Source organism: Festucalex cinctus, chromosome 7 (assembly GCF_051991245.1).
Source record: "Festucalex cinctus isolate MCC-2025b chromosome 7, RoL_Fcin_1.0, whole genome shotgun sequence".
NCBI lineage: Eukaryota > Metazoa > Chordata > Actinopteri > Syngnathiformes > Syngnathidae > Festucalex > Festucalex cinctus.
The window spans coordinates 1-288,358 of NC_135417.1; the positions used below are offsets into that span (position 1 = coordinate 1).

The 288,358-nt window shown below is 39.0% G+C and overlaps 10 protein-coding genes, 1 long non-coding RNA gene and 8 other non-coding genes across 40 annotated transcripts in view; 7 read left to right on the forward strand and 12 right to left on the reverse strand.

The window, feature by feature from the left end:
• The first annotated feature begins 32 nt into the window (after positions 1-32).
• On the forward strand, positions 33-12,808 carry LOC144022249 (uncharacterized). 9 transcript variants are annotated; one of them, XM_077526917.1, is made up of 17 exons: positions 33-180; positions 2,032-2,161; positions 3,541-3,697; positions 3,942-4,134; positions 4,225-4,275; positions 4,495-4,545; positions 4,814-4,864; positions 5,086-5,136; positions 5,354-5,404; positions 5,673-5,723; positions 5,935-5,985; positions 6,271-6,321; positions 7,793-7,849; positions 8,375-8,431; positions 8,657-10,670; positions 10,816-10,959; positions 12,409-12,808. In XM_077526917.1, the coding sequence occupies exons 2-17, from the start codon at positions 2,032-2,034 to the stop codon at positions 12,651-12,653; spliced, it is 3,405 nt and encodes a 1,134-aa protein (XP_077383043.1). In that variant the 5' UTR covers positions 33-180; the 3' UTR covers positions 12,654-12,808. The 9 variants fall into 9 exon arrangements, with proteins under 9 accessions (XP_077383043.1, XP_077383041.1, XP_077383036.1 ...); XM_077526915.1 differs by having other exon boundaries at positions 34-180; positions 2,028-2,161; XM_077526910.1 differs by lacking the exon at positions 33-180 and having other exon boundaries at positions 194-2,161.
• A 620-nt stretch (positions 12,809-13,428) lies between these two features.
• On the forward strand, positions 13,429-106,713 carry LOC144022325 (protein PTHB1-like). The gene is made up of 15 exons (XM_077527034.1): positions 13,429-13,463; positions 15,098-15,279; positions 15,619-15,695; positions 16,861-16,914; positions 16,982-17,084; positions 23,296-23,400; positions 25,679-25,693; positions 28,388-28,528; positions 28,786-28,881; positions 29,724-29,896; positions 30,080-30,232; positions 54,008-54,190; positions 58,323-58,572; positions 67,988-68,092; positions 105,556-106,713. The coding sequence occupies exons 1-15, from the start codon at positions 13,429-13,431 to the stop codon at positions 105,840-105,842; spliced, it is 1,959 nt and encodes a 652-aa protein (XP_077383160.1). The 3' UTR covers positions 105,843-106,713.
• On the reverse strand, positions 37,677-40,346 carry LOC144022327 (uncharacterized). Its single transcript, XM_077527036.1, has 3 exons — positions 39,777-40,346; positions 39,584-39,706; positions 37,677-39,504 (listed from the first exon to the last, which is right to left on the reverse strand). Exons 1-3 carry the CDS (start codon positions 40,215-40,217, stop codon positions 37,990-37,992), a joined length of 2,079 nt encoding a protein of 692 aa, XP_077383162.1. The 5' UTR covers positions 40,218-40,346; the 3' UTR covers positions 37,677-37,989.
• Positions 89,366-89,438, reverse strand: trnak-cuu (transfer RNA lysine (anticodon CUU)). Its single transcript has one exon. It is a non-coding gene; the product is annotated as a tRNA-Lys (tRNA).
• On the reverse strand, positions 89,976-90,048 carry trnak-cuu (transfer RNA lysine (anticodon CUU)). The gene has a single exon. It is a non-coding gene; the product is annotated as a tRNA-Lys (tRNA).
• Positions 90,494-90,566, reverse strand: trnak-cuu (transfer RNA lysine (anticodon CUU)). The gene has a single exon. It is a non-coding gene; the product is annotated as a tRNA-Lys (tRNA).
• Positions 96,269-96,341, reverse strand: trnak-cuu (transfer RNA lysine (anticodon CUU)). The gene has a single exon. It is a non-coding gene; the product is annotated as a tRNA-Lys (tRNA).
• Positions 96,797-96,869, forward strand: trnak-cuu (transfer RNA lysine (anticodon CUU)). Its single transcript has one exon. It is a non-coding gene; the product is annotated as a tRNA-Lys (tRNA).
• On the forward strand, positions 97,853-97,925 carry trnak-cuu (transfer RNA lysine (anticodon CUU)). The gene has a single exon. It is a non-coding gene; the product is annotated as a tRNA-Lys (tRNA).
• trnak-cuu (transfer RNA lysine (anticodon CUU)) lies at positions 99,603-99,675 on the reverse strand. Its single transcript has one exon. It is a non-coding gene; the product is annotated as a tRNA-Lys (tRNA).
• Positions 103,482-103,554, reverse strand: trnak-cuu (transfer RNA lysine (anticodon CUU)). Its single transcript has one exon. It is a non-coding gene; the product is annotated as a tRNA-Lys (tRNA).
• Positions 106,714-110,881: 4,168 nt separating the features above from the next.
• bmper (BMP binding endothelial regulator) lies at positions 110,882-136,401 on the forward strand. Of its 7 annotated transcripts, XM_077527343.1 has the most exons (16): positions 110,882-111,327; positions 116,891-116,976; positions 126,354-126,453; positions 128,997-129,079; positions 129,186-129,276; positions 129,355-129,437; positions 129,535-129,634; positions 129,708-129,817; positions 130,039-130,173; positions 130,752-130,856; positions 131,498-131,543; positions 131,632-131,789; positions 132,164-132,365; positions 133,495-133,843; positions 133,965-134,095; positions 135,382-136,401. In XM_077527343.1, exons 1-16 carry the CDS (start codon positions 111,219-111,221, stop codon positions 135,561-135,563), a joined length of 2,070 nt encoding a protein of 689 aa, XP_077383469.1. In that variant the 5' UTR covers positions 110,882-111,218; the 3' UTR covers positions 135,564-136,401. The 7 variants fall into 7 exon arrangements, with proteins under 7 accessions (XP_077383469.1, XP_077383471.1, XP_077383475.1 ...); XM_077527345.1 differs by lacking the exons at positions 110,882-111,327; positions 116,891-116,976 and having other exon boundaries at positions 125,169-126,453; positions 129,190-129,276; XM_077527349.1 differs by lacking the exons at positions 110,882-111,327; positions 116,891-116,976; positions 126,354-126,453 and adding an exon at positions 127,166-127,234.
• On the reverse strand, positions 123,874-125,147 carry LOC144022494 (uncharacterized). Its single transcript, XR_013284341.1, has 3 exons — positions 124,884-125,147; positions 124,254-124,481; positions 123,874-123,994 (listed from the first exon to the last, which is right to left on the reverse strand). It is a non-coding gene; the product is annotated as an uncharacterized LOC144022494 (long non-coding RNA).
• A 456-nt stretch (positions 136,402-136,857) lies between the features above and the next one.
• Positions 136,858-145,198, forward strand: mettl6 (methyltransferase 6, methylcytidine). 2 transcript variants are annotated; one of them, XM_077526635.1, is made up of 6 exons: positions 136,858-137,090; positions 142,426-142,744; positions 142,974-143,108; positions 143,313-143,483; positions 143,712-143,853; positions 144,763-145,198. In XM_077526635.1, exons 2-6 carry the CDS (start codon positions 142,463-142,465, stop codon positions 144,897-144,899), a joined length of 867 nt encoding a protein of 288 aa, XP_077382761.1. In that variant the 5' UTR covers positions 136,858-137,090; positions 142,426-142,462; the 3' UTR covers positions 144,900-145,198. The 2 variants fall into 2 exon arrangements, with proteins under 2 accessions (XP_077382761.1, XP_077382760.1); XM_077526634.1 differs by lacking the exon at positions 136,858-137,090 and having other exon boundaries at positions 142,077-142,744.
• On the reverse strand, positions 138,329-142,217 carry eaf1 (ELL associated factor 1). Of its 2 annotated transcripts, none has more exons than XM_077526636.1 (7): positions 142,099-142,217; positions 141,191-141,304; positions 140,750-140,844; positions 140,535-140,671; positions 140,188-140,360; positions 138,906-139,157; positions 138,329-138,758 (listed from the first exon to the last, which is right to left on the reverse strand). In XM_077526636.1, exons 2-7 carry the CDS (start codon positions 141,291-141,293, stop codon positions 138,709-138,711), a joined length of 810 nt encoding a protein of 269 aa, XP_077382762.1. In that variant the 5' UTR covers positions 141,294-141,304; positions 142,099-142,217; the 3' UTR covers positions 138,329-138,708. The 2 variants fall into 2 exon arrangements, with proteins under 2 accessions (XP_077382762.1, XP_077382763.1); XM_077526637.1 differs by lacking the exon at positions 142,099-142,217 and adding an exon at positions 141,882-141,900.
• Positions 145,199-148,353: 3,155 nt separating the features above from the next.
• sh3bp5b (SH3-domain binding protein 5b (BTK-associated)) lies at positions 148,354-159,002 on the forward strand. The gene is made up of 9 exons (XM_077526633.1): positions 148,354-148,690; positions 150,029-150,091; positions 151,345-151,473; positions 155,340-155,504; positions 155,580-155,710; positions 155,810-155,852; positions 155,940-156,165; positions 157,396-157,740; positions 158,579-159,002. The coding sequence occupies exons 1-9, from the start codon at positions 148,625-148,627 to the stop codon at positions 158,797-158,799; spliced, it is 1,389 nt and encodes a 462-aa protein (XP_077382759.1). The 5' UTR covers positions 148,354-148,624; the 3' UTR covers positions 158,800-159,002.
• Positions 159,003-171,348: 12,346 nt separating this feature from the next.
• capn7 (calpain 7) lies at positions 171,349-187,108 on the reverse strand. Of its 3 annotated transcripts, XM_077527566.1 has the most exons (21): positions 186,660-187,103; positions 186,448-186,556; positions 185,577-185,743; positions 185,446-185,513; positions 185,104-185,328; positions 183,435-183,521; positions 183,218-183,344; positions 183,054-183,139; positions 181,399-181,492; positions 181,179-181,325; positions 180,989-181,095; positions 180,804-180,924; positions 180,591-180,735; positions 179,640-179,739; positions 179,397-179,532; positions 179,239-179,314; positions 177,617-177,762; positions 176,736-176,798; positions 176,532-176,662; positions 173,468-173,560; positions 171,349-172,431 (listed from the first exon to the last, which is right to left on the reverse strand). In XM_077527566.1, exons 1-21 carry the CDS (start codon positions 186,759-186,761, stop codon positions 172,287-172,289), a joined length of 2,475 nt encoding a protein of 824 aa, XP_077383692.1. In that variant the 5' UTR covers positions 186,762-187,103; the 3' UTR covers positions 171,349-172,286. The 3 variants fall into 3 exon arrangements, 1 of the variants encoding a protein (XP_077383692.1); XR_013284379.1 differs by lacking the exons at positions 171,349-172,431; positions 173,468-173,560 and adding an exon at positions 176,996-177,111 and having other exon boundaries at positions 176,581-176,662; positions 186,660-187,108; XR_013284378.1 differs by lacking the exons at positions 171,349-172,431; positions 173,468-173,560; positions 176,532-176,662 and adding an exon at positions 176,991-177,111 and having other exon boundaries at positions 176,736-176,797; positions 186,660-187,108.
• A 4,185-nt stretch (positions 187,109-191,293) lies between these two features.
• Positions 191,294-202,772, reverse strand: nes (nestin). The gene is made up of 4 exons (XM_077528132.1): positions 201,928-202,772; positions 200,762-200,886; positions 198,609-198,685; positions 191,294-197,981 (listed from the first exon to the last, which is right to left on the reverse strand). The coding sequence occupies exons 1-4, from the start codon at positions 202,702-202,704 to the stop codon at positions 192,571-192,573; spliced, it is 6,390 nt and encodes a 2,129-aa protein (XP_077384258.1). The 5' UTR covers positions 202,705-202,772; the 3' UTR covers positions 191,294-192,570.
• Positions 202,773-204,730: 1,958 nt separating this feature from the next.
• The window catches only part of mef2d (myocyte enhancer factor 2d), an 85,136-nt gene continuing 1,508 nt past the window's right edge, over positions 204,731-288,358 (reverse strand). The window contains exons 2-12 of one of the 4 annotated variants that reach the window (XM_077526418.1): positions 247,902-248,182; positions 239,324-239,527; positions 228,057-228,194; positions 223,385-223,622; positions 221,579-221,635; positions 218,213-218,397; positions 217,734-217,763; positions 215,613-215,730; positions 213,290-213,449; positions 211,993-212,061; positions 204,731-209,985 (exon numbers count right to left, since the gene is read on the reverse strand). In XM_077526418.1, coding sequence (XP_077382544.1) covers positions 209,544-209,985; positions 211,993-212,061; positions 213,290-213,449; positions 215,613-215,730; positions 217,734-217,763; positions 218,213-218,397; positions 221,579-221,635; positions 223,385-223,622; positions 228,057-228,194; positions 239,324-239,527; positions 247,902-247,955 — 1,695 coding nt within the window. In that variant the 5' untranslated portion in view covers positions 247,956-248,182 and the 3' untranslated portion in view covers positions 204,731-209,543. The remainder of the gene's footprint in view (positions 209,986-211,992; positions 212,062-213,289; positions 213,450-215,612; positions 215,731-217,733; positions 217,764-218,212; positions 218,398-221,578; positions 221,636-223,384; positions 223,623-228,056; positions 228,195-239,323; positions 239,528-247,901; positions 248,183-288,358) is intronic. The other 3 variants (XM_077526419.1, XM_077526420.1, XM_077526421.1) reach the window with 3 other exon arrangements.

The following is a 288,358-nucleotide window of genomic DNA, read 5'->3' on the forward strand; positions in this document are numbered from 1 at the left end:
CCTTTAAAGATAAAATCAAAATACCTTTTATTCATTTATTATATTAACTGTTGCGCATATTGTGCATGTCAGGTGACAAAAAAGTGTGACCCGCCCCATTTTGTCGACGTCATTTCCTGTGTAGTCGCGGGAAAGCTGGACTTCGCGTTAGTCTTGGAGTTGGCGCCGTTCTGTTCGAAGGTAGGCTACTAAACTGTCTTAAGTATTTTAAAACGATCGCTTTTTGAGCAGCATTTTCCATATACTGACTGATATGCCTGTAAATTCGAGGGCGCTAGATATTTTTCAGTAACCTAAGACATTGCACGTTGTTTGTTGGCATACTGCTGACTGGAGCTTGCAGCCTTGACCTCGCTAAGTTAGAGGAAATTTCAAACTCATTAGGCTTGCGCTAACAAGCCTTGTCCTAAAATGCAGCGGAATCTCCAGTTACGAAAAATTCCCCCCCAAACAAACTACCCCCCACCCACCCACCCCGCTTTTTTTTTCTTTAATTAGCTTTTTTAATTCCAAACAAATTTTTGGTCGAAAATATGACTCTAGTGACGCATATATTTTGTTATGCAAACCGTCTCAGCATTGCTGATGTAGTTTGCGAACAGGTGAACGACAGTAGGCTTCTGCGTGTAGCCTCTTTTTCTCGTTCACTCACTCGCTACTGGCCAGTGGCCAAGGAGGGGGGGAGGGGAAGTTTCTCTCTTCTCGTTCATTCCGTACTGGCCAGCACTTTTTTTTTTTTTTTTAATTACGAACAAATTTTTGGTCGAAGATATGCCTCTAGTGACGCATATATTTTGTTATGCAAACCGTCTCAGCATTACTGATGTCGTTTGCGAACAGGTGAACGACAGTAGGCTTCTGCGTGTAGCCTCTTTTTCTCGTTCACTCACTCGCTACTGGCCAGTGGCCAAGGAGGGGGAGGGGAAGTTTCTCTCTTCTCGTTCATTCCGTACTGGCCAGCACTTTTTTTTTTTTTTTTTTTTAAATTAAGTTTTTAAATTACGAACAAATTTTTGGTCAAAAATATGCCTCTAGTAACGCATATATTTTGTTATGCGAACCGTCTCAGCATTACTGATGTCGTTTGCGAACAGGTGGACAGTAGGCTTCTGCCTGTAGCCTCTTTCTCGTTCACTCACTCGCTACTGGCCAGTGGCCAAGGAGGGGGGGAGGGGAAGTTTCTCTCTTCTCGTTCATTCCGTACTGGCCAGGTTGGCGGTGGGGAAGTTACCTCAAACTGGCCTCATGCCCTAATTAGTCGAAGCTCCAGTTCCAGCTTGCTCTTTACCATGCACGCTCGTAATTGGTCAATTGTAGGGGGCGGGAGGACACCTCACGTGGGGGTGCAATTTATATGCAGGGAAGCGCAAGAGAGAAAGGAGTGAACACGAAGTCAAGTCAAGTCAAGCTGATGACACGTTGTTTTACAAAATGAGCGACAGAAAAAGACGCACATATGGACACATTTTGACTTCGTGGATAATACCAGGGCAGAGTGTAGAAGTCTTTAACCCCAGAAAGACAGAACAGTAGATGAACTGGGTAAAATAATGGCTGACATCGTTAATGCTCATTGTGGCTTAATTACCTCTTCTCCTTTTGTATTGTGCCAAAAAGGTGCATACGCACAGTGGTCTCTCTCACTGGAGCGGTCGGCTAGATTTCTGATGAATGTCACGTGGCAAAAACGTTTGGCTGTATGTATGATACACATATAGTATTTACTGTATTGGTGTGTCTCTTAAATTGGATTTGGGGGGGCCCGAATGACACACAAATCTCTGTCTACTCCCTGTGGTTAAGTTTCATCCATTTTACTTCTTGGACTAACTGCCATTCACCTAGAAGATGACATTAATTGGTAAATGTGTTCATAATGGGAAACAAATGTGTAGCTGCAGTCTCTAAAGCATGAGGTGTGGAACTATGAGTGTGTAATTTTGGATATGTTTATGTAGACTTTTTAAGATAATGTTCAGAGTGAGTTACATAATCCGCCTTGATAACCAAAACCCTCTTTGCCATAGAAAGATGGCAAACAATGGAAGAACAGTGCAAAGGCGGAGGAATCGGGTCACTCCACAAAAAGATGCTGAGCAGCATGTACTATTGGAAAAGGATAAGATGGGACTTAGAGAGTCCTTCATTAACCCATTCAAAGGTGAGTATACATTTTTCAAGACATTAATTTGATCTTTGTTTATGTGCATGATATGAATGGCTCTCATAGCTGCAATTAACCAACTGCAAATTAAGACATGTTTTCCACATACATGCATCTGTAGTAGGCTGCTACAGATTCATTTTGGTGGCCACTAATAGATTTTAGATCAAAATGTGACTTGTGTGTACATTTTGTTTTGCTGTGTGGAGATTTTGCCACTTTGCTCCTTGTGTGTGTGCTGATTAATACCACCGCTTTTCTTTATGATGATGCAAATACAGCACATCAAATGAAGTATCAAAAGTAGCATTGATCTTTGAGTCGATCTTGTTATCAGAGGCAACACTAATTCAGTACTTGTGTATTTTGTTTGGAAACACCATTTGATATGGGGAAAAATTCACATTACGATATCAATTGCAGCCCTATGCTAATGGTATACAGTGTTCCCTCACTTGTTACGGGTGTGGTGAATTTCCTCGAGGTCGTAGTGGTTAAATAAAGTGACACGTATGAAAAACTTTGACCTGTTATAAAAATAGCTCGACACTGACTTGCTAAGAATTAAAAAGTAAAATGTTAACTTTTTTTTTTTAAACCTGTCATGACACGTTTCTTAATTTACCAAATATTATATATTTTGATTAAAAGTGTCATAGATTGTGTTAAATACAAGAAAGCGCTGTCTATATTTACTCATACAAAAAAGGACAAATAGCAGCATAAATAATTTTATGGGGTACTCACCATTGAAATTGGTGGTAAAAATCTGCGATAGAGTGAATCAACAATAAGTGAACTGCGAAGTAGGGATGGACCACTGTATATCACAATATAAAATAGGGTTAAAATATATATTAAATTAGTATTTTCTGAATAGATTATTTTAGTCTTTAGCGCTAACCCATGTTAACAACTGAGTCAGAAGCTAAAGGGCAAATATCAACTAAAATACTTAATACGATTCACACCTTCCTTTCATGGCAGCATTTAAAAAGCATGTTTCTGGTATCGTGATAGTCATGTACAGTTTCACAGTATTGGTGCCAGTCTGCATAGTTTTGGTTCAATTTCAAAATATTTACAGCCAAAAAAAAAATCTAAAGTCACAGTTTTGTCATCAGTTTGTCTCCATCTTTAATAAACATGTCAGGAATGATGGTACAAGCTGCAAAATCTAATCAAAGTTCAATGTATATAATCTTAATTATCTTCATTATTTGTCTATACTTTTAAAGAATTCAAATTGTTAACTAATGATGGTTTTAAAAAGCGCATTTGCTTGTTGGTGCAAAATGCTGTATGTTCTGATTAGTCGACTAATTACGACTACTGTTGATTAGATTATTTTTATTTTTTTCTCGCCTCTCCTCAAGGTCGAGGTGTGGTTGCTACACAGACTTTTACCAAAGAAGAATTTGTGCTGGAGTACCGTGGAAAGCTTTGTGAACAAGGTCTTGAGCAAAATTTGGAGCGTAATGAACAAGAAGCAGTCTTCCTATTTTATTTCAACTGGAGAGGTAAAGGTTGGTGGTAAGTATTTCTCTATCTGAACTTGAGTTGAGTTGTTTGGAATGTTTATGGACAAAAAAAACAAACACAGATGTGTAGTCAACATTCGCTATGAATGAGTACTACGTAATGCATAGATCAGGCATGATCTATGCCTTTGCTCAGCCGTTAGATAAAACTTCAAACTCTAGACTTCCCTTTTCCATTTGAATCATATCTATACTGGGCAGGCAGCTTCCACTCTTATTTCCCTCCCCCCCTCCAGTCTTGATGCATCAGATGAAGACCAGTCATTGGGAAGGCTCGTAAATGACAACCACATAAAGCCAAACTGCAAGATGAAGGTTATTGAAGTTGGTGGTTTGCCACATCTTTGCCTTTTTGCAATCCGAGACATCGCTCCAGGTGAAGAATTGTCGTATAACTACGGAAATTCAGACTGGCCTTGGCGCAAAAAGGTATTGGGTCATTTATGTCATCTTGTAACTTATTCATGTTATGTTTGTGCTATCATGTTTTCCATATATTGTCTTTTCCTCTTTGAGCAGACACCATCACTTGAGGCCGCTGAAGACACGAATGCAAGCAAAAGACCTAAGGTGAAATACAGGTTCTACTACACTGCTTCTATCATTTAATATAGGGGAAATTGTGTGTGTTTTTACGAAACCCCAACTCAAAAGTAGTTGGGGCATTGTAAACAAGTACAATAGGATTTACAAATCTTTTTTGACCTAGATATGTACTGGTATCTTATTGTGCCATGTTATGATTGCTCTATCATGGTTTCCATATATTGTCTTTTCCTCTTTGAGCAGACACCATCACTTGAGGCCGCTGAAGACACGAGTGCTAGCAAAAGACCTAAGGTAAAATACAGGTTCTACTACACACTGCTTCTATCATTTAATATAGGCAAAATTGTGTGTGTTTTTACGAAATTCCAACTCAAAAGTAGTTGGTGCATTGTAAACAAATACAATATGATTTGCAAATCTTTTTGCGACCTGTAACTGTCCCCGATTAGGTGATAATTTGTCTGTCTTCTTTTGAATAGACCCAAAAGTATGTATCTTATTGTGCTGTGTTATGATTGCTCTCACGTTTTCCATGTATTTTCTTTTCGTCATTGAGCAGACACCATCACTTGAGGCCGCTGCACACACGAGTTCAAGCAAAAGACCTAAGGTAAAATACAGGTTCTACTTGACACAGCTTCTATCATTTAATATAGGGAAAATTGTGTGTTTTGACGAAACTCCAACTCAAAAGTAGTTGGGGCATTGTGAACAAATACAATAGGATTTACAAATCTTTTTCGCCCTATATATATGTACCGGTATCTTATTGTGCCATGTTATGGTTGCTCTATCATGTTTTCCATATATTCTCTTTTCCTGTTTGAACAGACACCATCACTTGAGGCCGCTGAAGACACGAGTGCGAACAAAAGACCTAAGGTAAAATACAGGTTCTACTACACACTGCTTCTATCATTTAATATAGGCGAAATTGTGTGTGTTTTTACGAAACCCCAACTCAAAAGTAATTGGGGCATTGTAAACAAATACAATATGGTTTGCAAATCGTTTTCGACCTATATATATGTATCTTATTGTGCCATGTTATAATTGCTCTATCACGTTTTCCATATATTCTTTTTTCCTCTTTGAGCAGACACCATCACTTGAGGCCGCTGAAGACATGAGTGCGAGCAAAAGACCTAAGGTAAAATACAGGTTCTACTACACACTGCTTCTATCATTTAATATAGGCAAAATTGTGTGTGTTTTTACGAAATTCCAACTCAAAAGTAGTTGGTGCATTGTAAACAAATACAATATGATTTGCAAATCTTTTTGCGACCTGTAACTGTCCCCGATTAGGTGATAATTTGTCTGTCTTCTTTTGAATAGACCCAAAAGTATGTATCTTATTGTGCTGTGTTATGATTGCTCTCACGTTTTCCATGTATTTTCTTTTCGTCATTGAGCAGACACCATCACTTGAGGCCGCTGCACACACGAGTTCAAGCAAAAGACCTAAGGTAAAATACAGGTTCTACTTGACACAGCTTCTATCATTTAATATAGGGGAAATTGTGTGTTTTTACAAAACCCCGACTCAAAAGTAGTTGGGGCATTGTAAACAAATACAACAGGATTTGCAAATATTTTTCGACCTATATATCTCTCTAATTGTGCTATGTTATGATTGCTCTCACGTTCTCCATATACTTTCTTTTCGTCTTTGAGCAGACACCATCACTTGAGGCCGCTGAAGACACGAGTGCTAGCAAAAGACCTAAGGTAAAATACAGGTTCTACTACACACTGCTTCTATCATTTAATATAGGGGGAATTGTTTGTTTTTACGAAACCACAGCTCAAATGTAGTTGGAGCATTGTATTAACGTATAAACAAATACAATGACTTGCAAAACGTTTTCGACCTATATTCACACAACTGTCCCAGATTAGGTCATGAAAATTTCTCTCGTTATGAATAGACCCAAAAGCAGCCTAAGTATCGTATTGTGCCATGTTAGGGTTGCTCCGTCATGTTTTCCATATTGTCTATTCTTGTTTGAGCAGACACCATCTCTTGAAGTTGCTGAAGACATGAGTGCTGGCGACAGATGTCAGGTAAGATCCAGTTTCTAAAACTGCTGTTTCATGTATTGTTTTCGGCTAAACTGATTTTTCGTGTTGTAGTTAGGGCTGAACGAGTGTGGAAAATGATCTAATTGCATTTCACCCCCCCAAAAATAATGGATATACAGTGTTCCCCAACTTTTTGCAGGTGATACATTCCATGCCATGAGTAGCAAGTGTGTTCCTCAGTTTGTTTAAAATGGCCCCAAAATTATGGATGGGCGTAGCTATCACAATGACAATCCCCATTTAGGTTTGGGTGTTAATTGTGTGTGCTTGTGTGTTTTGAATGACCCCAAAAGTATGGATCACCATAGCTACTGTAGTGATAACTGTCCCCAATTTGACTTGGGTATCAAGTGTATGTGCTAGTGTGTTTTGAATGACCCCAAAAGTATGGATAGATATAGCTATTACAGTGACTGTCCCCAGTTAGGTTTGGGTGTTAAGTGTGTGTGCTAGTGTATTTTGAATGACCCCAAAAGTATGGATCGCTATAGCTACAATAGTGATGCCTGTCCCCAATTTGACTTGGGTATCAAGTGTGTGTGCTAGTGTCTTTTGAATGACCCCAAAAGTATGGATCGCTAAAGCTACAATAGTGATGCCTGTCCCCAATTTGACTTGGGTATCAAGTGTATGTGCTAGTGTGTTTTGAATGACCCCAAAAGTATGGATAGATATAGCTATTACAGTGACTGTCCCCAGTTAGGTTTGGGTGTTAAGTGTGTGTGCTAGTGTATTTTGAATGACCCCAAAAGTATGGATCGCTATAGCTACAATAGTGATGCCTGTCCCCAATTTGACTTGGGTATCAAGTGTGTGTGCTAGTGTCTTTTGAATGACCCCAAAAGTATGGATCGCTAAAGCTACAATAGTGATGCCTGTCCCCAATTTGACTTGGGTATCAAGTGTGTGTGCTAGTGTCTTTTGAATGACCCCAAAAGTATGGATCGCTATAGCTACAAGAGTTAGGACTGTCCCCAATCTGACTTGTGTATCAAGTGTGTGTGCATATATGTAAAATGACCCCAAAAGTATGTCTAGACCGGGGGTGTCACAATGACTGTCCCCAATTAGGCTTTGGTGTCAAGTGTGTATCTGTGTCTTTAATGACCCGAAAAGTATGAAAAGCCACACCTATCGTAATTGCTGTCCCCCAGTATGATTTGAGTATCAAGCGTGTCTTTGTTTTAAATGACTTAAAAAGTATGGGTAGCCATAGCTGCAGTATTGTTTTCAGTTGGACTTGGACATGAAGTGTTTGAATGACCCCAAAAGTATGGATTGTCCACGTTCAACTTTGACCAGTTAGCTTGACGCTAAAAAATGTCCCAAAATGCAACAAACGCAGTCACCTGAAGCCGTAAAATATAAGCATATAAAATTATCTAAAAATATCATTGTGTAATGTTGTTTTCTCTATCATGTTTTTTATTCCTATACGTTTGATCTTTGTCAGCAGACACCACCTCTCGAGGTGGGAGATGACAGGATGGATGCTGGCGACAGGCCTCAGGTAAGATCCAGTTTCTCCCACACCGTTGTACCATGCACTGATTAGGGCTGAATGGTTAATTGAATTTGATAAAACATGTTGTATTTTTAAATTAATTGTAAAGACACAGATTTGACAGGTCATTATTGTATTGAAAAGTGGTGGGGTGGAGGAGCCCAAAAAATTCCTTTAGTGAATTAGGTTATGGCATATTGTGCGTGTCTCTCTGTTTTGATTGGCCCTAAAATTATCGGTCCACATGGCTATCGTAATAACGTTCCTTGTGTGGTGTGATTTGAACAAACAAATAGTATGGTTTGGTATGTTTGTAGTAATGCCTGGACCAATTAGGTCAGGGCAAATTGGCTGTTTTGAATGACCCCAAAATTATGGATAGACAATGTTAAGTTGAAATGTCCTGCCATAGATGCAGTCACCTGAACACCTATAAAATTAAGTGTGAAATTATTTTTAGCATTTTTTTTTCTTTTTTTTTTTTTTTTTTTTTTTTTTTCTTGTAATCATTTTTTGTATTTGTCATTTCAGCAGACACCATTATGTGAAGTCACAGATGATATCCTAAATGTTGCCAATAGTCCTCAGGTAAGGTTAATAAATACAAGTTATCACTGTTAGATTTTCATGCGTGAAAAAATAGGATAAAATTTATATTAATCTGTAATGACATGAGTAGTTTGGCCTTTATATATGTCCTTATGTGAATGTCTTATTTTTTCACATTCTACAGACAAAAAAAAAGATGTGATTTACAAAGAAACGTTTTTCCTCAATACATTATGGTAACTGTACACTTTTTCTTTTCTTCAGTCTTCCACATGTTTGGACGAATCACCGGAGATCTCTGATGATACAGACTATGATGATAAAGATTATATTCCAGAAACAGAAAAACAAAATATGTTCGACTCTGACGATAGCATAGACTTGTGTCCACTGGAGAAAACATCATCTTCATCTGTCTTCCCATCTTTGGCTAATTCAGCTATTGATGCTCAAACCTCTGAGAAGACAAAGACAAACACTTCAAGGAAGAGGAGCCTACTTAAGGTCTCTGGGACAAGAAACCAAAGTCCTCTGAAAAAAAGCAGAGTCCAGTGTATTTCAGAATCTATCAAAGTGTCTCCACCCTCAAACTCTAAAATTAAGAGAGTATATGATAAACGGAACTACTGTCTGTATTGTCTAACGCCCTCATCAAAAATTGCAAGACATCTAGAAGCTAAGCATGCAGATAAAGAAGAGGTTGCGAAAGCATTCATGCATCCAAAGAATTCACAGGCAAGACGAGATGAGTTGAATATTTTACGACGCCGTGGAAATTATGCTCACAATTCTCTTATTGTGAGGAGTGGAGAAGGAGATCTGCAGGCCTGCTATAGACCTCGGGAAAGAAAACAAGGTTCCGATTTTATCCATTGTTTTCATTGCCAAGGGCTCTATGCCAAGAAAACAATCTGGAAGCACATTAAAATCTGTCCTGCCAAGAAAAAATCTGAGAAGGAATTAGGTGTTTCTAAAAAGCGAGTTCAATCAAGATGTGCATTAAAAACTGCAGTAGCATGTGAAATTAGTGACGGATTAAAAACTGTACTTTCCTGCATGATCTACGATGAGGTGACTCGTGTGATCTATGACGACGACCTACTCTTAAAGTTTGGACAGCATCTCTTTGATCTAAATGGATCAAGAAAGAACCGACATGACTACATAAGGCAAAGACTTAGAGAACTTGGTAGACTGCTGACAGAGGCCCGGAAGAATTCATCTATTCGCAAGGCAGTGGAGCTCATCTATCCTGCAAACTTTAATCGTGTGATAACTGCAGTGAAGGTATTGGCTGGGCACAACTCGGAAAACAACACATACAAAAAACCCTCCTTAGCCTTAAAAATTGGTCACAGTCTGGGTGTACTTAGTGAGCTGATTGAAAGTGATAGTTTGTCTTCAGTTGACAGAGATGAGTGCTTGTTGGAATATGCTAGAGAATTTAAGACAATCAAAAATTTCAGATGGAAGGCATTGATTAGCAGAGGTGCGACGACGACAATGACAGAGGCAAAGTGGAATGCACCACAGATTTTACCTTTCACTGAAGATGTCAAACTTTTGGACGAACATGTGGAAAAGAGTAGAGAAGTTGCAGAAAGAATGCTTAAACTCTGTCCTTCTGCGAGTAATTATGCAGCACTGGCGAAAGTGACACTGGCTCAGGTGATAATTTTCAACAGAAGAAGAGAAGGAGAGGTGTCAAGAATGGAACTGTCTACTTTCGTAGAAAGGAAAGAGCTGGAACATAACGAGGACATGGCAGCCTGTCTCACCCCTCTGGAGAACAAGATGTGCGAGTTTTTCACTAGATTAGAAATCAGGGGGAAACGAGGAAGAGGTGTCCCTGTGCTCCTAAAACCATCAATGGTCTCAGCCATGGAGCTCCTAGCTCAAACCCGTGAGATGTGTGGAGTCTTAAAAGAAAATGTATTCATGTTTGGAAGACCGGAAGCCATGACTGCTTACAGAGGGGGAGAGTGCATCCAAAAGCTTGCAAAGGAGAGTGGTGCTAAAAATCCAGAGGCCTTAACATCAACAAGGCTCAGGAAGCACATAGCTACAATGTCACAGGTTCTTAATCTTCAAGAAAATGAAGCAGACCAACTTGCGGACTTTCTGGGACATGACATTCGTGTGCACAGGCAGTATTATCGACTACCACAAGGAACACTACAGCTTGCCAAAATGAGCAAAATGTTGTTAGCTGTGGAGCAAGGAACCCTCTCCCAGTATAAAGGTCAAACCCTTGATGACGTTCAGATTGACCCGCAAGGTATGGATGTGTGTTTATTGGTACAACATATTGTGAATGCTGCCAAGTCAAGATTGTCTTTCTGCTAAATTAGCTTGTTCTCTCACACGTTAACAGAACACTTCTTTGAAAGCTACAATCTTCAATGTTTTTGCTCTATTTTCAGAAAAAGTTGACTCTACACAAGACCCAGAGGAATCAAGCGATGAGGAAAGTGATCTCACAGTCCCAGAAGCTACAGGGGAAGCAGATGTTGAGGAAGAGGCTGCAACATCCCTTCCATCTTCTTCCAAGACCACTCTCATTGAAGGTACAAACAAAAATTAGATAGAGAAACTGTTTTTCACTGGCCTATACTACGTAATTGATTTTGGTTTTCACTGGCCTATACTACGTAATTGATTCTCCTAGGTAAGGTTCTGTAAAATAAGTATGGGTGTTCATTTGGAAGGTTATGAAAATAATGGATAGACTGCAGTAACCATGGTTTAATTTAGTTGACTCTCCTGTTATTTACAGAAACAAGGAACAAAGCAAAAATGCAGTTAAGCTCAACACCAGGGTTTTTCCTGGCTCAAATTGAAACAGAGGTGGCATCCCACTGTCTATGATGGGTGACTACTGATATCGGGTATCGGTGCCAATACCAGTCTTATTTTAAGGTGTCAGTACTCACGGCGGTGACCGATACATTTAAATGCCACCCTCCTGCAGCCGTTTTACGAAACGGGACAAGAAATTATATGAACACAAAATTGCCATTAACTTCATGCAATTTTAAGGAAAAATAATATATTGGGATATAGATGTCTTTCTTTAAAATAATCTGTCATTTATGGGTGGGGAATTTTATTGACTAGTGGTATCGATATTTGATATCATTATCAGTTGGAGAAAAAAAATTGTATCGAACATCCCTAATACTGACCGTGCACCATTACGTGTATGTATTCTGTAAATTCAAGAGACTCTTTCATTTTTTTTTTTTTTTTTTTTTTTTTTTTTTTTTTTTTTTTTTAAACAAGGAACATATAATAGGTCCGTGTTGCAATAATAAGAATAATAGTTCAAATAAGAATGGCAGTGGTTACAATTTTGTTGTTTTTGTTTTTTAATGGGACACATCCATTAGCGAGGTGCTTGGCCATATTGAAGTTGTCCTCGCCTCGAGCCACAGTAACTTAAAAAAAGCCTTACAGGTTTGCTGTGACTGTTGGCCATGTAGGCAAAAAACTCCATGTAACACTTGGCACGTCACGGAGTGCTTGCAGCAATATTCCTGCCTTCACGCACTAAAGAGGTGTGCCACTTACTGATGTCTACAATGTAGACTACATATATTTTAGATACCGGTGCTATTTAAAAAAAAAAAAAAAAAAAGTGATACCGAGCAGTTTTTGACACTGAAACAATGAGGTACGGTACTAATACTGGTATCCTGTGCAACACTAGGCCACCGGTGGCTGCATTTCTTAACAATGGCGAGTAAGCCTATTTTTGCATTTTATTCAAATGAAAACCCGTGGAGAAGGGAGATTACATCTTTGCATTCTTTGAGTGAACACTCATCGCTCTATAGACCAGGCTAAAATTTTAAAGGTATATTTAATTTTTAAGCTTTGGTCCTATGAAGACAAGGAACAGTATTACTTTACCAATGTCGTACTTGCATTCAACATTGGAACTAAAAGAGCAGAGGTCATGTTTTGACTTTTTTAATTTGGACTGAAATTTTTTGACAGCGTTTGTCTTTTAACAGATATGGGAGTTTCCCAGATGACAGGAGGCATCACCAAACGTAAGTGGACCGATGCTGAAATATATGCTGTCGAAAAGCACATGATGCACTTCATCCATAAATGCCAGGTACCACAAAAGTTGGACTGCCTTCGCTGTATTAATTCTGAACCACATGCCCTAAAAAATCGCACTTGGACTGGTGTCAAAAACTTTGTCAGAAACCGCATTACGACCTTAAAGAGAAGGGCTTCTGCCAAATGCTAAGTCTCTTGGTTCGTTATTTTAAGAAATCCTCCTATAAGTGATGCACTCTCCTCACTTGTTCGGATAGTATTGGTACACCAATGTTATATTTTGCTTGTTATATTGTTATATTGTTATGTTGTTGTATATATTGTTAAATATAAACTGACACCAAATTCTAATTTGTTGGGTTTTTTTTCCTCCTTCTTTAACAGTGCATCCCTCCAACACTGGTTCGATGTCTTTGTTGTATGTGTTGAATATACTGTTATTTCACTAAATGCATTTTCAAATAACTGTACATTAAAAATGTTATTCATGATAGGCAAAGTATTAAATCTGACTAAAAATAGCAATATTAGCAAAGTATCACTTTAAAAACAACATACAGCAGAAACAATCACAACAGACCATTTCTGTCAAGAAATTGGGTCACAATTCTGGAAGCATAGAAACATACTGATTGTCTTTATTATGGAAATGTTTTTTGTTTTTGCAGGTATTTGGTGTTGATTTTTAAGGTGCCATCAGAGGAAATTGCCACACCCTCATTTAAAACATGAAATGATTATACATGTAATGATCATTTCTTGTCAGTCTGAGGTGATTTTGGTTTCATTCAGAGGTGAACTCCTTCATATACTGTATTCAACAGTGTTGAGATTGATTCTCACTGCTGGATGCTTAAATATGTATGATGTACATAGTATTTTTACCTTTGTCCCCAAAGGAAGGTAAGGTCCTCAAAGGTGACTTGAATTAGTTTGTGTATTCGTGTATTGCTGAGGTCCCCAAAATGGACATTAAAATTCCCCTGTCCCCAATCTCAAGGTAAAAATTCAGGTCTGTGAAATCTTGATGGAAGCTCAATTCCCAGGTGATTTTTACATTCTGTGATTTTTTTGTGTTGTATTACACCAACTTGCATCTTTCTAAGACATTCAGAAAGTGGTGTCCTCAAAGGTAGGGTATCAGAATGGTGTCCCCGAAATGGACTTAAGCGAGTATAGGTGTGCATGCGTGTGTGTTAAGGCCCCGTTGGCCTGGAAGCACGACACATCTGCAACCAGTTAACACGCACTCACTCACGCTGTTAAAACACATTATTGCATCACTCAGCATTTCCTGCTTCTCCCTTTTCCCATTTTTGTTCTGTCAGGAAATCTTTACGTATATTTGATGTATTTGCCCATAAAAAAATGAGGAAGTGGGACACACAGAAATAGAAGAATTTAGAATAATAGAATTGTGGAAAATAATGCATCAAATGAGTTATTATTTTACATAAATTCAAGAAAGATGACTATTAGGCTGTTTGACATTTACTGCATAAACTGGGAAATGCTTTCCGGTGAATTACTGCACACACAGTTAGATGCATGAGCATGTTTCTGAGAACTGCTTCACATCTGTGTTGCATAGAGCACTTGTTGAATGCTATTCCAGCACCGGACCTACATGCATATATCTAACTGTAAATTATGGCATTAAAATGACTGAAATACTACTTAAGAATATTTGTGAGAATGCTTCACATCTGTGTTGCATGTAGTCTCTTTCTTGTCTCTTGGTCCTGCACATCATGCTACACACATGTAAATTACTTAGTTTCAACTCATTTTGGCTTCACCCTTTATTAGGGCTGTCCAATTAATCAAAATTCAATTGCAATTTCAATTATTACACTCCACAATTACAATATCAGCATATTTGTAAACAACAACAACAACAAAAGATTATTAATACAAATTTTTAAGTTGTTTAAATTTATACATTTGCACCCTTTTTCAATTTTAAAATAACTAAATTAATAAATTTTGTTTCATCCAAAAGGAACTTGCGTAATTATAGTGTTTCAAATTTGTTTTATTTGTCTTAATATTTTATTTATTTATGTATTTATTTATTTATCTATTTATTTATTTATGTATGTATGTATTTATTTATTTATTTATTTATGTATTTATTTTACGTTTAAACATATTTTCTGGTTTTGTACCAAAAAATTGTCCTACTGCAAAGTGCACAAGTTGCACTCCAACTTTAAAATTGTCCCTAGGTGTGCTTGTCAGTGTGGATAGTTGTTTGTCTCTGTGCGCCCTGCGATTGGTTGGCAACCAGTCCAGGGTGTACCCCGCCTACTGCCCAAAAACAGCTGAGATAGGCTCCAGCACCCCCCGCAACCTTTGTGAGGAATAAGCGGTTAAGAAGATGGATGGATGGATGGATGGATGGATAAATTCTGCTTGGTCCAAAAGGAACTTACATAATTATGGTGTTTCTATTTTTTTTAATGGGTCACGATATTTTTAAATGCTTAAACAATTTCTTGTTTTGTACCAAAAAATAAACAATGGTTTGAATAATCGGGATTTCAATTATTGCCAAAATAATCATGATTATTATTTTTTCTATAATCGACAAGCCCAACCCTTTATGTTTTGTGCAATTTATTGTGGTGTCAGGGATCTGAAGGGCGCCGTGGTGAGCCTGAGCTGGGACGGCCACCTGCTGTGCTCGTACATGGGCACCGACCCGTCCTTCTACTCCACGCCCAAAGTTGATGCCCGCGAGGTGGACTATGAGCAGGCTGAGGCCGAGATGAAGAGGCTGCAGAAGTTCATCAGAGAAGCCAGCAGGACTCAGGGTACGAGGGATGATGCCGGATTTTTTAATATACAAGTTAAACTGTTCTCAGTTTTCTGAATTTTATCAAAATATCATAAGGATCAAGACTTCCATCTGTATTATAGACAGTGTTCCCCGCTTTATCACAGTGGTTACATTCCAGACCTACCTGTAGTAGGTGAAAATCAGCGCTCTCGAGAGACCATAAAATATATATACACAAAAATACAAATAATAATAATAATAAAAAAGTAAATAATAGACTAGTTTTACCCCTCCTACAAGCGTTTAAGCTGTACCTTATGAAATGTCCAATGGAGTGATTTAGCATAAATATGACAAAAAAATTGTGTTTCAGACATTCTGCCTAAAGGTGAAAGGGAGAAGGACTTGACGGTAACAGCATGTGTGTCTCCTGACATGGATGACCCGTCGGTATGTGCACGCGCATGCAGTACACATGTGCTTTGTGTCTTGTGACTTGCTAGCAGGGATGTAATGATAACGGCAATATCGTGATATCGCAATATTAAAACTGCCACAATATATCATCGGCGTCATGTCACGATATTAAAAGCAGCACATCTTTTCAAAAGGTCAGGTTGATTTTCATGTGTGCAGTTCTAGAACCCTGTGGTGGCTGGTTTTGTAGTGCAGTTTAATTTTCATAAGGCATGTTTTGGCCCTTCTATGTTTAAAATCCGTGCTATTGGTCCGATGAAGGGGAACGTAATATGCTTGTGAACCGAGTCTATATGTGGAGGAACTCAATATATGTGTGCATTAGCAATAACCTTGCTCTCACAAGATGAATTCTCGCTGTATTTGTGAGTTCACAAACTCTGGAGAACACATCTTGTACCGCTCCTGTTGATTTGACTGACCAATCACTTTGCGACATTGTGTTTGGGGGCAACTGTGACGAAACTAGGAATCCAGCGCCGACGCCGGAGCTAACAAACAAACCCAACATGGACAAATGGACGCTGCAATTAATTCTGTTTTCGCAGAATTACTCACCGTTTCCTTGTTGAATGTTGAACAGTGAGAGGCGCTTCGTGCATTTCTAGCTGGTAAGATGTTCGTGCTTTTCCCCCTTTCGACAAGAACGAAGACGAAATTTTCACCCGTGGCCGTGATTGGTTAAAACAAACGCGTACAATGCCGCATCGTCCCATAAGCTTGAATTATTGTACAGAATGTCCCGAACAAATAACCATGGAAAGGTACGAGATGGATATTGCGGAGAACTCCCTTGAGTGAAGCGCAATATCAATCTGGCTATTGCCAGATTACATTAACAAGGAAGTGCCTCAATATTAAGTCTTATTAGAGATTGTAGGTTGTTTGTATGCATTCCTGAAATGTAAAAAAAACCCACAATTTTTTTTTTTTTTACAATATTGTGACCTTTTTTGTATCACCAACCTCCCCACAATATCGTCATAATTATCGTACCGTGACCTTCATATCTTATTGTGATGTTTGGATATCGTTACATCCCTGCTTGCTAGCATACTTTGTTTTCCCCCAAAAAATGACAGATGTACTCACTTTGATGAAATACTGATATCCTCATTTGTTTTGTCTCGTTGCACAGCAAGCTCTGATCCAAGACATGGACGGCTTCCCTGTCCCTTCAGTGACCGTGAAGGTGAGTTCAGAAGCGCATTTGAGGACGTTTTATCGTATTTCTACATCCTCCTCCTAAATGTGTGCAGGTGACAGTGAAGGCCAGCAGCCCGTTGGCCTCGTCCAAGCTGACCGCTGTTGTTCAGCCTCCGCTTGCAGTCACCCAGGACCAGTTTGTCCTGGAACCTTTAGGTCAGTCATGTGTATGTGTTTGCACGGACAACATGTTGGACAACTTGTCTTCTGGCTGCGTCTGATCTGTAGCAATTGTGACGAATTGTCTGCAGATTGTTCTTATCCTTTGGGTGCACAAACTTGTACTCTTGTGTATGCGTATATGTGAAAATACTCGTGTTTCGCTTTGGACAATAGAGGGTTGGAAAAAAAAGGGGATTGACCTCAAGCAGCTGCAATAATGGGAACGATTTCAACGTTTTCAAAAAGCACAGACTAGATATCGAGATGAAAAGATTCATCCCGAGAGGGAGATTAAATTGTCACAGCAGCAATATTTAAACAACCAATGTGGGAGTCAAGACTCAAACTCAAAAACATATGAAACTGTAATTTGGCTCCCACAACCCACGAAGAAAAAACAAACGCAGACCAGCATTGAGGAAGAATTTGAAGAAATACAAATCTAAACTGAGCAAGAAAAATCACACACGCTTTCCACAAATTTCCAAATGGGATCATTCAAAAGTCTTAAATTGATCAGAATTGTCCTTTAAAATGATACAGGATCTTCAAATTTGCCGTTCACGGGTTTTAAAAAAAATGCTTCATACACTATTTGTAATTACTCTGTATTCACTATAAAATGTGGTGGAAGTGAAGTCAAAATTTTCTTTCCACTAATATATCCTATGTTCCCCCACTCGTAGAAACATGATATTCTGAATTGTATTCAGCTTGGGGAATAAGAATAGGGGAAGTCAACCTTAAACATTTCTTGAAAATAATATGTTATATTTGACCTCACTAGTCTAAAAATGACATTCTGATTAATATCACATTTGTGGAATGAGTTATGCAGCAAAATACATCCTTTTTTTTTCTTTTTTTTTTAAATCAATACTGCATCAGAAGGCCACTTGCTGTCGACTGAAGATGACATCACAGTTGCTCAGGTCTGAGACAAGAACCAATCACAGTTCAGCCTCAGAAAACAGGTGAGCTGTGATTGGTCATTGCCAACTGAGCAACTGTGATGTCATCTTCAGTCGACAGCAAGTGGCAAAATGGCCGACCCCTGAGATGGATAAAAATGGCCAGATTTTGCTGCTTAACTCATATTCCACTAACGCAATATTAATCTGAATACCATATCCATACTGCATAGAACATATTATTGTCCAGATTTTTATTTTTATTTTTTGGCTTGACTTCCCTTTTAGTAGACTAATCCATCCGTTTTCTGTCATTTAAGGAGGATGATATTTTATGCAGCACTCCCCACCTGCTGTCCACTGAAATTAACGCCTAAGTGCCCACAGGCTGGCCTCATAAGTCGAGTCACTTATATCTCAAGGTCCCACTATATTTCATACAAACATTTTCTTACAATATTATAATGGATGATTGAGTCCATATCAACCAATTAGGTCTTTTAAAAATCTCAAATTTGACCTTCTGAAACCTGTGAAATGCCTCTTCCCAATTTCCGTTCATTTTGACTTCCTCTCAGCACAGCTGCTCTTTTGTAACCATTCCTTTCTTCGATCTATCCATTATCACTATCCGTCGTAACTTCATACATGGAGCAGATGTTCATTTTTGGAGTAAAAATGTCCATTTATGTCATGCGCACGTTGTCTGCAGGCGTCATCCGTCAAGAGTGCGGCAGCATCATGCGCTCTTTATGCATCTTTTTTTGTGAGTTTGTTTATCATTTCAAGATGTGTGCACTGCACTTTCATTCTGAACTGTCAGTCATTGATGGACGACGTGTCCATGCAGCAACGTGAGTGAGCTGGACGCCATGCGCAGCTGTGCACTCTGCATTGTGCGCCGGCCCTTAAATAGAGTCACTTTCTCCCATATGTTTTCATTGGGCCTTTATAATATGTATTTGATATGCTTGAGACTCGTCTTACATTTTTTGTAATAATAGTAGGCTCACTACACAATAAATTTCATAGAATAAATTTTACTCTAAAGACTACATTTGGTCCCACTCTAAAAAGAGTAGTTTTACACTTGGAAGAGAGTAAAAAAACTAAAACAAACAAACAAAAACACTCAAGGTTCTGTAATTGTTTCTCAACAGTTGAGATTTTTATTTTTCTTTCTTCCGAGTATAACGTTTACTCTGTCTTAGACTGAGACTGAATATCTTTTTCAGAGTAAAATTTACTCTACAGAATTTACTGTGTAGTAGTAAGACAATTCAGCACACGAGAAGAACAACTAGGACACGCTAGAATTTATTTTTATTTTTATTTATTTATTTATTTATTTTTTACCACCGCAAGTGCAGTGCTAGTGCAGTGGTGCCTGGTTTGATTCGTTCTGTGATGCCAGTTGTAACTCAAAACAATTGTTATCTCAAATAGCCTTTCCCAACTGAAATGAATGGCAATGTCATCAATCCGTTCGAGTCTTCCCCAAAAGAACGAAATTCATTCTAATGTGCATTTTAATGAACAAATACTACTCTTAAATATTGTTCTATATAAAAAAAATAAATACATAAAAAATATACAGTAATGCCCTGCGACCCTTGTGAGGAGCAAGCGGTTAAGAAAATGGATGATGTGGACACACTTGGCATGCCGTGGATAGACTTGGCATGACATGGACAGACGTAGCAAAATGTGGACAGACTTGGCAGGACGTGGGCAGACTTGGCAGGACGTGGACAGACTTGGTAGGGCAGACTTGGCAGGACGTGGACAGACTTGGCAGGACGACTTGGCAGGATGTGGACAGACGTGGACAGACTTGGCAGAGCGTGGACAAACTTGGCACGACGTAGACAGACAGGCTAGACGTGGAGAACTTGATTTGACGTGGAGAACTTGATTAGACGTGGAGAAACTTGACTAGACATAAACACTACCAACACAGCACAGCACACCTCAACAGGACAAGACAAGACAATGCTACCACAACGCGTGATCAAACACTACTGATTAAATACAACACTAACAAGACACACCTGAGAAACACAGCAGATAGAGGGCACTAATTAGCAACACATGATGGGAAGGGAAGACACACGCAGGTGGACAAGGTTAACAATAACGAGACACGCGGAGAACTCAGGACAAAACACTACAAACACCTAAAACCAAACAAAACCTAACCACATGGAAACAGAACATGACAGAAGGAATTAAACAGTTCTTACCACATGTTGTGCTTCAGATTTATAGAAAGACATTTGAGCATTTTTGATATCCCATACCATGTAGTGACTGACACCCTCCAATAGTGTTGGTGTCTTGTGTTGTACTTCTGGTTCTGGTTGTACAGCTTGAACTATAAAGCTATTTTCTGCTGGAACCAATTTTTGTGACAAGACAAACGAAAGCACTAAAACATTCACAGCTGCGGAGCTTTGATGTGATTGTAACTCAAGTCGCTACTTTAGATTTTGTTGGCCTTTGGCGGCTACCAGCTAATTAGCTTAATCCTGCTACTGTCACTCGATGACTCACATACACACAATCACTTATATAGTCATACACAGACACACGTACACACTTTTTTATTGTTATTTCACTTTTTATTCGTCTCAGATGGCGACTCGATTACCGGCTCACCACACAACCGCACACACACTGCCTCCTTTGTTTTCCTTCCGCTCCGTGTCCATTCTAGCTTAAATTTCATTCGCTCCTCTCTAAAATAAAACATCATTCCCTGTGACGCCATGGTCGTTGATTGTCATGTTCATGCACATTCTTCTAAAGTCAGGAAGAAAGTGGTGATTTTGTTTAGGTTCACAGTTCAAAGGTGTGCGCAGATTGGTCAGTGCAAGGGTCAAAGGTTAGAGTTTAACAGCACACTTGCTTGTTACCTCTATCAAATCTTATCAGGGCTTTCCTGACATATTTCGTTTTCCAAACGTTTTGACATTTTTTCCCCCTCAGAAATATCAGACCCTGACGGAGGTTTATATTATTGTCATGAAATTTGGTGGGCATGTTTATCATGGGTGTACCCCCAAAAACGTCTCAACTTAGTTACCGTGCCCAAAAAGACACAGGAAGTCTGCGATTTTAGTTTGACATGGTTATTTTAGCATATAGCAAATAAAAGCAGAGTTTTCATGTTTCCAGAATTCTGGCCCCAAAGCCAGTTTCAATTGTGGCCTTAAAAATTGGTAGGAGCATCTTTGTCAAGATTTTATCACATAGCCACCAAAAATTGAAGCATGCATCCTTCACAGGATTTGGCAGACTTCCGAAGCTTTTTGCTTCCAAATTAAAATTTGGAGCGTGTCGTCAAAGTTTGATCGATTTGAGGTTTTGCTATGATGAAGGGCTGTTTTTTTTTTTTCCTTCCAATTTGGCAGGGAGAACTCACATGCTTCGGATAAGTTTATTTCAACTTGTTACCAAACATGGTTCCTTGCCTGTTCACCATGTTAAATCATAGATATATTAAGTGTTTTTTCTTTTATTTAATTTTTTGTTGTTGTAGTCAGTCCCCTCAAAAAAACTTTACACATAAATGTACATACACAAAGTTGCCACTTATCAACTTACCACAAGAATCTGCAGCCCTCTTGAACTTTCACCTTCACCAAACAACCAGGAGTCACTTTAAACTTAACTTGAACACGCAGACACTGTTACAGGGACTATGCTCTATTTTTGCCTGAACGACGCTTATTGGCTTTTGTAGTTGAGCTCGTCCGATATAAAAAAAAAAAAAACAATATAAACATGCTAAATAAATTAGTTTTAGCGTAGGAAAAAGCTCGACACCCGAGCCTTGGAGGAATTTGGCAAAGAAGAGGTCTGTATTGATCATGTGACACAAGGTTAAGCAAACAGAGCCTAGCAGGCGAGGAGGACACAATCGAGAAGGTCAAGGAGGCGAGGTGATCTCTGGTGGTCACCTTTGTGTGGAGTTTGTTTGCACTGTTGTTGGCGTAAATTGGCTTTAATAGTCCTGGGAGCCCAGCGGCCGGACCACACGGACCTCCGGGTCACTTGGAACCGCCACCTGACCTGTCCAGATGTGGCCCCGCTGGATGATGGGAAGTGAAGCGAGGAGAGATACAAAGAGAGAGAGAAGGATTACTGTGTGTCTTTTTTGAGTGTTTGTTGCTCCTAATGGGCTTGGGAACACTTAGCGCACTTAAGCCCGTCCGAGCAGTTTGACCCGCGGGGCGCCGGGGTTAAAAGCCTCCCGCTGAAAGACGGAATGCCAGGCAGGCAGCCGCCAGCGAGGAGGTCAGTGCGCCTGAAAGGATGAAGAGGAGAGAGTGGAAGCCACTTGAGCGCATTTGCGTAAAAATATATCCAAAAAAGTGCACTTTCCAAAAGTTGTTTGCACAGGTTATGTGAAAGCAGAGCAGGAATGTCACTGAGGAATCCCGATTTCTTGATTTGTGTTTTTTTCCACACATACTTTTTGCTTGTACTTATTATTTGCACATGCACAAGAAGCGTACACACGCTTACACATAGACGCACACATGTTGCGGTATTCATCTTGGCGCAAAGCACTACGGCTTAACCTCAGACAAATTGTAACCGTTTTAAAAGACTAGGGAAGGAAAGAGCAAGGAGGTGGGAAGGGTGGAGGGAAGGAGTTGAGGAAACATGCAGAGGTAGCAAGGAGACAGTGGAAGTGGAATAAGGGAGAAGATCCTTTGATTGACAAGACTTAAAGTGGAAGTCAACCTTGAACATTTCTTGACAATAATGTTCTATGTGACCTCACTAGTCTAAATATCACATTCTGATAAGTATTACATTTGTGAAATATGAGTTATGATACAAAATCCAGCTGTTTTTATCCATATCAGGGGGCGGCCATTTTGCCGCTTGCTGCCGACTTCAATGTTGCTCAGGGCTCAGGCAACGACCAATCACAGCTCACCTGATTTCTGAAGCTGAGCTGTGATTGGTTGTTATCTGAGACCTGGGCAACATTGATGTCATCGTCAGTCAACAGCAAGTGGCAAAATGGCCGCCCCCTGAAAAGGATAAAAACAGCTGGATTTTGCTGCTTAACTCATATTCCATTCACGCAATATTAACCAGAATACCATATTTAGACTAGTGGGGGTGCATAGAACATATTATTGTCAAAAAAACATTTTTTGGGGGTTGAATTCCCCTTTAAAAGTATCATCCGTCATAAATAATGTAAAATTTGAAAAGATTGAAGTGTTTATTAAGTGTTTATTATCATTATTAATGTGTTGTTGTTCTTTCCATAGGAGTGGGGTCATCCACCGTTGTTATCTTTTCGGTTTTCCTCAACGGGCGCTACCCACCCGCCGACCTGAGCGGAGACCTCACCCTGTCCTACAGTTCGCCCACAGGTACTAAAATGGCTGCCCTCCATGATGCTTTGCATACAACTCGTGCTAATACTTTTTTTTTTTTTTTTTTTTTTTTTTTTTTAAATAAAACTAAGGCAGGATGATATGGCCTCAAAATGAAATATCGTGAATTCCTCCACGGATTTACATATTATATTTTTTTTTAATTATGTTGTTTTTTTGTTAGTTTTTTACCCATTAGAATACAGTACTTCTACAGTATATGAAAAAAAATATTAGTAGCAGATGTCATTTTTAGGATATGCCACAGGCCTTTTAAAAATGGATGGTGGGACACAAATGGCCCCCGGGGCCTAGTTTGGACACCCATGCCCCTATGGTGCTGTGGTGCCTCTCACGGGTCAGTCTTGGTACTACAACAGACATGGTTATTCGTGTAGTCATCTGTGTTGGTCATTTCCAGAACACCACACACTAAAAGAGCAGCGAGATCACACACGAATATTTTTTCCTGCTCATGTGTGGCCTCTCTCACAGTTTAAATAATTTTCGAAGATGTGAAAAATCAGTATGTGTGTAGCCAGCTGTAGTTAGATCAATGTCCCTTGCAGTTGTTCTTTTTCCCGGCAACACTGCTGGAAGATATGACTTTTCCCTTACTGCCGAGCAATAGAAACAGCCTTTATTCCAAAATGTCACAGACTTCATTATTTCTCCAAATAGTCCAAATAAGCGCCTTCAAAAGGTAGTTTATTAAAAAAAAAAAAAAAAAAAAAAAAAAAAAAAAAAAAAAAAAAAATGGAGATATTGTTTTTGTTGGCGGCAGAGTGCTTTCACGATGGAACACTTTTCCTCTGCCCTAAATCCGTTTCACGTCTGGGAACGCGGCAACACGGCTTTATTGTGAGGCTAAAAATACAACTGAAGTGGTCTGGAGGGTTTTGTGTGCTGCTGATGTCACCGGGGTGAAGGAACCGTGTCAAAGCACGAGTGAGCGTCACATGGATTTAATATGGACTTCCCTCAAGGTTAGTGTGTCGTCGTCTTGTATTTGCTGTAGGACTTCTCATCATGTACTTCCAGGTGGTAAAAACAGAAGCACTACTAAACAGACCCGTGCATGTTATTTGATCAAAGTTCCACATATTGGCAGTTGTTTTTGAGCATTTTTGACTGATTTTTTGACTGAATTTACATTGCCAATGAACCCCAGCATGCTTGCGGTTCATCACCTGTGGGTTCACCTATTTGCATTAAGATAATAATAATAATAATAATAATAATAATAATGTAGTTTTATTTTTATTTTTTTATTTTTGGGGAGGAGGGAGCAAATCACCTTTTTTTTTGGGTGGAGATTCATGTTTTTTTCAAGACTTTTGTGGCTTTAAAGAAAAATTAATCCCTCCATATCCTCTCAAGGAATTTCAGCAGGTATCACTTATATACGTATTTTTGCTTTTGTGTACCAGCCTGTTCCCTATCCCTGCGAATAACGGTGGTCTCGCTTACTGTACTCACTTCTTTCACCAGAAAAAGTCAACTAGATTTTTCACTTTAATAATTAGCAGTAGAACATGGGCTGGTTTTACCAAAAATACCAGTTTCTGACCAAAAAGTGGGGAAAATTCTGTTTTTTTTTAAAAGGAAAACATCAAGAAGAACAGTGACTTAAATCAAATTGGATAATTTCCTTACAGATATACAACACTGTCATGGCTCAAGTATGAATGCAGCAACAGTTGTTATTAAAGTGCGTTGAGTTGTTTATTCAAAAGCTGTACTAATGTCAAATCCACAGTGATGCAACGCCGCCATCTACAGGAATCTGAGAGTCATTACAGTGGTTCACAAACCTGAATTTCACGAACAAGCTGGGCAAAACCCTCTTCCACGCCTACCTGTTGAAAAACCTACTTGACGAATATATTTCAGTGGCAGTTAAACAGTATGAGTCCAGTTACCGCCGTAGTTTGATCATGTGAAGTGTCAATCAAAAAGAGGTACTCGCTTCTCTTTCCAATAGTCACAGCTTAATCTCAATTGTCCATACGTGTGAATATGAGCGAGAATGCTCGTGTGTCTATGAGCCCCGTGCATGACTGGCGACCAGTTCAGGGTGGACCCCACTTCCCTCGCGATATGTCTCACCCTAAATTGTCCATAGGTGTCTGTGTGCGCGTGCAATCACATGCACTCAAGCGTGCAATTGGCAGAGCGTGGGAACGAGGGCGTCCGAGTGTAACATCTGCTTCTTTTGTGAGCTGTCTAATTTCTTCTCATGTCTTCTCCTTCTTCTTCTTCTTCTTCCCCACAGAGTTCAACCCCAAAGGTATGTGCACGCTCACGTGCATAGAGTAGAGCCTGTAGACACACGTGCACGCACTTTACATATACACACACATACTGTACTGTATAAACAGGAAGAAAGCGCAGCCTGCCGTTTATGTTTCTGAAACGTGATCTGAGTGCACGCACACATTCCGCTTGATGAATATTTTGTTTTTATCTGCGACACACACCTCTTCGCTATATCAATAGAATTTTTTTGTAATATTTGTTGGGACACACATTTTCTTTTTATTTTCATCAATATTTAATGCAAACACATTTTGACTAAAGATTACAAATAATTTCTTACTTCATTTACATAAGAGTTCATGGAACACACGTTTTATGAATTAAAATATTTCCTTTTCACCCGTCATACAAGATTTCTTGCGACATGCACACACACGCGCAGTATAGGCAGTAGTCTTCCCGCTTGTCAGCCCGTGTTTGTTTTAGTTGTCTGACTTTGTGGGCTTTGATACAAAATAGGATGTTTTGTGATCTAGAGTGGGCTTAGAGGCCCACGAGAGGTACACACACACACGCACACACACCCCTCTGCTGTGGGCCCAGTGCCGGGTACAATTAGGGTCAGAGCGAGGGGGTTGCTACTTGTGAGCCTGAGTGTTGGAAAGTAAGTGCAAGCATGAATTTTCAATGGTAGAGGCAGCACTTCAACCAGCAATTTACACTTGCAAATTAGAGTGATTTTAGCTGGGAAAAGATTTGGTGAGGGGGCGGGATTATGTAAATTAGCGCCATTGCTATATCACAATCTATATACACGTTTTCTGCCCCTTTTAGTATGGAGGACCAAAACTGACAAAATTCGAAATAAATAAATGACTAAATAAATAAATACATGACTAAAAGTGAATTAAAAATCAATATAAAAAAATATAATGTGAAAATTATATCTAAAAAAAATAAATATAAATGAAAATAAATCCGTTTTTATTTTCACTTTTATTCATTTATTTATTTATTTATGTATTTATTTATTTATTTAGTCATTTAGTCATTTATTTATTTAGTCATTTATTTTGCTCTTTATTTAGACATTTATTTATCTATTTATTTGGTCATTTATTTAGTCATTTATTTATTTTTTGTTCAGTTTTGGGCCAAAATTTGAAGTCAAAATGTTATTCAAATGACTCAGCCATTGCAAACTGCCTGTCATTGGTCGAGTGAGCAGCTCGGCGAACAAGGAAGTCTCGCCGGCTTACAATGGAGAGCTCCAGCATTGGACGACGATCGTGTCCACCTGTCACCTCAACTTGCGACTTGATTTATTAGACAACAAGTGAGAGCAGACAGTGGACAAGATAGTCGTCCATTGCTGGAGCTCTCCGTTGCAAATCTGTGAGACTTCCTTGTTCACCGAGCTGCTCAATCGACCAATGACAGGCAGCCCAAGACACGCTTAGGACCGCCCCCCTCATTTGAATAACATTTCGACTTGGCAGTACGGCCCAAAACTGCCAAAATTCAAAATAAATAACTAACTAAATAAATGACTAAATAAATAAATAAATAAATAAATAAATGGATAAATAAATGACTAAATAAATAGATAAATAAATGACTAAATAAATAAATGGCTAAATAAATAAATAAATGACTAAAAGTGAAAATAAAAACGGATTTATTTTCATTTATATTGATTTTTTTTAGATAGAATTTTCGAATATTTTTTATGATTGATTTTTATTTTTACTTTTAGTCATTTATTTAGTCATTTATTTATTTCGAATTTTGGCATTTTTGGTCCTCCATATTTTAGGAGCAGTGTCCCAATATTTTAGCTCATATATTTCATCTTGATGGCTGTTCTTTTAATCCCATAGCTTCTCCTCTGCTCGGCTTTTCCTCCACCCAAGATAGAGTTTCCACTCATTTTACCCAAGAAGCTCTTGTCACAGGAAACCCAAAGATTCTTTGTTTTGGCTCATAACAGCGGCCTTCACACTGAGGGCACCTGCTGGGGGGGAGGTTGGGTGCAGTCGTTGGGCGGAATGTGGTGAAAACATCCAGCGAGCACAAGACAGTAGCAGAGAGGGATAATGGTTGCACTCGTTCTGCGCGGCTGCAGTTTGCTTTGGCTGCGCCTGGCTTTTTTGTTCATTCAAAACTAATAGAATCATAACATGGCTGTGAGATAATTGTGGGTGTGTGAGAGAATGTGTGAGAGCTACAAGCAATAAGTTGGAACATTCCGAAATGAAGCAAACGGCGGCTGTTGTTTCTCACGTGAACACTTTTATTTCCACTGCTTGTTCTTGTGTTTCTGTCCAACTCGGCGACAAAGTTACGTTTGGCCACTTGCTCTGTTTTCTCTCCTCCTCAAACAACTTCCCTTTTGGACCGGGCCTCAGGTCGGGTCCTCGCCGAGTGGTGTGACTCTCTGCTTTAAAAAAAAAAAAAAAAAAAAAGGCACTTGTGCGCAGGAAAAGCCCATGTATGTCTGGGTGAGATGTACTGTAACATCTATGCTAATTTATATTAGCTCATCAATGGTGTTTCACGTTATACGTGAGCATGAAGCTATCAAACTAGCCCTGAAATGATGAAATGTCTTTTTTATTTTGTGAGTGTGTTTTTCACTCATTTTCAATGAATAAACGGCTTGAAACAATCATCCTGATTCATACCTTTTGCGAATCATACCTTTTTTTTTTGTTTTGCCTTGCAGGAGTCCCTCACGTCGTCCAGTGCCAGTTCAGCCTTCCTCTGGCCCTCGTCTGCACGGCAGCGTCTCCCAGCAAGAGCAGTGCTTTCAAGATTACAGTGGACACCAACCAGCCACCTGTGGACCTGGCCACCATCTTCCCTGGTATATACCAGATGCACACACTAGTGATTTTTCATATATGTGTTTCAATGGGAGGTCTGTTCTTCCCAGTAATCTGACAATCGGCTGCAATCTGCAAGCCCGACGACTAAACACTCTCTCCTCCGTGTGTGTGTGTGCTCTTTGTTACCAGTGTGACTGTCTTTTGTTGCCTTTTGTCTGCGTCCTGCATGGCGATAGGCCGTGCTATCAGAGCCACCATGCTGGCCTTTTTAAACTTTTTTTTTTTTTCTCTACAGAGTTTGCAACTCAGTCGGAAGATAACGAGGGAAACAGTTTGGCTTTCCGCTTCTTGTCGGGCGGCCTGGTGACCGTGTTGGCCTCCAAGACCTCCCGTAAGAAGTTTTTTGTTGAATATGTGCAACTTTTATTGGTAATAAAGTATCGTGAGCCCCATTTGCTTTTTGCACGGGTTTGGGAACTTCAAAACGAATAGCAAATACTGTATTTACAAATGATGCAAAAATATTTGGGTGTAATTTATGGGTGTCTATTTTAATTGTTTAAACCCTAAATACATATACCACAACCTATGATCTTGAAACATGCCAATATCATTTCAAATTCATTTTAACTCTATAAAGCCTGAACCATTAAATATAAGAGAGAAAATTCTGATTCTTTGTAAATAGAGTGTTTATTGGTCCTTTTGAACACGCAAAAACATTTCTTTTGGAGGGGGGAATCAACTTCCACATATGACTTTTGATTTGTGTCATATTTGATACATCCGGTCAAAGTGCTTCAAATTTGTACATTGAGAACTTTCAAAATATCAAACATATGAGTATTTTCAAAAATGATTTATTAATAAGTATAAGTGTCTCTCCTTTCTCAATTCGGGCGATCTTGCAAGGTCGCTGGTGATACTGCCCTCTAATGGCTGACCCGTGCAATACTTGTGTCAGATTTTTGTTTTAATGGGGACAAACATTATACTCATGAAATAGTGGGTTCAGAATATCTTTAATATGATATGTTTGACATTATAGGTAATAAATAAATTAATCAGTTTCTTTATTTCCATTTTTTTTTTACACCAGAGTGCCCACACATGAACAAAACGAAAAGTACACAAAAGAGACGGAAGATACACATGTACAACACAAACAATACACAATCAGCAAATAGTACACTTATGATGAGCTCAAAAAGTGTGTTTTTGTGCATGCGTCAGAGCGCTATCGCATCCAGAGCGACGCCTTCGAGGACATGTGGCTGGTGGCCAAGGAGCTGGTCCACAGAGTCGACATTCATTTCGCCCAGCTGGGAGTCGACGACTTCAAGAAGAGCTTCAGCGGACCGCTGCCCCTCAAGGACTACTTCCTGACTGTAGACCATCACTTCCAGGTGTGCACATTGTTTACTTGAATCTGATATCATCTGAAATGGTGTCCTAGTGGTTAGCACTCGTGGTTTTCCTCCCATGCTCCTCAAACATCCATTTTCATTTAAGTGTGAACGTGTATTTGTCAATATGTGTCCTGCCATTGGCTGATAAATGTATACGTGTTGTCTGTATGTGTGCGTCAGCTTCGCGTGAGTGCTCAGAAGTACCAGGACCTCCTGTCCGAGCGAGCCGCCCAGTTCCGAGCCATCCAGCGCCGCCTTCTCACCCGCTTTAAAGACAAAACCCCGGCGCCACTGCAGAACCTCGACACGCTGCTCGATGCCACATACACGCAGGTGGACAGCACACACACACACACTGTTAATGAAGATGCAAAGTGATTTGAGGTGAAAGCACTCAGAATTTTGATGCAACTTTAGCAAAATGCCCAATTTAAATGACACATTTTATTTAACTCATTAATTCCCAGCCATTTTCACTGAAGCAAACCCCTTCGCTCCTGGCTGTTTTACTGTATTTTGACTAATTTTGCAAGGCCCACAGAATATTGTGTTCTATTGCGATAAAAGCATGGAACCTTCCAAAAGAAAGATTAGAGTCCCTTCTTTCATCAGGAAAAAAAAAAGTATATTTTTTGTATCTGTTTCTGTTTTGCAATTAGCATTAGAATATAGCTAAGTTTCATCAATATTCACATTCCTGGTGAAAACACTGACAAAAAGAGCTTGTTGCAACATGGCCCTGGCTGATCTCTTATACTCTGCTGCCACCTGTTGGCTGTTTTTTGTGAAAAGTACCATTGCTTTAAGCCACCTCTTCATGTCTGAAGTTGCATCAAAGCCTTCTGTATGCTTCTGCATAAAAACAAAACAAAACAAAACAAAACGTGTAAATAGGTTTTTGGGAGTAAAGGACAAAGAATTAAAAACGTGTTTACACGTTTTTGGGTTTGAATGAGTTCATCATTATTTTGTTAAAATACCCCAAGAATCAAGAACACTTTCCACCCTATTTTTTCTTGTCTTGGTAAACTTAGCCTGGTTTGAGGGGCAGCCCTGTCTCATGCAAATGAAACATCCCCATACTATATACTGCTTGGCCAATGGCCGGGCTTTTGTTACCATGGCGACTCAGGGGAGGAGCTAGGGCATTGTGACAATTCTAGAGTCTTCTACTTGCAGAATGTGAGCCCAGAATGTTGGATAAAAAGTGAGTGGTTACAAAGACAATAAAATGTTTTTCACTGGTGGAAGCAACACTTCATACATTTGTCAAGCATGGATTGTAATTTCACTCGCAAATGCAGCGCTTCACCACCAAAGCCACTGTTATTCAGAAGCTTTCCTTTTTGGCTGGCTTTGACGTGTTCGTGGTTCTCACAGTATAAACGAGCCGTGACATGAAAGTGGCTTTGGATCTTTTCCTAGCCTATCTTTAAGTCATAGGTGTAGATGCTTGTTTTGAGGCTAGTTCTGATGTAAATTAGCTGAATTTTGACAGGAAAATTAGTCAAATGTCTCCCTCTTTTTGGAAATAGCGAGATTAAGGATTTCCTTGGTTGTTATAATTTCGCAATTTTCTCTGTGTACAAGATATTAAAAAGTCACGTTCACACCTTTTGTCCCCTTAAGAGTTGATCTAGGGTCAGCTGAAGCATATAAAAAAAATATTCTAATAAATCCTGTAGGATGGATGTCAGATGCTAAAAGGGTGCGTTCCCTTTCAGTAATTGTCTCTCTCACACACATACATTGACGTGTTAGTGTAGATTTACTGTGTGCGATATGCAGTTTGATGATTTATGGACATCCTGTTTCAGGGTGATTAGCTGTGAGCTCACACCCGGTACACTTACATGCTTCGACACACGCACGCACACACATACGCATGCAGGCGTGAAATCTCATAACTTTGAGCAGATACAACTTGTATTTGTCCATATGGCGACATTCTTTCTCATGCTGCATTTCAGTGGGCGTGTGTGTGCGTGGTTATGGTAATATAACAGATTTATTTGATTACATTCACATGCGTACCGGAATTTTTGAAGCAATGGTGCCTGAAAATGTGAGACATAATTTAGTTGATGTTTTTAGGGGGGTGATTTACAAGCTAAAATTTGAGGTACACAAGCGAAATTCAATTTACCTAGCTTCACAACGAGCCACTACATGATTTGCATTTTAAAATATGATACGCTACAGAAACCTCAGTACTTAGCATTGTTATGCCTACGTACGTTGCTAATATTGTGACCGTTTTTCCCACCCGCATCTCGCCAGTCATCCTGCCGCTGCAGGAATGTGCGACCAATCTGGAATGTCGAAAAAAAGACTTTGAGAAAAGCGAGTTGGTTAATAGGTTAAAGATTGATGCTGTTCTATATTGATGGTCCTACTATAACAGGGAAAAGTTCCATCCATCTCAGGGGGCGGCCATTTTGCTACTTACTGTTGACTGAAAATGACATCACAGTTGCTCAGGTAAAAACAAGCAAGTGACAAAGTGTAGCGAAATGTTTCAAATTAACTCATTCACTGCCTTTGACAAGTATACTTGTCAATTGTATTTTTTAGAGCGGTGCTAAATGGGGGCGAATCTGAGCATGCTCCACTGTAAATATCAAACTTGGAAACAACTTTACTGATGCCCAACCACCGGTAGATGACATCATTGCCCCATTTTATAGGAAATAAACACAGTTTCAGAGTCCATGGGAGAAATGGCTGTATTTTGGCAAACCTACATTTTTCTGCTGTCAATTATAAAAGAACGGGACGGGACAAAAAGTAGGGAGTCTATTCTGTTATTTGGTAGATTCGGTTTATATATAATTATTGAATGTAATATCACGTGAGTATTGGAAATGTAAAAATATTCTATAATGACTGGCAGTGAATGAGTTGGTACTAATTGTACATGAAAAATATTGAAAATATAAAATTTATTATAGGCAAAATATTAACATTTGACTGCCAAAATATTAATGTTTGACTGCTAAAAATGGCTAAATAAGTAAAGTATTCCTATGAATAAATAAATAAATAAATAAATTAAAAAGTGACAAAATGGCCGCCCCTGAGATGAATAAAAACAGGTGGATTTTGCTGCTAAATTCATACTCCACAAACACAATATTAACACAATCAAACTGTGGTGAAAAACATCTGTATTATTTTCCACAATTGTTAAGTCCTAGGTGTGGCGGCCCCAAAGTCTGAGGATCAAATGGGACTAGTGAAGGATTTTTTGTTTGTTTGTAGAAGACAAAACAGCCACTTGGCCACTGGAGTGCATGTGAGTACTTCTGTCTTTTGACGTTCTCCCCCAAACAAGCCTCCCTTCACCCTTTTCCCACCCCTGCCGCTCGCCGTCCTCCTGTTTAACTTGATTAATCACTGTTGGCCAGAAGTTAGCATGATGCTAACTGGCAAACGTAGAACCCGCCAGTGTCACTCAATCCCAGAAGGAGTCACGGCAGGTCACGAAGAAGGGCGGCGGCCTTTTTTCTCCCCACTTTCCATAAATATTTTCCCCGCCGCTGTTTCCTCTTTTTTTTTCTTTTTTTTTTTCTTTTTTTTTTGTGAGCATGAGCGTGCGGGACTCCCCATCTGGGAGGGGCAGCGGGGGCTCGTCGATCCGATTCGGGCCGGGTCCCTACCAAAGGAACCCTCCCTGTAATTAGGAGTTCAAACGGTTCGCTGACTGACGGCGTGACTGACAGGGCCCGTCCAGGGGCCCCGGCCGGGACCCCTAATGGAGGCTTCTGGTGGACAGCGGCGTGATTTATCGGGCCCCAAATGGGCTTCTAAACACGGCTAAACACAGATCCCACTGTGGAGCCGGACCACCGCCATTAACAGCCCGTGCTCGATCTCCGGCACGTGCACGCGTCCGTGCTCGTGTTACATTCTCGGGTATTAGCCTGATTTCTGCCATTTGAAGTGGATTCCGTTTCCGGCGTCCAGTCGCGCTCCATCTTCCAGTGTTTGCTTTTAGTGGATTGGAGAGAATTCCGCATGTGCGCCGCACATTTGCGGATCAGAGCATATGGTGCACGTTAGGGAAGCCGGACCGGCTTGGCCCGAGCTCTTTTGCTGCTTTTTGAAGTCGAATGTGGACGGAATATTTCCAGTTGTCGCTCTGGAACGTTGCTCGGGTGGAAAAACGGGTCAGGGAAGATCCTTCTGGCTCGCTTTGGCTCTGATGGCTTGCGTGTTGTTGAGGATTTTGATCAGATTGGTTACTTTTACCCAAAATTGGGTCAGTTAATAGGGTTGAGCTCAAATGACGTCACGTTTTCCTCATTAATATGCATTAGTCGGATAAAATAATGGAAGAGAACGACGTACCAGCCATAAAATTTCAACATAGTTCAATCGACAAACACACTTTGATCGTGACTTTTTTCTTCGACTCTCTAATGTGGCTACAACTTAACAGTGTATCAGAACGCGCGGAACCACAATGCCCCTAAGTGGCCGAATCGTGTACAACATGTACAGAGCTCCCAATAAAGACACACACAAACAAGGGCAAGACAGTATAACATAATTTAAATAAAATCAATTTTGGGACATTTAAAACCGATTCTGAATCGTACTAAATGAGAATCGCGATTCTTATGAGAATCGATTTTTTGGCGCACCCCTAATAAACATACATTCACTCGCTAATATTGCTCTGGATTTTCAGCTGCTGGGCCATTTCCACCGACAAAATATAGAGAGAACACATCTCCGGTGACATTTTTCGCGTAAATCACTGCCGTTTTAATTGCACATGCTTGAACCCAGCGTAGAAATTCCTCTGGAAACTCCCTTCATTCGATCCCGGTCACAGCATCGCCAGTCACATAGCGGCAGGCACCAAAGCGGCAAAGGTTTGTTGTAACAATAATACGTCTCTTAAATAAGTTTTTGGTGAAATAGGGAGTCAGTTCACAAATATTGCCTCGTATGAATACACTCCTTCAGTCACCTGCCTGTGTTTCTTGTCCGAAAATCAACTGGCCACGCCCATGCGCATTTCTGGAAAATAGTAGTTTGGGCGTAATTGTAAGCTGCCCTATTTTACCCAGCATTTTGGGTTGAAGATTGGATTTGGGAAGGAAAAATGTAATATTTTTGTTATGTAGGGCTGTTACTAGCGAATATTTTTAGAATTTATTATGTTATTTATTATTCTATTGATTAATCAAATAATCTGATAAAAAAATAATAATTTTGCATTAAAGTTTAGTGGATTTTTTTGTAACCATTTATTATTATTTATTTGGTATCATTTAATGACTGAATAAAACCAAATAAAAAATAATTAAGCAATAATTAAAAATTTCCTCCCTGGCGAAAAATGTTGCTCATTTTGCAATAACGGCTTTAAAAGTGTAAGTGTTGAACTCTTTCACCTGGAAAAGTGTGTTTGTGTTCGCGCGCATGAGATTAAAGGGCCGTCGGGAGCCGAGAAACTCTGGCTCCTCAATCATCTTGTGACTCGCCCCTCAGGAGATGTTTCACCTCAGTAACACACACATTTACACGCTTCAACGCACACAGAAGTTGAGAGGATGAATGGCGCACAGTAGTGTGTCGGTGGTCCGGTTTGTTTTGCCTGAGTGTGTGTTTATGTCACTGAGGGGCTTATCAATGAAAGGCTGGCTTTCATGCAGCATCTCCTGGTCCAAACTCACTATCCTAGGCAAGGAAAACCTATACAATAGTTAGCAAATGAGAAGTGGCAGTAAAACAGGCCAAAATCCAGTGCAAATTTCTGTATGTGGCCAAAGCTGAGAGTGAATTCAACGTCTGTTGATTAGTGGCAGCTATCAGCATGATTGCAGCATGTTACAGTAGTCGCTTACTATTTTTATTTTACAATTTTATTGGCAGCGCATACATTTGAGGTCCTACCACCATGCGGTGAATGTTTTTTCCTAGTTACGTGGTGTCTTTGTGGGCAATGTCAAGGAGACAAAAAAATAAGGAGACAAACGTCTTTTCATTAAAAGCTCTTTTAATGTGGCGCCCGGTGGGGTGAACATTTTTCCTAGCGTCGTCATCAGTCGCCAGGCGGAGATTTAATAAATCCTCCACGTTGGAAGCTCGCGATGCCGCCAGGGAGATCAGAGAGGCCCTGTGAGGTGGTCGAGCCGATTTTTTATTAAACACCCGCGTCGTCGTCAGGGCAACGGCTGACGTGCGGTTATTTAATGGGACGGTAAAAAAAAACAAAAAAAAACGCAAATACAAAATAAAAACACTCGGAAGGAGCATGAAAAGATGCTCACGTTGAACTAATCTCATGGTGGATGCTGGCACTCTTGATGTCACTCATGAGGCCACGCTAGTGTTAATTTAACAAACTCTAGACAAAAATAATTTCGTCAACACACATTTTTCACCGGACTAAAACTAGACTAGACTTAAACCGTCATTAATAAACAATAACTGGGACTATATCAGTATGCATTTTCGTCGACTAATGAAAACAAGACGAAAATGTCCTTCACTTAATAAAAACTGTACTAAAATCTATGGACATTTTAATTCATGAACAAAAACGAGATGAAAATGACATGGTTTTGTAAGATCTTGCCTCTGCTAATCTGTTAATCCAACGGCTATAACGTTCATCAATAATAATGCGACAGCTAACTAATGTTGGCTAACTTAATAGCTAATAGCATGGAGCCATAGTAGCCACTGTAATTGTGTGTGAAGTTGTTTTTCATCAAAAAGATGAGAAAATGTTATGTGAAATAGTTTTAGAATCATAAAGGTTAAATAAATCTGCTGACAAAAAAAAAATCTGACAAAAAAAACAAAAAACAAATACAGCGGTAAAATGTTTTTTTTGACTAAAACTAGACAAATAAAATACGCTTAAAATAAAATAATTTCAATTTAAAATGAAATTAAAATTTAAAATTTATATTTAAAATAAAATACGTTTTCTTGAACTAAATTAAAAACAAAAATGATAGATTTATAGTCGACTAAAAATGGACTAAATAAAAATGGGACGAGGTTAACTAACTTTGATAAAAACTAGCAAGCGTGACTGAAATTGGACTAAAACTAAGGCTAAATTTAGAATTGGCAGCCAAAATTAGGCCACGCCCCTTAAAGCTGCATGTAATACTTAGATATTAGCTGAAAAGATCAACAGTGTCATAATGCATGACTTTCAGTTAAATTATACTTACACAATCTGTTTATTTCTTAATAGTGGATGTTTGCCATTTGCGGCGGATAGCAAAAATCAGTCCCATTGAAATCCATCCATTTTCTTGACCACTTATCCTCACAAGGGTCGCGGGAGGTGCTGGAGCCTATCTCAGCTGGCTTTGGGCAGTAGGCGGGGTACACCCTGAACTGGTTGCCAGCCAATCGCAGGGCACACAGAGACGTACAACCATCCACACTCACAAGCACCTAGGGAGAATTCGGAGCACCCAATTAACCTGCCACACATTTCTTTGGAATGTGGGAGGAGACCGGAGTACCCGGAGAAGACCCACGCGGGCACGGGGAGAACATGCAAACTCCACCAGGAAGGCCGGAGCCTGGACTCGAACCCGAGTCCTCAGTACTGGGAGGTGGACGTGCTAACCACTCGACCACCGTGCCGCCACCATTGAAATCCATAGGGGGACAAAGAAAAATAATGAAACCAAAAAATCACTGATAAACCTCCGATATGTGCTTTCCACAAAAACTGGCTCTCAATGGAAGTGATTTAGGCTATTGTTTCACAACACATTCAACTAATAGTACAAAATGGATGGATTGATACTTTATTCATCCCCAAAATGGCTGACTCACTACTACTTGACGATTCAGACCGCAGCAAAAGTGAAAAGGTGGGATCGAAGATGGCGGAATTTTCCGTTGACAAACTGCTGTTCTGTGCCAAGATGAGGCAACTCTTCTTGTTGATTGTTGAGGAATGGTCGTTCCGTGCCAGGACCAGACTCCAGCAGTTTTTTGACGACGTGCCTGAATTTGGGGGCTTGGTTTTGAAGCGCCATGACAAGAACCCTCCTGATTTTGAGCAAAGGGAGGTCCTATATAGACTTTGAGGAGGCGGAGCTTCAGGCTTGTTCTCTCATGCCACAGCAGATGAGATCAAGGACCCTCCCAAAGAAGGACGTCCTCTTCACCTCGTCTCCTCCTTCTGCTTCCCTCCTCCTCTCCTCCTCCCTCTTGTTCTCTCGCACCGTCCTCTCCTCCTTCCTCTTCGTCTCCTTCCGCTTCTCCTTGTTGCGCTTCTCCATCTCCTCCCACTCTGCCTTCAGCTTCCTCTCCCTCTCCTTCTTCTTGATTTTCTTCTTCTCCTCCTCCCTCCTCTCGTGCTCCTTCCACTCGGCTCTCAGCTTCTCTTTCTCCTTCCACTCCTCCTTATCCCGCCTCTCGCGCTCCCTCTTCTCCTCCTCCCTCCGCTCATTGGCCTCCTCCTCGCTGTCCCACCACTCCTCTTTCCGCTTCTCCCTCTCCTTCCTCCTCTCCTCCTCCTTCATCTCCTTCACCCTCCACTCGGCCTTGAGTTTCTCCCTCTCCCTCCTCTTCTCCCTCTCCCGCGCCTCCCTCTCCTTCCACTCGGCATTCTCCTTCCTCTCCCTTACCTTCTTCATCTCTTCCTTCCTCTTCTCCCTCTCCTGCCGGTCCTTCTCCTTCCTCCTTTCTTCCTCGTTGCGCGCTCTCTCTAGCCACTCACCCTTCGTTTTGGTCATCCTCTCCTTCCACTCCTCCTCCAGTTTGGCCTCGTTTTTCTCCTTGTATCTCCAGTCCCATTCATTCCTCATCCTCTCCTTTTTGTCCTCCTTCCAACTGGGTCCTGCCTCCTCCTTCCAGCTGCTTTGAGTCAGCTTTTTTACATCCTTTTGAACCACTTCTACCATCTCCTTCTGCTCCCTGTCCTCCTTCTCCTCTAAATACTTCAGGCCACCACTCTCCTCTGTGGGCTCATTCACCTCCTTCTCCTCCTGTCGGTAACTACAGGTCGCTATTTCCCTCTCTTGCGGTTCCTTGTTTTCCTCATTTTTCTTTTCTTTCACCTCCTTCTCACTCTCTATTTGCTCCTTTGGGTCATTTTCAGTCTTCTCCATTTCCATTTCTTTATGCTCCTTCTGGTCATTGTTGGTCTCTTTCTCCTCCTGGTTCTCCTTATTTTCCCTCTCTTTCACATCCTTTTCCCTCAACTTCTGCTCCCTCTGGTCACGGTTGGTTTCTTTTTTCATGTCCTCCTCATTTTCCTTTCTGTTGTCGTTCACCTCCTCCTCCTTCCCGTTCACATCCTCCTTCTTTTCATCCTCCTCCGTCCGGTTGCCGTCTGCCTCCGTCGCCCCCTCCTCCTTGGCCTCATTCAGATTTTTCTCCCCCTGGTCCTTGAGCTCCTTCTCCTGCTCCCTTTCGTTGCATTTCTCCTCCTCCTCCTCATCCTTCGGGTTGTTATCCCCCCTGTTTTTATCCTCCTCCCTCCAAGCTTTCTCCTCCTCTTTGTCCTTCTTCGCATCACACTCTTTGCCATCCTCCTCTTCCACCGCCACCTCTTGCTCTTTCTTCTGCACCTCCTTCTCCACTGCCACAGACCATCCTCCAGCCCGGTCCTAAGTAGAAGGCGTCAAAACGTGTTGATTGCATAACATGTAAAAACAAAAAACAAAAATGTTGCATTTGTTTACGCACGAGACTGGTCTCCGGCTCCTCCTGCATCTTGTCACACTCTTTACCATTCTTCTTCTCTACTGCCTCCTTATCTTTGTTCCTCACCTCCTTATCCTCCGCCAGAGTCCCTCTTCCAGCCAGGTACTAAAAAGGAGGTGTAAAAACTTCGGGTTGACTACTTAAGTTGTAAAAACAAAGTTGTACATATACGCACCACAAGGGTCTCCGGGCCCAGGAGAAACTCCTCCTTCTCAAGCCATCTGCTGGCCTCCTTCTCGGCCAGGTCGTCCTTGTAGGCCTTGATTTCATCCAGCTCACGGTTGGTATTGCACAGCTCCAACCGGACGTTCTCCAGCTCCATGTTGATGGTGCGCAGATCCACCTTGAAGTGCTCCATCTCCAGGTTGCTCCTGCACAGCTCAGCCTGCGTATTCCCACCGGCCCACATGGTGTACAGCTGCAAGCTCTCAATCAGCATCTTTCGGTAGTTGCCTTCCAGAAACTTGAGGTAGGATGCAATGTTGTCCTCCTCCTTGGGCTCACCCGCCCTCGGCTCCTTAGTACTCTCTTTCCCCGCAAAGGGTCGACGGCCAAACATCGTGGCGATGTGTATTTTGGTGTTTTTGTGATGAGGCGGCGTCACTCTCTGCGACATCGTCACATTTGGGGGTGATGACGCCTCATCGTGTCGAGGAAAGGAGGAAGGCTCTGTGATGTGGACGATATAGGCTGATGCTTTGTAAGGTCATGGGATGCACCTTTGAAGAGAAATCCATCACCGTCTTTGTCAGCGTCTAGAAGCATAGATAGATTTCCTGGATGCTAAAGTAGCAGTACATAATAACCGAATTGAATTCAAATGGTCGTTGCAATGTTGTAGAATGCAATTTTAAAATCAAAGGCTGCAGTTTAGGGGGAGGGGGATGCTTCATTTCGGTCAGTAGGTACATCGAGGTTCCAAATAAGCATTTCATTTTGTGCTTTAAGTAGCTTCTAAGGGGTGTCTCTTTCACATGTAAATGTATATTAAGATTGAACACATTGTTGAAGTGGTTAAAACTAGGGGTTTAAAAAATCAAATAATATCGAATGATTATCCTTTTCGAGCCTGATATTGATTCATAAAACCATAAATCCATCCATCCATCCATCCATTTTCTTGACCTCTTATTCTTCACAAGGGTCTTGGGGTTTGCTGGCGCCTATCCCAGCCAGCTCTGGGCAGTAGGCAGGGGACACCCTGAACTGGTTGCCAGCCAATCGCAGGGCACACAGACAAACACACCTAGGGACAATTCAGAGTGTTCAACCTGCCATGCACGTCTTTGGAACGCGGGAGGAGACCGGACTACCCGGAGAAGACCCACGCAGGTACGGGGAGAATATGCAAACTGCACCCAGGAAGGCCGGAGACTGGACTCGAACCGGAGTCCTCAGAACTGGGAGGCGGACGTGCTAACCAACCACCGTGCCACCCTTTTTCCTATACATTCATAAGAAAATAGAAATTTAAAGGCCAAACATGTAGTATCTTATTGTTTTCTTGATATTTAATGTTCACATGGATTTAAAAGTATTTTCTTACATTTATGAAAGACCTGACTTATTTTACTTTAAGACGATTCAGAATCTTTTTAATTTATGCTTATTGAATTACAAATATGCATGCAAATATTTTCATTTCAGCTTTGCTGATGGCAGTGTTTGTGAAACACTTAACACTGTTACTTTCATTAGTAAACCAACATTTAACAGTTACCTCTGCAAAATTTATTTTGGAATCTTTGATATTTAAGAAGAATTGATGTTCCATAATCAATCAGTATTGGACTGAAGAGAAGTGAATTGAATCAAATTGGAAAAAGTCAACATCGAATCGAACTGAACTTCGAAATTTAATCGATTGAGGAAATTAGAATCGATACATAGTCCTAGTTAAAACACAGATTTGTTTGCATTGTTTGCATCTGACATACTGGCCTGAATTTACACCACTTGGTTGGTAATATTATGATCAAGTATATAAATATACTCCTTTTTTATTAATTCATTCACAGTTAATGAATAAATGATTCATTGGCCTTTATTTTGGTGTAAGCCTAAGACATCAAATGTATGTATAATTATTTTCTTGTTTATTGTAATGCAAACTATTGCGTGTGTTTGTTAAAAAGTTCATGGGAACCTTGTGGGGGGGGGGGGTGTCACATTTTAAATCGCAATATTGAGAGGAAAAAGTTGTAACTAGATTTTTTTTTTTTCCCCCCATTAAAACTGTTATACGTATGGTCGGTCTTCATATGTGTCAGCGTATGTGTGCATGTCGTGTGTGTGTGTTGCTCTGCCCAAAGTCAACATGTCTGCCTCTGCACGTTGTGTGCGCTTCACTTCCGCGTGACAAACAATGGCTGACTTGTAAGATTACGCACTGATTTTATGGTTTGCGCGTGTACGTGCGTGCGGCAGCCTGGCGACGCCGAGATGAGGATATTTATCTTGTAGCAGTAAATTCCCGGAGTCCCCAACCCCCCCGTGCTCTCTTGTAGCGTTCACTCTCTTCAATGAGACCATTCAGTGCAAAGCAAACACACGAGCGCGCACACGCAGGCATACGCGGCCTCCAAGTGTGTGTCTTTGTGTGTGACCACGATTGGCTGTCCATGTTCATTGTGCGATTGCGATGGTTAGCATCCCGTTAGCATTGTTAGCATTGTTTTGGTCTCTAGCAATTTTGTGCGTATGTTTGTGTGACTGATTAGTATATATTCATTATCTTGTCAACGGGCCTTTCGATAGCTTTAGCCTGGTTAGCGTCTTATCATTATTAGCGTTGATTTGGTTTCTAGCAATTTTGTGCGTATGTTTGTGTGACTGATTAGTATATATTCATTATCTTGTCAACGGGCCTTTCGATAGTTTTAGCCTGGTTAGCGTCTTATCATTATTAGCGTTGATTTGGTCTCTAGCAATTTTGTCTATATGTTTGTGTTACTGATTGGTATATATTCATGTCTTGTCAACTGGCCTTTCGATAGCTTTAGCTTGGTTAGCATCCTGTTAGCATTATTAGCTTTGATTTGGTCGCTAGCAGTTTTGTGCGTATGTTTGTGTGACTGATTGATATATTCATGTCTTGTCAACTGGCCTTTCGATAGCTTTAGCTTGGTTAGCATCCTGTTAGCATTATTAGCTTTGATTTGGTCGCTAGCAGTTTTGTGCGTATGTTTGTGTGACTGATTGGTATATTAATGTCTTGTCAACTGGCCTTTCGATAGCTTTGGCCTGGTTAGCATCTTATTAACATTACTAGCTTTGATTTGGTCTCTAGCAATTTTGTGAGTATGTTTGCGTGACTGATTAGTATATATTCATGTCTTGTCAAGTGGCCTTTCGATAGCTTTAGCTTGGTTAGCATCCTGTTAGCATTATTAGCTTTGATTCGGTCGCTTGCAATTTTGTGCGTATGTTTGTGTGACTGATTGATATATTCATGTCTTGTCAACTGGCCTTTTGATAGCTTTAGCCCGGTAGCATCCTTTTAGCATTATTAGCTTTGATTTGATCTCTTGTAATTTTGCATGTGCGTGTCCACGTACACACACTCGATACGCGTGCAGCCTAGGAGGTTAGTGTGAACTTTTAATGACAGGCTTGTGTATGAGTGTGTGAGTGAGTGTGTAATGAGTAGAGAGAGAGAGAGGTTCTGTGTGATTATAGGCCTCCTTTTAGAACTAGAGACTAAATATGGCTTTAGACTAAACACACGCGCACACACGCAGGCAGTGTAAAGCACATATGAAGAGAAAAGAAAACAGAATAATCTTCCTGGCAGACAGGATGTAGTTAACTTCCTTGAAAATCTCCCGTAGGAAATATAATACATAAGCTGAACTTACTTGTATCCACTTTTCAATCTTCACTTTCTTATCTCCACTTCCTTGTCTAGCCTCTGGTCACCACAACCTGTTCTCGACCTCCACCTCCTTGTCGTCACTTCCTCGTCTAAACTTTATAGTCATCACTTCCTTGTCCTCACTTTCTCATCGCTACTTCTTCTCATTACTGTTTTTGTCTTCACTTCCTTGTTTACTTCCTTATCTTTACTTCCATGTCTTCACTTCCCATCTCTACCTCCTCGTCTCCACTTTCTTGGCCATACTTTATTTCCTCGTCTCTTTTGGCTACACTTCCTCATTTTCATTTTGTTTTCTCCACTTTGTCACTACTTCCTTATCTTTAATTCCTCGTCCCAACTTTATTTTTCTTAAAGAGGAAGTCAACTTTCCCAAAAATTCTTGCCATGCAGCCCCACTAGTCTAAATATGGTATTCTGGTTAATATTGCGTTAGTGGAATATGAGTTAAGCAGCAAAATCTAGCAGTTTTTATCAGTATCAGAAGGCGGCCATTTTGCCACTTACTGTCTAGTAAAAATGACATCACAGTTGTGCGGTGAGCTGTGATTGGTCGTTACCTGAGCTCTGAGCAACTGCGATGTCATCTTCAGTCGACGGCAACTGGAAAAATGGCCGTCCCCTGAGATGGATAAAAATGGCTGGATTTTACTTCATAACTCATATTCCACAAATGTAATATTAATCAGAATGTCATGTTTAGACTAGTGAGGTCACATATAACATATTATTGTCAAGAAATGTTTTAGGTTGACTGAGCCTTTAAACTTCCTTGTTTCTACATCCTCGTCTCCACTTTTTTGTCTTTTCATGTCCTCATCTCCACATCCTCGTCTTTTCATCCTTGTTGTCACGTCGTCTTTTGCTCGTCATCACTGCCCAGCCTGCACTTCGTTGTCCACGCATCCTCATTCCAATGACCTTTTTTTCTGCTTCCTTGTCTTCTCATCGTCATTTCCTTGTCTTCGCTCTCTCCTCTATGGTCTCCGTTTCCTGGTCTCCACTTGTTCGTCTTCACTTCTTCATTTCCACTTCCTGCTTTCATCTTCCTTGTCACATTTGCTCATGTTTGCTTCCTTGTCTACATTTCCTTGTCTGCTTCCTCTGACCTCTCGCTCTCAGATTACGTCGATTTCTGGCAATGTAATCAAATTTGTGATAATCAAAAAGCACTTTCTGCATTGTGTTAATTTAAGTGTGGAACAGCATGCATACACACACATTGCTGCTTTGCTGAAACAGGCCTTTGGGTTTCGTCACATCACATTCTCTTAACACTCTCATGAGCTGAGCTTATGTGCATGTGTGAGCGCGCGCGTGAGACTTAAGGGTGTTCACTTCGGGGCGAGTATGTGCTGTCAGCATATGTGTTTGAACTTTCACCCCATCCACACGTCCACACAGCTGTAGCAGACTGCTTTATGAGGTGTGTGTGTATGCACGTGTGTGCGTGTATGCGTGTGTTTCATTTCATTCATTTGACCTGCTGTAACCTCCTATGCAAGCCTTGCATTACATGCATCCAGATGTTTCCACACGCGCACTTTGATAGTGCAGCATTTGATGGAACAAATGTATCCAACGCTTTTTAATTATTACAATTTTTGTTGTTTGTGTTTTGGGTGGGGTCTATAAAGTAATTTAAATATTTGTTCTTGTAAAAAAATTAACTTAATTATATAATTTTGGGGAACTTATTATTTATTTTTTAATAATCCACAAAATGTAATAATAAAAATAGTAGAGGAACATCAGATAGTTATTTTTGGGGAAACTTTTTTTTCGTTACCATAATTTTGTTGAATTAAATTAAAATGTTTTTTTCAAAAATGTACTACTACTACTACTACTAATCCTAGAATATTTTCAAGCAAACTTTTTTTGTTTTGCAAAATACTGTAGTTAAATAATTTATGAGCGTAATGTTAATAATGGCTGTCCATAAAATAGATAAAATATATTTGAATAATAATTCTAAAATTATAATATAATAAATTCATAGTTTTCAAACAAAGTGAAACTATTTTAATATTTTGGAACAATTGTTATACCCTTATAATAATACATTAATAAAAAAAAATATTCACAAGTCATAGAAAAATGTTAGTTATTTAATTAAATATTTGTTTGCATCCACGCAATACTTAAAATAATACAAACTAATAAAAAATATTTATACATAATTGAATTAGATTTTTTGTGACTTATAGTCATAACATAAAAGAAATATTGAATAATTTATTTTTAAAAAATCATTATTAAAAAAAAACTAAAAAAAAAAAAAAAGAAAAAAACGTAATTTTTTTTTCAAATCTTGAACAGGTCACAAGTATTAAGCTTGTTAAAATAATGCTAAAATAACAATTTATGAAAATATTATAAAAGTGTCCATAAAATAGTTAAAATATTAATACAAAATATTTATTTTTTAAAAAGCAATTAATGGTAGACAACTGTGAATTTCTAGCCTCACGTATACATGAAGACACACTTTGGACTTGAGTGCCAAATTCTCCACCCAGAGGTCCACTCCCACCCAACCCTCTCATTATTTCACGTCTGGGTGGGCCTCGGTGTGTGTGTGAGATCACCTCGGAACCTGTGGAGGTCAGCCCCCTGCAGCCTGAGGCTGCCGGCACCCTGGGAGCCGGGCTGGATGTTAATCCCAGGTTGGGTGTCACTGCGGTGGGTCACGCTCTGTAATTTAGTCCCCTGCTCGGTCAGGGGCCTCTGAGTCCTTGGGACCACCCAGTGCACCAATGGATGTATATAAAGTAGGGGTGTCAAAATTAGTGTGTTAATTTTGAGTTCATTTTAAGTTCCTTTAATGCCACATTTTTTTTTTAAATGTGCGATTAATGACCGCCCCTTACTTGGAAAGCCTTGACTGGGGGGATTCCAGTCGCAATGCAGAAGACACGTCCATGTCATAATTTAGCAGTAATAAATGTAACATAATATTGATACATATATTTGTGGAGACTGGGGTCAAGTTGTATTTTATAATTTTTGAAAATGTGCAGAATTTCGCAAGTTACTTCATGTTAAAGATTAGATATCTCTTAATATGACAAGTATATGCATTGAGCTGTCATCGTCTTACAAATGCAAATATGCCATCTAGTGGCAGAAAAATGACCTCAACACAAATCAATAACACACTCGTCTTTTACACTACAGTACATATTTTTAATTTTAACACAATTTTATGAAGTATTATGAAATTACTGTATCAATGACTAAAAGATGCAGCCATATTTCTATTAAACAGATTTCTTCACTTTTATGTGAACAAGAGTATGAAAACTTGGGAAAAAAATTTTATTAAACATTTTGATATACATTTAGAACAGATCAAATTTGTGATTAATCATGTGTTAACTGGTGAAGTTGTGTGATTAATTATGATTAAAAAAATAAATAAATAATCGCCTGACACCCCTAATATAAAATGTGCTAATATGCTAATTAGGGGTGTGAAGAAAAATCAATTCGCCAATATATCGTGATATTGCAGCACGCAATTCTCGTATCGATTCAATATGCGGCCGAATCAATATTTAAACATCAATTTTTGATGGAAATATTCAACAAAAAGTCTTACTTAGTGTTAGGGTTCACACTTATATTAATGGAACATTAACCCTTAATATTTTTATTTTAATGCTGTTCAAACATGAATCAGATTGCAACCTGTTTGTTAAATGCACATTATCATGCAAATCTTACAGTGTACATGTACAAGTTTACCGATTAGTACTTTCTAAAAATGGCAATAATCGACTTAACAGATTCGTATCGGGATTATTCGGCATCCAATCGAATCTTGCCCTGTGAATCGTGATACGGATCGAATCGACAAATACTAGGCAATTCACACCCCTAATGCTAATATGCTAAGCTAACATAGCTAACACTTACTTTCCTTGGCATTTCCCATGAAGGCCTCAGTCAAGTGTGTATTTACAGAGCAAAAGTGATTGGTCACTCTTCCCAGACGGAGAATGATGCAGCAAAAACAGTGATGTTTTTCCTCAAAGTGGATCCAGACGAGGTTAAGTCCACAAAAGTCAACAAAAAGTCACCAAAAGTGTTAAAAGTGTCCTTTTGTCAAGCCGTGATTGATGAGCCGCCAAAGGAGGCAACTTCAATGTTTTCACTGCCGTGGTGGGTTCACTTTGGAGTTTTTCTTACACGCGTGTTCACACGGTCGCCACACAAAGAGCTTTGCTCCGCGATGAAAGGTCGTGTGTTCGATACCTCCGGGACCCCACCATCAATCTCTGCACTCCCCCTGTCACCCTATCTCCTCCGCATAACTCATTCATTCACTCATATCACTCCAGTTTTGTAGACAGTAACATACTTTTTTTTTTTTCATTATTTAATTTCTCTGTTGGAATAACTAGCCGTGGTATCTGCAGTGGTCTTCTCGTCTCTTCTCTCTCCTTCCCTCGTCCTCGCTGGCCGCGATGCTATCAGCAGACGTGTAGACAGACGTCTCTTATCGCTATTGTATGTGTGCATGCTGGTTTTGAGCAGCGACAATAGTGGTTACTGTCTGGCCACCTATCGCAGTTGTGATCGCATCATCGCACTGTCTCCACGTCTGACGCCTGTTTACATCCACACCGTCTTCTACATTTTGCGTGCGCGTGCCCGTGTGTTTGTGTGTGCACCTGTTTGCCGTACATGCGCAGGCCGTAATATTAGGTACACCTGCCAGTGATTTTCTAAATATTTATATATTGTATTTTAATTAGGGGTGGGCTACCTCACGATACGATACGATATGCGATACAAGGCTCACGATAATTATTATCTCACGATATGACGATACCACGATTGTCGATATATTGCTCAGCTAATAAATCCACGATAATTTATGCTAAAACTAATCATAAAATAATAGTAGTAGTAGTAATAATAATAATAATAATAATAATAATAATAATAATAATAAATATAAATGAATAGTAGATAAAAATAAAATAATAATACAATAAATTAATATAAATAAATAATAAAAAACAATATAATATAAATACATAATATAACATAAATATCTATTATATAAAATCTAAATAAATAAACAAAATAATAATAATAATAATAATATTAAATACTAAATAAAAATAAAACAACACAATAAATTAATATCAATAAATAATAATATAATATAAATACATAATATAACAAAAATATCTATTATATAAAATATTAATAAACTATTATTAATAATATTAACAATAATAATATAATAATAAAATAAAAATAAATAATAATAATAATAATAATAAGCTCATGAGTCTTCTTATCTTTTCTCTTCTTCTCAGGTAATATATTACAGTGTTAGTGTAAAAAAAAAAAAAAAAAAAAAAAATCTTTAGTTAATGTAGTGGCCCACGAGTGACATCATACCACGGCATCCATGTTGTAGCTATTTTTATCCATCAAGTTAGTAGACGAGTTCAAGACCTCTCAGCACATGTTTTTAATCATCTTCATTATTGAGGAAATGTCTTCTTCTGGTGTTAGTGGAAGAAGAACATTATTGTGTGCGTGTATGTGCGTACAGACTCAGTCTGTGCGTGTAATTCTATCCGAGGAAATGGCTTGTGCAATCCCAGCTTTTGTTAAATGGCGATGCTAATTTGTTCTTGAATTAAGAGAAGGAAACCCTCTGTAGACACACGTGTTTCACATGACATCGACTTTGATTAAAACTTCCATCTGAGACTGAAACAACATCAGTCGTCAATAGCAGACTGTTTGAAGCAGGTTACTTGAATGTCTTGTGTAATGCTTGGCCTTTCTTGTAGTTCATGATGCAGTGTAAGTGCAATTCACAAGTCAAGAAATGATAGCTACAGAGCTAAGCATTTGTAACTCCACAATCAGCGTTCACTAAAGCATGGAAAGTAAAGTGAGATGTTAGACTTAAACCAATAATTATTTATATTTTTATTATGGATGTCAGGCGATTGACATTTTTAATCGTAATTAATCGCGTGACTTATATAGTTAACTCACGATTAATCGCAAATTTTCTGTCTGTTCTAAATGTACAATAAAATGTAGAATAACTTTTTTTCTAAGTTTTCATACTCAAAAGTGTACAAAAGTGGAAAAAATGTTAAACTAATCGAAATATGGATGCACCTTTTTGTCATTGATGCAGTAATTGCATAATGCTTCATAAAATTTTGTTAAAATTAAAAATACATACTGTACTGTAAAAAAATGAGTGTGATATTGATTTGTGTTGAGCTCATTTTTCTGCCACTAGATGGCATAATTGCAATTGTAAGACGTCGGTGGCAGCTCAGTGCATTTGTCTTTTCATATTAAGAGCGATCTAATCTTTAACATGATGTAACTCGTGAAATTCTGCACATTTTTAAAACTGGAAAATACAACTTAGTCTCCACAAATATATGCATTATTATTAGTACATTTATTACCGCTAAATTTTGACGTATTAGCTGCGTTGCGACTGCAATTCTCCCAGTACAGGCTTTACAAGTAAGGGCGGTCATTAAAAAAAAAATTAAAAAAAATAAAAATAAAACATTGTGTCATTAAAGGTACTAATGCGCTAATGTATTGTTACTTGAATTTAGTTAGTTGAAATCGGTTCACGTTACAAAACGTGATTTGGAATGACTGTGTTAACCAGAACAACAAACAAGTTGTTTACATTCGCCTCCAACACTTTGAGGTTGGAACTGCGACAATCCAAGTGCGATAATCCGACTTCCCGCCTTCTTTGAATGCAGCATGAAGCCCACATCGTGTGTCCATCGACCCCAATGATAACACACTGAGTCATGTGACTGGTCTGTGTGTGTCTATGTCCAGCTTCTGCATTGTTGACCATCCATGTGTGTTTGTTGACGTTTGTGTGTGCTATTGTTAGCAAACACGACACATTCCTACTCCGAAATGACTGGTCAGCGTGTGTACGTGCAAACTAAAAGTGTCTTTGTGTCCACTCAGCTGGCATCAATCAGTGTATTCGTGGAAGCGAGCCGCTACCGACAATGGAGCCCTTCACTGGACCCTCAGCCTTTTATCAATACACACACACTTCAGACACGTCTCGGGGGAGGGTGGTCCGCTCGTGCGTGCGTGTGCACGCCCTTGAGTGGGGTTGAATTTAAGATACTGTGTATGGTCAAAATGTTACATGAGGACTGAAGGAATTCAACGTCTTGCAGGTTGCGGCTTCTCGGACTTGCTGACTTCAGCTTTTTTTTTTTTTTTTTTTTCCTTTTTTTCCCGGGACTTGACACTGACTTGAATTTCGCCAGTGGCGGGCCATGCATATGGTGCATGGGCCTACAGTGGGGACTACCCGACCCAATCCAGAATCATAATATATATATATATATATATATATATATATATATATATATATATATATATATATATATATATATACCATTAATACTAGGCTTGGGTAGCGAGTCTAATTTCAATTTCGATTTTTCCCGATCCGGTTCGATTCACTTAAATGTCAAGGACATGATAAAATCTCCACAAATATTAAGTTCCAAAGTCAATTTTGCGGCAGTAACTGGTCAAATGATTTAGTTTATTACTGAAAATAGCACGTCGAGTCCAGGCTTCGGCCTTCCTGGGTGGAGTTTGCATGTTCTCCCCGTGCCCGCGTGGGTCTTCTCTGGGTACTCCGGTCTCCTCCCACATTCCAAAGACATGCATGGCAGGTTAATTGGGTGCTCCGAATTGTCCCTAGGTGTGCGTGTGAGTGTGGATGGTTGTTCGTCTCTGTGTGCCCTGCGATTGGTTGGCAACCAGTCCAGGGTGTCCCCCGCCTACTGCCCAGAGCCAGCTGAGATAGGCTCCAGCACCCCCCGCGACCCTTGTGAGGAATAAGTGGTCAAGAAAATGGATGGATGGATGAAAATAACACGTGTTATAATCAGTTAAGTGTTACACAAACATTGACATCATCAATGAGATGAAAATATTCCTAATTCTAATTTAATGATTGTAAATATGAACTTATAACGGTCCGAATTGTCTTAAAGTGCAATAAGTTATCTGCGGGAGCGGTACAGGATGGTATTCTCTGGAGTTTGTGAACTCAAATACCGCGAGAATTCATCTTGCGAGAGCAAGGTTAGTGTTGCTCTGACATCCAATCAGAGGATGAAAAAATACTGATACCTGTGAGGATAAATTTGAATCTGATTGATTCAAGAAACCCATTACTGAGTTTGAGCACTGAATTATTTAACTGGTGAGGACAAAAAGACCCTAAACTGGGCATCAAGGATATCAAATTAATGCTCAAAACATCTTTCCATATAGACATCTAATGTCTCTCATAGGATGAATCAAGTATCTGGCCATCTGTCTGTCCATCAATCAGTATTAAGGACAGTTTTTTCCCACCATATTTGTGTCCAAACACTTAAGTCCAGGTGTCCTGTTGTAGTGGTTTGATGTTTCCCCATCTGGGTGTTCTTGACAAATCTCCTCAATCCATTTGTCAAGTCAGTGTGGTCCATTAGTCCAGGATCTGCTTTCTCCTAAGCCTCGGGCGTGTCCTCGCTTGTCGTCCTTATCGTCCCGTCATCACTCGATCACGTTGTTCAGAACGGACCGTGGCTGAGGTTCACAGTTCAACTCGCGCGAGGTCTTAAGTTGCACCTTTTAAATGTTGGTCTCAAAGGCGGCGTTCGCTGGTTTTCGAGGTCACCGCAAAGACGCGACACAGGGGCCCGGCTCTTAAGTGCTTGTTTAGCTGAACGCTACGCTAAGAAGGCGATCATTCTTCGTCGCCAAACACAGCTCAGCCATCACATTTGAGTCAAAAGTAAAGTTGACTTGAGTTAAAAATGTAGTTCTACTTAATGCCTCCTGAAAAATGTTGATAGGTATAAGGATGAATGGATGGATGGATGGATAGTAAAAAAAAAAAAATGGATAAGCAGAGCTGCATTCACGTGGAACAATGAACGTTCACTCATCCTACTCTGCTCATGGAAAGAGAAGATAAAAGATCTATTTGAGACTCCGGCCTTGTCATCTCCCGACCTCTACATTGGCGAGTGGCTAGTAAGGAAGTGGCTGTCCACAGTCTGGCTCATGTGTCAGCCTCTGACCACCAGAGTCCTCGGAAGAGAGGAAGGAGGAGTGGGGTGGGGGTGCGGGGGGACGTGTTTTCATGTTGATCCTTGGACTTTATCCTTGGACTTGTTTTGCTTTGAGAAGTTTCCATCTGAGCTTCTCACCTCAGTGGCAGATGACGTATGGAACAGTTTGCCATGCGGCTTGGGGGAGTGACAGCGAATGGGTGGCAAAATATACCATGTGCACAAAAGTAATAGGACGGTGACAATATAGAATTTCTGGGTCATTTAGTATGGCTTAGGTCACGTGTCAAATGCAAGACCTGGGGGCTAAATCTGACTCGGTACGTCATTTTTTGTAACCCCCTAAAGCAAATGCACTCTTCCCCTCACAATTTCCCAAACTATTGATGTCCACATTATAAATAAATCCCTATAGTGATGAAGTAAGGCAAAGCAAGTTTATTTGTATAGCACATTTCAATTACACAAGGAAAGAGAACACCTAAAGCATCAACAAACACAGCAAGTAACAACATTCAAGAAGAGAAAACAAAAATAGGTTACATAATATACTAAAAGAACATACATTGACAATGTTAAAACTGACGGGAAATTTTAAAAATGTTGAGCCTAAGGAAGTTTAAAAGAAAAGGAAAAAATGATTAAAAAAGGTTTAAAAGACCTTAACTCATTTCCTCCCTATAACATATAAATACGTTTTATTTTAAATGTATTATGTATCCCAAAGACGTATTTATACGTTTGTTTGTTTTTATGCTAGAGCATACAGAAGACTTTGATGCAGCCTCTCAACTACAGAGAACAGGTGAAAAAATGGTAGTAATGACAAAAACGACCAGCAGGTGGCAGCAGAATAGTATAATAGAATCAACCAAGGACATGAAAACAAGCTGTTTGCCCACAATTCTAAGCAGATTTGTGAATAATAATGAAACTTAGCTATATTCTAATGTTTGCTGCAAAACGGAAACAAATGGAAATATACTTTTTCTTCCTGATGAAAGAAGAGAATAATCTTTCTGTTGGTAGGTTCCATGTTGTTATAGCAATAGAATACAATATTATGTGGGCCTTGCCAGGAGTGAAGGGAGTTGCTTCGGTGAAAATAGCTGGGAGTGAACGAGTTAATCAAAGGTATGTCGAAAAAAAAAAAGCCAAGTTTTTAACCTGGATTTAGAAGCATTTACACTTGGTGCGGCTTAACAGCAAAATGCAGCTTCACCACGTTTACTTCGATCTCTGGGTTCCACTAGTTGGCTCAAGTCTGTAGATCTCAGAGCCCCGCTGGGTTTGTATTCAATCAACATTTCTTCAGTACCCAAACCATTCAGTGATTTATAGACCAGTAGCAGAATTTTGAAATCTATTTTACAGCTAGTAGTAGTGACTGTTGCTGTGACCGTCCAGGTGATGTCTCTGGCGGAGGCGGCGGAGGAGAACGTGTGTCAACTGGAGGAGGCCTTCGTGCGCCTGAGGAGCTCCACGCAGCTGCTGGTGTTGCTGCTGTCGCTGGGGCAGGGCCTCACACCTGAGCAGACCAACATCTTGGAGGCCACCATGGTGCCGATTCTGCACGACACGCCGCAATTGGTACACACACACACATATATACATTCTCATTTTCTCGGACAGACTCACAGGACTCCCCTCTGGCCCCCCAACCCCCCACTCACCCCCCACCCCCCACCTGCCGCCATGCAGATAGGCCCCTAATGAGTCCTAATGACAGGTCATCAAGCCTCTAATGACCACGCACACACACAGTGCCCGAGAGGGAAGAACAAGAGAGTTGAAAGAAGAAGCAGAGCGAGTTGAGAGCAAGGTCAAGAAGACAAAATGATGACAGACAAGAAGCTGATGTTACACACTCGAGAAGAAGAAGAAGGCAACATTATGCGATCTGATGGTGATTCTGAAGAAGTAGATATTACCAGAGGGGAGATGTACGACGGCGTATTAAAAATAGATATATTTTGATGGCGGGGGCAATATTCCGATAAAAAAAATTCACAAATTTGCTACTTTATAAAGTGGCAAATTTGCGAGAAAAAAACTCGTAAATTTGCAAGTTAGTAAAGTGGCAAATTTGTAGGGATGTAACTATATCCAAACGTCACCATATGATATCATCACGATATGAAGCTCACGATACGATAATTATCACGATATTGTGGGGAGGTTGGCGATATTTAAATAAGGCCACAGTATTTATTGTAAAAAAAATAAAAAAAAATAAAAAAATGGGCTCATACTAAAAAAAAAGAAAAGAAAAAAAGAGTACAATATTGTGCTTTTGCACAAAACAGCAATGTTATTATTATTATTATTATTATTGTTATTATTATTATTATTATTATTATTATTATTATTATTGTGTTGTTGTTGTTGTTGTTAATGTACTCCACATATTGACTCGGTTCACAGGCATATTACGTTCCCCTTCATCTGACAATTAGTGTAGATTTTAAACATAAAAGGGCCAAAACATCCCTAATGAAAATTAAATTGCACTAAAAAAACTGGCCATCAGAGGGTGCTAGAACTGCACAAATGCAAATCAACCTGACTTTTTTTTAACAGATGTGTTGCATTTAAATATTGTGAACATGACGACGACGATATTGTGGCAGGTTTAATATCGCGATATTGCGCTTATCATTACATCCCTACAAATTTGTGGGGAAAAAAATCAGAAACTTACGAGAAATACCCATAGTGTAGCTATAGTCTAATCATGTGAGGATTCGTTGGTGGTTAATGGGACATTGTTTATAAAATGAAAAGGCATTCTTAAATTTAAACTTTACTCATCATACACCGCAGCTAGAGCGACAACACTTCCTGACCTCTTATCAGCAGATTAACACTAACCAATCAGATGCTAGCATACTTTAGGTAAATGCAAGGTAATGACAGAGAGCAGCAGATTCGACACATCAACTTAGATGCTTGTACAAAAAAAAAAATACCAAAAGGTATGAACGTGTACATAATAATTCTGGAAACATAAATGTACAAGTAAATATATATTTTAACAAATTAGCGTAGTAGTACGCTACTTGTATTTCTCGTACGTTTCTGAGGGGTTTTTTTCTCGCAAATCTGCCACTTTATAAAGTCGCAAATTTAAGACTTTATAAAATGACAAATTTGCAAGGAATATTGACCCCGCCCTCTAAAAAAAAATACTTATACGTGGCCCTAATACACCGTCGTAGAGATGCAACAAAGTACAGTGTTTTTTTTTGTTTTGTTTTGTTTTTAAGTAGTTTTTTCAGTTCCTCCAGAGGTTTCTATCAATCTTAAACATTCATTTGTGGGAGGATATACAGAATTCATGTTGTCATTTACTTGATAAATTGAAAAAGTCAGACTTAAAAAAAACTAAAAAATCCTGGCTGTTCGAGCCCGACCCAGCACAGCACCTGGGCGCGATCCCAACGAGAAGCAGAACGCTCCAGACAGACGACATAACATCCTGATCTGTCTGGTCTGGGAAAATCATCAGAGGAGTCGAGGTGCAGTCACGACCGTGTGAGAACAAGCTACACTGCGCTGCATCTCCTCACCATCCCGTGAGGATACATCGGGATCACAGTCAGTTTGTCACAGTGTAGAATTCACTGTATCTTCTATTTCTTTTTGGCTCGAAGCATCACGACTATGAATTTGAAATGAAAGAAGTAACATGTTATGTCACACTTTTTAACTGATTCACTCCCAGCCATTTTCCCTGATGCAACCCCCTTCGCTCCTGGCTGGATTTTGACTGATTTTTGCAAGGCCCACAGAATATTGCGATAAAAACATGGCACCTTCAAAAAGAAAGATTAGTCTCTTCTTTCAACAGGAAAAATAGTAAACATTCCTATCTGTTTCCATTTTGCAGCAATGAGCATTAGAAGTTTCATCATTATTCACAAATCTGTTTCAAACAGTGTGGAAAACAGCTCGTTTCAACATGGCCCTGGTTGATCTCATACTCTGCTGCCACCTGCTGGCCGTTTTTGTAATAACTACCATTGCTTTAACTGTTCTCTTCAGTTCAGAGGCTGCATCAAAGCCTTTTTTATGCTCTAGCATAAAAAACAAACGTATAAATACGTCTTTGGACACTGATTATATTTAAAATAGAACCTATTTATACGTTTTTGGAAGCAAATGGGTTAAGGGACCAAAAATAATTGAACAATTAGCCAGGTGGGCATGTCACGTATGACCCATAGTGGAACTTCATGGTTCCCTTGTATTTATTGATAATGTGACTGACAAAAGCTGAAGGATAATTTCAGAAGTGTTTTGAGCAATATTATCTGCTCATATTCAGTCAGATGCTTCAGAAATCATCGGACGGCGCTTCACAGTGTAGATGGACAATGACTCCTTTTTTAAGGCAAAGAAGCATCTGGCGACATCTATGCGTTCCAGACTTCAGTCTGTAGTTGATTGCAAACGATTTACAACAAGGTATTAAAACGTTATAGAAATTTATGATTAATTTGTCGCATTACATTTGGACCCTTAAATAGTGAGCGTCAGTTATTTATTTCATTTCAAATACGTTGAGGTGGTGTTTAGAGCCAAAAAGATGAGATTTATGGACCTGACTGCATCTCTCACTTGTTATGTAATTGTCTGAAAAAAAAAGATCCAAATGTTGCAATCTGGAGATGACAAAGTGTCACGTGAGGAATAGTTAAAAAGGTGTAAAACAGTTGAGCATTCAAGGCAATTAATATACTGTATTTGTTCTCAAACTGTTTTCCACACTCTCAATTAGTCAGTAATGTGGGGAAAAAAATAACATGAAGTGGGGACGAATCAATAGTACCACTTAGTGTAAAAAATGTAAACTTCGACCATATTTGGAAATGCAGGGTATCTACCCAACAGTTATATTTAAACAACAAATGGTCAACCAAACCATGTAATTTGATCCAACAAGTGTCTGCTAGCTTAATGCTAATAGATAAAATAACATGCTAACGAAATGAGCTAACATTACAGTAATTATAAACCTTCAAACAACTGCTACAAAGGATAAGCAGAGTTTACAACAATTCTCACATGTGTATTCTCTTTACTGGATCTTGGAGTGAAAGAAAGAAAATTAAGATATCTCCAGTAAGAGACATATTTCTGTCTTCTCCATCCATCCCAATATCATTTCATCTTTCCCCCTCCTCACATACTTACTTGTCTGTATTAAACAAGTATGAATAATTGCGCGTGTTGTGTGAGTGCTCCATCAACTTTATGGATGCAGAAAAAGTTCCTTGCAGCTGTGTTCATTTTTTTTTTTTTTTAAACATTTCTAGAATTTTTTTGTAGCTCAGCTGGATCACATTTAAGACGTCTTCACTTGTTGCACTGTTGACTCTGGCCCGGTGGGTTTTGTGAGACGTGATTACTATTCATTTATCTTCCTCATCACTACGCTTGATTGCTTGCTGGAGCTCGTTTTTTAATGCAAAACGTAATGATCTCACTTTAGGATCTCGGAATATTAAATATAATCAATGGAGCCTCGGTAAGATGTCCCTGTGAGGTTATTGTTGTACTGTATGCATGAAAAGAATTTCTGCAATGTTGTTGCGCAAGACAGCATTCGCGTAAATGTACTTTTTGGCTTGTCTCATAGTAAAGCTAAAGAAAGTTGTTGGAATGCTTATTTTAACCCAATGAATTTCAAAATAAAATGACCCTTGCGTCTCCCCCTCAGGGCTGGGAGGAGAGCTGCGACGCGGCCGTGTCTCACCTGCTGAGGACGTGTCTGTCTCGCAGCCCCAAGGACCAGGCCACCACGCTGGCCCAGGCCGGGGGGCCGGAGCTGGGCCTGCCCCGAGACACGGCCCGCCTCAAGAAGCACATCACGCTGCTGTGCGAGCGCCTGGCCAAAGGGGGACGTCTCACGCTGGCCTCCGAGGCCAACGTCCAGGTGCCCGCCCAGGTTCAGAACTTGGTGGCCCCCGGTGAGTCTCGCATCAGGTCCACATGAGGGTTTAATGTTTAATGTCTTGTCCTTCACTCCTTTGCTTGCTCCATTGGCTCCTTCCTTCCTTCCTTCCTTCCTTCCTTCCTTCCTTCCTTCCTTCCTTCCTTCCTTCCTTCTTTCCCTCCTTCCTTCGTTCCTCCTTCATTCCTTCCTTCTTCCTTCCTTCCCCCTTCCTTCCTTCCTTCCTTCCTTCCTTCCTTCCTTCCTTCCCTCCTGTTCTTCTTTCCTTCCTTCCTTCATTCATTCCTTCCTTCATTCCTTCTGTCCTTCCTTCTTTCCTTCCTTCCTTCCTTCCTTCTTCCTTCCTTCCTTCTGTCCTTCTTCCTTCCTTCCTTCCTCCCGTCCTTCCTTCTTCTTTCCTTCCTCCTTCCTTCATTCCTTCCTTCTGTCCTTCCTTCCATCCTTCCTTTCTTTCTTCCTTCCTTCCTTCCTTCCTTCCTTCCTTTCTTCCTTAATTCCTTCCTTCTTTCCTTCCTTCTGTCCTTCCTTCTTCTTTCCTTGCTCCTTCCTTCCTTCCTTCACACCTTTCCCTTTTCTTTCCTTCCCTTGCTGCCTTCCACCCTATCTTCTTCCCCCGAGCAGCTTTCCCCAGCGCCCCCGCGTCCCTCCTTCTGCTTCTGTCCTTCGCTCTTCCTTCCCCTCCATACATCTCTTCTTCTTCCCCTTGCTCCCTCGTTTCCTCCGTGGTGTGTGACATCAGGTCTGTGAGAGCCCTATAAAACTTTAGAGGCTGGGTGTGAAGCCGTGCTAGTAATTATCATATTAAACCACAAGTCAGTTTATTAAGTCAGTGTTTGCCTGTGCTCGTGTGTGTGCGTGTGTTTACGTTTGTGTTTCCTTGCCGCCTCCGGTCAGGTCGCCAGTGGTCTATCACACATACACACAAACAGCCGCTGTAAACATTTATTTGCCTTCTCAGATGTTGCTTTTTCACTCAGCCGTAGAGGTACACACTTGTTTATGTTTCCACAACACCAACAGCAAAAGTCTCTCTCTCTCTCTCTCTCTCTCTCTCTCTCTCTCTCTCTCTCTCTCTCTCTCTCTCTCTCTCTCTCTCTCTCACTCAACACACACTTGCGCGCACACACATATGCTGGGATAGTGCACAAAAACCCCCGCTTGTCGTGGGTGTTACTGTGTAATTGAGTGTAAATGATAGCTTTTGGTTGGTAGAACATTCCTGACTTCAACACAGGCTGAGATGGACACACACAACAATAAAACTGGACATAAAATCAACAATATAATTAATTGTAGCTTTAATGATACTGTAGCTTTATCAATAGAAGCTGTTTAAAGTGAACCCCCGTTTATTGCGAGGGGGATTCACCTGCAACAGGTGGAAGTGCACAATATATGGAGAGACCATCTAAATACTTTTTTTTGTTGTTGTACAATTTCACTCCTCCCATATGCTTTAAAAACATTTAAATGTAAAACAAAACAAAAAAAGAATCATATATTGTATATGTAAATTTAAACACCAAATTACTGCGATTGGTTGGCAACCAGTCCAGGGTGTCCCCCGCCTACTGCCCAGAGCCAGCTGAGATAGGCGCCAGCAGCCCCCGCGACCCTTGTGAGGAATAAGCGGTCAAGAAAATGGATGGATAAACACCAAATTATTTAAGTCTGTCTAATAGTAGCCGGTAGGCCCTAATGCCAACATATAATTAGAAACACTAGAGACAGGCCAACAGAAAATAGCATAGATGTTACAATGACCGTAACCTAAAAAAAAAAAGGGAAAAAAAAATTCAACCTGCTGCTTTCACACAAATGATGCAACACATACAAACAAAGCATAAAACAATACTTAGAGGCATTATTCTCTCTTCGCCGTGGGAACAACAGCTATTACTGGAGTTTAGTTGGGTACCTTCTCTGCCTCATCTTGCTTTTAATTACGCTGCATCTCTTCCAATAGAGGTCAGTGTTAAGTGTCAAATTATATTCGAACTTGCCTATGTACTGAAAAACCCTGAAAATATGATTGCTTGTTCCCAGAGATGTCTTTTTTTTATCAAAAATAAACCTTCTTGTAATACAATCATGTCACTTTTTGAGGTGAAGACATTTTTTACTGTGCACCAATGTAAAATTCACGCGCTTGTTTGGGAACATTTATTAGGTCTCAGCGGTACTTTTATGAACGCATTTAACTCACATTTATTGGACAACGCAAAAACAAAAAGTGAACTAATTGGCAACGTAAATGGTTTTTCAAAATAAAATGTGCATTTTTAATTTGGATTTAGTCTAGTTTGGACTCTTCATTTTTCTGTTTTTGGTTATTAATCAAAATAAAGCTCAAAGTAAGACATGTGCACTGCTTGTACAGTACACGTGTGTGTGTGTGTGCGTTTGCGTGCGTGGGGCTGTGTGTGTTTTACAGTTATTTTCACAGTGCTGCGCTGGTAGCTGTGGTTTGAGGCCTGTGTCTATTTTAGACTTAAAGAGAGGGGAGAGGATGGGCCTGCTGTATGTTGGGGTGCACGTGTGTGCTTGTCTGTGTGTGTGAGTGTATAGATAGTGTATGTAGTGTGTGTATGTGCATGCAAGCACTATATGTACGTGTGTGTGCGTCGGGTCTTGGTGCAGCTGTCTGTTGTGTCTCTGCGGCGTTTACAAATTGAAGAGTGGAGCTCCCTGCAGTTCTAAAAATAGACAACGGGCGATCAATAATTAACACAAGCCTCCACCTCTTCCAGGAAATATCAAATATTGTAGAGGTTGTCGTCATACACCCACACACAGTAAAACATATAGAGCAGTTATGGATGAGCTTATTGAGTTTCTTAGGTCTCGGGTCCATAAGAAAGTTCTACAATAGGCGTTTTTCCACCGCTGGAACTTTTGGAGAACTTTTCAGTTTACCTTGGTAAAATTCAGTTCTCGTATTTTTCCACCTGATTTCTGTCATCCTTTATGAAAAAAAGACTATTATTAGATTAGATTATTTTCTGTTTAATCAAAATAAGACACTTGCAAACATCAACATTTACGAACAATGACTGAACCAAGAACGTAGTACAACTCAACTCAACTCAACTTAATTTATAAAGCGTTTTAAGAACAGGCGTTGCTGTATACAAAGTGCTGTACATAAGTGGTAGGTCGTTCCAAAGGGAGGGACCGGCAACAGCAAAGGCTCGATCTCCTCTAAGCCTCCGCTTAGCCCTCGGTACCTCCAATTCCTTTTTTTCCTTTTATTATTTTTTTGAACATATAAACAAATGAACAGCAGAGATAAAACAAAAAAACAACAACAATCAAAATAGAAGAAAATCCCAATAACATAATCATTCAATTAATCATAACTTACATGTTCAAAAGGGAGTAGGAAGAAGTTAACTCATTCACTGCCAGTCATTATAGAACATTTTTACATTTCCAATACTCACGTGATATTACATTCAATAATTATATATAAACCGAATCTACCAAATAACAGAATAGACTCCCTACTTTTTGTCCCGTCCCGTTCTTTTATAATTGACAGCAGAAAAATGTAGGTTTGCCTAAATACAGCCATTTCTCCCATGGACTCTGAAACTGTGTTTATTTCCTATAAAATGGGGCAATGATGTCATCTACCGGTGGTTGGGCATCAGTAAAGTTGTTTCCAAGTTTGATATTTACAGTGGAGCATGCTCAGATTCGCCCCCATTTAGCACCGCTCTAAAAAATACAATTGACAAGTATACTTGTCAAAGGCAGTGAATGAGTTAAAAACTTATCCAATTGAGTCTGGTCTGCTGATCTGAGGCGCCGGGCAGGTGTGTAGGGGTGCAAGAGCTCGGCGAGATAAGGTGGGCCAAGACCATTGAGAGATTTGAAAACAAATAGAAGAATCTTAAACCAGATGTTGAGAAACTTGACCAGACGTTGACACTATTAACATGGCTTACAACGCGTGAACAAACACCACTCTCTAAATACAACACTAACGAGACACTAACAAGACACACCTGGGAAACACAGCAGGCAGAGGGCACTAATTAGCAACACATACGGAGAGGGGAGACACACACAGGTGGACAAGGTCAACTATGAGAGACTAGGGGAGACAAAACCGGACAAAAAAGACAACATAAATACCCAAAACTAAAACAAAACCCAACCCCCCAAAACCAAAACATGACATCCAATTAGTCAATTTGTCAATTGAATAATTGGTAGATAAATTGATTACTACATAGGTTGTTTTGAAATGTGCCAAATTACGACCAAGTGTTACGTATTGTAGTTTAGCGACTCCTATTGTCCATTTAAATAGCAAAAAAAAAAAAAAAAAATAGAAAAGTGAACCATAATGGGAGTTACTGGGAGTCAAACCCGGATCATTTGGTCGGAAGACCAGCTTCTATCTGACTAGTTCAAAGTTTACTTAAAGGACAGTTTTGGTAGTTGGATAAATACTAAGTTTTGATATCAATGAATAATCTTGTTGATTAATTGTAATTTCAATATCAATCAAAATCATTGTGATTATTTTTCTCCATAATCACTCGTCCAAACTGCAGATAATAAGAAGTTTTGCCACTTCGACTAGTAATGCACCCAGAATGACAGTACAAGTTCCTGGTGGATTCTGTATCGTGGAATGTGTCTTCTTCCTGTGTGTGTTTGTTTGTATGTGTGCGTTTGTGTACTTGCGTTGAGGCTGTAAATAGTGCGAAGGCCGCAGGCAAATTGGCGCTGTCGGCACAGCCGTGTCACCCTCACGTTGAGGCCGCAGCCTCCCGGAATAAAGCATGAGGAATGTGCTGATGAGAAGCAAAACACACGCTGCAAGTATTTCGGGACGCAGCCGACGTGCTCGCTCCACAAAAGTGTCGTCGGGATGACAAACCCAAACCGTCAAACCCAATCGTTCTTCCAGCTGTTGTTGACGCACCCAAACCCTGCTTTTTATTTTTATTTTTCACATTTTTCAAGTGCAATCAAGCGCAACCCGCATTGTCTGTCTTTCTGGACAACGGAAGTGCAAAAATCTCCTGACTCAAACATTCCGTGAATGATATTCTTCATTTTTAGCATCAGGCAGGGAAAAAAAAATACTGTACACTTCCATTGCTCTTTTGTACCCACTCTTGATTTTCAACAGATCATGGTAACATGGAGCTTTGCATTTAAAATCTGTAATAAGTGGCAGTTTAACTGAGTCACACGAGAAGCTTTCAGATCATTTGCTGTCCTTTTTTGTTAACGTTTTTGAGACGTCTGCATTCTGTTTCATTCCATAAATGTAAAAAATAAAAATAAAAATACAAAATACAAAAAAAAGGCAAGAATGGACATAAGTGTTTTTCACAGGACAGCGACGATATGTAGAGCTCCATTGTTTTTTTTTTTAATACATTTTAGTCATAAATATTATACAGGGTGTTCCAAAATGTTTTTGACCCCATTTCGTAGGCCAATAATTTGGACAATTTTCATTGAAATGACCTCAAATGTTCACAGCTTGTGTAGAAACGTTTCAAGTTTTTGTGTGTACATCGAGCTTACACAAAACACAGGAAAGGAAGTTCTGAACGTCCTAAAAAGCACTTGGGCTGTAATTCCAAAATATAACCTGCCACTTGCTGTTGAACATTTATGAAAATCTGTCATAGAACCAACAAATATTTGTATTTTTCTTTGCAAATTTAACCAATAAAACCTATAACCTTCAATATAAAGTTTATTTAGTTTCATTAAAATCCATCAAGTAGTTTCCGAGATATGGGCATTTAGAATGAGGTCAACCATTTTGGAACACCCTGTAGTAGTTTCAATTAATTAAATGTAATTAAAAGTAGAAAATGAATGTTTTTTGATTTTATAATAGTTTTACGATGTTTAAATTTGAGAGCATGTTCAATTCCATCAAAATGTGGGTATAAATTTGATTAAAGTCAAAGAGAGCGGCACGGTGGGTGACTGATTAGCACATCCGCCTCCCAGTGCAAGGGACGTGAGATCGAGTCCGGGCTTCGGCTTTCCAGGGTGGATTTTGCATTTTCTCCCCGTGCTTGTGTGGGTTTTCTCCGGGTACTTCGGTCTCCTCCCACAATCCAAAGAAATGCATGGCAGGTTGATCGGGCACTCTGAATTGTCCCTATAGGTGTGCTTGTGAGTGTGTTTGTGTCTTTGTGCCTCTGCGATTGTCCCCGGTCTACTGCCCGAAGCCGGCTGGGATAGGCTCCAGCACCCCCGCGACCCTTGTGAGGAATAAATTAAGAAAATGAATGGCTAAAGTAGAAGATAACATTTTAAAACTGGCAAATAGGGCAAACTCAAGGCTTTGAACAAAAGACATTTATGATCATAATTGTAATATGTTATTAAGTTTCCATTTTGTTACATCTCATCCTTTGTGTGTGCATGTTTCACTTTCACACTGAGCAGCAGCCTTTTGTTAGCTGATGTTATAAGACTGAGGTCCCCACTCAGACGCACATTCCCACCAAAATTGTTAAACAGCATTGAAGGGGGGGGTAAAAATGCCAAAAAGTCTCCGGCCTTATAAAAACACCTGCCCAATTAAGAGCGAAGCATATCCCATTTCAAACAACTGTGTGTGTGCGCATATGTGTGTGTGAGAGAGAAGCCACATGCTGCGTTCTCACCAAACTGAACAAGAGTGGCTTTAGAAAGGCCAGGATAAATATTAGAGAGGGTTTAGGATAATCTTCACACACACATACACACACACACAGGGGGTGGGGACACACATTCTCAGACAACTTAAGGTCGACATGATAGCAGACGCACATGCAGTCTGCAGTCTCATATACGTACACACACACGTTAAAAGGCGACACAAAGGGAACATGTGTGCCGTGGATGTTAAAGGAAAGCAGCGTGAAACTGGGAATGATCCTAAGGGATGAGAGGAAATGAGGAGTGAGCCAGGAGCCATGAAGGTGGGGGGAGGAGAGATGGAAGGAGGAGAGGAGGAAGAAAGGAGAAAGCAGGGACCAGCGAGGAGGGATGAGGAGAAGAAAACGGAAAGCATAAAGGAATAAAGAAGAGGAGGGACGTTGCAGGGAGGATGGATGTAGGAGGAATGAAGATGAGGAGAAACCAGCCAGGAATGAGGACAAGTGATGAGGAGGTGGATAAGGAATCGGGGGAAGAGAAGATGAATGATAACGATTGAAGAAAAAGGGATAGATTAGAAAAAGCAGAGAGGATGAAAAGAGGAGGGAAGGGAAGGAGTAGAGAAGGAGCAGCTGAGGAGAGGAGGAATGAAGGATGGGGAGGGAGGACTGCAAATGTGGGAAAGAATTAGGAGGATAAAAGAAAGAAAGGAGGAGTACTGGTAGATGGTTAGAAAGTGAGAGATGAGGAGAACACGAGGAATGAAGATGAGGAGAAACCAGCCAGGAATGAGGACAAGTGATGAGGAGGTGGATAAAGAAGAGGAGGAAGAGAAGATGAACGATAACGATTGAAGAAAAAGGAGTAAATGAGAAAAAGGAGTAAATGAGAAAGAGCAGAGGAAGAAAAGAGCACGGAAGGGGAGGAGTAGAGATAGAGCAGATGAGGAGAGGAGGAATGAAGGATGGAGAGGGAGGACTGCAAAAGTGGGAAGGAATTAGGAGGATAAAAGAAAGGAGGAGTACTGGAGATGGATAGAAAGAGAGGAGGAAAAGGAGGAGGATGTGATGAGGAGAACACAAGGAGGAATGAGGAAAAGTGCTGAGGAAGGAGCAGGTGGATAAGGAAGAGGAGGAAGAGAAGATGAATGATAACTAAGAAAAAGGAGTAAATGAGAAAAAGCAGAGGGGATGAAAAGAGCACGGAAGGGGAGGAGTAGAGGAGCAGATGAGGAGGTAGAGGAGCAATGAAGGATGGGGAGGGAGGACCACAAAAGTGGGAAGGAATTAGGAGGATAACATGGAAAGAGAAACGAGGAGTACTAGTAGATGGTTAGAAAGCGAGGAGGAGAGGAGGAGAAGGATGTGATAAGGAGAACACATGGAGGAATGAAGATGAGGAGAACCAGGAATGAGGAAAAGTGCTGAGGAGGGAGGAGGTGGATAAGAGGAAGAGGAGGAAGAGAAGATGAATGATACCGATTGAAGAAAAAGGAGTAAATGAGAAAAAGCAGAGGATGAAAAGAGCACGAAGGGGAGGAGTAGAGAAGGAGCAGATGAGGAGAGGAGGAATGAAGGATGGGGGAGGGAGAACCACAAAAGTGGGAAGGAATTACGAGGATAAAAGAAAGAGAAAGGAGGAGTACTGGTCGATGGTTAGAAAGCGAGGAGGAGGAGGATGTGATGAGGAGAACACAAGGAGGAATGAAGAAGAGGAGAAACCAGCCAGGAATTAGGACAAGTGATGAGGTGAATAAGGAAGAGGAGGAAGAGAAGACGAATGATAACTGTTGAAGAAAAAGGAGAAAAAGCAGAGAGCAAGAAAAGAGGAGGGAAAGCGAGTAGTAGAGAAGTAGCAGGTGAGGAGATAAAGGAGGAATGAAGGATAGGGAGGGAGGACTATAAAAGTGGGATGGAATTAGGAGGATAAAAGGGAAGAAAGGAGTACCGGTAGATGGTTAGAAAACAAGGAGGTGGTGGTATGAGGATGGGATGGTGCATGGGATGCGACGAGGCAAGAAATTAAGGAGAAGAAGAGGAGGTGGATGAAATAAGAAGGAAGGAGGTGTACGGAGATTTGAGAATGGAGGAGTAAAAACGAGGAGATGTGAGGAAGAAGGGTTGATGATGAGAGGAAAGTGATGAGGGAACGTAGTTGCAAGTATGAGGAGGAGAAGACATGGAGGAGATGGGACAAATGAGGAGAAGTGGCGAGCAAATGGACAGAACGCAAGAAGGAATTTGGAAGAGGAGCAGGAGACGAGGGGGGGAACGGGAATGGGACAGGGGGATGAGGAGGACGATGATGAAGAGGAGACAGGGAGGAGGGACGGACAGACGGACAAGGCGTCCAATTCATCCACCTCAGGAGCTCCTTAAATCCCTCTGTGATCCCTGGACTCTAGTGGGGATTTGCGCACACACACACAAACACATGCTCATGTTATTCAATGCTTCTCTTTTTCTTCCTCTGTGATCAATCATCTGACATCATAAATTGACTCTTAAGCTTCATTCTTACGCTGTTGCCCCCCCCCACACTTATTCTCAATGTTCCACAAGACAACTTATGGCTGTTGTGATCTATGTGTAATGATTCAACAATTAGTTCTGACCAACCAATTCGATTGGGCAAGAGTTGTTTTTATCCAGCTCAGGGGGCGGCCATTTTGCCATTGCTGTCGACTGAAAACGACAGCAATTTTTGGATTCTGATGATTAATTCTTATAGCTCTAGCTCTTCGCCATAATTTCATTCTCTAGTCATTAGTAACAAGTCTAATACTACTTTGTGTCGTTCAGGCGGCGTGGAACCCATCACGGAGCTGGCGGGAGACGAGACTGAGGAACCTCAGGACGCCACCAAGTTCGTCAAGAAGAAACAACCTTCAAAGAAAGTCAAGAAAGGTACTCCATCTAACTTCTCCTCTTCCTCAGGATGATGATTGACAGCTTCTTTTGGAAGCACCGCACTTCATTTAATTATGCCGCATCACTTAAGAAGTAGAGCTCAGTGCTGCCCACCATGTCGTGGCACATCGTGGTACTGCACTGACGCACGCAACGCTACGTTCAAATTATATGAACGTGAAAACACATACAAATGGTAGCTTGAGAACTGTGATACAGTGGGGGTTCACCGTACCTTGTTTTCCGAGACCCCAGACATGGCCTGAAGCTGTGGCGTCCCTCTGTTCACCTCGTTTGCCTTCATGTACAGTATGCGTAGGTTGAGGACAGGAAGTGACTTTTGATTGACTTGAAAGGCATCAAAAGGTGTCTGGTGGGCGGGACTTCAAATAGACCCTCTCATATGTTCACCCTAAAGACATACTTCAAAGACGTCTTCTTCCGATTCCGCAGCCCACCTGGGATGATAGACGCCGCACACACACTCACTTACACACATAATGTACACGCAAACATGCTTTAGCGCTCTATTTGAACCCTCACAGTACAGCCACTGTTTTATTTATCGGCTAATTGCTAACAACGCGCGTATTTGTAGCGTCTGCTAATCGCTAACAGCGTGCCTATTTATAGCGTTGGTTAATTGCTAAGAGCACGCCGCCTCATCCTCAAACTCTGAAAAAAACACAGCCGCACAGTCACATTAGCCACAAACACGCACTGTTAGCGTCCAAGGTTGGCTAATGTTTATTTGCCGCGCAGGATGGTACCTATTAGTAGGTACCATTAGCAATTAGCCGAGAGTGTTAGCAGGATGGTAGCGCACATTAGATGCCAAAGCTGTTAGCTGAGTTTGACCAAGGTCACGATGCTTCACGGGAGTATTGCTAAGTGTGTGTGTGTTTTGTGTGATAGTTTGTGTGTACACATGTAGGCGTGTGTACGTGTGTAAATGAGTGTACAAAAACAACTTATTCTTAATGGGAGATTCTACATTTCACATTTACTTAAACATTTTTCATCCGATTGACTTCATTCCAACTTCAATATCTTCCGCCAATTCATGCCATGAGCTAATGCTAAGTTAACATGCTAATGCCAATGTTAGCTTAGCATTTTAATGCTAATGCTAGGTTAGCACTCTAATGCTAGCTTATTATGCTTGTGCTAAGTTAGCATGCTAATGTTAAGTTAGCATGCTAATGCTAAGTTAACATGTTAATGCAAGGTTAGCATGCTAATGCTAGCTTAGCATGCTAATTCTAATGCTAATGCTAAGTCATAGTGTCCTTGGCTGATGTGACGGTAAAAATTTCTACCCATGAATGTTGTACTGGCAGTACAGTATACAAGTGGTTAACACATTGGCCTCACAACTTTCAGATTTTGAGTTTGAATCTGAACTAGGGAACGTCTTGTGTGTAGTTTCCCACGTTCCAAAAAAGAAGCATTTGACTTAAATTGTTCTTAGCTGTGACTGAACTTAACTTATGGGTCTAGCAACTATTCCGTTGTACATTGGAATATTTTCCTTTTGATGTGTTGCTCGACTGTAGTTTGTAATTATTTGAGTATTTTGTGTGTGTGGACGTGAAGATATGGCGTCACGTAATACTTTTTCCGCCAGTCAGCAATAAATCCCTCACCTCGCCATCGAGTAGAGGGCTGGCTTCTGGTAATCTGGTGGGGGGGTGAAATGTTTAAATTCTATGTTTTTAGCGTTAGTTGCATGTTGGAGCGCCGCAGGAGTTAGTATTTTTGCCTCTTCGGGGGGGTTCCGTGGCCTTCAAATTGACTAAATTACAGCTGGTTTTCTGGAGCACGAGTCCCAACTCAAACATGTCCAGTGCGTCGTTCTCAAAATAACTGTACTCACGTATGCCGCTCGCGCTCGCCCTCCTCGTGGGTGTCCTGAAGCTTGCAAACCCAACAGGCACCCGACGTTGCATGAGGAGTGTCAGCTTGTCTTGACATATGTCGTCGGCGGTACTAAGTGGTACGTTGACTTTTTGCTCTGATGTAATCCAAGTAAATATAATTTTAGTAATGCAATTAGATTTAGTGTACACATGTATTTAAGACAACCGCGTAACTTTTGCTTTATATTAGTCAAATTAGCTTAATGCTAGCAAAACAAAACAAAACATAGTTTTGCTGGCTAATGAATATAGGGTTCATTGACGGAAAGGTTTGTCCGATTTTATGAGTTATCAAGTGGTGCCACCAAAAAGAAATAACCCAATTTGGGACTTTTCATTTTGAAATACATTTAATAACCATAACCATAATAATCATAATAGAGTCAAGAACCCATGGGAGCAGCTTTCATTAGCTTAGTTTTATTAGTTACTCTTTTAGAAATTGGTATATAGTGGTCATTTTTGGACATTATGTGGGTGGTATGAGCTGAACAAAATATATATATTTTTTCAATTAATGTATATTTTCATATTTTTACTTGTGTGGCTAGCTAGCTTTATTTTGTTTAGATGGCTAATTGTTAGCCTAACTTTGATGTTAGTCCGACCAGGCATCATCTGATGCAACCATTGTACAAAGCTGTCCATGATAGGTAAAATTATACATGTCTTAAATGGGGTATATGCCACGGAAGAGGCGGGACATGATTTTGCACATCAGTTTGTTTCTGGTCCAAGTTGCGAACGCGCAACCGAGGGGCACAAAGTCGGACGCACAAGTATTTTTGATGCAGCCCACACGTCACAAACCGAACCGGAAACAAACTGATGTGCAAAAGCAGTCCCGCCTCTTTCGTGGCATATAGCCCATTGTAGATAATGGTAAATCGTAATGAAGAGTAAATATTTTAGGTGTTTTTAAAATAAATGAACTGTGCTAGGTCTGCTGAAATCCGAATATGTCCGTGAGCCATATACAGATATATACAGACAATATAACAATACTCCCAGGCATACATTTTTATCCTCCGTGAAGAACGGCTTACTGAGGAGTTGAGATGCCCCATGTGGCAAAAACCTAGTAAAATTCTCCACATTCTATCTGATGAAGTCATTTTTAAAATACAATATAATCTTACAGAGTCCGATTTTTCCTTCTAAGCAACACATTACAAAAAGTGTTGTTTTGGGAGGCTGAAATTTGATTGTGTATTTTTTTTTAAGCTTTTTACTTAAATTCCCATGGTAACGTTAGCCTGAGCACTTGCGTATAAAAGAAGATTGAAAGGAGGATTAGTCCTAAATGTGTGTGCGTGTGTAATTGCAGACTGGTTGTTAGCAAACATTGAGAACATGACCTTGTCACAGTAAACAAAAGGTAAATTGGAGCTAATCAGTAGCACAAGAACCATTTAGCCGCCCGTCCTACGTTTTCCTGAGGCTTTAACGCGTCATATTGTCAACAACGTTTCTGGGTAAGCGACATTGCCGTGCGTGCGTTGGCACGGTGTGTTGACGGAGCGCCGATGGTCTTTAATGCAAGCATAATGTTGCGCTAATGTCGCTGCCGCCGCATTATCTGATTGGCTATTTTTGGCCCACATCAAATGCTGCCGGCTATTATGTAAACATGTTCCACATATTTGTTATCATTGTCACCAGTGGAAAGTTCGATGTGCTTCTAAGCCCCTCGCGACAGCCGCCAGCTCCCGTCACTGACCTCCATGAACCTTGGCAAGCGTGTCTTTAATCTGACTTTGATGCCGGATAAACGCCATGATCCAATCACATTTGAAACATTGCAAAGAAATTATAGCATGTGTTTAAATGTGTGTTCGTTGGCAACCAAACATTGTGTAAGTTCCAAATATTAATAGCATATTTCTTGACGTAAAGAGCACACAGAAAACCGTTACAGTTGCTATATTTGCACTTTGTTTACATTTCAATTATGGAAAAAAAGTGGCTTAAATATTATTGCTGCAATAAAAGTGTTATTATTCCGAAATGCCAATCACAAAGCTTTTGTTAGGTAATTATTACCAATATCAAAATTATCATCACCGCAAATTTCTTTGAAATGTTGTGATATAATTTTTAGGCCATATCACCCACCCCTACTTTGAGTTCATCCTGCTTCCCTGCGCTTGAATCTTCCACCAATACTACAAAAACCTAAACTTGTGACAAAGATGTAGAGAGATTTGGAAAAGACATTGAAAACATTGGAAATACATGGAGAAACATGGAAGAGGCATGGAAAGAGTTGAGGAAAGACCTAGGAAAAAAAAAAAAAACATACAAAAAGGTGAAATATGTGACAGAAAGACATGAGGAAAGATGTGAAAACGTTTGCGAGAAATAAAAGACATGAGGATAGATGTGAGAAAGACATGGGAAAGCCTAGAATAAACATGGCAAAGACATGGAAATATATGGGGGGGAAATGAAAAAATATGGGAAAGACATTGAAGTCCATGAAGGCAGGGAAGACCAGCGAACGTCACGGGGAAGACCCGCATGGTCATGGGAACTGAAATGGAAATCGACGGCAATCGCAAGTGTTTTTATTTAGATGAGCATCACGGACAAAGCATACATCCTTTCACTGAGGTGCTTTCATGCTTTGCTCATGCAGCATACAACACGTAACGCATAACACGTGTGGATGGAGGGAGGACTTGCGTCCATTCAGGTTGTCGCTCCTCGGGGAGCGGCCTGTCAGGAATGAATGGTCTTCCTCTGGGACGCCCATGGAGGAAGTTCAACTTCCAGAGTGGAGGAAGTTCAACTTCACACTCTGCTGCTGCTTTTCACATCACAAACCACAACAAAGCTTAGCCGCAAAGCTAATGTGTACCTTTACTTTGTATTATTACACGTTACATTGCTTTACATATTGCGTCCAACTTTTAGCCATTACTTTCATGTCACGCCACATTACTGTTACTGCATATTACATTACTACATAATACATTACTTTAGTATCGTTACATATTTACAGTACTTTACGTTAGAGCTGACTGTCATGTTGTATTTAGATTACATTACTATTACCACAAATTAAATTTACTTTACTTAAGTACATATTACAGTAGTTTACATTACAACTGATGTCATGTCATTTGTCTGTCACTTCATCTTTACGTTACATTGCTAATGCTACATATTAGATTACTTTAGTATTTCTTCATATTTTATTACTTTATGTTAAAGCCAACTGTTCCTTTATCATTGCATTACACTACTTTGCATTACTATTATAATTACAGTACTGTACATTACAGCCAACACTTGGCCCTACTCTGACACTTGACTTTTACACTACCGTAAAATTAGTGTACTATATATTTGTTATTAATTTACTATAATACATTCATTTTACATTTTAATACTGTGCTATTTTTATGAGCACGTACTGAATTAATATTGCTCTGATAGTATGTAATTTTTAGCTTAACACTTTTCAGTACGAGAATTACATTACATTAATACACTAGACTAAATGCAATTTGTGTAGAAATTGCGTGGGAATGCTGAAAGCTGAACGCGAATAGCTGAATGCTAAGATTTTAATGCATGTGGAATGCTTATGAAGTAAATTGAGAGATAAATGATGAAATGATGACCTCCTGATTACTGGACAATGCTGGTAATAATGGTAAGTTATATATACGGAGCTGTGCGTGGAAAGGTTTACAATGTCTGTCCCATTGAAAATGAATGGGGAAAAGTTGATATTAAATGTTTAATTTAGCAAATACTGTAAGTAGTGTGGAATCAGACGATATATGTCCCGAAAGGCGTGAATTTTTGAAGCTAGTTGAAATTTGAACAGTGTAAATTGGAAGTATTATGTGGGAGTTGTTATGCGGCAAAAAAAAAAAAAAAAAAAAAAGTATGGAAAATAAAAATCACAATAACATATGTGGGAATGCATTCCCACCATTACTTTTACAAGTGCTGTAGCGACTATTACATATTGCTAATAGTTTTGTCATAGAAGATATACATTTACCTTCTCTTTTTTTTGCATATAGTTGTTAGAATCATTTCACAAATGCTTCTTTATGTCATTTCAGTGTAGCCATTAAACTTTATTCATTCATGATGTAATTGTGGCTTACAATATGAATATGATATTTATACACGTGTTATATATAAGAAAGGTAGACGCTCTCTAGAAGCAGCTTGGCCTTATGAATAAAGACCCCCTTTGTCTGCACATTTCTGTCTACACAAACCCCCAAAACTTATCTCCACAAGTCTCACAGTGCTTTTTTTTCCCCCTCCATGGTGCACCCACCCACACATTATGTTATTAGTTCTCATTTCTTCACTACTGTTTGATCCTCAAAATGACAAAAAATGTGCAACAAATTGACTTTCTCTCCCAAATATCTGCTCATATTTAACTCGTTTTACATCCATTTATCAAAACAGTCATTCTCTGAAAAGATGCATTCATGCACTGTCCGTGTGGGTGCGTGCGCGCGTGTAAAGTTTATCAAAGGAGACGTGTCAATTAGCTGGGGGCTACACAAGGCAGAGCCAGAGTTCAAAGTTCAAGCTGGGGGTTATTCGTCAGCTGTCACTAACTATAAAAACTTACTGTGTTCCTCAACACACACACACACAGTCCGCGTGTGTGTGTTCGGCCTGACAAATGTGCATTTTTCTTACTATGTAAACACCAATGATTCAGCGAGACTTTAAAGACGTGCTCGCATACATATACATGCTTCCATATTATTTTTACATGCTTGAAAAATGACGAGCGCTTGCCTTGTAAAATCAACAAGATCATAAAAACAATGTTTATTGGGTCAGCTTTGAAAGACAAAACAAGCTAGAAAAACACTCTTGAGACCACAGACGGTGTATATGTATATATATATGTATATATAGTGTTACACTCTGCATAGTGTATTATGTAACATAACATGCAGCAGACAGGTTCTGTCCTCACTCTGAATGTAAACTTCCACTCGTGCAATTCAAAAGACGGATCGTGATGGTCATGTTTAATAGTTTTGTGTATGGGATTCGCTGTTATTAAACATGTGAAATCAAATCAGCGTACATACCAGTATACATGCATATGCACATACATGCTTCTGTGTATCAATGGATTATCCCAAAAGATCCCCTTTCAAGCAATTCATGTGGCTTTACATCAAGCTATTTGAGCCTTTATTGTGAGAATGCTGAAGCATTCCCACATATGTTATTGTGATGTTTATTCTCCACACTTTTTTGCCACGTAACAACTCCCACATAATACTTCCAATTAACATTGTTCAAATTTCAACTAGCTTCAAAAATTCACACCTCCCAGGGTATATATCGTCTGATTCCACATTACTTACATTATTTGCACAATTTAACTTGTAATATAAACTTTTCCCCATTCATTTTCAATGGGATAGACTTTTTCTAAGTATCACTTTCCTCGCCCACTACCATACATATAACTTATCATCTTTACCAGGTGTCTTACACTGCTCGGTGGCACAGTTGGTAAAATGTATTGTCCAGTAACCAGGAGGTCATAATTTCATAATTTATCTCTCAATTTACTTCATAAGCATTCCATATGCATTCAAATCTTAGCATTCAGCTTTCAGCATTCCCACACAATTTCTCCAGAAATTGCACTTAGTCTAGTTACATATATCCTTGATATCCATCTAAAAATGGAAACGGGGGCCGATTATGCTTTTGCCAATCATACAATCGTTTCAGGATAAACAGAAGGAGCCGCAAGTCCTTTTTATAGAAAGGATCCAGCGTTCAGGCGATGCAGACGTGAACTCGAGCGCTTCCTCGACGTGATCGCTGTCGTTTCTCTCTCTCAGTCTTGGCGCGCGCTCAAAACAAAGAACAAAGTACGACCGCAGACGTGAAGATTTAACAACCTCCTCAAATATTGCCCTGCACCCATCCTGCGTGTGCGGGTGTGTTTAAGTGATTATGTATGCCTGTGTGTGTTAATGTGGGTTTTGCTGAATTATTTTTGCTACATAGTCCTGGTTTAACGATCATTGTGAGGACCGCCTTGTCCTTGTGGGGACCCACAACTCTTTTTGAGGGTCAAGACCTGGTTTTAGAATTTAGGTTTGAATTTTGGTTGGGGTTAGCTTTGAGCTTAGTCAATCAATTGTGATGGTTAAGGTTAGGGCAACTAGCTAGGGAATGCATGATGTCAATGAGATGTCCCCACTAAGATACAAAGACAAACATATTTGTGTATAGGGCTGGGGAAAAAATTGTCGGTTGGTTGAAAATTGGTTGATGCAAAAAGAACATATTGGAAGTTGCCGGAACCAATATTTCGTGTTTCCGCACGGACACTTATTGCTGACGAACTCCGACCGGCCTTCACCAAAACACTTCTAAGATGCTCCCTAGGGTTTGTTTGTGGTCCTTTTAGACAGAAAAAGGAAAAGAATTAGCATCGTTACATGTCTGATGTTTGTCACAAAACATCTACGTCAAAATCGCTAAAGGAACAAAAGAGTTCTAATAGATTTATTGGAGCCAAACACATGTAAGATGCTGCGATTGGCTGGCAACCAGTTCAGGGTGTCCCCCGCCTACTGCCCATTGCCAGCTGAGATAGGCTCCAGCACCCCCCGCAACCCTTGTGAGGACTAAGCAGTTCAGAAAATGGATGGATGGACATGTAAGATGACGGCTTACGTGCGTCAGCAACAGGAAGGCGATATCTACAATAGCATAAGAGCAAGACTCACTCCAAGTTTTTTTTTTTCTTTTCACTCTTCCAACTTCCAGGTAACGTGCAAGCTAAGCCATCCAGCTTTTGTCGTCAGGACTATTACTCCAGTTTTACACCACCAAAGTGTGCAGTAACCAAACCAAACTTTGCAAACGCGGACGCTGGCGGACCTTAGGAACCAACTCACTTCGCTATACCATTAGCTAGATTTGCATTAGCTCGTGGAATTATCACGCACAAAGCTACCTTAAGTGAATACTCATGACTAGGGGTGTAACAATCACGGCAATATCGCGATATTAAAGCTGCCACAATATATCGTCGTTGTCGTCATGTCACAATATTAAAAGCAGCACATCTGTTAAAAAAAAAAAAAAAAGTCGGGGTGATTTCCATTTTGTTGTTCTAGCACCCTCTGGTGGCTAGTTTTTTGTTTTTGTTTTTTTTCTAGTGCAGTTTAATTTTCACAAAGCATGTTTTGGCCCTTCTATGTTTAAAATCTACACTAATTGTCAGATGAAGGGGAATGTAATATGCTTGTGAAGCAAGTCAATATGTGGAGGAACTCAATGTGTGCGTGCTTTAGCAGGTAATTGCCTCAATATTAAGTGTTATTAGAGATTGGAGTTGTTTACATGCATTCATGTAATGTACAAAAATCTAAATATTGTGTTTTTTTTTAGTATTAGCTAATTTATTTTCAATATTGTAACCTTTTTTTGTATCGCCAACCTCCCCACAATATTGTGATAATTATCGCATCGTGACCTTCATATCGTGATGATGTCGTATCGTGATGTTTGGATATTGTTACATCCCGACTCATGACCTTTATAGATTTAAAATTGAATGGAACCAAAGAAAACCATCAGCGTGACGGCACGGGATCCTGGATCCTGATGAAGCAGGTTATTTGAAAAACCTTTCAGTGCAGTTGGTATGCTACATCAACAGCCAGTGTAGGCGTCGGCAACTCAACATGCTTGAACGAGACAAATGAATACGTCAGGCTAAGTAAACATATGATGAAGATAAAGCGCTATTGAAGTGCACTCCATTTTACCATTTAATAATTTGATCAAATTGGATTTTTCGTCTGCGATTGGCTGGCAACCTGTCTAGGGTGTCCCCCGCCTACTGCCCAAAGCCAGCTGAGATAGTCGCCAGCACCCCCCGCGACCCTTGTGAGGAATAAGTGGTCAAGAAAATGGATGGATTTTTCATATGTTGGACTAGGGCTGCTTGATTATGGACAAAATAATAATCAAGATTACTTTGGCAATAATTGAAATCACGATTATTCAAATGATTATTTCTTTTTTGATACAAAGCAAGAAAATGTTTAAGCATTTAACTAAGACCAATTAACAAATAGAAACACAATAATAATGTAAGTTCCTTTTGGAACAAACAGAATAATGCTAATATAATGAGTTTTTATAATAATATCCATCCATCCATTTTCTGAACCGCTTGTTCCTCACAAAGGTCGTGGGGGATGCTGGAGCCTATCCCCGGGTTTTCACCGGATGCGGTTGCGGTGCGGTTGCGGTGCGGTGCGTCTTGACTGCGTGCTCCGGACGCGTCAATTTTTTGGTCAATCCACACCGGCTCCGCACAGCTGCGGTCCGGCAGCTCCGTCGCCGCCCACTTCCCAACGTGTCTCGCGGGACCGTGCGCACGCGATCATGTGGCATTTCACAACGACAAACATACAGAAAGTCTGTGCTCAACAGAGAAGCAGAAAGAGAGGTGGACTTCTTTTGATTTAACCTTTTCTTCTTCTTCTGCTATGAGATTCCATGCAGCATCCTTTTTTGGTTGTCCTTATAAAAAGGATGTGCTGTGTCATATATTATTTTGTGGTTTTCCACCTCCAATATAAACCTCTCCTCGTCCATGTTCGCTGGTGTCTAAACCGTGAATGAGCACATGGCCAGGCGACGCCCACGTCACGTTTTGCTGAAAAGCTTGCGAAATAGGAGCTGGCGAGTGTTTTATTCTGAAAGGTAACCGGAAATTTATTTTGAAACTGCGTTGGTCTTCCTGTCCCGCTCGATGTGTTTTGTGCTAGCTTGCCATTTGCCGGAGGCCTACCGCTGCGGCGTCCGGCAAAAATAGAAAATAGGTCTAATCCTTGCGGAAGGCCTGCGGCACGCCGCAGCTGAAACGCAGTCGACACGCAACGCACCCGCAAGCGGTGTAAACTGCACCATTCGAATGAATGGAATCTAATTGCTTGCGTCGCCGGACCGCACCGCAACCGCACCGCAACCGAATCCGGTGTAAACCCGGGGTATCTCAGCCGGCTATGGGTAATAGGCAGGGTACACCCTGAACTGGTTGCCAGCCAGTCGCAGGGCACACAGAGACAAACAACCATCCACACTCACAAGCACACCTAGGGACAATTCGGAGCGCCCAATTAACCTGCCATGCATGTCTTTGGAATGTGGGAGGAGACCGGAGTACCCGGAGAAGACCCACGCGGGCACGGAGAGAACATGCAAACTCCACGCAGGAAGGCCGGAGCCTGGACTCGAACCCGAGTCCGCAGAACTGGGAGGCGGACATGCTAACCATTTTACCACTATGCCGCCCAAGATAGAAGACTCGATTTTTAAAAATGTCGTAAGTGGCAGCACTATTTGTGTGCTTGTGCGTGTGCGTGATCACAGAGGACATGATTAGTTCCCTTCATTAGGCTAAGCGACCGGGCTCTGCTCCATGGCAAATATTGGACCATGGAAATGAACACACACCAACACACACTTTGAGGTGACACACCTGAAACTCCAATCTAATGAACTCGCAGTTCACACAGGACATTCCCCATTTATTCAGCAAATGGTTGTAGGCAAACACACACGCACACAGCCAAAGTAAACGGGGGGGCACACATTGCGGCTGGACGGAGGCTGTAATTACTTCCAGCGACTAATGAGACTCGATCCGTTCCAGACAGACGCGCTCGCTCACCCTGGCCGAGGCGCATCGCCGCTTCCGTCCGCAAACACCCACGCGACCACCGCAGTTACCGGTAGCAACAGCCCCCCAGAACGCCATCAAGCTGCCATCTGTATCAATGCTAATGCTACTTACTCTTAGCATGGCGACTTTCCCTGCTTCATGCTAAAACGCGTCAAAGTATGTTTTCCGTCGCGGTTCACATACATCATGACCAGCATATCAGAGTCTGTGTTTGGGAAGCAACGCTATCTCCAGGGAGTGATTACACACTTGAAAACACACAATTGTGTGCGCGTGTTTAAGAGATGCAACATGGTCACATTGTGGCGGTCGCGCACTGTAAGCTGGTCAGCAGAAGAATGCGCAAATACACGCTTGTGCTCCCTCATTTACATGCGCTTACGTTCGCAACACAACCGCACACGCCGCACGCGTGCAAAAAGGCACGCAATCTTCTTCCTGTCGCCCACACGTTCACATCTACACACACAAACACGCGCGCGGCGTGTCGCTATGTGCTATGCTGGCCAGGAAGAGGGTTTAATGCAGACAAAGCGGCAGGCCACGCCCACAGGAAGCGGATGTTGATAGTGTCAGGCTAATGTGCGTGCGCTTCAGCTCATCTGCGCATACGCGCACACACAAAACAGACCCACTTGTATTGTTCACAACAACAACAGTGTATTGAGTAGTGATAGAACGATGTTTTTTTCAGGGCTGATGCCAATACCAGTTATTAATCGTCAAGGAGGCCAATAACAGATATTTCAAGCTCATATTCACTTGTAGTAAAAGAGAAAAAAAACCTTTTAATTTTAAACTTATAAACAATAGACAGTTTTGTTTAATTAAACATTTAACAGAAATTGTAGAGAACTTCCAGGGTCATCAGCATGTGTTAAGCTAAATTCAAAACTAAGCAGGTAAATAAATAAATAAATACACAAATAGTTTTCTACTGTAAATAAAGCTTTCCAAAATATCAATATAATTTCAATTTTTTATTTTTTTTTAATAAATGAAAGTGTTGGGACTTCCCATTGTTTGTAGTGAATAAATAAATAAATAGTTTTCTATAGTTTTCCACTGTAAATAAAGTTTTTCAATATTTCAACATAATTTCTAAAAAAAAATTTGATTTTTTTTTTTTTTTTTTTTAATAAATGAAAGTGTTGGGACTTCCCAGTGTTTGCAGTGAATAAATAAATAGTTTTCTATAGTTCTAGACTGTAAATAAAGTTTTCCAAAATTTCAACATAATTTCTAAATTTATTTTTTTTAATTATTATTTTTTATAAATTAAAACGTGTTGGGACTTAGTGTCAGCAGTGACAAATGTATGTAAAATTAAATGTATCTAATTTGGGGTTTTCGTCAGTGTTCAAAAGATTGTCTGAATATGTTCGAAATGTCTTTGCGACGAGTAAAAAGTGTCTGTGAACATCTTACAAATCCTGATGAAAAAACTAAATTTGCTGTACCTTCGCAAGCATTCACTGCTCGGTGAGATTCCAGCTTTATCGGCCTTCAGATCCGTAAAAAGGCCGGTGCCGATATTTGTCAACATGCCAAATATCGGCACCGATAATCAACCCGGCCGATAATTGGTCTATCCCTAGAAATGAGAAAAGTAAATAACATAATATGCGTATTGTGTATGTATAAACACTGATTTAAAATATTAGTTCTGTGATTTTGCTTGAAAAATCCAAATAAACCAGGTGTCGGGTACTCGTTGAGGCGCGTGATAGCAGCCACTGATACTTATGGCAAAACAACAAATCTGACATCAAATGAGTCCACCTCGCAATTGAAAGAAATGTCTTTGTTCATAACTTTTTGTCATTGTGAAAACTTTTGAGATCCCAAAAGTACCACCAAAGAAAAATGTTATCCAATATCCCTACTTAAGCATGTTTATTGTGATTGAAGGAAGTAGCAGCACCAGCTTTGGTGTATGCATGTAGAGTTGTGTGTCTTTGTGTGTGTATGCATGTGTGCTGACGGCCATGTTGTGGACAAAGTGTTTGTGCGGTGAAAGTGCTGTAAAAACATGCCGCCATCGCATATGTCTGGCGAGATTTACGAGTGGGATGAATCATTATGGGATGCCGTCCCCGAGCATGCCTCCGCCATAGACACCAAGGATGTTCATGTGTCGCACGCTTTGTGTGTCCATCACATGTAGAGTGACACGCCACTTGTTGTGGAATCATTAGCGATTTTTTGGTTTTTGCTTTTTAGTCTGAATTTTGAGTCGTGCACCTTCTGTGTATTTTGTGCCACATTACTAAATAAAGAGCAAGAAGAAGAGGCAGAGATGGTCCCCAACAAATTTCTATTAATAGTCATTGATGTTGCCAAACAGCTGAGAGAATAATATGACTTCAAGTTTTCTCTCTATGTTAAAGTAGTGCTTATTTCCGTTAGCCCATCTATGGCATGTTAGCGTTAGCTCATTGATTGACAGCTGCTTTCAAAGCAGAGTTCCTCACTTCACCAGCCAATTTAGAGCATTTTGCCTGACCTCAAGTCAATATTGGGTTCTATTCAATTGAATTAATATGTTAGCAGCAAGCGGAAGAGGCAGAGAAGGTCCCCTACTAAGCTCCAGTGCCTATGGCAGAGAATATATTATATGCTTTGTTTATACATTATATAGCTACTCCATTTGTGTTCAAGTAGCAGTTGATGTCTGTTATTAATTTGATAGCTTCATTATTTTTCATGTACAATGAATACCTTTAGAATACATTTTGTCACTTGCTGTTGATTGAAAATGACATCACGTATACTCAGGGCTCAGGTAACGACCAATCATGGCTCAGTTTGCAAACGTCACATCACCAGACCCAGAAAACAAGTGAGCCGTGATTGGTTGTTACCTAAGCTCTGATCACCTGTGATGTCATTCTCAGTCGACGATAAATAATAGAATGTGTTTTTAAAGGTAATAATTATACAGGAAAAATAATGAAGTTATAATATTAACTCTAGGCAAATGAGTGGCTAAATGAGTCAACTATCCCTTTTATACATTTATGCTAACGTCCATTAGCACATCTACGGTGTTTTGCCTTTTGTTTAGCATTAAGCTGGTGGACTTTTGTTCGACAGAATTCAATGTTTTTGTTGAACACATTTGTGTTTAAATATAAATTTTAGTTCTCTTTTTTTGTGTCAATTTCACATCTTGAAGCAAGCACACTTGACATCTATTTGTAGAACTTTGCAAGTTTCCATTTCAGTAATATGACATTTCGTGAAGTTTGTGAACAAATGTGAATATTCATTTAAATTTGTCATCTACATATTGTCTTATTTCCAATAACATCAACATTCATGTCACAGTTAGTTCTCACCAAAATAAGTACACACTACAAACAATGACCACAGGAAATGCTTATTTTAAAAAAGAGTGTGCAGTCCCCAAGCCAAAGTGTCCGTTCAGGCCATTTTTTCTGACGTCTCCTTGCTGACTCCATGTTGCCGTGTCGCGTTCACGTTGCAGTGGAAGTGGTGCAGACGGATTCTCTTCAAATGACTGAGTCCAGATAGGCGGGCTGTAATTACGCCGCGTGTGCGGTTCTTTGTCAAATCGCTCCACCGACTGCACATTCCTGCATTTTGTGTATTTTTACAGCCCCGTAATGCTGCCGCTGCTTTGTCACTTAAACATACGCGCACACTAAAACACAGACATAGTGACATACGCCAGAGGTGGCAAAATCTCCTAGGTACTTAGGTAGAAGCACAGATGCTTTTATAAGTACTGATTCAAGGCTTGTACAAAAGTTTTTTTTGTTTGTTTTTTGTTTTTATACAGTGGACCCCTGCTAAAATCTGTTTCAGGGGGAAAAAAATACAATTTTTTTTTTGTGAAAGTGAGAATAACATTCAAGATGCATTTCCAATGAAGAATGGGGAGAATATTGCTGGAAAAAAAAGCTCCTACGTGCGAATCTACGGGTACCAAACCACGGGTACTCTATATAGCTGTCCACTGTCCAGCTACCATCAAGATGGCAGATGGCACAATGAAAAATTTCCATGTACTGTTTACAACACATCAACAGAAGTATTGTCAAGCAAGTGAAGCCCACAAGAGGAATCTCTAGTTGACGGATGCAAGGAAAAACTCCCACTTGGGAAGAAACCTCAAGATGGAGACCCAAGACTCAATGTGGGGTGGGGCTGTCTGCCGTTATATATTTGTTTCAAAAGATAATTTACAGAGTTTTAAAACTGTATAATTGTGGACAAGTTGGTTAACAAGTTATGCTCTCTAAAATATGCGTGTGGGGGGAAAAAAGCTTGCCGTAGTCGGTTTGCTTCCCGTAAACATATTTTTTTGCCGCTTGATCCAAAACTCAAAAGATCCTGACGACGATAGGCAGGCAAAGACAGTGAAAATATCAAATATTGTGCTTTGACAAGATGGCTATTACGCCTGCTGGAGTGGCGAAGGAGATCGATTTTTTTTTCACATTGATACACGTTTGATACGTACGCTCATTTGAGGTGTGCTACATTTGTATGGAATAGCAGACTCACAACAAAACCGCACAAGCAATTCTTAATTCTTAACTCTTTTACTGCACTGTCGATTTCGAGCATTTTAACTCATCTTTCAAGGCAAAAATTGAAAAGATAAGGAGAAAAGAAGCTTTTTGTGAAAATACATTTTCTCCCCAACAGTGACTTTTACACTAATATTTTTTTGTTTAGTGATGCGCTGTGAATTAGATTTAATGTGACAAATGCTCTGATCATTCACGTCATCCTTGAAAACGTTCTATTTCATCAGATTCCGTTATGTTACTTTGTAATTCCATACACCGGCAGCCCATTGAAAAAAGATACAATGCTGCCATCTGTTGGCCATTGTTAGTGGGTGTTTTTGATTTCACAACCCATTGACCAGGCAGCGCTCCACTTAGACATTGCACTGCCTATTGATTTAAAAAACAAACAAACAAACAAACAAAAACAAAAAAACGTCATTTAACGTTTATGGCGGCATACATCGTGATTTAACTCATCGTTATTAAACGTTTTTGGCAGTAAAAGAGTTAATGTCTTGTTTCTCCGAATCTGTTGCAAGTATTTGTACTTTGTTACTTCTCACCACTGAAACACACACACACGCATTCTTTGATAATTTTTTAGAAGCGCTCTTCTCTTTGAATGAACTCTGGTGCGCATCCCCCGCAGCAGACAGTCACGATGCGACTTTCACATGAAAGCCCACTATGCTTGTTGTGGATGTGTGCGCGTGTGCGTGTGTGTGTATGGACAGACAGCAATTAAGTGGGAACATCCCAGTGGGACCAGTATTGCCGACTCCATCAATCACGCCGCAAACCGCTGGAATGTCTGCAGGGATGTGCTGGCGTGTGCGCCGCACTCTCTCACTTTGTTGTGATCGCTCAGGAGAGTGCAAGTGTGCGTTTGATTTTCGTAGTTGTTTGGGCTAGTGGAAAGCACACTTTCTAATGTCACTGTTGTGTTTGAAAAGCGTCATTTTATAGCAGGCTTCGCCAATCCTGGGCCTCGAAGGCCAGAGTCCTGCAGGTTTTAGATACTTCCGCCTACCAAAACACCTGATACGAAACATCAGCATCATTATCAGGCATGCTGATATGACTCACATGTGTTAGTGGGCAGAAACATCTCAAACCTGCAACCCCCGAGGACCCGGATTGGGGAAGCCTGGTTTATAGGAGAACTTTGTGGGTTCAGTGTAAAACACACAGGAGAATTTACACAGCCTTATTTGGATGGATGGATGGATGGATGGATGGATGGATGGATGGATGGATAGATAGATAGATAGATAGATAGATATTGAAAAAAAGTCATATCTTGTTGAGAACCAGTTCCCAATAATGTTTACTTGCTTGAAGTTTCTGCTTCTTGATTATTCTAAAAAATAAATAAATTAATTAATTAATTAGAATCAATGAATTGCTGCTACTTGGTGAGGTCACCAAAGTCTCTGTTGTGATTCAGCCAGGAGAAAAAACAACCAGCACTGTAAAGAATACGGAAGTGTGGAACTGCCAATGTGGAGGAAACATTTTTGACTGGCGAGTACGTTCTAACGTATTTGCGAGTATACTCGAACATATTTAAACACATTTGTGTGTACTCGCAAATATGTTCAAACATACTCGCAAGCACGTTTCATTATACTCGCAAATACGTTCGAACATATTTGTGAGTACATTCAAGAGTACTTGCAGGCTAAATGCTACAAACATAGCATATTTTGCCATAGTGCTACGGGATATAATCATGTGCAAATCAATACCCTGTTGCATTATGGGAAAAAAAATGTTTAACGTAAATCATGCACTGCAGACATAATAATAAATCATAAACGTTATGTATAAAAATGTTTTTGACTCAATTTTTCAACGTACTGGTATAATGTGGGCCAAATGCTTATCAAAGTGTTTTGTTTTTTTCACTCATTATTATTATGGGAAAATATGCTACGTTTGTAGCATTTACCTTACAAGTAGGTTTGAATGTACTCGCCAGTTTACTCCATATTTGCATTTCCACGCTTCCATAGAACAGGTCTCACAGCACTGGAAAATGTAGAATTCATGATCCCCATCCATTGTCTTGACCGCTTATTCCTCACAAGGGTCGCGGGGGTGCTGGAGCCCATCCCAGCTGGCTTTGGGCAGTAGGCGGGGGACACCCTGGACTGGTTGCCAGCCAATCGCAGGGCACACAGAGACAGATATCCATCCACACTCACAAGCAATTCAATTCGGAGCCCCCAATTAACCTGCCATGCATGTCTTTGGAATGTGGGAGGAGACCGGAGTACCCGGAGAAGACCCACGCGGGCACGGAGAGAACATGCAAACTCCACCCGGGAAGGCTGGAGCCTGGACTCGAACCCAAGTCCTCAGAACTGGGAGGCAGACGTACTAACCAGTCATCCACCGTGCCACCACTCATGATATACAGTATAGTGGTAATTATGTTGAATTGTTCAACACTCAATTATGTACAGTTTCTGTCACACCTGTTGACGTGTAATATGTATTCATAATACTTGTAACAAATTATAGATATTAAAATCATGAAACGTGCTAATCACATGATGCAAATCCAAGCGGTATAAATATGGATCATTTGTTTGTAAACTGTGTGAAACAAGTCTACAGCGTCCAAGTAAGGACGGGACAAAAGTGTCTCTGTGACGGCTGTGCACCGCTCTCAATACAGGTCAACTTATTTCTGGAGCCGCGGGCTCTCGTTAGAGTGCTGGAATACACTACTTGTACTCATCACACAAATACAACATTGCTTTCATTGTGCGTGAGTGTGTATGCGTGTGTGTGTGTGCGTGTGTTTTAAGCTGAGTGTGGTGATATGAAGGGGTTAAAGCAGGGAAGTGCTGGAGCCAGAGAGATTGACCCAGACATGACCTGACTATGAGAACATGGCTACTCGTATTCACACACACACACAAAAAATGGCGGAAAGACAATTGCATCATGACCCGTCTTTAATGTCTACTACCACTAATGATATTATTTTCACTCCACACATTCATGTATCAGAATAAAGTACCATTCTTATTTCTATGCAACGTTGCAAGAATATGATGTTTTTAAAAGCGCAGAAAATCTCGGGGTTGCCAACAACTTCCTGGCATTTGGCCAATCAGATATCACCGTGTTGCCGCTTTGGAAGCACATTAGCCGTGAAAAACACTCCGCAGTGGGCCGGATTCAGAAGCGGTCATGTGTGTGTGTGTTGTGGTGTTTTTTCTGGAAGTGGTAACGACTTGTACACGCCGACGCCGCTCTGAGAGTACCACACTTAACCGTCATTAAGTCCTAAACGACGTCAGTCCAGTTCCACTGCACCTCTGTTAGTGCGACTGGAAAAATGGCTCCAAAATTTCACACCGCAGGATAATCGCTCAGAATTGGCGTCGGAGGCATCCAATAATCTGAACTTTAATGAGAAGTAGGGAATAAGTTTTAAAAATCGACCCAATTATCGTTGTGTGTGTATTTGTCTTAAATGGAAATGCAGCGCTAGCTTTCATTAAATGTCCGCTTACAATCAGTCAAAGTGGTGACCACACACTTTATAATTTGCCATCAAAAATATTGAATATTTAACTTTTGCAATTTCATTTCATGGATGACAAATCGATCTTTATACCCGATAATCTGACCTTTGCTGATGTTAAGCGGAATGGTGAAATTGGGTTAACATTGGCTCAAATTCGAGCAATTTTGCACTTCATGGATTGGCCCGTCTTGGTGCTGACCAGACACATAATGATTTGTTATCATAAATATTAAATAGATTTTACATTTGTGATTTCCAATCCGAAAAGAGGGATGAAAAAAACATCCTGTCATTATACCACCCACACTTAAGGATAATCACTCAGGATCTTTGTCGACTTTGATTGGAAAAAGCGAATGGTGCTCAACAAGGGCCCAATTATCATTATGTGTATACTTAACAGAGAAATAGTCCACAACGGAATGCTAACATTAATTTACTGGAAATGATCTTCCTTGTACGTACCCCCCTAGTCCGTATTGCACTTTAATTGTACCATTTCTACTCCATGACACCAACCTTTTTCAGTCCACCATTTCCATGACAACCAATAACAGCTAACCTTTACGGTTCACCACATAAAGCTGTCATCAGGTGGCCTCATTAGTTGTTGGTTTTTTTTTCCATCCACCTGTCCAACCCCCCGGCCTTCATGCAGCTGCTGAGGCTTCACACACGCACATCTCCACGATCTTGGCGAACTCATCAAGTTGATCTCGAGTCAGTGGAGACGAGCCAAAGCGCGGCGTGAACACGAGACAGACTAGAGCTGAGGTCATCTGGCCTTTACGCCTCTTCTCTCTGTCCCTCAATAAATAACCAAACGCGGCACACACATTCACCCGTTCGCTTTGACGTACGCGAGGGAGCGTCCGCCGAGGGCCGTAAAAGCGGGAGATGTATGTGGCGGTGAGGCGAGGCGAGGCGAGAAGACAGCTGATAAGCGAGCGTTAGTTGGTGATGTCACCGCGTCTGAGATCATTTTGACATATTTCACGACAAGCGCCTGTCCATGCAGCTGTGTGCGTGCGAGTGTGTGTTTTACTGGGAAAAAATGAGATTTTAGTAATCCTGATCTCTAATAAAGTGACAAAGTAATTCTGAAATCATAATGTTCTATAATGTCTTTTAACATTACAAATTAGGCCCCAACCGTTTGACCAGCTGGACGATATACTGTAAGCTCTTTTAGCTCTTTGTTAATATGTTAAAAACCAAAAAATTAAAATAAAAAAAAAAAATTGATTTTTGCTGATTTTTTTTTGTAACAACAAAGGACAAAAACAATGACAATCAAATATTCCCATCCAAAACAAAATCAGCAAAAAAAAATTGGCCAATCTTTGCTGTTGTAAAATTACAAATACAAAAGGACAAAGTATTGTTGTTAATTAAGGGACCAAAAGAGAAGGTATAATCTTTTTTAAAGATTTCTTTTTTATTATTAATTGGCCAATAAATTAGTAGATAAATATTGGAATCAGCATTGACAGAAAAAAAAAAAAAAAATGCCATGGTAGCGACTGAAGTATTTGCCCAATGTGGAGCTTGAACCCACAACCCTGAGATTAAGAGTCTCATGCTCTACCAACTGAGCTAGCCAGGCTGGTTTTTCACATCACCTGTCAAAAGTACCAACTTCGACCTGTGAGTGTGAGAGGCAGAGTAAATAATAAAGGTAGTCCAGTTTTTTACTTCCAGCTTTGGAGGTAGTAACTGTGACAGCAAAGCAAATGGGAGAAAGGGGACTGCAGAAGGAGCATACTGCTGTGAAGTCTGCTACAGTCTCTGTTGGTAGGGGCTCCTGGAACTTCTCTGATCAAGTCGTCTCTAGTACCCACTAAGGCTTCCTAAATGGTATTCGCCCAACATGGGGCTCAAACCAACGACCCTGAGATGAGGAGTCTCATGCTCTACTGACTGAACTAGCCTGGCTGTCTCAGAGGGTTTGCCTGTCAACCAGTTCCAGCAGGGAATCTAAATTGGAAGCCCTCTCCCAGCGTCGGAGGTTGTAACAGTGGAGGGACATCTGTTACGGCTTGTTTGCCAGTGTTATGTGTGTAAAGTACCAAAGACTGAGGGAGAGCCACTCTTCTGATCCACAGTGATTGTCTCTCATACCTAAAGTGTCCGAAAACATATCCGCCCAACGTGGGGCTTGAACCCACGACCCTGAGATTAAGAGTCTCATGCTCTACCAACTGAGCTAGCCAGGCTGGCTTCAAATCTTTTCACATCACCTGTCAATCAGTTTCTGCAGGGAATGTACGCGTGTTTCAGCTTCAAAGAAGCTGCCGAGTGGGCAGGCAGAATACGGCATTCTAAACCTCTAATACAGTTTGGTCTCCAGTGTTTATGTGAAGTCCTTTTCTCCCAGCATGAGATATCTCTGTTACGGCTTGTTCGCCAGTCTTTTATATGAAAAGTACCCACAGAATGAGGGAGAGACACTCTACTAATCAACAGTGATTGTTTCTCATACCCAAAGTGTCCAAAAAGCTGTTCACCCAACATGGGGCTTGAAGATTAAGTCTCATGCTCTACCAGCTGAGCTTGGCAGGCTGTAGTTTTGTAGTCTTTTCACATCATCTGTCAAAAATGGCAACTTCGACCTGGGAGAAAGGTGTTATCTCTCATATCCAACATAGTTGCCCGTGTCTCCGCCCAACGTGGGGCTCGAACCCACGACCCTGAGATTAAGAGTCTCATGCTCTACCGACTGAGCTAGCCGGGCTGCTGTGAGTGCTTTGTCCGTGCCTGTCAACAGTGGTAACCCACTCTGTGCTGCGTGTGAGAAAGGTACCAACATGGTATGGAAGTGACGGAGGAAGCAGTAACAGCTTTGGAGGTAGTAACAGTGGTGGGATGGCAATTGTGTGAAGGGGATTGCAGAAAGGCCGAATGCACTTCTGAGTCTAATGTCTGTTTCAGTCGGTTCTCGTGTTTGTTGGTCAAGGGACCTTGCACTTCCTGATCCAAAATGATACTTGGTAACCAATAAGTTGTCCAGACCCTGAGACTAAGAATCTCATCTTCTACCAACAGTTAGCCGGGTTTGTTATCCTTGCATCTTTTTACACTGTGGTCAAATGCATTGACCACAGGCAATTTCCTTGCCCTTGAGGTAGCCTTAGTGATGGGATTAGCAGCTGTGTTGAAATTGATCACAAAAGCCGTAATGTGGCCATGAAGTCGAGCACCCTCTCAAAATGTATGAATTTTAATTGAATGCAGCTCAGTGATTGGCTGAAACTTGTTCAAAGGAACCTTAGCGATTGGATTGAACTTGGATCAATGTTGGTGGCAGTTCAGCAAGCACAGCATTCTCACAATTTTTTTGTGGAAGGAAGCTTAGTGATTGGATGAATGTTGGTCGAAGGAAGCTCATTGATTGGATGAACTGTAGTAGAGGGAAGCTTGGAGATTGGACGAATCTTGCTTGAAGAAATTTACTTAAAGTTGACGTGTGTTATAATAGTTTTAAATATATACGGTGTTTCTATGTACATGGATTTTCACCTTTCCCAGGTGGGTTTGGAACATATCCTATCATATCTGGGTGTTCGCTGTACACATAAGATTTACCTTTGTAAAGGGTAGCTGTTATTATAATGAACCCTGTTAATGAGGGTGTAGCACACCCACTGTAATGAAGTTGCTGCAGGACGCGTTCCCCGAATCCAAAGTTCCAAAGCAAACAGAGAAAATGTTCTGGCCCGCTTACAGGAAGGAAGGAAGGAAGTGTAACAACGAGCAGAACAGGAAGTAATCTGTCTGAAAAAGTGAAAAAAGACGCGTGTGCTCGTCACTCGTCTTCGCAAAGCGTGTGAACTGTGCCGCGGGAAAGAATCCGGAGTCCGGAGAGAAATGAAGCACGAATCCTCCTCCTGCGAATGTGTTTGAGCAGCTGCTTTATGCTTCAGCAAACACCTCCAAGTGGACACTGGCAAACTCACCGATTTGCGCGGACTGATGCCCTTCATTTCTGAGGAACTTGAACTTGGATTCGGACGATGTGCGCAGTTTTTTAAAAGACAACTGATTAAATTAGAACGTTATACAACAATGTTTAGCACTTGGACAGCATTTTTACAGTCTGTTATTATTAAAGTCAAGCCGTGTTTATCGCGGTTGTGGTCATTCTGCACCTTCAAACAACTGCTACTTTAACACATACAAACAGAGCATAAAACACTTCACAGGCATACATTCTCTCTCACCAACTGTTGGAGTTTAGTTGGGGACCTTATCTACCTCTTCTTCTTGCTGTTTATTACGTTTCAGCTCTTCCGGTAGAGCCCACGCTGCCCGGCATGCTGTGGTACAATATGGTACTACAATGAAGGCATGCAACTTCAAATTTGGACTTGCCTAAAAAATAATTGGTTCACAATCCCCAGTATCGCAGAGGTGTGAACAAGGAATGGTGATATACGGGGGGAACACTCCATTTAGTAATTTATGACATTGTTGCAGGAAATTGTGGTGACAGCAGCACATATAATAGAAATATATATATTTTTTTTTACAAGACACAATGTAATCAGATAGGCCTGACAAAACTTATATGCGATATTTAATGATTTATTGTCAGCCGTTGGAAAAACTCTGAACGCTAGCGTGTTAAACAAAATAGCTAACATGTTACAGATGTGTGTGTGCAGGGCAGAGAGTGTTAGATTTATGGCACGTGGGATAAAACAGTTCTAAGTTAGATAAATAAGTAATATACTGTGGATGTGTCTCGCCCACTCTCGCTCTCTGCGGGACACACTGCTGTCTTTGTTCCCATTGAGCAAACACACGCTCACACTTCATAGGATGTGTCTTTGAAATAATACGCCGCGTATTCTTCGGGCCACACGTGTGCGCGCTAAGCGCTCGCATCCTTTCACACGAGCGAACGTGCAAACAAGCTTAAAGCGGCTCCTCATAAATAAGCCTCGCTGCCAAAGTGTCAACGCTGCCAGTGTGTTTTGTGCCCCGGCCGACGTGTTCTCGTACTCGTTTCTCGGGCCCGCTGCGTCCTATCAGGATTAGCCTGGAATGTACGCACTTCCTCTCGCCGTCTGACCATCCGCCGCCCCGCCGTGTGCGCGCTTTGTCAGGCAAACTGCATTTCAGCTGACGTTTAACGAATATACAGGGAGCTCATGTTTGCTGCGGAGGTTATATTATATTTACAGGCCCACCAGGGATGAGTGAAAATATAGAGACAAAAAAATGTAATACAGTATGACTTCTTTTTTTTTTTCATCCATCCAACACATCGTAGCCTCCTGTTGTGTTTGTTTCACAACAATGTTCATGGGTCAATGTGACTCGTTTTAATGTTTAATCATCAAGAAATATCACATAACACAACGCTATGATTGAAATATTTAAAAAAAACGAAGATTAGCAGTAGGGGTGGGAGAAAGAAATCGATGTTGCAATATATTGTTGCACTGTCTGTTGCAATAAATTATCGATACACTGACGGTAGATATCGATGTAATGAGTCCAGTTGTGCAGTGTTATGTTATAAATGTTTATGCACCTTAACTTCTCTCACTTTACAATGTTTACAGTTATAACTTTGTACATTGTACAAAGTTTTGGCATTGAATAAATGCGTAATTAGACATTTTCCTTTTTATGGGCATTCGTTAGCTTTTTCAGTCACATATCGTGATATATTGCAATTTATTTATTTTTTTGACAATACAGGACTGTCTCAGAAAATTAGAATATTGTTATAAAGTCCTTTCTTTTCTGTAATGCAATTAAAAAACAAAAATGTCATACATTCTTGATTCATTACAAATCAACTGAAATATTGCAAGCTTTTTATTATTTTAATATTGCTGAATATGGCTTACATCTTAAACAAAACTCAAATATCCTATCTCAAAATATTAGAACATCATGAAAAAGTATATTATTAAGCTATTCAACTAATCATTTGAATTGCCTTTAACTATTGAAACACCTGCAAGTGTTTCCAAGTGAATCCAGAATGTATAACATTTTTGTTTTTTTAATTGCATTACAGAAAATAAAGGAGTTTATCACAATATTCTAATTTTCTGAGACAGTCCTGTATATCAAAAATCACAGATATCGTGTATCATGATATAATCGATATCGTGAGCCAAATATCGTCACAGTATCGAATCGTGGTTTACCGTATCGTCCCACCCCTAATTAGCTGACAAAAATTTGAATTTTTTTTTTCTAGATTTTCCTAAAGGGGTCAATTTGACCCGCAACAAAAGGAGGGTTAAATAAATACATTTAAAGACCCTGTAAAGTGAAAAAGTTTCTAAATACATTATACATGTTTGAAGGGAATTGCTGAAAGCAAAAGCAGACTAAGAACTATGTAGCACTCAATTGTGGAGATATATATTAAACTGTTTTTGATCTTATCGGTATTCAGGATTTTTGGGGGACATGGCTAAACTTGGGTCATGGTAGGCCCCACCAGGAGTTTTCCCCTCTATATAAAAACTGAAGCCCCTTCAACCACATCAACTTTTATCCAAGTCAATTGCTAGCAGCTAGCTTGCTAGCAGCTAGCAAGGACTGTGCCCACAGCAGAGAATACAAGTTGATTTTTTTTACAATTTATAGGCTACATTCTGTTTTGTTGTCAATTAAAAAATACTTTTTTGGCACGCTTAACTCTACTGCAGTGAAATACAGAATATAGATTTATATTAACTCAGTAGCTCCCAAAAACGTATAAATACGTCATATTTTAAATGTTTTAAGTGTCCCAAAGACGTATTTATAGGTTGTTGTTGTTGTTGTTGTTGTTTTTTATGCCAGAGCATAGAGAAGGCTTTGATGCAGTCTCTCTACTGCAGAAAATGGTTGAGTGGCAGCAGAGTATAAGGCCATGGCCATGTTAAAACAAGCTGATTTCCCCACAGTTCTAAGCAGAATTGTGAAAAACAATGAAATTTAACTATGTTCTATTGCTCATTGCTGCACAGGGGAAACAGATAGGAATATACTTTTTTTTTTGCTGATAAAAGAAGAGACTCTAATCTCTCTTTTGGTATGTTCCATATTTTTATAGCAATAGAACATAATATTTCGCGGGCCTTGAAAAATCAGTCAAAAAACACTTAAGAGAAAATGGTTGGGAGTGAATGAGTTAACTTTACAGGGACACGAGTGGCGCTAGCTCATGGGTTAGCAGCCTTGACTTTTAAACTGCTGGTTAACACTCTTGACTCGCAACACTGGGGACAGTGGTCAAACTAGATAACCACGGATACATCTTTATATACTGTACTGATTTAAAAAAAAAAATGCTTAAAAATTTGTGATATTGTGGCGGCGCGAACAATGAATATAGCAAGAGTTCACTATTTGTACACAAGACATTAAAAACTTAATTTTACATCATTTGTCCGCTTTATTGCACACATTATTTCTTGAAGATGACCTTATAACGCAGACAACTAGTCACGCTTTGATTCTTCCTAAACTCGGGCAAATTCACTTCATGATGACGATTTATGCTGTGAATAGCAGCCTTATTTTCAAGTGGGAATGAAGTCCAGCGAGCTCACATACATCACTGAAGCAAAGTCACCGGGCCTCTAATCATCACGGCAGACTTTCCTGATGATCATTAGCGGCTTCCCAAGTACATTTTTCATTTTCCACATTAGCAAAATGACGCTGCCTTCCTTTCTACAGCCAGCGAGATCCGAGTGAGTCCTTGTCATCAGTGCGCTGCGAGACATGATAAAGAACACATTCAGCTGCAGCTCACGCACAAATACACGCGCATGAGTTGTGCTCCTGTGGTCTTCTTTAAGTCCAGTTGCTCTCCCATGACCGCCTCATGTACCTGGAGACCTCTCTGTCTCGGACCCCCGTCTGCGCTTCCGTGTTTGTGTCTGCTTTACTGTCTTGTCCCAATCGGACCGTGTCAGTATGAGACGTGTCATGTTAGTAATAATGTCAACAGTGGCATGTCAGTTAAAACAATATCAGTAAGAACTGTAAGAAACAACTTCGGTTAGCTTTTTTTTTTCCAGAGCAAAAATATAACTAGCTGTTTTTCATTGTCTGTAAGGTCAGTTGTGTCCACTTTATTTCTAAAGCACATTTTATAAATAAGCGTTTACAAAGTGCTGCACATTGAGATCCGCACACTATCATACACATTAAATTGAGTAAAACAACTATAAAAATAAAAAAAACAGCCAATAAAATGCTAAAATACAATATGTAAAATAAAATAAAAAATACAAAAATAAAAAAAATAAAAAAACGAAACGACCCAGAGGACCTCACAATTCACGTTGAACTAAATGACAAAGAAAAAGAGTGGATCTTAAGACGAGACTGAAAAGACTCAACTGTTGTTTTTCTTTTTTTCGGTCAAACTATAGCTGAAACTGCCTTGTGCTTATGACAGCCTTAAAACACAACCGCCCAACATGGGACTCGAACCCACGACCCTGAGATTAAGAGTCTCATGCTCTACCGACTGAGCTAGCCAGGCTGGCTGACAAGACCTGGAATTAGCCGACCTCACAGTGTATAACCAGTCGGACGCCATAGTTACAGTTCGATAAATACTACTTCCTATGCGTGTTTGTTCTCATTCATAGACATATTCATACTTTCAGTGCATTGCTTTGCAGGTGAATGCATGCTTGGATATGAGCTGTATTCACTGAGAGTACTGTGTACATATGTATGTGTGTGTGTGTGCGTGTGGAATGCAGCATGTATTTGATTTATGGCCTAAACGCTGCCAGGGTTTGGGAGTGCTGAGATAAATTGTGTAACAGGAACTACTAAACTAACAATAGCTCGAGTTTTAAATGGTAGTTTGTCTCAGTGACAGTAAATCTTCAAATGAGCGCCATCACAATACACAAGAACACTTTTAGTGGCACGTTGCTTAGTAGACAGTACGTCCCCATTTACTGTCACTCATATTGACCTACATGAGCCCGGCTAGCTCAGTCGGTAGAGCATGAGACTCTTAATCTCAGGGTCGTGGGTTCGAGCCCCACGTTGGGCGTTTGTCTTTTGCAAATGAATGATTGTGTCCAATCAGACCCTGTTTGTGAGCTTCACTTGTATTGTTAGCATGTAACTTAATTTTCTCATTTGCACCAATTTTATATCATTTTACAGACTGTGTGTGTTTGGTTGCGCTTGCTACTACCCCCGTGTCCATGGCAACAGCGGCGTGGTCAAGTGAAGTTGAAGTGAAAGTAGCAAAGAAAGAAATGCAGTATTTGGGGAGAATCTTAATAGTTGAACAGTGGAGACTTTGTGTTGTGTTTACAATCTTTTACACGCGCACACATAGGGCTGTGCAATGAATCAAAATTCAATTACAATTTCAATTATTACACTCCACAATTACAAAATCAGCATAATCGTTAAAAGATGATTATTAATACTAATTTTTGAGTTGTTTTTTTTTTATTTATACATTTGCACCTTTTTTAAATTTTAAAATAATTTAATAAATGTTGTTTCATTTAAAAGAAAGTTGCATAATTATAGTGTTTCAAATAATTGTATTTGTCTTAAAAAAATGTATTTCTTTTTTATGTTCAAGCATTTTCTTGTTTTGTACCAAAATATAAGTAAATGTCCTTCTGCACAGTGCACATTCTGCACTTCAACATAAATAAATAAATATTTATTATTATAATTATATATTAGAAATTGTGTTTGGTCAAAAAGGAACTTACATATTTATAGTATTTTTATTTATTTATTTATTTATTTATTTATTTATTTATTTATTTATTTATACATATTTATAGCATTTCTGTTTCTTTTTTAGTTGGTCTTACTATTTTTTAAACGCTTAAACATTATCTTGTTTTGTACCAAAAGTAAATAATCGTCTGAATAATCGTGATTTCAATTATTACCAAAATAGTCGTGATTATTATTTTTTCCATAATTGAGCAGGCCGCAAATGCACTTTCAGCACTGCTTCAGGATCATGTGTATAGCTGTGTTTGTGTCAGCTACTGCAAGCAAGCCCGGCTAGCTCAGTCGGTAGAGCATGAGACTCTTAATCTCAGGGTCGTGGGTTCGAGCCCCACGTTGGGCGATTGAATTTCTTGCTGGATGATGTATGATAAAATTCACCAGATATCCAAAAATACTCGCTGGCAGTGTGCCTGTGAAAAATTCTCAGTCACCCGGTTCATGGTTAGCTACAAAAGTTAAATCGAGGTGACTTCCTGTTTGTACCTCATGTCTCTCCGCTGATTGGCTGTTATTGAGACGTCTTTCCACCAGGTCAATGAACAACTTGGTATGCGAAATGGAAGAGTCCAGTTTCAACTCTTGTGGATTCCAGGGAACCAGAGGCGGGCAGAATAGTCAAAATAGAGAAATAATGTCTTGAAATAAGACCACTGTTATTTTAGAAGAAAATAACCAAAGTAAAATAATGTAAAAGGCAGTCCTTCAAATAATGACTTGAGCACGAAAATGAATGGACTCAGTGGGGAGAAAAACTACACAAGTACAGCGGAACTGGTCAGTAACTTGTTTGTTTATCCTTTGTTAATCAGAGCATGAACATCAACCTCACATATTTTGCAGCCAACTCAAACAATAATAAATTAAACCTTCATAAGATAACACAAATGAAGGCAACTTCAGACACGAGAAAGGGTCTTAAATTCACTTTCTTCCTTGACACTTGTAAAACAATCCAAGTGACTCACCAGGCAGCGATTACGTAGGAAAAAAAAAAATCAACATTTTCTCAAGTTTGTGGCAGCCGAATTGTGGACTTGAGAAACTGCAAACTCATCCACTTGCAAACATTTCTGTAGAGCATAAAACTACAAATGACAAGAAGATAAGTGTCCTTGTAAGGTTGATGGCAGTTGGCCCTAAAAAGCAACTGCCCAACGTGGGGCTCGAACCCACGACCCTGAGATTAAGAGTCTCATGCTCTACCGACTGGCTAATAATGAGCTAGCATTTACACCCACAGATAAATACTAATTTTAGCATTCCTGGCAAGCTCAGCCAGTACCACGCAAGACTTTTGAGCCCCTCATTTTTTTTGCTCACATGGTGAAAGAGAGTTGGATTTCAGGGTTGTGGGTTCGTGCGCGTGTGTGCGTGTACATTTTTTAGTAAGCAAGCTGACATATGTACACTGTATGTACAGCTGCAAATGCAGTTTGTATGTGTGTATGTTTTGTGTCTGCGCGTGTGTCAGTCAGCTTTGTAAACGTCGTCTCTGATGTGGCCGACTGTATTTAGACAGAGTTCAGAGCGCATGAGGAAGTTGATGTGTGAGTGCACATTGTGTACCACCAGACATGAAACCCTTTTGCGCCATTTTACGGTAATCCAAAACACTTTTTGAGCAGACCACCGTACAGTTTTCTGCATATTGTGTGCGCGTTGGCGCTTGCAGGGCGTTTCTGTCCAGAGAGAAAATATCCCGGACGACCACGGGAATGAATCCGCCCGCTAAACCACACCCAGCGAGCGGGCGAGCATTGAAGTTGTGGTCTTCGGTGTCGCTCACTCGCTCACCCTTTGTGCGTCTGTCTGCGTTCCAACACGACTACACTACTTGTTTTAGGTTACATGAGCACATACTTATGATTTTTAAACATACATGATACACTAGAAAGTGTAACATCTGGAAGTAGATCGCAGAGGATATATTTGTCCAATCTTCGATGCTTTCGACCAATGTTCATCCAAATGCTAAGCTAGGATTGTTTTACTTTTTGAAGTGTTCGAAGAAAATACTCGCCCAACGTGGGGCTCGAACCCACGACCCTGAGATTAAGAGTCTCATGCTGTACCGACTGAGCTAGCCGGGCTTGGTGCTTGTACCCCTTTTCGCACTGCTTATCAAAGCCTCCCTTTGCAATGCATTTTTTTTTTCTTTTTTTTTCTTTTTTTCTTTTCTTTCTGGATTGAGGTGACATGTTTTAAATGGTCATACTTGAGAATTCCACAGTTTCGGTAAAGGTCTAGTGACACAAAGAAGCCCAGAGACAGACTTTGAGAAATCATGAGACCAAAGGGTTTGTTATTATTAGTGTTGTTCCAATACCGTTTTTTTGGCCCCCGATATTGATTCCGATACCCAGCTTTGCAGTATCGGCCGATACCGATACCATACCGATACCTAAGGGTCTGTTTTCTCAACATGAAAAAGCTGTCCTGCCATTGGTTCAGAGCCTTCAAGGGCCAATAGGATTTCTTAGATTGGCATGCAGTGAACATGTAACACATCATTGAAGGTCGTGCACGAGCAAGACATAAGATGCTGAATCCAAAGTCTGATGTAAGTGTTAGAAATAATGGTATCGGCATGTTACTTGTAAGTACTTACCGATACCACTTTTTTTAATGCAGTATCAACACTAGTTATTATTAACTCTTTCACCGCCAAAAACGTTTAATAAAGATTAGTAAAATCATGATGTATGCCACCATAAACGTTAAATGACGTCAACTACGTTTTTTGTTTTTTTTAATAGATCAATGGGAAATGCAACATCTAAGTGGAGCGCTGCCTGGTCAATGGGCTGTGGGATCAAAAACACCCACTGACTATGGTATCTCTTTTCTATGGGCTGCCGGTGTATGAAATTACAATGAAACATGAGGGAATCTGATGAAATCAAACGTTTTCAAGGATGATATGAATGATCAAAGCCTTTGTCACATTAAACCTAATTCACAGAGCATCACTAACCAAAAACATTTGTGTCACAGTTGTGGAGAAAATCTTCTCACAAAAATCTTGTTTTCAACTTTTCATTTCAATTTTCACTAAATGCCACTCAAATTACCTATTTTGAAATGTTGATTACTATAGAATGGAATAACGTAGAAACGTACTTTTTTTCTAATGAATGAATGAATGCAATATTTCATTTAGTACCCACATTGTATATGTAGTAAAAGCAAACAATATTCTTTTTGCCTTGAAAGATGAGTTAAAATGCTCAAAATTGGCTGGCACTGTGGGAGTTTTTTTTTTTTTTTTTTGATAACGTGTGGCAGTAAAAGAGTTAAACATATGACATTTTGAAGTTTCTTTCCCAACACTGAACCTAAATAAACCACAAAGTTGTTCTTTTCATTTTACACTTTTTGGTGCCGTCGTGTCATTGGCAAAGAATTCCATCTTTGTGGCCCCTTCAAGAGCAAAGAGCACTTGAGCTTGTTTGCAGTGAAGGAAACACATGGAAATATGAACTATGACGGGAAGCTAATGGCTAAAACTAACATCAAAAAACGCAAAGCTGGGAAAACGTTCTGAGCACCTGCGTGCAGCGTGACCGTCCGTCAACTTGAACGTTTGTCTCGTGGGAGCCCTCACAAACGTTTGCAAACATCGATGTTGTAAAGGGAAATGGCAACAAAGAGGACGTCTGTAGACTAAACGCTTTTTTCTCTCGTTTGCGACATGAAGGCGCTAAGTCAGCTTGTTCAGACGCGATCAGCGTGTCAGGAAATCCAGCCGAATGTCGCTCCATTCGCCGGCATCATGGGAATACGTTTATTAGAACGTGCTTCCCACAAATGAGCGGCCGAGGTGTTTCATTTTCACTTAACAAGAAGAAACACTGAGTGCTTCTTGTCCTCTGCGTCAGCTGCTTATTGTATCATAATTATATCTTCTGAATGGAGATACATATACAATATAGATGTGCGGGTGTAGGCGTGTGAATGTTTTAGTCATATTTGGTGGCTAGTTTTGTTTTATGTCTTTACAGTGAAACCGTACAGAAGCGTATTGCAGTCACTTGAAGAAAAAAACCTTGTTTTTCTGACAATTTTTTTTTCGGGGAGCTTTGGTTTCTTTTAGTAATTTTTTTCTGAATATTTTTTTCTGTTTTACTGAATTTTTTTTCTGTCATAATTTTTTTTTTTTTTCGAAAAACAGGGGAAAAAATATTCAGAAAAACTGAAAAAAATACTCAGAAAAACAGGGGGGAAATATTCAGAAAAACTGAAAAAAAAAATTCTTCCAAAAAACTGGAAAAAAAATTATTCCAAAAAAACAGCACAGAACAGAGCAGTAGTCTGCTTGCATGGTGGGAGAAACAAGATGGCTGCCCTGTGACTTCAACAGCTTGCACTGGTGTGTATGGGCTATCGGCTATGCAGTCATATATACAGGTCAGTGGTCTGCAATAGGTCACTTGGAGTTCAGAGGTCCAAAAAAAAATTACTCTGAAAAACAGAAGTTGGTGCTCTGTTTTTTGGATTTTTTTCCCCTGTTTTTCTGAATATTATGACAAAAAACATTCCGAAAAACAGAAAAAAAAATATTCAGAAAAACAGAAAAAAAATGACTCAAAAAAACAAAGCTCCCCCAAAAAAAATTAGTCAAAAAAACAGGAGTTTTTTTTTTTTTTTTGTCAAGTGAATGCAATACTCTTCCGGAAACCCCCCCCCCCCCCTATATGGTGGTTTATCATTCGCACTCTCGCTATTCCATAGATGTTTAAGTGATCATATTTTTGTTCCCAATGCCTCCAATGGTCGGAGAAAATCCACAATATAAAGAGACCATATAACACTTAGAATTATAACAATGCATTACAAAAAAAGTCACGCTACCAGTGTAGCAGCTGTGGCTAACATTGGTTTGTTTACAATGCTAATGTTAGCTTAGCAATTCTATTCTCACTGGGTGTTTTTGTTCAAATTTGCCCCCTCACCTTGTGATGAATATGATGTGTTGAATGCGTCGACTGCAATGCAAAAGTTTCCTGTCGCCATTGACTTTTTGTGTCACCACCGCCATTTTTTTTTCCTGAAGACAAAAAGCAACAAAAAAAAAAAAGCAAAGCGCAGCGACAATAGTCGTGTTGCGGATGCGATCAGAATCCGTGGACTTATCTGCGGCGTGTTCAAAGCCCGCACGTTCCGCTCGCTCGGGCCTGTTAGCGGCGCTGCATTCAACTGCACGCAGCCGTCGTCAAAATAAAGGCGGCGCACAGACTGCCCGCAGCGAACATCCACGACACACTGTGTGTGTTTTTTGATTCTGGGCTGATGGAATCTAGGCTGTAGTGTGTATTTCGGTGTGTAGTGGGCTGTGTTGATAGTGGGAGAACAGAACATGATAGACTGTTGAAAAGGTTCGATACAGTAGTACCTTAACTTACTAGTGCCGTAACTTGTTCTTTTTTTTAGTTGTTCGATTTAATTTTTGCTTTGTTGCAAGCAAAAATTTCACATATGCCATCACTCACAATGGGAAAAATATGGAGCAATTTAGGTCAAGTGGATGCCCACTCTTTTTTTGGGGGGATAGGGTTTTTTTTTGTGTTTTTTTTTTTTTTTTTTGTTATTACAAAAAAAAAAAAAAAAAATAAAGATTTTATTTATTTATTTATTTTTTTTAATTGAGACCAAAAAATTCACTAATGTGCATGTGGGCCACATTTCATCTGTTTATTGAATGGGACAAACAGTCTAAGACACAAATACGAAAGGTGAACACTCATAAAGAGCATTCACACTGAAATCATCAGCATTTACTTATGAGGCCTTATTTTAGTTAACTATACCTAACGAAAAAACTAAAACTAAAATTCAATAAATAATTTCGTTAATGAAATAAAAAATAAAAACGAAAATGCTTTTTAAAAAATGTCTCCGCCCAACGTGGGGCTCGAACCCACGACCCTGAGATTAAGAGTCTCATGCTCTACCGACTGAGCTAGCCGGGCTGCTTAGCAAACTGCTGTCATTATGTTAAGCTCAAACAAAATGCAAATTGCTTTGCTAAATGAACAAATCCCAGCTGGGCGGTGTTTTGACACAACGTTCGTGACTTAAAACTAACTGAAACTACATTTTATGTTTAACTATAATTACAGCAAACATGTCCTTCGTTTTAGTCTTTGGTAATTAATTGAATGCATGAGCTTTTGGGGATGATTTTAAATGTGATTTTTAGTATATTTATTTTGATATACACCGGAATAATGACGTTTGAAAGTATGTCACACAGAAGTGACGTCATCTAGCAGCGGCCAATAGAAAAGCACCTTCAGATGATGTTGCTCCCATGGTGTTTTTTTTTTTTTAAATATTGCACACAAGTAATAAACATTTTTTTTTTTAAAACCTAATACTGAAACTAACAAACTAAACTAAAATTAAGCATTTATTAAAGAACTAAAACTAATAAAAACTAAAATGAAAAATTCCCAAACTATAGTAACCCAACTGCCATATTAAAAACAAATTGGTTTATATACTGTAGCATTTTTCTAAATATGCAAAAGCACAAATAAATTATTTGTACAATTTTTAGGACGAAACACAATTTCTCTTCATAACATTATGTGGCCCTTGCGTCCTTCTGATTTTCTGTATGTGGCCCTCAAATTTAAAAGTTTGCACACCCCTGCCCAAACCTACAAGAGCAAAATGTTTATGTATAAAAAAAAAAAAAGGAAAAAAAAGAAGGTATTTATTTATATAATAAATACATGTGAAAAGGACCTTGAAAAAATATATACATTATTTTGATTTACAAACACAATATTCAGGACAGAACATGGCAATTACATGATATTTCTAAATCACACGCACACAGAATGAGGGAGACATCAGTCTGTGGTCTGTAAATGTTCTCATGGAGATAAGAAGAGCGTCTCATTGTAGGCAGACAAGCATCCTCTTATCATCTTATCACGCAGCCAATCCAAGCTGCTGCTTGCGTGTGTGTACTGTATGTACGCATGTGTCTTTGACAGGCCCCATGCAGGAGGCGTGGAGGGGAAGCTGGTGGTTGGGGGTCCTGCAGTTAAGTGGCGGTGCTTTGTAATGCGACAGGTGCTGTTGTCGCTCAATTTGTCCGCATGCTAAAGAGAGTGTGCGCGCGTGTGAGTGAGACAACAAAAGTCAACGCTAATCCCATCTGAGTGCCGCTGCGACGGCCCGTCTGAGGCGCGGCAAACGGCTCGTTAGCATTCCCAGCACCCGCTTGAGTTCACATAACAAACCTGGTGGAAATTAACATCATGGAGAAGCAAAATGTGTGGCCGTTGTAAAAGTGTTACAGTTTCTGGTACAGTCATTTTCACTTAGGAAATACATTTTTGAATGTCTGTGTTAACTCTTTGACCACTAAAAACCTTTAATAACGTTTAGTAAAATCACGATGTTTGCCGCCTTAGACTTTAAGTGACGTCAACTACTTTTTTTTTTTTTTTTTTTAATATATCAGTGATCTAATTTGACGGAGCATCACTAAACAAAAAATAATAGTATCAATGTCACTATTGTGGAGAAAATGTATTTTTTCTTTTCAATTTTCGCTCAATGTCACTCAAATTACCTATTTTTAAATGACGATTACTAAAGAGCGGAATAAGGTAGAAACATCCTTTTTTTTCCTAATGAAAGAATGGAATGTGATCTTTCATGTGGTACCCATGTTGTATATGTAGCAAAAGAACACAATATTCTGTTTGCTTCGAAAAATTAGTTAAAATGCTCGAAATCCGCTGGCATTGGGGGTTGTTTTTTGATAACTTGTGGCAGTAAAAGAGTTAATGTTTCCTCCTTATCCTTTGCAACTATACAGTGTGGAGTCCCGCAAGGGTCCATCCTTGACCCAGTTAAGTTTTCATTGTACACATGCGGATAAGTATGTTGAATTCTTTTACAAGGAAAAGTGTGTCCAGCAGGTGAGTGTTGACGATGTTGTTGTCATTCAGATAAAGACAAGAAAGTCTCCAACGAGCCAACAGAGGGCGCTGTGAGAGAGGAGGAGGAAGAGGCGGCGGCGGCGGGCGAGGTGAAGAAGAAGGAGTCGTCCAAGGAGAAGAAGGACACCAGGAAGGATTCGAGCAAGGAGGAGGCCAAGGAAGCCAAAAAGGAGTCGACGTCTTCCAAGGAGAAAAAGGAGCGAGACAAGGAGGCGGGAGACAAAAAAGTGTCCAAAAAGACGTCTGGCGGGAAAGTGAAAGAGAAGAAAAAGAATCCTGAGGCTGGAGAGGCCTGATGGTTGAAATCGTATACGCAGAGCTGAGTAAGAGGTTTGAACCTTGAACCACTCGGTGAGGCCCACATGCTAACCGCTAACTAGATCCCATACATTACATACAACAAGGATGGGCAACTTCAATGCTTTTGGGGCTACAATTTTTCACGTATTTCCGAACCGGATGCAAGACAAAAATGTTAAATATAGTCAAAATATTTGGTTGCCGCCCGTTGCCCATCCCTGACATACACAGTGTACTTTAAACAGCTGACACTGATTAGCCTTTTTCACAAAGATTCTCTTATGTTGACAAAAGCTGTTGCTGTTGAAACCTTCCAGCGTGAAAAACTTTATTGTGATTTATTCAAGCTCAGGTAAACAGTTGGTTTCCAGTGATACAAGTGAATAGAAGTTGGCATGGTTGCGTTTGTCAGCTAGCATGTTAGCATATATGTTTAACACCAACATGGAGCTCTGGTTGGGGGAGTGGAACCGTCACTTACCTTCAGCACCGGTTGGCGTGGGTTCGCTTCCCTACCTGGAAGACCATGTTCGTTTGTATGCATTTAAAAAAAAAAATTGCGCTGACATGTAGGAAAGAAACAAGTAAAGATTTTTTTTTTATTTAATTTATTATTATCATGACAAAAATGAGAAATGAAAGCTAAAAATAAAAGCTGCTGGTCAGGATTTTGAGGGCAAATGTTTTGTGTTGCTTGAGGCGAAAAGTTCGGCATGAGCAGTTTTTGTCACAATTTGCAGCAGCGACTCTGGACTTGAAGCTCGTCTCCGTTCCCACTTTGTAACTTTGGCGTTTTCTACGTCCTTGTAGACAGACAAGAAGAAAAGTTCATTAGATAGAAAACAGAATAAAAGTCAATTGTGACCATTTTGAGTCTTTTTTTCCTCTCAATGTCTGCAGTTTTTTTGTCTTGAAGATTTGTTTCTTTTCATTTTTGTTTTGCTTATTTTTTGACTTTTTTCTTGTTCCTCTTGTTTTTGTTTTAAATTCATGCGATTGCTTTTACTGTTTATTTTTGGGGTTTTATCGGGGTTTTTTTTTATCTTTTTAATATATCAATTTTTCTTTCTTTTCTCTTTGTTTTCTTTGTTTATAATTTTCTTGTTTTCATTTTTGTTATAGCTTATTAATTTTCCTTTTTTCTATTCTTAAACATTTTCTTTTCTTTTTTGCCATTACCTTTTCTGTTTATTTTTTGTAGTTTTCATTTTTGTCTCTTTTTAATAGGCTTCCCTTTTCTTCTGTTCTCTAAGATAAAAAAATAAAGTTTATTCTATTTATTTGTTGTTTTTCTGATCATTTTTGTTATTATTTTTAAACGTGTTTTTCTTTCTATTTCATTATCAGATTTTTACTTTTTTATTGTTTGATTTTAGTTTTCCCTTTTTAAATTTTAATCAAATTTAATAACTTCCCATTTTGTCATTTAATTCATTTTTTTCTTGATTTATGTTTTGATTTATGTTTCTCGTTTGAAGAATTATTCATCCTGATTTTCTTTTCTTTTTTTTTACCCACTCTATAAAAAGTATGTTGTGCAGTGATGCAGGTTAGAAGTCCAATGTCAACTTCAAGGTGGAGGTAACAAACGCATACACAAACACGCACACACACATGCATTCTTTTCTCATAGTAAAAAAAAAAAAAACTTTTCATTTTTATTTGTCTTTTTGCTCTTTTCATCTGTTTCCATTTTACTGTTACATTATTTTTTTCCTGTATTTATTTCATAATTTCTACCTCACTTTTTTATTTTCTATTTTTATTTTTATTTATGTACATAATTTGGCTTTATTTACTTTTTTTTTTTACTTTTTTTTTTCTTCCCCCCACTGTTTTTTGTTGTGTGTGCATGCAGTACCAAAACCATCCAGCAGGGGAGTTTTGCTGCGCTAAATTTATCTCCTTGTGTTGTAGATACAGGTATAAGTCCAGACAGAGACAAGCTACTCGTGTGGTTGAGACAGCTGGACCCTCGCACCCCCCCCCCCCCCCCCCCCCCCCAAAAAAAAGTTTTAAAAAATCCACCACCCCCCCATTCAATCTGACACACACAGGGTCTTTGAGGGCCAGACCTGTCGGCTACAGGGGGCTTTAACCTCGGGGCCGGCGGGGGCTCCGACCCGGCCCCTCCGTCTGTCTGCCGGCAGGAAATGTCGTCTCTCGTCACTTTCTCCTTCTTTTCCTTTCTTGTTGTTTACGACACAAGAAGGCAAAAAAAAACAAAAAAAAACGGCTTCATCTGCTAGCGCTTAGCTACGCTCTGTTAGCATTTAGCTCTTATCTTGCGCTTATCTGCTAACAGTTGCAGGACATTTGGAAGGTTTGGGGTCGATTCCGAGTTACACCCCCCCACCAACTACCACCCCTACCCAGCCACACATTTTGATTAATTTCCTAGTAGCAGTTGAAAAAATTGAGCAATTAAGGTACTGTAATACCATTACAAGTGGGCAAGGGGAGCCCCCATTGTCAATGCATTTACTGACAAATAGTACAAACATGCAAACACTCACAAACAGCTGCTGTAGGCCACAACTCGTGCCCAGGCGCTCACATGCAGACATACTGGCCACGATCTAAAAACGGTTGCCTCAAAAATAATCCAAATTGGGTCCAAAAGCAATCAACCCAATTTTTGGGTTAAATGAATAACTCGCAAAACAACCCCAACTTTTAGTTTTTTGGCTGGTCACAAGATTGATAGAATTCATCTATTATTCGGGATCTAACACTATCCAAATGTCACGATGCAATATAAATCGCGATATTTTGGGGAGGTTGGTGATAGAAAGACATCTCACGATACTGTATAAATATTCTACGATATTGTAAAAAAAAAAAGAAAAAAACTGACAAAAAAGTACATTATGGTATTTTTGTAGTGACAAAGAAAGATTTTATTTTAAATGTCTTGTCTATAGAATTCTAATTTGCTGAGATCATAATTACACAACCTCAATGCACATAAAATTGCTCATGCACGCATACATTTTGAATCAAGTCAATTCGTGGAGGACCTCAAACATGTTACGTTTCCATTCATCTGGCCATTAGTGTGGGTCTTAAACGAAGGTTCCCAAAACATGCCTAATTAAGATTGAACTGCACTAATAAACTAACCACTAGAGGGTGCCGGAACTGCACAAGTGGACATCAAGCTGGCTTTTTTAACAGATGGGCTGCTTTTAATATCGTGACATGACGGTATTGTGGCAGTTTTAATATCTCAATATTGCTGATATCATTGCATCTCTATTTATTAGGGATGTAACATAAGCGTGATATCGTCGTTCACGATATTTAAATGCAACACATCTGTTAAAAAAAAAAAAAAGTCAGGTTGATTTTCATTTGTGCACTTCTAGCACCCTCTGGTGGCTAGTTTTCTTAGTGCAATTTAATTTTCATTAGGGATGTTTTGGCCCTTCTATGAATCTATTAAAATCGACACTAATTGTCAGATGAAGGGGTAACATAATATGCCTGTGAAGCAAGTCAATATGTGGAGTAACTCAATGTGTGCGTGCATTAACAACATAACATAATAATAATAAAACAATAATAATAATAATAATACCATAATATTGATGTTATGTACAAAAGCACAATATTGTGCTTTGTTTTTTTTTAGTATGAACTGAGAGCTCTTTTTTTTTTATAATATTGTGACCTGTTTTAAATATCGCCAACCTCCCCACAATATCACGATAATTATTGTATTGTGAGCTTCATATCGTGCTAATATCATATCATGATGTTTGGATATCGTTACATCACTATGATTTATTATTTTACTATTGATTCTTCCAGTCGACACACATCATGTCTCTGCTTTGAAATAATTCCATAAAACTTTTTGCCCTTTTTTTCCCCATCTTTTCAGTGTTTGATAATGAATCCATTGGAAGGAAGTCACGCATCACCAAATATGTTTTTAAAATTATTATAGTTTAGAGGCAGAAAGTTTTGTGGTCCACTTAATGGAGTTAGCTGATATTTTCACCCCAACCCTATAGGGTAATTAATTGTTTGTTTGTTCATCAATCAATCAATCAAACTTTATTTATATAGCACCTTTCATACATTCAAAATGCAACTCAATGTGCTGAACATCCATAATACAATAAAAAGAAAAAGTCACCCCTACCCCGCACATCCCCATGATCGTACCCACAGACACACCCAAAACACAACAGACACACGAAAACCACAACATGGCGGGGCACAGAAGTACCCTGTAAGGAAAGGCACCCAGGAGGAGTTCGTCCACAGTGAGAGGGATGAAGACCAGCCATCCCTCCCAGTGTGGAGACTCCCCCATGAGGAAACAATGAAGCTAAAAATTGAATAGCTACGAAAATAAAAACATTTCGAAACTGTCAGAAACTATGAAGTATGTTGGTGGACCCAAATGCAGGAGGCGGACGAGTCAGAGGTGCGAAAAAGAGTAAATTTAATCCAACAAAAACTAAAGTTGCAAACAGGGTTTGGTGACAAAGAATAACAAAAATACCAAAGGGAAAAACTATTCCGGCGCCGACTAAACGATGGCAGCATGGATGTGGGGAAACAAGAATAATGAACCGACAAACACTGACACGAAAACCGAATACTAAATACACACACTAATTACACACGACGAGACACAGCTGGGCAAGACACAAGTGGAAGGGGGTGCTGATTGGTTGGCACATGAGGACGGGCAGGTAAACACAGGTGGACATGGAAAGGCTTAACGAGACTAGGGAAAACCAGGAAATCAGAACATAAACATGACAAACTAAAAACCCAACAAAACAAAGCAAAACCCACCCCAAACAGAACCAAAACATGACAGGAACTGTTCCACAATTCTCATCCAAACTCACAAAATGGCCCCTATAGTACTTTTGCTGTCTGTTGAGCTGCATTAGTGAGAACTTCTAAATGCCCAGACGGCTCTCCATAGGTGCCGCTGGACTTTGCTGCCTCTGCTGGGCTCGAGGAAGCGGAGGAGGAGGAAGAAGAAGAAGAGGAGGAGGAGGAGGAGGAAAGCGTGTGCTCGAGTGAGAGGAGAGAGAGCGTGTGCGTGAAAGAGAGCGAGTGTGTGTGCAGTCCTTAGAAGTGCACAGTCGGCAGCCAGCATCCATGAAGAGAGCACATTGACGTTTCCCCCCTGGAACTCCTCGTTTGCTTCGCTGGGGATTGTAGCAGGGAAGTCCTTCTATCCTCTGCTCACTCTGAGCGGGCTTCAAGTGGCTTCTAATCCGAGTCATGCGCTTGCAGCCCGGCTCCAAAGCGTCTGCACTCCCTCCCTGAGGACCTCTTCTTATTTTTGCTTATTTTGTGGGATTAAAAAGCGCACAAGCGGAACTGGGAGGTTGTTGAGGATGTCGCCCGGCCGCCGCTCCACCTGCAGCCTCCTCACCGGCTCGCTGCTTCTTCTTCTTCTTCTGTTTTTGCTCCAGGCGGTGTTGCCATCCTCCGCGCTCATCACAGGTGAGATTCCGTTTTCGGTTGTCCGTGCGTAAAAGCGCAGCACGCAAGCAGACGCGCTCGCGTGCTCCCCCGGTCCAAGTTTGCGAGGTTTACATGGTGAGCTTCGTTTCGCAATAAGAAGACGAAAAGAAGCTTGCCTCACGACCAAGCTTGTAATTAAACGTCTTCTTTTAACTTCAATCTGCATGTGCGCTTTTTTTTTTGTTTTTTTGCTCCCTCCTCCTCCTCGTTGTCGGCGTCATGTGTTTGCCCCGCAGCCACGCGACCAAAAAAGCGCAGAAAAAGCGGTTGCAAATGGAATTTTATTTTTTCCTTCATTATAATTACTATATACACTAAAATTACTCACGCTCTTTAGTAGAAGTGCAGTACGTGTAAGTGTGAACGTTATGAACTTTATGCAAACTTTTAGGGGATAGTACAAACTTCAATCAACTTCTTAGGTAAAAGTATAAAATAGAATAAAGTACAGACTTTATCATCACTTCATTACAGTAAGAGATGTGACAAAATAATGAATGCTCTGATACTTGTGGAAATGAAGTTTTGTCATACTAGTTCAGAAAAAGACTTATAGAAGTACTGATTCATTTTTTTTTCTCACATATTGATTCAACTCCTAAAGTAAACATTAAAAGAAAAGACATACTTCATCCTTGTTTCATTATAGCAACAAGGAGAGCTGACAAAAGTACTCAGTCCAGACTTATAGTGTAAACAAAACTGATTCAAATCCTGCACTTAAGTAAAAGTAAAAAATAAAAAAATTTAAAAAAGACACTAAAACATTGTAAAATGCAAAAGTAAAAACAAATGTACTCTGTTAATTACTTTAAATACCATTTTGATAACTTGACACAACTTGTGTCCACCTTTTAATTAAAGTATTTTAAAAAAAGTCTTTTATGCTAGCAAAATACTGTGTTGTAATAGCTTTGTTAATTTTGTGAACTGAGCCACAAAAAAGAAATGTTTTGTTTTTAAGCTGCGGACGCAAGAAGCGACAAATCCTTCTTGCGTGTCAATGTTGCTCTTGCTCATTATTACGCGTACATTTATGCTCCTCATCTTTTTCTCCATTAGTTTATCATCTGCACAAGTTGAAAATAGACAATGTAGTTGAGTCAAAAGTACAGATGTCAGGTTTCAATTTCCGAGTCAAAAGTGGTCAGAAAACTAAAGTACAGATATTCGAAAAAGCTACTGAAGTAATGTAACTAACTATTTGTACTTGGTTGCATCCCACCACTGCCGGCAACTAAAAATCGCATGAGGCCAGGAGATTTTTTTATTTTTTTTTCCTCCCTCTCAGTCTCCAGTTGGCCTTCATCATCATCATCGTGTGATTATAGCGAGAGGATGAAAGTGTTTGATGCAGAACATGTCCCGCGTCTTTCCACTCAGCTGGAAACGTTAAATCAGACCTCCACACGACAGGGAAGAAAAAAAAAAATGTTTTTCTTTTTCCTGTTTTTTCAATTCTAAACATGATGTCGCGGTTCCTGGCGGGTTCTCCTCCGAGCGAAGATGGAAATGAGGCCAAAGCGGCACCAGATGGGGGGGAGGAGGCGAGTCTCGCGGGGGAGATGGTATGATTTTGGGGGCCTCTGTAAATGACAGTAATAATCATTATTGATCACTCATTTAACGCGTATTAATTGATAATTGATAGTCCATTTAGGTGTCCAAATTCAAAAGTCATTCTTCCATAAGTTCTGTTTTACATTAAGCTGTCACCAGTTGAAAACAATAGGCTCATATTTCAGCCTGGGACCAATAGAAATGTGCATATAAAAAGTCTACACACCCCTCTATAGTAATAATAGACTACATAAATCATTTCAAAACTTTTCCTGTTATAAACGTGACGTATGCAACTCAACTCTTCTTGGGAGCAGAAATGAAAATAACTGATATAAAGTGGTTGCGTTAGTGTGCACACCCTCAAAACTGGGACGTGGCTGCATTCAAAATGATCCAATCACATGCAAACTCATGTTAAACGGGAGTCAGCACGCACCTGCCACCAATTAAAGTACCATTGATTAACCCCAAATAAAGTTCAGATGTTCTAGGAGGCTTCTCATGACATTTTTTTTCATTATTATTTCTAGCAGGAGCCTGAAGGTTTTGCGCTAACACTGACTGCTTTTTGGAACAGTTCATATTTCCTTCCGATGTTAAAAAGATGATGATTGCATGTAATGATTGCATTTTTCCCAAATAAAAAATTAAGTTGTAACAAGTTGAAAAATGTTAGTATATGGTCTTTTTAAAAAGGAATAAATATAAATATAATAATAATAATAATAATAAGTTAAAAAAAAAAGTTTACTTTGTGTTATTGTACATGTTTTAAGTACTTTTGGTTGGGGTCCAATCAAAATTAAGGCTTGAATAAAATCATGTCATCTGAGAAAAACTCCAATTGTTATTTTTGCATAAGAAATTAGCATAATGATATTAAGTTGGTTCAAAGTGTCTCAGTATGCTACATTTCAAGTGAAAAAAAACCCCATCAAGGTCAACTAACAGTATTTGCTTAAAACACAAATTCTTAAAACTATGTAAAAATGTGCAACACACTTAGCAAAACAAATCTAATTAAACAACCATAATCCAAACATTTCACTTTTTTATGTTACTTTGTGCTTCACTGAAATGTCTCTTTTGACTGCTAATTGATCTTGCGGGTCCCCATATAAGCTGGCGGGACCCTAAGCAGGTGCTTCGTTGGGCCTCTCGCCTCTGCTAACCTTGATCTAATCTCTCATCGGTTTATTTGTGGCCCAAAAAGTTTATTTTTATCCTCGGCGTGAAGGTTGGAGTTGTCTCGCTGACCTTCACGTTGACGTTTGACGGTCAGGTGACTCGTTGGGAGCACAACAAAGGAACTTTTTCCACTCTGAACGCTTCACGTCAAGTGGTTCTTTGTTACAATTCCCGATGAAGCCTTTTCGAGCGGCTGGCTGATTGGATCCAAAAGCAGAAAGCCAATTTTAAAAAAAAGCAGGAAATAATATTTTACAGAAATTAAAATGATCCTTAGAATATAATTATAGAGTCAAACTTCTTAAAAAAAATGCAAATGATAAAAATAAATAAATAAATAAATAAATAAATGGCACTAAAAAAAAAAAACATGACTTACTTTCATTTCTGCAATTTATGTGTTAAAAAATATTTAAAACTACTCAAAGCCTTAAATATTTTTTTAATTATTGTGCTTATACGTTATACAAGAATATTTATTCAGCTGCATTAAAAATGTCACAATAATATTAAATCAGTTTTACATGTATTATTTTAATAACTAATGAAAAGTGCGCCTTTTCTACTATTGGATTGCATGACTTGGTGTGCCTAATGAAGTGTCCCCCGAGTGCGTATGCAACATAAACATGTTAGTAAAGAGTCTCCACGGGAAAGTTTGAGCTTGTTACCTGAGACAAGCACAAAACAATGAGTGAGTTATTTGGTCAAAGCAGGGATGTGTCCCCGGAGACCCCCCGCACCCCCTTCAATTGGGACCCCCCCCAACCTTCCCCCAGTCATGCCAGTTTAATTAGGCTCGAAGGTCGTAAAGTTTAACAGTGGCGGCGGAGTCGGCGGGTTCGTCGTCTGCCCCCAAACGCAGACGACCCGGCGCTAGGAAGCTCCTGTCGTTCTCTCATCTTGAATTAAACAAACGTGACGTCATCCAACATGGCCGCCATCAGGAGCGGGACACAGGAAGCGGGTTTGCAGGTCGTGACCGCGCTCGGGAAGGAAGTTTTACGTTCCAGAGCGAGCAGTGTTCCTCGTACGCGGACACGTGCCTCCCGTAAAGCTTCATGTTTCCTGCGTTCCCGCTTCAGGTTACGCTTGTCATCGCGTGTTTTAAGACCCTCAAGATCCTTTAAATGTCACTGTTTAGGATTTAGTGGAATGCTCAAAGTGGCTCACGTGCGGAATGTTCTTTGTAAATGTGTCATTTGTATTGGGGAAATAACATTTAACGATCTTTTTTTAGGCAAAGAAGTGTGTCACAGTTAATCAAATGAATCATTTCTGGAGGAATTCCTGTGTTTTAAGACCCTTAAGACTGTTTAAATGTCAAGGGTTAGGATTTGAGGAATGCTTAAACTGAGTCGCTGCTCTTATTGTGGAATGTTGTTTGTTGTTATGTGCTGTTTTAGATTGGAAAAGTTTTAAAGTGCTACAATGTATGATTTAAGACCCTTAAGATTAATTTAAAATGTCACAAATGTTGCTGTCTTTACATGATGAAACTTTATCTTCAGTGTTGCTTGTTGCGGGAATGATTCAGCAAAACTTTAAAAACTCGTTCCAGAAATAAACATTAAGTGTGTTTTAAGACCCTTAAGACCCTTTAAATGTCACCTGTCAGGACTGAGTGGAATCTTCAAACGGACTCATTTGTACCGTGGAATGTTCTATATCCAGTAAAAGTGTCATTATGTATCAGAAAAATAACTTCTTTTTTTTTTTTTTACTATTGTAAAGTGCTACAATGTATGATTTAAGACCCTTAAGATTAATTTTAAATGTCACAAATGTTGCTGACTTTACATGATGAACTTTATCTTCAGTGTTGCTTGTTGCTGGAATGATTCAGCAAAACTTTAAAAATTTGTCCAGAAATAAACATGAAGTGTGTTTTAAGACCCTTTAAATGTCACCTGTCAGGATTGAGTGGAATCTTCAAACGGACTCGTTTGTACCGTGGAATGTTCTATATCCAGGAAAAGTGCCATTATATATCAGAAAAATAACTTTTTTTTTTTAAGCTAAGAAGTTATGTGCTACAACAAGATATGGAATAGTTGTCTTCTGTTTTAAGACTCCAGACTCTTTAACTGCTGGTGATGATCTGGTGGAACTCCGAAACGATCTCACATGCTGTGTTCTCTCTAAATGTGTTATGTTTAGGAAAAATAACTTTGAACACTCTATTTGTGGTTGACTGTCATATCTGTATTTTTTGTGTGTTTTAAGACCCTTTAGCACCTTTTTAAATGTCACTGAATAAGATTTAATAGAATGCGCAAAATGACTTACGGCTCAAACGGTTTTAGTCTTTTGGCCCATCTCGTGTTAATAACAACAATAACAAACTATTTACACTAAGAAATGTGCCACAAAATATGCTATTGTTCATCCATTCTTTGTTTTAAGACCCCCAAGACACTTGAAACGTCACAGGCTAGGATTTAATGTAAGGATTACTCTGACTCAGTGCTCATATCATGGAACATTTTAGTCTTTGGAATTGTGTTAGAACAAGCTGTTTGATGGTAAAGATTAGTATTATAGAGGATATGGACTATCCAGCCTGTGATTTAAGACCCTTTAAATATCACAAGTTAGGATTTCGGGACAAGATTAAATATGTTGCCTGCTTTTTGTTATTGACACCATACAAAAGCTGCAAAATTGCTGAAGGGATTCCTGATGCTGAGTTTTAAAAAATAAAAATATTATCCAGTGAAAATAGCCTAGCTTTGCATCATTTGTTGATGATGATGTCATAACCCTTCCTTTTGTTTTCTTTGGTTTCCAGGCACAGAGGCCAGCTGCGAGAACGAAGGCGAGGTCCTGCACATCCCCAACATCACCGACAACCCTTGCATCACCTGCGTCTGCCTGGTAACGACCTCCCCCTTTCCTCCTCTTCCTCCTGGTGACGTTTGTCGTGCAGATTATCGATCATCCAGTTTGTCTCTTATCAGGCCTCATGACGGGACTTTGTCTCGTTGAGTGTTTGCGTTTGCTCCTTTCACAACTGAGCAAACGTGAGCTTTATCACAAGTCAATAGCAGCACGCTAATGTGGGAGGATGTGAATGTGCTGTGAGTGTCACGCTGCGTTTTAAGCTAACAGTAGCCAACGGTGTGTTTGGTACCGTAAGTGGTCACTTACCCGCTACTATCATGTCACAATTATAGGAACCATCAACACAATACAAAATTTCTAACACACATGTAAATTTCACTTGAGACTTAGTAGTTCTGAATGGGCTGTGACATCTTAGCAAAGCTAATCAAATGTTTTTAAAAAGATCAGCTCTAAATCAGATCATAAAACTCAAGACTTTAGTTAAAACAGACAAAATAACCAATGACCAATATTATAAATATTTCATACTATTGTCTGTCCTGTTTAGCACTGAATTTTCGGAATTAAGCACTGAATTACAGTGTTTTACGATGACATGTCAATCTTAGATTAGCTTAGCATTTAGCTTGGCTTTTCCGTATTTTCCTCATCATCCCTTCGTGATGATACTTGTTAAATGTGTAGCTTATTCGCCACCATTTAGACGATTAGTGACTCAGGAGCGACTCCGCAACGTGTTTAGCTGCACTAGCTAGCCAGCCGAAGCTCATCACTAGCTAGCTGGTGCGGCTCTATTGTTAGAACAGACAAATAACCAATGACCAATATTATAAATATTTCATACTATTGTCTGTCCTGTTTAGCTGTGTAGCGTCATAAATAAACACTGAATTCCAGTGTTTTGCTATGACATGTGTCAATCTTAGATTAGCTTAGCATTTAGCATGGCTTTTCCGTATTTTCCTCAACCTCCTTTTGTGATGATACTTGTTAACTATAGCTTATTCGCTACGACTGAGGCGATTATTGACTCAGGAGCGACTCCGCAACGTGTTTAGCTGCACTAGCTAGCCAGCCGAAGTTCGTCGCAAGCGAGCTGGTGCGGCACGGTACCATCTCAGAAAAAAAATATCTGACTCTCACTTTTACTATTCATTGTGTTTTGAACTTTTGATGAGGCGCAAAATGCTAATTTGAACTCTCAAACTTCTTATTTTGAGTCTTAAAGCCTGAATAAGATTGTGTTAGCAAAAGAACAAAATTCAACTGCAAATACAGTAGAGTAGAATAGAACAGAACAGGATAAAAATCGATTAAAGTTATTATGTTAACAAATACGTATAGTTAGCAAGTTAAACTACTAACTCAAACAATTCTGCCAACATGGCGGATTTGTTGTCACAGTTACGACAGCATTCTGGCTCTTATCAGGTCGGCATCAGTTTAAAGGATGTCACTCGTCAGCAGCCAATCACTGACCTTTCGTCCAGACTTTAACCCGCTCAACTCACGCTGGCCCCTCAAGCCTCGTGCCCAATATGGACAAAAGTGTTGGGACACACATAGCTCTTAATCAATTATTCAATAAGAGGCTGGTCTTTACTTCTCAATGTTACGAGTTGAACTAATCAAGACATGCTGACAATGACACAAAAACATCATGTACAGTATTTGGACACAATATTTGCTCCTGGGACACTACATATTGTTACACAAATAATATCTTTAGCGACAGAAGTGCAGTGTGTTTACGTTAAAATGAGAACTACAGTCGGCTAGCTCCATTTGTATTATTTAGCATGTCCCAATACTTTGGTTCAGCCTCCACATTTGAGTCACTTATTTTTGTACTTATGTTGAAAATCCTAATTTTTTCTCACTTTCCTTTTTTTCCCTTCACTACTTTTCTGTCCCAATACATGATTCCAAACGCCACATTTTCTCGACTTTCTCAGATTTTTTTTTTTTTTTTTTTGTGTGTGTATTTCCTGAGTGTGTTCAAGTACTTCCACATCTGTCAGCCCCCTCGTCCCCCCTCCCCCCAAAGACATGCGGTGAGTCTCCTGTCGCCAGGCGGTCTGATATGTTTGGGGGGGCTGCAGTGTCACTCATATACTCATATAGTTTGTGTGTGCGTGCGGTGGGGGGAGTCTAGACAGAACAGGCTAATAGCTGGGACACACACACGCACACACACAGAGGGGCCATTGTAAGACTGACAGTCCGGTAGCCATGGCGATCCGTTATCTGCTGCACCTCTTCATCAAGTCGTCCGTCTGTCTGTCCTTCCGTCTCACTCCACATCGTGGTCACGGTCAAGTGCTTTTCCAAACGGAATTATGGGAAGTATTTTTGGGCTACACTGCAGCTTGCTATTTAAGATGCTTGTTTTCCCATCGTATTAGGAATAGGAAATTAGTGTTTTTTTTTTATTTATTTAAAAACATTTTGTGTATGTGTGTATATGTAAAGCTCTCTGCTTTATATCATCCATCCATCCATCCATCCATCCATTTTCTTGACCGCTTATTCCTCACAAGGGTCGCGGGGGGTGCTGGCGCCTATCTCAGCTGGCTCTGGGCAGTAGGCGGGGTACATTTTGGACTGGTTGCCAGCCAATCGCAGGGCACACAGAGACAAACAAACAACCACACTCACACGCACACCTAGGGACAATTCGGAGCGCCCAATTAACCTGCCATGCATGTCTTTGGAATGTGGGAGGAGCTCTGCTTTATATCAAATAATTTAATTAAGTTTGTAATCATACTTGATTTAATTGTAATTAATCAATGAATTAGTTCATGAAATAATGCATATTTGAAAATGTGTATGAACAACACTGTCAATTGTAATAATAAAATAAGTCATTTAATAATTGTCAAATAAGTTAAATAAAAAGGGTTTAAGGATGAGAGTAGATTTTCTTTTGTTATATATTTTACATCCTTTTTCACATGTATTTATTTATTAGTGTTATTATTATTATTAATTATTATTTAGTATTTATTTATTCATTGTTATTATTATTATTATTATTATTATTATTATTGTGCCCTGTGATTGGCTGGCTACTAGTCCAGGGTGTACTCCGCCAACAGCCCATAGCCAGCTGAGATAGGCTCCAGCACCCCCTGCGACCCTTGTGAGGATCAAGCAGTTCAGAAAATGGATGGATGGATGGATGTTATTATTATTATTATTGTTATTATGTATTTATTTACTTATGATATTATTATCATTATTATATTTATTTATTTATGCCCTAATGGTGGAACGAAAGCCCCCACGTTTGAGGCCCAGGCATAGCCTGGGATCGATGAAGGGTCAAAGGTGACTCGCTTCCGTTGCAACGTCAACACAAACGGAAGCCGACAGACGCCGGCGAGGTGGCAGTCCAACGGCTAGCAAGCGGCTGATAAGGCAGAATAAGTCAATTCCAAAATGTTTTGGGAGCAGATGATGTTGTTAATTTGCTGAAATAATGGCAAATAAATAAATAAAACAGTTTCCAACACGCACACACACACACACACACGCTTGAACAGGAAGAAAAGGTCTGCGGGGTTCAAGTGAAATAAGGGGAAAAAAAGTGAGTCTGTTTGGGGAATTCCTTTCCCTGAAGCTACTGTTGCTCTTGCACTGCTAAGGGGGGTCCCGACCTGTTTGTTTAGGAGGTGAAAGTTCAGGGGCGGGGCAGGGGCAGCAAACGATTTCGAGGTGGGGATGATGGGGAGCAGGAGAAAGTGATGGAAGAGGGAAGAAGGGGATTTAAAAAAAAAAAAAAAGATGGGCTGAAAAACTGGCCATTGTCTCCCCCTAGAGGGGAAACAGGGAAAATCTTGGTATGGTGGCCTTTGGGGGACAATTCACACGGTGGTGACAATTTTCTGCTCGCTATTAACGGGTCGACAATGCTCCCAGTTCCTGCCATTTGTAAATGGCAACGCTTAACGATTGTCACAGTTTGAATGTCCCGTAAAACAATTAACATTTCCATACTGTGGCCTCAAAATGGAACAATGTCATGTGACCTATGTGTAATTTGATTGGTGGTTGAGATGTCATCTGATTACATGTGACATTGCTCGGTGGCATTTACAGGGGTTTGACTTTTATGTCTGCCTGCTTGTAATTCAATGTACTTGTATTGTGTGTATGTTTGGTGGGGGGTGAATGGGGGGGGGCGGCGGCAGACAGCCATCCAACAAGAGAACAAGAGCAGCCTTGGTGTCGCGGTATGTCGAGTGTTTAGAAGGCGTTATGACCCGTCACCACCTCTGACCTGTAGACAAGGAACCCCATGGGGGGGGATTTATAGGGGGGGGCTAGGATGGGGAGGTTACCTTAGGTCATATGCACTAACACCACTTTGTGCCAAAGAGATGACGAGAGCGAGACAAGGACATGACCTTGGACACAAGTTGCACGAATCGCCGTTTCTAACGGGGGAACCGGTCCAGACAGTTCGAGATGTTAAATGGAGATTCACAAGTGGCTATATTTAATATTGAATAACATCACAGATGTTTGAAATGTCCTTTGGATGGTTTTATTCTCGTCGCTGATGGACGATGTTGTGGTTCACTCCACGTGAGCCAGATGAGAAATGTGCTCTAATGGATGGAAATGTTGATTTGATTTTCCACATGAAAGTAGAGGTGCAACAAATAATCGATTAATTGATTATCACATAATCGGTTAATCTTTTAGGGACCTGGTTTGACATAAAATTGCTCACATCCTTTTCCGATCTCTGTTGTCCTCCATGAAAGCAGATGGATTATCTTGGTGTTGAATCCAAATTAGATATTTGCAAACATCTGCTTTTCATTTGGAAAGCATGAATCTACATTTTTGCCGATTTTTTTTGGCAGATGTTACGATTAAAAACCAAACTGAGTCACCATCGCTTTAAGTTTACGCATTTTTTGCACGTCAATTTGAAATAGTGGTTTTGAATAAAGGAATGGAAATTCTTATTTTTAATTTGATTCATTGATGAATCGAAAACTAATCGACACATTAACTCATTCATTCCCAGCCATTTTCACAGAATCAATTCCCTTCACGTCCAGCTGTTTTACTGGATTTTGACTGATTTCACGAGGCCCACAGTATATTGTGTTCTATTGTTATAAAAACATGAAAGATTAAAGTCTCTTCTTTCTTCAGGAAAAATAATATATTTCTATCTGTTTCCGTTTTGCACCAATTAACATTAGAATATAGCTAAGGTTCATCATTATTCACAAATTGTTTAGAATAGGTCGCTTGCACATCGTAATGCATCATGGGAGTTTTTCCTTCGGGCGCCATATTGGGTGTCCGCCGGTTCACAAGGTACACTCGCGAGTTACACGGTAGAGCTCATCAACCTGATGTAATTTTCGCAGTATTTTCACGATTTACCGGAAGATCAAAAACAACGATACAGGCAGAAGGTGTCTCTGTGTGGCGGGATTGATCCTAATTACGTCCTGACCAAGGGTGATTTTTTTTTTGACGGAGAAAGCTTGCTGGCCAAATGTGACATCTCTGGACATCTTTCCCTACCTCGTGTTGACAACATGCTCCATAACACGCCAACAAATCCCTGGAGGCTTACAATTATTTTGTAAGCGGGTGGATACAGAGTGTAAACTTTAACATCGCATCAGAAGAAACGGTTGCTGTTGCACGTAAGTAAACCACATGGTGTTGGTAATTCTGCACACAAAAATGTTGATTTGTTCTCAGGCTTCCTGTTATCATTGTGTTTACATGCACAGCTGGCTTTACCTGATGTGGTTTTTCTAATAATTTTATAACAGGCAAATATGGCAGAGCGTATAAGAATAAAAAGTAACTGCACAGCCTCCCCGTGGCTTAATTAAATTTAATGCTACCCTTTCACTAGTTACATGTTACTTAATCAACTTATTCTAAATGGTTAAGGTTAACCACTCTCAGAGGACGTATTTTTAGTTTCAGTTTCCAGTACAATAAAACGTGTTCATGGTAACTACTGAGCATACTGACAGCTTTTCTTATGATCTCACGGTTAAGGAGGCTGTCACAACACCCAATTTCTGTCTGGTGCCAGATGGCAACAATTCCCATCACTTGTCACGACAACACCAATAGTATTACCAGGTATGTATGGCTTTACTTTTTGTAGTTTCTTATTTAATTCTATGTTTCATATTTTCATTACAATGTTTGTAATATTTTCAGATTCAGGCACAGATGAGTTTAACTGGACGGACTTCTGCGACTTTGTGGTGTGGACAAAGTGTGATTGAGCGAGTCCACCCAGATCGCTCATTTTGGCCAGTTGGAAAAGCCAGAGTTTTTTTTCCCCAAAATCCCCTCCTTACCTGAACTGCTCGGGAGAGCATTTACTAGATCAGCAGTGGACTTCCAGTGTTCCTGCTCAGCCGCTGTCACCTACCACTTGCTCATGTACTTCAAAGATGCGGAATAAAGTAGTTTTTTGTGCTGCAGCAGATTGTAAAATCAAATGATATCACTTGAAGTGTGCCAATCTAGACTGCCAAAAGGACAGTGGTTTTGTGACAAGTGTGAAACAAGGATTATTGGGAAAACTAACACAGTACTGGTACTTGTCTTACATTAAACAAATTTAAAAGAGAGCAACTTTTTCCTCTGTACATAGTATAATGAAAGTCATTGCGTACCCCATCAACATTACATCATACCGTCATCTCAGGATGGTAGGCACCTGTGCTAAAATAAACTACATTAATTAACAGTTCAATTTTTAACCCTGAAATTACTACATCTAATCATTATTCACTTCATTTTTTGTGCTTTTAGAAATAACAGAGATTTATGCCATTACTTTAAGAGGGACCATATTGCACATTGAGTCAAATCCTGTCATTTGTATTATGTATAGCTTTGTAAACAAACCCAACAATAGAATTTGTATAAACGCTGCCTTTATTAGCGCCAAACAGTCGCATGTTGTCCTCCTCCAATGCTTTGATGCTCGCCTTCGTTTCCATCATGTCATTGGCAATCAAGTCGGTGTGGCATGAGATCCCTAAAGAAAAAATCACAAAAAAATACGGTACCAGTAATAGGTTTAATATAGTAAAGTAGTATAGTTTTTTTGTCAGTGTAAAAGAAATGTACACATTTTGTTGCATTTTTTAATGTATGAACATTGCTACAGGCAAATACTTATTTCTATAAACACTTCCAAATGTCTCTAAAATATAAGGTGCGTGTACACACACAAACAAACACATACATTCACTCATGCATACAATATATCATGTAATGAATTCTGAGTGGCATACCAGAGTCAATGATGTCAGCAGTACTTGAGGGTACAGGTTACTGGAGCCATCTGGCTGCATAACTGCAACAATCTCTGCCACTTCAAGTCGCCTTTTCTTTGCTTGTCTCTCCTGTGCACGTTCATATCTTGGCACCGACTGGGCTGAGACATAGATGTAACTTGGGACCCAACTTTAATGTTGGAGCCCAGTCGGGATGATTGGACAGAAAAACGGGCGCAGGGCGACCTGTTAAAATAAACAAATATATAAACAAATAAAATATGGAAAGACTGGTTATTTTACCGCAGTAGGGTGGCCGTGAATAAGTTCTTTAGCATAATGTGTAGGCTACCGGGGGTCTGTTTTCTTGCATCACCCCCTTCTGTCTTTTTTTTCCAAGTTTACATTTTGCCACCAAAAAACATGTTATCGGCATTAAAAGCCCAAGACTAATTTCAGCAGTAAACACTTTGCACTGGCACTACTTGGGTGAAAATGTTCGATGTTAGCTTTCGGCTAACGTCCGCTAGCCAGCTTGTACTACCGAACTTGCTTGCTCATGAATCCAAAACATAAGCAACTTGCCCATATATGGGCGGTCGAAACGTTATTAATCCTCATGCATTAAATAAAGGTAAACAAGCTTACCGCTCACAAAGTGATCGCTGCACACACGAGCCCAAAGTAACGACTTCCCTCCGGAGTCCGCACTCCTCTGTCTCCAGGCCCTGGTTCCTAATTATTTTCGGAATTCGGAAAAAAGACCGACCATTTTCCCCCTTGGCTTTGTTCGAACAGCCAACGATGCAGCAACAATGTACCATTTTAAACGCAGAAAACAAACATGATAGATACGTGTTAGACCGAATCGCTACGTAAATGGAGGCCACCCAGCATGGCGACTACGAGAAATCCGAGGCGGAAGTGACGACATGTGCAAGCGACCTATTGTTGGGAAATCAGCTTGTTTGCAATATGGCCCTGGTTGATCTACTTTGCTCTGCTGCCACCTGCTGGTCATTTGTGTAATAACTACCATTTCTTCAACCGTTCTTTGCAGTTGAGAGGCTGACTAAAAACCTTCTGTATGCTCTTCCTTAAAAAACAAAGAAAACGTATAAATACGTCTTTGGGATACAAGACATTTAATATTGAACACATTTATACATTTTTGGGAGAAAATGAGGTAATCAGTTATTTAAAAAATAGTCATTAGTTGCCATTCTACAGAGAAGAAGTTTTGGATGTATTACAGCTAAACTTTCATTGGAGTTTCCGTTCTGAAATCGAAAATTCACTAATAACGGACACCGCTCCTTTTTTTTATTTATTTATTTATTTAATATATATATATTCCAAGACCAAAACAACCCTCCCACACTCTTTAAACACATTCTACACACAAACACATCAATAAATATCAAGTTGTTTTGAAGTCAGTGTGCTCAGCGGTGATTATATGGCAAGGATGATTTGCAGTCTACCCCATAAATGAGTGTATTTCCAAATAAAATTCCATAAAAACAATACGTGGTGTATTGAAATATGACCGCAGAGTCTGAACCACGATGGCTGACCACAAAAAAAAGTGAGCTCATGTGGCATTTTGGGAGCCAAACGGAAAGAAGCTTCTTGTTACTTTCGCATTGTTTACTACCAGGACACGTTACAAATAAAGTTTTTAGAACCGTATTTTAGATGCCAACAGTTATTTATGATGTTTAAATCAAAGAGTTGACAAATTACTAACTGTAAGTCACCAGCATAATTGCAGTCTGGTGTAATAATAACACATTTACATTGTGTGTGGGTTTTTTTTTAACAAAAATAAAATCTATTTTTCTTCTGTCAATTGTAACTAACCAACAATCACGGTAGATATTATATAAATATTTCCAGATAAACCGTGTACGTTTTTGGAGAAAAGATGAGAGTGAAGTGAAGCTCTTGTTGATGTTAATGATTCATTGTGATGACCTCATGACTCGCAATCATAATAATAATAGGAACTGTCTCATTTGAACCTTCAAATGATGTTCTGACCAAAGAACTAAACAACACGCTGACCGACCTCTGCTTCTTCTTTCTTCCTCGGTCTTGTCTGCGGCTGGCGGGCAGGAGGGCAAGGCCGACTGCAAGCAAGAGAAATGTCCGCCCGTGCCCGAAGATTGTGCCCTGGTGGTCAAACAAAGCGGCGCGTGCTGCGAGAGGTGCAAAGGTAAGAAAGTTGTTTTTTTAATTTAATTTTGTGCATACTTCATTTTTGTATTGTTATCAGTTGTCGCACTGGGGCTAGTGTTATAATTATAATTAGGGATTTGGATTTTTTGGGGCCAATGCCGATTAATCGGCTGATTTATTTAAAATATATATATAAGAAAGAAAATAACGTCTTTTTGGTCCCTTTTTGGTCCCACAATATAGATATGAATTACTGGCAAACATTTGACTGTTTTACATTACTTTTGTTTAACTTTACAACAGAGAGAAAAATCGGCAAAAATCGGATCTTTTTTTGAAGATTTTGTTGGGGGCCAGAATTGTTTGAATAATATTTAGCACAAAATGGCCACTTTTAAAAGATTATTTAATAATATATAATATAATATAATATAATATAATATAATATAATATAATATAATATAATTCAAGTCCAGTCAGCTTCCATAACAGTCGTGTGTATTTATATCTCGTAATAAACTTCAGCTGGCTATGACATAATTCAGCGGTCACATGATGTTGATGTCATCTGGTGCGTCCTGTGAAGTTTTACGAGCTCTACAATAAAATCTTTTTTCTTCTTCTTCTATTTAAAGATAATTGTTAGCAAGCGCTTTAAACTCTGACATAAGTGACTTTAGATGCTGCTTCAACGGTTTAAGCACAGCGTTACAATCCCACAAAAGTGTTGGAATATCACTTCCGGTTTTCTGGACATCACTTCCTGTTCTCGCAATGAAGCCATGTGGTCAACAAACATCTCGCACACTCTTTATGAGGTAGTACCTATGATTTCTCTTGACTCTGAAATCCTTTTATTATCTCCAGTATATGGTATACTTTGAAGCTGAACCAAACGGTTCTAGCAGGAAGTCGCCGCGCGGTCGCGTCCGTCATCTTAGCGAGTGTTGAGTGTATGAAGCTGATCCGAGTCTCCCAGGGAGGTTGGCCTTTCAAACGTCACGTGATCCTCCTCAGCGCCGACTCGGGATCTTGTTTTTCTTCTTTTTTTTTGGGAGGGGGGTTTGATTTTCAGACGCAGGAAAGCAGATCGATACTTGCGATCGGGTTTCATTGCAGGGGGCAGTGCGGCATCGATCGCGGTCCATTTACTGTAAATGGCATGAAATGAATCGGCTATTCATTTAGTGCTGAATGGACAACCGCAAAGTCTTTTTTTTGAGATTGTGAGGACTTTTGAAAAATACACTTTTAAAGTTTAATTACAGATGTAATTTAGGTGTTTACGATACACTGTACACAAATTTGGAGTTTGATTTGATTTTTTATGTGATGGCTCGATCTGATGTGGAAAAAAAGGGAGATATTTATATTTTCACAAATATGTTTTCATTTTCTTTTGCATTCTACTAACTTGTAGCATCATTCTATAGAGTGTTACAGTTGCGCGTAGGTATTTAATACATATTTTTAACCCTCAAATTGGTCAGGTTAAGGGCGCATTTTAAAGTTTAAAATTCTAGATATTGAAATGTTGAAAATGTAAAAAAATAAAATAAAAAATTTAATTCTAATTCTGCTAGTAGGGCCTGACCGATTAATCAGCCAAATTAGCTCTTTAAAAATTGGCAAAAATCAGCCGTTCCAAATAATCAAATGTTCTGCCTGCAATTGATATAAGCATTATACCAAAAAAGTTATTTAAAAAAAAAAAAAAAAAAAAAGGGGATTTTAATTTTTATTTTTTTTATTTTTTCTTTAATAGAGTTTTCTATTTAATTTTACTCTGCCATATATCAGAATTGGCATGAGCCAAAAAACAACAACAACAAAAGCTGAGCCCTAATAAATAGAAAAATAAATAATCTATAGTTCTTGTGAGGTTTGTTATTTGATCAGAAATGAAAATGTAAAAAAATAAATTAAAACAAATTTTGTATTATTACGGCTGTATTTTCCTCTTCTTTTTTGGACTAGCTCTTTTAAAATCAGCGAAAAACAGCAAATTTTCTTCAATTTATTTCAAAGTTAAACATATATATTGTGGCACCGTCACTGTCAACCAATTTTAGAATCAATTAATCTATCAATTATTCAATCGATTAATTGACTCATTGGATTCATTTTAATTTTGAATTAAAGTGTATTACAAAAGTTTTTTTTTTTTTTTTTTTTACCTGATTGCTGTTTATTAACCAGTGATTGGTGGTTATTTCGTACATCGTATTCGTATAGTGACGTTGTACTATTTTACGGATTCAGTCATTGTTTTCCAAAGTAAAATCAGATGTTTGCAAATATCTTATTTTGATTAAACACAGAAGATAATCAGTCTTCTTTTGTGAAGGACTACAGAAATTACTGTTAATATGCTGAAATCAGAGGATTTGCACAATTTTAAATGTAAAAAATGTCTCAAAATGATTACTCGGTTATTAAAATAGTTGTCGATTAATTTGGCAGCTCTCGTATATTGTAAAACAGTCAAATGTGCTTGTAATTCCTACCTTTATTGCTGTAAGCATTAAGTGGCCTACTGTTATTGATATTTGAAACGTGAACACAATGTTGTCTTCTTAGGTTGCATGTTGGACGGACGATCCTACAACAGCTCCGTTTCCTGGACCGGCGCCGTCAAGCCCTGCGTGACTCGACGCTGCCAGGTCTGTGCCAAGCCATGCACAAAAAAAAGACATAAAACACGATCAGATGAGCCATTTTGAATCAAAAAGGTTCGACCTCAAACGTTTCCCGTCCTGGTTGCGACAGGAAGGCGTCATCACGGAGGCCGAAGTGAAATGTGTGGTCCACTGCAAGAACCCCAAGATCCATCCCAAAAAGTGCTGCCCCACCTGCCCCAGTCAGTCAAACCTCCAGCCAAGTCCAAGCACACGAAAGAAAGACAACTTTTGTAATTGCATCTTCTTCTTTTTGTCAGCTTGCATCTTTGAGGGTCGTCTGTACAAGGAGAAGGAGGAGTTCAGTCCAGAAGGCAAACCCTGCATCAAGTGCACGTGCACGGTCAGTATTAACAATCATTAGTGTTTGTTTTGTTTTGTTTTGTTTTTTACTGTAAAACATTTGGTTTCGTTTGGTTTTGGTTTGACTGTCGTTGCAGGGGGGACGCACGCTCTGCGTGAAGGAGGCGTGTCCCGTCCTTTCTTGCCCCGCCCACCTCAGCCACACCCCTCCAGGGCAATGCTGTCCCAAGTGTCTTGGTAATTAGCACACAAACATCCTTGAGTATGTGCGCTTCACCGTCTAATGGTCGTCGTGTGGTTGGTGCGTCAGGGCAGCGGAAGGTGTTTGATTTGTCTCAGGGGAGTTGCCTGTTCCACAGCGAGGTCTTTGAGAACGCCACGTCCTTCGCACATGACAACTGCACCACGTGCACATGCAAGGTAACATTCGAAAGGGCTCTAGTGACTTCTGAATAAAGTGTATGTTCATTTATTTCTCAATTTTACGTATAAAAATAAGGTGAACTTCTTTCTGGGACTCGAACCGATTCATTCTGTTTTCATTCATTTCAATGGGAAACATGTTTTGGTTCAAGAACGATGCCTTGGAATGAGTTAATATTGCGAATCTGTGGAATGGAATGTCGTCTGTGCTCGTTCAGGACTCCACCGTGGTCTGCAAGAGGCGCTGCTCGCGAGCGGGCAGTTGTCATGGCGACCACTGCTGTGACGAATGCTTGTCCTACGTCAAAGTGGACGAGGTCAAGTACTGCAGAGTGCGCAACAAGATCTACAGGGTGAGATCACCGATGGAAGGATGTTGGATGTATGGACGGATGGATGGATGCACAGAGGGATGGACGGATGATAGATGGATGAATGGATGGATGGAAGGATAATGGATGGATGGACAGATAAGGATGGATGTATGGGATGGACAGATGGATAATGATGGATGGATGCATGGATTGGATGATGGATGGATGGATAGGTAGGTAGGTGGAAGGATGGATGAATGGCTGGATGGATGGATGAGGGATGGATGGAGAAGATTGATAATGCATGAATGAACTGGTGGAGAGAGTTATTATGTCTTGATAATAGTAACAGAATATTTGGTGGGTAAAGTGATGGATGGATGACAGACAGAAAAATTGAAGGATGAATAAAATGATGGACAGATGACAAACTGACAAGTTGAAGGATGAATGGATGAATTGATATATAGGCAGAAAGATGTCTCAATATGAGTAGAAAAGATGAATATATGGATGGATGCATGAATGCCATGAATAACATGAAGCATGCGAATGAATGCATGAAATGGGAACGAATGGATGGATAGCTGATCTGTGTTGTGTTCATCCATTCACAGGAAGGAGACATGTGGTCGTCAGTGAACTGCACGCTGTGCGCGTGCGTGAAAGGCAGCGTGGAGTGTCGGCCCAAACAGTGTGTGCCAATCACCAGCTGCCCCTCGGTGAGTGACGCGCCATCCCGGCCAATCAGCATCGAGCTCACCTTTGAATAGTTTGGAACAAACTATTCATCCATTTATCCATACACCCTTACATCTTTATTTGTCCATCCATCAATCATCCATCCAACTTTACGTCAATCCGTCCATCATCCATCCATCCATCATCCATCGTTTACATCTTTCCATCCATCTATCTATCATCCATCCATCCATCCATATCCATCATATATATCTTTTCATCCATAATCCATCCATCCACCTGTCCATCATCCATCTGTCCATCAATACATACATACAACCGTCCATGCAGCCGTCCATTCACTCACCCTCTCAGTGGTATATTCATGATCCATCCATAATTTGTCAATTCATCCGTCCATGCTTCTAATCACCTTTTCGTTTGTTTGTCTTGTCAGTTTCATGTCATCCATCCGTTTGTCTAGCACCCATCCATTCATTGATTCATCATGCGTCATACATCTGTCCACATCATATCATTCATTGATTCGTCCATCATTTGTATAGAAATCCATCCTAACATGTACCTTTTCATCCATCATTTTTTCTTACATGCAATCATCCGTCTTTGTGTCACCCCTTCATCCATTTGTATAAGTTGTGTGTGTTGCTCCGCCCCCCAGAACAAGATCCTGAACCGAACCGGCTGCTGTCCGGTCTGCACTGAAAGTGAGTAAGTTCACTCCCTCGTCCCGTTTGGCCCCGCCCCCGCGCGTCGCCTTCTCCTTAACGGCGCCTTGCGTTTGTCCCGCGGCAGAACCCGGCGTGTGCACCGTGTTCGGCGACCCGCACTACAACACCTTCGACGGGAGAACTTTTAACTTCCAGGGAACGTGTCAGTACGTGTTGACCAGGGACTGCGGCGGCGCCGGCGGCGGCAACGCTGTCGTCAACAGCGGCGAATCCAGCTTTACGGTACCGTCACGGGTTTTCCTCATCATCATATAATGTCACGCTAACAAATTAATTACAAATCTGTCAATCAATCATCAGCAACTTTAATTTGAGCTATGTGGTTTGCTGCGAAAAAAACAAAAAAAAAACACCTTGTGACTTAACAGTCACAGATACTTCAGTAGAATGGGAGGATGGCGACCTCTAGTGGACAAAAATAATAGCTTCACCTCATATAAACATTATTGTTATTAATGATGAAAAATTATTCTAAAAATATTTATAAATTCAGCCCTAATCTTAGCATACAGGATAATCGCTCAGGATCATCTTTACATACATCCCATGATCATACTTTTATATTTGGCCTGTAAACCTCATACTGGTCCTTGAAGGTGTTGGTGAAGAACGACGCTCGGCGCACCCGCTCCTTCTCCTGGACCCAGTCGGTGGAGGTGCGTCTCGGAGGGCTGGTCTTGGGCCTGCACCAGCACCTGACCGTGCGCAGGAACGGCACCCGCATCGCGCTCCCCTACCACGGGCCCGGCGTGCACATCGACTTGGACGGGTACCTCCTCAAGCTCACCACCATCGCGGGTGAGTTGCAAGAGGAACACGTGATGGGAAATGGACTTTTCAAGGTTTCTGTACAAATTGTTGGGTTTGCACAAAATGTAAAATATCAGCTAATAAAATATTAATAAAAAATACCTCCTAAAATGCACAAAATGCTTTATTTAAAAAAACAACTTTTTTGTTTAAAAAAAAAAAAAAAAGATGTTTAAAAATATGCATGACTAAATTTTAGACAAAAAAGGCACAAATATTTTAAAAATACAAAATGATGTCAAATATTAGATAAAAATACACACATACTGTATAAGACCGAAAATACAAGAATATTAGGAAACAACCAGAGCATTATTGGAAAAAAAAATAGTACCAAATACAAAAAATATTGGGAGCAGAAAAATATCAAAACATTAGACAAAAATCCCCAAATATTTAAAAATGATAAACATGAAAAGGTTAAATAAGTAGACACAAATACAGAATAATAGACTTAAAAACTGAAAATAATAACAAATAACACAGAAATCTTAGAATAGGTTAAACCTATATTAGAAAATATAATAAAGAACAAATGCAAAAATATTAGATAAAAATACTGGACAAAAATGGCAAAATATTCAAAAGAAAATACAACAACATTAGACCAAAAATGACAGCTATTATGCAAAAAAAACAAAAAACAACACAAATATTGGACAAAAATATTAGATGAGAAATACAATTAGACAAAAATGCAAAGGTATCTGAGAATAATACAGTGCTAGAAGGAAAACACCAAAATATTTGACAAAAATTACAAACTATTAAAGTTCTGAGGTCATGGGTTCAAATTGGAAAAAATGAACCAATACATAATTATTGCACAAAAAACGGTTGGCTAAATAGCACACGGTTGAATTAAAAAATAATAAATAAAATAAATAAAATTCCAAAAAAATACCCAACTATATTAGATATAAAATATTAAAAATTCACTTTTTCAAAATGACAAGTTAATTAATATTAGACAAATAATTCATATAATATAGACAAGTCACTGGGTGCATTTAGACAGCCCAAAAAAACTGAACAAAAAAAAACATTAATTCAATTGTACTCTTTAGTGGCGTACAGCTGACATGAGGCCTCCTCTGGTTTTTCCCCCCGTGGGCAGGTCTGGAGATCACCTGGGACGGCGACAGCTTCGTGGAGGTGGTGGCCGCCCCCCACCTGCGCGGGCGCCTCTGCGGCCTGTGCGGCAACTACAACGGGCACAAGCGCGACGACACCATGGGCGGCGACGGCCACTTCAAGTTCGACGTGGACGACTTCGCCGAGTCGTGGCGCGCGCTGGACGGCGGCAACGAGCTGTGCGCTCAACCGCCCTCGCACCGCCGCCCCGCCTCCTTCCTGTGTCCCGGCAGCGTCAAGGTCAAATTCCGCGCCCACCGCGAGTGCCAGAAGATCAAGTCGTGGGAGTTCCAGAAGTGTCACCGCGTGGTCGACTATGCCGGCTTCTACAGGTGACTTTTGATATTCTTCGAAAAACATAAGCAAGGGAGGGGGGAAAACTATACTCATAAGGGAGGGGAACAGTATGGGTTTGGAAAAAATAAAAAAATATATTTTTTTTAACATTTGCAGGTCATGTGTGACGGACATGTGCGAGTGTCCCGTGCACAAGAACTGCTACTGCGAGTCCTTCATTGCCTACAGCCGAGCGTGCGAGCGAGAGGGCGTCCCCGTCCTCTGGAGGCCGGACGCCGCCTGCATGGGTGAGTCAACACACCCGCTGATGCCATGCAATGACACTTATTTATTATTTGTATTTTTTGTTGTTGTTGTTGTTTGTTTGTTTTTGGGGGGCTATAAATTGCTCTCTTAAAAGGTAACTACGCTTAAGAAAAAATATTACATGGAAAAAGAAATAAAATTAAAGATTAGGGAAGTAAGTACACAAATATCACAAAAAAATGTTAAGACAAAAACAATTTAAAAAAAATGTTTAGTAAAAAACAAATATGAAAAAAAATACACAATTATTAAGTTTAAAAAATAATACGGGTATCAAATATTGGAACATGTAAAGACAAAGATATACTATATTAGACAAGTACTATATAAAAGTGATGTTGTACAAAATACACAAAAATATAATGGGCAGAAATTACAAAAATATTAAATGAAAATATTCAAATATTGGGCAAAAATACCACAATATTTGACCCCAAAAAAAGAAGGAAAAAAATGCTAGATAAAATACTTAAGAAATAATAATAATTAAAAAAGTTAGCCCAACAACAAAAATCCTAAAATATACAAGTATATTACAAAATTACAATTATTAGATCATGTATACCAAGAGAAAATTTGAGAAAGAAAAAGGGCAAAATACATCAGACAAAAAAAATACAAAAATATTAGTAACTAAATATTAAAATTGTTGACAATATTAGTCACAACATGTGAAAAAAATGTATAAAAATATTTTTTTAAATCCCAAATATGCAGTAAGATCTTAGGGTGAAATATTATAAATAAATATTAAATATTTGAAAAACGACTAATAAATAAAATACAAATATATGATTTTTTTTTTAATATATGCGACAAAAATACACAATTATTAGACTACGGCTATAAAGCTCAAGACACAAATATAGACAATGTTTAAAAAGTTATGCATGATTTAAAAAAAATGTGCAAATACGAGTATATTTGTCACGGAAACCATTAAGCAACTTTAGTTATATAGCACATTTCATACAGAAGGCAATGTGCAATAAGGCCAAAAATAATAATGATAATGGACAAAGATCTCCACAAATATTGCTGCAATATGACAAGAAAAAAAGTTGTATTACAGTTTATTATAAGTTTATTACCCCCTGCGATTGTCTGGCAGCCAGTTCAGGGTGTACCCCGCCTACTGCCCGAAGCCAGCTGGGATAGGCTCCAGCACCCCCCGCGACCCTTGTGAGGAGCAAGCGGTTAAGAAAATGGATGGATGGATGAATTTATTACACCAATGCTGTACAAATTTTTGTTTTATTTTTTCCAGCCACGCAATGCAAGCACGGCGCCGTGTACGACACGTGCGGGCCGGGCTGCACCAAAACCTGCGACAACTGGAACGAGATCGGGCCGTGCCACAAGCCCTGCGTGGCCGGCTGCCACTGTCCCGCCAACCTGGTCCTCTTCCAGGGACGCTGCATCAGACCCTTGGCCTGCCCCGGACGGTGACACAGGCACAAGCTCAAGGGGCTCTCGGACCAAAAAAAAGCATCTCGGACTTGATGAGATGCGGCAAAAGTACTCAGGGTCCAAGGAATCCCTTTCGAACAAACACTCAGGAGATGAATTTTGCGGGAGGACGTCGTCGTCGTCTCGGAACCTCACAGAACTTTTGGACTCTCTGAAGTCGTGCTGACCGTCTCCGAAGCGGACGAGGAGCTTTTGTACTGGAAGCTAAACAGATTTATTAACGAGCTTTTCTACAATTGTCATGTGTTGATATTGTTAATTTATATAGCAAAGGTGGTAGCACAAACAAGGAGGGCGCAGCTAAGAAATGAATTACAGTGAACCCCCGTTGATCGCGGGGGAGACTTCCACGCCATTTTCTACCAAATAATATCATTTACTAATTTTTGGACAAGGCAGCAATTTCACGTGATAATTTAATGTTCGAAAATAATTGTTTCATGACTTGATTAAATGGTAGTCTACATATGCGGCCATTTACAGCGTAGTAAAATCAAACATGTATTGTACTTTTTACTGCATTTTAATCTATGTATATGTTTTCAATACTGTACAGTATTTATATTAAAAACACAAACAAAAAACAATTGCTGTGGAGGTATTTGCGATGAAGCAGGGGTTCACTGTAAAGGAACAAAACAAAGAAAAAAGCTATTTATGTTTATGTGTTGTGTGTACTTTTGTGTGCCCAAATGTGACTCGTGTGGTGTTTTTGTTGAAAAGTACTGTAGCGTCTTTGTGGAAGGTGTTGATGGCAAAAGAAAATACCTTACCCTCATTATTTAAGAACCACAATATAATCTTTTATCCAATGTCATGCTGGACCACTGTCTTTCCTCCATCATTAAAATCACAAACAGGAGTTGTGTAGATATATATATATATATATATATATATATATATATATTTCCATGCTACTATAACACAATTAGTACATTATATAATGCAGCTTATTATAAGCTACTAATAACATCTATACTCATTAAATACTACTCATAACGTCTATTTGGTTCTTACTAGTAACTTGCAAATGTCACTAGTAATGAAATTGTCGTTCTAATATGTCAAAGTTGCTATTATGGTGTGTATAAATTTAACTTTTCTCCGAAGACAGCAACCAAAAATAAAATTATTTTTTTTATTATTTTACTTTATTTACTTTTAAGTTCTGCTTTCAAACAATCACGTTAGCAACCGTTCACCTATTTTCCGGGTTTGCTCACGTGATCTTTTGCAGCCAGCGGATTGGCCAACAACTTGTAAGTGTGCGCGCGCGCGGCTTCGTGAACGTACTCAGTTGATTGGAACAGGTGCGCTTGTTAAAGGAAAAGTTTGGACGGAAAACCTGTATTAGTTGGTTCCATTTTTCACAGCAGTTTTATTTTTTTATCATTATAAATAAGTCTTTTTATCTTAATGAATGTACACACACAATATAAGCCATCATATCCATTTACAACACCCCTAAACGCTGCTGATTGGAAAGATAATGACTTCATCCAAAAAGTAAGTCAAACGTTTTTGGTTATCTTTTTGGTTTGGTAGTTTCTACTAGGTAGAAACAGGACTATTGTAACTCCCCCAACACTAATGTATTTGTACACGACTAGTCGGACAAATCAAACATAGGACATGCACCTTCTAGTGATGCAAAACTGCACTTGACAAATGTGGGTTGTTATTAGTAGTACTAGTAAAGCACGAGATGTTAGTATTTTGTCATACTCGTGTTCAGAAATGTTACACAAAAATGAAAAAAAAACAAAAAAAAAACGTTACTGATAGTGTTGCTCATGCACTTATCTGTCTTACTAATGAGAACCACGTTTAATGCATGAATCTTACGTGAGCTAACAAAAATATGGAATAAATTCTTTATAGATAACTGTTAGAGCATTTATAGGATACCCTTTTTGTTATCCACGCTAAGGTTTAGTATGCCAAAGTTGCCCACCAGCTTATGGTACTAATACACACAACGAGCAAACATTCTTTGACCAGTTTTATTTGGAACAAACTGAGTACAAGTTACAACAAAAAGGAGCTGCAGTGCCAAAGTGTCAACACTAGGATTCTTTCTGCTGGCATTTTTGGACAAACTCACCGTTAAAATAAAAATACCAAAAATAGTTTAGGGTGAGAACTGAGAACAAACATACAACTGATAACAAGTCAACAGGACACCAATAAAGATTTAAAAAATAAAAATAAAAAATAAAAAAGTGGATTTTTTTTTGCATATAAACTTGTCAAATTCCCCTTAAAACTGTAATCGAGATAATTTAATGTCACTTTTGAAAATGAACCTTTTTGCAGTCGTCTCATCTGAGGCTAAATGTCTTAAATATCTCGTAAGTGCCAAATAAACAAACAGCCACCCTCATTTAACAGCTAATTTAATAATGTCACTGGCTGGTTTCAATCCCCACCCCTAATTGTCACTTTTTAAAATCAGATTGCAATCCCCATTTCACCTGAAGACAAATTCCCCTAAATTTAGTTAGTTATTAAAATGTGCTACTTTATAGATAATTTTCTTTTGAAGCTTCATATTTTTTTTTTTAAACCCTATGAAGGCTGAAATAAGATTTTAACACTAAGTAGATTAATTTTTAACTTCGTCTGGGCTTGTTCTATTTTTATTTTTTAACTTTTTCAAACTTGTTTATAGACTACACTTATTGGTTTTTTTTTTTTGGGGGGGGGGGGGGGTTTAACTGCGTTTTCACTTTTTTTTTTTTTTTTTTTTTTTTTTTTTACTCCGTTTTTAGCTTGACTCTTGACAGGAGTAGGAAAAAAAAAATGTTTTTTTTTTTTTCCCCACTATAAAGTGTCATTAAACAACATTGATAAGAATGTACTTTTCCCTTTTCAAAGTATTTTTAATTTAAAGCCTGCCTTGGATATAGCTTTAAATAATAAATGTATTGAAAATAAACTGCGTTCTCATATAGAATCTTCCATCTATAAAGTCTCTCTTGTACAAAATTAAATATGTAACCTCTGAAAAAAATACTTTATCTTCCTGCATGCATGGGAGACTCATTAAAAACAAAAACAAAGAGGTACAGTCAAGCCGGCGTTGGTGAGTGGGGTCCGTCCGTCTTGTCCGCATCTGTTCAGTTCAGTCATCGTCGCTGTCGCTGCCCGACTCGCTGAGCTGAAGATCACTTCCTGTTTCCATCGTCACAAGGCGGGGAAAAAAAATACTTTTAAAAGACAAAATATGCATGGATACAAATATTTAAATGATAACTTTTTTTACCAAGTTTTTTTTCCCTCCTTATTAAATAGTTTTATAATACCGCTCGGGTGACTCACTGAGCGTGTTGATGAGCTGGTGGTTGGTGGCCGGCTGCCGCTCGGCGGCGCCCCCGTTGGCGAGGGCGTGGCGGCCGGGCGGCGAAGACGGGACGGGGCCCGGCGGTGGGCGGTTGCCGTCGCGCTCGCCGCCGCCGCCGCCTCCGCCGTCGTCGCTGCTGTCGCCCGCGCTGGGCGACGCGCTGGCCGAGCCGGACGAGCTGCTGCCGCTGCTGCTCATCTGCTCGATCACGTCCACTTCGGCTCGCAGCTCTGCAGGAAACAAGAGAAAAATGGACTCTGCACTTTTTGAAACGTAATAAACAAGGCCTCTATTGGTTATTTTTCGAGGTGTTAAAGGGACGCTTGATTCGTTGAGCTATTTTCAGTAGTGAAAAGTTAATATTTTGTCCAGAATTAATTTGATAACCATCATTTTTCATGTCCAATTAATACCTTTTAAAAAGTAATTTTTGCACTTGTTGTCGACTGATGATGACATCACCTGTGCTGAGGGTAGTAGGTAACAACCATTCATTGCTCAGTTTACTGAGCAAACCCAGAAAACAGGTGAGCCATGATTGGCCGTTTCCTACTTCCTTAGCACAGGTGATGTCATCAGTCGACAGCAAGTACAAAAATTACTTTTTAAAGGTATTAATTGCACATGAAAAATAATGAAGCTACCACATTAATTACAGACAAAAATATAAACTTTTTACTGCTGAAAATTGTTAAATGAGTCAAGTATCCCTTTAAGGTCATGTGTTTTGTTTTTTTCCCAAAAAATTAATTCAAGGAAAGTCATTTTAAGGAAAAAGTCATTTCGTTTATACTAAAAAATAAATAAATAATAATAATAATAATAATAATAATAATAATTCAAAGAAAGTGTATTTTGCAAGTAAAAATGCCTTAATTTTAGTATTGTCTAATTTTTTAGCATTGTTTAGGCTTCATTGCTTCCAGTAGTGTGAGAAGGGTATTTATCTCTATCTATCTATCTATTTATTTATTTAATCCAATCAGATTCCAGCCTATACAATGTTGCCATGTCAACCAAATCTGCCCTCGTCCAACCTCTCTGGGATAATGTATTTCATTCAAATTTTGTATTTTTTTTTTTGTATGTTTTATCTTTGTATGTTTTTTTTTTGTCATGTTATTAGAAAAATATTCATGTTACGTCATTAATAAATTAATAATAATAATTTAATAATAATAATAAAATAATAAATTAATTAATTTTAACCGCTCAACTGGCGACTTAAATCTGACCCAAGTCATGTGACTGGAGCCCTACCTCTCTTGATGTCATCCAGCTGCGGCTCTGGCGAGGGGTCGTCCTTGGAGGGCGACGGCGACGTCTTGGCGGCGACCCCCGGCTTAGTGGGGGCCCGGAACTGAGGCCCCCCTTGGGTGGTCCGCACCGCCTGCTGCTCGATGCGAGCTTGGATCTTGCTGCTGCCCTCAGCCCTGCGCAAACACGTCATCGACGTTACCTGACATCTTGGCTGGACAACCATCATTATTATTTTTTTTTTAAATCTCCATTTTTCCTGCTCAGGTGAAGCAATAACTTGACCTTGGTGCCATCTTGTGGTATGTTAGGCTTAATTCAGCAATCAATCAGACGGCAGCCCCACTCACCTGGTTTTCTTGACCTGGATGCTGCTGCTGAGTTTCTCCAGGACGAATCCGCCCGTGTCGTGATTGATGATGAGCACGCAGTCCTTCTGATACTGTCGCTTGTTGCCTTTAAACACCGTCATTGGTGGTGTGGAGCCCTGCCAGTGATGACGACACTAAAAGTCTCACCATACTTTTCCAACTACTGCAAAGCACACGGGTGTGTGGAATTGTACCGGAATGTGAGGCAGTGTGATGGTGACTTCGTCTCCTTTGCCCACATGCAGTTCCCCTTCGCAGCTGGTGTCGATGGACGCCGGTTTGAAATCATCTTTTCAAACAAAAAGAATTTCAAATGACTAATTCATTGACAGAATAGTCAGATCTGCTGTTTTTATAGCAGTGGCTTGAACTGAACAAAATGTTGCCAGAGTTCTCTTTTACCAATATTTGTATTTTGTCTTTCAATATTTTTCTCTTTTTTTATTTGCCTATTTTCACCAATGTTTATACTGTATATATTTTTTACACAAAAAGTAAACAAATAGCTATCTAAAAATATAAGTACCACTCTTTCCAGTCAACAATTATGATTATGTTCTCATCATCTTAATGGATGCAATGCAATAACTAAACATGTAAGACATATAATGTTTGTGTGGTGGCTGTTGACTCACATCTGATTGTATGAAAGGAGGACTTGGGCCTTTTCTCGAAGCTTTCCCCGAGCTTCAAAACATGTTCTTCTTTGTCCAGCAACGGGTTCGTACTTCCGTTCATCTTCACAATTTCTGGTGGTCAGAGGGGCCGAACGTTCAAACGCTCATCAGAAATTCCATACATAAAAACGAAAAAAATGCTTGTAAAATAAGCGAACTTTTCCAAACATTAAGTCAGCTGCGGTAACGTTAGCCGCGAGGCTAACTGTTAGCAAAACATCCCATACGTCACTAATTACGACACTTCCGCCTCTCGTACGGAAATGTAATTGTACATATTTTGATTTGTAATATTCGAATTATTTTATTTAATATGTATTCTTGTGTAATGTTCGTGTTTTGCCCAATAGTTTGATCCAATGCTTCCACCCTCGTCAAACGTATAGTTTTTCATTTTGTGACAAACTTTGTCTTTTTTATCTCGCATGTGATTAGTTTTTATGCTTAATATATATATATATATATATATATATATATATATATATATTTATTTATTTATTTATTTTTTACTGCTTACGTTGTACGATTTTTGGCCACTAGGGGTCACCGATGCACTATTTTTAACATGTAGAGTTCTTTGCTGGATATTTAGGTTGATTTCTCAACTTTTTTTCTTTTTTCTTTTTATCTTCAAAAAGTTAATACTCACAAAATTATCCGACCATATATTTTTGTCCTCGACTTAATGATCTTTACAGACAAAACAGCTGGTGGTAGATGCAAATGTGCATTTAAAACAAGACGATAATTCATCGTGATTAAAGCGCTTGACGAGTGATGTGACGTTCACATCAGATACTCTTTTTCCCTTTATTGCAAAATATGCTAAATAAAATAAGATCGTATAATACAAATATGTGTAGTACCTAGAGAGAACAATTAGTCAAGGTAAAGCTGAAATGCAGAGCAAATGAAAAAAGGAGGGGAGAAATAGCAAAACACGGACACCACCTGTTCAAAATGTTTTTACACAATGAATTCTCTACTATCGCGTGAGTTTCTACACGGACATTTTTGGGAGGGAGGGTGATCGACGATTTGTGACTTCCGGAACTAGTTTCAACACGGATCATTTAACCAGCGTGGAGCTGGGTACAAAAAAACAACTTAAAAAATGTTTTGACTTGAATATTTGCATCGTTTCTGATCTCCGCGGATCAGTTGACTAGAAATGAAATATGCGCTGTCTGCAGTATAGCATACAGTCAACGGGGAAGGTCTTAATGCAGCATGGCCGCGCTGAAGAATGAAACTTTGCTCCTGAATGAAAGCGTCACACTTTGTGATAAAAACGACGGCAGCGGAGTGAAAGATGAAGTCAGCGAACAAGTCGTGAGCCAGGAGGAAAAGGCTGTCGGAGAGCAGAATTTGGTTTCCGCCTTCAAGCAGATGAAGCTGGAGAAAGAAGCGCAGAAGAACTGGGACTTGTTCTACAAAAGGAACACCACCAATTTCTTCAAGGACAGACACTGGACCAGCAGAGAGTTCGACGAGCTCAAAATGTGCAGACAGGTGCGTTAAAGTAAGAAAAAAAAAGCCTCTAATAAAAGGTTTGAAGATTTTATTTTATATATTTATTTATCAAATGGGTTAGTCATTGACAGTTTGCCAATTAATGCTAAAGTAGCAACTGTTGAATGTTAAAATATATTAAAATGCTGCTATACCATGATGTCCGACAGCTTCTAAAACAATATAAATGAAACAAAGTGTAAATGAGGTTTTTTTTGTTTGTTTTTAGTCTGATTCGCAGAGGTTTGTCCTGCTGGAGGCAGGATGCGGCGTTGGGAATTGCATCTTCCCTCTGCTGGAGGAAGAGTGCAATATTTTTGTCTACGCCTGCGACTTCTCACCCAGAGCTGTTGATTTTGTCAAAGTAAGGCCGTGCCACATGCTTTATCTATATAAAAAGTCATGTCACTTTTTGTTTTTGTGTTTTTCAAGCCTGAAGGTTTTGTATTTTATCTAGGTCTAATTTGGCAACAATCACAAAAATATTGCGCTGTCAACGGGTGTATAGACTTATGTCCACTGTATATGTTCCTAATGAAGATCAGGAATGACTTGTTTGCGCCAACAGAAGAATCCTCTGTGCCACCCCGAGCGCTGCGCCGTCTTCCAGTGCGACCTCACGCGCGACGACCTGAGGGACAACGTTCCCGAGGGGAGCGTGGACGCCGCCACGCTCATCTTTGTGCTGTCCGCCATCCATCCTGACAAGATGGCGTTGGCTGTGCGCAACATCCACAGGGTATGACGAGTACTATTGTGGCTGCGGCCATTTTGAATACAGCGAACCAGTTTATCGCAAGGAACGTGCTCCAAACTCACGGGTCTTCAAATATTTTTATCCCTCCCACATACAGTATACACGTTTCAAAAAACGTATAATAATCCACTATGTAATTGCTATGTGAACCGCGATGTAGCTGAATTTCACTGTACTTAACGAGCAAAGCGTCACTTTTTATTTCCCAAGGTGCTGAAAACCGGCGGCGCCGTTCTCTTCCGAGACTACGGCGTGCACGATCACGCCATGCGCAGGTTCAAAGCCAGCAGCAAGCTGGCAGACAACTTCTACGTGCGACAGGATGGAACTAGATCCTACTTCTTCTCCAAAGGTGCGTACCTGTTCACGTCCTCACGGTTGAATGCTGACCGAGCAGTATTCAGACATGGGAGTTTCTTGAACGGCTGCTCGATTAACTCTTTGACTGCCGGGCGTTATAAAAACAAAACAAAAAAATCCACAGTGCCAGCTGCTTTTGAGCATTTTAACTCATCTTTCAAGGCAAAAAGAATATTGTTTGCCTTTACTACATATACAATGTGGCTACGAAATGAAAGATCGCATTCCATTCATTGGAATTTTACTAATCATCATGAAACGTCTTTGGCAGTCAAAGAGTTTTAATCAATATGAGACACATTTAAAATAATAAAAAAAAAAGGCAAATAATAAATGCAAAAATATTCCAATTCAAATACAGCGGCAAAAAAAATAAAATACTCAGCGATATAACTACAAAACAATTTTTTAAAGAATTAATTAAAAATCTAATGTATCCCGAATATTAAAAATTAAGATCAAAATATCAGACCTGTATCTAAAAAGAAAACTAGCAGAAGAAGAAATGTTAAAAAAAATGGGGTGGGGGATTAACACTAGGAGAAAAAAATACAGCTAAAAAAAAATCCCCAAATATTGGGGAAAAGTATGGAAATATTGAAAAAAAAAAAGTTTTTTTTTTTTTAATGGAAAAAATACAAAAAAAAAAATTAGGATGAAATTATAAAAATACTAGAATGAAAAGGTAAAATCACACAAAATGTTAAAGATAATATAATGGCAAAATATGTCCGTCACCTTTCACAGTTCCACAGCCCCATGACATGCATGTGACGTCAGATTCATCAGCATCTTCTATAGTTGGCATCTTAGTTTTCTACAGTGGATATGCCAACAATCGCTGCTTTATAAATTTCTCAAATGCCTCAACCCAGCATGCACTGCGTTGGTGTGTTTCCAGACTTCCTGGCGACGCTGTTCTCGGAGGCGGGCTTCCGCTGCGTCGCCAACGAGTACGTCCAGAGGGAGACAGTCAACAAAAAAGAGGGACTTTGCGTTCCGAGAGTTTTCTTACAGAGCAAGTTCATCAAAATCTAATTATGACGCTGAATATATATTTATATTGTCAAATTAACTTGTAATGTGTTTGTTTTTGTCAATTTTTCATTTCATTTTGGAACATATCCATCAGTTGTCCGTTTTTTTGTTTGTTTTGTTTTTTAAATAATTGTAGTTGATTTGTAAACCACAATGGAAGTTAATGGACCTTTAACCATTATTATTTAAAAATGTTTATCAGATTAATCCCTAAATGTTACTTAATGTATTTCAGGCCATGAGCCCATGTAAAAATGACATTAATTCACTTCATATAAATAAATGTGAATATAAAGAAATGGTTCTGTTTGTGTTGACTGACAAGTTCCCGTGGGTCATTCTAGGGAAGCTGACAGGAAGTGAAAGCTAGCAGAAAGGTCATGTGACCGGTCCTGCCTGAAGCTTTTACTTTGCGGTTATATAACTTCCTCAAAACATCTGAAAAAGCAAGTGCAGGTTTGAGCATTTAGCTGACTCGAGTAACATTGTCATGTGTTCAATCACAATCTCACTTGAAGTGAGTACACTCCTCACATTTTTAAAATAAAACATGCCTATGCAGCCATCTAAGGTACATTGTACATCTTCCTGTCCCTCTATCTGTACTAGTAGTCGATATAGGTCTATACTACTCTTTTATCCTACTCTGTAATCCACGCAGAAATGACTGTTCCAAGTTCAGCAGCTTGAAATTTTTGTCTTGAACTTGTTGATGACCAATATTAAGGCCACGTAACATGATGGCACAAAAAAGTATGGCGTGACGAGCGAGCAAATGCGGCTCAACAAGCTATTAACAGTTTACTCAACATGTCATTTTTTTTTTTTCTTTTATGCCCGGGTAGTCTTCACCCTGTCACAACATTGGAACCAAACGAGGTGGAGACGCTTCCCGTCTCCTTTCCTGTGGTGAGTCGTGTGTTACCACAAGCACACATCCTGTTATTCCCCGCACGCCGGACAGCACCCAAGGTGTTGAGGTTTTTCCCCCACTTATGTAGTGCATCATGTAAGAGCCCCAAGAAGAAATTGAGAAATTGTCTTTCATGAGGTCAGTAGAGCGTGAAGGATCCAAGCCAGTCAGATGGATTAACATCGATATGGAGAAATAAGAGCAGATCTGATGCTATGATTAGCGTGTAGACTTCAAAGTTCTCTGAATAAACACCCAAATCTTAAGGTTGATCTTCTGCAGTGGTGGGAAGTAACAAAGTATTAACACTTTACTTGATATTTATTTGCAAGAATAGTGCTGTATGTGTACAGTTGTGCTCATAAGTTATTGGTAAACTTATGATCACACTAGACATTTTGACAGCTGTTGTCACGATTGGGGTGGTGGTTGTACCCAAATACAGGGAAGCAGGGCAAGGGGGCAGAGGTGAAGCCAAAAAGGGATTTAATAGAACAAACAAGGAGGCAAACGAGGTACTAGTCAGAAACAACAAACTCAGGAAAGGCAAACTTGGCAAAAGGCAAAATGAATTGACAACAGGCAGCGGGGAGACAAGAAACTAAATACACACACACTAATTGACACAATTAGACAGTTGGGCAAGACGCGAGAGGCAGATGATGCTGATTGGTTGACACATGAGGAAGGGCAGGCAAACACAGGTGGACAAGGCTTGACAAAACTAGGGGGGGAAACAAGGACAACAACGCAAAATGCAGGTCATGACTGAAAAGAAACATGAGGATAATGACAAAACACAAACTAAACCTGAACCATAACAAAATTAAGACAAAAAGAAAAACTAACTAAAACCCAACCCAAACCATGACAGCTGTAGACTCATTTGGTCCTAAAAGAAGGCAAAACAACTTAACGGAGTTACCAATAATTAAATATCAGGGAGCGCGGCGGGTGTGCGTCACTCGTGGTCAATATAAAACTCATTAGCTAAAGGATCACAAAGCAGGCGATTGTTGGCAATTACAGATGAAACAACAGAGAAACAATGTTTTATTAAATAGGCTAAATCTAACTAGAAGCACAATAAGTGTCACTGTCAATCAAATTAATCCTATAAGGTTTTTTCTGTGCATGAGTTGACTAGTTCGACAACTCATAACTACTTGAGGGCATTGTAGTGCTACTATAGTGCATGACACATGCTTGTTAGTTTACTAAAAGGTTTAGTTGCAAGCTAGTTAGCTGAAGGGGACACTTGTAGTGGAAAAACGTTGCTAATAAAGAGCCATTCTACTAGTGTACACTGGCCATTCTACGAGTGCGCTGAATTGAGGATAACACGTACTAGTACATGGACCTTCAACTGGATATGTGTGTCTGTTTGCATTCCTACACACGCATAACCTCATTTCAACATTTTGCGAACACCAAAGCAACTCTGTCCACCCGGCAGACAATTGGATCAAGCTCTAACGAGCAGTAATGGCTGCCAATGGAGCTATATGGAAGTGATGCTAATGCCGCTAACTGAGTTCCGCAGAAAGTGCAGCTGCGCAATGACAAAGCGTCTTCAGTTTTCATTTCTAAGAACAAGAAGCCTGTGCAGAGGACATGCATGCAGTATTGTACAGTATGCTTTGTGTGTGTGAGATGGCACATTTTGGCCAAGTCCAAACAACAGCAACAGTCACACTGTGCTCCTGATAGGAAGTCATTATCTGTTTGTGGGTGAAGAAGTGATCACATTACAAGGTTCAAGAACAGAAAGAGAGAAAAAAAACGTCACCATTTAAATGGCTTGAGAAGAGTATACAGAGGCAGCATTCCACACCAGCTTGAAAAACAAAGAAATATGAATATCAGCTCATTTGAAGCCTTTTTTTTTTTTTTTTGCATTGTTACCATTTATTTATCTTACATGTTGCCACTTTGAACCTGCTTATTTAACATTTGTTACTATACACTTTTACACGTGCAAACCACAGTACTAGTAATTAACATGTTAAATGTATATATTGAGCTAAAGCATATTTTATTGATTTTATTTTCTACGGTGCGTACACACCTTGGTTGTTAAAATGTTCAATAAATAAAACTAGTTCACTTTAGTTCAACTGCATGATGGGTTTTTGTTTTATAAATTCCGTCATTAAAAAAAAAAAAAATCAGAAAACGGGGGGTGGGGGGAGGGGGGATTCCCCATAAAACACAAAAAGTACTCCGGGAATGTGAATAAGTATTCCCTAAAAAAACGAAAATTAACGATTTCATAAAACAGAAAAAAATACTTTGGAAAATAAAAAAAAAACAAAAAAAGTCCAACACACAATAACGAAAAAAGGTCCCCTCCCCCTTAATGGGATACACTAAGGTATTTATTAATTACAAAAAAAAAAATGTTAAATGTATAATGTGCACTGTCCATTTAAGACGCTAATCAACATAATACAGGGCTGTATGCAAATGAGGAGGCGTTACCGGAATTTGTCATCAGGTTGACAGACAGCAATAATGAGCTGTCAAATCAAGAGAGGAGCGGAAGAGGCGGGTCAATAATCTCACAAAAGAAGAGGAGTCACTTCAGGTCATTTATTTCAGCACTGAGAGAGCAGTTAGGTCTCGGAGCAAAGTAGACCGGAGGAGGAGGAGGAGGAGAACACAGTCCAGGCCGGCTTCGGTTCCGTCGTTTTCGGGGAGAACTTTTAAAAAAAAAAAAAAAAGGCAAGCGAGATGCTCTTCGTCAGGCCGACTTGTTGACCATCTCATCGCGGAGGCTACTGTCGGGTGGCTCTTTGTCGGGTTTCGCACAATGGACCCCCATCGCTGTGAGGATGAGGCGGACTACGAGGATGAAGATGTGGACCCCCGTATCCAGGTAGACCGACCCCCCTCTCATTCTTACGTCTTATTTTAAACCTAAACATCAAAATATGTTTGTAAGTTGTCCTCCAGCGTAACTAACGACCTCTTAAAGCTGTTTTCACACGATTGTCATCCATTTTGTGTCTTCCACCAATTCAGAGTAAAATGGGATACTTGAATACGTTTATAAACAATTCCTAAAGATTAAATGTACACTTACTTTAAGGTAAATACAGCGGACTGTATTCAATAATAATAATTAAAAAAAAAGAATAAAAAAAAAAAAGACTGGAGGTGTACTTAAAATAATGGAATGTACTACATTTATTTTGCTATTATTATTATTTAGTTATTTTTATTTATTTGTTTTTGTCTGGGTTAGCAACTTTGCATGAATATTAAATTACAACTAGGACTGCTTGAACGATTTTACAGGAAAGATTGAATTTCGATTTTTCTGGCAGATATTATGATTTCAATTCGATATGCAATTTTCTTCAAATCAAGCTTCACTTTAGTAATCATATGTACAGAAACATTTACACACAGAAAATGTCACTCTCCCTTGTACCTTCAAAACATTAAACACCAATAATGCAAGGACACTGTCTGATGTGGCAATGTGATCATGTACATGGTCTGTGTACATAAACCTAAGATGTATAAATATTTTATATTTGTAGTAGGCTGTATTCAATAAGACTTTTGCTTCAAACTGGGAGCTTAGCGATACGGCCTGAAATTCATATCATGATGGTATTGGAAAATGTGCACCTCCAATGAAAATAGTATCTACTATTTTATTTAACAAAAACAAAACGAACCAAGGAAAGGTTCATCCAATTTTCTTGCTGACTAAAATAATTCTGTATGACTTTATACCTCTCAGTGTATAAATTTGGTGGTGCAATGTATACCAATTCAGTTATGTAAAAAAAAAAAAAAAAAATGGAGAAGTTTAGAAAAACTTCTGTGTGCGGTCGCTGAAACAGGAAGCGGTAAGACTCCTGCTGCTTGCACGTTTCTGTCTCTCGAATGTTCATGTGCTGTTGTATCAACAGTGGACAAACGTAATCCGTAAATAATCCTTCACAGCATAACACACTTCGTTCTGGGATACAGCTTGAAATCCAATTCATTGGGAATTCAACCTTGTTGTAATGAAAACAGAACAAATCCATTCGGCAGCACTAATGTGAGGGACTGTAAAAATATGCCGTACAAATATAATTATTTTGTGGCCCTGCACTAAAGAAGCGGAATAACACGTGTGCTGATGATAAACCTCTGGAGCACTGTAATATTAATGTGGAGGAATTGTGATATGACGTTATGATCTCGTGTCTTGCAGGGCGAGCTGGAGCAACTCAACCAGTCGTCGGATGACATCAACCGATGCGAGACGGCGCTGGAGGTCAGTATGGCGACGTGGAGCCACGTACAGCGCGCCATGATATTTATAGCGCTCGCATGGATGTGCCGTGTCATCACATTAGCGTCAAGCAAGCCTCATGAAACGCTCAACATGCTTAGAAAATGAAAATTCCTTGTCAGCATCAGGACAATCTCCACAATTTGATTTAGAATAAATTTAATTCTATTATAAAGATAATAGATCATACTGGCAGCATTAAAAGTATTCTTCAATGTACATGCACAATAATGTCTACTGAAAATGACCAATTAAATAGAACTAATCACTTTGTTTATCCAAGAAAAGGTATTTATTTTACAGTGCAGTATTTAAAGGTATATTATTCAAATTGTATATTTAATTATACTGTGTTACAGTACAGTCATCAACAACAAGAACTAAATAACCTTTTTTAGAAGTCCTTTTTTGAGCCATTTGTCAGTCAACACAATTACAATTTTGAGACTGGTTGCATGCACCCGTGCTTGAATTTTGAAAAGACGTGAATATTTGAATCATTTCTCGCAAGCTGTGAGCAATGTGTGCCACGTCTTGCATTTTTATGATTGTAGGTCAGTGACATTATAAAAGAGGTGAAAGTCCCACTCGTCGATTTTATTACCATATGATGTCGTGGTTGAAGTCAGCAAACACGCAATCTATGGCTGACATTATGGTCATGTTAAATATGGAAAAAACAACAACTACTCGAATAATCATTAAATATTGCTTCTTAAACTTAGTGAAAATGTATACATACCTAAATGTTCTAAAAGACGGGGGGAAAAAAACTTTATGAAATGTACTCTACTAGATTTAAAAAAAAGTTAAAGGCACTCTAACACTTCTAACTAGACAAAGTGCAATTTCTGCAAAAAATAGCATGGGAATGCTGAAAGCTGAATGCTAATAAAATATTTCTCAAGCGAGATTTGCTGAGCAGTATCAGAGAGCTGGTAATGTTGGCCAGTTATATGTATGGAAGTGAGAAAGTGAGACTTGGAAAAAGTTCAATGTCAGTCCCATTGAAAAGGAACGGGGAAAAGTTGATATTTAATGTTAAATTGTGTGAGTACTGTAAAGTTATGTGGAATCAGATGATATATATATATACCCAAGATGGAGGGAATTTTTGAAGCAAGTTGAAATTTGAACGGTGTAAATGGGATGTATTATGTGGGAGTTTTTGCACATCATGACACACTTTGAGACTAACTGAGGTAACTTCTTTTTTTTTTTTTTTCTTTGGCCAGGATGCTCGTCAGAAGTTCCGCTCGGTCCTGGTGGAGGCCACCGTCAAGTTGGACGAGCTCCTCAACAAGATCGGGAAGACAGTGGACGAGTCCAAGCCCTACTGGGAATCTCGACGACTGGCTCGACAGGTCGCTGATTTATTTTTTTGTTCCACTTTAAATCAACACGCTAAAGTTTTGGCTTTCGGCACCTTCATTCTTGTGAAATGCAGAAGTTAGTTTAAACTGGAAAACCCACAATAGTTACTTCCTTTTTATCATTGTGTGTATTGGTATTTCATATACCTATTGGCGATACCTCGCTGCCACAAAAGAAACAATATTCCGTATTTTAGTGCTGGTAATTCTGCGCCGTTTGGCCTCTTGTGTGGGGGAAATGTGTCCTTGCTTCAAGCTGTTTTAACTGTTTTAGTCAAGTGTATAAAAAGTACTGTACTGTATTAGGAAAGAATGGAATTATTGTGCCTCCCACACAACTACAGTATGGCAAGCATGAAGGGACATGAAGTCAAGGAGCTACACGGATGACAAAAGTCCGATCCACAGTACACTCCAACCGCCACTTTCAATTTGAATCTGCCACCTAAAGAAAAGACAATCAAACGTTTCATACAGTTAGAAGTGCTGTAGCTTAATGCTAACAAACATGGATTGCGAAACGCCACTGACGCACTATCAGAGACAAACAGCCTAAGGTAGGATGAGTTGGTAGATATTTTATTTTATTTTTTTTTAAATCAGACACAATGAGTAAGTAAAGCACATGACTGCGCAGTAGATTTGATCATCTGTCCTGGTTTTTGTTCTTCGGCTGACATTTTATGGTTGTCGCCAAGTACTTTGAGTGCAAAGTCTTTGAAAAATGTTGGGTAACAACATTCATTCAACTTTAACAAGGAGGACGAGCATAGTAGAAGAGTGTCATAGTTTGGCTTTATTTGCGCTAAATGAGGGCGTTATTGTGTCACTTTCCACCTACAAAGCTGCTTCACATATACGTAATTCCGCACGTTAACATAAACGCGTCTCTAGCGAAAATGTAGTCGGTCATTCATCTTGTGTTGACCCTCCAGAAGGCTTGAAGTGATTTGTTGCGTGTCCAGTGAAAATCAGAAGCAATTCAAGCGATGCAACAAACAATAAAATCCTTGTGATATTTGAAGTCTTAAAAATGACTTGTTGTTTTTTGTTTTGCACTGATGTCTTTGATGGCCCGCATGGCGTCACGCAACGCAGCCTCGACTCAATTAGACACGACTCCCTCATGCTGTTTGCGGCGAGATAAAAATATCTCGGCCGCAGCACTGAGGCTCCTTGTCTCCATTCCATCGGCAAATTATATTTCAATGCTTCGCCGTCTATTTCTTCTCGCTCTGCTGTCTTCCATCACTGTCAGTGGGATTTAAAAAAACAAAAAAAAGGAGGGGAGGAGGTTTGTGTGTGGAGATAATGTCAGGTGGTGCCGTTGCTAGGGGCGTTTGACCTCAATTCCCGCTGGAAGATAAAATCCAGAATTGGGTTTTTGTATATCGGCTTGTGGCTGCTAGGAAATTGGCGATTGGGAGTTTCTGCTGGCGGGAGTCAACCTTTAAATGTTGTGCTTTTTAAAGCACAATATTATATTTTTATTTAAAGGCTTCTTAGAAGAGCAATCAACTTCGGTGACGGAAATCCAAGTTGCATCGAAATGTATTCTGAACGGGACCTTCATTTTTACTATTCACTTTTGACTTATTTTTTTTAAATAGTGACATGAAATAAAATAAAAAAATTAAAAAAATCTGCAATTTATCATTATGCATCTGTCTAATATTGTTAGCCTATCATTTGATAGTTTATTTCTTTGCGTACATTCTCAGTCATCCAGCTAGAATATTTTTTTCTTGTTTTCCAAAAGCATTCAAAACTGTCTTGTGCAATTATGCTATTAGGCTAATTGGTTCGAATGAAATTTTCAGGTTGTGAAGTTAACCAGGCTTAGGAGTCTGAATTCAGCCATGTCGTTCTGAGATTTTTTTTGTTTGTTTGGTAAAGCTAATCTTAATCGAGGTTTTCAGCAAATGCTACGTGAATACGTGAATACGTGAAAGAGGACTCAGTGTTGAATTTTCATAGAAGAGGAAGTCACACCCACACATTGTCGCACAGTGACTACAGTGATGTGTATCCTTGACCATTCAGTTTTTGTGCTCCTTCAAAACTGTCTATAAGATGCAGCACAGTGGCTGGCCAATAGGAAAGGAGTAATCAGAATCAAGGAAGTACATCATTTATCTTACTGTGCATTGTTTTCAAAATCTAATCACCTATAAGTCATTTATTAAAAAAAAATAAAAATTTAAGCTGAGTTTGATATACTAAAGTGTTTTAGGATCATATTTAGTGAAACACACATGAGCTGTATTGAACAGTAACAACATTAGCATTGCGGTCAGGTATGTTGCATGCTGGGAGACGCGATGAAGATGCGCGCTGACTCATTTGGGTCAGCGCGATGAAGCTAACCAGTGAAAGTTCCCAGCGTTTGTTCTGCTCAGTGCAGAGTAAGCCGCTTTCCCTGCCATGAAATTCGCATCCCACTTCCTTCTTTTGTCGTTCCACTTGACCTGTTTTTTTGTCACGGCAGTAATAAGAATCCGTGGCTCTCTTACACAATTGCCACACAAGCGCACAGGTGGCATTTGATTGCCTCGGCCTCATATACAGACCCTGGGATATTATTACATGTGGGTATAAAAAGTGTACACACCCCTGTTCAAATGCCTGCTGCTGTTTTGAAGAGGGGCGTCAAAATGTATTTATTTCAAGTTCCTTTAATGCCACTAATTTTTCTTAACGCAAAATTTATGACCGCCTCTTACTTGGAAAGCCTGTCGTGGTGGAATTCCAGTCGCAACGCAGCAGACACGTCCCGTCAAAATTTAGCAGTAATCAATTTAATAGTAATGAATATATTTCCGGATACAAGGGTCACTTTGTATTTTACAATTTTAAAAATGTGCAGAATTTCACAAGCTGCTTCATGTTAAATAGATTGCTCTTAATATGAAGAAAAACTGAGCTGTCACCGTCTTACAAATGCAATTATGCCATCTAGTGGCAGAAAAAAAATGACCAACACAAATCAATATCACACTTGTTTTTACAGTACAGTGCATATTTTGAATTTTAACTAAATTTTGTGAATTATTATGAAATGACTATCGATGACTAAAAGATACAGCCATATTTCTATTGAACATTTTTTTTCCACTGTAATGTTTAAAAAATTCTGAAAAATATGAAAAAAAATATTCTACATTTAGAACAGATGTAAAATTTGCGATGAATCGAGTGTGAGTCATGCAATTAATTACGATTAAAAAATTTAATTGCCTGACACCCCTAATATTGATCTGCTGATATTCTCTTGCCCTTGACTGATTTCCAGCTGAAGAAAAGCAGCATGAGTATCCACAGATTATTTTCCTTTATTTATGAAGATGGAATTTCTGTTGTGAAGCTAACTTGCCACTCTGAGGACAAAGAAGAAAACACCTCCTTTTTGTCATCTGCTTGCTCGTTTCGCTAAAATTGTTTTTCTTATTTCCGCATGGAAAAAATCCAAATATTAAGTGGGAAAAACTGCAGCTGGTGCCCAAACAGTAAACAACAACACCGTCACGCCAAAATGAGACCACAGCTGACCTGGCAGCAACACGTTTTGCGACATCAGCGTTTTGCTTTTTTGACGAGCTGCACAGCGGCGGCGGGTGTCGGTCGCCTCCCACCACATGACCGCGACAAGGCGGCGGTTGTTGGCGTCACGCTACACGCTAACCCGCGACGCTAATTGAGTTACGTCCAGCATGTGATGATGTCAGCGTTTTGGCAGATGTGGGACTGATTCAGCAGGAGAGATTTCTTTCTTATCTGTAAATTTGGACTCAAATCCAACAGAATTGTAGAACCGTCGACTCAGTATCTGGTAAACGAGTTGCTTGTCCTCCCTTCAGGCCCAGCTGGAGGCCCAAAAGGCCACACAGGACTTCCAGAGAGCCTCCGAGGTCCTGCGCGCCGCCAAGGAGACCATCTCGCTGGCCGAGCAGCGCATCCTAGAGGAGGAGCGCCGCCATTTTGACTCTGCCTGGCAGGAGATGCTGAACCACGCCACGCAGCGGGTCAGCATTTCGGTCCCCGACGACCGGATTTCGACACGGAAGAATGTGCTGATGAGATGCGATTGGCTCTCGCAGGTGATGGAGGCGGAGCACGAGAAGGTCCGAAGCGAGGTGGCGCACAAGGAGACGGCGGCCAAGCACGCGGCGGCCATCGCTCGTATGAAGCAGCTGGAGAAGAAACTCAAACGCACCATCAACAAGTCAAAGTAAGAACAACGACAAATTGGATTTTTCAACATTAACTGAATTTAATTTTCGACTTCCTGTTGTGTTTTCCTTGTGTGACATCATCTTTGTTGCCACAGGCCCTACTTTGAAATGAAAGCCAAGTTCTACTTGCAACTGGAGGTACTTAACAAGCTCAGCTTTATTTCATTCAAACCCGACCGTCCAACCCGTTACCGAACCGCCATTTTTGTTTTTCTCCCCGAACAGAACCTGAAGAAGACGGTGGACGAACATCAGGCCAAACTGTCGCAGGCCAAGGCCGAGTACAAGACGGCGCTCGGGAACCTGGAGGCCATCTCGGACGAGATCCACGAGCGCCGTCGCAGCTCTGTCATGGGCCCGAGGGGGCGGGGCGTCGGCGCAGAGGGCGACGGCCAAGGCGGCAACGGGGACCAATCGTCCGGCGTCAAGATGGAGTCCGATGGCATTTCCAGTAAGATGAATCAGGCGCGATGGGATATTTTCCAGTTCAACAAATAACCCAGATTATGGTAAAATATATTTTCCTGAATAGTTCAGATAATGGATGGAAATATTTATATTTCAGAGCGACCTAGTTTTTATGTAAGACTATTGAACGTCAAATCCTCTTCAATCCTGCTTTTTAAGTCTACACAAAGCACAATTTTTGATTTAGTATATTTTACTACAATATATTTGTGTTATACTTTGCCTTTGATCTCTCTTAGTGAGTTTAAATGGGTCTTTTATCAGGTTGTTATAGTTTTGGAATTTTTCATTTTACGTAGTTAGTTTTTATTTCGTTTTTTTTTTTTTGTTTTTGTTTTTTAAATTTAGTTTAGTTGTAATTAGTTTTCAGGGTGGTTCTGTTAGGTTTTATTAATTTTAGTTCTTTAATAAATGCTTAGTTATAGTTTAGTTTTAGTTAGTTTCATTATTAGTTTTAATTTAAAAAAAATGTGTATTACTTGTGCGCAATATTCAAAAAACACGAAAGTGCTTTTCTATTGGCTGCTGCTAGATGACGTCACTTCCGTGTGACATTTTCAAAAGTCATTATTCCGTTTTATATCAAAATAAATCTACTACAAATCACATTTAAAATCAACCCCAAAGGCTCATGCATTCAATTAATTACCAAAGACTAAAACAAAGGACATTTTTGCTGTAATTATAGTTTTAGTTAGTTTTGTAAACATAAAATGTAGTTTCAGTTTTCATTTTTTAAAAAGCATTTTCGTTTTAATTTTATTTAGTTAACGATTTTTTTATTTTAGTTTGTTTTTTTCATTAGTTTTAGTTAACTAAAATAAGTGTTTTTAGTGTTTTTAAAGACCTTAAGACATGCTCTAAAACTATGTTTATTTAAGATTCCTCTCGTTGTGGGAGTGGTCTGGATCATCACCCTCATGATGGTGGAGGGGATTATTTTGATGTCATTCAATTCATTTCAGTTAAAAACATTGTTTTAATACACTAAAAATTGAATTACAAACTTGGTCACGCAACAAAGTCAACTTGTGAGTCATTGTACATTGGTCTGAATTAGAAGGGATGCAGAAAATCAGCATTGGGCCTCCATGTTGTCAAAACAACACAATGCTGGCAGCCATTTTATGTAGCTGCTAGTGACGGTGCGTTTAAGTGTAGCTGGGAAAAACATCACCCCTCCATTTCCACTCTCTTCCTTCCATCCCTACAGTGATGTCAGTGTGTTTCGACGACGAGGCGTGCAACGGCGGCAGCGCGGCGTCCGAGGAAGACTCGGAGACGCGTTCCACGTGCAGTCGTGGTTCTTCTCCCAGCAGCCCTCAGGAGCTCCAATCGCCGTGTTCCTTCGCCTCCTCTTCCTCCTGCGCCTCCTCTTCCTCCCCATGTCCGTCACCGACTCCATCCGGCTCCTCCTCCTCCTCACCTCCCTCCAGGCCCTGCAGCCTGGACCTGCCCAGCTCCGTCTCCCTGTCGGACTTCGGCTTCATCTCGCCCGTGCTCGGCCCTCGAAGCGAGTGCAGCGGGGCGTCGTCGCCCGAGTGTGAGCTGGAGAGAGGTGAGTGAGTGGCCAGGGGATGGCGGAAGCTTTTGTTTTTGGTCTACTTTCTTGCTTTCAGTTTCTCCACTTTTCTGTCCCAATACTTTTGTCCAAACGCCATAATTTCTTCAGTTCCTGCCGACATGCCAATACTTGTGCCCCAAATGATTTCGCCACAATTTCCTCTCCAATATACATTCGTCTATGTGTCCCAATATTTTTGTCTAAAAATATATATTTTCTTCATTGCCAATACTTACACATTATTGTTAGTTTTACTCATAGCACAATATTACTTTTGTCCATAGAGGGCATACAAAAATAAATAAATTAAAATGAGATATGTATAGGTAGGTCTGATTGCCACTAAACATTTTGAGTGCTCGAAAGTGAAAAAACATTCAGAAAGAAATGATTTACAAAGAGTATCCAAACTTTGTACAAAATACCACGTGTGGGGTAATGTTTTATTTCGCCCCAAGGGCTAGATAGCGCTGTATTTATAATAGACTATTGTCATTAAGTTTCCTTCAGGTCATGACTATAAACATGCATGTGAAGTTTGGGATGTTTTGGAGCATGTAACGGGGAGTTATTAAGCATTTCTTCTTTCATTGCGAAGGAAATATGAAACACAAAATTCATTTTTATTTTCATAGGTGCCCAAATACTTTTTTCCAAATTTAACTTTTAGCTTCTTATAGATATCCCAATATTTTTGTACAAACGTATTTCCCTCAAATTTAACTTTCTGTACATGTCCCAATATTTTTGGCCAGATTCTGTATTTCCTACGCTTTTCTCTTTGATATTTGTCCAAATTCCACGTTTTCAACCCTTCCCTTTTGCGTCGCAGGTGAGCGAGCGGAAGGCGCCGAGGTGACGTTGGACAACGGGTCGGCCGTCATCAACAACAACCAGAACAACAACGGCAGCGGAAGCGTGATGGCCGCCGCCACCAAGAGGAGTTTCAACCTGGAGGCTCGCTTCAGCTTCCTCAACCTGCGACGCCAACGTAGCGACGCCAAAAATATGGACAACTTTTCCCAGAAGGCCGTGGTGGTCAAAGGACTGTGAGGAACCACTACAAGAACATTTGGATTGATTGATAGGGGAAAAATACTCATGTTAAACAAAACAAATTGAGAAAAAAACTCTTCCTCATCCGTTTTTGCGTCTTATCGTCCTTGTTGATTTGTTCCACTAAGATGGAAGCTGGCATCAAGTGTCGTCAAGTTGTTATGTGTGGGAATGTTGAATAAAGAAAATGTTGCACTGTTGGACAGTCCTGTTTAAATTTTGAGAAGAGGTCTGAAATGTTTCATCCTTTCAGTTGCTGATAACTCTGAGTAAGTTCTTCGCTTTCTGTAGGTGTCCCAATACTTTTGTCCAAACTTCACATTTGACTTCCCAAAAGGTGTCGCAATTTAATCAAACACAAAATTTGCATCTTCACTTTCAATGTGTAACAAAGTTAGGAGCTCACTCCTTGTAGGTGTTCCCAGAGGCATAGTTTGCCAATGGGCAAGGCAGGCAATTGCTTGGGGCCCCTGACCCAGCAGGGACCCCCAGAGGGCCAACCGATTTGCCACAAACCGCATATCCTTCACATTAGCAGTGCAGCAATGACAATTGACTGTCTCAAATTCCCTGTAAGATGGGGGGGGGTTCTTAAAAAAAAAAAAAAAAAAAAAAAACGTATAGTAAGGCTAATTTTTTGTAAATGAGTTTGAAAAGAAAAGATGACGTAAGGTGTTTTTTTTTTTTTTTTTTTTTTTTTTTTTTTAAATTAACCATCTTTTAACCATTTTTTAAACGGCCATGTATAGTAAGGCATTTTTTTTTACGACCATGTTTCGTAAGGTGTTTTTTTTTTTAAAGGTAAGGTGTTTTTTTTGGGTTTTTTTTTTTAAACGACCATGTATATAAGGCCTTTTTTTTTTTTTTTAAACGACCATGTATAGTGAGGCGTTTTTTTTTTTTTTTAAATGACCATGTATAGTAAGGCGTTTTTTTTGTGTTTTTTTAAACAACCATGTATAGTAAGTCTTTTTTTTTATTTTTTATTTTTTTATTTTATTTTTTTTTTGTATTTTAAACGACCATGTTTAGTAAGGTGTTTGCTTTTTTTTAAACGGCCATGCATGGTAAGGCGTTTTTTTTTTTTTTTTGTTTTTTTTTAATGGCCATGTATAGTAAGGCGTTTTTTGTTTTTTTTTTTTCTTTAAACGACCATGTTTATTTAGTAAGTCGTTTTTTTTGTTTTGTTTTGTTTTTTAAACGCCCATGTATAGTAAGGCGGGGGGGTTTTAAACGACAATGTATAGTAAGGCGTTTTTTGTTTTTTTGTTTTTTTTTAAATGACCATGTATAGTAAGGCGTTTTTTTTTAAACGACCACGTAAGGCACTTTTTTTTTTCTTTTTTTTTTTTTAAACGGCCATGTTTAGTAAGGCGGGGTTTTTTTTGTTTTTTTTTCTTAAAACGACCATGTATAGTAAGGCGTTTTTTTTGTTTTTGTTTTTTTAAAGGGATCGTTCGGATTTTTTAACATGAATCTCAATTTGATCCTCACCTCCCGTGTGTGCGATCAGCACTGACTTACCCCTGACAGCGTTCTGTGACACGCGTTCTGGTTCGGCGTTGGACGAGAGGAAAATAGTCCAGAAAGCTGGCTGGGGTCTCGGAAATAAAGCGTTTTTCTTCTAAAAACTATTTGTTTTCAAAAGCGTGATACATTTCCACCACAATACTCTTTTCTGAATAAATTCAGAAGCCATTACCGCCAGCCACTACTTTTCTGTTCGTTCGTATCACTGCGCGGCGCCCTGTAGAGCGCTAACCGACGCACTGCAGCCAGCTAGCTGATACTTCCGCCGAAAAGGCAAACAACTTCAGGCGGAAGGATAAGCTGGCAGCAGTGCGTCAATTCACCAGTCCAGGGTGTCCCCCGCCTACTGCCCAGAGCCAGCTGAGATAGGCGCCAGCATCCCCCGCGACCCTTGTGAGGAATAAGCGGTCAAGAAAATGGATGGATGGACAGTGCGTCAATTCGCTGTCTTCGATCCCTTTAACGACCATGTATAGAAAGGCGGGTTTTTTTTTTGTTTTTTTGTTTTTTTGAAGACCAGCTCAGTGGTCAAGTGGTAGAGTGTCCACCCTGAGACTGGGAGGTCATGGGTTCAATCCCCCGGCGGGGTCACACCAAAGACTGTAAAAATATATGACCATGGTATAGTAAGCTCTTTTTGTGTGTTTTTTTTTTTTTTTTTTTTAAACGACCATGTATAGTAAGGCGTTTTGTTTAAAAAATTAAAAAAAATGCATGTGTAGTAAAGGCATTTTTTATTTTTTTTTTAAACGACCATGTATACTAAGGCGCTTTTTTTTGGGGTTGTTTTGTTTTTTTAAACGACCATGTATAGTAAGGCGTTTTTGTTTGTTTTTTTCTCAAACGACCATGTATAGTATGGCGTTTTTTAAAAAAAAACGACCATCTATACGAGGGCATTTTTGTTGTTTTTGTTTTTTTGTTTGTTTTTCAAACGACCATGTATACTAAGGCGTTTTTTATTTTTTATTTTTATTTTTTTTAAACGACCATGTATAGTAAGGCGTTTTTAAAAAAAAAAAAAAAACGCCCATGTATACTAGGGCGTTTTTTTTTTGTTTTTTTGTTTTTTCAAACGACCATGTATAGTATGGCGTTTAAAAAAAACAACAACAAAAAACGACCATGTATACTAAGGCGTTTTTGTTTGTTTTTTTCTCAAACGACCATGTATAGTATGGCGGGTTTTTTTAAAAAAACGACCATGTATACGAGGGCATTTTTGTTGTTTTTGTTTTTTTGTTTGTTTTTCAAACGACCATGTATACTAAGGCGTTTTTTATTTTTTTTTTATTTTTTTTTTAAACGACCATGTATAGTAAGGCGTTTAAAAAAAAAAAAAAACGCCCATGTATACTAGGGCGTTTTTTTTTGTTTTTTTGTTTTTTCAAACGACCATGTATAGTATGGCGTTTAAAAAAAAAAAAAAAAAAAAAAGACCATGTATACTAAGGCGTTTTTTTTGTTGTTTGTTTTTTCTCAAACAACCATGTTTAGTATGGTGTTTTTTTTTGTTTTTGTTTTTTTTAAAACGACCATGTATACTAAGGGGTTTTTGGTTTTTGGTTTTTGGTTTTCTCAAAAGACCATGTATAGTATGGCGTGTTTTTTTGTTTTTGTTTTTGTTTTTGTTTTTTTTAAAGTGTAGAGTTGTTGTTTTTTAAAACGACCATGTATACGAGGGCATTTTTGTTGTTTTTGTTTTTTTGTTTGTTTTTCAAACGACCATGTATACTAAGGCGTTTTTTTTTTGTTTTTTTTTTAAACGACCATGTATAGTAAGGCGTTTTTTTTGTTGTTGTTTGTTTTTTCTCAAACAACCATGTTTAGTATGGTGTTTTTTTTGTTTTTTTGTTTTTTTTAAAAGACCGTGTATAGTAAGGCGTTTTTGTTTTTTTTTAAACGACCATGTATACTAAGGGTTTTTGGTTTTTGGTTTTTGTTTTTCTCAAATGACCATGTATAGTATGGCGTGTTTTTTTCTTTTCTTTTTTTTTTAAACCGACCATGTATAGTCAGTCGGGTTTTTTTTTTGTTTTTTTTCTGTTTTCAAAGACCAGCTCAGTGGTCTAGTGGTAGAGTGTCCACCCTGAGACTGGGAGGTCGTGGGTTCAATCCCCCTGCTGGGTCACACCAAAGACTATTAAAATAAACTACCATGGATATATAGTAAGCTGTTTTTTTTTTTTTTTTAAACGACCATGTATTCTAAGGCGTTTTTTTTTTTTTAAACGACCATGTATATTAAGGCATTTTTGTTTTTTTTGTTTTTTTTTAAACAACCATGTATAGTAAGGTTTTTTTTTTTTTTTTTTTTTTTTTTTTTTTTTTTTAAAGCATGTATAGTAAGGCGTTTTTTTTTTTTTTTTTTTTTTTTTTTTTTTTTTCAAACGACCATGTATAGTAAGGCGTTTTTTTTTTTTTTAAACGACCATGTATACTAAGGCGTTTTATTTATTTTATTTTATTTTATTTTTTTTTTAAAGACCATGTATACTAAGGCATTTTTTTTTAAACGACCATGTATAGTAAGGCGTTTTTTTTTTTTTTTTTTTTTTTTTTTTAAACGAGCATGTATACTAAGGCGTTTTTTTTTTTTTTTTTTTTTTTCAAACGACCATGTATAGTAAGGCGTTTTTTTTTTAAAACGAACATGTATACTATGGCGTTTGTTTTGTTCTTGTTTTTTTCAAACGACCATGTATAGTATGGCGTTTAGTTTTTTTTAAAACGACCATGTATACTAAGGCATTTTTTTTTTTTTTCTCTCAAACGACCATGTATAGCATGCCGTTTAGTTTTTTTTTAAAAAAACGACCATGTATACTATGGTGTTTGTTTTTTTTTGTTTTTAAAAAAAGACCATGTATAGTAAGGCGTTTTTTTTTTTTTTTTTTCAAACGACCATGTATAGTAAGCCGTTTTTGTTTTGTTTTTAAACGACCATGTATAGTAAGGCGGTTTTTTTTGTTTTTTTGTTTTTAAACGACCATGTATAGTAAGGCGTTTTTTTTTTTTTAAACGAACATGTATACTATGGTGTTTGTTTTGTTTTTTTTGTTTTTCAAACGACCATGTATAGTATGGCGTTTTTTTTTTTTTTAAACGACAATGTATACTAAGGCGTTTTTTTGTTTTTTTTTCTCAAACGACCATGTATAGCATGCCGTTTATTTTTTTTTAAAAAAACGACCATGTATACTATGGTGTTTTTTTTTTGTTTTGTTTTTTAAAAAGACCATGTATAGTAAGCCGTTTTTGTTTTGTTTTTGTTTTCAAACGACCATGTATAGTATGGCGTTTTTTTTTTTTTAAAACGACCATGTATAGTAAGGCGTTTTTTTTTTTTTTTTTTTTTTTTTTTTAAACCGACCATGTATAGTCAGTCGGGTTTTTTTTTGTTTTTTTTCTGTTTTCAAAGACCAGCTCAGTGGTCTAGTGGTAGAGTGTCCACCCTGAGACTGGGAGGTCGTGGGTTCAATCCCCCTGCTGGGTCACACCAAAGACTATTAAAATTAACTACCATGGATATATAGTAAGCTGTTTTTTTTTTTTTTTTAAACGACCATGTATACTAAGGCGTTTTTTTTTTGTTTTGTTTTTTTAAACGACCATGTATATTAAGGCATTTTTGTTTTTTTGTTTTTTTTAAACAACCATGTATAGTAAGGCGTTTTTTTTTGTTTTTTGTTTTTTTTTTAAAAAAGCATGTATAGTAAGCCGTTTTTTTTTGTTTTTGTTTTTTTTAAACGACCCTGTATAGTAAGGCGTTTTTTTTTTTTTTTTTTTTTTAAACGACCATGTATAGTATGGCGTTTTTTTTTTTTTTTAAATGACCATGTATACTAAGGCGTTTTTTTGTTTTTTTTTCTCAAACGACCATGTATAGCATGCCGTTTATTTATTTTTTTTAAAAAACGACCATGTATACTATGGTGTTTGTTTTTTGTTTTTTTTAAAAAAAAGACCATGTATAGTAAGGCGTTTTTTTGTTTTTTTTGTTTTGTTTTTCAAACGACCATGTATAGTAAGCCGTTTTTTTTTTGTTTTTGTTTTTAAACGACCATGTATAGTAAGGCGTTTTTTTTTTTTAAACGACCATGTACACTAAGGCGTTTTATTTATTTTATTTATTTTTTTTTTTTTTTTTAAAGACCGTGTATAGTATGGCGTTTAAAAAAAAAAAAAAAACGACCATGTATACTATGGCGTTTGTTTTTTTTTGTTGTTTTTTTAAAAGACCATGTATAGTAAGGCGTTTTTTTTGTTGTTGTTTGTTTTTTCTCAAACAACCATGTTTAGTATGGTGTTTTTTTTGTTTTTTTGTTTTTTTTTAAAAGACCGTGTATAGTAAGGCGTTTTTTTTTAAAAACGAACATGTATACTATGGCGTTTGTTTTGTTTTGTTTTTTTTCAAACGACCATGTATAGTATGGCGTTTTTTTTTTTAAAACGACCATGTATACTAAGGCGTTTTATTTATTTTATTTTATTTTTTATTTTTTTTAAAGACCATGTATACTAAGGCATTTTTTTTTTTAAACGACCATGTATAGTAAGGCGTTTTTTTTTTTTTTTTTTTTTTAAACGACCATGTATAGTAAGGCGTTTTTTTTAAAAAAACGAACATGTATACTATGGCGTTTGTTTTTTTTTTTTTTTTTTCAAACGACCATGTATAGTATGGCGTTTTTTGTTTTTTTGTTTTCTTTAAACGACCATGTTTATTTAGTAAGTCGTTTTTTTTGTTTTGTTTTGTTTTTTAAACGCCCATGTATAGTAAGGCGGGGGGGTTTTAAACGACAATGTATAGTAAGGCGTTTTTTGTTTTTTTGTTTTTTTTTAAATGACCATGTATAGTAAGGCGTTTTTTTTTTAAACGACCACGTAAGGCACTTTTTTTTTTCTTTTTTTTTTTTTAAACGGCCATGTTTAGTAAGGCGGGGTTTTTTTTGTTTTTTTTTCTTAAAACGACCATGTATAGTAAGGCGTTTTTTTTGTTTTTGTTTTTTTAAAGGGATCGTTCGGATTTTTTAACATGAATCTCAATTTGATCCTCACCTCCCGTGTGTGCGATCAGCACTGACTTACCCCTGACAGCGTTCTGTGACACGCGTTCTGGTTCGGCGTTGGACGAGAGGAAAATAGTCCAGAAAGCTGGCTGGGGTCTCGGAAATAAAGCGTTTTTCTTCTAAAAACTATTTGTTTTCAAAAGCGTGATACATTTCCACCACAATACTCTTTTCTGAATAAATTCAGACGCCATTACCGCCAGCCACTACTTTTCTGTTCGTTCGTATCACTGCGCGGCGCCCTGTAGAGCGCTAACCGACGCACTGCAGCCAGCTAGCTGATACTTCCGCCGAAAAGGCAAACAACTTCAGGCGGAAGGATAAGCTGGCAGCAGTGCGTCAATTCACCAGTCCAGGGTGTCCCCCGCCTACTGCCCAGAGCCAGCTGAGATAGGCGCCAGCATCCCCCGCGACCCTTGTGAGGAATAAGCGGTCAAGAAAATGGATGGATGGACAGTGCGTCAATTCGCTGTCTTCGATCCCTTTAACGACCATGTATAGAAAGGCGGGTTTTTTTTTTGTTTTTTTGTTTTTTTGAAGACCAGCTCAGTGGTCAAGTGGTAGAGTGTCCACCCTGAGACTGGGAGGTCATGGGTTCAATCCCCCGGCGGGGTCACACCAAAGACTGTAAAAATATATGACCATGGTATAGTAAGCTCTTTTTGTGTGTTTTTTTTTTTTTTTTTTTTAAACGACCATGTATAGTAAGGCGTTTTGTTTAAAAAATTAAAAAAAATGCATGTGTAGTAAAGGCATTTTTTTTTTTTTTTTTAAACGACCATGTATACTAAGGCGCTTTTTTTTGGGGTTGTTTTGTTTTTTTTCAAACGACCATGTATAGTATGGCGTTTTTTTTTTTAAAACGACCATGTATACTAAGGCGTTTTATTTATTTTATTTTATTTTTTATTTTTTTTAAAGACCATGTATACTAAGGCATTTTTTTTTTTAAACGACCATGTATAGTAAGGCGTTTTTTTTTTTTTTTTTTTTTTTAAACGACCATGTATAGTAAGGCGTTTTTTTTTAAAAAACGAACATGTATACTATGGCGTTTGTTTTTTTTTTTTTTTTTCAAACGACCATGTATAGTATGGCGTTTTTTTTTTTTAAAACGACCATGTATAGTAAGGCGTTTTTTTTTTTTTTAAACGACCATGTATACTAAGGCGTTTTATTTATTTTATTTTATTTTATTTTTTTTTTAAAGACCATGTATACTAAGGCATTTTTTTTTTAAACGACCATGTATAGTAAGGCGTTTTTTTTTTTTTTTTTTTTTTTTTTTAAACGAGCATGTATACTAAGGCGTTTTTTTTTTTTTGTTTTTTTTTTAAACGACCATGTATAGTAAGGCGTTTTTTTTTTAAACGAACATGTATACTATGGCGTTTTTTTTGTTTTTGTTTTTTTCAAACGACCATGTATAGTATGGCGTTTTTTTTTTTTTTAAACGACCATGTATACTAAGGCATTTTTTTTTTTTTTCTCTCAAACGACCATGTATAGCATGCCGTTTATTTTTTTTTTTAAAAACGACCATGTATACTATGGTGTTTGTTTTTTTTTGTTTTTAAAAAAAGACCATGTATAGTAAGGCGTTTTTTTTTTTTTTTTTTCAAACGACCATGTATAGTAAGCCGTTTTTGTTTTGTTTTTAAACGACCATGTATAGTAAGGCGTTTTTTTTTGTTTTTTTGTTTTTAAACGACCATGTATAGTAAGGCGTTTTTTTTTTTTAAACGAACATGTATACTATGGTGTTTGTTTTGTTTTTTTTGTTTTTCAAACGACCATGTATAGTATGCCGTTTTTTTTTTTTAAAAACGACAATGTATACTAAGGCGTTTTTTTGTTTTTTTTTCTCAAACGACCATGTATAGCATGCCGTTTATTTTTTTAAAAAAAACGACCATGTATACTATGGTGTTTTTTTTTTGTTTTGTTTTTTAAAAAGACCATGTATAGTAAGCCGTTTTTGTTTTGTTTTTGTTTTCAAACGACCATGTATAGTAAGGCGTTTTTTTTTTTAAAACGACCATGTATACTAAGGCGTTTTATTTATTTTATTTTATTTATTTATTTTTTTTAAAGACCATGTATACTAAGGCATTTTTTTTTTAAACGACCATGTATAGTAAGGCGTTTTTTGTTTTTTTTTTGTTTTTTTTAAAACGACCATGTATACTAAGGCGTTTTTTTTGTTTTTTGTTTTTTTAAACGACCATGTATACTAAGGCGTTTGTTTTGTTTTGGTTTTTTTCAAACGACCATGTATAGTATGGCGTTTTTTTTTTTTTAAACGACCATGTATAGTAAGGCGTTTTTTTTTTTTTTAAACGACCATGTATACTAAGGCGTTTTATTTATTTTATTTTATTTTTTATTTTTTTTAAAGACCATGTATACTAAGGCATTTTTTTTTTAAACGACCATGTATAGTAAGGCGTTTTTTTTTTTTTTTTTTTTTTTTTTAAACGACCATGTATACTAAGGCGTTTTTTTTTTTTTTTTTTTTTTAAACGACCATGTATAGTAAGGCGTTTTTTTTTTAAAACGAACATGTATACTATGGCGTTTGTTTTGTTTTTGTTTTTTTCAAACGACCATGTATAGCATGCCGTTTATTTTTTTTTTAAAAAAACGACCATGTATACTATGGTGTTTGTTTTTTTTTGTTTTTAAAAAAAGACCATGTATAGTAAGGCGTTTTTTTTTGTTTTTTTGTTTTTAAACGACCATGTATAGTAAGGCGTTTTTTTTTTTAAAACGAACATGTATACTATGGTGTTTGTTTTGTTTTTTTTGTTTTTCAAACGACCATGTATAGTATGGCGGGTTTTTTTTTTAAAAACGACAATGTATACTAAGGCGTTTTTTTGTTTTTTTTTCTCAAACGACCATGTATAGCATGCCGTTTATTTAAAAAAAAAAAAACGACCATGTATACTATGGTGTTTTTTTTTTGTTTTGTTTTTTAAAAAGACCATGTATAGTAAGCCGTTTTTGTTTTGTTTTTGTTTTTAAACGACCATGTATAGTAAGGCGTTTTTTTTTTTTTTTTTTTTTTTTTTTTTTTTTTTTAAAGACCATGTATAGTAAGGCGTTTTTTTGTTTTTTTTTTAAAGACCATGTATAGTATGGCGTTTTTTTTTTTTAAAACGACCATGTATAGTAAGGCGTTTTTTTTTTTTTTAAACGACCATGTATACTAAGGCGTTTTATTTATTTTATTTTATTTTTTATTTTTTTTAAAGACCATGTATACTAAGGCATTTTTTTTTTAAACGACCATGTATAGTAAGGCGTTTTTTTTTTTTTTTAAACGACCATGTATACTAAGGCGTTTTTTTTTTTTTTTTTTTTTTAAACGACCATGTATAGTAAGGCGTTTTTTTTTTAAAACGAACATGTATACTATGGCGTTTGTTTTGTTTTTGTTTTTTTCAAACGACCATGTATAGCATGCCGTTTATTTTTTTTAAAAAAAAACGACCATGTATACTATGGTGTTTGTTTTTTTTTGTTTTTAAAAAAAGACCATGTATAGTAAGGCGTTTTTTTTTTTTTTTTCAAACGACCATGTATAGTAAGGCGTTTTTTTTTGTTTTTTTGTTTTTAAACGACCATGTATAGTAAGGCGTTTTTTTTTTTAAAACGAACATGTATACTATGGTGTTTGTTTTGTTTTTTTTGTTTTTCAAACGACCATGTATAGTATGGCGGGTTTTTTTTTTAAAAACGACAATGTATACTAAGGCGTTTTTTTGTTTTTTTTTCTCAAACGACCATGTATAGCATGCCGTTTATTTAAAAAAAAAAAAACGACCATGTATACTATGGTGTTTTTTTTTTGTTTTGTTTTTTAAAAAGACCATGTATAGTAAGCCGTTTTTGTTTTGTTTTTGTTTTTAAACGACCATGTATAGTAAGGCGTTTTTTTTTTTTTTTAAAGACCATGTATAGTAAGGCGTTTTTTTGTTTTTTTTTTAAAGACCATGTATAGTATGGCGTTTTTAAAAAAAAAAAAACGACCATGTATACTATGGCGTTTGTTTGTTTGTTTGTTTGTTTGTTTTTTAAAAGACCATGTATAGTAAGGCGGTTTTTTTTCTGTGTTTTTTTTTTGTTTTTTTCAAACGACCATGTATAGTAAGGCGTTTTTTTTTTTTTTGTTGTTTGTTTTTTCTCAAACAACCATGTTTAGTATGGTGTTTTTTTTGTTTTTTTGTTTTTTTTTAAAAGACCGTGTATAGTAAGGCGTTTTTTTTAAAAAAACGAACATGTATACTATGGCGTTTGTTTTGTTTTGTTTTTTTTCAAACGACCATGTATAGTATGGCGTTTTTTTTTTAAAACGACCATGTATAGTAAGGCGTTTTTTTTTTTTAAAACGACCATGTATACTAAGGCGTTTTATTTATTTTATTTTATTTTTTATTTTTTTTAAAGACCATGTATACTAAGGCATTTTTTTTTAAACGACCATGTATAGTAAGGCGTTTTTTTTTTTTTTTTTTTTTTTTTTTAAACGACCATGTATACTAAGGCGTTTTTTTGTTTTGTTTTTGTTTTTAAACGACCATGTATAGTAAGGCGTTTTTTTTTTTTTTTTTTTTTTTTTTTTTTAAACGACCATGTATACCAAGGCGTTTTTTTTGTTTTTTTTGTTTTTAAACGACCATGTATAGTAAGGCGTTTTTTTTTTTTTTAAACGAACATGTATACTATGGTGTTTGTTTTGTTTTTTTTGTTTTTCAAACGACCATGTATAGTATGGCGGGTTTTTTTTTTAAAAAAACGACCATGTATACTAAGGCGTTTTTTTGTTTTTTTTTCTCAAACGACCATGTATAGCATGCCGTTTATTTTTTTTAAAAAAACCGACCATGTATACTATGGTTTTTTTTTTTTTTTTTTTTTTTAAAAGACCATGTATAGTAAGCCGTTTTTGTTTTGTTTTTGTTTTTAAACGACCATGTATAGTAAGGCGTTTTTTTTTGTTTTTTTTTTTGTTTTGTTTTTTTAAAAAGACCATGTATAGTAAGGCGTTTTTTTGTTTTTTTTTAAAGACCATGTATAGTATGGCGTTTAAAAAAAAAAAAAAATGACCATGTATACTAGGGCGTTTTTTTTTGTTTTTTTTCAAACGACCATGTATAGTATGGCGTTTCTTTTTTTTTTTTTTAAACGACCATGTATCGTATGCCGTTTAAAAAAACAAAAAAACAAAAACGACCATGTATACTATGGCGTTTGTTTTTTTTGTTTTTTTTTAAAGACCATGTATAGTAAGGCGTTTGTTTTTTTGTTTTTTTTCAAACTATACATGTATAGTATGGCGTTTTTTGTTTTTTTTTGTTTTTTTTAAAAAAAGCATGTATAGTAAGCCGTTTTTTTTGTTTTTATTTTTTAACGACCATGTATAGTAAGGCGTTTTTTTTTTGTTTGTTTTTTTAAACGACCATGTATAGTATGGCGTCTTTTTTTTTGTTTTTTTGTTTTTTTAAAAAAAAGCATGTATAGTAAGCCGTTTTTTTTGTTTTGTTTTTAAAACGACCATGTATAGTAAGGCGCTTTTTTTTTTTTTTTTTTTTAAACGACCATGTATACTAAGGCATTTTTTTTTTTTTTTTTTTTTAAACGACCATGTATACTAAGGCGTTTGATTTTTTGTTTTGTTTTTTTTCAAACTATACATGTATAGTATGGCGTTGTTTTTTTTAAGAAAGACCATGTATACTAAGGCGTTTTATTTATTTTATTTTTTTCCTCAAACGACCATGTATACTATGGCGTTTTTTGTTTTTTTTTAAAGACCATGTATAGTAAGGCGTTTTTTTTGTGTGTTTTTTTAAACGACCATGTATAGCAAGGCGCTTTTTTTTTCTTTTTTTAAACGACCATGTATAGTAAGGTGTTTTTTCACTTGAATTAAGCACAATTAATGGTGATTGTTTATTTGTTTATTGAAGATGCAGATGTGCCCCTGGGAAATGTTGCTCGGCCACTTGGTGTCCCAATACTTTTGACCAGGATTAGGGTTTCAAAAATGATCAGGGTGTCAAGACGTTACACTTTGACATCTTTCATACAGATATGAATGAAAGGGTCAGGTTTCAAACAAAGAATAGGGTGAAGCAGGTTGTTGCTATGGTAAGAAAAAAGTTGCACCAACTGATCAGTCACCATTTTTCCCATGTGGTCTATTTCCACTGAACTGTAACACTTGTTTCAATTGGTTTCGTTTTCCGTCAAGATTTCTCTCCTGTATGGGCGCATGCGACGAAGAAAAGCTCGCTATGATGATGTCCAGTCATGCTATGTGATCACATGGCGTGACTTGTCGCAACTTGTCTGACCTACGACAGACTGACGTCACGATGCACAACACCAGGCATGACCTCACAAAAACGTGATCAAATAAAATGACTACCGAGTGTGTCAAGCTTTTCCAGTTCGGTGAAAACGACAATGAATCATATTTTGTGGTTGTATGTGATCCTAATCAGTGCAAATTACAAACCTTCATTTAAACCCCGACTTTTTGAAACCCGAACACTTCATTAAAACCCAACTTTAAAATGTTAACCATACTTCAAAACCCTAGTACTTCGCAAATTCCAAACCCTAATTAAAAACCCTACCTTGGTCTTAAATTATTGCATTTGTAAGGATTGAGTCCAACCATGTGAGCCAATGACATACAGTACATACATGTGGATTTAATAATGTGTCTCCATAATACATAACAGACATTCCATGACGTGTGAGCATTTTGTCTTTAAAAAAAAACAAAAAACGGTGGCTAATAAACGATTGGCTTTCCGACATGTCAGGTCCACCCGTGATTGGCGGCTTTCCAGCGTGGCCGAAGACCAATCATTGCAGCTGAGCCACTTTGAGGGGGGCGGTGCTGGCGAAGTCCAGGAAGAACGGTCCTTCCTGTTTGGGCAGGAAGGTGGTGGGCACCACGTTGTACACGCCCGCAGGGACGTGCTCCACATCCATGTAGCAGAAGCCGCACCTGCGGGCACAATCCCAAAAACACGCCCACACGCCATGAAGATGATGTCATGTGGGGAAACTCAGGTGTTGCATCAAAACAATGACTGTGTTAGTTCTTGTTTCACAACTTATTAGAAATACGGACCTGTTCTTGAAACCCAAATTTGAAAGTGAAATTTCTGTTTGAAACCCTAAATCTTGTTTAATTAAAGCTATAATCCTGTCTTGAAACCCTACTTTGATTCTGTACCCCATGTTTGAAACCTTAGGCCAGGCTTGAAAGCCTAAAGATGGCTCAAAACTCCAATCTGGAACTTTAAACTAGGTTAAAACCCTCATTTGAAAACCCTATCCCTTGTTGAACATCCAAACAAGCATTAGGGATACAAATTTGGGTTTTAAAACAGGATTACGTTTAGAGATTTAAGACTGGTTAAGGTATCAAATTAGGATTTTGCCATCTTCAGGTTTTCAAGGCAAGGTTAGGGTTTCAAATTTGGGCTTCAAGATAGTGATAGCTTTTCAAGTTTTGGTTTGCTAGCTTTGGGTTTGAAACAAATATTAAGGTTTCAAGTTAGGGTTTATTTTAACTAATGAGGATAATTTGAAACCCCAACGTGGTCTTGAAAACCTGAAGATGACGCAAAATCTTAATTTGATACCATAACCATACTTGAAACCCGAAAATAAAAACCCCAAACTTGCCTTGAAAACAAAGATGACTAAATGCTAATCTGATACCATGACCAGGCTTGAAACCCTAACCTTGACTTAAAAACATAAAGATGACTCAAAGCAATCTGAAAACTCTAAACTTAATCCTGTTTTAAAACCCAAAGTTGAATCCCTAAGCCTGATTTAAAGCCCTAAACCAGGCTTGAAACCCCAATTGTGCCTTCAACCCAAATATGAGACTAATGTTCTTGAAATACTCATTTGAAACCCAAACCCTAGTTTTAAAACTCTAATTTAAAACCCTAACCCTTCCTTAAAAGCCTCATTCACGAGACATGCAAGGTTGCGAGTAAAGTGACTGCAAGTGTGTGTTGTCATACCTGTAATCGCCGCTGCTCCTTTTGGACGTTGAATTGGGGCCAGCGTCGCTTGTGGTGGACACGGTGACCATCTCGAAGCCAACGCTGTATTGCCTGAGTGAGTACACACAACGACTTGTCAGAACACGTCATGTCATATTATTCATAACAACATGTACTGTACATGTCAATGTCACTTTTACTTTCTGAACCCAAACCTGATTGTCTCAAATGGGAAAGCATTCGAAATCTGGTTCCCACCACAGAGTTAAGATAGACAAGTGTGACCCATCGGACGATGACAAAAGAGTGTCCGTCCTGAGCGGGACGTTACATCACATTGTCATCTTTTGTCCCCACTTGACGTGTTGAATAAGCAACTGTTGCTCTTGAAAGTCAACAGCAAAGAACACACACACACGTTACACAAAAGACACAGAGGCTGTAAATGAGCGTCTGGACACTTCAATCGAATTAGTAGCGGACATCTGAGCAAGTTCAAACTTGATTTGTTTGCCTCTTTAGCTGTCTGCTGCATTTATGCAAGTTGTTTTTTTAGTCATGCTGAATGTGTCCTTGCAGATAGGATATTAAGGAAGTGTTGCTTTTGAACCAATGTACCATGAAGTCATACGTTTCATAAAAATATTTGTAAAATACTTTCAAGAAGATTAGATGTATCTTTTTTTTTTTTTTTGACCAAACAGGAATTTCATGTAATATTATTGGTTTCTGAAAAAAACGTTTAATTGCTTGCTGCTTTCCAATGCAGCTAAAGAATGAACAATTTTGAGGTTTAGAAGCTGACCAGGACAAAAACGACATTTTTATTTAAGAAGTGAGGTAGGTAGCTCCCTCTGCTGGCTGTAGAAAGGCAATACAGCACTATTAGAAATACAGTTCTTGCGTTGTCTTGTAACCAAAAATTCGACTGTGGTGGCAGCGAACTCAACTCAGCTCGTTCGCAACAAGCAACAGTTCGGCAAATAGTGAACAATTATTTTTAAAAAGATGCTTGAGGCTGTTTATTGCCACTCCTAGATGAAGTTGACTGGAAAACCGAACATTACACAACAAGAATTACACACCACCACGTATTTAAAACAGCCACATAACTTTGTCCTTGAAGCGTCTGCTAGCTTAATGCTAACACGCAAAACAGCCACAAAACTTTGTCATTGGAACGTCTGCTAGCTTAATGCTAACACACAATGCAAAACGACCATTGAGAGGTTAATTCAGCAACACAGACAGAAAATATACTAATACTCACATACATACATTATATTCTTACATGCCTTTATCAAATGACAAACATTATTGCTATTTACTGAGAAATTGTGATTGGCTCCTTCTTGTATGTATGTGGAGTGTGGACGAGTTTTCTCCAGGTACATGTATTCCAGTTCCATCCCGTATTTGAAAAAATATATAAACTAGGAAGCTTGAAACCATTGAATTGCAAGTGTTCATGGAAGACAAACATATGGCAGTTGAGTTCATGGCAACCAAAAATATAGTGAACGCTCCGATAATTTCGGGGGAAGCAAGCAACCGCATGAAAGCCAAGCTTTGTCTGATAGAACTCGTCCCATAAACGCATGTAAACTGGATTTGCTCTGCCCATCCCTGCATGAAATTGCATTTAGAATTTGGGACGGCAGATCAGGAAAAGCAGCACTATCAGTGTGTTAAAATGACCCATGAGAAGTTTCAGGCTTCATAAATCACATTTCATCTTTTTGCATGCGCAAACCTAAATCAGGTCTATTTCTGTACCTGGCCACAAACAAGCTGAAAGTGTTGGAAAATTTAACAACACCTTGAAGAGTTAACTGGTCCAAAACTGATTATCTATTTTCTACAAATACCAGTAATGTATTTCAGGTCATCTAATTTTGCGATCGAAGTATCATGACAGGCAATTTAGCCATTCATAAGTGTGGTATGTGTCTTCTTGATTTTGAATGACATTCATATCAAATTAATACTTGTAGGTGCAGTGAGTCAGCATTATTGCTCTTAGTCTGTCCATTGCATGCACGGTGACAAAAGTTGAATGTACAACTATAGAAAATCCATCCATCCATTTTCCAAACCGCTTATTCCTCACAATTGTCAATGTCAAAACAAAAAAAGGAAACAAACAAAGCCACAAGATGGCTTATGTAAATCTGCATGAGGGCAGTGTGAAATCCATTGTGCACACACACATGTACTGGATTATTTCGCTGCTGAGTGTGGAACCGGGAGAAAAAGATCCTGTTGATAAAGGATGATTCAGCAACTTTCTGCACTTCTGTCCTTATCGAGTTCACATAATACATGAATAGCACATGGAAATCTGTGAACCCCAATAGGGTTCATGGTTCGCGCCACCTATGAGTATTGCTGTATGCTCCATTTCTAAGTGTTGCTGCTCCTTGTATTAAAGAAGCAGTTGTATTAAGTTTATATTTACAGTTAACATCAGTACTAGTTTCTGTTAGCCGGTTTATGAGTTTGCATAGAGGTTAGCATTAAGCTAGCATTTTGTTAGATAAAATTAGATGGTTTGGGTGAGCATTTCGGTGTTTGAGGAAGGTAAGTAGAGTCACTTAATTATACATTAAAAAATTATAAAAATGTAAACTATGAATGTTAGTGTTACCTAACTTAGTCAACTCTGACTAAGAAAGCTTCCACTACATGTTGGAGGACATCCAAACAAAGGTGCAGATGGTGGAATTTAAATGCATTTTTAGGTGGTTACAGTGGCGGCCTCATTTTTAAGGCACATTAAAGCCACCTACAGGACTGGAGTGGAACAGCGACCAACAGTTGGTTATAGTCCACTTGTATTCGATCCAGTAGCTTGAAAGAAAGAAAGAAAGAAAGAAAGAAAGAAAGAAAGAAAGAAAGAAAGAAAGAAAAAGAAAGAAAGAAAAAGAAAAGAAAGAAAGAAAGCTTGTATGTGTAGAGCCACCTATAGGCCTGGAGTGGAACAGCAATGCTGATGTATTCTCCCCAAATACAAAGAAGAAAAGAAAGATTTTGGACCAGGACAAAGATGGCGACGCTGGCGTAGCGGGTACGACTCACTGACCTGGAACCTCGCAGTTCTATGAGCAGCGGGCCGGCTCGCTCCAGCTGCAGCTGGTAGATGGGATTGTTCTTGTATGTGTCTTTGTAGTTGCCGCAGCCGCCGGCACTCGCGCTCTTCCACTGGCCGTTAATCTAAGCGCCACCACAAACACACAAAAATGACAAAAACACACAAACACATTTGTTCCTGTTTGCGTTAACTTACCCTTTTGGTGTGCGTGAAGGGATTTGGGATCTTGGAGAAGTTGAATTTGCAACCCGAGTATACCTGCAGAAAATGGACAAAAGAAATCTTGAATAAATTACAATTATTATTAATTAGCATTAGCATGGGTAGCATCTCAACACCCTTTTTCTGACTGTACATTTGAGTCTCCACAATGACTTTTTTTTTTTTTTTTTTTAAATCATTCTTTTCATCCATGTTTCTTATACGGTACGAAGTAGGGAAATTTTCTTTCCTACACTCTGGGCTCCACTTCCGCAGGTGAAGCCGCTCGCCCTTTTGCAGCACCCTAGCTCCATCCCTGGTCTTCCAGTAACAAAAGCCAGACGTGCCATTAGAGCAGCAGTATATTAAGCTGTGAAAAAAAGCATAATTTGTCTCCCTTAAATCTGTGTGTGTGTTTTTTTTCTAGCAATATCATGATAATATTGATCATTCGGTCACTATTATCGTGATATTCATCATGTCTTATAGGGATGGCATGGTCATAGCTTTGATATAAAAACAACCCAAATTCAAGTGTTGGTTATGTAAGCTACACACAATGCACATCTTAGAATGAAACTGTGAATAAAAGCACAAAAACAACAAGAACAAAGACAGCCTGTGGAGCAGAACAAACGTTATTGGACGAGGAGAATTTGGGTGTTTTCGCATCAAATCTGCTCTGAAAGATCAAATATGACTCGCGCCCAACGGAGATTTATTCTCAAAAACACTTTTCCGCCCAGACAAATCCAAAGAAGCTTCCACGAATCCCTCTAGTGGGTTCTCTACACAAAGGTGAAATTCAAAACTGGCTTTCTGTGCGCAAGCAACGTGAGAAAGTTTTTCTTTTTGCACGATTTTTCATCTCCTACCCTCAGCGTGTAGTTGATGGTGTTCTGCTTCTCGTACTGCGACACCACCAGCGTGAAGGTGTGCGACCCGGCGCCGGTCAGACGGATCTTGGTCAGGTAGTGCGGGCTGTTGATCCGAATGCCGTCGATGTAGGGAGGCGGCTCGGCTGACACAAGAGAAATCAGATTTGAGATCAATGGACACATCAGTAGCCACATCTTATTGCTCACAAATGTATTTATTAACTGATTATTATTAATCTCATTTAGCTTCTGAAAAAAATGATATTGCGATAATTGTTTCAGCTTCCTGTGCTATGTATCACTCATTAGCTATGAGCTACATTCATATAAAATAGGTCATACTGTATTCATAGCAATGCGTCACACTGGGCCATGTGCCATATTAAAGTGCTTAGTAACTCGTTCAGTCCTATGCGTCACATGTAGATGTTATTCCTCCTGTTCCTAGGATATATTGACATGCTATCTGGGTCATTAATCTGCTTGTCATATTCATAGGGATGTAACGATAATGGCAATATTGTGATATTAAAACTGCCACAATATATTGTCGTCGTCATGTCACAATATTAAAAGCACATCTGTTAAAAGAAAAAAGTCTGATTGCAGTTGTAGCACCATCTGGTGGCTAGTTTTTTTTTTTAGTGGAGTTTAATTTTCATAAGGCATGTTTTGGCCCTTCTATATTTCAAATCCACCCTAATGGTCAGATGAAGGGGAAATGTAACCAAGTCAATATGTGGAGGAACTCAATGTGTGTTTGCATTAGCAAGTAAGTACCTCAATAATTCTAGTTTGTTTTTATATGTATTTATATTTAATATTTTTCTATTGCTGTATTGTACAAGAGCACAATATTGTGTTTTTTTTTTTAGTATGAGCACTTTTTTTTTTTTTTTTTTTTAAACAATATTGTGACCTTTTTTTGTATAACCAACCTCCCCACAATATTGTGATATTATTGCATTGTCAACTTCATATCATGATATTGTATTGTGACTTTGGATATCGTTACATCCCTATATATTCATGCACGATATGTTGTATTTTTTTTTTTTTCCCCCCGGCAAAATAAATGAAAATTACATTTTTTTTTTTGTATTCAACTGTCTTGACTAATTTTACACATCATATGTGCAAGAACACGGAACCATTTTGTCCTTAATTAACTAAGAGATAAAACAAAGTTTTGACAATACTGTCAGCTGTTCATAGTATTTTGGTTACTATGTACAATATCGTTATGATATCGTTGTTGCATTTGAGGATTTGGTTCACCCTTTTCATACTGCATTAATTTAGCAGGGCGCAGTGCACTGTCACCAAATCCTTTCCTTGTGTATACATCACCTGTTTTGAGGAAGTCGGTAACGACCAATCATGGCCCAGGAAATAGGTAAGCCATGATTGGTTGTTACCTACTTCCTCAAAACAGGTGAGGTCATCAATGTCATCTTCAGTCGACAGCACGTGAATAAAAAATCATTTTTAAAGGTCTTAATTGGACATGAAAATTAATGAAGTCAAATTAATTATTGACAAAATATGAACTTTTGACTGCTGAAAATGGCTCACTGAGTCAAGTATCCCTTTATTAATAACACAGGAAAAGGTCAGACCTGGATAGTAAACCTTCTTCCCGTCCGTCTTGTAAACAACCAACGTGATGAACTCTCGGTTCTGCGCAAAGTCTTCCTGTATCACAAAAAAAAACCAACAACACACATCTGATGAAGCATTTGTGAGACCAAGTCCTCTTCCCTTCTCTCTGCGCTACCTTGTCGGTGATATGTCTGGATAGCAGCACCCACACTGCAGCGCCCCCTGCTGGACACTGCACCTCCAGCTTGTACTGTGGGTTGTTGGCTAAACTGTAGACGTCCTTGACTGGGCCTTGCTTTCCATCCCAGCTGCTGCACGGCACACAAAATGCACAAGACACATTTCAGGATGGGCACGGTCGGGTAGTTTTTTTTGTTATTTTAGTTTTTTGCTATAGTTGTTGCGTTTGCACACAAACCTGTGAATGCAGGTGGATTCTTTAAAGAGGGACGGGTTCCAGCTCAGGTAAATGACATCATAGTACTGACACAAGTCCTCCCAGGCGATCCAAAACACACCTGAAGAGATAAAGTATGATTTAGGGATATTGGACATTTTGACAAATATCGGTATCAGACTTAAAATAATAAAATAAAATAATAATAATATATATCTGACGGCCCATAAAAGTTAAAATCTGAAACCATTTTAACATCAGGGAACTATTGAAATTTTCAGTTAACTTTATAAGAAATGCTGCTGACGCTACGAACATTCTAAAACCTTTTGCTTGATATTAAAACAATGAAATGTGAAAGTTTAAGATTTCGGGTATTTTTAAATTTTAGAAAAAAATATTTACTGTTGAAAACTAGAGAGTTCCATTTAACTTTTTAAGACTTACTGATAATCTTGGGAGATCCCTGAACATTTGTTTTTTTTATAGAAATTTAAAATTAATTCTATTGTCTGATTAAAAACAAAATCCAAATTTGGAACAGTCTGAAAAATTATTCAATAAACATGCTTTAAGGCATTACAATAAAGTCAAGATCAGCATTTGTATTTTAAAAAAATTTGACGCAAATATTTTTTTCCCCCTTATTGAAAATGAATATTAGCTGCAAATATCGGTTATCGATAATCTGCAATAGTTTCAACTTTCAACCATGAAAAACCATATTGGTATATCTCCAATAATTTGTTGTGGTATTGGTATTAGTGCTGTCACTATCAAATATTTTTAGAATCGATTGATTATTCAATCGATTTATCAACTAATCATATTCATTTTAATTCTTCATTAAATATTAATCAATTAATTTTAACAGCACTAATTTATATAAATGGACATTTTAGAAGTTAGCCTGCGATTTACACCCTTTCTATCAACAAGTCAAGCAAAACGTCATCACCCCCATCCTGATACCATTATCAAACTTCTGCGCCGTCTTGGGGTCAAAGTTGAGGTATTTGAGGAGCTCGGGAGTCCAGTTCTTCTCGTCGCGCTCGCTGTAGCGCCCCTTCCATCGCAAGTGGCTCCACGGGTTCTTCAGCTGGAGGAAGCGCATGCTCTACGAGAGGCGGCGGGTCAGGTGGACAACTTTTGCTCCTGATGCTGCTTTTTTTGCGGACGTCTGACCTTGTATTCCCTGATGTCGAGGACTGCATAGGCGTGAGTTGGCACCAGGCCCCATTGCTCCCCTTCCTCCTCCGTCATCACGCCGGTCGCCGTGGTGATGAGGACGTCGCCCCTGTGGAACCTGCAGAGACCTCACGTTCGGAAAACGACAAGACGAGCAAAGTCGACGTGAAAAGCGAGGCGACCTCTGGAAGAGCATGCGGAAAGTGTCGTCCTTGCTGAAGGACTGATTGTCCGAGTGCATGGCGATGCGTTCGGGGATCCAGCCGGTGAGCGCGTGAAGATCGATGTTCTGAGGGGGAAAAAAAAGCAGATCATGAGAAACGCACGGAGAAGGAGGTGAGCGGAAGACGTAGAAAGCGTAACGCCGCCTACCGAGTTGGATCCGGGGAAGTCGTAGCCGCCCATCACCTTCATGTAGGCCTTCTCGATGAGGGACACCCAAAGCTCGTTCTTGTTGCTGGAGTATGAGCACAGCAGCTCGCCGCCGCGGTCCACCGGCAGGAAGTCGTCGATGATCACCTGCGCAAGAAGAGGAGACACGCCATCGGTGGCTCTGTCTGTCTTTCTCTTCTTTTCTGTACGACGCCTTTACCTTCCGGGGAACGCCGTTGATGTGCAGCTTAACCATGTACTTCCCACACGGGTTGTACTCGGGCTCGCCGCGTCGGTTCTGAGGGTAGATGATGCTGAAAAACACATCAGCACGACATGTCAGGATGTGATGGATTTTATTCTGGTGGCAACTTTTCGGTTAAGGTGATTTAGCCATAAAATAAAATAAAATGACTCAAAAATCAATGCAATCAAAATTTCCCCTTTGTTTATTGAAAAAGAAAATGACACTGATTTTATTTCAAAAGTTTTTTTATTTAACCTTTATGGGATTTGCTTTATTATCCTTTCCAGGTACCAAAGAAGCTTATTTAAGCAACTTTTTCCCCCTAGCATCAACATGCTTCAATTTCTACAAAAATAAGACAAATATATATTTTTTTCACAAATAATATTAAAATAAGTACTTTCCCTCAAAAAAAAAAGAGCTTTACTTTGAAAAGTTTTTGCTTCTGCCTACACCCTTTCGGTTGCATATTACGTACGGAATTTGTTTTTTCACCATGTTGAATTTTTTTTAATTTGCCAATGAACTGAATACAAATTTTCATAAAAAAAAAAAAAATCTTTTCGTCTAGGTCTACAACTAATTATTATTTTAGTAATTGATAAATTAATTAATTAATTGATTGATTAATTAATTAATTAATGTCGATGAATCAGATTTTAAAAAAGTTTTAAGTTCCATCCCTTTTAACCCAAAACAGGCCACTCCAGATTGACAGTGCAGAAAATATACTAATAAATAAATAAATAAACTAATTTTCAAAATTAATTGATTTTAAATTAATTTTCAGCATTTTGTGCTTTGGTTTGTAACATGTCAGAAAACCTGCACAAAAAAAAGACAATTGTTTTTCAAAGTAAAAACACATATTTGCAAATATTCATATTATTTATTATTATTATTTTTGAAGAAAAGAAATACAAATCAATCTGCATTCATGAAGGACTACAGAAATCTGAGAAGATTTACTGAGAACTCTAAATGACCATTCAATTATCAAATTAAATATTCAATAATTTGAGAATCAATTAGTTGTGAATTAATTGTTTCACCTCTGCTTTTGTCAAAAACAAAAATACGTGCATAAACACTATAGACGTTGAAAACGTTTCTCAATTGGCAATGTTGACTGCGCTTTAGTAAAGTAGTCAGCTTTGTTTTGTGGCCATGTTGTTAGTGTAAGCCATGTATATGAACTATGGAAGCTGCGAAAAAAAATGAAATTTTGAAAAATCATCCAGCGCAATAAACTTAATAAAGATGAAATTGATTAATCGCGCAGCTGCTAGCTAGCAAAATGGCTGTCATGTTTTTCACCAAAAGGTAGGATATCCCTTTTTAATCTTTTTTTTGGTTGTACTAAACCATTTGATTTATTCCAGTGTTTTAGCCGTGATAACATTTTTAGAGAGGAATATTGATACTATTTGACACTTATTACGATGCTAAAATCGTGAGGAACTTTGTTCCAACATTTAGCTGGTCAGGAGGAGATATGGAGATGGGTGAGAGCTGACGCTAAAATGAAGTCAAGCCAAGTGAGAGAGGACTCAATGGAAGAGATTTGAGATTTGAACCATTCCTTCGCACCAATATACAAATTTAACGTCTTACGTCATTCAAACTACCTGGTGATGAGTTTCTTGTTGTAGCGTCTCTCGTAGGCGGCGCTGATAGCGAGCGAGGCTATGAAGGAACAGTCGGACACCACCGTCTGCACGACAAAGCGCTCGTGTGAACCCAAAAGCAAAGTTGAGTAAGAGAGAGATGGAAAAGAGTCACCGTTGCGGACCTGCTTGATGCTGAAGCTGGACACGGACATGATCATGGTGGGACTGGTGCAGATCTCGTCGGGTCGGACCCAGCGGGAGAAGATGACTTTCTGCTTTGGCGACAGAGCCAGGGTGCCAGATTTGTCCCTGGTGCGAAGAATAAAGACAAAAAAAAAAAAAAAAAAAAAGACATTGTAACATCTAACAGATGATGACGCCGCCGAAGACTTGACTCACGAGAAAGGCACGGGAAAGGCGAAGCGCTCCTTGAGGTCCACGCTCATGAAGGGAACGTAGGCGATGCCGTTGATTGTTGACGTGCTCCTGCAAAGGCGTCAAGATGTCAGTCGCAAAAAAATAAATAAATACATAAATAAATAAATAAAATACTAGGGGTGTCAAAATTAGTGGCTTCATTTTGAGTTCATTTAAAGTTCCTTTGATGCCACAATATTTTTTTTAACGCGTGAATAATGACCGTCCCTTACTTGGGGGAATTAGGGGGAATTCCAGTCGCAATGCAGCAGACACATCCACATAAATTTAATAATAATGGACATATTTGTGGAGACAGTGGTCAAGTTGTTTTTTTACTATTTTAAAAATGTATCAAATTTCACAAGTTACTTCATGTTAAAGATTAGATTGCTCTTAATTTGAAAAGAAAAATACACTGAGCTATCACCAACATCTTACAAAAGCACTTATGCCATCTAGTGGCAGAAAAATTACCCCAACACAACTCAATTTCACATTCATTTCATTTTTTTTTTTACAGTACATCTTTTTAAGTTTAACTCAGTATTATAAATTATTATGAAATTACTGTATCGATGACTAAGAAATGTAGCCATATTTCTATTAGTTTAAATTTTTTCTAGGGAAGCACCAATTGATTGGCCCTGATTTCCTTAATTTTGGGAGATTGGTGATTGGCCGATCCCTTAAAAATGAACCGATCTTTTCCACCACCTCCTCAGAGGTCTGAAAAAGTCAGTCACTGTCCTCTTCTGCTGAGATGACTAATGGGATTTTCGTTTGTAATTGAGAGAACTACTTCATGTGCAGTTAAAACAACCAATTTGTATTATTTCGCCAATATTGTTCAATGTTAAACAAGATTGGAACACTGAAGGTATATGCTGCTTGTAATGAAAAAAATTAAAGAACGGTATAGGCAAAAATCGGGATCGGCAGGTCAGACATTTTAAAAGATTGCAATCGGTGTACCCCTAATTTTTTCCACTTTTATATTAACTCATTCAAGCCCAAAAACATGTAAAAACGTTTTTAATACTTTGTCATTCACTCCCAAAAATGTGTTTACGCGTTTTTTTTTTTTTTTATGCTAGAGCATGCAGAAGGCTTTGATGCAGTTTCTGACAGAAAGAAGTGGCTTAAAGCAATGGTAGTTATTAAAAACACGGCCAGCAGGTGGCAGCAGAGAATAAGAGATCAGCCAGGGCCATGTTGCAACAAGCTGTTTGTCAATGTTTTCACCAGCAATGTGAATATTGATGAAACTGAGGGAACATATACAAATATATTTTTTTTTCCTGATGAAAGAAGAGACTCCAATCTTTCTTTTTGTAGGTTCCATGTTTTTATGGCAATAGAACACAATATTCTGTGGGCCTTGCAAAATCTGTCAAAAGGGGCTTTCTTCAATGAGAATGGCCGGAGTCAATGAGTTAACAAGAGTGTGAAAACTTCGGGGGAAAAAAAACATTTAGAACAGACCTAAAATTTGCAATTAATCCAGAGTTAACTATTGAAGTGATGTGATTTAAAATTTTAATTGCCCAACACCCCTAAAAAATAAATTTAGGAACACACAGAAATGAGGAGAACATGTAGAATATCATAAGGAACACATGCAGAAGAATGTAAGGAAAACACGACTGACCTGAGGACCTCGATCTCGTCGGACGAGTATCGCTGGCCGTGTGGTTCACTGGACTGGACGGCCCTCATCGGCTGAGGTTGCGGGCGGTCGTTGAGGGAAAAGTCGGGACCCAGTGGGAAAAACTGGCGGACGGGTGCCGACGGGCCGGGCTTCACCCCGGACGATCCCGCCCTGTCCTGAGTCTGTGACAGGCGAGACTTGGACTGAGACTTGAGACCTTCCGCCCTGAGGGACACCGCAAGATTTTAATCACGTCACATCAATGACGGAAGAAACACGAAACACGTGAACTTCCAGGACAAACCGTTCACAAACATTTGCAAGTGCGCTGTTGAAACCAACCTGTCTAAAGCCTGATGGGCCAACTGCTTCAGTTTGGTCTGCATAGCCTGGTCGGACGTCTCGTTGGACTGTGAAGAAAATGAAGAGACACATGTAAGAACATTCCGAAGAAGACGAGTCCGATTACCGACCGTCTTGATGCAGAGCTCTACGGCCTGAGTGTAGAGCTCCACGGCTTCATCGTCATTTCCCTTGTCGTCCTCCTCAAAGGCCTGCGTGACCAGGAAGTGGGCGCGCTCCAGGTCCACCTGATGACGAGACTTGAGCGGGTCGCTCTTCTGAGCTTCCGCTGCGCTCACTGGCGGGAAAAGGCAGACATTTTAGGATGGTGGAATTGGAAAACAACACCAACAGGGACCGACTGAAAATGGCACATTTCACTCTTTTTATAATATCAAACTTTATTATGTGTTGCCATAATACATTTTTATTTAAATACTAATTTTCAAACAGCCAAAAAAAAAAGAAAAGTTTACATTTGCCCATAAAGGCTTTTGGTGAAAAACATAGAAGCAACATGATAATGCTTTCACTTTAGAGAAACATCCTTCCTTCCCATCACAACTAATAGCAGAAAAAGTTGACTGCTACAATAAAAAAAAAAAATGTAACCCACCCAGTTTGTTTCCGCAACACCCATGCACACACATGAATACTTAGCGTGTGAGGGCAGTCACGGAAAAACCAAGTCAGACAGTCTATGAGCAAACACTTCCTTGTAAGCAAGTCTGACGAATGTTGTCACTAACATTCACACACAAATATCCTGCTTGAAACATTGAATACAAACAAAAAATATTACATGCACGATTATTTGCTAATAAAAAAAGATAACTAATACACATATTTCACTTCATAATTGTCCATAAAACGATTGTGAGGCAGGCAAGTGGTGATAGGAGGGGGACTTTACAAGTGGGTGTTGATTATTATTATGTTTTGTTTTATAAAGGGCCTTAATGAGTTTGGAGTGTTGTTTGTGTGTGACTGAGATGGACTTACACGCGTTGTGGAGGGTCTGCACTCGATCCAGGTACTCGTTGACTTTGTCCTGGATGCCCTCCATCTTGGATCCCGCCATACCGGCGTAGATGAGGGCTTGGGCGGCCTCCTGAAGCGAACAAATCAGATTTCTTCAACACGGAGGTGGTCGACTGACTCTTGCACGCACATTGCTGACGAGGAAGAAGCTGACATTCGCTCCGCGTACTCACCTTATAGTAAAACGTCGCCTCGTTGTATTTGCCATTCTGGTCGTAGGTGACCGCCGTTTTGGCGAATTTAATCGCGTCCAGCTCCAACGCTATGCTGTCCATTCTCAACACAACTTGTTGTTGACTGGGGGGGGGAGACTACAACAAGCTAGCCGCGAAAACACACTGTTAATTCCGTTTACGTGGACCGCAGGTAACTTCACGGAAGCGCACGCAACACGGCAACATAATGGCGTTAATGTAAAACTAATGTCACGGATCTTATGGCCATCGCTGCCCGGGTGAAGTCAATCTTTCTTTGCCGCTTTTGACAGACGTTCACCGGGTCAAAACAAGCGCCGTTGCTTCCGGGAACGCGGATCGCGCACGCGCAGTAGGGAATGTGGTCGAAAGTACATGTGACGTTCAGGAACTTCAGGTAGTGTACAAGACTAAAAATTTTAAACCTCGGTAACCTTTCGTGGAGGCGGCTAGAAGACGGTAGCATAATGGAGTTGATGTAAATCGTACAAGAATAACGTTCCTTGTCGTCATCGCTTTCGTTTTCGCTTTTTACGTCAAAACAAGCAAGTTTCAAGGAATACAGTCGGCGCAGGGGCAATGAGGAAGGCAAGCAAAACATGAGGCGTTCATGGTTCATGTCGGCGGGCGAGGGTGGGTGAGTGAGATGGGGAAATAATAATAAATAATAGCAGGTTACTTACAGGGCGGCACGGTAGTCTAGTGGTTAGCACGTCCGCTTCCCAGTTCTGAGGTCTCCGGTTCGAGTCCAGGCTCGGACCTTCCTGGGTGGAGTTTGCATGTTCTCCCCGTGCCCGCGTGGGTCTTCTCCGGGTACTCCGGTCTCCTCCCACATTCCAAAAGACATGCATGGCAGGTTAATTGGGCGCTCCGAATTGTCCCTAGGTGTGCGTGTGAGTGTGGATGGTTGTTCGTCTCTGTGTGCCCTGCGATTGGTTGGCAACCAGTCCAGGGTGTCCCCCGCCTACTGCCCAGAGCCAGCTGAGATAGGCGCCAGCAGTCCCCGCGACCCTTGTGAGGAATAAGCGGTCAAGAAAATGGATGGATGGAAGGTTACTTACATGTTATTTCTAGTTAGAGTAAGAATTGGGACAGTATCATTTGTCGAACTACATTTTAATTATTTTAATATATTTCAATAGAGGCGGCACGGTAGTTGACTGGTTAGCACGTCCGCTTCCCAGTTCTGAGGTCTCCGGTTCGAGTCCAGGCTCGGACCTTCCTGGGTGGACTTTGCATGTTCTCCCCGTGCCCGCGTGGGTCTTCTCCGGGTACTCCGGTCTCCTCCCACATTCCAAAGACATGCATGGTAGGTTAATTGGGCGCTCCGAATTGTCCCTAGGTGTGCTTGTAAGTGTGGATGGTTGTTCGTCTCTGTGTGCCCTGCGATTGGTTGGCAACCGGTCCGGGATGTCCCCTGCCTACTGCCCAGAGGCAGAGGCAGAGGCAGAGGCCGGCTGAGATAGGCGCCAGCAGCCCCCGCGACCCTTGTGAGGAATAAGCGGTCAAGAAAATGGATGGATGGATATTTCAATAGGTAAAATTAAATGTCTGAAAAGAAGGAACTCGGTTAATAATTTTATATTTCGATTCACCAGCCCACCCACCTAAAAAAACAACAACAACAAAAAACGGGAAAAAATAGCTGGTATAACTATAGCCGACTTATCGGAAACGTTTTCACATTTCCAAGAAGACAAGTCGACTCTCATGAAACAGTAGAGTGGATCCACAGATTGCGTGACTCAGTTTCTCTCACTTTAAGCTATAATAATAACTTCGCGTGGAATCACTAGACTATAAACTTATTTTTCTTAACATAAAAAATATCTAACATTAATTGGTTCCGAAATATTTATATTGAAGTTCCGATAAGTAAAGCCATAGGCAGCTTTAAATATTTACAATTTATTTAGTTATGAATGACCAATGTTAAATTATGAAAGCGCTGTGCATAATAAATAAATGACAATTTGTCATGTACAATTAAATATATTTAATCAAGATCAAAATATTTTCTGAGATACCGTTTTTGAGAAAATTTTAGAACTTTTAATGATTAAATATTGTCGGCGTTGTACTGCTGTTCACCACCAGATGGCGGCGTTTAATGACGGTTGAAGCATGAGCGGACCATGTTTTTATTATCGGTGACATCACGAGCCTGTAGTGGCGACATGAAATGAAAATATATATTAATGCTAATGATCCAAACCAGAAGTTGAAAACTTACTCACACTGTGTAATTGATTAGAAGTACAGAAAAACTGAGGTAAAAAATAAATAAAAAATTAACAGTACGATACAAGTCGATACTTCAATGAAAATCTTGGATTGTAATTTACTTCAGTATAAATAAATAAATAAATAAATAAATGTTTTCACTGTCATTTGTATTATATACAGTAAATAGTGGTCAGAAGAATTCCATTCAATTTCAATTCAATTCAAATCTCTCTTATTCACTCTTTAAAAACAGAAATGAAAGGGGACAGAAAGAAGTAAAACTTGTGAATAACAAAGTATTGCGCTTCACTGCGTTGTTTTTTTGTTTGTTTGTTTTTTTTAGAAGCATTTGGCCAGTGACTGAAGGTGTATGCTCTAAATGCACTCCAGTTACCATTCACTCGGCACCATTGAGGTTGGTTGTAGTTGGTGGGTGTCATCTGTTCCTGTCAGCTGCCTGACGTCACACCCAGACAACAGTTTTGTCTTGAAATTTATTTCAATGTAATCATTGGCATGAGAACATTCACATCTATCTGCTTTTAGCATGAGCATGCTTAAAAATTGACCTATATCATGAGTAATTCGTTTTTGTGTGTAATAGTGTGCATACATGTTTGTATAAGTCTAGTATGTGTATCTATGGTTGAAAGAATGTGTGTGTGTGTGTGTGTGTGTGTGTGGGCGCGGTCCTCTGTCTACGATCTTGCTAATTCAATTTCCACATACTGATTAGATGACAGTGGGCATCTGCTGCCACACACACTGACATACACTGACACACACATAGTTATGTGATTAGGCGAAAGCCTCGCCCACTCAATCACAGACGACGAGCCTTCTTCCTCTCACGCCGTCAGCCACCATCGTGTTTGGGGCAACGGGCTACATGCTCCAAAGCATGTGTTTCCTGCTGTAAATATGTACACAACCCCACAAAAGTAACGTACCTTAAAATGTTACACAACAATTAGCCACAGTTTGACTGATCAACACAACTGGAGACACGAAGAAGTCTGATGTCTGAAATTGAGCAGGAAGAACATTTTGGTTGACAGAATTCAAAGGTTGCTACTTTGACCAACTAGGGAAATCACTCAAATGAGCATGAATCAGAACTAGGAAGCCGGGAAAGATGGGTGATGCTATGTCTGATACATACTGCATAATCTTACCTAAAACAACAATACACAATATTCATAATCATGTCTTTGATGTAATGGAGAACAGCTGTAATTAATACATAGGCTGATAAGCATTAAAGCAAGTGTTGAAGTGAAGCGCTTGACATGGAGGATAAACATTGCGGAGGCTCAGCATAGCCATGTGCAGTTGTCACCAACACAAACAAAACACTGATTGCAGGCCGCCGCGCAACCTCGCCTATTTTTAAAACCATTCGGCACGATGATGAAATAATTGGTCACTCACTGCAACTTCAAGTGTCTCTGTGGAAGCAACCGTGACGCCTGAACGGAATGTCAATCTTGTTTGGCTATTTCTGACTTCTAACTCTTCAGGTTTATCATTTAATGCGTGTAACAACGTGCACTACTTACAAAAAGCTGGGTATCTTGTTCTTTGGGGTGAAATTTTAGGATGAATCTAACCCTAACTTTCTTTGTGAGTAAAAAAACCGGTAGCATGACTAATGCTAGTATTATGCCAGCGCTAAAAACAAACACAATGGAGTAAAAAGTGTGGTTGAGTTAGTGAAGGCAGACATTTTTTTTCCCCCATGGTCGCTATGTTAGCATGTAGCATCACTTTTAAAGTTACTGTGTGCTATTTTTATAATTGAATGAATGTAAGTTTTAACATTGCTCTTTGTTTTTGGTTTTCAGGAGCGGCAAATGTATCTAGGCAGGATTTTAACAACTCTGCAAGTATTCTTCGACTTTGTTTCCATTTATATATTCCGCCATAAATTGACCTGATTATAGGCAAACACAGGGCATAAATATTTATTATTAAATAATGTTTAAGGTAAATTAAGTTGAATAGTACCTAAATGTTACATAGAAAGGATGACAATAAAAACATAAATAAACATTGTTAAATTGAAGGGAGAAGTCACTCACTCATTCACTGTGCCTTTTCCTTCCTGTTATTGGGTACATGTAGGCAATGAGGAGAGCTGCCATTGTTTGCTGGCCTGATGATGAATGACAGTGAAGAGGAGGTGGGAGTGATTGTGGTCTTTAGGTTTTGGGGGGAGGTAGGAAGTCAAACAGGCAAGGTCATGAATTGTTTGCTCTTTTTTTGGTAGATTTTAGCCTCCTGGATGTAGTTTTTCAAAATTGGGTTAATCTGGTCCAAAATAACAAAAGAACACACAGGGTATCTTGTCATCAAATTTATTGATTTAAATGTACTTCTGACTAAACAGTTCAATCAGATAATTAATCACTCAAGCAAAGAAAAAAACAAAACAGACAGATTTATGGTCAGAAAAACATTTCTCGTCTGCATGAGATTTTTGTTACATGACAATCAATGAGTTATTAATGCAATCTGCTCCTATTGATCACCACCAGGAAGTGAAACGTGACCAGTTCAATTGGATCAATGGAGCTGATCAATTGTTCACCTTTCACTCAGGGGCTTGAAAGGCTAAGATTAGCACGAAGTACACAGCGGATGTGGGAAACATTTAACAAACAACTTGGACTCATAAAATCAAATTGGCACATTGGTGGCAGTACTGGCGATGCGGGTGTTTTTAAAAATGTTCATTTTATGCATGAAACTCATTCACAAACAACAGGTGGCGCTATAACCACTAACTGTAAGCCTCCATCCTGAATTCTTTGATCTTCAATACAGTGAACCCACGTTTATTGCAGCAATTTGGAAGGATTACCTTCCAGACCCACCCACGATAATGGAACCGTTTTTTATAAAGACTTTCTCACTCGCACAGTTCTTTAAATAAGACTCAAATCATGCCTGCTTCAAGCTGCTTGTCACTCTCAGGCGAAATTCACTATAAAACTAATAAATTAAACAAAACTGAATCAAGCATATATATATATAAACACACAAATGTTAAACCAAACCATAAATTCATTTAATGAGAGTATGCTAGCTTAATGCTAACACAAAATGTGAAACACCATAAAGGGCTAACAGAAATGACCATATATGTCGCTGTAGTTGTAAACTTTCTACCAACTGCTATTTTAACACACGCACAGCAGCAACACATACAAAGAAAGTAGACATCAATTCTCACAGCCATATATCATCTCTTCTCTGTGGGAACATCCATTATTGATAATCATCCACAATATATCAACCTTCTCTGCCTCTTTTTCTTGTTGTTAATTACACAGCATCTCTTCCTGTAGACCTACAGTAAATGTTGCCCAATAAGTTGTAGGACGACATGGTACTATAGTGAAGGCACTTGACTCTAAATTTGGAATAGCAGGGGTTCACTGATTTCACTGTGATGGGGTGGTATTATGTAAATTACCGGTAGGTTAAATTGTGACAATCCAAAAGTCAAGTATCACTCACAAACACATTTTCAGAAGTATTAAGGCAACAACATGTTTTTTGACCTCAAACTTGTTGGGCGGGCAGGAGATCTAGACAAATGTGATAACATTTCACAAAAACTAGAATGCTACATTTTTAAAAACACCCGAGTTCATGTGGATTATTCATCCCCAGATGACCAGGGATCTCCCTCAACTTCCGATTCCTCAGAGTGCACTGACACATCCTTAGCATGCTCCTCCTTCTTAGCGGCGCATCCATGGGCAGAACTCCCATTGACCGCCTTCCGCCATTCCAGTTCGCCACCAAACTCCACGTCACGAATCCCAGACATTACCACGGAGATGTCGTCTGATCCGTCAGCGGCATCCACTTCCAAGGACGAAGTCCAGAAGTCCCGCTTGTCCTTGCCATTGGTCTTGTGGAATTCTGACAAGGAGTCTTTCACGTCAAAGATGACGGAGTCTTCAGGTGCAGTCTCTGGGGAGATCTCAACGGGTTTCTCATCAAATGTGGGCGCACCCTCGCCATCTCCTTCTTCCTCATGAAGATGACTCACAACACATTGTTCTTCATCTTTTGGATCTCTGATGTCAACGTCCTCGCTGGCGTTCTCCAGGACATTCCCTTTGTCTGCCAGATTTGCAGCCCAGAGGTTCCGCTTGCCTTTGCTGTTGGTTTTGTGGAATTCCGACGAGGAGCCCTTCACGGAAAAGATGTCGGATTCCTCAGGTGCAGTCTCGGGGGGGCTCTCAATGGGTTTCTTGTCAAACGTGGCAGCACCCTCGCCATCACCTACTTCCTCAAGAAGATGACTCACGCCAGATCCTTCCTCATCTTTTGGATAATTACAATCAACATATTTGCTTGTGTTCTCCAGGATGTTCAATTCATCTGTTATATGGGCGGCAGCATGTTCTACCACGGAGGAGGTATATGGTTGGAGGAGATCTTCTTGGTTTTGAGATTCACATTTTGTCTTATGCAGACGCTCTTCTTCTTCATCTTCTATGTTGGGCCCACTGAGGAACTCGCTAAAAGTTTCTTCAGCATGCGTCACCATGGAAACATTGAACTCATCTTCCCTTTCCTCTGAATCTTCAGAGGCATCTTTAACCCCTTCATCTATTGTTTCTTTGTTGTCTGGAGAGTCTAACTGAGGTTTGACGAAATCCCTGAGACCAAGACTGTCTTCATTTTGGAGGTCAGGATCTATGTGGATTGGTACATTTACCTTGGCGGTATCTTCTTGTTTCAAAGTTACATCTTGGCCCTCCTCCAAGTAGTCATCTAGAGAGTCCAGTTGAGGCTGGACGAAATACTTGAGGTCCAGATTGTCTTCTACTTGGACATCGGGATCCATGCAGGATGGCACATTCACATTGTTGGCCTCTTCTTGTACCATGCTCATTCTTTTATCCTGGACTTTCTCGCAATCATCTGGAGAGCCCACCTGAGGCTGCACGAAGTTCAGATTGCATTCCACTTGGACTTCAGATTCCGTGCAAGACAGCAGGTACACCTTCCGTGCTTCTTCGTTTTTAAATATTTCATCCTGGACCTCTTCCTTCACATAGTCATCCGGGGAGTCCAACTGAGACAGAACGAAATCCCTGAGGTCTAGATTGTCTTCTGCTTGAACATCAGAATCCATGGAGGCTTGCAAACTCACTTTGTCAGGCTCTTCTTGTTCTCTGGCCATCATTCCATCTTGGACATCTTCCGCTCCCGTTTCTTCCACTGAGTCATTACGCGGAGAGTCTGACTGAGGTGGTACCAAGTCTAGATTGCTTTCCACGTTGACATCAGATTCTGTGCAAGACAGCTGATACACTTTCTGTGCCTCCTCTTCTTTCAACATTCTATTCTGGATCTCCTCTTCCATCTCTTTTTTGCCGTCATCATCCACATGGGCCAACTGAGGGAGGACTGAGTCCTCGAAGTCGAGATTGTCTTCTACCTGGACACCAGGATCCATGCAAGATGGCAAGTTGCCTTTGTCATCTTCTTCTTCTTCCATGGTCATTATTTCATCCTGGACATTCTCCTCATCACCAATAGTGTCCAACTGAGGTGGGGCCAAATCCCTGAGGTCCTGGTTACGTTCCATTTGAACACGAGATTCCATGATGACTTCTTGTCCCATAGTCATTGTTTGATCACAAACCTCCCGCACTTCCACCTTTTCCATGGCATCATCATCCAGAGAGTCCAACTGAAGCTGCACAGAATCTCTAAGGACCTGGTCACATTCCACTTGGACGTCAGATTCCATGATGACTTCCTGCTCCATGGTCATTATTTGATCATGGACCTCCCTCTCTTCCACCTTCTCCTTGGCTTCATCATCCCGAGAGTCCAACTGAAGCTGCATGAAATCACTGAGGTCCTGGTTACGTTCCACTTGGACATCAGATTCCATGATGACTTCTTCTTCCATGGTTATTATTCGATCATGGACCTCCCTCACTTCCACCTTTTCCTTGGCTTCATCATCTTCCAGAGAGTCCAACTGAGGCTGCACGGAATCCCTAAGGACCTGGTCATGTTCCACTTGGATTTCAGATTCTATGTTGACTTCTTGTTCCATGGTCATAGTTTGATCATGGATATCCTTCTCTTCCACCTTTTCCTTGACTTCAACATCATCCAAAGAGTCCAACTGAGGCTGCATGAAATCACCGAGGTCCTGGTTACATTCCACTTGGACGTCAGGTTCCATGCTGACTTCTTTTTCTATGGTCATTATTTGATCATGGACCTCCCTCTCGTCCACATTTTCCTTGGCTTCATCATCTTCCAGAGAGTCCAACTGAGGCTGCATGGAATCCCTAAGGACCTGGTCATGTTCCGCTTGGATTTCAGATTCTATGTTGACTTCTTGTTCCATGGTCATAGTTTGATCATGGATATCCTTCTCTTCCACATTTTCCTTGACTTCAACATCATCCAGAGAGTCCAACTGAGGCTGCATGAAATCACCGAGGTCCTGGTTACATTCCACTTGGACGTCAGGTTCCATGCTGACTTCTTTTTCTATGGTCATTATTTGATCATGGACCTCCCTCTCTTCCACCTTTTCCTTGGCTTCATCATCTTCCAGAGAGTCCAACTGAGGCTGCACGGAATCCCTAAGGACCTGGTCATGTTCCGCTTGGATTTCAGATTCTATGTTGACTTCTTGTTCCATGGTCATTGTTTGATCCGGAACCTCCCTCTCATCCACTTTCTCCTTGGCTTCATCATCCACAAAGTCCAGCTGAGGCTGCACAGAATCCCCGAGGTCCTGGTTACATTCCACTTGGACATCGGGTTCCATAATGACTTCTTGTTCAATGGGCGTTATTCGATCATGGACCTCCTTCTCTTCCACTTTTTCCTTGGCGACATCATCCACAAAATCCAACTGAGTCTGCACGGAATCCTGAGGGACCTGGTCATTTTCCACTAGGTTTGCAGATTCTGGGACGACTTCTTCCATATTTATCATTCTATCCTGGGATTCTTCATCTTCCACTTCCTGAAACATCTGAGGCTGCACCGAATCCCTAAGGTCCAGCTTGCTTTCCATTAGGACATCAGATTCTGTGATTAATTCTTGTTCCTTTGTCATCATTCCATCCTGGACCTCCTTCTCTACCGCTTCCTGCCATGGCTGGGGCTGCATGGAATACCCAAGGTCCAGGCTGCGTGTGACTTGGAGGTCAGATTCTGCAATGACTTCTTGATTCATCGACATTTTTCCATGAACCTCCTTTTCTTCCTCGGGAAGCACCACTTGGCTCTCATTGGTCACCTCTTGAGCAAAGTGGGAAGCGTAGCTGTCTGTGGAGAGGTTCTCCAATTCCTGTTCCACAAGTCGGTTTGTCTCAAGATCCACATCAACTACATACGCAGGTACTTCTTCATTTAAATGATCCTCACTGACTTTTGAGGTTGTTTTTTCCAGTCCTGAAGTTTCCTGCGAATATTCTAGGTCATATTCTACCACCTCTTCATCTACTTCCTCGCAAAGATCCTCCATGGTTCCAAAGTTCTTGGCCTTGCTTTCGCTCCATGCAGGTCCACCCTCTTCTCCGGTCTTTCTGTCTTGCTCAGCATCGCTGGACTCACTCTCATCCACGTGTGACGCTTGTGTGTTGGCATCCGTGTCATCGCTGGTGTACCGGATGAGTGGACGCATGTCAGCCAGTGTGTTCTCTTGAGCATAGCTGTCACTCTCTAACTCCGTTCGCCATGACACTGAGACATTTTGGGAATCATCGTCCTCTTCGTTTATGTTTTCATCATCGGAATGTGGTGAACCTTCTTGACGTTGAAGCCCAATCACTTCTTCTTGCATCATCATTTCTTCTCGACTTGGCTCAGACCTTCTTGTTGAGATGTCTTCCTCTGGTTCTGCATATTGCCTTTCCACTTCTGGTTTTGGTTCATTTGACTCAACATGAATCTTCTTTTCTATCACGCTGTCCCATGTGTCCATCTCTTCTCCATCAGGATACAACAGGTCCACTGCTTCTGTCACAGTCGTTCCCAAGGTGGAGTCGCTTATTTCCTGCCTGATTTCAGTCACATCCACTGGGTTGAACTCACCTTGGGAAGACAGACTGCTGGTCCTGGATTCCAGGGTGGGTTCCAGTAATGCATCCGATCCAGAACTTGACGTTTGCTCCTGCTCCTCTACCACCATGCATGCCTCAACCGGAATACTTGCAGAAGAAGTGAACGTCTCCTCTGTCATTGCCAGATTTTGTGTTTTTGATTTCTGGGTGTTTGATTGGTGCTCAGGGATTTCTTTCGTGAGTGGTGGAGCTCCTGGCTGGAGCTTGAAGCCGCAAGCTGCTTTTTCCTCCACAAGAACACCAGGCAACTGTTCCTGTTTCCATCCAGGTGAGGAACTGATGCTCCCTTCTGTTATTCCTAGAATGTCCAGTGTCTGTTCCTGGGTGCTTGATTGTTGCTGACTGATCTCCTTAGTGAGTGGTGGAGCAACTGACTGGAGTTCAAAGTCAACAGTTGCTTTTTCCTCTACTGGAACAAGTGGTGACTGTTTTTGCTTGTATCCAGTTGTGGAACTGAAGGTCTCCTCTGTCATTCCCACAAGTTCTGATTTTGCTTGCTGGTTGCTTGATTGGTGGCGACTGATCTCATTCTTTTCCTCTATGATCCTTGACCCTAGCCCTTCACTGACTGGAGTACCTGACTGGAGCTGAAGGCCGACAGATGCGTTGTCCTCACTTTTATCACCATATTCCTCTTCTCCACCTTCACCAGGATGTTCCTTATGTTGCTCTTCACCAGGAGAAGATAGAGGCTCTGCGTATGTCACTTTCTCTTCCACTTCCTGTGCTCTGAACTTTTCCACGGCTCCGTTCTGCAGTATTTTGGGATAAGGGCTTTCTCGTTTGACCGTCCTTGTGTTTGTTTCTTCATCCTTGTGAGCTTGGATGACGGTTACAGGCTTGCTCCTCAAAGGCGTCGTTGAATGTATCGGTGGTCTCCTGACTGACGTGAGGGTATTACAGTGGACAGGGAGTTGGTAATTCCCTCGGAAAGACTTCCCAGGCATGTCTGTGAGACAGAAGATGCAGTCAATATACTACGAAGGATGCCGCCGTCGTAAACATATGACCTTCTTACAATGAAGATGTAATTGGCCCACGTGCTTTCTGGCTCAGCTCCACGGAGGGGAACCATCGTTAAAAGCCACCTCCTACGTGGAGCCCGCACGCTAATGGACACTATTGATCGCCATTTCCTTTCTTACAGGAAAGCCAAGAGGCCATGTGGCGCTTTGTGCTTTGTAAATGTCCTCTGCTGCTTCTTGGATTACAACCCCCCCACTCCCACCCACCCAATTTGAATAAAATCATTAGAATATATATGCAGGAGCTCAACGTGAAGGGCTATTAGTTAAACTGATATAATGTTAGTGACTGTTTTGCATCAGGGGCTGTAAGGCCAGTGATTTCATTCTCAAAATAGAGCACTTTAATTAATTAAATGTACCAAATCATGAAGTTAAGATGGACGATGGACTAAAAGACAACTATGTGACTTATCCTAGCCAAGCACTGACAAGAAAAAAATGTTGTACTAAAAAAATACAAAAATAATAACGCGTAAGTTTGTGTTGTTGTTCAGTGTTAATTTTCTGAAAACACCATCATGGAGTCATTCACATTCTGGCATTTGTACCTTTCCGTGCCATGTTTCTGGACACGTTCAGAAGGCCGACATCGTCTCGACGCAGGCTTTCACCGTCCAGCAGAGCTCTGCAAACACAGCAAAATACTAAAAGACGTTCAGCTCGGACACAAGGACCTTCGCCAGGGTGGAGGAAGGAAACATGAGAGTGCAGTCGTTGTTGTTATGGTAATGAAGGAAAGGCCCCTGCTATTGATCACACACACACACACACATTGCCCACTGATATTATTAGCAGCACTAATTCACAAGTTAGCGATCATATCTTGAAGGGATTTCCAAATTGTAGTGCATGCCACCCCTATAAAAGGGTGCACATAATTAATTGTGGTATTATGTATTTTTATTTTCATAAAGGCATTAAATAAATACATATACAGTGGTGACTTGAGATACAAGTGACCCAACTTGAAAGTTTTGTTATAACAGATGTAGAGCCTCTGTGAAGATCGACTAATATTAACTCATTCAAACCCAAAAACGTGTAAAAACGTTTTTTAATACTTTGTCCTTCACTCCCAAAAACATATTTACACATTGCTGTTTTGTTTTTTGTTTTGCAAGAGCATACACAAGACTTTGATGCAGGGTCTGACTTGACGAGGTGGCTTAAAACAATGGTACTTATTAAAAAATAAATAAATAAATAAAAACGGCCAGCAGGTGGCAGCAGTGTATAAGAGATCATGTTGCAACAAGCACTTTTTGTCAGTTTTTTTTTTCACCAGGAATGTGAATATTCATGAAACGTTGCCATATTCTAATGCTAATTGCTGCAAAACGGAAACAGATAAAAACATTAAAAAAAATTATTGATGAAAGAAGAGACTCTAATCTTTCTTTTGGTAGGTTCCATGTTTTTATAGCAATAGAACACAATATTCTGTGGGCCTTGCAAAATCCAGTAAAACAGCCGGGAGCGAAGGGGGTTGCTTCAGTGAAAATGGTTGGGAGTGAATGAGTTAATTGCTGAGGAGTTGGCGTGTAAAAAAAAAAAAAAAAAAAGTGACAAAAAGTGTTGAATACTTTGTCTTGTATTTAATTCTGTAATTGTTCTATAATTTTTTTTTTGGAAGGCTTGAACTGATTCATGGCATTAGCGTTTGTCTCAATAAGGGAAGATGATTTGATATCAAGCCACAAATTGATGTCAGATTTTCTTCCCATAAATAAAAAGGCAAAAAAATAAATAAAAATCACTTGTTTATATAATTATTATTTTGTCATGCAACACTTTGAATGTCCTTAAATGCTCTTTGTAGTATTTTATTTATTTTTTTTTTTTATTTTTTTTTTATTTTATTTTTTTTTGAGGGTGTGTGCCAGCTCTAGCGGGATCTGAAAGGAGGTAAAAGGTCTAATGATTGAGTCATGTCAATGGATTGATAGCTGACGGTGTTGCATATCATGTGTTCCTTCCCTGCTGTTATTCTAGAATCCCACAGCTCATAAATGTGTGAGCAGTGTGGGTCAATACAGATTGGGGTGGGGGGGGGGGGGGTTCGATCATGTGGCAATGCACTCGGGTGGGGGGTTTTTCACTGTCGTTCTCCACAATGGACTGAGGTCAGTGCAGCAGGACAACTCATGCTGCTGCTTCAAGGACGTGACCTTTGAAGCCCAAACAGCTGCAGCCTTGAATGCTGTTTGGCTGGAGAAGATCCAGTTTGGATTGGAGTGACTCGATCACACTTGATCACACGGGCGGGCTTGATTCATGTGTCATATCTATTGCAGGAGACAAGGCAAACATCCTCTGGCGCACATTATAAGAAGAAGTCACCACTGCTAAAAGTGAGACAGTTGATGTTTTATTGTGTCATTGTTGAAAGTCAAAATGTTGACTTTTACCAAGTGAAACGGGGCAAACCTTGGACTGGCTGGTTACCAGTACATCAAAGGTTAAATGCGGTGGTTATAAAAAGTCTACACACCCCTATTCAAATGCCAGGTACTTGTGATACATATTTGTTTATTTTTAATGTGACCCTAAAGGGGAAGTAAATAAACAACTGAATGATATATGGTTGCACAAATTACACAGAAAAGTGCTAGCTGAAATGAATCGTCTTGACTTTATACTTTTTCCACCAAATAGGCTTTTGATTGTGTTGACCATGATGATTTATTTATTTTTTTTCTACCTGTAGGTGACCACCTCCAAGCCCAGCGACATCTTCTGCTGGAGCAGTCCGCGATTCTCCTGCACCAGGTGGTCAAGCTGCTGGCCAAGATGCTGCTTGTCCTTCTCCAACACCTCCCAGTGTTCCTGTTCATGACACCAAGTCAAAAGGTTAGACGGGAAAAGTGCTTAAGTCTGATTCTGACGATTAGATGACTCGCTGGTCACTTGTCAGACATTCGGGAGTCAGTGCGCATTATTCGATTGTTGGGCTTCCTGAAGAGGAAGACGACAGCTGGGAATGACTCACGAATCCTCACAATAGGACGGACACTCTGCCCACTTCACACAGGAAGTATAGAAAAAGCAGCTGATCGTATACGGGTCCATTTTTTTGGTACAGTATTCAAACACACTCAAGGAAGTCCTGTGAGCTTAATGACTTTGATACTAAACTTGAACTGTGAAAGTTATGAAACTGTCTTAAAGTCGGGTCACTTGCATTGCAATGAATGACTGTAAATTGTACAGTTGTACGCTTTAATCCGAATGAGATCCAATCGAGGTTATTTTAGATAACTAAAACTCACGGAAAAACTAAAATGAAAAAACAACTTTGTTAACGAAATAAAATAAAAACGAAAATGCTTTTTAAAAACCGAAAACTAACTGAAACTACATTTTATAATTATCACAAAATGCCATCTTTGGTAATTAATTTAATGCTTGAGCCTTTGAGGAGGATTTTAGATGTGATTTTAAGTAGATTTATTTTGATATTAACCGGAAAAAGGACGATTGAGAATGTGTCACATGGAACTGACATCATCTTGCAGCAGCCAATAGAAAAGCACCTTCAGATGACATCGCTCACCTGGTGGTTTTTGAATATTATGCACAAGTAATACACATTTTTTTTGTAAAAAACAAACAAAACAAACTAATACTAAAACAAAACTAAAACTAAGCATTTATTAAATAATTAAAACTAATAAAAACAAACAAAACCACCTTGCAAACTAATTAAAACCAACTAAATTGAAAAAAAAAAACAACAACCCTCAAAACGAAATAAAAAATAACTAAAATGAAAAATTCCAAAACTATAATAACCCTGGATCCAATACAAAACTTTATCTTTTGCAAATACTCCCTTTTACGTAATGTAGATGACAGTGGTTGCTTCACCTGAAGTGTGTTTATGTGCTGTCTGTGTTCTTCCCTCTGCCGCTCTGCCGTCTCCTCCAGCTGCCTCCTAACATCCCCTTCGGAGATCCTCTCTCTCTCCAGGCCCCTCAATTGGGCCTGGTACTCGTTCTTGTGGCACTCCGTCTGATCCAAATGGGCTGCGGTCTCCCTCAGGCCCGCTTCCATTTGGTCTAACTGCGCCTGGTAGTTTTCCGCCGTCTCCTGCCATGCCCTGGAGGCCTGCTGGCTGAGCTCCTGCTCCAGCTGAAGGAGGTCCAGAGTCGGGGCGGCGCGCGGCGCCGAATGTCTCAGCGCGGTCTCCAAGCGGGCCACCTCCGCCTCGTGGTTCCGAACCAGGTGCTCCATTTCCTCCTCCATCTGGCGGATTCGTTCCCCGAGCCACCTGTGAGCCCCGTGCTCCTCCTCCAGCTCCTTCTTGCTCACCTGCATCATAGCCTTGACCTCCGCTTGGGCCCGGGCCTCCTCCTGCCGGTGTCGCTCTACCATCTGGATCTCCTCGCTCAATTTGCAGACATCCATCTGGGCGTAGACCCGCTCCCTCCACACCTGGTCCAGCTCCTCTCTGGCCCGACGGAGATCTTCCTTCAAGCTCTTCTCCCTCGCGGGGGCGCCTCGTTGGCCGTGCCGCAGAGCTTGGATCTCTTGGGCCAGCAGCGTGTTCTCCTCCTCCAGGAGCTTGACCCGGCCCAGGTAGCTCTCCAGGCGACGGTTGAGGTCCAGCATCTGGTGCTTCTCATGGGCCATATGCAGCTCCATTGTGGGACGGATGCAAGTAAGTGGAAGCTCAGAGTGGACCTGACAAGTGAGGCTGCTGTGAGGCCGTGGGAGCTATTGAAGGAGGAAGAGGAGGAGGGTGTGTGTGTGTGGAGGGAGGAGACTGGAGGATGAAAGGGAGTGGACAGAGGGGGGCTTTGGATGGTGGGTTGGTGGGGAGATGGAGGCGCTGAAGTCATCTCTCATGTTAACTCTTTCACTGCTATGATGGAGAAGAGCTTCTTATGGCTCTCATTGGGCCTGCAGCAATTCCAGACACTTCAATTTAACCCTATCAAGTCAAACGCATCATTTTAGAACTCATTCACTCCCAGACATTTTCACTGAAGCAACCCCGAAGCAGATGTTTTACTGGATTTTGACTGATTTGGCAAGGCCCACAGAATATTGTGTTCTATTGCAGTTGTTAACATTGAACCTACCAAAAGAAAAGATTAAAGTTCCTTCTTTCATCAGGAAAAAAAGTATATCTCTATTTCCGTTTTGCAGCAATTATCATTAGAATATAGCTAAGTTTCATCATCATTCATAAATCTATTTAGGATTGTGAGTAATTGAGCTTTTTTTTTCCGACATGGTTCTGGGTGACCTTTACTCTGCTGCCACCTGCTGGTCGTTTGTGTAATAACTACTATTTCTTCAACCGTTCTTTGCAGTTGAGAGGCTGCATCAAAGCCTTATGTATGCTCTACTAGCATAAAAAAAAAAAAAGATTAAAAAAAAAAGTCTAAATACGTCTTTGGGACACTTAAAACATTTAAAATAGAACGTATTCATACGTTTTTGGGAGCAAATGAGTTAAATACAAGGCATTTTGAGCCCTCTATTTCATGCGTATAATTTCTTTGCATGTGTGCCAGTTTGTGCTCTGTAATTCACCTGAGACCTATTAAAAATCTCAGACACTTCACCTTAAACGAATACTTCAGAGTCCCGCCAGAGTAGTGAGGAGACCAGAGGAAGGATCAAAAGAAAGAAAGATGAAACAAAATGAAATCCAACGCCAACCAGACACCACCTTCCACCCACATAGTTACAAAACCAGAATCTTTCACCAACCCCTGATACATCTGAAATTCCAACAGATTAGGGAGACCTCAAGAGACCAGAGGAAAGACTAAAGGAAGAAAGGAAGGATTATAATATTTTTAACCCATTAAAACCCTGATGTATGTGAGCTGAAACATGCATTGCAAGCCATTAGAGGGCAGTCCTACGCGGTTGATGGTTTTTCCAGCAACCTTGCAACATCGCCCCAATTGTGAAAGGAGAGACACTTATACTTATTAATAGTGGGAATCTTTCTAATTATTGGAACTAGTACTATGTTTTATGTCTGTTTATTATTATATTTTTTACAATTATAAATGTATGAATTTAAAACATTGTGACTGGATATATCAAGTATGACACAAATCAAAAATCAAAAGTGGAAGTTGATTTTTTTCTTTTTAAATACTTGTTCTCTAGAAAGAATCAGAATTTTCTCTCATATATTTCATGGTTCAACAAATAATTATTAAGTTACTTGGAAAGTGGCATTCAAATTCATGTTGGTCATTGAGCCACATGCTGTTTCATTAAGTCTAAAAACGTTTGCTTGCATTATGTTCAGCACCAATTTTATGTTCACGTCTTGAATATTCACATGGGAATGAGCGGGAAAGCAGAGGTCAAGGCGGCAGACTTGACAGCCAACAAGACCGCACAGCTATCCGAGCAATCGTCATATACTATGCACGTATGCCCCCTAGTGGCTGGAAGCACTTTAGTGCCACTTTCGAATAGGCCACTCAAGCTGCCGATATAAAATAATGCTATAGTCATAAATACAGGAAATACGCTATAATTTTCATCTGGTACAAAATTTTGTCAACATTTTTTTGAAGTACACATTACCAACTTTTTTTTTTTTTTTTTTTTTACCTCCTGTAGGCTAAATCATATTTTGTCCACTGCTAAAGAAAAGAGAATGAAGATGGGCACAGAAAAGAATGACAAATTGTGGTTTAGGTCAACTTGTCTATTTAATATATAAAATACGGTAAAACATACGCAAAAAGGGGAGCAAGGGGAGCGCAAGAAGAGGGGAGCATTGGATACTTTGGTACAATAACAAACACTTTTTTTTGTAAAAGCAGTATAGATTTCGTAATAACATATCAGTGCATACTTTTATTTATGAAAATATACACAAATTGTATATCATTCTCCAACAAAAAAAAAAAAAGTCTCTTTACAACAAAAAAGCAGACTAGCCCAACACAATATATTAGCTTTTATTTCATATTTTTTTTCTTCATTTTTATTTGTATATATTTCTGTGTGACGACGGTGTGTTGATATTACATTTTATTCCCCTTTACTCTTGATCCATGCAGCAGTGACATCCTCGCTTACTTGTGCGTCGAAAATCGTGCGGTTTATTCAGAACACAACCAAAAAAAAAAAAAAATCCCCCAAACAAACAAAAAGATATTTATAGAATATTCATCAAATAAAAACTAAGCTACACAAAGAAAGTCTTCAATCACGTCGATGAGCTCGTCGTGTTGATGATAATTTATATTCAGAATAATATCACCATAAAAAACAGACTTGTCACCAGCACGAATGAACACCGGAAAGCGAGCGTTTTAGCTTTGGTGGCCCACGTGTGGAAATCAATTGGAGCGTTTTGTACAAATCCTTCAAAACAATCTTAAGTCCATGTACTAGTTTATCACTCTTCGTCCACGCTCGTAAGACACTCTACTAGTCGTGTTACTAGTGGAGCACATAAGTTTACCAGTCAGGTTTGATTGCATACTAGTATACCAAAAGTGACGCTATAGAGACATGTTACTAGCAAGACAGTCATTCGACTAGTGCACTTACTAGTGAGAAGCAGTCTAGTACTTGGACCTTCAACTAGATATCAACAATCTGTGAGAGAAACAAAAAAAAAAAAAAAAAACGCTCCAATGTCTTTCCCACAGCAGGCGGGTTTGAAGATGATTGTCTTTTAGTGATTACGGCGCCCCCTAAAGGAGGCAAACAGGTAACAACAACCAGGTAGCGTATGGCTTGAGGCAGACTCCCATAATAATAAAAATCATGACAATGTCGCAGAAAATGAATAGAAAAATCATTCATTTACTGCACTAAAAAGGACCATGTCGCACATTTTCCCAATAAATATTCATCAAAACTAAAAAGGTGCAGTGCTAACGTTGCGCTAATGGTTGCTATAACGGCATCGCCATGGCAACAGAAACAATTTGAAGTGGGATTGAATGCAGTGATATGTTGGGGGGAAATTCACTTTATCTTAATGTGACAGGGAGATGTCAAGTGATGATTGACAGGGTAAATGTGTGTGTGTTGACATGTGAAATATTGTAGGCGTTACCACATATCTGCAGATACTGTATATAAATTATACATTTTTAAAAAAAATCTGTCCCCACTTTTAGCCACTTGCATGACTTTAATGTAGCACGTAAGGGGTGTGTTTGGAAATGTAATGTTAACAAAATGTAACAATAACAAAAACTTTACGTCGTAAAATTGAAAAACTAAGGAAAATACACACTTATTTTTTTTCCTCCTTTGATTTTTTGTTTGTTTTTGAAAACCAGCGAGTTAATTTGAAATGCAACACAAATGAATTGACGGTTTTGGGGGAAATGACAATATTTAAAATTTTGCACTTGTCACCATTAAAACCTCGTATCAGAGGTTTGTTAACTTCATAATCTAATAGTACAACTTCAAAAAGTATACAAACACGTGGACGGATGGAACCTTTGCATTGATATGTGTGTAGTATGTGTGTTTTTGTGTGTAAAGTGCGCTCCATCATCGAGTCCCTTTTCTGCCCCTAAAGCGCCCTCTGGTGCATTATCGACAAACTACACTTTTATATACTGTACATACAGCCATAAAGAATCATTTAAAAAAGGAGTTCCACTGAGAATCTGTTTTTTATGTCCTTACTTCCTGCCAAATACTGAGCTCCTATGTACAATCCCTGTGGCGTGCACGTGGTCGTCGTCATCTATTATTATTATTATTATTATCCAAACTTGTCACACTCACACACGCAAGCACACGCACGTATTGTTTATGCACAGACCCCCAATGTGGTTCACGTCACGAGTCACCGCACACACGCGCACACACACTACTCATCGTCCTCCCTGATTCTGTCGTTGCCATGGAAACAAATCATTCCAATTATGACCGCTTTCCAGCCTTAAGTAGCTAACTAGTCAAATGATGAGTTAATTCGTGTCTTGCTGTCCGATTTGGAAGCAATGCCATTAGTGTTGAAAAAGTAAAAAGACGAAAGCCATGTGATGTTTTTCTCTTCTCTGATTGGTCACAAGAACGTTAACAAGAAACCGGTTTGGTGCTAATGGGCTCAATTCTAGGAAATATGTCACAAAACTGGATTATTACTGGCATGGGTCAAAGGCAGGTTAAGTTTGGGAACTGTATCCAAAAGCAAAACAAAAGGCAGCCATTTTGAGGGACACAGAAAGACATCCATTTCAAAAGGTGGGGGGTTGGGGGGGGGGGGGGGGGGTGTAGTTCAGGGTGCTCATGTTTGAAACTGAATATAAAGGCGGCCATTTTAGTGGTAAAACCTGAAATAAATTGAATGACTGAATTGGCCATTTTGGGAGAATCATGAAAAACAGAAATCTAACCAGAAGTCAGCCATTTTGATTTGAAGCAGCCATTATGGAGGATTCGTGTCAGAAATGTAACAAGAGGTCGGCCATTTTCGAGGACTTATGCCCAAAATTTGGTTTGAAGCAGCCATTTTGTTTCTTTTTTTTGCCTCCAGAAATCAAACAGGAATTTGAAGATTTTTAGGAGTGGAGTCCGAAAACAAATAGGTCTTTCAGTTAGGGCGGACGTAACCATTTTAGAGGAGTCGTGCTTGAAATAAAAAAAAAAGCGGCAGCCATTTTGGGGAATTCAGACTGAATTTGGTTATTTTTGGAAACACCTGAAACTGAACTAAAAGTCAACTGTTTTAGTTTGCAGTGGCCATTTTAGTGGACTCCTCTGAAATTTAACAGGAAGTTTTTGACCAAAATTGAACAAGTCAGTCACTGATGGGGACTCATGTCTTAACTTGAATGGCAAATCATCCATTTTGGGTCATTTATGGAGCTCGGCTATTTGCTGGTGTTGTCCAGATGATTCTTAAAGTTACCAACAAAGGTCTGTTGTGCTCCATTTAGTTTTATCTTTAGGCATTACAGCAAAACTTGTTGACATTCTTGTGGCCAATCAAAGAAGAACGCAATGTCACATGTTTGATATTGATGCATTTTGCTCAGCTTGGATTCAAAAGCAGCTCGCTTACAAACCACCAAGTGTGAAAGACTCAGGGGGGGGGTCGTCAGTCTGGTGATCTTTTTGCCCGTGACGGGGGGGCACGCGTTTCCTTCATTGTCTTAAAAACTCTGGAGATGAATGGCGCCCGCAAGGCATGCTGGGAAATCTCACAAACCCCTTTTGCACTACACATTAGAACTGGCTTTTTCCCGGCTTGCTGTCTCAAGTGAAAGGTAGAAATATGAAGTCTACCCGCAAATGTGGTCACATAAAAATTGGGACATTAGGATTTGGGGTGCAATTTCAGGATTGCACTCTAACCTTTCCAGGTGAACTTAATTTGACTTTTGCCCAATGTTCGGTGTTACAGTACTTTATGTACAACTTGCTGTTCACAGGTGTTTGATTGAAAATTTCAAAGAAAATCCAAATTCTGAAAAAGGAAAATCTGCAACTCTTCCAGTCTTTCTGGATCTGTATTGTAACCTGCAACTGACCCTATAAACACAGTTGGCCAAGTGATGGAGGTCAGAAGCATTTTTTTTGGGGGGGGGTCATTAAAGCAAATAAAATCAAATTAAACCTTTTATTCACCTTCATCCTTTCTTAAACTAAATCAACCAATAGCTGTATATTTAAATATGCTTTTCATGACTGGTTTCAAATTAATTCTTGTTAAAAACATACATTATCTCACAAAAGTGCATGTGCACGTCACTCACATTTATGTAAATATTTCATTATATCTTTTCATGCCACAACACTGGATGACACCTTGCTATGATGTAATGTAGCCAATGTGCAAGCTTGTGTAACAGTGGACAATGCTAATGTCTAAATGGCTGGCAACAAAAGTGAGTACATCCCTAAGTGAAATTGAGTCTGACTCCCCTGAGCTACAAGACAAAAAAAAAAATTCTAGAAAAAAATCCAGTAAATTTGCATGAATAAAATCATATTTTTTTGGTCAAAGTTTCATAATAAAGTCATTTTTTACACAAATGTTTTTTGGTAATATTTTGCAGAATTAAGTTCTAAAATGAGCTAATATTTTTCATAAACTTAAACCAATGCAAAGCTTGAAACAGGATGTTGTCAGATGTAAGAATGTCACAGTGTCATCAAGTTGCAACTGAGAGACTGGAAGAGTCACTGAAAGACATAAAAGTGAAGTGAATTGACAATAAATGGAGGAAAAAAACACCGATTGAGAACAGAAAACTGCAAAAAGTACTGAACTAGTCAAGAGTTCAAAAGTTTAGAGGCCAAATCAAGTTTACCTGAAAAGCTTCTAAAGCGTGATAGGCTCATCCTGAAAATTCATCTCAAAGCCCCAATTTTTTGTGAGTAGTGTATGTGAATGTGTTAAAATGTTAAGCATGCTTGTGTGTGGGTGCGTGCGCGTGTGTGTGTGATAAGGGTGTTTTGGGGCGGGGTACGGGCCTCAACTGGTTCTGTCCGGTCCAGCCCGGCACGGCACCGGCACTTTATGTGACCCACGCGTCCAACCTCATCCTCTTGACGTTGTCCTGCTCCGGAGGCTCGGCCGAGGCGGGCCGAAGCAGCACCATGGTGGGCTGCTGGAGGCCGGCCTGCTGGTGGAGGTGGAAGTCGGGACCCCCGCCGCCGCCGCTGCTCCCACCCCCTCCCCCACCCCGACCTTGGGCGGCGTTGTCGTCCCGGTCGCTGCCGTCGTACGAGCTGCCGTTACTGCTCAGGCTGTCGACGGGGGAGCGGCCTTGGCCCGCGGCGGCGTACGACGGCACCACCTGCCCGTGGACTTGAAGACCAACGCCGCCGCCGCCACCCAAGGTGATGGGGCAGGGAGTGCTGCGGTCCCGGTTGGGCGACACGGGCTCGGACTTGATGTTGACGTGAGGGTTGGTGTTGACGGTCAGCGCTGTCCCCTGAGGGAGGGGAGCCATCGGCCTGTAGGGGGCAGCAGAGAAGCAAAAAAAAATAGTGAGACATGCTGGACTATAGCTACAGCTACACTGAAAAAGTACCTTTACTGACTACTTAATTTTAAAAGTAGTTTAGTTACTTTATTTATTATTTGATTTGAAAGTAACTTAGTTACTTTACTGATTATTTGACTTTAAAGTAATTTAGTTTACTGATTACTTACTTTTAAAAGTAATTTAGTTACTTTATGCATTACTTGATTTAAAAGTAACTTAGTTACTTTACTGATTATTAGATTTAAAGTCATTTAGTTACTTTACTGATTACATCATTTTAAAAGCAATTTTCTTTATTCAAGACTTGATTTGAAAGTAAGTTACTTTATTGATTACTGAGTTTTAAAAGTACTTTAGTGATTACTTGACTTTAAAGTAATTCGGTTACTTTACTGATTACTTAATTTGAAAAGTAATTCAGTTATTTTATTCATTATTTGATTTGAAAGTAACTTAGTTACTTTACTGATTATGGTATTTAAAAAGGTAACTTAGTTATGTTACTTTAATGATTATTTGATTTTAAAAGTAACTTAATTACCTTACTGATTACTTGATTTGAAAAATAACTTAGTTTATTGATTATTTGATTGGAAAAGTAACCAAGTCAGACTACAAGTTACTTTATTAGCTACTTTCAGCAGACACTAACAACTTTTGCCAATACTTTATTGAAAGTGCATTTTTAAGCAATAATGTTTAAGGACAATTTTTTTTATAAAAATAAAAATAAAATAGAGGACAGCTTTTTTGTCTTAACATTGTTGCAATTTAATGGTAACAAAGGTGTACTATGGGGAAAAATTGCAATCAGACCTATTTTTTTAACATTGAAGTAACAATTTTATGAGAATAAAGTCCCACCTGCCTTTTTTTTTTTTTTTTAAGGAAAAACTCATTATCTTACGGGAACAAAATAGTTTATAATTTTTGTAAGCTTAAAAAATAAAGTTGATTTTTTTGGGGAAAATTAATTAGGAGAAATGTAATATTGTAATACTAAAATCACGCTTTTTTCTTCTAGAAAAAAAACCTTTTCCAAGAATAAAATAAAAATTAAGACGAAATTTTAATGACAAAACAAAACATAACAGCAGGCAAGGTTGACACCGTGGAAGCACAAAAGTCACAAGACATGCCTCAGCTACAACACCACCACCACTATCATCATGTGCCCTTCCTCTTCCCATTCTTCACTTTTTCGTTACCCAACCAAAAAGTGCTACCTTTCATGCACCAACTTTTAACGAAGGTTCATCTTTCGACACTGTCGTCGGGACTTTTTTTTTCCTCTCTTGCCTGCAGCTCCACGTGACGGACGCCAATTTCACCCTGCCAATTAACGCCTGTGGCCGCCGGAGGGAACTTTCTAATATGTCACATCAGCGGCTAATATCCACTCGTTTGCTGGCATATGCACACGCACACACATACGCTCTCCATCCTCATGCCGAACATGTAGATGGATGACGACGGGCTAAAAAGGTCCGAGTCAGCGTGCCGGTGACAGTGATGGAGTTCAGAGCGGCGGCCTATAGTTCCAGCGCTAACGACATAGGCAGAAGCAGACGTCCTACCCAGAATGCTTTGCTTGGTAGTGAGATGTGATTTTGAAGCCATCCTTTTTGAACTGGTTTTAACAGTATATAAGTGAGTCCGAATTTAGAGTTGGGCACCTTTAGCGTAGTACCACCTTGTGCCACAACATGCCTGGCAGCACTGAGGTCGACTGCGAGAGATGCAACGGAACTGAGAGCAAGAAAAAAGTGTTTTAGTAGGTTTGTGTGTGATGGTTAAAATTTTTACTTCTTTAATGTGGTTTCTCCATTGCATATTTCCCCCCTCGCGGACCTCAGAGTACCCCAGTTTCACAAGCATGATATAAAACAATAGCTGACATGTAAGATTTGCAGAAGCCACGCAGCAGACAAAAAGACGAGCGAGCGAGCGAGCGAGCGTGTCGGCTGTGCTTCACCTGAGGTTAGCAGCAATGTTGGAGATGCAGTTAGCCATCTCTGCACTCTGTTTGTCTGAACCCCACATGCTGTGGAAACAAGTGGGGGGGAGGAAGGGGAGGGGGCACAACCTCATTTGTTTGTCACTGATTTAGCCAAAGATGGCCGCCAGTTCTTAAAGTGAGCAGACGAGCAGAGGTTGCTGCCAAATCGGGTCACCTTTGAGACGCGCATCCTACTGGGATGCGCCTAAGCTAATTGCTAATGCAGGTTAAAGTTGAATCTAGAAACACTTTGAAACTGTTTTCATATAAAAAACAAAAAAAACAAAAAAACAAAACAGTCAAGTGGAAGTTTGACAAATAAACCCTCTCACATACATGGCTTGAAACTAAATTTCAATCATGGTTTGAAACCCAAACACGAAACCCTAGCCTTGGCTTCAAATTCAAATGAACTCATGCTTAAAATCTGAAGTTGAAACGCTACATTGAAAATCCTAAACTTTAAACCTGGATTCACATTTAATTTAAAACCAAAATCATAATTTCAAACCCTAAACCAAGCTTGTAAAAAAATAAATAAAAACAAAAATAAATTTTTTTTAATCCTAATTTGAAACCTTACCTTTGGGCTTGAAATCTTCGAAAGCCTCGAGTATGAAACCGTAATTCAAAACTCTAATCATGTCTTGAAACCCACATTTGAGACCCTAACCCTGGTTTGAAAGCCTAAGTCCAATCCTAACCCTGGAATGAAACCCTACCGCTATAGTTTAATATCACCAATTTAAATTCAAACAGTAACTCAAATTTGATACCAAAGTTTAAAACCCAAACCATAGTTTGCTCCCCTAATTCAAAACCCTAACAACAATTAATACACTATTTAAAAAAATTAGTTTAACACCCTGATTTAAAACCATAACTTGATGCTCTAATTTAAAACCATAGTTTGATACCCTAATTCAAATCCTTTACCTTCATTTGATACCTTAACTCAAAACACTCACTATATATTAATAATCTAATTTAAAACCTTAAGAATAATTTAATACCCCAACCCAAAAACCTAACCATAGTGTATTATCTTAAGTCAAAACAGCAGTTCAATACCCTATTCAAAACCCTAATTATATGCCTTCAATTTAAAACCCTAATTGTTGTTTGACATACTAATTTAAAACCCTGGTTTGATACGCTTTCAAAACCCTAACCTTTATTTGATACCCCTATTAAAACCTGAACCCAAGTTTGCTATTCTGTTTCAAACCCTTATGAAGTTCACAGTCCATGCGTGTGCGTGCGTGCGCCTTACACCAGGTTGGTGAGGGAGGCCAGGCTGATGGGCGGCGCCGTCTGTTGCTGGGCGACGGCCGGCTGCTGTTGCTGTTGCCAGGCAGCCATGTTGCCGGGCACCAGGCCCGACGGCGTGAACGTCTGCAGGGCCGTCAGTTCGGCGCTCGTCAGCTGGTACTCTGAAAGGAACGCGAGTGCGCCGGACATCAATATGCAGCGGCGCTGATCCATATTCATCGTCATCTTCATATCATATTCACGCCGCGGCTTTGAAGTAGCTACAAAGTGAATATTCATCCGCTGCCGGGAGGCGCGCCAGATTCTTCACGACATAATTCATGTTTTTTAAACGGGCCTTACTCGGCGGGACGCTGGTGGTACCTACCGCCGCTCCGGGCGGACGGCCACCTACCGACACGCGCTGCAGCTAATAGGAGCAAGTAGCACTTCAAACACGCATTTCAAACCACAACTCTTGTGTTTGACACCTGACCCAGAACGGAAAACACAACTTGGTACACCTTTGTAAGAAACCCCCACAAAGGCTTTCAAGCCTTATTTGACACCCAAACACTTGGCTTGAAATTCTCTTACTGAAGGTGGCAAATCCATGTCCAGAAAGTAAAAACCCTGCCACAATTTGGCTTTAACCCCTTGTGTTAGCTAGCTAGCCAGCTCCTTAGCAGATAAATTAGCAATTGGGGAGCTAGCTAGTAAAAAGTCTGCCACAGTTTGGCTTTAGCCCCAAGTGCTAGCTAGCCAGCTCCCTAGCTAGCTCCTTAGCAGATAAATTAGCAATTGGGGAGCTAGCTAGTAAAAAGTCTGCCACAGTTTGGCTTTTGCCCCAAGTTCTAGCTAGCCAGCTCCCTAGCTAGCTCCTTAGCAGGTAAATTAGCAATTGGGGAGCTAGCTAGGGAGCTGGCTTGCTAGCACTTGGGGCTAAAGCCAAACTGTGGCAGGGTTTTTAATTTCTGGACTTGCATTTGCCACCTCTGCTTACTTACACCTTATCCTTACCACAAGCTTGAAATCCTCACACAGGCTTGATACCCGAAAAAAGACCCAATTTGAAACCCTAATGGTAGCTTGAAACCCTAACCTGAAGCACCAGCACTTGTTTGAAACCAAAACAATGGCTTGAAACCCTTTTAAAACCTTATCCCAAGCTTGAAAACCCAATTTTAACTGAAAACCTCAAGCCATGAATGAAACCCTCACACAGACTTGACATCCTAATTTGAAACCTCACCTATGTCTTGAAACAACCTTGGCCTGAACTCGTTAAAACCCGAGCCCAGGCTTGAAAACCCAATTTGAGGCCCTAATCAATTTTTTAAATACTCAAACAGGCCTACATTTTGCTTGAAACCCTAATCCTGTCTTGAAACATTAACTCAGCTTTTTTTTTTTATAGCACAAGGCTTAGCTTGAAACCTGAATTTAAAACCACAGCCCTTGTTTGAAAGCATCACAGTCTTGATAGCCTAATTTGAAACCCCAACCTTAGCTTGAAACACTTACTTGAAACCCCAACACTTGTTTGGAACCCTCAGGCAGACTTAAACTGTAATATGAAACCCCAATACTCATTTTAAACCGTAAACTTGGCTTGAGACCCTAATTTGAAACCCTAACCCCGGTTTGAAGCCCAGATTTGAAACCCTAATTTGGCTTGATACCATGTGGAACACAAGCTGAGAGTCTCAACAACCACCAAAAAATCTGGAATCCCGACGCTAATTTGAAACCTTAACCCCAAGTTGAAACCCTAACTTGCAACTTGCAGGGGGGATAGCAGCTAGGAGGCTAATTCAGCTAGCTGAACTGGGAATCCCATCCGAGGGGGGGTTGTAGCGCACACTCAGATTGACTCAACGTGACGCTCGCGTTACCTAGCGCCGCTGGAGGCAGATGGCTTCCCACGAACGCAGGGATGTGGGTCAGCTGCTAAACTGGAGCAAAACCGCCACTTTCTTCTTTGAAATGCTCAGCACGCTTTCATGTCAAAAGTTCGCCGCCAATTAAACGTGTGCGTAAAGCTTTTGATCATGAGCGCATTTACATTGTAAATAAGATTGATTTAAATAATAAGAAATACATAAACAAAGCTATCAGACACACTTTGTTTAATGGACCAGGTAGTTTGTATTTTTTAAAGTTAGATAAGGTAAATTAGAGGTGTAAATACATTAAAATAAGGTGTTAGTATAAGTTGTATTTAACTTTTAAGTATAATAAATATAAAACCTTTGCCTCATTTTTGTTGAAAACATGGGCTACATATTAATATATTCTATTATGTTAGTACATAAATGGCAATAGGCATCAAAATTTAACATTACCAGTATTGTAGGCCGTCTGCATGGCGGAGAAGGGTGCCAGGAGGCTGGGCGTCGCCACGGAAACAACCGGGGTGGTGAGGGGCTGCGGTACCTGGGAGCCGCCTAGCCGCTGAGCATTCTGGGAAGAAGACATAGGACCATGCGGCTGAGTCAGAGGTGGATGTTAGCGGTTAGCTTAGCAAACACTGCGAAGTGCAGACAGGCTCCGCCCCATACTGCACAGTGACTAAATACATGGACATCAGTCCTTATAGTGTATCATATGAATATTCTCCCGTTGCGATTTAACATGCTTTCTGAGACTTTGCCGTCGCCGCCACAATTTTAGCATGGGCGTGCGAAGATGTCTCGCACGTTCGGTTGCCAAGGTGACGCGGGGGGTTATGGTCAGTTGCTGTGGTGAAAAGTGCAAGGCATGCCATGCTTGTGTGTGGACACTTCGTTAGGTACACCAACAAACTATAGTAAGATCCCAAACAAGAGCTGTATCCACAATGGCAACGGAATATTCCTGTCCTGTCCCATCCTGTCCAACTTGTTGTGTCCCTTTCACAAAGCACTAATGCACTGCTACTATCCTGTCCTATTTGCTAATCCATTCCTCACTGTCAGGCTTACTACTGTCCTGTTATGTCCAATCTGCTTTTTGTCATGTACCTTCTTCAAGGTGTAGCACTGTCTGGCTTGCTTTTATTGTCCTGTCCTATTTACCATCAGTTACATCCCTGCCTCACAGGGTGTAGCTTTGCTTAGCTCAGGGGTCTGCAACCTGCGGCTCTGGAGCTACATGCGGCTCTTTACTCTCTCATGTTGATCCATGTGGATCTAAAAAGTGGAAATTGATAAAATATTATTTAAGTCAATCAATAATTAAATAAAAATGAATAATTAAATTTTCAAAAAAAAAAAAAGTCAGTGTCCAAATTTGTAAGTGAGATGAAGGGGAGATGAAAGTTTTTAAAAATTGCTTAAAAATGCCCAAAAAGTGACCACATAATGTCCAAAAGGGAAGAGGAAAAGCAGAAAAATTGCCAAAAAACATCCATGAAATTGCCAAACATGTCATAGAATTGAATAAAAAATGCAGAAAAGAAAATGTGCAAAATGTAACCATAAAATGTCAAAAAAACAAAAGAAAGGCAGAAAATTAGCTAGAGAAAAAAAAAAAAGTCTTTGGAATTGCCCCAAAAAGTGAGGAAATTGATAAAAAAAAAAAAAAAAAAATGAAAACGTTTAAGTAACTGTAAAATGTCCAAAAACTAAAGAAGAAATCTTATGACCACAAAATTGCCAAAAATTTCAGAAAATTGATAGCAAAAAAAAAAGGGTAAAAAATAATATCTATAAAATGTCCAAAAAGGGAAGATAGGCATAAAATTACTGTGTGTACATAAAATTGCCAAAAATTTCAGAAATTTCACAGAAAGGCAGCAAAGCCTAAAAATCTATGAGAGAGAGAAAAAAAAAAAGAAATTGAAGTGAATGCATATTTGTCTGTTATGATGCAGCTCTCATTAGCGACTAACACTAACGAGCTGTTTTGTTCATCACAATGTTCAAATGTTTTATGGCTCCAGACAGATTTTTTGCTATTTATTTGGCCTAATATGGCTCTTTCGACAGTAAAAGTTGCTGACCCCTGACCTATCTCATGTCTACTGACATGTCCTTTTGCATTTGCCACCCTTTCTGCATTACAGAGTATGAGTGTCCAATTCTGTTCTCTTCTGTCCTTCGTTTACTTCTACTGTCCTGTCCTATCTTGCTAATTTCCTGTGAACGCATGCAGCAGCCTAATGAACATCAAACAAACGTGCACTTGCTGGGCACAGCGGAGAAGGTCGCCTGATCATCAATATCCAAAATAAATAAATTCAACTTCGCCACTAGCATTAGCCTAACATTTTGTTCATCGTGAATAGTGATTTTTTTGGGAGGAGCAGTGTTAAAAAAAAAGAAGTTGTGATCAGGCGGCCGCTTAGCTGTGTCTCTCGCTCATGTCAAATGCCGCAACGACTGTGATTAAGTCGTGACCGGCGTGCGCACGTTCATGCATGTTGCGTTCACACACAATGGGACATCACACGCGCGTGCCAAAAGGTCGCCGAAGCTTCTATTCACCTCGCTGACCAGCTCCAGCTCTTCTTCTGTCTGCGCGGCAGGAGGAAACAAACACGGTGACCACTCGCGTCAAACACGCTGCACAAGATTCAAAGCTTTTATTCAAAACAAAAAAAACGTGTGCTCGTGACTGGGAATTTTTATTTGTCACCAGTTAAGTTTAGTTTAGTGAAATGGATTTGAATTCTGACTAAATTGTTCATAAATGGTTTAATTATATTTGGCAGACAAAACTTTTTGTGTTAGCCTTGGCTATTTTGCCCCACTGTCGTAAGGTGTTCCACAAGGGTCAATTTTGGGGCCCCTGCTGTTTTCATTGTATTTGCTGCCACTGGGGTTCATCTCAAGAAAATATGGTATTTCCTTTCACTGCTATGCAGATGACAGTATGTCCCATAGATGACGAAAATTATCCCCAAAATGGTGGTTTAGTGTGAATCATCGTTGCTGATACGTCATGCTAATTTCTTGCGTCTCACCAGCTGCATGAGGCTCTTGCCACCTTGCGAGGTGATGACCCGGAGGTCCGACTTGCGAGGGCTGACCATCTGAGGACTGGCGGGAGGCGGAGACTTGGCTGGGACCACTTTGACCAGGTTGCTGTTGTTGCCATTGGAGACGGACAGCAGGCCCGGCGAGGCCCGGGCGCTAATGTAGCCGTTAGCTGAAGAAGCACACGGAGAGTGGGTTGATTTAAAACAATAATCTAAATAAATATACTGAAAAAATGTCGCATGAATATATATATAATAAGCTAGTAAGGAAGTGTGGTGGCTTGGTTGTCATGGTAACAAACAGAATGACGAATTTAAATGTGGTCTGAAGAAGTAAAGTTTTGAAAAAGAATAAGTCAGTTGAGGGGTGGGGTCAACCTGGGTGGAGGAATATCTGGTTGTCATGGCAATAAGACACAAACACATAAACGCACAAACACAACAGACATTTGGGTGTGCGTAAGATAGTTGATAGAGGTTCTCCATGACACTCCTTTCTGATGACAGTGGTGACATGCTACTCTGCTCATTGTCAACCACACACGCACACACACATATTAGTGTTTGTGTAGTCGTGTTTCTGTGTGCATGTAGAGTCCACGGGGTGGCGATGTGGTGACTCTGGACTGGGGAATGTTGGGAATGGCGTCTGACGTCAATGTGGATGTTCCCGAAGAGCTGAGCGCACGACAGCTGAGACTCAAACACACTCACACGCACACACGGGAAAGAAAGGGGATACTGAAAGGGGGGACGGGGGTTGATCCAGGAGAAGCATTAGCAGACCGCAAGAAGCTTCCGGATGCATGGAGTCACCTGAGCTGTGATTTGATTGGATGGCGTTTTGGATTTCAACACATGATGAGGATCAAGGCAACATTCAAGCAGAACTCACAAAAACATCAACATTACGCTTCCTTCACAGTTCATAAGAAGAAGCAAAATTGACACTTAAAAGGTTCTAATTGATTTTGGTCAAGCAAATTTCTGACTCGGATCCATGTTTATGTACAAGTCTTTCTAAGAATAAAAAAAAAAGAAAAAGATCTTTCCCAGTCGATGAACTCAGACTAACAATCATTCCAAACGCAACCTCGCTTGTGTGATCAAGTGCAAACGGCTGAATGTAAACCGAAACTCCATCCAGCCAGCAGAAAAGGAATGTTTAATTCTCAAGCTGTGACTTTCTTTTTAGCTTGTTTGCAGCCATTTTTGATTTATTTTTATATTTTATTATTTTATTTATTTATTTTAGATTTATTTATTTTGTGCTATTTTTACCATCAGTTCTAGTTATTACCGAATTAATTGCGAAAATCTGTGCACACAATTGCCCCTCTGTGTATACTGCCCCCAGGTGGCCATAATGCGTACACCTGAAGGAGCAGCACAATGACCACTGAACTGAAGCAAAAATGTGACTGTTTAAAAAAAGCTGTTTAATTCTTTATATTCCATTTGAATGTGACATTAAAATTTTATAAAGTACAATATTGAGTGCTCTTTCTTTTTAAAAACACAAATTTTAGCTTGGCATTTCTATCATTTTAATAGGGAGATATGATTTGAGATACAAGCGTACCAGTGAACTCAAGGCAACCACTGTACAGTCATTTAATACATTTACACTGTCAGCAGAGTATGTTTCCAATACTTAGCATCAAAATGGCGGCATCCATTTGCTCAATCGCAGTGCCATTAAACGCCTCTTTTCAGATCTTAAACTTAAATGTTTGTTTTCATAGGTTTCAATTGACCAAAAGTAACCACACAAGAGCCAAAAGGTGCAATCTGTTGTTAACAATATATCGTTGGTGCATAGGAAATTGCACATTGCAAAAATGGTATAAAATAAATAAATAAATAGAAGTACGCTGGACACAAATGGCCATGGTCAGCCCAGAGGGTATGAAAAAGAAAGAAAAAAAAAAGAAAACAAGAAGATATCTGTTAGTGCTGGCACTGTATGTGCCGCTAATGGGCTTTAAGGGGGAAGCTCTGGCCAGCGTCAAAGTCACCTCTGAGGAGCGGTCGCTGCCAAGATTGGCGACGCTGGGGCGGGGCCATTGCGGAGAGGGTAGATGAGGGGCAACAGCTGACAGGGGCCCCAAGGGCGGTCGGGCGGGGGCGTTGGTGGTTGAGGAACACAAGACGGGTGTTGCCAGATCTATTTGTCGCAGTTGTCGCGGGGACATTTGGTCTCAGCTGCTTTGCGCAATAACATTTTGACGCACGCGTCTGTACAGTGATGCCTCGAGATAAGAGCTGAATGTGTTCTGTTGTCTTGCTCGTAACGCAAGACTCTCACATCTCTTTCGCTTTTGAAATTAATAAAAATGCAATTATTTCAACAATATAAAGTGTTGTAACCTGTTTTGGTTATGAAAAATAGCACTCTATAATATTGCACTTTATAAAACCATATGGTACTGTAATTAACTCTTTGACCGCCAAAAACATTTAATAACAATTAGTAAAATCACAATGTATGCCGCCATAAACGTTAAATGACGTCAACTACATTTTTTTTTTTTTTTAATTATATCAATGTGCAGCATAACGTCTAAGTGCAGCGCTGCCTGGTCAATGGGTTGCGGAAACAAAAACACCCACTAACTATGGCCAGTAGATGGCAGCATTCTCTCTCTTTTCAATGGGTTGCCTGTGTATGAAATCACAATGAAACATTTTGAGCTTGACTGATAATGATTTTTTTTTTTTAGGCCGATACTGATTCTCGATATTTGGCAGAATAAATTTCTGATAACCGATTAATCGGCAGATTAACTATAAAAATATATAATGAATCAAATAAATTATTTTTGGTCCCTTACAACAATCAATTTTTATTTTTTTTTTGTGATATTAGCTTTGTCTTATGTTGTAATGTGGTAATGTATATATATATATAAAATAAAGATCAGAAAAGAACAATCGTCTACTTTTTGCCAACTTTAAAATTGCTAATATTAGCTAGCCGATTCATTGGTCAGGCCCTAATATAACAAAAATGGCTCGTGCAGTCTTTAAAAACAACAACAACACATCATACCGTAAAAGATATAAAAGACCGTCATTGACGATCACTTTCACTTTCTCTTATCCAAAACAAACAGTTGCTCACCGGTCACATTCTGTCTTGTGGACTGTGACCTTCAGCTGTTGCCTGCCAACAGCATTGGTGTGTGTGTGATTGTGTGTTGCAAACCAAGCAAGCTTACTGTTGCCACAGTGCAAAAATAATCTGTCGTTGTTTGTTTGAGAGACGCAACAATCATTTGGCTAGTTGACAGCCAGCAGGGTAAAGTGTGGACATGCATGTGTGCGTGTGTGTGAAGAGACGAGACTTACGGACTGGACTTGGGCACGCTCCATTGGAGTTTCCCAGATCTCCAGTCAGGAGTGCACCTGCAGACCAGGAGACACAATTCTTCATATTCAATTTAAATCAATCAATGAAGGATCTTGTTAAACAAGTAAGCCCATTTTGTTGTGCTTGATTGCAAATGAGATGGTCAAAATGTCAACTCACTCAATAAACAATAACATTCCATCTGTATAGATGTTACTTTCATTGAATGATGCATTTTTTGACCCTCTGTGTAGCTCTATAAGGCAAAATATTAGAACTGATGCAGTGCACTAGTCAACCTAAAAAGTGAGCATGAATGTCTGCGCAAGCTGAATTTCCGCGTTCGATTTACCTAATGAAGTGGAAGCGGAGTGCAAAATGCGTTATTAAGGAGGTCGTGTAAGAGTAAAATATAATAAAAGACAAGGGGGGAGTAAACAAACATGTTTCGGGAGGTAGAAGTTGTTCGTCTCGCAAAGAGGAGCCGTCAATCAAATGGTGTGGGCGGCACTTCACAGCCGGCTGTTGTTTTTGAAGAGGCTTTTGTTTTGGCGCTCCTTCGCTTGATGATGTTTCCACACGAACGAACCTCGTCAGTCAGCAGCCAGCATCAAAAGACGCTTCTGTCAGCGATGCACGCGCGCGCGTGTGGAACTTTAAATTAAAGCAATAACGAACGGGCCCTCGCACCCCCGCAGTCGCCACTCGGAGTACTCCGTGCGAGTTTACCGACTTTGAAGGGAGTGAAATCACACATATCGCCAAAAGGAGGTAACTGTGAATCTCAAGTTCTTCACATCAACTAGAATCTGTCCTGAATGTGGTTCAAGTTGGATGCAATTGGACAGAATCTCTAGGACGAATTGGCCTTTGAAAGACCCCTGGAAATGACCAAAATGGCTAACTTCCTGTGCCTTTTCAGACATGGGTTCTTGTTTTTTGTTTACTTAAATCATGAAAGACCAAATTTTACATTATTAATGTAGGTGGAACTGACTTTGGGACTTGAACTAGCTTGGGAGTTGTTCATAAAATATGGGCCTAAACTGTTCGCTTCAAAACAAAATGGCTGACTTCTGGTGTCTTTCAGTTTTCAGGAGTGGCTTAATTCAGATTTATTTTGTGGTTCTACTCCTAAAAGACATTGCTGCAAAACTTCATGACGATAAGTAAAACTAGATAAGATAACATCATCTTTGATGGAATTCCTCTGAAAATGGCCAAATTAGACTGAAATGGCCACATAAATCCAAAATGGCTGACTTCCTGTGTCTTTTTGGGCACGGGTTCTTGAGACTTTTCACCTATTCATGATATACATTGCTCCATGTTGCCAGGTGAAATGCGGTTTAGGAGCCGTATTTTCAAAAAATGTAATGTCAAACAAGTCTGAGGTTGTTCCGTATTGTTTAGCTTTATACTCCACTGGCCACCTCAAAATGGCTGACTTCCTGTGTTTTTTTCAGGCATGTCTTGAGACTTTTGGCACGTCTACTCATTTACACTTTAAAGTGCTATATAAATAAAGATGACTTGACTATCAAATTTATTGATGCTAAGTGAAACAATGGTTGTGTGCACCAGAGCTAATTTAGCCTAAAATGGTGACTTCAAACCAAAATGGCCGACTTCCTGTGCATTTTCAAGCATGGATTCTTGAGACTTTTCTGTGGGTCTTACCCATGATTGATATTGCTATTAAATTTCATTTTGCTCAGTGAAACTAGCTTCGGGGGCTGAATTTAGCCAACTAATTTCCCATGCTTGCGGTTTTAACATAAAAAACCGCAGTGGAAGTGTCGTACCTGCACTGGCGGGTCTCTGTGGCAACCCCGGCGAGACGCTGTTCCTCTGCAGGGTGGGCTGCTGCGGTGAAAGCAGGCGGGGGTCCGAGAGGGCGGCGTTGATGAAGGAGGTGGTGGTGACCAGGGTGCCGCTCGGGTTGTTGCTGAACTGGAGGGTGGCCGGTTGCGGTGGTGGGGCGCTCTGATTGGACACTGGCACGGTGACGGGCATGGAGAAGGTTGGCTGCGGGACGACGGCCTGGTGATATGAGAGAGAAGAGGAGGGCGGGGATTAGTCGGTGTCCATGTTTACAATGCCAAACATTACATTGAGACAGGTGGTCAAATTAGCTTGATTAGCTTAGCATCAGCGAAGCAAACAAGCCTGAATGTGGGAAAACAGTCACACCAAAACAAGTAATGTCATCTACTATCCCCCCGGTAATGTTACAAGCTAACACTACATTACAATGCTAATGCTACATCCCACTAGCTATATACTGTATCCCGATGTTCTCAATGTATTACATAGCTAATGCTACATTCCATGGCTAAAGCTACATCCTACATTTAAACATTTAAACAACATCACACATTAACAGTGAAATATGGCACTAATGCTTAACACTGCTAATAGTGGATCACGATGCTAATGCTACAGCTCACCACTTATGTTGCATCCCACCGCTAAACAGATATAGCTATCATACATAACACGCTAATGCTACATGCTAATGACACATCTGATTACACTGACAAAAACATTGAAAACATTTGAACGTTTTACATATTTTAAATGGTACTAAACTATCACGTTAATTTAACTGACACGATCCAAGATATACACACAAACCGTCCACACACGAAGAAAATGTTTTATAAGTGTTTTGGAAATGGATGTCGAGAACCATTTTGGGTTGTCCTGCAAGGTGACCCACTTCTCAGTGAAAGCAGGACTTCTATATAAAGAATGTGGGCCAAAGCGCCCGAGTTCTGGGCTCTGTGCTCGGCTTGTACAGCCTGGGACCCACTTTGACTGTGAGGAAGGTGAAGGCACACGAGATGAAAGGAAATTTTGCTTCATTTGAAACATGAAACGGTTTCAAAGGTTTCATTAGTACACTATCTCAAATTTTTGATCGCGTCTGGGTCTGGACCGTATTCCCTGTGTGGTTTAATGTGGTACCAAGTGCACACAGCTCCAAAAAATATTCTGTGTAGCCCCCTTTCACACTGCCCATCAAAGCTAGCTTAGGTACCAAGGTACCAAAACGGAGCTAGTGGTTTAAGTGGACCTGAAAATTTCCTTGCTTTGGAGATAGCATCAAGCTCATGGAATCACGGTCGTGTTCGTCTCAGTCTCAGGCGTAAGATCATAAAAGCGCTCAGGGTGACCGTGCGCGTTCCCCGGCACCCAATCGTGAGCCCGGCAGTTAGCCAGCTCGTAAAATCGAACGGCGCTCGTTAAGGTGACGTTAATGGCGAGATCGAGCGCCAGGGGAAAAGACATCAATCGCGGCGCGAGGCGGAACCCGAGCCGGAGATGGTTCACGACCGGAGCGTCGTGTCCAGTCAGGGACGTTTCCATGGCGACTGCACGCCACCTCTATGAATAAGAGTCACCTCTTCACAGTATGAGGGTGTGAACCTGAGGTTTTAGATTGAGTTTACTTATTACCCCCCAAAAAAGTATGTTTTTCTCCCTGTGGTTGCCATGACGACGTCAGTGACAGCCCAGGATGTCGTTAACGTACCTTTGGCACACCGCATGATTATTTTTATAGCACACATGATGATTTGCCTCACTATTATGAATATGCCTGCATAAGCTCAAGTATGGATTGTCAGGATTTATTACTTTTGAGAATTGAACATTACTTTAGGATGAATAAAACACCTTGTTTTAATTATTCAAAAAAATGTGTACTGTATATATTATTTTATTTATATTTTTATTATCCTTTTTTAACTAATATATTTCTTAATTGTTTATTAAATATATATATTTCACATTGCTTATATTTGTTTTATTAAGTATTCTACTCATTAAAAATACCTTATAATAAAAACAAATAATAACAGAATTTGTTATGGCAATATGAACTTCGTGCACATGCCAAAAAAAATAAAAAATAAAAAATGTGGCAAAACACTCCACAAACATGGCTGACATGCAAGCTGCAGCAAAGAACACTTTATAGCTTCCATTTTTCCAGTAAAAGCAAAACTAAGTAAGCTCAAATTTCAAGAACTTCTCTCTTCTGTTTGAGCAGGTTTTGTTTTTTTGCTTTTTTTTTTTTTTTTTTTTAAATAGGAAACTATTAAATTGCCACAAGAATAAAGTGTGAGATGATAACCACCAAAATTGACAAAGATAATAAGCAGAAATAATTGTATTAACGCAATGGAACCAGATTAATTAAATAAATAAATAAATTAATTAATAAATAATTTTATTTCAACATTGAACAAATAAAATGAAATAATATTTTAAAATAAGAAGTAATTTTTTGTTTGTATATAAAAAAGGTTTTTTAAATAAAGTAATTCATGTGCATTTTTTTCCCACCTTGTTTACATTTAATTTGTTTATGATTTAATTACCAAGTATTTGATGAAATAAAAAGAAATTAAAATTGTATATTTTTTGCTACGGTAATATGTCTGTATTTTATTATTTACAATAAGTAACTTATAAAAATAAGTACAAATAAATAAATTGGTTTTAATGAACCAATTTAATAAAAGAAAGGCCTAAATGAACGCAACAAATACTGCAATACTCTCTAACAACTTTATCCAGTAGTCACATTTTTTGGCTTATCGAGGTCCACTGGAATTCCCACCTGAATTCATAATGTCTGTCGGCCTGTCCTGCCTTGGGGGAGGTCTCCGTCTCTCACACACACACCATTAGCATTAGCTGATGTGCTGGTGAGTATGGAAAGCCCTTTGAGCGTTTATTCGATTCAAGGACAAATTTGGCATAATAGTTGGACAGCTACATGTTACTAGCGAGGCAAAACTCTGCACTAGTTGACAACTGTTTGCTACTAGTACTACTAGTGACATTGTAAAATTCTAATAAACAGGTACCGCTTCACTAGTATTACTAGTAGTGGCGCAGTGTCAACTAGTGCACAGTTTTTAATGTAGCTGTTTTACTAGAAGTTGTCCTACTAATTTGCAAAAAATGTTATGAAGAAGTGGAAGGGAGTAGTGGAAACAACATTACTAGTGATCTGCAGTTGTTCTATTAAGGCGCTGAAATGTCTTACAAGTGAGGACAACGATTGTACTCGTACATGGACCTTAAGTCTGATAACAAAGATGCACTAGGAGCCTCACAGAGCCTACTCAAAGCAACAAAATGTCTACTAGTAGTTTTGCCAATCAAGGACAGCACACTTGTAAGATAAGTTTGGCATACTCGGATAACTAAATGTTAATAGTGAGGCAAAATTATGCACTAATTGTTATCCGCATGTTACTAGTAGTACTAATGAAGCTGAAATCCAAAGATTTCAACTAGTAGAATTACAAAATTTCACTAGTAGTACTAGTGGTTACTAGTGACATTTGAGTATGAGTGAAACAGAGTTTTGCCTCACTAGTAGTTGTCCCACTGGTATGGAAAAGTTATCCTACTGGCGAGGACAAAGAGCATACTAGTGCATGGTCCTTTATCAAATAACACTAGTAAGAAAACTGGCACAATAGTAGGACAACTACAGTATATGTGAGGCAGAACTACGTACTAGTGGGCGATTGGCTATAACAGACTATAACAGAGATTTTTTTGTTATTAATTTTGAATCATTTTTTTTATTTTAGCACATTACAAGATAGGACAGTTTCATTGAAATTCATCTTACTTATTTTATGATTTTTAAAAAAATAAATCTGTTGATTAATTGGATTAATCGCAATTTTACGCAGCCTCAGGAATCAGCCTTAAAAAAAAAAAAAAAAAAAAAAAAAGTCCATATTGGTCGATTCCTAGTTACTGGTAAAGCAAAACTACTCATGTTACTACTGCTACTAACCGAGTCCAGGAGGCTAGTAGTGCATCCTTGAAATCCATCTTAAGTTCCATGTACTAGTACACCATTTACCCTCTTTAATAAACCGAGTAGTGTTACCAGTGCAGCATTAGTAAGACTAAGCTGTTCTACCAGGGGCCCTAGTTGAAACAAACTCATACTAGTACATGGACTTCACGACGCATATTGAGAATATGGAATGAATGCTCAAACGGCTTCCCATAGGTGATTGTTACGTGGACGAGGAGGAGGAGGCGTGAGGATGGTGAATGCGAGTGCTCTGTGAGTAGAAGTCAGCCGCCGCCATCAGCAGCCCGAGGAGGCGAAAGGTGGGGGGTGGGGTGGGGGTCAGAAAGGGGGAGGGGGGAGTACACAGAGGAGGCGTGGCGGTACTCACTGACAGCCTATAGTTGCGCATCATTTTATCAAACTCCTCGTCAATTTTTTTGTACTTCTCCTCAGTGCGCGGCGTGAGCGAGAAAGGCTCCTCGGGGTCCGGGCTCTCAGAGTCCCGGTGCTCTTTCTTGTTCAGAGCCTTGGTAGCCCAAATAGAAGAGGATAGGAAGAAGAGGAGGATAGAAGAGGAGGAGGAGGAAGAGGAGGAGGAGGAGAGGGGTTAGAGACGCTGACACGGGTGCGAGTGTACTCACGCCGTAGCGCTTGAAGAGGGTGTCCAGGTCGTCCGTCTTGTTGCGGTACTTGTCGTCGTTTAGCGGGCTTTGGTCGATGGAGTCGTCGCCGTCGGGCTCGGGGCTGTTGCAGCCGTTAAAGGATTTCTTTCGCAACGTCTGAGGGGGGGCACATTTGCATACATATTCACGTGTCATCAAAAGAATAAAAAATTTTAAAAAAAGGCGTGGCATCTCTTGAGCCGACAACACTTCCGCATATTGTCATAGACTCGGGTCAGGTCCATTAAAAAAACAAACAAAAAAAAAACAATCAGAAACCTTGGAAAACAAAAATCAGTCAGCTTCAGTGGCCTCTATTTCTATATGGATTGTACGGTAAATGTAAAATCTTTGTTTCAAATCATTGTGAATTATGAAATATATTCAACTTAAAATTCCTCATTTGATGTAAATTATATTTAAAGGGATATTTGACTCATTGAGCCATTTTCAGCAGTAAAAAGTTAATATTTTGTCCAGAATGAATGTGATTCATCATGTCATCATTTTTCACGAACAATTTCTACCTTTAAAAACTAATTTTTTCCACTTGCTGTTGACTGAAGATGACACATCACCTGTGCTGAGGGAGTAGGTAACGACCAATCATGGCTCACCTGTTTTCTGGGTTTGGTCTGCCATGATTGATTGTCGACAGCAAGTAGAATAATTATTTTTTAGAGGTGTTAATTGTACAAGAAAAATACTGTAATGAATTTATCAAATTCATTCTGGATAAAATATTAATTTTATACTTCTGAAACTGGCTCAGTGAGTCAAGTATCCATTTAAAACCAATGTAAAGTGAAAATACAATATTTCTTCTAAAAGAGTCTTTATGACAAAAAAAAAATGCTAAATATCTAAAAATCGTGAAAAATCAAGCTAATGTCTCAGCTCACAAACGGACTGTGCTGATATCACGCTCCACCCAACTGTCACCTTTCAATCAAATTCCACAATGTCTAACGTCTTCCTTATGTCTAAACAGCCCAACATATTAGAGCTGTGAAAATATACCCACTTAAAACCTCTAGTGAGGTTTTTCCAAACTGCAACAATGAGGCACTCTAAAGCCCCTGCACTGGCTGTAAAGTCAGACTTTTTTTTTTTGTCCCATCTCCTTGCTCTATCTTTTTCTGCATGACATGCGCACTCACAGTGGACAATGAGGTGCTCTAGAGCAGTCACGCTAGCAAACTAGCCAAAAGAAAGATGTATTTTTGGAATGCATATATAGTTGGCTCGCAAATATTATGTGAAAATTACACCAGATGACCGTTAATGTGAACAATGGCATGATGAAAAAAAATGAGGCTCGAGTACACACAGAAACGAAACGATATCACGATATGAATGATAATTATCACAATATTGTGGGGAGGTTGGCGATACAAAAAAAAGTCACAATATTGTAAAAAAAAAAAAGTGCGGATTTTAAACATAGAAGGGCCAAAACATGCCGTATGAAAATTAAACTGCACTAAAAAAAGTAGCCACCAGAGGGTGCTAAAACTGCACAAATGCAAATCAACTTGACTTTTTTAAGCGATATGGTTCTTTTAATATTGTGATATGACGACAACGACATATTGTGACAGTTTAATATTGTTACATCCCTAATATCAAGTCGCACATCCAAGATCCGAGTCCAGATTGAAACGCAGAACCTTTGACTGTGCAGTCTAAATGCCAAATAAATAAATAAATAAATAAATAAAATAACCACTAAACACTTGCACGTGTGCTGCCAGACTTGCGCTGCCTCACTCCTACACTGGAACCCGAGCAGGAAATGGAAAACATTTTGGCCTCAAGGAGGAGAAAACACACGACTCCGACCTGGAGTAACCTTGGACGGACAACTCAATTTGCACTCGCAGGTGCACTCGGCAACTCGGAATAAAGAAAGCTTCTCAATGACACCAACCAGAATCATCATCTATCCAAAGAGCGCTGATGTCAGCTGACACTGACGCTTTGGACCTGAACTCCAGCAAGCCAACACCGACTGGCACCTCATCAACGCAGCTGCTGATTGGTGCGAAAGCTGCGGCGTCAAACGCGAGCAGACAGGCGCACACGGAGGATTCCGACTCAACGCGATTTGACGCTAAGCTAAGAAGCTTTGTGGCCGACGGGAGGCACCGTGACCGGCCGGGAAATCTCCCGCTTTGGAAATCAATTAGCCGGATTGTGAATGAAAAAAAGTACATCTTTTCTTTTCAGGAATGTATAACATCAATTGGTTGTGTTCTTTTTAGGAAATGGAGGATACAACATCAATAATAAAATTCTATATTGTAAAAACAATAATAACGGCATTTGTTATTGCTTTGGTTCCATCCGAAGATCCCAGTTAGTCAATTTAAATCCCAGGCAACTTTTTTTTGTTTTTGTTTGTTTTTTTGTTAAGTCAAACATGAAGGCACAAGGTTATTAAAAAGAGGAAAATGAAAATCAAAAAACACCAACTAACATACGACATACATTTGGGGCAACAGACACGCACACATTCATTCAACAAACCGCCGCCACGTGTTCTGCCACCCGCACGTCATACAAAACACAAACACTGCACACGCGTGCGTGTCATGGATGGTTCATAAAATGGGCACCAACAGCGCGAGGCCACAATGAGAGCTCATGAACGGCGCGTGTCTTCTTTGAGGATGTCACCACACCGTGTCGGCAAATGGAGAGCTTGCACACACACAACACAAAAGCTGTTGTTCAACAGTTTGACTGTTGAAAAGAAAATGGCTGCACGATAAGGCAAAATTGTCCTATATTGATTTTCACAACGCTATAAGAAACTAGAGAGTAGGTAAAACTTTTATTAACATAGCTATGGAGTACATTTTTAAAACAAGATGAAAAACATGAACTTTTTTTTGGTCAAATTTGTACCATCATTCGGTCGGGTGGTTACACCGCTAGCTAGTAGCGGCTAAACCGCTAATGCTACATGTGTTGGCAGTACTGTGTTGACTCTGCTCACGTTCTCATTCTTTCCACTTTAATCACAAAACAAGTTTGGTGCATTGCCCGTTTTTGATCAACCGATCAGTTTCATTTGCTCCTTTTTGCTTTGAACATACCACCACAGGTGGTCAAAGCTTTGTATTTCATCAAACTGTCGCCGAGGCGACGCACTGTTGAGCAAGACTGAGGACACTGATTTTGATAGTCAAACTATCCGTGAAGCTGGCATCAGGCCAAAACGTAAGTTTGGTAAATTTCACATTTTTTCAAAAATTTATACTTTTGGTCAGTCCACAAGTGTGGATGCCATTTTTCGAAATTACAGCGATCCCTCACTATAACGCGGTTCACTTTTCACGGTCTCGCAGATTTTTTTAGTGCAACTTTGCATTCATTTTTTTTCCAGAGTAATGTACCTATTTTATAAAATCTATGAAGGTTCGAAAATTGTGAATGTTTAAATGAGAGAAATGTGAGAAAATGTAAATGCCTCAATGGGAAAAGTGTATAAACTGTGTGCTGGGGGGGTTATAAAGCCTTAAAACATTTATAATAAATGTAAAACATAAAGCTAAATACTTCGCGGATTTCATTTATTGCGGGTATTTTTTGGAATCTAACTCCAGCGGAAAAAGAGGAAACATTGACCAATCTAAATAGTTGAAAATTGCTTCTTCTCTTTGATGATGCAATGTTAATTCTTGGGGACAAAAAAAAATGTGAGGAATGTGAATATTGATGAAACCTAGCTATATTCTAATGCTAATTGCTGAAAAACGGAAAAAGATAGAAATATAATTTTTCCTTCCTGATTAAAGACGAGACTTTAATCTTTCTTTTCATAGGTTCCTTGTTTTTATAGCAATAGAACACAATATTCTGTGGGCCCTGCAAACTCAGTCAAAATCCAGTAAAATAGCCGTGAGTGAAAGGGGGTTTGTTTTCCAAATTGCAGCCTTTGCAATTTGAACATTGCATTCTACTACATTGCAACGTCGATATGAATTCGATTAATTGTCTACCCCTCCTCGCCACCACCTTTCTTAATCCCCGCCAACCCCACCGCCACCCTCCCATCTTCATCTTCCTCCATCCATCCATCTGCCTCCCTTCCTTTTCTCCTCGCTCGTCTATTCATCGGAGGCCTTTCCGCATTGTGCTCGCTCGCCTTGCCTTCCGCCGCTCTTTTCTCCTCCTTCTCTCGCCCTGATTGGGATCTGCAGCCGAGCGGATTAACACGTTGTGGCAGCGGAGGCAGCCCGCCCACACACGCACGCACATGCACACACACGCGCGCACCGCGTTCAGAGGCAGTGTGCCCATATGCGCTACCTCTCACTGGAGTGAAGGAATGTCGAGCCGTGTGACGAATACTGACACATGCACGCACGCACGCACGCCAAAGTGCTTCTAAGCATACAGTAGAGTGAGATGGTCGTATGCACTATGACCCGCACTAAGCAGAGTGTGTTCATGTGTAACTGCGTGCGCGCGGCGAGCCTGCGTGACTACATCCACACTTCATAATTTATAGTCAAAAGCACTCGCAGAGAGGCTCACGGAGGCACTGAGCGAGAAAGCGAGCGAGTGCATTTGGTGACCGGCCAATTATCCTCGCCGGCGTCCTCTGGCCGTAGATTAAGCCCAATGTAAATCGTATAATTAAGTCACGCCGTCCCAACCGGGTCGGGCCGGGCCGGGCTGACACAGTGACTTGAAAAAAAAAAAAAAAAAAGCTTCCAATGGCAGCTGCCCGGCGAATGTAACATCTCATCTCCGCTCTCGCTTAAGCTTTATCGATGTTAAGCTCCGAGGCTCGGCACTTCCTGTCAATTTGTCTTTTTTTTTTTTTTGAAGATGAGGACCTCGTTGCAGAGTCAGAAGAATTTTGACAACTTTGGGACGGTTCGGGTTCAGTTTCACCTTGATTTACAAGTTTAATTGATGGCTCGTAACCCAAAATACTCAAATTTCAAATCATCTTTTCTCACTCGAATGGAAATACCATTTATTTGTGTGTAAAGTGTATGCACCTTCGCCACCTGGGGGCAGTATAATACAGACATGCATTACACACAAAGAAGAGTTTCACAACTACTGCTGCTTAGTGAGTCACTTAGTTAGTCGTTCTTCATGGAGGATAAAAAATGTATGCCTGTGAGCTATTCTTTAGCCCATCTGTGGCATTTTTCAATTTATGTTAGCATTAAGCTAGTGGAGATTCCTATGTCAAAAGTAGCATGGTGGTTTTAAATACATTAGCACGCAATTCTTCGTTTTAGTTTTGACAGTAAACTTCAAGTGTGAGTGGCATAAACAGCGTGAAGCTCCTTTTTGAACTGCTGTTTGTTGTCATGTGTCACGCCGCCACAAGCCAGTGCTCATAGCTTTTTGTGAAAAAAAACAAAAAAAAAACACGTCAAGCAAAACAATGCCTTTGAAGCTAATATTGTTTGTTTTGTGACACCTCAAACTGTGAAAGTACAAAAACAAGACTTAATCATTTATTTTCAGATACACAACTAAGCAACGAGCCATCTACTAGCATCTGTTTGTCAATACACGTATGAAAAAGCTTGAATTTCACAGCTACCCTTTGAAAAACGTATATGACGACTATACTCGTCGTTGGCAGTAAATGGTTGGATTCCAGTTGAACGAGTTAAATGAAAAATAAGTTGTTTTTTTTAAATACAATTTTAATGTACAGACATGTCAAGTTAAAATTGAACGCAGAAAAATGAATTTTGAATCGCTACTGCCACCTGTGGCTCAAAAATGAAACTGCATTCCTGACTTGACTTGGCTTGACTTGACATACGCATGCATGATGTCACTTCCGCAGACTGAGGGTGGGAAATTCAAATCCGAATCTTGTTTAAAAACTATTTGTCAGAGGCTTGCAGGAGTTCCCATTATGACCAGCTAGGTGTTGTTAAAAAAAAAAAAGTTTCAGTCATAAATGGTCAAATAAAAAGGCTATTGTAAAGATATTTTTGGGAAATTGTTCCAAATGCAGCTTAAAGTGGTTTTGTTACAAATGGTTAGAACAGGGCTGTCAAACTCATATTAGCTCAGGGGCCGCATGGAGGACAATATATTACTAAGTGGGCCGAATCGGTAAAATCATGGTATATAACTTAAGAACAATTGCCGTCAATTATACGCAGATTTTTGAGATTTTTGGGCCAGCACTACATTACGTAGCTCAACTGTAATCTATTGTTTAAAATAATGACACGAATGCAATTGAAACGCGGCAACACTTTGCCTGTACGAGTTCTGCAGGTGTTAAATCTACCTGTTTTGCATCTATATTGTTCCCAGAATGCATTGTGTGGCACAGTTAATGAAGTTATAAGGACGTTAATCCCTGTCATATGTATTTATGTTACCAGTTATTGAATTTGTGTCGTATTTAACACGTTTATATTGGTCTATGATTTAAAAAAAAACAAAAAAAACCTTCTTTTTTTTTTAAATTTTATTTTATTTTTTTAAACAAACCATAACTTGCGTCCACGGCGATTCCGTGTACAAGTTATCATCTCATTCACTCTCACTCACTGTGAAATTACAAATTTATATATTTGATTGTGGCTGGCTGATTAATTGGTCAAACATTACAATTTTTTTTTTTTTTTTACTTTACAAAGTCATCTCGTGGACCGGATTAAACCCCTTTGCGGGCCTGATCTGGCCCGCGGGCCGTATGTTTGACACCGATGGGTTAGAATGTGATGACTTTTGATACTCATTTATTGACTTGTTCAATACTGTTAAAATGTAAGTTAAATAAAATTAAATTCTAAGTTACAATGATCTAATTCTATCACATGGTGTCTTTTTGTCACGTGTTGACACTTTTTATGAAACATTTTATTGTCATGTCTCGTCTGTCATGTATTGCTTGTCTCTATATTGTTATTTCCGCATATGTTGCAGTCTTGTATTGTTTTTATGTACAATAAAAAAAAAAGCACAAAAGAGATTGTTTCATTGTTTTTACATGTTCCTGGTACCGCCTGAAAAAACAATGAAGTCTTAATCACAATTTCCAGGATTTCCGATTGGTCAAAACTGGTTTCCAAATCCAGTTGAGCGGCAACCACCGATTGGCCGTAAAACGGGGAAATGACATTCAAAAGCGGCGTCACGTGAGGACAGGAGACGAGTACGAACTCTGAGGATTAACCAACCGCGACCAGACGACTAACACCCGCTTAACGAAGAGGTGGGCATCTGGAGGGGGACAACCGAGGACAAAGTCACTGAACGCGTCGTGCGTGCGTGGGGGGTCGCAGCAGCGGCATAGCATAATGTAGCATAGCTTCGCACTGGGGAGGGATGCTCCCGTGTAAAAGGATGCACACAAACACACAAGCGAGACGCACACCAAGCTTGAATATTGTATGAGACGCTCTCTGGGGCCACGGAGGAGCGTGCAAAACACACACACACACACACGCACAAATGAACGCAAGCATAAAGAGGAAGAAAGAGACAGCGCGACACGTACACACGTTGGGAAAAACAAACACACACACGTGTATGCACACAAACAGGACCAGTGGAGCTTGAGCTGATGTGGCCCGGAGCTGCCCAACGCCCTGCGACACACGCACGCGCGCACGCACACACGCATTTAAGAGCCATCTGCAGCTGCAGCCTACAGAAAGCTTTACTGCTGACACTCTGGGACAGAAAGATGGAAAAGACGTAGATTGGATGAGAAAAAATAAAAAGTCCAGATTTGGAGCAATCAATTAATGGATCAATAAGATTTTGGACTACACGCCTTAGTTCGCACTAATTGAGACATTTATGGACAATTATATAAAAATAGTCTTTTGTCAGGCCTCGCTCTCTGACAACTGGATGTTGGCCTGTTTTACTGACACTTCTCCAATTCCAACCCCACTCCTCTCCTGTAAACTATGGGCCCATCTTGTGGCACCTGAGTCAGCAAATAAGGCTCTACTGTATTATGGGTAGTGTTGTTCCGATACCGATACTTGTATCGGCAGAGGTGCCGATACTGCATTAAAACAGTGGTATCGGCATCGGTGACTACTCACAAGTAACATGCCGATACCATTAATTCCAACGCTAATATAGGATTTTGGATGCAGCATCTTACATTCACTGATATGTGACATGTTCACTGCATGCCAATCTAAGATATCCTATTGGCCCTTGAATGCTCTGAACCAATGGCAGGACAGCTTTTTTATGTTGAGGTTTATGTTGAGGGAAAAAAAAAACTTAGGTATCAGTATGGTATCGGTATCGGCCGATACTGCAAAGCTGGGTATCGGAATTGGTATCGGGGCCAAAAAACGGTGTCAGAACAACACTAATTATGGGATGTCTCTAAAGAGGATCCTGCAGGTGTTTTAAGGGGAGGGCTGCTCCATTATGGACACAATAATAATCCAATTTTTTGTTTTTTGCAATAATTGAAATCATGATCATTCAAATGATTATTTTTTTGGTATAAAACAAGGAAATGTTTAAGTATTTAAAAATTAACCAATTTAAAAAAATAGAAACACAAATTGAATTTATAATAATGTTTATTTATTTATTTATCTATTTATTTATTTATTTATGCTGGTAAAAACTTGAAGTTGGAGTGCAGCATGTGCACTGTGCAGTAGGATGATTAGTTTTTTGGTAAAAAACAAAAAACAAAAAAAACAAAAGCAAAAAAAAAAAACAGAAAAAAAAACAAGAAAATGTTTAAACTAGGGATGTCCCAATCACATTTTTTTGTGTCCAAGTCCAAACCGAGTCACCTGATTTTGAGGATCTGCCGATACTGAGTCCCGATCCGATTCCTCGGCAAAGTATTTAAGGAGGGAGAAAAAAAAAGTGCCTCCAATTTTTTTTTTCTTCCCATTTGAACAAAACCATCCAATAATTTCGGGGGTTTCCATCAGAAGTGCACAGAACAATAAATAAAACGTTTTCTTTGGCAATACGGTTACCTCTGGATGATTTTGTTGCTTTGTAGCCGCTATAATAATAATAATAATAATAATAATAATAATAATAATAATAAAAACAAAATTGCCAAAAATGAAATCCCCGATCATTTTCTCCCGATACCGATCAGCTGAAAATAACGTGATCGGGACATCCCTAGTTTAAACGTAAAAAAACAATAAACTATTGAGACAAAATTCTTTGAAACACTAATTATGCAAGTTCTTTTGGAAGAAACAAAATTTATTAAATTAGTTATTTCATTTTTTTTTTTTAAAAGGTCCAAATGTAACTCAAAAATTAGTATTAATATCATAATATTTTTTATTTTATTTTTTTACAATCATGCTGATTGTGTAATTGTGGAGTGTAATAATTTAAATTGTAATTTAATTTTGATAAATTGCACAGCCCTAGTAAGGGTATTTGTTTCCTTCCCTAATCTGCTAATCTGACAATTGTCACCATTACAGTTTCATATAATCATACCGTATGACGTTTTCCATTTTCATTCCTGCGGCAAACATAAAGGAAAAAAAATCCCCACAGATGCTTGCCAAAATCTTCCCAGATGACACGCCTTTACTTGCATTGGGTTCCCATCATAACACATACAAAACAAAAAATGAAAGTCAACTTTCACTCAGCTGGTTTGACTGCACCCGAACGATAATTGTCCATGACGTAGAAACTGGAACATTTAAAGCAATTATGGCCATTGTAGTTGTATAATAATCAAACAGAAAAACAAAAAAACACAAAAAAAAAGCTAAATAAAATAAATAAATATACATATCTTAAAGGGCCACAAATAATTTTCAATTTCAAAACAAATTGTCCTTGTTATTTAAAAAAAAATTGTAAACAAACACATAACACAAAACTGCGGCTTCACACTTGTGCCGATGTGTGTTAGTGTGGTTTTCTACGTTCAAAAGAATAACTAAATATAGACCGCGCAGGTAACCCAAACAGGCCAAATAATAATTCTAATTATTATGATCAAAGGTAAGGTTAGGGTAAGCGGAAAAGAAGAAAAGAAAAGGAAATACCCATTAATGATACTTTTAAGCTAGCAACGTTTACACAGTCACCGTAGCATTTCCTTTTTCCTGCTCTTATTCTGAAAGACAGAGTGCACGTCTTTCTGTAGCAAAAGTAGCTAAAAGCAATTGGTAATTTTCGCAAAATAACATCACATAATACACAAATTAAATACATTCTGGAACCACAACTTGGCCAATGCTAACAAAGCACTTATAAGTGTACTTGTGTGTCACTACTCATTTTGTCATTGATACATACAGCCAAATAAGATTTATAATCTGGTACACTACACATAAGCAACTTGAACTGAACCACTCGACTGAGAAATATATTAATGAACACAAAAGTAATACATGCTTAAGGCACCTAAATCATAGAGATGAAAATATTTTCCCTCACATTGAACGACTTGACTGATTGTGTTATCGTTGTCATGGAGACAAGTCCAGTCGACACGTGCCGACTCAACCAAAACAAAATGTGATGAAAAACATTTTTCATATCGGGCACGCCTGCTTAAGTGACTCACCACTTGAGGAACTGAGTGTGCCAATGTCGGTCAAGAGTTTTAGCTGTTTAAATTGAATTAGAAAATAATATTATTGTTGATAAACAAAGACTTGTGCCTTTGATACACTTTTCTATTTGCATGTCTATCAAATTCTGTATTATTGTTGTAGTTTATATATACATGTGTATAGTTTTTTAAATAAAAAATTGTTTACTGGGTGAAATTTTGCCCACTAATGATTAAAATATTACTTATAGAACACAGAGCACCGACACTCCTTGAAAGGTGGTGCAAATGAGACATGTCTGTCAATCAAAAGCTAAAAAAAAAAAAAATAATAATAATTCATAACAGAAAAAAATAGATCTGAACATAAAATCTGAAATTGACAAAAATAATATTATAAATTGATAAACTGGTTGAAAATTACATTGGAACATTGTATTAAACGTGTCAGGAAGAAATCTTGGTTTTTCTAAGTAAAATATATTGAACTTCCCACTATATCGTGGTTCATCATTCGCACCGCTGCTATGTTGTCGATGCTTAAGCAATGGTTTGTTATGGGTTTTTGAAGTATTTAAAAAAAAAAAGAAGACATTTTCATGTCCAACTGTATCTCACAGTCTGCACCAGCCTAATGACAGTAAAGCGTCATCGTTTGTTGTTTTGTTTTGTCTGAATCAAATGTGCGGTCTCTCTCTCGACACGTTACCTCGATGATGTCCGCGTTGGTCCGGCTCTCGTGCGGCTCGTTGTATTCGGTGTACTTGAGCAGCACCTTGTCCATGTCGGTGCTGGCGTACTGGAACAGCTTGTTGGAGTGGTTGAAGATGATGAGGGCAATCTCGCAGTCGCACAGCACGCTCAGTTCGTACGCCTTCTTCATCAGGCCGAACTTTCTCTTGGTGAAGGTCACCTTGTGCGACGGGAGGACAACATGGAAAGTTGAGAGGTGCGCTGAGGATTTCCATTTCATCTACACAAGATATTTGGCTGGTTTAAACCAATATAAGCAGATTTCCTTTGTGTTTTCAGACTTGGCTTTTTGAGACTTTTTTGTGGGTCTACACATGCCTACTAAATTTCATTATATTATGTTTAGGGATGTCAAAATTAGTGGGTTTAATTTTGAGTTACTTTAAAGTTCCTTTAACGCCGTTATTTTTATTTATTTTTTTAACATGTGATTAATGACCGCCCCTTATTTGGAAAGTCTGTACTGGGGGAATTCCAGTTGCAACACAGCATAGACGTCCACGTCAAAATTTAGCTGTAATAAATGTAATAATAATGCATATATTTGTACTCAAGTTGTATTTTACAATTGTAAAAATGTGCAGAATTAACAAGTTACTTCATGTTAAAGATTCGATAACTCTTAATATGAAAAGAAAAATGCACTGAGCTGTCACCATTTTACAAATGCAATTATGCCATCTAGTGGCAGAAACATGACCTCAACACAAATCAATATCACACTAGTTTTTTTTTTACAGTACTGTATACTTTTACAGTACAATTTTTTTTTAATTTCAACTCAATTTCACGAATTACTATGAAAATAAATTACTCTATCAATGACTAAAATATGCAGCCATATTGCTAATGTTTAATGTTTTTTTCCCCCCCGCTTTATGTTAACAAGAGTATGAAAACTAAGGAAAAAAATTGTACATTTTTTTGTACATTTATCACAGATCTAAAATTTGCAATTAATTGTGAGTTAACCTTTAAAGTTGTGCAATTAATTTTGATTAAAAAAAATACATATACATAATAGCCTTTTTATGTTCAACAAACCTTTGGGGTGAATTTTCAAAAATGAAAATTTTGAAAAAAAATTGAGAAAGCACAGGTCAATCTATTTTTTTAAATTCATTTTATGTTAAAATAGCCAACTTCCTGTGTTTTCAATGGCATAGGTTGAGAATTTGTGCAATTCTGCCAATGATAGACATGCCAAACGAATTTACAGAACTTTTGGAAACTTCTACACGGCGCTACCAAGAGTAACAAACTCTTCATGCATCCAGACACAATGAGCAAAACTAATGTTTTGCAATGTAGCCTCATTCTGAATACAAATGTGGTAGCAAAGCAAAACATCTACACCAACCAAATGACATGTTGTGAAGTTCAACTGGCGTCAAGGGCAGAATTTTCCAGAAATTCTGGTGGCGGTAGAGGGACAATTTAGACCAGTCACTCCGAAATGCTATCAAATGTTGGCCATTGGTACAGCAGTGGTCGCTATAGAAACCCCGTGTGACAGGCCATCCGTGTCCGGACTCAATATTACAATGTGGGCCAAATGGCCTGATTGACAGGCCGAATACTGTAAAGCTTTATCTACACGCGCTCAGGCGGGATTGCAGATGATCCCGACAGGTCTTGTTTACTCTCGATTTAACGGGAAGTACAATTTCAACACTTTTAATCACACTTCGGCTGTTTCCATTACGCCATTCATTGCATCAGATTGCATTAAAGGGAGGGGAGGGCGGCTGTTTTTAGGCAACAGACTTGAGGACCGGCTGGCCAAACATGCTTCTCGTCTGCTGTCACGTTGACTATCCTCGTCACTTTCACACTCTGCCATGCTCTTTTCCATGCCCGCCCTCTCTCTTTCCCTTACATTCACACACACACACACACATTTGTGTGAGTGCTCAGAAGATGATTGTAAGTGATAGATGTGAGCGAGGAGTGCTGGTTTGCTTGAAAAAAATATTTCAGACAACCGACAGAGGTATGCTGATTTGGCTTTGTTTAGACAAAACAAGAAAATGCATTTCCACTGATTTTGACACCCAAGTAGTCAAACAGCTGCGGTGTTCCACAAGGCTCCGTCTTAAGCCTCTTCCTGATCCAGAAACGGAAGCTCTTTCTATAATGACTAGCGTTGGGCACCAAACTCGATCCCACCCTTGTGTACTTATACATCTGATGCCTACCTGTTCAAATAAAAGAACACATTTTGGTTATTCACTTCAGAGCCATGAAACAATTTGCATCTTGACTGGACTTTGGTTATTGTATCTCTCACAAAAGTGATTGCACCACTCACTATTGTTTATTGTAAAATGTTAAAGAAAAAAGTGTTTACTGTCGCAAAATGACTAAACAGTACAGCCTACTGTCAACGTTGTCAACAAAAGTGACTTTTTGTGCCACGATGAACCATATTGAACTTTTTAACCAGGAGGAGAGTGTGAGAGTGACACCACCTCATTTAAAACACCTGCTCCCCATTTACAGCTGAAACTTTGTAATGCTAATGAGTTACATTACACCGGGGAGAGAAAATGGATGTTTGGTCTCAATTTGAAGATGTTGTTTAAACATAACCAGTTGAACTTGTGCTTTTCTAGCCCAAGGACGATTGAACTGTATTTCAACATATAGCATTAAAACCACAAAACTCACATTTAGTTAATATCCAGCATTGTTCCTGAGAACTGCTTCATTTTTGGGTAGCTGCTTTTCCAGATCAATGGACTGACTGTATATGGTCATTACAGCATTCAAATGAGTTTTGGTTGAATCAGTTATTCGGTCCATTCCCAACACTGTCCATCACAATGTGTCTGTGTGCATTCACAAATGTACTTTGGGATGAGCTTCAGGTGAGGTTAAGTTAAGATGACTTTTGAGGAAATGAGTATGTCAACATGTCAGTGTGTGTGTGTGTGCGTGTGATATGTAGATGGGCATGGAGATAAAGATGAGTGCTGGGGGGAGGGGGAGGGAAGCGGAGGTGGGTGAGATGATGGCAGCGCCGTGCTGATGAGGTGGTAAACGGGTTGGGTGAGGGTGCGGGAGTGGGGGTTGCGACGCGGAGGGGAAGCGGTTGCCCGTGGATACGACCCCGATATAATTTGATTTGTGGCAGCAGGAAGCGACGAGAGAACGAGGGCGAAAGTGGAGGCGGAGGAGGAGTGAGAAGGAGGCATGACAGATGCTGCAACATGTCAGAGCAGCGCAGGGATAGAAGGATGACAGAGGAGAAGGGGGTGAAAGGAGGACCTCACACCGAGTTGCTTCCGCTCTCGATTCCTTTATCTTATCCTCTCGTCTCTGTCTTTACTCGCCATCGATGCTTGGCTAACAGCTACAAGGTCTCACATTCATATTACCGTCATCATAAAACTCATTCATTTGCTGTAATCACACAGAGAGGAAGGTCATTCGGAGACTGGAAAAGCAGCTGACAGTTGTCACAAGTTAGTGGACTTAATGCAGTTCACATCATTTATATAGCCATCCATCCATCCAATCCATCCAATCCATCCATCCATCTAAATACGTAGATGGCTATCTATCTAGTTAGCTAAATACGTAGATGGCTATCTATCTAGTTAGCTAAATACGTAGATAGCTACCTAGCTAGCTAGCTAAACACGTAGATGGCTATCTAGCTAGCTAGCTAAACACGTAGATGGCTATCTAGCTACCTAGCTAGCTAGCTAAACACGTAGATGGCTATCTAGCTACCTAGCTAGCTAGCTAAACACGTAGATGACTATCTAGCTAGCTAGCTAGCCACAGATTAGATAGATAGATAGATAGATAAGATAGATGATTACAGTGAAAGATTATATATCTATCTTACAAAGTAAAAGATTTCTATCTATACCTACATAGATTTATGGATTTATCCATCTTACAAGTGAAAGATCTCTATATATCATCTATCTATTGAAATATTTCAATTTGTTGCATCAAATATATCTATAACTCTATCTCTCCTTTCCCCTTTTTTTAAAACAAACAACAACAAAACAAAACTAAGTAGGATACTTTGCTTCTCTCAGGTTCGATCCAGGACAAACTAGCTGGACGTATGCGAGGTGAAGAGCAGGTAACCAATGGCAACGGAAGAAAGCGAAGAGAATGGAGTGGTTTTTTTTTTCTTTTAAAGTACGTTTGTGCATGCGAGTGTCTTGGCAGGGTTCTGCTCGCGTGGCAGATGGACGAGGAAAACTACCACTGAGAGCCGCCACGGACTCTCGTCGTTTTGCCGTAGCCAACGGCTCGCTCGCGTTTGTTAGCTCGCGCGCAGGGCTGGAACAACAACAACAATAACACGCTCACGGCCACCATGGCAACCGGCGTGGATGAAATGATGACTTGAATGGGCTGTTGAAATAAATGTGATGGTTTTTATTTTTGAAGCTAATAAGTGAAGAAGAAAAAAATAATGACCGCCAATAATGGCGGATGTCTTGTGTCTTTTAATTTAAAGTATGGCTTCTTTAGAATTTTTTGTGTCTACTCATGATAGACATTTTTACCAAATTTCATGTTGCTAAGCGAAATGAGCCTCAGGGGCTTTATTTAAAAAAAATAAAATAAAAATAAAAAAGTCAACAATGAACGACATGAGTCATCAAACTTTGCCACCCATGAAAACTCATTTTTTTCCACAATTTAAGGTTGTCCATTGTCTGTATACGTGCTTCAAATTTGGTAGCAATCTGACAAAATTTCTAGGACACATTTGCATGGCCAAAGTTACCACTGAATGGCTACTACAAACCAAAATGGCTTAAAAAAAAACTTCCAAGTCAATTTTTGGTGGTCAGACATTTTATACCAAAGCTGAGAGGTTGGCATAGGACGAATATCACATTTGGCCAGTGCATCGCTGTAAAACATTTTTCTTTCCAAAATGTCAATACTGGCTTAAAAAAAAAAGAAAAAAAAAAAGAGCAGTGCTTCACAGTGTGAGTAATGCTTGAAAGGAGAGGAGAGAGAAGAAGAAGAAATGTGCAATTGGAGATACTGTCATGGCCCACACTCACACGGGCTATTTGTTTTGTGGAGCTTATGGAAACATCTCCCCAATCAACATGTGGGAGGGTGACGAGCGCTCATGTTCTCTGACATCTATTTGATTTCCTTTCATTGGCGTCGCTCTTCATTAAGCTTCAAAAGAAGACTTTTTTTTATAAACGAGCACCAGCATATCGACGTGTGTCCTTTAAGAGAATGTCTTGAAGAGGGATGGGCAAGTACTGGGACTGCACAATATATCAATAAAATATCGATATCGCGATATTGGTCTATGCAATAAGCATATCGCAAAGACATGCAATAAGTTTGATATGGAATTTTACGCTTTTATCTGAATTTGACCAGTCAGACTGTCAGGTTTACCTGTTTGACATTTATTAAACATGACAAAAAAAAGGAGAGAAGACACTCAGTTCAAAGCTCGGAAAGAGGAGAGGAATTGACTGATACAATCCAACTACTGCACTCTCTGAAAAAATTTCCCTCCTCACCCTCTCTTTTTATTTGGTTTCCACGCCCCTAGTTACATGGGTGTTCCAACCCTCGCAATAATATCGATATCGCTATATTCAGCAATGATATCGCATATCACGTTTTTCCAATATCGTGCAGCCCTAGCGAGTACCATTTAGATATGCGTCAGAAATACAGAAAAGTTTTTGTGAAAAATAAATTGTGTATCACAAGCACTCGTGGTAACAGTATATTGAGTAAGAGTGAATTTTACTTTGACTTTTTTGCAATTAAATTATTAGCAATATTGGATTAATCGTTGCAGCACTAGAATGTGCTTTCATGAAATCTGGCTGTCTCACAAAAATATATTTTTCCAACAATATTTAAGTTCCCTGTTATAAAAAAGCCACCTCCAATTTTGTCCATTCCTGATTTGTTCCTGGAATTTCGCAATCCTATGACTCACCCAGGATCAATCAATTAATCAATCTAGCGAGTTCGTCAAACTATCGACCAACCGCTGGACACCTGATAGGAGCTCCGGATCCATTAACCAGACCGCAAATAGCTCCAATTGCGTCTGAGCAAGAATCCTTGGTAGCCTGCGGGCGTCATTTACGTGCCTTTATGGAAATACAACCTGCTGGGATTGATGAGGAAGAAATAAAAAGCGGAGGATAATTTCCCCCCAAAAAGCCAGCGGCCTGACTTTTTTTTTAAAATTATATTTACCTTGTTCTTCTCCCCTGCCGCCGTCTTCTTGTACGCTGACTGTGGGCCGCTGGAGGTGGCCATGTCAAATCCATTACTCAATGCGCTCAATAGAGCGAAGCCCATTTAGCAGGCGACTCGTTTTCGATGGATCATTTAGCCTTTCATCTTGGATGACAATATGCTGCTGATGTAACCACGCTCTAAGGACATTTTTGTTGCTGTTGCAAGATACCTACTTGGCTCTTCATTTCCACTAGTTGGGAGAAACCCCACGACGGTCCACGGTGTAATATGAGCCTCGTAAAAATCACGCTTTGATGTCGTGTTGCGCTGATACTGCTGAGAGAACTCTGAAGTGTTGTTCAAGCTGCACGGGACGCCACAACAGCGCGCACTCCTGCGGGAAATTTGTATTCTATTTCTATTATTTAGCCCTTTTGGAATTGCTTTGTTATTATTCTTAGGCCAAATACATTGTTATTTTGAGGACTTTCTTAAAAGGTGGCTTGGTGGCATCATAATAAAAGGATTTGAAAAGTCAGCCTTCAACACTAATCGTAACTAGTGACATGAAATTTGCGAAGTAGGTCTATCATGAATAGACCCACAAAAAAGCCACAAGAAGCCATGCCTGAAAAGACACATAAAGTCGCCATTTTAGGCGTATTTGGGCCATTTCCTGTGGTTGCTTTGAAGAAAACTTGTCCTACAATTTTTGCCAATTAATTTGAAAGACAAATCAGTTGGCATAACTAATTTGTGAAGTTGAGATTTTGTCATGGCATTGGAGTCACATTTCCTGTTTTAATATGGCAAACTTGACTCGACCCACAAGTAATGACCAAATCGAACAAAATCTTGAGGAAAAGTTTTTCTTTGAAGGACCCCTGGAAATGGCAACAATTTGAGTCTCAACTTTTTTTTCTTGACGCCCGGTGTCGGTGTAAGATGTGATCGGGCTGCCAGATCATATCTGGGTCACCTAACAGACACGTCCCGCTACAGGATTGGCTGGAGATTATCCAATTGACGTCAAAAATTGGAAAGAAAATATTAAAGATGTAATTTAAATAAAATGTACGGACTGAAATTGTAAAAACGTAAGAATATAAACACAAAATATATTGAATAAATAATAAAACAGATTGATTAAATGATAAACACACAAAATAATTGTCTCAGATGTGACAAATATTGTCAGTTTAGATTGTTAATGTGTTCCTATTATCATTAAGAATGTTTTTTGTTATTGTGATTGATTTGTGAACGGCCAAAAAAGAAACCAAACCGAAGCTAACTTCATTAGCGCTGCTGTACTCACGTCTCCGGCAAGCGCGAAGGTGCTTCAATTTTTTTTTCTCTCTTTTTTTCCCCCACTCTTAAACTATCATGCTTTTATATTTTTAGGTTTATTTACGTTTTTACAATTTTAGTCCATAAATTTAGTTATTTTGAACAATTGAAAACGGACAATTTCCAGACAATCCAGTGTAGTGTGACGTCATATGCAGGCGACTCCGATACAATCTGGCAGCCCAATCACATTTTAAACCGACACCGGCAGCCCACCAATAGCAAAAATTCTATATAAATGCATTAAAAACTAAAAAGCAATAAGTGGTTTCCACAAACAAAAGTGGGTTGCACCTCCCCTCAAAAAAATGGGAAAAAAATAAATAAATTAAAAAATAATGAATCAGAAACAATAATAATAATAACAATAATAATAATAATATAAAATAATAATAATAATAATAAAATCTGCAATTATGCAAATTCGCAGGTACAAATGGGTCCACTGTAATTCAAGTCATCTTTCTTTTAAATGAGCAATTAATCGCAGTATGCAAAATGACGTTGGCAACAATTGAGCACTGTGATTGGCTGTTAGATACCAAATCAGTGCAGGAGATAAAAGTAGCCTATGAGACACAAGAGTAAAGCAATGACAAAGAAAATGGCATTATTTAGTAAATTAAGCTCAGCAAAATATGCTTTCTTCATTATGACTGTTTGTGATGGGCATTGTTCTGGATATGTGTGAATTTAATTTCATGAACCCCTGACTGTGGATGGTATGATAAAGGATGACACATGCCACCCCTGGCAACCCCTCACTGAGGTGTTGTGTCACCCTGGCCACACCACTGACTAATTTCTGGTTACAATTTAAACAACCATGTATGATTCAAGGCAGAGATTTTAATTTGACCTTTAGTTTTTTTGTTTTTTTTTGCAATTTCATTATTTGAGGTATTCAATTAATCGTTTCAGCCCTGGGTACCCCACTAAGACCAGTTGAGAACTGTGCAATTGGCGCTAACCTGTCTGTTGCGCTCATCAGTGATCCTCTGAATCTGAATCTTTTTCCTCCCCATGTCGATGTCGTTGCGGCGGAGGCGGGGAGGCGTTCAGGTGACGGCTGAATCTTCTTCCACTTCCTGCTCGTACGTTTAAACACTAAGCTGCCGGACGCGGGAGCCGTTTACTCGGTGACGACGACGGAGTAAGAATAAAAGGACGAGCGGGCCTTCAGATCATGGTCCTCGTTCCCAGGGCGGCTCATCCACACTGTGCCCTCGCCTTCACCTCAGCTGGCCGGCTCCTGGAAAACAACACACGGGCGTTCATCACACAGGCAGCGATTGGGGAGGGAGGGGGCGCTTGGTTTGCAGACCGTGACCCACTTTAGCTACTACAAACACCGTCTTTGCCTCGACCCCGCCGATAAACAAGAGAATAAATGAGGCGGCCATCAAATCAGCTGCACATGAAACAAGTCGAGCTGGGGGGTTTGTTGCTGCTACATGCAGAGCAGGAGGCTCTCGGCGGCCCGGCGAGCAGGGAGGCTGTGCTGTGTCAGCTTCATTAGAGGCATCACCGCCACATCACTGATCGGACGGTCGCCCACGGCAACCGGCTGCCCGGTCGGGGCTGCCTGGCACGCCGGCCAACACAGAGATGACAGCCGCCGTGCAGCCTTTTGTGTGTGTGCGCGTTATTATTGTTTTTTTAAATTCTTCTGGCTTTTATATGCTCTTTTTATTGTTGTTCTTGGAAAGAATAATAAAAGAGGTACATTTTTATTCTGCTTTTATCTTGAGTTAAACAATAAATAAAAATAGATTAAAAATCATAAAAACTAGTCCTATTTAAATATGACTTCAATATTATAATAAAGAAAAATGTTCATTCTTCATTGAAAATACATACAATCATGAATGTGTTGTAATTTGTTTCTCAAAAAATACAATAATTCTCTTAAAATGTTCTTTTCTAAAGAAAAAAAAATAAAACATGATATTTTTGGTTTGTCTTTTTTCCCTTATTCTGTCATGGCATTATTTTATTTTAATAATAAAAAATATATTTTTTGGTTCTGCTGTTATGTTAAGAAAAATCACAAAAGCAAAGTTAGTAAATATGATTTCGATATTGTACATAAAAAGTTTTAATTACAGAGAAAAAGATGAAAATAAAATTAAAAATTTTAATTGAGAAATAATTAAATTTTAATTTTAAATTAAATTAAATTGAACAATTAAATTAAATTAAACAATTAACAATAATTTTTGTATTTTTTTTAATCCTATTTTGGGGAATATTATTACAATTAGGTCATATTTTCTGCAAGAAAAATTGTCTTTTTATATTATATTAATTTATATTTTTTACTGAAAAATATGAATGATTTTTTTTATCTTGGAAAAATAAGAATTTTAAACTCTTTTTCTTGGAAAAAAAAACTGTTGAAAAGATCAATGTAGTATTATGGCCTTTTCTTAAACAAAAAAACAAAAAACAAAAACAAAAATCACATACCTTTTCCCCCCTAAAAAAACAACTTTGTCACATTATTCTTGTAAAAACAATTTTTTGAGTTAAAAATAAATAAATAAATACATTTTAAAAAAAATCTACCTTAATTAAAGAAAAAACATGACAGGACACGGAATGTAAGAAAATGCCAAATGCATGTGGAAGAAGTATGAGTCCTGCCTATATATAAATAAACGACGCCTACGGGCTAGCATGTATATATTAAAAGTCGGTGCTTGTGGTCAGGAGAACATTCCGAAATCCCAAAGAAGAAGAACGCGTGCAGTGTTGGTACAAAGTCATGAATGAACGGAGATGGCGGCACGAGGCCGGGAACGCCGAGGGAGACCCGGGCCGCTTTTGGGCGCCGTTGTGACTATTTGCGGCCTCCTTATAAAAATAGCGCTCCATAAATAAACATGTATACGCGGGCACGCAGACGTTTGTGTACACACGGGCTGAGATGACGCCGCGCCAGCTCGCCGACATTGTTTACATTCGCTGCCTACCTGCTGGCCTCCATTGTGAGCCCGTCACGCGGATGGATGCCAAATTCAATGGCTACTACTGTATGTACACAAACAAATTAGAGCTATTTTTAACCAAGTGCAAATACAGGAGTAGGATTTCGAGCTAAATTTTGAGATGAAAATGTTGGTCTGGTTCTATCGATCAATTCAAGTAATTCACTAAGTTAAGATGGCAACACTGTATCACTCTTTCACCATTGACTTGTCTCTGAATTATGCACTGTACAGGAGTGAGGGAGGGAGTCGCGTGGCGGCCTGGTGCTAATTGCTCTCCTGATGAACACCCGGAGGCTAGAACATCTACAGCAGGATGTCGAAACCGTCCGCAACACTCTTGTGAAATTCTGCACCTCTGCATTCGCAAAAAAAAGTTGTGAAAAAAAAAGAACAAAAAAAAAAACCTGCAGACAACTTTATTTCTGTAATATGTTTTTTATCTTGTACATGTAACAGGGTTTTTCCTGGCTCAAATTGAGGCAGAGGTAGTATCACCCTGACTATGATAGGTGACTACCGATACCAGGTATCGGTGCCAATATCAGTCTTATTTTAAGGTATCTGTAGGGCTGGGCGATATAGCCAAAAAAATAAAATCTCGATTTTTGCAGTCATTCAGGATGATTACGATTTTAATCAATTTTAACCTAATACATTCAACAAACGTTTATTTAAAGGTTTCATTTATTCAAAAATAATTCCTGTGCAAAATGTTCAGACATACACTTAACATTCATAGTTTGTGCTTAAATGCCACAATTAAGTAGTTGGTAGCTATTGTAAACAAACTCAATTTCACGATTTAGCAAATTTTCAACGATTCGATTTTTTTAAAATGACGACGTATCGAATTAATTCGATTTATTGCTCAGGGCTAGGTATCGGTACTCGTGGCGGTGACCGATACCATTATAGGCCGCATCAGGGACTAGAAATTAGAAATTATATGAATACAAAGTTGATATTATTTTTTGCCATTTTTTATCTATAATCATTAAAAATTCATCCACTAGTACATATTACATTGTAAATATATTTCAGCATTGTTGTAAAACACTATTATGTTTATTGTCTATACACTACTGTGTTTTTATGAGTTTGCCTTGCAACCAGGAAACGGGCGTGTGCAACGGTTGCCATGATCCGTTTCCTTCGGTACATTAAAGTTAAAAAAACAAAAAAAAACAAAAAAAAAGTTGTTGCTTCAAGTCTTTCCGGTGCACTGCTGTTGATATACCGAGGTCAATCAAGTCAAGTCAAGTCATCTTTATTTATAGCAACACAGCTGGAGCGCTGTGTTGAGTGATATCAGTGGCTCAGGGTAGAGGTGGCAAGCAAATTAGGTGGTGGTGGCCGGCTCTGAATTTTGTACACAGGGAAAACCCTGCACATACATACGTGCAAACAATGACTTGCATCTTGCAATACTATCACCTTTTTTTTCCTATTATAAAGGCTTGAATGTCATAATAGTCCAACTTTTTTTCCCCTCAAAAGATTCTGGCTTTTTTCGTGAAAAATGTGAGTTCAAGCTCATAAACTTGTGCCTAATTTTTTATGTGGAAAAAATACAACTTTATTGTTACATTATTTTTCTAAAAACAAAAAAAACAAAAAAAAAACAACAAAAAAAACATTATTCTTTATCCTCTTAGTATCACATTTTTTCCACTGAAAAAAAAGAAACTTCATCGTGATAAATATTAAGACTTTTGTCTTGAAAAAAAAAAAAATTACTTTCAATATCACAAGTTATCTATGAATTATTCACTGATGAGATGAAGGGAGGGAGTGTGGCGACTAGGTGCTAATTGTTTTCCTGATGAACAACCGGAGGCTAGAACATCTACAGCGGGGATGTCGAAACCGTCGGCAACATCCTTGTGAAATTCAGCAGTCGGAAAAAAAATCCATTTTTAACTCTCAAAAGGTCGCCTCCCTTTCGGCTGGCACAGATTTGATAAGAGAGTTCAGAGGAGGATAATAAATTCTACCTGGATCACATCATTAGTGCGCTGCGGGTATTAAAAAAAAAAACACAAAAAAAAAGAAAAAAAGAAAAAACAGAAAGGAGTAGGTGTTCCTAATGTGTTGTACATTCTTTCCAATGACATCGCTGGCATGTTTTATCCAAATGATAACAAGGTGAGTGCGTGTGTCATTCTCACAGTCAGTGCCAGCCTTCGTTAGCTGAGCCGGAGTTTAAAGGCGGTCGGCAGGGATTCTTCATCGCATGTGAACGTCCTTTATCTACCCGAGGTGGTCAAAGTCGCAACCTTTTAAGCCTTCACAAGCAGCCTCAGATATTCACCTTGAGAGGTTGTCGTGTCAGAAACGCAAACACCGGTAATTAGCAAATGTGCGGCGGACCTAGATAGGAACCCTGGGGGACGCCTGGCGACATGAAAAGTGGGTTACCTCATGAGAGCGCGGACATTTTTTGAGCGGACATAAAAGCAAGACGTGATGCGGCGGCGCTCTTGAGGAAATGAAGAATATCTGAGGTGCAGCTACTTTTGATGAAAACTACATCGTCCCTGTAGACGGACTGGGCAGAAGAAGCAGTTGGGAAAAACTCTTCTGATTCCAGCCGCTTCAGTCGGAATCTTCTTTGCTTTCTTGATTTTTTTTCCACATTTGAAGTTTTGTCTCATGGACTTTTGACACCAAAAAGACAACAGCAGCAGATCACGATGCAGCAAAACAAGCCTGAATTAGGGCGGAGCTAAGGCATTGTGTTGAAATGACTGAGTATATTTGGCGAAATTTCCAAACCCTAAAGGAAATATGCTCTTTATATACATATATTAAAAAAAAAAAAAAGTGAGACAGGCAATACACCATAAAGTAACCGATTCCATTTGGTTGCATTTTCATTGGTGGAGGCAGCACTTCAAAAAGACTTTGTCAATTAGCATAGCAAACTCGTGTATGAGGCGAACAATCCCATCATGTTGACAACTAAGCACACCAGTTATCAGCGCCACTATGACATAAAAGTGGGACTAATTTGAAAAATTGAGAATTGAGAAAGGCACATTCCAGAAATAGATAACAAAAAATTGACTTTTTTTTCCCTCTTATTTTACACCTGATTATTATAAGAATAACGATTCTCATTTAGTATGATTCAGAATCGATTTTAAATGCCCCAAAATCCATTTTATTTAAATTATTTTATACTGTCTTGCCCTGTTTGTGTGTGAATCTTTATTTGGAGCACTGTTCATGTTGTACACGATTTGGCCACTTAGGGGCAGTGTGGTTCCGCACGTTCTGGTACACTTAAGTTGTAGCCACATTAGAGAGTAGAACGAAAATGTCACGATCAAATTATGCCAATAAAAAGTTATTTTTTGTAGTGTAGGAAGAGCATATGCCGGTGAGTAATGTTAAGATGCTCCCCTGTATACATTCCTGACGCGTTTTGTCTGAATAACCGTTCTTTTGAGTGATAAAAGTGTCGTGAGTAGCGCGCTAATTAGCATTAGCGAGTCAGACTGGAGTAGATCATGCCAATTCTTTGCACATATATAAATTGAAGCTGAAATCATTGTCAATCAAATTATTTTGAATCAAAAATCGTTATGAATAAAAAAACAAAACAATTCTGAATCGAAGTGCAGACCCAAAAATCGGAATCGAATTGTGAGACATTCAAAGATTCTCACTCCAAGTAAAAATCCAACATCCAACTGTCTAAGCACCAACCACTACTCGAATGTTACCATGAATATGAAGATTTCCGATTTTTTGAAATGCTAAAAAGCAAAAGCGCTGGCAATCTGAGTGGAAGGCGTCCGCTAAGCTCGGGCAGAGGGGGGCATGCTAGGTCGTTGCCTCGGAGCCGCCTGCCACACAGATTAGCGCTAAAAGAGCAGTTAGAGAATGTTGCATGGCGGCATCATTATCCCTGACATCTGTTGCTGCATTTCAAAGCTTCAATCTGCTCTTTGCTGAGGAGCTGAAAGGGACAGCGAGGGGGGGTCTCGGTACAACTGTAACATTTATTTGCCACCATCACCTGACGGACGATGGGAGGTCGGTGGGGGGGTAAGTCACCCAGATCGGGCCGGACGGTCGAGGTTGGCTAACGGGTGACCTCACCACCGACGAGCTGCCTCCGGCCTCCGCGTTCCACACTGGTTGCTATTCCCGGCGGCGGGAAATGGGTGACCGTGACGTGCCGGAGCCAAAGCACAAAATCGCAGCAGTTTGTTAGGGTCAGACGCGACTCATGTAGTGCAACATGCAGGTGATAAAGGATATATTTTTACAGCAAAAACAGTCTAGAATTGACACGTCAAACGGTCCTGCGTGGAATGGAGATAAAATGTCAAATCGGTGAAAGAGCTGAAGACAGTATTTGACGGGCAATATGAAGTTACAAAAGGTCAGAATTCAGCGCAATGTTGCTTTCTTCAGATGAAAAAACGGGAAAATAATATATCTAAGGGGAGGCGCTACATACCGTGTCAACGATAATTACAATTTGAAATGACATTGACAGCATGCTACCCTCCTGCATTAAACAGGAAAATGCCATAACTAGGTCCAAATATGGTATTATGATATTAGAATTAGTGCTGTCACTATCAATTGTTTTATGAATCGATTAATCAATTGATTAATTGACTAATCAGATTCATTTTAATTTTGCATTAAAATGTATTACAAAAGCATTTCCCTTCTGATTACTTTTTATTAACCAGTGATTGGTGCTTATTTCATACTTCATAATATAGTTATTAAAAAAAAAAGTGTGGGGGGTTTGATGTTGTACTATGTTACCAGTTTGGTCATTGTTTTCCAAAGTAAAGACAGATGTTTGCAAATGTCTTATTTTGATTAAACAAAGAAGACAGTCTTCTTTCATGAATGACTACAGAAATCAGTGAACAATTACTGTTGATATGCTGAAATTAGAGAATTTTAAACATTTTAAATAAAAAATGGCTCCAAACGATTACTTGATTATGAAAATAGTTGTCATTAATTCTGACAGCTCTAATTAAAATTTAAAGCAATGAATTAACAATCATAATCAGCTTGTATTCAAATACAGTAAACATGTAGGATGCTAACTTACAGTATTAGCAAAAAAATGTGCTGCATAAAATGAAGTACAAAAATAAGTTTAACTTTAAAATAATGACATTAAATACATATTTTTCCAAATTATGATTTATTTTAGGCTAAATTTGAAAACGTCATCTGCAGGCAGAAGTGAAGTAAGCGTAACCTCAGTGCCATGGTGGCTTTTTGAAGACTTTTCACACTCACTACGCTAGCTGCAAAACGACGTCGTGCCATCCATGTGAAAAAAACCACAAACTGGACTAACACGCTCATTTAGGAAAAACGCCAGCCAGACAATGACGCAAAGGAGAAGAAGCGTAGCAATAAATGGAAAAACATTCTGTGTGGCTGTTTAGCTGAGGCTAAATATAGACGTGCGTCACTTTGATGAACCTCGATTGTGGTTCTGTTGTGGATTTTATCTGAATCAAAATCGTTGAACAAGATAAACATCATGTAAAACAGTTTCACCTCCAGATATACACAACGCTACTACCGGTACTTATGAACATTTCGGAAAAACAGATTTTGGTGAAGTACAACACTGTATCACAATATGTCAGGCAACATGATTAAGCGTTTTTTGTTGTTGTTGTTTTAATTTGTGGCAGGGCTATTACTGTATGAAAGCCAAAACTGCAAGCATAATTCCGGTTCGAGCAGGTAAGTACAAAGACGAAGGCGGACTATTTTGCAACGTGGCTGACATGATAGCACTTGGCTGGTTGTCTAAGTGGGCCGCTGACTGACCTCCCTTGACCCGCCGAGGTTCGTTTGCAGCCTTGAGGTAGTTGCGCCAGCACCAGCTGCGGGTTATTTTACTGCGCGGTGCCTCGGGTCTAGAGGTGGGAAGGAAAGTACTCAATCAACTGTTGTACTTGAGTAAAGGTAAAAAAGTAAAGACTCTGAAAAGGACAAATGTCAAATCTAGCTAGCTAGCATTGGTGCTACTTTTATGCTATCAAAACAACCCAGTTCCATAACTTTGCTAACGCTGTGGACTGAGTAACTAAGAAATACTAAATTAGCGATGAATAGTTGACAAATACACCTTACTAATGTGTGTTTTTCAGATAAGACGAATAATATTCAAACATTTAAAAGCTGGTGTTTTTTCATATGGCACTTCTAAGACACTATTATTCTCTTACACTAGACTAGCATGGGTCAGTTACCAGTTTCATGGTATGGTATGATTACAGTTTTAAAATTAGGACTGTGATGATATAATGATAGTGATAAATCGTGATACTTTGTCTCCTGATAGATTATCGATACGCCTGCGCAAGTATCGCGATATTTCGACTTAATATACAGCCACTATAATGGCTCCATTGTTCATTACTTATTGAGCAATTACTTGACGGGCCACTAGGGGGAGCACCTCATAAGAGTGGCGGGGAAATGTATGGAAGTCTTCAGGCGAAGAAGACTCATGACTTTACTTTTACTTGTGGAAGACATTTATCTACCCAACAACTGACTCAGTTTTGCATACGTTTCTATGAAAATTGTGTATATCTTCAATTTTAACATTTTAAAATATATTTTATGTTTTGACTTTTTGAGGCACACCATTTTTGAGGAATATTAATATTGATTTAATTGGAGTTAGTATTTAAGTAATTTTATTTATTTACTTTTAAAATGTTACACAAAAATATTGTGTCACAGTTGACTATGTAACTGTCTGACAGACAAATTTGTTCACAGAAAGTGGTCTCTGTTAAAAAGACAGTTGTATTTGTTTTAAAAAAAAACTACACTTCATTGTGAAGAAGACACCAGCTTTAATGTGTTTCAGTGATGGTACAAAAAGAAACATCAGTTTATGTCTTGAGTAGATTTATCGTAGATTATCGTGGATTTATTCCCTGACCAATATATCGATAATCGCAGTATACGTCATATCTGTGAATATAACTGACGCTCTTTTCCTAAAGCACAGATAACCCATCACCAAGTATTTTGCACTTGATTACTTCCAATCACCGCTCACGTCCCCCGGCAACCAAAACACACGGCGAACGACCGCAGTCGCTCGCCGTCCATCTTTGCTGTGTCAACAAAGCTGATTTAGTGGCGGGAGCATCTGCAGGTGGAGGGAAGAGGAGTGCAGGAGGGGGAGGGGGGTGAGATGTTGGCCTGGTATCTGAAAGATGGTTTTGGGCGTCCACACTGCCAAGCACTGGCAGGAGAACATGATCTCACCCCTCCCTTCCCACTCTCCACAATCCACTTAACCAATCACGGGTGAGGCAATAGAGAGGTGGGGGTGTTGATGCAGTGCAAAGGAAGTACTTTCCAAAGTGGAGGTGATTTGTCGGAAGGGATAAAGCAACCATGGATAAAGCTGTGCTGCAACAACAGAAATAATTTGCTGTACAATTCGATTGTGGTATTTTGCCAATAGTATAATCAAACGTGGGGACATAATATGTGCTGGGAAAAAAAAAATGCCTATTTGTATTTTTAGTCATATATATATATATATATATATATATATATATATATATATATTTTTTTTTTTTTTGCCTCATCCTTTTGTATTTTTTGTAATGCTCTTAAATTCAATATTTAAATTCATTTTCAACATGTGTATTTTTCATCTATTTTTTTCAACATTTGCAATATTTTTTTCAATATATTATTTTTCATCTATTTTTTTCAAATTACATTCTTCCAAATATTTTTGTATTTTTCTGACATTGTAATGTTCATCTATTACCCATTTTTTTACAAATATGTTTTACTGTTTTTATCGTCATCCATTTTTTATTTTTCAAAATAAAGTACAGTAATTTGTAGTTCAATAAAATTGCAGTAATCCTAATTAAAATAAATATTTTTATATTTTTTGAATAGTATTTTTTTTAATATTTTTAATTTTCCAATATTGGACTATTTTTCTGTTAACGTTTGTATTTTTTTCTAATATTTTGGCATTTTTGTAATATATTGTTAAAATAACAAAAAAATTAAATGTATATATTTGATGTTTTTACTCTACTTTTTGTTTTGTTTTGATGATAATCAGGGCCAGTATTTTAGCCGGTTAGTCTGAAATTGCATTACAGTACAATTGCATTATTTGAAAGATTAAAAATACAACAAATCTGTAACCCGAATTTATACCTACGTGTGAATGCATTATAGCCAACCACTAACATGAAAATCCAGTAGCCAAGTCATAATTACAGTGAATATGTGCATGAAAATCACGTGTATGCTAAAAATATAAAACTATCAGGAAAATGTAGTCTATGTATGCGATGACACACAGCCAACACAGCTTCCCGAAATCAAATAATTAGCTGACGTCTGCGTCATGCGTGACCTAGAAAATAGATGACAGACAGCGACAATTGTTTTCAACGTAGTAAAAACAAGTGTCGAGTATCCTAGTATTGAGGAAACCCCGCCTCCGATATTGACTCGAAAGATGGCAAATTTGCAGGTCGGGATGCTATTCACGGACTGAAAATAATTCCTTTGTATTTTCTTACTATGTAAAATAAGACTAGTAAACAAATCAACGAAACCACTTGTTACGCTAATGAAAGTTTTCCTAAGAATAGCATTTTTACTATTGTAAGTGAGCGCGTAAGCTGTACACAAGACATACAGTGAAGTTAGTGAACCCTCGTTTATTGCGGGAGATATGCTCCAGACCCACCTGCCCGGAAATATCCATAATCATACAATTTTATTGGTTAGTTTTACGCCTCCCCACATTTTAATACTCACGGGCAAACAGAAATGAGTGTAGCGGTTACGGTAATCATAAACCAAACTGCGACTTTAACACACATGGAGCAGCAACACACAAACAAACAAACAAACAAACAAAAGTCATGGGCAGCATAATCAGCAAAACCTTGACAATTACATCCTGTTTTTTTCCCAACTAAATGTATTTGTCTCAACGAAACACTCCAGCATGGCTTTTCAGACAATGGCGAACCTCTGGTGCGCATCACAGGGCGAGTGCTGCCAAAACAACCAACCACAAAAAAAAAAATCAAAAAAAAAATCTTTTGTTTTGCACCAGCATGATGACTGTACTACTACTACTATGTAGTTTGACCTGTCTGGTTACATCAGCAACGGGAAGCAAAAGAAGCCTCGGGGGCGCACCCATCACGCCGTTAGGTGCGACATCGTTGTGAAGCTGCGGAACAATGACGGGGGAAAGTGCTTTACGGTTGAGACAGGATTGTTCCTGTTTGTGACTTTAGTCTTGGCACCGTGCGACTGTTTACTGTTTATGATTATCTGACTAGCTGTCATCCTTATGAGTGATACGATTTTGCGAAAATGGGAGTAAGTCATATATGCAAGCCTCAAGTCTTAGACTTCGAGTTCCAGATTATTGTGGCAAAATGAGTAAATGAAGGCAATTCTCCACTAAATTTCAAGAAAGTCATGTTAAGGCAGTGCTCGGGTTAAGCGAGTCATAAATCAAGTCATACCATCTAGCTCAGTCCCCAAACACTGTATATTAGCGTATTAGCCACTTAGCATCCAGCGTCTGTACTTGTATTAGTAACTGTCTCGTTTGCTGTACTAGCGAAACATCTTATTGTTAGCCTAATAGCACAATAGCCTTTTTAACTTACTGTGAGTATATCCATATTAGGGATAGACAGATTATCAGCCAGGCCAATTATCGCCGCCGATATTTGGCAGTAAAATCTAATGACCAATAATGGATTCATTTAAAACCGTGTTGATCTCAGGGAACTTTTTATTTACATTTTCAGTTAAGTTTATAAGAGATGCTGCTGGCCCGTTGTTGTTGTTTTTTAAGTAAAACAAACATACATGAAAGTTGAACATTTCAATTATTTTGAAAATGTGTCATGTATTTACTGTAGAAAACTATAGGGAGTTACGATATTTACTTGTGAATTAGGTTTCCATTTAGTTTTTAAGTCATACTGATGATCCTGGGAGCACCCTGAAAATTTTGTTCGAATTTTAAACCAAATATGACGATTATCTAAGATTTAAAAAGAAAAAGAAAAAAAAAAATCATCATTTTGCAAATCTGAAAAGTTGTTCAAGAAACATATGCTTTAAGACATTTGAACAAAGTAAAGAGTTGTAGTTTGCATTTTAAAAATGGTTGGTGCCAATATTTTCTCCCTTTTACTGAAATTGAATATCGGCTCCAAATATCAGTTATCGGTCTCCTTGACTAGTAATAATTGGTATCGGCCCTGGGAAAAAAAAATCAGTCTATCTCTAATTAATATCACAACATCAATAAAAAAAATATGTTTGCTAAAAATGTGACCATATCAGATTTTAAGCAGGTGTTTTTTGATGTGTTCATTTGTGTTTGTGCAGACGAGGACGGGTCATTGATGGTGTATGTCCGCTCTGTGCTCCCATTTACGTTGCGGTCAGCAGTGACATTTATCCAGCGCGTATCAGGTTCTTATCCACATTTGAAAGAGGCCCGACTCCGATGTGCGGATATCTGATTCCATACATTACTTTCTCTGTAAGCTGACATGACACACATCACAATTGCGACACACACCCCAAAATCGGAAACATGTCACTTGAAGCATGCATAGTAAATCCAGCCTGAGGTGGCTGATTGACACAGAAATATCGCCCGAGTGACAGAGGAGGAACTCCGATATGATCGCACCTGCACATTTATACTCTTCACCTCTAAGTGTAAAGCGAAATTAATCCGTCGTTCACACTGAATCACGGCAACCACAAGCATGCGCAAGGCATTCAAGTCGCAACAAAACAACCCGGCAGACAATTTGACAACTGCAACAGCTTTTCGGCATGCAACCAACGCCGCTGATTGCATGCGGTCACCAAGCGTTTGTTGTCGAGATGAACTTTAAAACAAGCATCCGCCAGCTGCTTGGAGACCGGCCCGGCTGACCGCTTTCTCCCGCTGAGAGCTCTCCTACCGTCTTATAAACAAAATGGCGCGTCAAATCAAATGCCAACTGGACAAGTGACTCCAAGACAGGCCAAGACAGCGGTCGGCAAACTGACACGGAACCCTCGTTGGATTAACAGTGGAACACGGTCAACATACGAGAAGTCGAGTCCAGTGTTTTCCAACTTTTATTGAGCCAAGGCTCGAGGTGGCTAGCACTGCTGAAAACTGTACTCAATTAAGAGCAGTATTACTTTCAATGAAAACGCTCAACAGTTATACTGTGTTGAAAAACGACATCAATGATAACCAATTTTGAACTGAATTTCATCACATTATAGTCAATGACTAACATCTTTAGCTACCAAATAGGACCTTAATTGCCTAAACTGGACATGATGTTACGTGCTGAGGTTGGATCCCAAAGCGCAGACACAAATAAGGTTTTAACTATTTATTCACATCGAGAGGCGTGGAACAAACTGGACTAGACGAGAAACAACGAGAGTTGCACAGAGGAACAGAGGTAATAATCCGACAAAACACACATTTCTCAGACAGCTTATATAGACAGTGAATTGATCTGATTGGTTGTGGCTAGACATGTGGGTAACAGGACTGACATGGAATTATCTGATTGGCTGTTGACTAGATAAAGCGATTAAAGATTCTTGACATCACATAGCTTCTGTCATCACATAGCGTATTACCAATTGAAACTAGATGCTGTTACATCAGTTCAAAACAGACACTTGACCTCAGTTTAAAACAGACACTTGACCACACGGCCATGACCCAACTATAACCCTTGCATGACCCTAGTCATGACAGATGTATAGTGAATAAAAATGCTCCTCCCGCTAATGATTAATGCTAACAGCCACCTTAACCATAACAGAAACACTAAGAATGACTCACAATTTTGAGCCAAAATCGTATTTAATTAACACAATCTGTTCAGTTTTTTTTTTTTTACCTTACTGTAGTTCTGAGTGCTTTTGGTTAGCTTTGATAAAACTTTAGTGAAAAAAAAAAAAAGTCAACATGCATGCCAAGCTAACAGTTATAAAATGACCTTCCACACCTGCCCACTGAGTGGCTAGCTACATTTCACTGCCAAGGATTGTGATTGGCTAAGATTTATGATGCCGTAGCATTTGATTTATTTGTATTGAACAAGCCGGGTTCAATTGAATTGAGTTTTCCAATATCACTACTGATGATATATAGTGGACGCGGCAGCTCTGATTTTACAGCTCGAAGGATACGCTAACAAACGCACCATAACTCATGAGAGGAATTAATCAACATGGCTTCACGGCGTAGGTTAGCATCATAGCAAATGGCTGAAAAAGAAGACTTCAAATATTTATGCTGACTTTTAAAGGTAAACAACGGCGTCCTGACAGGTGGCGGCGAGCCCACCAATCATGACGCTTGACACATTAATAGCATCGCGAGTCAAGAGAGGAAACCAACAGGTGCGGCGTTACGAGGCTCACTGCAGCACGAGCTAGCGGGGCTGTAAATCTATCCTGAGACATCATAACCCCCCCACTTCGCCCCTCAATGACATCCCCCACCAACTACCCGCTGTCTCAGGTTTGAAGTCAGCTCGGCAGCTGACGATGGCCTCTGCATGCTATAGGTGGGAGTAAATCACATTTGGAAGTCACATGTAAGTCTCCAGTTTTAACCATCAAGTTTCAAAGTAAGTCCCAAAAATCAAGCTAGTCAATTCAAGTTCCCAGTAAAGAGTTCTTTTAATGATCCAAAACCAATCTCCATATTATTACGTAGCCAGCTCGTAACTTTCTTTACTCAAACCTTATTTCAAATCAGATTTTCAATTTGAAATTTTTTGAAATGCCATTAATCAAGCTTGAAAATGCAGATTTTCAAATATAAACAGGCAAGACCACTCAAGTTATGAAGTTTAAGTCTAAATCAAGTCAAGTCTTATGATTACAAAATCAAGTCGAGTCTTTCATTAGTCAAATAAGGCCAAGATTGGCGACTTCATTCTGACTCGAGTCAACTGATGTGACTTGAGTCCCCCACCTCTATTATATACATTGTAAAATTCTCCCCAGCAACAGCCGGCCACTCATGCAGAATGCTTGAATGAAAGAGCAAAAGCTGAAATACGCAAAAAATCACAAGAGCTTGTCTTGAATTCGGACTTGGATTTAAACCTTTTAGTTCCCTATGAGACTTCCAGATCTTCAGTTCGTCGAGTTCAAGTTTGCTGAGTGCTTCCAGACCCAAACAAAGCGAAATGCTGTTATGTTGGTGTTACTCAACTGTGTAACAAACTTCCTGAACACCTGAGAGCTGTTCAAATCTGTCTGTACATCCTAATTCAGCCATAAAAATGTGATTCATCACTGCTACTTTTTCGTACATCCAAAATATTATTTCTGGTTTTCACCATCTGGCTTCTGTTTTGTGGTTTTTAACTTGATAATCTATATAGCAGAAACAAAAAGTTAACCAATAACTTAAAAATCAAATCAAGACCAAAAAGTGGCTTGCTCTTTGTCTGCCAAGATATTTCTTCTTACCACAGATTTTTATGAGAAAATGTAGTTCTTGTCTCGGAACGGTGCTATACAAATAAACTGGCCTTGCCTTGAATCCAACTCACTCAGGTCTTCAGGGTTAGTAAGTAATCAATCGTTCTTACCGTGGGAAAAACCCAACAAGGACTCTGGATGGAGGCCGGTTAAAAAGCTAGGAGGTAGTCTAGATCCAGCTCTAAGATGGCAGCTAGCGTACCGTACCCGTCGCGAAAGAAAGGAAGGTCGACAGAGCAGCCAGCGAGCGTCCGAGTGACAACTGCTGCTGGATCGCCCCCCACCCCCAGCTCTGGACATCCACAAACTACCCTGCTCACTGTGCAACGAACGCCCCCCCCCCCCTCTCCTTTTGGGCCTCCATAACCTAACACCTCGCACAAGCACATGCACTCCGCGACCCCCCCGTCCCACCCTCCACCTCCTCTCACGTCGCCGCTGTGCTTTCGCATGCCTTCAGCAACTGCCATCGATTCGTCAGCGGCCATGCTGTACAGCGACAGTTTTTTTCCAAGTCATAAAATGTCACCTTCTGATGTTTTTCCACATCAAACTGGCTGCTTAATCAACGTATGAGTCTACTATTTTGCAGTATTCAATCAGAAAACAGAATTTTTAAAAATACAAACAATCATTTCTACTACTCTTTACTACTACGCATCTTGAAGTTGTATTTTGGGCATTTCATCTCCCAAATGGCCACATTTAAAGAGGACTTTGGACTCTCCCGTCTGCGTTTGTCTTTTTATACGTATTCCATCACTTATGCCATTGCACGAGTCGAGTTTACAGTCTTTGAAGTGACAAAACGTCATCTAGTTATACGTTTTTCACATCTAAACATCAATTCACTCAATTCCAGGAAGTCTAGACGATCACTTTGTCGCGTTTTAAGTGGCGAAATTTGAGCTTTTGCATGTTCTACATCAAACCAGACGTTTAGACCACCTCAAGAGTTTAATCATGTTGCAGCGCTTCTAACGCACAAAACATCACATGTTTATGTTTTTGCCATCAAATTGGCTGTTTAATCCAGTCCATTACTTTGCAGTGTTTTAACTGAAGCCATCTTTTTTTATACGCTTTTCCCATCATCAAACTCTCTGTTTAATCCATTTCAAATCGAGTTTACGACTCTGCCGTGATTGTAAGTACCAGAAGTTCACAGTCTTACGTTTTTCACATCAAAATGACTACATAATCCATTTTATGAGTCTAGAAAGTCACTTCCTATTTGAAATTATTTGAATTTGTATTCATGTGAGTTAATTTTTAACATTATGTCAAATGATAAATAAAGTCAATGGCAGGTGGGTGAAAACGTGCCAAAAAATTGGTGTGCTGAGGAGCTGCTGGCAGCAGGATGGAAGCAGCCTGTATGCCTTTTTTTCCCCATTGGACCCTCAAAAGAGCCTTCCCACCCACATTACATGCACGCATTAGTATGTGTCAACTGTTTATATATAATAACTCTTATATACATCCAAATGCTAAACTGTACATGAATGAAATAGTCAGAAGTGAGTGAATACTTGGCATGGGCCAGCCACCGGTTTCAATACCGTACATTTGTTTGTGTTTGAGTCATCAGAGAAGGCAAAGTGACCCCCCTCCCTCCCACTCCTGTTGTTAGTGTGAACATTCAGTGAGTCCGACAAATTTTCCCCATGTTGATAAAGTTGCCACTTTTTGATGTTTTGGGTACTCGGATAAATGTGATACCGTCAAACGGCGATATACTCGCTCACTGTTGTCATAACATCAGAATCAGCTACTGGCCCAGGCCTATTGTGCACGGTAGCAAGATTATTCAATAGCGTTTGGATGTAGCAGAAAACTACACATTGTCAATAATTTGTCCATTTTAATTGTATACAGTAATATATTTTTTACATGTCTCAGAATGAAGCGGCAAACTTGAAACGACACATTTTAACACTTAACCTTGTTTCTGAGGGGATCTTTGACCACCGCTTTGATTATTTGAACTGCACAGTCCACACAAAGACAGCTGGACAAGTGCGCATACACACACACACACATGCTCAGCTGTCAGAGAGTTGTACAAACACATTGCTGATGTCTCGTGACTCTTGGCCAAACTACACAGTAGTGGTGGTGGGTGGATTCGTCCAAATATGGATAATACTGATACAGACGTTGACACAGATGGATACCAGTGTGATGACATCAGATGAAGAAGCTCCAAAACATTTATTTTTATCCAATTTGAAACCCTAACCCTGTTTTGAAAACCAAATTTGAAACCTCATTCCTTGTTGAAAGACCTTCCTTTAAACTTTTCGCATTGATTGAGGTCTAACTCAGGCTTGAAACACAAATTTGAAACCCTGGATGGGGTTCTTAAAGCATAATACGAAATGACACAATTTCAGCATCCCCGTCCCTCTGCGACGCGTCCACATTGCCCACAAGCGCACCTACGAGAATTTGTAAACTACGCGGAGTCGCGAACGAGCAAACGCTGTCGTAAACAGTGTTTTCTACTTCTCAATTCTGTTTTATTTATTTTGCTAACTCATCCCAAACTGTTTTTGTCTATAGTTTATTGAGGAAAAAACATTTTCAGCTTCTATTGTGGTGTTATGTGCTGTTCATACACCGTTGGCACTCTTTACTGCCTCCTGTAGTCTGGGAGAATATCGACCACAGCTGCTGATGTGTACCCGAAAAGTGCCGTGTGTTGCTGTTCATTACCATTTATGTTTACATTCATTGCACTATTTGATAAAAAATGCATTATTTCAATTAAAACCTGTTCAGAAAGCTTAGTTGGCTTAAGAAAGACGAGTTAAGCGGCCAGCACTGCTTGAGGAACGCCAGGTGGCGAGCTTGGTGGCAACCTGAGGAAGTGGCTTTGGAGATAAGAAGACTGTCATGTGACAGTGAAGCCGCCACTAGTCAGGTTGATCACTTAGCAAAGTTTTAAATCCACAACAGAATACGTTTTTACATCAAGCTAGCTGTTAGTTCTATTTCAGGAACTTCACTTTCCAGTTCACATCAAATCATTTACACCGTCATGAGTGCAGTCCCAACGATTGTGTTCATCAGGTATGCCATGAGAAATCATCCAATTTCACTTAATGGGTCTAAAACTTATCCGAGTTGTGGCCAGCAGTGTTTGAGGAACACAAGGCGGTGAGCACCGGAAGTAAATACGGAAAGGAACCATAGTTTGTTTTTTTTGGTCAAGCGCTGTTGTATATTTTTCTCATCATTGTGCACATTTTTGTTGGCCCTTGGCGGCGCGGCGTGATTTCTCCATATTAGTTACTGCTTCCAGACGCGACCGCCTCTTGGAATGTGGCCCACGGGGACCCGCTGTCACAGACGCGACCGCTGCACGCCGTTCGGACATTCGCGGCGTTGTGTGTGGAAAGTCAATGACGCGACTGTTCCGCCCGCTGCCGGCCCCCCGTTTCCCACACCCTCCCAGCCCCAGCGGAGACTTCAAGGTCAAGAAAGGGCACCGGGCGGAGAGTTCTTCCTTGGGAAGCCCGGTCGCTGTCGCTCACAAGAACTCAGTCACTCATTTTACAGACCTCAAGCAAGGAGTTTTATTTTGAAGGGCAAAGTGGTTCTTGGATATTCCGGCCAAATTTGGTGGCCAATCAATCAAAGAAACTTGCTGCTATTCTGTGATCGCATATTCTGTCCATCATGTGTTCATTCAAATGTCATGAAACTTCCCAATGGTGTATTTTGCTTCTTTTTTTCCCCTGTTAGCGCTAGCTAGCAGCTAGTGTTAATTTCGTTAACAAAAACTAAATACAAGTAATTTCATCAACACACATTTTTCACTGGATTGAAATTAGACGACTAGACTAAAACCCTCATTAATTAATAAACAACTGTAACTAAATCAGTATGTATTTTCATCAGCTAATGAAGACGAGACAAAAATATACTTCACTTAATAAAAACTACACTAAAATCTATGGACATTTTCGTTCATGAACAAAAACTAGATGAAAATTATATGATTTTGTAAAATCTTGTGTCTGTTAATCTGTCACTGTGACACTGTCATGTGACACACCCACTTTCAAATATGCAGCTAGCAAGCGCAACATGCACAAACACATAGGGACAAACAGGAGGTCGATTCACGGTGAAAGGTTAACCAAAAAGTAAATTCTAGTTATAAAACGTAACATTAATCCAACGGCTATAACGTTCCAACAATAATGCTAATCCGACCGCTAACAAATGCTGGCTAACTTACTAGCTCATAGCATAGAGTCATAGTAGCCACTTGTTGATATGCTGTAATTGTGTGTGAAGTTTTTTTGTTTTTTTTTTGCAAAAAGATGAAAAAAATTATGGGGAAAAAAGTGCGAGATTTACAGTCGACTAAAAAGTGACTGAATAAAAACGGGATGAGGTGGACTAACCATGATAAAAACTAACATGCGTAACTGAAACTGCACTAAAACTGAGGCTAAATTTAAAAATTGCTGATAAAATTAACACTACTAGCAACTGCTATGATGGAAGCGGTAGGATTTAAAATTGGAAAAAAAACAAAAAACTCATTCTGACTACTTTTTTTGGGGAGCTTTGGGGTTTTTTTGAGTATTTTTTTATATTTTTTTTTCTGTTTTACAGAATTTTTTTTTTGTCCTAAAAAAATATTCACAAAAAAAACAAGGAAAAAAATATTCAGAAAAACAGGAGGAAAAAATATTCAGGAAAAACAGGAGAAAAAAAATTATTAAAAAAAAAAAAAACACGAAAAAAAATATTTAAAAAAAATTTTCTGAGTTTTTTTTATTTTTTATTTTATTTTTTTATTTTATTTTTTTTTTAACCTCTGAACTCCAAGTGACCTGTTACAGACCACTGATCTGTATATATATGACTGGACAGCCGATAGCCCATACATACTAGTGTAAAACAGAAGTTGGTGCTCTGTTTTTTTAGAATAATTTTTTTTCTGTATTTCGGAACATTTTTTTTTTCTGTTTTTGTGAATAATTTTTCGCTGTTTTTCTGAATAATTTTTCCTCCTGTTTTTCTGAATATTTTTTTCCCTGTTTTTTTAAATATTTTTTTGTGACAGAAAAAAAATATTCAGTAAAACAGAAAAAAATATTCAGAAAAACTGATTATTTTTTTTTAAATTACTCAAAAAAAAAAAACAACAACCCAAAGCTCCCCCCAAAAAATTTGTAAGAAAAACAGGATTTTTTTTTTGTCCAATTGAATGCAATACGCTTCCATATCCTGGGAATACTAGAAGTTAAAGTTAAGTTATTTTAAAGTAAAAACAAAACCTTTCCATAGGCTGACACGGCTGTTTACCACAATTTAATTAAATTGGGATATGAATAGCGAATATGGTATAAGTGGAAGTCCATGCTGTACGAGAACAATCAAGTAAAAACGTTTTTTTTTTCCCCATCTCTCCGAGTGCAACACACGATGTTGGCCAGCAGCCCGAATGGAGGATCTGTGATCCTTCCTCCGCTCTCTCGCCGAGCCAAGCGAGGACCTGCCAGGTTGGGTGGGGGAGGCACCGACACGTTCTTGTCCAAGAAGAAGGAGAAGACGCGCTGCGAAGAAGCAGCCAACCGGCCTGCAGGCGCATGTATTTAATGCGAAAGACGAGCTTCGCTTCTCACGACTGCCAAACGGCGTCCGCCGCGTTTGTTTGTTTGTTTGTGTTGCTTTTACAAAGAAGAAGAAGTCATGCTCGTTTGCCACAAACAGGCGTGGAAATGAACACGACGCGCTCGCGAGGCTTTGACGGCGTTATGCAAATGAAGCCTTCCTTCTCGCCTCCCTGGGGAGGATTGGAGAAATTAGAAGAAAATGACAAAGCTTTCCTCTGCTCTGACCTACATTGTGCGGCAATTGTGCGCGTTCTCTCGCGCATATTTGACAAATCCTGCAGCGTAATAATGAAAGCTGAACATGCTACAGACAAAAAGTTCTTGAAAGCTGTTCAGCATCTCATTGATCAACCTAAGCTTGAGTGATTATGGAAAAAAATGTATTATAATTGATATTGAAATCACAATTAATAAAAACAATTATTCAACTATTCATTAACTTCAAAACTTTTTTATTCAACTGCAAAAGCTCAACAAAATCAAAATTGTGATTACATTTTAATTAATTTCCCAGCCCTTCATCAATGTTTTCACAGGCTCAAAGTGACACTACAACTTTTAAAACAGGCGGAGTTTGAGTTTCTCGGAGTAATGCAGTATTTCTCTGCTACAGTATATTGCAATTAATTGTTTGCCCCCCACTAGATTGCCAATTAAGCAATAGTTTCTTCTTAAGTTTTTACAGTACAGGCACGTTCAAATTTGGAGTTGCATGCGTTCAGTTTAGTTAGGCTATGTTGTACCACAACTTGCTGGGTGGCTCTAAGGTGTACTACTGTAAGACATGTAGTGCAATTAACAGCAAGAAAAAGAGGCAGAGAAGGTCCCCTACTAAGCAGGTGACGTCACTCTACAGTGCATTGGGCTACTAAATAACATGACACTTGAGTACAACCACTATTTTATTTATTTATTTATTTATTTATTTAATCAATATTTTGGGTGTTTTTCTTTTCTTTTTTTTTTATTTTACTAAATGCCTTTGGTATTTGTCATTTAATTTTTTTGTCTTTGCTACTTTTCCTTTTTCTTCCCAATATTTATATAGTATTTTCTGTCCAGCATTTATGCATTTTTCCCCCCGTGTGTCAAATATTTGTGTTTTTTGGTATTTATTATTTATGATAAATGCTTAGTATTTTTTTATTTTATTTTATGTGTATTGGTTGTCATTCATTTAATGTCTTTTTTCTAATATTTTCAAATTTTCAGCAATTTTTTTCTTTTTTTTCCCTCTGTTTTTGTTGAATTTCTTTTTTTTTGCTTTTAAATTAGTTTGTTCAAATAATACTATTATATTTTTTTCTAATATCTGTATGTTTTTTTTTTTTTTGTCAATTTTTTTTCCGCAGTATATTTATTACACACAACATACAATATTGGTTTGGATTTACATTTTTTTCTTTTTGTTAAATACTTTTCAGTGTTTTCAAATGAGTTTGTTCATGTCAGAATTTTGTATTTTTTTTCTAATATCTGTATTAGAGGTGCACCGATCACAATTTTCAGGCCGATCACCGATCCCTGATCTTTTAAAAAGCCTGACCTGCCAATCTCGATTTTTGCCGATCTCGATTTTTTTTTTCTCCCATAGTAAGTAGCCACCTTCAGTGTTCCAGTTTCTTTTATTGAAAAACTTTGAACAACATCTGTGAAATAATGCAAACAGTTTTAACTGCGCATTAAGTATTTCTCTCAAATAAAAATAAAAGCCTATTAATCATCTTAGCAGAAGTGGATATGTTTTCAGACATCTGAGGAAAGAGATGAGATCAGTGGAAAAGATCGGTTTATTTTTAAGGGATCGGCCAATCACCGATAACCCAAAATTAAGGAAATTGGGGCCGATAAATCGGCCGGCCAATGGATTGGTGCACCCCTAATCTGTATGTATTTTGCCTTAATTGTTCCCAATATTTTTTATTTTTTTTTATTTTTTGTTCCCAATATTTGTATTACATGACAATATAGCTTTGGATTGTGTTAAGAGTCTGCAAATGTACCTACTATTTTGATTTGTGCACTGTCATGAGCAAATCTCTGACATACAGTATTTCGACCAAATAAGATGTGACACTCGCTATGTCTCGACGAGCCCCCCCCCCCCCACATCCTCCCTGAAGCTGTCACAACCAAAGGTGAAAGTTCAAGAGCGTCACGACGAGCCCTAACAGACGTTACGTGTCTGCTTGGCTCAGCTGCCGACTAAAAAAAAAAAAAAACAAACTCTACAAACGTCCTCAGCTGCTTCCTCTTTCGTTTGAAGGTGAAATCAATAAAAGGAAGAATCCGCAAAGAGGCGAGACTTTGCCGCGATATCCTCATTAACACGCCGCCCGTGTGGCCGCGTTATATTTTAATCTGTCGAGTAAATTAAAGTCATAAATCACCCGACAGCTGCGACGACTCCCATGCCGCGACCGGTCGGGAGGCGGCAGACGTTTAAGCTTACGTGCGGTAAAAAAATAAGAGCAGACGCGCCGCATGAAATGAAAAGGTTTGCTCGGGAGATTCGGACGACGAAACAGGAAGTTTATTGCATATGCCAAAAACTCTTGGCTGGCCGCTGACGTCAGGTTGGGGTGCTGCGCAGGACTAGCCCGTATTCAAAATGGCATCCGCCCCACAACTTGGGCTGTGTTGGGAATCACTCCCTATCCATTATGTGGTGCTAACAGTGAGTTGGCCATTTTGTAGCGCTGTACGAATGAGTGAGTAGGGATGTACTGTACAATTCATCGCAATGCGGTAGAATGCAATTTTCCAATCGCAAAGGCCATTTTTTTGGTTTTTCGGGGAGGTATTGACATTATGTACATTTTATTTATTCATTCATTCAATCATTCATTCATTCATTCATTCGACAAATAAACTCTTACATATTAATTCAGGTTCCAATTGCCATTGATTTAGCATAAGCAAGTTGAGTATGTGGTAGTAAGTGTTGTGTTAATATTTGTTCAAGTGTAGGGTTTTCCCTAATCCAAACGACATGATCGGTAATCGGGGCAGATCACTTGATTTTCAGTTATCATCTGAAAAAAATCGGATTTTTAAGATTTCCTTCATTTCTAAAGTCGAGAATAAAAAAAGTTTTAGTTCTATATTTGATTAGAACCACTGCTGATTTCCAGCCATTTAAAAAAGGTATCATCTTGATTCGTGAGATACATTTATTTAAAAAAATATATAAATAAAAAATGAGATAAATGAGACAATTTGGATGTAGTCTTTTTTTTTTTTTTCTTCATTGTATTTTTTATGTTTTTGTAGAAATATTGATTGGACTCGGACTTCAAAATCAAGTGACTTGGACTCGGGTGCAAAAAAAAATTTGATTGGGACATCCCTATTCAAGTAATTATTTTATTTTATTTTTTATTTTTAAACAGAGCCGGAGTTATTTTTATTTTTATTTTTTAACTCAAAATATTTTAGTGCTCTACAATTCAATGCAAGTATTCAATACTTTTGACAAAAGATAATTGCGCTTAAAAATTATGTACTTGAAGTTTTTTGTTTTTGCTTAAAATCACTGCTTCAGTGGCATAAAAAAAAAAAAAAAAAAGTAAAATGAAAATAAGAAAACCAATCGTTTATCACGATAGTTTCTTGGAAAATATATATTCTGAACATTTTATCATAACAGGTCTACCAATAAAGCCAAAATACATAGTACATTACTTACTATATATTAGGGGTGGGAACCTCTGGCTACCTCATGATACGATACGATACAATACGATATGTGATACAAGGCTCACAATAACGATTATTTCACGATATGACGATACCGTGATTATCGATATATTAGTCAGGTAATAAATCCACGATAGCTGATGATAAAACTAATCATAAAATAATAATAATAAATAATAATAATAATATAAAATAATTCATATTATGATAAAAATAATGTAAATATAAATAAATAATATATAAATATATAAATAAAAATAATAAAAATAAATAATATTAAATCATAATAACAATAACAATAATAATAACTAAGCACATGAGTCTTCTTCGCCTGAAAACATGCGTCCAATTCCCTGCCACTCTTATGAGGCGCTGCCCCTAGTGGCCCGCCAAGTAATTGCTCAATAAGTCATGAACAATGGAGCTGTTATAGTGGCTGTATATTCACGACAAATGTCGCGATACTTGCGTAGACGTATCGATAATCTATCGGGAGACAAAGTATCACCTGTTTTCTAGGTTTGGTCATGTGCCATTCACAAGCTGAGCTGTGATTGGTTACCTGAGCCCATGTGATGTCATTTTCAGTCGTCAGCATGTTGCAAAATGTGTTTTCAAAGGTACTAATTGTACATGAAAAATAATGAAAATATCAAATTTATTATAGGCAAAATATTAATGTTTGACTGCTAAAAATGGCTAAATACGTAAAGTATCCCTTTAATTAGATTATTTTTCAACTGCTGAAACATGACAAAACCCCCAAAGGATATAAGACGCTGCCGTTGCAACCAACAACTGACCACCCAATCCCCCAACTGACACACACGCGCACACACTTCTCCTCAGAAACAGCTGACGTTTTAACAGGCTTACAACAGCTGACAGGCTACAGGTGGGTCAGAGGGGACCCTTCATAAGTCCTCTGTCCCATCTCCCACCCCCCACCCCCCTCCCTTTGTCGGGCTCATACTTCTCCCTGAGTGCGCGCACACACACACGCACACACCTGTTGTGACTCCGGAGGAATTGTCCTGGGTGAAAAGCCGTATCAGCCACCTCCTTTCTGAGCATGAAAACAAACCTTTATGACCCTCCAGCATGTGTTGGAGAGGCCTGTGTCTTTGTGTGTGTGTGTATGTATGTGGCGACAGATGCTAGCGGTGAGCCGAGCTAAAGGCTAAAAGCTCTAAGCTTCTTTGCTTCGGTGAAGGAGGAGGTGGCAGCATTATCAGCAGCAGCAGAAGAAGAGGAACAAGCCGGCCGTCGTGTTAAATTCGTCATCACTTGAATAGGAAACAATGTGTAGTCACACATGATGACATAGGAGTGTGACGATATATCAATATCGCGATAAATTGTTATACTTTGCCTCCAGACAGATTATCGATACGCCTATCCAAGTATCACAATATTTGTAGTTAATATACAGCCACTGTAACGGCTCCATTGTTCATTACTTATTGAGTAATTACTTGGCGGGCCACTAGGGGGAGTGGCGGGGAAATGGACGGAAGTTTTCAAGCGAAGAAGACTCATGAGCTTACTTTTTACTTGTGTTTGTCTGTTCAGCAACTGACTCAGTTGTACATAAATTTCTATGAAAAATATGTATTTTTATTCAAGTTTAACATTTTAAAACATATTTTATGTTTCGACTTTTTGAAGCACACAATCTCTGAGGAATATTAATATTGATTTAATTGGATTTAATAATTATGTAATTTTATTTATTTACTTGTTACACAAAAAAATAATACAAAAATATTTTTAAAGTATTAAAAAAAATTTGGAAAAAAAAAAGTGCAAATCCGCAAATCCACGAGTACCAAATTCAATGTGGGTGTACATAAAAATCACTCCAAATACAATCCCATTTAATTCAACTATAGATTTACTCTAGTTGAGTGTTACTAAGATGACAACGCGATATAATACGATTCACTCCAATACATTAACAATATACTCTAATTGCAATGTTATATGATTCACTCCAAATAGGATGCAATAACGTACTAAAGTTATGAAATAATTCACGCCAATTGCGATATGATTTGCTCCAAATGTGATGTAATACGATTTACTTTAATTTAGATGCAATAAAAAACAAGTTTCTGTCAAGATAATGGATATGCAGAAGTTACAAGGCCATTATTTATTTTTACAATTCTTTACTTATTTAATTAGTTTATACTAAAACTAAAAATAAATAAATAAATAAATAAATAAAAAATCCTGAAGGCATAAAAGCTTTTCAAGGCTCTCAATATGTAAAAAATATTCAGTTATTGATGAGGGTTGTTTCAAAGGTTAATTTTAATTATGCATGCGTTAAAACCATAACAATGTTTTTGAATATTTGACAAAATAATTGGCTTGTTGTTTTTAAAAATGTGATATTATGTTGATCATTTAACATTTGCTTATTCATTTATTAACATTACTTCTTGTAACTTATTCCAAATTAAAATGGTCGTGAGCATAAAAATTAAGTGTCAGGAGCGAGATGCTGACATTTCTGCTTGTAAAAAGTTGTCAGATGAAAATAAAAACCAGGAAATGTGGCAGGATATTTAGGACAAGCTGAGATTTGAGAGCACAGCGTTTTTATATTTGTTGTTCTTTTGACGACAAAAGAAAGTGAGGAAAAAAAAATAATCTGTGCGTGATATATTCCTGCCGTGTGGGCAAAAACAGCTAAAAAAAAAGTTTTGACTTTTTAAAAACCACCAAACGAGCTTGTCCCCCATCGCTAAACTGCTGCTGTTTCGCTGCGTGAGGCAAAAAAACTTCATTTCATATTTCATATTCATGAGCGTCGTGTGCAACAGCACTGCGAGCCGGGCTCACGGCGAGTGGCCGCGGCCAGCGCAAGTAGTCAGTGATGCTGACATCTTGTCGCCATAGCAACAAGCAGATCATGATCACGATCATAAACCTGTGATACCTGCAAACACACAGGTGATATGTAGGTCAGCCTGCAAGATTAAGATATGGAATAAAAATGCATAAAAATGGCCTTTGATCTAATATTGGACCCGTTTTCATGATTTAATGGAGTACAGCACAATTTACCCCAATTAGAATGCAATAAAACTGCAATATAATTCCATTTAACTACAAATACTACGCAAAATGATTTATTCAAATTACAATGTAAATCAATTTATTCCTAATCCGACTGAAAAAAAAATTCTCCAATTACGTCATACTACTTAAAACCTTTGTGAGTGATAAAATTATTTCTAAATAAGATTAAAATGAAATACCTGCAGATATTCTGATTTTATGTTAGAATTCATAACTACAATATGCTTCGATTTACTCCAATTACGTTTACTATTCCGAGAAAAAAAAACTTACTACAAATTTGTGAGGAAAAAAAAAACAAATATTTATGAAATTATGTGGCAAATTTGCAAGGAAGAAAAAAACTCAGAAATTTGTGAGAAAAAAACCTGAATATTTATGAATATTTATGACAAAGTAGCAAATTTGCGAGAAAAGAATTTAGAAATTTGTGAGAAAAAAATGGAATATTCATGACATTTCTAAAGTGGAAAATTTGCGAGGAAAAAAAACACAAATTTGTGAGAAAAAAACTTGAATATTTATGACATTATAAAGTGACAAATTTGAAAAGAAAATTGTGAGAAAAAACTTTAATATTTATATATTTATGACCTTATAAAGTAGCAAATTTGTGAGAGAAAAAAAAATCACAAATTTGTGAGAAAAAAACTTGAATATTCATGACAATATAAAGTGGAAAATTTGCGAGAAAAAAAACAAATTTGTGAGAAAAAAAAACGAATATTTAAAATGTAAAGTGGCAAATTTGTAAGAAAAAAAAACAACATAAAATTGTGAGAAAAAATTTATGACAAAGTAGCAAATTTGAGAGAAAAAGATTCACAAATTTGTGAGAAAAAAAAAAACTTGAAAATTCATAACATCATAAAGTAGCAAATCTGTGAGAAAAAAAACAAACTCAGAAACTTGTACGAAATACACATAGCCTACTCGGATGGTTGTGCTAAGTTACAATTCCCAAGTGTGCAAAATGCCAACAGTGGAACTCATTAAATTAGATTTTTCAATCTGGTTTTCAAATAAGGAGTTAGTGCTAGATATTATATATATATATATATATATATATATATATATATATATATATATATTGCTTTAGGAAACATTAACCGCATCATATTAAGCATTCACACTTTGATGAGGCACTGCAAGAGTTGCAAATTTTAATGGCACAAATATCCAAGTTTATTTCCTGTGAATTTGTGAGTTTTTCTCGCAAATTTGCCATTTTATAATGTCACAAATGTTCAATTTTCTTCTCATAAATTTGTAAGTTTTTCCTTGGAATATTACCGTCTTCTTTAAAAAATATATATAGATGTATTTATTTATTTATTTATGGCACTAATATGCAGTCATAGAAAAGAACCCAAACTAAGGCTGATTTAGTCGGCTGATATTAGCTCTTTTAAAATCATCTGGGGGGTTTTGCAGATTGTTTTTAAGACATTAACACATTACAACATAATATAAAGATAATGACAAACATACAAAACACGTGGCCACTCCACGAAGTTATGTGCCTTGTTTGCTTTGCCTCTTTGCAGTATTTCTCCCAATACTCTTAAATATATAATGTAATTCAAAATAAATTGGAATATAGCGCCAACACAGCATTAACAGCGTTCCAAAAATGTGTTTCAATAAAGGCCTCAACCTTCCCATCTGCAGTTGAGTAAACAAATGGAACATGTGGTCATTATTAGAGCTTACTGTATTGCTAAAACAGCAACAACAACAACAACAACAGTGCCGTTGATATCATCTTCTACCAACGAGGCCGTCAGCTCGCGTGAAGCAAACCACAAGCCGGAAACAGGGAAGCGCGCGCGCGCACACGCACGCACTCATACGCAAAGCGAAGATCGCCGTGCGATGGCGGCGTGCGAGCGGGACGCTAAACGACACTTATGGCTTCGTATCCTCCTGGCGGAAGCGGGAGGACTCTGGAGTTGCAGCTGTAATGTGATAACCAGTTCAATAACATAAACAAGTGCCAGAATCCTCCAGAGAGTGAGTGTGCGTGTGCGTGAGGGGGCGGATGTGTGTGCGTGTCTTTGCTCGTGTGCGTGTGTGTGGGCTGGAGGAGGCCTGGGCGAGAGGTGAGGACGAGTCAGCCATTGAACAGCATCAAATAAAACGTTATCTAATGCCTGCCATGCTGACACCAAACAAGTGCTCGCGCTCTCTTTCTAACGCTCGCTCGCAATCCACTGCGAGTCAGTCGCTTTGCTTTTTGGCTGCTTTAAAAAAAAATATTTAAAAAAAAGTTCCCATTTGAGAAAATCTTCACACATTCAGAGCAAATATCTAACCACTTCCAGGACCTTTTGAATGCTCTTGGAAGATCCAAACACACACCAATAAACAAGCCAGTCTGACATACGTTTGACTTACTTACATCTTTTTTAAAGTCTCGATATATTTCAAGTGATTTTTTGTTTTGTTTTGTTTTGTACGTCATTGTCCTCACAAAGCAGGGATGTGCAGTCAGAGCAGGCAATGCATGTGAAGAATAATTTAAAAAATAATAATTTAACTTAATCTATTTTAGCTATTTGGACTGTGCTTTACATTGATTTTATATAATAATATCAGTGTTTTTATCATTAAAATTAATGTCCATCCATCCATTTTCTTGACCGCTTATTCCTCACAAGGGTCGTGGGGGGTGCTGGAGCCTATCCCAGCTGGCTTTGGGCAGTAGGCGGGGTACACCCTGAACTGGTTGCCAGCAAGTGGCAGTTAAAATTAGTAAAATAGCTGAATTTCCTGTTTAAAAACATGACGTGGGAAAGAACAACACTTTTGGAGCGAAAAGGAAAGCTGTCAAAATTAATCGATTATTATCGATTCAAAAATTCACACCTCTCGGGGTATATATCGTCTGATTCCACATCACTTACAGTATTTGCACAATTTAACATTTAATATCAACTTTTCCCCATTCATTTTCAATGGGACAGACATTGAACTTTTTTTAACTTCCACTTCCGTACATACAACTTATCATCTTTACCAAGGTGTCCGATACTGCTTGGTGGCAGTTGGTAAATTGCATTGTCCAGTAACCTGGAGGTCATAATTTATCTCTCAATTTACTTCATAAGCATTCCACATGCATTCAAATCTTAGCATTCAGCATTCCCACACAATTTCTCCAGAAATTGCACTTAGTCTAGCAGTGAAAGTTATAGTTAAAAGCGGTTTCTTGAGTAAAGTATTAACACATTCACTGCCAGCCCAGCAAAAATGCATTATTTGACGTCTTTTTCCGTCAATGGCAGTCAATGAGTTAAAGACTTTTTTGTCTGGCTGAGTGGTCGGTGTTTTAGTGAAATAAATTAATTATCAATTTAAGATAGCAAGTAGGGTCTAAAATTGCTTGGTAAGTCAAGCAAGAAAGTTTAAGACACAAGGAGTCCTCAAAAAGGTGATTTACTGTATTTGGTCTTAAATGAATCAGCATGACTGAACTAATAAACAATTTCAGGCTCAGGTTCAGGTCTGGATGATGGTCCACTCATTTTGACTGCCGGTTAGTCATACCGACAGAGGATGGTGGATGGCAGAGATGATGAAGGAAGAAGTTGAGATGAGAAGCACGCCACCCCCCCAAAAACAGGACGCACCAACAGCACGGAAGAAAAATATAGAATCTCCGAAATGTCATGCGTCTGTTTTAGAAAGGCGTCTTGGAATACACTCATCTCCCAGCCTCCGTGTTTTGTAATCAAAGAGCCTTTTGCTCCAAAGCAGAATACGAGCTGCGAGTCGTCTTTGCCAGAAATGCTTTTTGTTGGAGTCGCTGCCAACGCTTTTTTGACAGCAGCGCTCGTTGCGGCTCGGGAAGAAGACGGAAGTGAAGACACGGAGGTTGCTCACTATGCCACTGGCAGTCCTGTCGAGTCTCGTCGACACTCAATTCACATTTGTTTTGGCTTTGCTCGTATACGCTTGCCTGAACCATTTTTGGTGTGACCGCGCGTGTTCCTTTGGTAACGCATTCGTCACATGACCTCCTTCTGGTTTCACCTTCTGTTGCTGGCTCAGCCGAGGGGCCGCATTGCCAAAGCCCACATCCAAATCGATGGCCCCCCCTGGAGTTTTTTTTCTTCTTATTTTTTCAAAATAAACCCCTGAAGCCAGTTTTAGCAACATGAAATTGAGTAGTCACATCTATCCGGAGTACACACGAAAAAGTCTCAAGAAGCCATGTCTGAAAACACACAGGAAGTCTACAATTTTTGAGTTGCCAAACATGGCTTCGTTCAAGTTGCTATTATTCCACACTCACATAAACACAACACGCAAAAATCAGATACAATTGCTGAATTAATTCTCAAAAAATGGCTCATCTGAGCAAATAAAAGTCTGCGTTCACGCCGACCCCTCAACCCTACAAAATGGCTGACTTAAATGAACTATTTTCTCTTAATATGGTATAAAACACGTCCAGACTTCAATCATTAGATGACAATATGTCATACTTTCCACAGAGCGAGCAAGAGGCGGGGTTTTATTGCATTTCTCAGACTGGGTGAATGTCGCAAGAGAGTTTAATAATTTTGTTTTGTTCAACTTTGTAAACTGGTTAATAATGCGGAAAAATAATAGATTGCGTGGGGGCGGACCAAAAGTGAAAATGGACTCGAGCTGTCAAAATGAATCGATTAATTGACAAGTAATCGATTATCAAATTAATCGAAAACTATTTTAATAATTGAGTAATCGTTTGGAGCCATTTTTTTACAATTAAAATTGCCCAAATCCTCCGATATCAGCAAATCAACAGTAATTATTCAGTGATTTCTGTAGTCTTTCACGAAAGAAGACATTTGCAAACAATGAGAGAACTGTTAACATAGTACATCAATCCCCAGCCCTCTTTTTTTTTTTTTTTTTTTTTTTAAATCACTATCCGAATACGAAGTATGAAATAAACACCAATCACTGGTTTATAAACAGTAATCAGAGCGAAAACAATGCTTTTGTAATAGAATGAATTAGGGATGCACGATATTGGAAAAACATGCGATATAGTTGCTGAATATAGCGGTATTGATATTATTGCGATATTTAACATGTACCTAAAGAACTGACATTTTTATTATCTCATGAAAGATTTTTTTTTTTGACATTCATGGATGAGCCACGTGAACTTCTTTTTCTACTTCTACAATCCAACACCATGAAGTTTGTGACTTTGACTCACTTCTAACACGAGAGCAAAATCCAAACTCAAAAACTCTCATTGTCAGATTTCTTCTCCCCTTCAATCTCCTTCCAAAAGCTCCCGCAAGCGTAATTGAGAACCAAGCGCAAGCATCTTAATGCAATTTCAAATAAAAGGCGGCGTGGCTGAAGGTTGCCGGAAGCCGAACTAAACGGATTCAAATGGAATCTAAGTGGATTTTGACACCGTGACCCAGTCAAGGTCAAGCCGGGCTTCGGACTTTTTTTTTCTTTCGTATGGCGCAGCAACTCCGAGCGCCGCCGTTTTGCCCGTCACTCGAGGATAATCCCGCAAATTGCGCTCTTAAATTGCCTTTCGCCTACATGAGAGTCCGCAGCTTGTGGATCCAACGCACGCAAGACCACCGAGAGGAAACGAAAGCGTCAGCAGGCGCAGATTGCCGGATATTAAATGTAATGAGACGGACAGATTCCGGCAGATTCCGTAATCCCCGATGAAAACAAAAATGTAGTCTTCATTCACCGTTTTTCATTTGCTCATCTGCTTGTACTCGCAGCAGCCAAAGCCAGGTGGGTCATTTCCATCCTGGCTCGGAAGCGGGGGGGTATTTAGAGCAATTCCGTCCGAGGCGGAGCGGATAAATTTAGCGCTCTGTACTGATTATTTTTAGCCAAAATCGACAACTGAGCAGGGATTACCGCTTCTTTTTTTTTGTGTGTGTGTGTCATTTTAATTTCCATGAATGTTTATGCAACATGGCGTGGACAGATGACAGCCAAGTGCGTGAAAAGATCAGGAATGACTCCACAATGAGATCATCCCAGTGTAAACGATCCGGGAGAGTCCGGCACCGATGACCTTTAGGACAGGAGTGAAGGCCTGCCGGCTGTCCGCTCAAGTGTCCATCATTGTTCCACTCAGTCCAACAAATTTAAGCTCGGATGCAGAATCGTGACAGTCAGTATAGAGCACAACGTTGCACCCGAAATGAAGGTTCAACTAATGAGAGGAAGCACTTTCTACCAGTTTTGGTAGCAGTTGGACAGAATATCTAAGACAAGTTTGTCCTGGAAATTAGTGATAGACTGATACGTTTTTTTGAGGGCCGATGCCGATACCGATTATTAGTCGTCAAGGAGGCCGATAACCGATATTTCAAGCCGATATCATTTGCAGTAAAAGAGAAAATAATAGTGTAAAAAATAGTAATAATAATAAACTTTTCTTTTAATTTTAAACATATAAACAATAGAAAGTTTTGTTTAATTAAAAATCTTAACAAAAATTGTAGAAAATGTAGGGAACTTCCAGGGTCATCAGAATGTGTTAAGCTAAATTCAAAACTAAGCAAGCAAATAAATAGTTTTCCACTGTAAATACAGTTTTCCAAAATGTCAACAATTTCTAAATTTATTCATTTTATTGTTATTATTATTATTTTTTTTATAAATTAAAAAGTGTTGGGACCTCCCAGTGTTTGCAGTGAATAAATAAATAAATAAATAAATAAATTTTCTAAAGTTTTCTACTGTAAATAAAGTTTTCAAAAATGTCAACATAATTTCTAAAAAAATAAAAATTAAGTATGATTTTTAATAAATTAAAAAGTGTTGGGACTTCCCAGTGTTTGCAGTGAATAAATAAATAAATACATAAATAAATAAATAAATAAATAAATGATAAATACGTTTTCTAAAGTTTTCTACTGTAAATAAAGTTTTCCAAAATTTCAACATAATTTATAAATTTATTTTTTTAATTATCTAATGGCATAACTTGATTCCAGCTTTTTTGGCCTTCAGATTTGTAAAAAGGCCGATGCCGATATTTGTCAACAAGTCAAATATCGGCACCGATAATCGGCCCAGCCGATAATCGGTCTATCCCTACTGGAAATGCCAACATAACCCTAAAATGAAGACTTCTGTCTTCCAGCATGGCTACTGGAGACTTTATTTGTGGGTCTATTGATGCCACATTTCTTAATTAAACCGAAAGATGGACTATACAAGTCTTAACAGCGGACTTGTGTGTTTTTTAAATACAGAAGTATAAAAAAAATTAATCTCAGTGACATTTGTTTGAGAACATTTGTTCTTCTGGAGTGTGTTGCTGCAAAACCAAGACTAATTGCATCACTGGAGAAAAAAAAAAAAAAAAAAAAAAGCCTGAAGGCTTTTTTGTTATGATTTCGAATCACTGGGAAAAAAAAAAAAAAAAAAAAAAAAAGTTGGAAACATGAGAACAATTCCCTGAATGAGCATTGATTAAATCAACTTATTAACGATCTCGGAGGACATAAAAAAATTTTTAAAACAACTACATACTTTGGAATAAATTGCTACAAATGTTTTGGATGTACAGCTAATTGATTACGTGTTGGCTCATACAAACTCAGTAAAGGAACAAAAGTATTGGGACACACCAAATGACTTGGTTTGTCTCCCGGTGGCGTCACTCGTCTTGTGCACTGGGCTTCAAAATGCAGTCCATGATCTCGCAAATATTGCATGTGTGTGATGGAGGAATGCACATGAATGAAGTTAACTGTTTTGATCTGGATTTTGTGAGAATATAGTTTCCCCTCTTTACTTCTTGTTTAACTTTCCCACTGAAAGTTTCCAACTTTGAAAATTCCTGAAATCTCATCTAATGTGATATTTTCCTTGAATATTTTCGTTTGTTTGTATTATTTGGCAAGATTTGTCATCATTCTTTTATTTATTTATCTTTTAATTATTTTTTCAGAATATCTGTGTGTTTCTAATAAAGCAAAATAAATGCCTCATAATTATTTTAATTCATTGAATGTTTCTTGGAAATGTGTATATTTTTCTGAATATTTTGGCATATTTTTATATAATCATGCATTGAGTAATATTTGTGTATTTTTGGCTAATTATTTTGGTAATTTTAATAAAATTTTTATTTATATTTGTGAATTTTTGTTTTACGATTGTGTTTGTGTTAAACATTTTTCATCTAATATTTTTGTGTATTGTTACCAGATATTCATGCATTTTTGCATAACTTTTTCAAATGTCTGTTTTTGACTGATATTTTGTCATTTGCATTAATTTTTTTATTTATATTTGTGAATTTTGTTTAAGGTTTGTGACAAACATTTTTCATCTAATATTTTTTATCAAATATTCATGCAAATATTCATGTTTAACTTTTTTCAAATGTTTGTATTTTGATTAATATTTTGTAATAATCATGCATTTTGTGTAATAAATCTGTATTTTTGTTTCAGGGTCGTGTCGGTCGGGTTTTTGTCATATGTGTGTATTTTTTCCATCTAAAATTTTGGCATTTTTTACCAAATATTTTTTTGTTTTGTTTTTTCGTGTATTTGTGCATTTTTTGCAACATTTTATATATTTGTCTAATATTTAAGTATTTTGTTTAATATGTTTCTAATATTAATATTTTTATGTTTTCATGCGGTGTATTTTTCATGTAATAATCAGGATTTTATATGTGTATTTTTGTATAATATTTATGTATATTTTAGATTTTTTTTCTCAAAAAATGCATGAGCATTTTGTTTGATATTTGTGTGTGATATTTGTGCATTTGTTGTAAAATATTTGTATATTTTTCCTATAACATGTTGACTTTTATCATCTTATTCTTTTGCAGTTTTTTTTTCTAATATTCAGTGCATTTTTGTGGAATATTGCCGTGTATACTTTGTGGAATTGCAGTCAAGGACTTCTTGTTCTAATACTCATTCGTGGAAACAGATAAAATGGGGGGAAAGTGAGGAACGTAGCGTGGGCGAGCCGGACGCACGGACAACACATGTTCACCTGGCAGGATGTTCCTCCACCGCGCGAGAGGTAAGAGGGACGCGCGCGGCTAAAGCAACGGGACGGTGGGTGGGCGGGCAAGACGCCAGCCTGACAGCTTTCTACAACAACAGCACATTAGCATCGCGCCATGATAGCTTCTCATATGATTAGAAATAAGGGTTAGCGGATTCGACATACTTGGACCAAGATGAGGTATTTTGTCCATTTATGCAAAAGTTTGCACCGATTATTCACTCAGAAATGAACTAGGGCCAGACCGATCATGATTTTTTGAGTATGTTGACGACTCCAAAATCTGGCAGAATAAAATTACGACCACCAATGAATCATCTGATTTAAAAAAAATAATAATAATAATAAAATACCTTATTTTTTGGTAATATTTTTGGTATTTTCTCTAATATTTTCTGTATAATATTTGAGCAGATTAGGGAATAGTTTTTTTTTTCATGTGCGTGCATTTTTGTCTGATATTTTGCATATTAAAAAAAACATTTTCTTGCATTTGTCAAAAAAAATAATCAACAAATACTGTTCTAATATTAATCTATTTTTCTGTAACATTTTGTACATTTTGGTGTGTTTTTATAAAATAATAAATATTTTGGTTGTTTTTTTTAATAGTTTGCAGATTAAAAATATATATCTTCTGGTATTTGTCAATTTTTTTTTCATCAAATACTGTTGTACTAATAATCTATTTTTCTGTAATATTTTGATGTGTGTTTATAAGATAATAAATATTTTGGGTTGTTTTTTTTGTCTAATATTTTGCAGATTAATTTTTTTTTTTCTTGTACTTGTCAAAAAAATTTCAACAAATATTGTTGTACTATTAATCAATTTTTCTGTAACATTTTGTACATTTTGGTGTGTGTTTATAGGATAATAAATATTTTGGGGGTTTTTTTGTCTAATATTTTTCAGATTAAAAATATATATATTCTGGTATTTGACAATTTTTTTCAACAAATATTGTTGTACTAATAATCTATTTTTCTGTATCATTTAGGTGTGCGTTTATAAGACAATAAATATTTTGGGGGTGTTTTTGTCTATCATTTTTCAGATTAAAAATATATATATATATATCTTCTGGTATTTGTTAAAAAATATTCAACAAATATTGTTGTAATAATCTATTTTTCTGTTACATTTTGTATATTTTGGTGTGTGTTTATAAAATAATATAAAATAATAAATATTTTGGGATATTTTTTGGATATTTTGGCACAAAATGTTCATGTTATTTTGCTACTATTTTTCTCATAATATTTCGCAATCAAAGTAAGTGTTCCCTCTGTGATGCCTTGTGCCTGCTCCACTGCAGGAGAAGAAAAGCTTGCAAAGTATCCAAAAGGGAGAGGAAGGTGCACATGCGGCAAACCGAGCGGTTCGTGCGACGCGGCCCGCAGCGCACAACGGCACCCTGTGTCACGTCTGTGGTGAACGCCAGCTGAGCGACGCCGTTGCCGTTCAGCGGGAAGAGAGAGCGAAAGAGAGAGTGATTGTACTTCCTTAAATGAGTGGCGCCGACAAGGAGGGAGTTGGTTTCCCCTCCCGAACGTTTTGACTGTTTTGCTGTTTGATATATACAAAATATGTCTATAAATATAAACATGTATAATATAGTTTTGTTTTGTTTTTTACAATATTAAAACACTATATGTAATCACCAAAATTGCTCATTCAATCCATATAATTTAATCTATGTCTGCTAGCTTAATGCTAACATATAATATTAAACACGATTTTCAGGCTAGTAGAAATTAGCATAGGTGTTATGGAAAATATAAACACAATACATGTGAAAAGAGCCAACTTTATTAGAGTGATTGCACTTCCAAAGGAGGAGTTGATTCCTCCCTGCTGTGTTTTGACTGCATCCAACACGCAGTCACAACACAGATGGAAGTTTGTGGACGGCGTTGCGTTGCTCCCGCCGGCACTCACGTCGCTCGGGAACACAAAAGCACATTAGTGGCACTAAGCTCATAAGGTATCCGCCGCTTAAGCCCCCTTTCGCCCGACATGTCCACCTACACTACTTGCTGCAGTGTGTGGATTGCATACTTTGAATGGGACGCCAACAGGACAGTATGTACTTACTGCACTTGCAGGGCATTATTGTTCCGGGGTGAATCAGAGAATCACATGTCTTTTTGCAAGTTAAACTGTAAAAGATAGCCAGGGTCAAAGTGCCTTCTCTATTATATTTTATCCTAATAATTCTGTATTCTCTTCTATTTTCTATATATATATTTTTTTTATTCTTTAGATTTTGGTGAATATTTTGTGTTATTTTTGAAGAATAAATGTTGGCATTTATGTTTGTGCAATATGATATCACAATTTATTTTTTGTCCAATTTAAAAGTAAGTAGTAATATTTTTGCATCCAAAATAGTTGACAAACATTTTGAATATTCTTTCTAATATTTTTAAATAGCATGTTTTTCCATATTTTGGTATTTTTCAAAACACTGCTTGGATTTTTTTTTAATTGTTGTGTGTTTTTGTGTGTGTATTTATTGTGTATTTTTAAAAATATATTTTTCTTTAGTATTTTATTTAATATTGTGAATTTTGTTATAAGCTTTTTATCTAACATTTTGTCTAACAATTGTGTATTTTTTTTTCTCTATTAAATTGATTGTATCTTATTCTTATTTTACTATTATTTTACACTGCTTCTCTTTCAATAGAGCTCAGTGTTGCCCCACATGTTGTGGTATATCATGGTACTACACTAAAACGCTCTAAATTCTGACTTTCCTGTATACCGTCAAAATCCATTATAAGAAAAATACAATCGCTTAAAAATGGCCGCTATAGTGAGTGTGCGAATGATGAACCGTGACATTGCGGGGAAACACTGCATGCTATTACAATAAATGATAGACAATGATGAGAAAGTGAGGACTCGCCGGCATCCACCAGCAAAATGGTGTGCGGGTCTGAGGAGGAAATGAGAAGTTTGATGACACTCTCTCCTCCCGGGAGAAAGGCAATTACGCGCCGTAATGAGAGCGCAATGGGCGGAAATGGGCTCGGCGCAAAAGACTCGGAGTCTTTTTTTTTATTCCGGCGGATTGCGACAGAAATCGTCTTCCCGCGGCCAAACTGTGATTTACTTCCACGTGCGCCGTAAATCTGCCGTTTAACGCGCTGAGTAAATGGAGGCCGTCGTAAAGACGTCAACAAGCGCCGCGGAATGAATCGGCTTCCTCCGATACTGTACTAAACAATAACAACGCGGAACCTCTCACAATCAGCATTGTGATGATGAACTAACTGAATCACAGAAGTAATCATGTCCTGGTTAAAACTGTCACCTCCAGACAATCTCCTTTTACTGTCCGTTCCTGGATTGTCTCCATTTTAAAAGCTTTATTAACTGTTTGGTTCAGGGTCAAACTGTCCA

What these genes read in the sequence shown, in the direction of transcription:
- mettl6 (XM_077526635.1), top strand. Translation starts at nt 142,463, where the DNA reads ATGGCCGCGCTGAAGAATGAAACTTTGCTCCTGAATGAAAGCGTCACA. An exon ending in GAGCTGTTGATTTTGTCAAA is followed by an intron (nt 143,109 to 143,312) that starts GTAAGGCCGTGC and finishes TTGCGCCAACAG; the next exon opens with AAGAATCCTCTGTGCCACCC. An exon ending in ATCCTACTTCTTCTCCAAAG is followed by an intron (nt 143,854 to 144,762) that starts GTGCGTACCTGT and finishes GTGTGTTTCCAG; the next exon opens with ACTTCCTGGCGACGCTGTTC.
- capn7 (XM_077527566.1), bottom strand. Translation starts at nt 186,761, where the DNA reads ATGGACAGCATAGCGTTGGAGCTGGACGCGATTAAATTCGCCAAAACG. An exon ending in GCAGACCCTCCACAACGCGT is followed by an intron (nt 185,744 to 186,447) that starts GTAAGTCCATCT and finishes TTTTCCCGCCAG; the next exon opens with TGAGCGCAGCGGAAGCTCAG. An exon ending in AACAAGAAACTCATCACCAG is followed by an intron (nt 181,493 to 183,053) that starts GTAGTTTGAATG and finishes TGTGTTTTTCAG; the next exon opens with CATCATCTACCCTCAGAACC.
- nes (XM_077528132.1), bottom strand. Translation starts at nt 202,704, where the DNA reads ATGGAGCTGCATATGGCCCATGAGAAGCACCAGATGCTGGACCTCAAC. An exon ending in TTGGAGGTGGTCACCTACAG is followed by an intron (nt 198,686 to 200,761) that starts GTAGAAAAAAAA and finishes CTGTGTTTGCAG; the next exon opens with AGCTCTGCTGGACGGTGAAA. An exon ending in CAGAAACATGGCACGGAAAG is followed by an intron (nt 197,982 to 198,608) that starts GTACAAATGCCA and finishes TCTGTCTCACAG; the next exon opens with ACATGCCTGGGAAGTCTTTC.
- eaf1 (XM_077526636.1), bottom strand. Translation starts at nt 141,293, where the DNA reads ATGAACGGAAGTACGAACCCGTTGCTGGACAAAGAAGAACATGTTTTG. An exon ending in ATCCAGGTCAAGAAAACCAG is followed by an intron (nt 140,361 to 140,534) that starts GTGAGTGGGGCT and finishes GTGTTTGCGCAG; the next exon opens with GGCTGAGGGCAGCAGCAAGA. An exon ending in GCTGGATGACATCAAGAGAG is followed by an intron (nt 139,158 to 140,187) that starts GTAGGGCTCCAG and finishes TGTTTCCTGCAG; the next exon opens with AGCTGCGAGCCGAAGTGGAC.
- LOC144022325 (XM_077527034.1), top strand. Translation starts at nt 13,429, where the DNA reads ATGGACATTAAAATTCCCCTGTCCCCAATCTCAAG. An exon ending in CTGTAGACCATCACTTCCAG is followed by an intron (nt 29,897 to 30,079) that starts GTGTGCACATTG and finishes TGTGTGCGTCAG; the next exon opens with CTTCGCGTGAGTGCTCAGAA. An exon ending in TGCACGACACGCCGCAATTG is followed by an intron (nt 54,191 to 58,322) that starts GTACACACACAC and finishes TCTCCCCCTCAG; the next exon opens with GGCTGGGAGGAGAGCTGCGA.
- LOC144022327 (XM_077527036.1), bottom strand. Translation starts at nt 40,217, where the DNA reads ATGTCGCAGAGAGTGACGCCGCCTCATCACAAAAACACCAAAATACAC. An exon ending in TGGGCCCGGAGACCCTTGTG is followed by an intron (nt 39,707 to 39,776) that starts GTGCGTATATGT and finishes CCTCCTTTTTAG; the next exon opens with TACCTGGCTGGAAGAGGGAC. An exon ending in AGGAGCCGGAGACCAGTCTC is followed by an intron (nt 39,505 to 39,583) that starts GTGCGTAAACAA and finishes CCTTCTACTTAG; the next exon opens with GACCGGGCTGGAGGATGGTC.
- bmper (XM_077527343.1), top strand. Translation starts at nt 111,219, where the DNA reads ATGTCGCCCGGCCGCCGCTCCACCTGCAGCCTCCTCACCGGCTCGCTG. An exon ending in GCGTGACTCGACGCTGCCAG is followed by an intron (nt 129,080 to 129,185) that starts GTCTGTGCCAAG and finishes TGGTTGCGACAG; the next exon opens with GAAGGCGTCATCACGGAGGC. An exon ending in ATGCTGTCCCAAGTGTCTTG is followed by an intron (nt 129,635 to 129,707) that starts GTAATTAGCACA and finishes TTGGTGCGTCAG; the next exon opens with GGCAGCGGAAGGTGTTTGAT.
- LOC144022249 (XM_077526910.1), top strand. Translation starts at nt 1,972, where the DNA reads ATGTTCAGAGTGAGTTACATAATCCGCCTTGATAACCAAAACCCTCTT. An exon ending in GTGCTAGCAAAAGACCTAAG is followed by an intron (nt 5,986 to 6,270) that starts GTAAAATACAGG and finishes TTGTTTGAGCAG; the next exon opens with ACACCATCTCTTGAAGTTGC. An exon ending in ATGTTGCCAATAGTCCTCAG is followed by an intron (nt 8,432 to 8,656) that starts GTAAGGTTAATA and finishes TCTTTTCTTCAG; the next exon opens with TCTTCCACATGTTTGGACGA.
- sh3bp5b (XM_077526633.1), top strand. Translation starts at nt 148,625, where the DNA reads ATGGACCCCCATCGCTGTGAGGATGAGGCGGACTACGAGGATGAAGAT. An exon ending in AGTTCTACTTGCAACTGGAG is followed by an intron (nt 155,853 to 155,939) that starts GTACTTAACAAG and finishes CTCCCCGAACAG; the next exon opens with AACCTGAAGAAGACGGTGGA. An exon ending in CGAGTGTGAGCTGGAGAGAG is followed by an intron (nt 157,741 to 158,578) that starts GTGAGTGAGTGG and finishes TTTGCGTCGCAG; the next exon opens with GTGAGCGAGCGGAAGGCGCC.